This window comes from Sebastes fasciatus, chromosome 6, assembly GCF_043250625.1.
Source record: "Sebastes fasciatus isolate fSebFas1 chromosome 6, fSebFas1.pri, whole genome shotgun sequence".
NCBI classification, from domain to species: Eukaryota; Metazoa; Chordata; class Actinopteri; order Perciformes; family Sebastidae; genus Sebastes; species Sebastes fasciatus.
The window spans coordinates 15,228,950-15,517,307 of record NC_133800.1 but is presented as its reverse complement, the minus strand read 5'-3'; the positions used below and the strand labels follow the sequence as shown (position 1 = coordinate 15,517,307).

Here is a 288,358-nt window from a genome sequence, read left to right as displayed (position 1 = left end):
TCCCCTGCAATGTCATGAAGGTTATTATTCCTTTACTAGTAGAAGTCAATGGTATGAAGTCCAAACCTGAGCCATGAAGCTCCTCTGTTATTCTCTAACTTATAGTCCTTCTTGCTGTAGATCTCTGTATCTTATAGGCTGCAGGAAACTATAATAAAGAAGACCAAGAGCCATGAAGCTCCTCTGTTATTCTCTAACTTTATGGCTGTAGCTCTCTGAATCTAAGGCTGCAGGGATCTATAATAAAGAAGACCAAGAGCAGGATGGCACAACAGGTGCCTCCTCTTCCTCACTGTGTTTCACTGTGTTTCACTGAGGATCAGGTTCAGTTTTGCAGGCTGCATGGAGCTGCAGGGAGCTCATCCCTATCAGCCTCGCAGCCAAGTGAGACTGCTGGTGCTGTTTGGTTTGTGGTCTTGGAGTTGACATCAAAAGGGGCCACAGTCAAACAGATGTCACATGTTGGTCCTTTTTTTTTTTTACACTGTACAATTGTTTTTGTGCATATATATATATATATATATATATATATATATATATATATATATATATATATATATATATATATATATATATATATATATATATATATATGGGACTGTTTGACTCAAAAACCTCTCCTGCCATGTCATGAAGGTTATTATTCCTTTACTAGTAGACAAATGGTCTGAAGTCCAAACCTGAGAACATGAAGCTCCTCTGTTATTCTCTAACTTTCTTACTGTAGCTCTCTGTATCTAAAGGCTGCAGGGATCTATAATAAAGAAGACCAAAAGCAGGATGGCACAACAGGTGCCTTCTCCTCCTCACTGTATTTCACTGAGGATCATGTTCAGTTTGCAGGCTGCATGGAGCTGCAGGGAGCTCCCTATCAGCCTCACAGCCTCACAGCCAGCAGACAGCAGACTCTCATGTGCTTTGGTCCTTTTTGACACACAAGTGAGACTGCTGGTGCTGTTTGGTTTGTGGTCTTGGAGTTGACATCAAAAGGAGCCACAGTCAAACAGATGTCACATGTTGGTCCTTTTTTTTTAACACTGTACAATTTTTTTTTTGCATATATATATATATATATATATATATATATATATATATATATATGGGACTGTCTGACTCAAAAACCTCCCCTAGACTGGTCCTTAGCTTTACTTGGCAACTTTAACTTACACTTAGGATGAATTCTTCAGTAAATACTTTTCAGCATTCACAAATTGACAACTTGAGTGAAGTTGTCTTCTGGGTTTCTTGTGTCACGATGAAACACCGCTACAAGAGAAAATTGTTTTAACAAGCATGTTATATTTCACTAGAAATATCTGAGCCAATATTTTAAAGCTGGCATTTTTAAATCACCAAACATATGCATGCATTTACAATGTAAGACCCTACAATTTCCATTAGATCTGACACTTAAGGCCAAATGTAGGAGGCAACGCTTAGCAGAGTCTAAAATAAATCACAGCCACAGCTGTGAAACACATGCATATACACAGAGAAGGGAAACCCTTGTGTGAGATGTGTCTGTCTCCCTTCACATTATGTCATTTTATTTATCAGCACCGGTCCAGGAGGAGGGCTTTAATTGGTCACTTGAAAATGTGTTTTGACAAAGTTTAAAGAGAAACCCGGTGCCCTTTTGTGGGCAGAAAGAAATAGGCCACACAAACATGGACCCCACACATACTTCAGAGTATCGTGACCGAAATACGTGGGCAGTTCAAGCCTGCACTTGCCAGCGCTCGACGCGAAGACAGCGTGGAACAGAGGGGGGCATTCTGACAGGTTGTTGTGGGGTAGCCTAGTCAACAGCTATTGAACCCCCCTCTTCCTCCTCGCCTTATCCAGCCCGCCCACCCACTATACTCCCCAGAGAGCAGGCCTTAATGGCCTCGTTTATCCCCTCTCTTTGACGGGAACTAATGTGTGGAGTCCTCCCCCCCTTTTCCATACCAGCCCCCCATAGGAATTCCCCTGTGGAGTGCAGTGCAACCCCCACCATTCGCCCTAATTTCCATCTCAATATGGAGCGTTCATTGGACTTTGACACCTCATAGACAAGAGTTTTACTTCACTTCCTGGTTTTGGGGTCAGCTGAAAGCCGCTCCCATGGGAGAGATAACAGCACACTTTGGTTTCCTGATGTGAACTTTGACATCCCCATCATCAACCCCCCTCCCTCTCATATCAGTGCTGCACTGATCTATATATGGAGAATGAAATTAAACTCGAGTGTGATGAGTTATTGCAAGTTTTTGTTGCAGTTTGATGCTATTTGCAAAGAGATACACTACAAGTGTTTTTCAGTTGGATTAAACTTGCTAGGACTATTCGTAAGGATCGGACTGTTTATGATACATTATTTAGGGATATGACTGCTAAATGAGAAGAGGTTTTATGTTGTGGAGGGAAGCAAAGTAGTTAAAGGGGGATGGGTAGGGGAAACATGTGACAGAGGGACAATATAGTCTTCTTGACGGGTGGAAAGAGGAGAACAGACAAAGATAACCACACACTGGGAGATGGAGGGAGGAGGGAGCGAAAGAAGAAGGGACGATAGATGGACGGATGGATGAAAAGAGTTGGCATGGAGTGAGAGAGCACCTCGTTGGGGAATTCTGGGTAATCCTCTTAACCATGGAGCCCCCTTCCCAGACTAAGACAGTGGCCCAAATTGAGTCTAAATCAGCTGACAAGACCCTAGATGTGGATATCTGTTCAAAGTGGAGTTTTGAAGAGATGGGAGCAGAGTTGAGAGGGATGGTGATGATGTGTAGCCAGACATGGATGGGAGGCGGCTGCATCAATAACTAGTTATGAGATTATTTAAGCAGGTTATATTGATACATCAGTTCTTAAAGGCAACAGGCCAACGAGGTGTTGTTTTTCGAAAATACCAAACATACTGATAATTTGTATCCAAGCTTATCATCCAGTGTCTGTGATGACCAGAAAATCAATCAGTGTTTTCTCCAAGGGCCTTGATGGAGGTTATGTTTTCACCGGCGTTGGTTTGTTTGTCTGTCTGTCTGTCTGTTTCTTAGGAGGATTACTCCCAAAGTTTGCGATGGATTTGAATGAAATTTGTTGGATGGGTGGGGTGTGGCACAATGAACAATCCATTAGATTTTGGTGGCGATCCGGATCATGATCCGGATTCAGGATTTTTTTTAAGAATTCCGATCAGTCTGAGCACTAAGACCACGGGGTATAACACATGCGCAGTGTAACTGATGACGCCTTGATGACGCATGACCCGGCCTCCTTCTGAGAGCAGAGAGATACGTGTGTGGCTGTGTGGCGATACAGGTACGGGAGCTGCTGGCCGTCCGTGGTGAGAAAGAAAAAAGCGGTAGATGACGGGATGAGAGACAACGCAGTGTAGCGTTATACAGACATAACAAGGCTGCTGAATAAGAGAGGCATCCGCCGATTACACGGAAACACACCGTGTTGATAATAACTGTGTGCTGTGATCTGTTTTTAAAGTCAGGCACCTTGCCGGAGGTCTGCGCTCTCCGAGTGCCATTCTAGTTTATTATACTTTTTGGTTTGTAGATTGTAGATGAGGTGTGAAGCCTGTAGAGCTGCAAGGATTAATCGGTTAATTGATTAGTTGTCAACTATTAAATTAACTGCCAACTATTTAGATAATCAATTTGAGCAATTAAAAAAAAAAAAAAAGTTAAAATTCTCTGATTCCAGCTTCTTAAATGTGAATATTTTCTGGTTTCTGTATGCTCTATGACAGTAAACTGAATATCTTTGAGTTGTGGACAAACAAGACATTTGAGGACGTCATCTTGGGCTTTGGGAAACACTTTTTTTCAACAGATGAATGAAAATAATGGTTAGCTGCAGCCCTAGAGGCCTGAGTTGATGATTTTAATTCATATTCTGGGCCAGTTTGGGTATAGGTTATGGGGGACAGGGATGAAAGTTGGTGCAGATTATTCTGCGGTGTGACACACCTGAACATTACAGAACATATGAAAGAAAATACCACTGTCAGATTGCCCCTATCTATCCACATTTGTACGCAAATACAAGTGAAGTGAAGTACATATTGCATTATCCTTGATGTCACCTTAACAATGCAGCTGTAGTAAGACGGCAGCATCTGCACCATGAAACAAGAAGTTAGAAAACGTGTATTGTGTAAGTCCAATCCCATTTCTGTACATTTCTTTCGCAATTGCAGAATCCTGAAGTGCGCGTGACCTCTCATTTTTCTTGTGTGATGCTTGTAATGGTCCTTTTGAATTGAATCACACTTATTTGAGCAAAACTTGAACTTGTAGTGTGACCCACATTGAGAATAATCTCCATGGGAAAAGTCTCATCAAATTTGAGCAATTCCTGGCAGGACTCTGTATCAAGTGTCATAGGCGTGTTAATGCATCCCGTAAAAATGATGCAAGACATCATGAATCACTGAAGTGCAAGTTGTTTCGCTTCACTTATTTGTTACGACATAATTCCCAAGTAACTAAAGGTTATGCTGAAGTTGTGATTCACTATGTGGGTTATTGCATCAAAATGAACTATGTAACCCCTGCACATCCATCTGATCACATGTTGTCATGACGGTAACAACTCAAACCAATACTTTAAGAAACTGCACATTGAATGGGAGATATAGTTCTACCTGAAGAGGTTTTGAGGCTATGATAAAGGTTAATTGGACTGATTTTTATTTTTTTTTTACAGGTTGTAGATGGCCTTAGAAATAGCAGAGCAGCAGAAGTTTAGTGTAATTCTGTATGTAGAGCTTTTCTCCCCATGTGCAGACACTGCTAGAGGGAAGGGTGGCCTGCTAATGGCAGTGCACATGTTGGGTAGATTAAATAGGCAGTGGAAGCACGATATGTTGAGACCTGTTTACACTATGAGAAGCATTCAAAGTGGTAGTCGCCTATTATGGAAGCGCATTTAGTTAGTATGCATGTAGAATGCTTTTACATCTGCGTGTTTACCTAGTGTTTGGTGTTTGCTGAAAGGAGATCCAGCAGGGCCTATTGGCACTTTTTCTTGTTTCTCATTTTGTCACTCTGGAAGTTGGAGAACGTGTGTTTGTGCACGAGCATTGAGCTGAAAGCTGATCTAATGGGTCCTGTGGCGGTGGAGCTCAGCCATGGATCAGTGACGCACCACAGGACCCTTGGCAGCCATGACAGGCTACATCTGAGGGATTGTATGGTCTTTATCAATTATTAAAACTAATCACCGTCCAGCAGCTTGCCGTCTGCCTATCACTGTCTGTCTGCGGATCTTCTGTCCCCCTCATCTCTCTGTCACTCAAAGTCTGTGTCTGTTTGTACATTGGTCTGTCTCTTTCTGTCTCTGTCTGTTTTTGTTTGACTTGTTTGCCCTTTCTGTCTCGCCTTGTAGTCCATGTCACTTTGTCTTTTTCTCTGACAGTTTTTAAGACCTCAACAAAACTTTATGTATATTACATAGAAAAACCATGGGCGTAACAACAACCTAGAGAATTGTAACTTTACTACTTAAAGAGAAGGAGCTACTCTAGAAGTACTTAAAGTACTATTATCAGGAGTTCCCCCTATTCATTAACTACTGTGATAAAGTGGCATGTGTATGTGTGTATGATGTGTATACAGTATATGTGTCTGATATCGGTTTCATCCTTGGAATGCAAACATCTCTACAAGATTAGAATAACAGAACAGTTACTCATCATGATCATTTTTAGGAGTCTGTTGTGGAAAAATCTTCTTTTTTGTTGTTGTTACATTAATGAGTGACGGTGAGGTATAAAGGGTTATGGAATGAATAAATACGTTTCTTAAGTCTGTATATGTGTTTTTGCAGATTGGGGATCTCAAAGACCACTATCACTTCTTCCATAGCCGGACCATCAAGAGGTCGACTTTGTCCAGCCGCGGTCGACATAGTTTCATCTCCATGGAGCCAAAGGTAAGCCGGTCATGCTGTTTTGTGATTGACAGATTTAGAATCAAAATAGTCAGCAGAGTATGTGTTTGTCGTGCATTTAAATGGTTCTGGAGATAGTTTGACAAAATAACTCAAGGTCAATGGTTCAGCTTTTTTCTAAAGTTTGCTCAGTTGTCATAGAGATGACTCTGTTGTCATCACGTGACCTAAGTTTTGTAACTCCGTCTTCGGATGAATACCATGATGTGCGGTTCAAAGCCCTGGAGAAAGTGAGGAAGTGGCCCTTAAGTTACGATTATTTTGTCAAACTACTATTTCGAGGGTATAAAATGAACTTTTTGCAGACCTTTAGACCGGTACATATAAAAGAAATATTTTCCTCCGACTATTTGGGGATTTATTCATGTGTGTATTAATTTGTTTATTATTATTATTATTAATAATAATAATAATAATAATAATAATAATAATAATAATAATAATAATAATAATGATAATAATAATAATAATGAAATATACCATTACTCTATAATCAAAATTTCTACTTTGCAAGTAAATTCATCACCTCACCATCAGATCCCTGCTGTATTTGACGCACTGGCCTGAAGAATGTGTGAAATACACTTTACTCAGTTGACTCTGCTTTCTATATCCTTATTGCTGCAGACAAGACCTGCTCACAAATGGGTTATTGCAGGGACAAAGTGATTATGAGGACAGGGACTCAGTGTTCCTGACATTTCACGCTGTATTGATCATAGTGCTGACAAATGAATTGTGATAAATGAAACCTATTTTGACACATTTCTATTCCACAAACCGAGCAACTTCAGGTTTTATGGATAGGCCATTCAGCTCAGGCTTCAGCCTACACCTTTTATTTTGGTCAGAATATTATGATTGATTTAGTTTTTATTTTTAGTATTATTTAACCCCTTTCATATCTGTATGTTGAAATTGTTGAATTGTGAATAAATGACTGGAAAAAAACTAAATAAACTAAAACAAAGAAAGAAAGAAAACTAGGTTTAGAGGTGGGAGATTAAACATTATGTCCTTGAAATAAAAAAAAGGGCAACAGCTTCTAAATGCTGCTTCAGTACACCCCACATTTTCAAACAAAAACTGATGAATTTGACTTTTTTTGGTGTTGTTTTTATGCCAAGCTCACTTTTAAGGGAAAACATCATCACTGGCCAGTGGGTGTAACTGAAAACAGAATTTTATAAACATATATAGAGATTTCAACACATTCATTTTCTTATGTAACCATCATGTTTCTCTGAAATGTGTACTACATATCCTTTTGGACAGGCTGGCGTCCCAGTAAGGACTGTAGACAGTTAATTGGATCTGTTAAATCAAAACCCAAATACGTGGCTCTTAGGGACGCTTTCACAAGCCAACATTTAGTCTGTTTTAATCAAACTCCGGTGCGGTTCGTTTGCGCATTTTTGAACGCATTAATCGTACTCTGGGGCAAACCAAAACAACCGGACCGAGACTGCTTGTGAGAGGTGGTCTCGGACCGTTTCCAAGCTAGCCAAAATGCAGGCCGTCTGCACTGGCATTTGTTGAGATGGACACAGGTAAACGACGGGTTAACGTGAGTGGGAGAGGACTGACCTGGACTTCTGCAGAAGTCCGATGTTTGTTTGACATCTGGGCCGAAGAGAACATACAGAATATGCTGAATAAAGTCCATAAAAATACTGACGTTTATGAAATCCCTCAAGATAAATTGGAGGAGAAGGGATTTGTGCACACAGTAGATCAGTGCTGAGTCAAAAGTAGAAACACTTCAAGAGCAATATATCAAAGTCAGCAATTCCCTGCAAGGAAGTAGCAGCTCTCAAGACAAAAAACATAAATTTGCTTTTTCGTACACACCCATTAGCATTTGCTTAAAAACATTTGGTCCGCTTTAATTTGTGCACTGTGAAACCAAAACAGACTAAATAGAAAACGAACCTAAATGATCAATTTCACTCTGATTCAGACTAGCCAAACGGACTATGGCTTCTGAAAGCACCTTTTGAAAAGCCCTGTTCAGAAACACTTAAGTTAACAGAAAGCCTGTGTCTGTTACCATGGCAGCTGATTGCCTGAAACTAACCTGCTACTATGTGGCAGGTTAACTTGATCTTATTAACTTGATCTTAACCAGAGGTACCAGGCTGTGTTTCACACCTGAACTCTCAACCAGTGGGCACAACTGATGCCACAACCTTCCAACCCAGTGGTGTCACCGTATTATACTACAGCTGCAAGTCAGAGTATATGGAAAAAAATATTTAAAATACTTTGATATGATTTCTATTTCACCAAGGTTAAGGGTGCCATATTAAATATAAAATATAAGGTTGTAAAGGATCATAGTCAACTGAACAATGTTTTTTTTGTGTGATTTGGTGAACTGGCCCTTCACAAACGTGTTTGACCTCAGGTAAACTCCTCCTCTTGTCCTGTCAGTGCTCCTCTCATCACTGCAGCAGGTCATCAAACCCTGGCTGCATTATTAATGAAGCCTGAACCTCACACCACTCCGAACTTCATCAAAACACACAGGACCAGTTGCTAATTCAAACTTGGGGGTGTGTACAATAGGAGTACATGGTGTAGCCGTTTTCCTTTGCTGATGTCTTGTTAAGATGTGTATAGAGTGCTAAAGTAGATCGCTTTAAATGGGACATTTCTCATTCTTGACATGTGAAAACCTAATACTCCAGAATACATTTTTTGTCATATTTGCATCCGACACAAACTTTACTTATTGATGTCTGCCTGTTTGATGAAGTGGGCGACTTTATCAAGCAGGCTGGAACTTGATCCTCAGAAAACAAGATGAAACTCTCCAGATCCATTACAGTCAAACTTGAAATATCCCATTTATGTCAACTTTGAAATATATATTGACTTTTTGGGGATTCAGGGATTTCATCCAGCAGCAATGACTTAGTGTGTGTTTTGATCGGTGGATTCAAGGGCATGCAAGTTTGTTTGTATCCGTGCACATGAATGCATGCTGACAGCTGAGGAATGATAATAAGATAAAAGAAAGGATGAAATGGGAAGAAATAGTGAGCGAAACAGAAAGAAAAGATAAGACAGTGGCTGTCACCTCCTGTTATCCACTTATCTTGTTGTCCTCTATCTCCTTGTTTCTTTTCAATTCGCTTTCCTTTCTCTACTTTTGTTTTGGTCCACTCAGCTTGTTTTGTCCAGCTGCTGTCCTTACCTGTCATCTCTTCTCTTCCTCGGACTCCCTCTCATTCTTTTTCAGCGTCTCCCTCCCTCCGTCTTTGCTTCTCCTGCTCTCTCGGGCCTGACACGGTGCCACGGTGGAGGAGCGCCAGCTGGCTGAGGGACTGAGATTTTAGAGGACTAGATCAGAGAGGAGAGGTTAAAGGAGAGGAAAAGGAGCTATTACAACGGAGAAGAGAGTGAAGAGGAGCTGAGGAGAGGAGGGAAGAGGAATGGAGCTGTCAGTGTTTTCCCCTGACTCGCTGTGCTTTCAGCGTAATCTACGACCTGTCTGCGGGTTGGGGATCAACATGACGACTAGTTTGGCACCAGCGTAGTCTGGCATACTGCTAATGATGTTTTGCAATCAGGTTTTGTAATAATGACAGCGTGTGTGTTTGTGTGTGTGAGTGAGTCAGATGGGTGTAGCGGTGCCATGAAAGGCGCACCCTGCCATCCACAGTACTCATTGGCACGCATGTTACCATGGTGACGCAGCACAGCACAGATTACCGCTTTATGGCATCCGCCTAACTGCAGTGTCACTTGCCTCTCAGGTCAAAGACCACTTATTTTTCCAAGGCTGGTGAATGACTCCAAGGCCATCCGCCAGCAGGGAACGTGCGTCTTCATTTCGATAGCGGCACATCTCTAACGTTTTTTTTTCCCTCTAAGTTATTCAAAGATTAAATACAAGATTTTTAGCCTGTTGAGGGTATATTATAGATGTTTTCTGGCAGGCAGTGAAGGCCTAACTATCTTTATAATCTCAAAATAGTTAAAGGAAGTTTTCATTTCTCCCTTTTTAAATGAACAAACTTCACCGACAAGACAAAATTATAGAACAAACGTTTGTACTCTTTAGGTATTGTAATGTTACTGCAACTGTTACTGTATCACAATCCCTGTAAATCATGTTGAGACCATTGCCAATTACGGCATATACAAACTTGTTAGTGAGGAGATCTTCTCTTTGTGTCTGAAGCAGCTTGCACCTTGCACGGCTACGCTGACGTACGCTCATCATGACTCACTCATACTGGGAGTTCCAAGAGAATTTGGACGGCCACAGACTTTTCTTCTTGTAGCTCTGCACTGTTATTAGTTTTTGGTGTGAAATGAGTATAAGTATCCTCGGCCTGCTTTGTTTGAAATCTATTTCCAGCTATTTCAAGTTTACAGTAAACAACAATTAGAGTACAACAGTGGTTGTTTCTCCTTTTTATAATGATCTTTTGAAGTCTGTGCAGCGATTAGTTGAGAGAAACAACTGCTGAACGCTGCCGTCTGTCCACGGCGTTCTGTTGCAGGAGCACGGTGTTTCCAGACGGTTTCACTTAGTGAGACAGACTCTTGTTTACTTGAAGTCATTTATCCAGACATGTGCAGGGAAACTGAGAGCCAGGTGTGGTCCGCAGCTGAATCCTCGCCGGGATACGCTGAAATGCAAAATGGCTGTGATGCCAAAATGAAGTTTTGTGATATTTGAGTTGCATCAGGAAAATATTTCACCACATAGTAAAACTACTTGATTGAGCTCAAATCCAATTATTAGTTGAAGTCTCCTCAATATTTACTCACTATAGCTTCTAGATTATTTTCATCATCCAACTGCCTTTAGAGATCACTGAATTCATGAACATGTGTGGAAGACGAGGACTCTCACAGCATCAAGGAGACAACACAGACGGAGCTTATGTATCTGTCAGGACCTGAGGGGTAATTTGCATACACACAGGTGCTATGAGGATGCATTCACACTAGATCCGGTGGTGTGGCGATTGACGCTAATGGCCCATTGACTGCACGGCGATTAACGTCTTTTGTTCCCTCATGGCTGGGTTGTACAGCTCTGGATCGCCGGTTACGTGATTGGCCACCGCAGTGTGACGTCGGGTTGGGCCGGGCGATATATCAATATTATAAATATATATATAAGTCAAAATCCTCTGATTCCAGCTTCTTAAATGTGAATATTTTCTGGTTTCTTTACTCCTCTATGACAGTAAACTGAATATCTTTGAAATGTGGACAAAACAAGACATTTGAGGACGTCATCTTGGGCTTTGGGAAACACCGATTGACATTTTTCACCATTTTCTTACACTTTATAGACCAAACAACTAATCAATTAATCGAGAAAATAATTCACAGATTAAACAACAATGAAAATAATCTTTAGTTGGAGCCCGATAGTACAATATCGTTGCAATATCGATATCGAGATATTTGGTCAAAAATATCTCGCCCAGCCCTAACATCGGGTTGTGTTTCTCCAAAAGTTGATTCTGTTTCAACTGTTACACCGAATGTCGCTGACCAAACACACTAAACGCTCCCAGATCCACGATCCACATTTAAAATGAATGGGAGGACTCGCGTTTTAGCCGCACCGCCTGATCTGGGGTAAAGGCAGCATGAGACTCCACACAGTCCCAGGTACAGATTTCCATAAAGCCAGGATGCTTGTGGGACATTCTGCCAGACTCCTGAATGTGTTTTTGCCTTGAATTTGTTTAACAGATGAACCATTAAGGAGTTGACGCCCTGAGAGGAGCCCCTACAGCTGGCCAGCACAGCACCACGGGGCTCAAACCGTCTGTGAAACGTTGTGTGCTGCGTTTGGGCCGAGGCTCTGAATTGCACTTAAGAGAGCAGAAGAACTGGCTTCTCGTGTCGGTCCAAAGGTCGTTGTGGGTGTTCTGCTACATCAGCCTTTGACCTTTTTTTAAAACTCCCAGCTTTCAGCTCTTTAGCCTGCAACTCAAACAGCGTCTCAAAAACAGCAGTGAAAGTGGATCAATTTGTTCCCATTTGTTCTATTGAAGTGAACTCTTCCCCAGTTTCCCCTGGTTACTGACCCAGCCAGCGAGAGCCACCTGCAAACCCTTACACAGAGAGCAAATGAGAGGGAGGAGGGAGGGAGGGAGAGGGCTGGAATGGGAACGAGAGAGACAGACAGGCAATCTCAAAGAAAAATGGGCATCTGCGGAGAAGAAGACCTGAAATGAACGAAGGAGAGACGGCGAGAAAGAAGCAGATGAGGGAGCGAGATGAGAAAAGTAAAAGAGTGAGATAGTAGCGGGAGTCAGGGTGACGGAGAGGTACAGGTGCGAGCAGATCATTCCTCTGCTCCACCAAGCTGGAGTTAAAAGAATGGAGCAGATCCAATCGACATGCCTCAGAGCCTGCCAGTAGATTGGCACAGAAACAAAGGCGGTGATACATGGGCAAGTTTTTCAGGCAATAATAGAGGGCAATATTGTCTTTGTTTGGATAGGGATTGGCAAATGTGACACAATTGATGCGGATAACCGCAGGCTGTTACCATTGAGTGATTTCTAGCAGGGATAATAAAGGATGGCATTGCCCTTGATTGCTTTTAGAAAACTGTTGAATACCATTTATCTGCCTCAGGTCATCCTGCAAAGAGAGGACAAATGAAATATATCCATGTAAAGAAATACAAAACCACCAATGAAGATAGAAAGAAGGGAAACACTTTAAATAGAAAAAATATATATTTTTAGATTAATAGTAGCGGAGATTAAACATTTAGCATAACAAAGTGCATGGAACAGTAAAACACATGCACATTTTATCCACTTCCTCAGTTAGCAGACACTTCAAGTATGAGCCATACAGTGTTTCCTCTATAATCATCAGACACCAGCAGAGTTGTTTGGATATCATGATATTAATGCATCTGCCACATTCCACCTCTGGACTTATTTATTTTCCCTCTGCCTTCGTACTCATATTGATTTTGTTACAGTTTGCTTGAATAATTTTCTTTTGGCTGTAGAGGTGGATTCCCTCTTCTTATCTTATGCCCCTGAAACACATTGTGAGAATGAGAGGTGTGAAAATGATGACATCTTCCAGCATCTACCACTGCTGAATCTACTTTGGATGTAGGCTGACAACATATTTCTGCTTTACAAATTTAATATCCAACCTTTTTTATCCGTCTTTTCTTTTTTTTCAGAATGACATTCAGAATAGTTTTCAGCCCAGAGACCTTTGAAAGTAATCAGATGAAAAACCTGAAGATAGAGTCATTTTTTGGTTGAACAGTTCATTTTTCAGAAAGTGTCACTGAAGCTGAAGAAAGCTCAGACAGCAAACCAATATCATCAGGACTGAACTGGATAAGGTTGATGAACACTTCAGTGTTTCTGCTCCTGCAGATAAAACAATGCATTAGAAGTATGTTTTGGTCCTTTTTCATTCACTGCACTAAGTCAATATGGAGGATACGCAGTATATAGCAATAATAATGCTTATTACATGGCTTTGTTGAATACTGGATTCTGATTGGTCAATCATGGCGTTCTACAGTCTGTTATAAGGAAATAACAGACCGTTGCTTTGTATAACAGACCGTTGCTTTGTATAACAGACCGTTGCTATGGGCGCAGTTCTGATCTCAGACTCTAGCGGACCGTTTTTGTGTCAAATGATTGATTTCTTAAGTAAGTAGCCGTCTAATAAGTGGGATAATGTACAGCGAGGTGGTCATTGTTGTGAAAGAAACCCCTTAAGGGCGATGCAAGACCCCTCCGCTTTGCGTTGGCGTGCAGCATCGCCCCGTCGGGGTTTCTTCCAGAACAATGACCGCCTCGCTGTACATTATCCCTTACTTGATACATATAGGGCTTTTCAATTGGCACTTTTGACTGCGCCAAGTCAAACCATGCCGTGCTGATTTGTGTTCCCATTACCAGTTTTAGCGCGCAGAGTTGTGCCAAGCTGCTTCCGAGATGGGCCTTCTCCAGAGTTGGGCCAAAGTGCGCCCGACCCGCCTCCAAGCGGGTTGCGGTGACGTCGTGCCGACCGTGGCAAATCCGTGACAACCCCCCCTTCTCAATAAGCGTATGTTGTGAGCAACTGAACTCTGTGCAGGAGACCAGAGAGATGTTTTTTGAACAGTGTGTGTTCAGCTCTCAGTACTTTTATAGCTTCTAACCGAATCTCTGTGGTTTGAAGTTTAGTTTCTCTCCTGCGTCCCTGTTGGTTCTTTCAGATATCTGCTTAGTTTTACTGTTTCGCTTTCAGCTGGATAGGAGTTGTGTAAAGTTGCTGCTGATGAAAACCCAACATTTCCTGATTTTGCTGCTTCATAACAAAAGCTTTTAAATAACAAAATAACTTTTATTGTGAAGAATTTATACAAAATGAAATGTTTATCTCTGAATTAGCAATGCTTTGTTAGCGGCTATTCTTAATAAAAACTAGTCCACTGCAGAGAGGAAGAGAACAAGCAGCAAAAATAACTTTTATTGTGTAGAATATAGGAAATGAAATGTGTTCATCCACCATTTTAGAGCCACTCCTTTGACCACTACACACTCGCCTTCAAGTGGGTAGCCCTGTTTAAATGGAAATGCAAATCCCTGCCATGCTGGACTGACGTGCCGAGTCAAACTGAGTCGAGTCGAGCCAAGCCAGCACATGTCTATGAAAAAACGCTAACCCTAAATCACTTTACCTACCACCTCCTACAGAGCTTCACCTGACTGAGGTGGTAGGGATTCAGTGTGTTGCTCAAGGAGACTTCAGTAGAGTGGATACTTGCCAGATGCATGAAACTTCAGCTTCTCCAGTTGATGATCTTGTTCATTAGGCGACTTCAGCAAAGCGTTCTGAACTCCTTCAATTTCTTGGGTCTTATCAGAGACATCTGAAGTGAACTACACACTAATTGGGATCCAACTTCAGCAAAACCATTTCTTTTTTTGGCCATCTGTTAAGTCTTTGCTCCGTCTCGTCAGTCTGTAGAAGAATTAATGTCGTAGAGGATTGATGGCGAGATGAGAGGCAGTGATGCATTCATACGGAGGCTGAAACAAAATGTCTCACTGTGTTTTTCTACTCTTTGTCTCTGTCTCTTCCCTGCTTTCTTTTTCTCCCTCTTTAAAGGGAGGTCTACACTTGAATTATTCAATTTTGTCATTTTACAGAATCGTTTTCCTGCTCTCCCTCCTTCACGATCTATAACGAGCTGCATACTTGAGTTATTGAATCAATGTTATTTATAAAATCAATCATCCTCCCTTCACTTGCTGTCTGTTGGTCTCACTTGCTATTTGTTTTCACTTCCCTCCTCCTCCAGCTCAGTCTTTTTTTATTGACTCTCCTGGGACTTGTTCTCCTCAGCTCTTTATCACCTCTCCTTCTCTGGTCTTATCTTGTCTCGTTGCCTCCCTCTCCAACTCTCCGGAGAGCCTGGCAGATTATTTCAGTGCATGAGACCAGATAATCACTCTGCAGTCATTATGTCAGCTTTTCTCTCCTCTCCTCTCTTCTCCTCTTCTCTCCTCTCTGTCTGCTGGAGCTGTATTGATGTGGAGAAATGCTTTGTCTTTGCAGTTGGACATTGTTCACATAAGCCTCAGACTTCTGAGCAACAAAACACTTTTTCAGTGTGAAAATTATTCTATTGATTATTCTGTTATGAGCGGCGCTTGTCTGTACATTATGCAGAGACAGTTTTCGTTCAGAGTAGACGGTGTGTCGAGCGTTTCAGCAGGAGTGCACTTTATTTACTGTATAAATAAGCAGCAGCTCTACAGTATTTCATCGGAACATGCTGTAGTTCTCAAGTATACATGTAAGCTGTCACACAATCATGTTTATGTGCAAATAATTTATTACAAAAATATTTACATACCCAGGTGCTCTCATACAGCGTAACACAGCCTATGTGTTGTGCCAGTTTCACGCACGCTAATATTTCAGTTTTCTGTGTTGTCAATGTCATCGTTGCTGGTACACGTAAACTTGGAGTCTTTTTAGACAGATGAAGTCCGCAGGACTTCAGCTAGACTAAACACAAGATTTCAGGGTTTTAAAACGAGGTGACCAGGGCCAAAGCAAGCGAATCCAGCCCCTCTTGTTCAGATCCAACAATGCTGATTTTGAAATCGGAAAATTCTGTCTGAAAGCAGAGCAAGATTCCTGCCAAGGAATGCCTTTGCGCCTTGAAGCGAGCCCATAACATTTGAGAGATTGATGTTACCTGAGAGACATTTATGTCTTCGGTGCATATGTGTGTGTGTATTAATCTGTCTGTTTTGCAGACCGGGAGAAATGAACCGGTGGAGAGAGAAAAAAATGAGTCCACTGCAAAACTCTTGTAGGCTAACACTGAAATGAATAGAGGTGTAACTTTTAGTTTATATATGAAGATTCTGGGGATATTTCTTAAACACAAGCTTTCTCGTACTTAATGCCATCCGCCACTTTGGAGGGCAGGGAAAACGCTGGGGATGGGAATAAAGAACCAGTTTCTAGTTGTCGATTCCTTGGCGTCTCAGGCTTCCGTGACTATTGATTCCTCTATATTATTATAATGCTTTCCGACAGGTATGCATGCACAATGACGCAAAGGCATACGCACGCTGTATCATGTTTCAGTTTGTTTGGGACTGGAGCCATGGCGCTACTAAACCTGAGGGGCGCACCCTATTTTTGTCCTGATAATGCTACATTGTGAACAACAAATTTGTGTTGAAATTGACAGAAGAGTTAGTAACGTTACCTGTTAGAAGCCGGTAGACAGCACAGTCCTGCTTGGCTAAATAACGGAGCTACTAACGTTAACGGAGGTTTCATTGAGCTACATTATGAGTCACATCATGCTCTGTTCAGTAAAAATTACTTTCGGGCAAATGTAAATTATAACGATATCATGATGCGTTCAAATGTAATCTTGTAAAATTTAGTTTTTGGTGAGAAACTTAAATAAATATCATTGTTTGAAGGGGATGTTTTCACACTAATATAAAATAGATATTAGAGAGGGATTTATGACCTGTTTAATTTCCTAACACCAGCTTTAAGCAGCTTATAATACATCATTAAAATTACTGATGCCAAGATCTTTTTTAATCAAAGTAGGTATTTAAATAAAAATACAATCACCTATTTCCTATTCATATGAATTGTGTGTGTGCAAATAACCACTATAGATGGCAATAACAAAATATAGTACCCTCGAAACGCAGGGCTCTCCCAGAAGCTGTGGTGTAATTTGCTGTAATTTATGTGCATATAATATTTTTTGTGTAAAATATATCGAACATTGAATGACATCAGATCTAAAATGTTATTCCTTCATTTAGCCCATAGATTTCAAAAGAGGCAGATACAATTTCTGAGTGGCAGACAAAAAAAAATACTTGCCTGCCACAATGGCAGGAAGTGAAAAAAGCTCATTTCAGACCCTGTTTATTATCCTAATTTACCCACCTTGGCCATATTTAAATGGGGGGACCTCATGTAAAAATGCTGAAGTTATGTACAGATGGTTCGTATGGCTGAAAAACTTTTTGTCACCTTTGAAAATGATTTTTCTTTGAAAAACACCTTTACAAGTGAAAAGCTGCATTTCACTTCAGCATTGTTTCCTCCTACAGTTGTCATATGGCTTCAACCATAACAAAAATTCAATTCTCTTCTGCTGCTGACGAATGTTTTGTCCGTCTGTGTTGGTCGGGCGCCATAGTATACTCGCCATATCTATTCTCTGGAGATGGTCATAGAAGGTAAAGAAGATGAAATATAACCGCTGTATGTCCCCTTTTTTTATTGAAGATGCAGCACCCATTATTTAAGAAGATCCCAGGTTTTCCAGAACTTTATATTTTCTTGAAGATTGTGTTGAACCCTGAACACAATAATTTCAACTTTGATGAAATTGCGCCTTTAGACTGATTGTTCTATGTGTGAAGTAATCCTACTACTGTGTGCTGTCACTTGATACCTATACTCAGTATGTATGTGTGTGTGTGTGTTTCAGGTGGAGTGGATACAGCAGCAGGTGGTGAAGAGGAGGATCAAGAGGGATTACAAGCCAGCCCCGCCCCTTTCTCTGACTAGCCCCGCCCACAGCAGCCCGGCCCAGAACAACATATTCTATAATGACGCCAAGTGGAGCAGTATGTGGTACATTGTGAGTACATTGTCCACTCGTACTAGAGAATCTCTGTTTGCATGTTTACCAAAAAAAGAGCATCACAAGTTCCGAGAAAAAAAATATTTAGAGTCATCTATGCTGTTTTCGTCTGTTCCTCTCAGAGGATTGTGTGCTGTTCTTTCCTGCATTTATCGAGTTTGTGGGTCAAAGGTCAGCTGAGGTCATGGCATGATCCTGATTACTGCAGGGTCAGTGGAGCTGAGGGATTTGTGTGTGCGTGTGTTTTACTGAATGAAAGAATAGAAGAGCCATAGCGATTATGACTTTTTTGGCTTTCCTTAATTTGAAAAGAGACCATGTAAGGGTCAAGCTAAGACATTCTGTGTTTACTCATAAGTATAGTCCACAGCGGTAGAAATATTCATGTCTCTGTTTTCCTGCATTTCGAAATTGTTCGGCAGTGTTGTGCGTGCACCCGTTCACGTGCACACACACCGACACAGTACATTCAAATTCCCATTGCAGAGATTTGCAGGCTTATCACAAGTGTTTGCATACACCCTCAGATCATTGCTCTTTTTTAGTTATGTATTTGTGTGTGTGTGTGTGTGTGGTTGAGTGTCCTCTGCTCTGTCAATTGTTAACTTAGTATAGATAACTCCTAATACTTTGACCAGAGGTTTTAAACGTATTTTTCTATCTGTAGGACAGAACTCTCTGAACTTGATGTGTGCTTTCAGGTTTTCTTGGAAATGAAAGCTCCCTCTGGTCATTTCTAACAAAGTCCCTGACAAAGCCTACTATGGTTGAAACATTTCTATAAGTGAAATGTTTTTGTCAGTTTGTCCATATGTATATTTAGAATATATCCAGAGACACTTGCGATTAACCAGTATTTTTTATTTAATTGAAGTTTGATTCAAGACTCTGATGAAAAATCAAACAGAAAATCTAATTTATTTTAGGTATCTAAATGTCCGTTCGGCATGCAAGCAAATAACAACTTGTGGCACATGCAGTACTTTTAAAAACATGTGCAGTAAAGGATATTTAATTGCACAATAACTGAATTGTTGTGAACAACATGTGTTGAGAGGCGGCTGAGTAAGAGTGACGTAAGACATAAGTTTTTACGTTTAACCAAGCGGTTTGAGATTTCACTTAGGCTGCGTTCACATTATTTTTCTTTTTACTTTTAGTTCGTACTGCAGGTGCCCTTACAAATTACGTACTGTTTTATGTAGTACGAATACAATTGGGACATACTACTTTGTCATAACATTGCGCCTTGAACTTTGACCCTCTTGCTCGTATAAGGGTGTAATTGAATATCGAAACTATCGAGTATGGCAATATAATGTTTTGTGATACTGTATTGATTCTCAAAAACACTCCCTTTTTAATTAATGGTTTACATGCAAAGATTAACTCAGTCAATGCTTTATTTAATTTGCAAACAAATGCGCCATCTCAGTGTATGTGCCCTCTCAAAGTAGTGCTATGATGTTGATGTTACAGAGACTGTGATAAATGCAGATCCCACTGTTCTGATTGCATAAAAAAGTAAACTTTTTTTACTCAGATTTTATGCATATTCTGGTGTGTTCTTTATACTGTGACAGTTTTCCTAAAATTATATTTAAAAAAACACATTATATCTCCTCGCTTACAGTATTGCAATATATTGAATCGTAACCTCTGTATTATGGTGCTTATCGCCAGATTCTTGCCGATACACATTGAGTCCTATGCTCATATAGCTGATATATATGATATCTGTCAATGAGATGTCATCTGTCTGTCCTCTCGGTGGTTCAGTCAATGTGACGTATCTTCCGCATTGAATAGCCAGAAAAGCACGCTGGCTTGTGTACTGCAAAATGCGACCGGATGCAGTAGGACATCCTGGTATTTTTGGCGTAATGCATTTGACATACTATGTGTTGGACATATAAATCTTTTTCCGGCACACTAAATAGTATTGTAGTATGGGTATAAGAACACATCCTCTGTGAGATTTGAGATTTGACCTTAACTTGTTTGGACTGATTTATGCCTCTATTTGAAAAATGGTAATGCTCACACATGCTGTAAATTAAGTGGAAAATTTAGTTATGTGGGCACCCTCATGAAGTTTAAGTTTTGCATCTGCAAGACGCTGATGCGTTTGTTTTGTTTTGCCCCTCGTCTCTCCTTTATCACCTTCTTTCGCTTCACCTCCTGCCCTCATCTCTCCAGCACTGTAACGACGACGTCCATAACTGCCAGTCGGACATGAACATCATGGGGGCATGGAAGAGGGGCTACACGGGGAAAGACGTGGTGGTGACCATACTAGATGATGGCATTGAGAGGAACCACCCAGACCTCTTTCAGAACTACGTGAGTGTGTATGTATGCGCTTGTAGGGTGGCTATGAGCGGCAGTATGTGTGTTGAGTCTTCAGTCGTCAGTGAAATTGTGTTAAAAAGTGTTAAAGGTACAGTATGTAGGATTTGGCGTTATCTAGTGGTGTGGTTGCAGATTGCAACCAACTGAGTACCCCTCCACTCAATCCTCCTTTTACAAGACTGAGGTAACGTGAGCCGCTGAACGCAAAACCATGGCAACGCTGTTCGCCTCGCTCAGAGGCCATCCTTACCATAATAACAGTACTTTAGGAACAACAGAAGTCAGACGGCGGCTGGCGGTACCAGGGTTTTGCACTCTGCAGCTCACGTTACCGCAGTTTCACAAGTGTGTCGGAGAACTACGCTAAAATATAAAAATGTGAAGAATTCTCTCTAGAGCCAGTGTTTGGTTTGTCCGTTCTGGGCTACTGTAGAAACATGGCGGACTCTGTGAAGAGGACCCGCTCCCTATGAAGATATGAAGGAAGGGCTCATTCTAAGCTAACGAAAACAAAATGATTCTTAGTTTCAGGTGATTATACACTAATGAAAACATAGTAATGCATATTATATTCCATTTCTGCTAATAGATCCCCTGAAAGGTTACACACTGTTCCTTTAATCTATGTATATTAAATCAAATGATATGATATTAGTATTATTAACATTGAAATTAATTATCCTTTTTAGTTTGTAACTAAACCATGTTTACAGAGAGCAAGAAATTCACGTTACAGAAGTCAAATAATCAACTAGATTGGGTTAGTGGTGGTAATTTAGATCAGATAATCATGGATTACATTTCAAAGGAAAGCTTCATCATACCTGTGGGTGTGCAGGTATGCTGTGTGTGTACGTGTTTATTTGTCTGTGGTTACATACTTTAGTTTAGCTGCATGCAGAGGTATGTCTACCTCAGACCAAGGCCAGATAGTGAGAGCAACTTCTTGGCCTGAGGCAGCAGGTATAAGGTCATCAATCAACCGTGCAGATAAAATGTTTCACACCCTGTTTGACAGCGCCTGCACTGCTGTTATTAGCTACTCTTAATGCCTGGATTTGTTTATGCCGAAGGGTGAGCAGCGCAGCAGATTGAGTTTGCTCTGATTGCATTCGATTTACAAAACTGTTGCGAGTGATGCTAATGTGAACTGTTTGATTGGGTTAAAGAAGCTTCTTGGCGTTCTACAGGTCTATTACTTATACACACACACACACACACACGCTCACGGGTAGTGTTCGACCTGAATTTACCTGTTGGATGTTTTCTCTCCCCTGATCATTATTGCAGGCTCTGAAATAAAAAAAAATCCTCACCTGCCACTATTGTAGGTCACTAAACATTTCTACTGGCCACTCAATTTTTTGTTTGCCTTTTGAAATCTATGTAGAACACTTTAGAATTGTAAAAACTGAATTGCTTTTTAAAAATAATATTTTTGAATATAAGGAAAACCCATCTGCCATGGTGTCAGGTGACCTGAAATCAACTGTCATTTTGTTGTTCGATGTACTTGTTTTGACCTCTGTGTCTCTTCCAGGACCCTCAAGCCAGCTTTGATGTCAACGGCAACGATATGGATCCCATGCCTCGATATGACGCAACCAACGAGAACAAGTAAGAAAAGCTATCTACCAGATCTAATGAGATAGAGAGAGAAATTCAATTTTAACAGTTACAATATGGTTCAGATTAGGCTGTGGCTTTAGTCTTTTGGGGTTACTGTCAGCCAAATGCTCTTCTGTGTGTTTTTCTGATTGATTTTTACCAGAAGCACTTTGCCTCAATATGTTTATATTTGCTGAGCCCTGACCTTGTTGTGGGTGCGATGAATTACTTTAGTCTATTTGATTGTGACATTTGTGGGTGGGTTGTGGTTTTTCTGTTTGGAAGAATTGGTGTGTGTACATGTGTAAGTGAGTTTGTGTGTAAGAAGAAAAAAAAGAGGCTTGCTCGTCCAGGCACTTGTCTTGTGCCAGTTTGGCTTAGTGAGTGATTTTTGGTGTGTATGTGTTTGGCTGCAGCAGCCCAAGTGCCTTGGCAGTAGCTCAGTCCCTGCTGGTAATGCATTGTCTTAAAGAGACATGAGGCCTACAGATGCAGCTTAAAGGGATAGTTCGGGTGTTTTGAAGTGGGGTTGTATGAGGTACTTATCCATAGTATTAGTCAGCTATTACTACAGTAGATGACGGTCGGTACGCCCTCAGACTGGAGAAGCAGACTGGAGTTACTAAGAAAGAAGAAAAGCAATGTAGTGCTGTGGATGGAACCGGCAGCAAAATGTATTTTAGCCACCTAAACAAATGTATATTAGTTTAGCTATATTTAAAATATTTTCACTGGTTTACCTTGCCTTGAGACAGCTATACAGTCTATGTTTCCGACGGAGAACTGAAGCCGCCAGACTCCATTAAAATAAACAGTAATTTTACCTAACAGAACACGTGATTTCCTGGTCTGCCGCTGCCTCAATCGGTTAGTTTGTTTGTGTTATTATTAGGGCTGTCAAAGTTAACGCGATAATAACGCGTATGTAACTGTAGTTTTTCATATCGGTCTCCAAATAGATCTGGGAACCATATATCAAAACCTGGGAAAAACAGTCTGGGAAAAACTTTTTTTTCTTTTGTCAAAAATTCAACTACCAGACACACGCTGACTACACAAAAATATACTGAAATTGGATTTTAAAAAATCTGAAATTAGAGTAAGCCTGATTCACAAAAAAACAACAAATGTAAGATTTTGCTAGTTAAAGCATGGGCAAAACACACAGCTATTACAAAAATGATGTGTACCACCGAGAGTTAAATGTGAGTTTAAGTAGCTGCATCCTTTGAAAATTTCAGAAAGTTAAAGTATGTGTTTGCATTTGAATAATTACTGTGAGTGAGGTGTGTGTATTCTTCCGACTGACTATTATCCATTACATAAACATTATATGTTTCTGGTTGAAACACCCTGAACGACTGAGACACAGATGTGTAGAAAATGGAAAATAAAGGGAAACACAAAGACTGGAGAGGTGGCCAGACAGATGATTTTATGGATTAGTGGAGTGAAGCGAACTGAGTGAAGACTGTTGAAGCGTTGTGAAAGAGGGAATCATCAGTTTGGCTCATAAACTGTGACAAAGGCGCCTATCACTGGTTTGCAGCCATTTCATATGTTATACTTTAACCCTCACAGTTTCATTTGTGTTCATTGTTGTGTAGTTTCAGTTTCACCCGGACTCAACGATGAACTGATTAGAATTTGGTGGTCAAAGGTCAAAGGGCAAGGTCTCTCTGACCTTATGTTCTTCCCTTTCTCATGAGAGCAATATCTCAGGAACACCTTAAGGGAAAACAAGCATCCACTTGGAATCAAGGATTGATTTTGGTGGTCAAATGTCAACATCAATGGGACCTCACAAAACATGTTTTTGGCCATAACTCAAGTTTTCACACGGTAATATGACAGCATCACACAAATGTCCAACAGGATAAAATGATGAAGTTATGACATTTTGGACAGACATGGATGTAAACTGCAACTTTACTGGTTGGAGGAGACATACACCCACGAGGCGGCAGTTCTTCTATTTTGTACTGCTCTGGTTTTAACTTTCTATAGTTTCTGGATATAGTTTGTGAAATCCTTTTCCCCACTCGGCTTTAATACTATTTAGGCAGCTGAGGAAGAAGGTCAAGCTCAAGGTCATTTTGTCAGGTGGGAAGAAAGGTTGAAAAACACTCCACTAATTTCATGATAAGTTAAAGGAGAGTGCTTGAAACCTGGAGGAGTATGTTGTGCATTTTACTGTGCTTTTGTTTTGTGTAGAGGACAGTGGAGGACTGTTGCGTGAAACATTGTGGGTGAAGAAAAGATAAGAGAGAGATATAGACTTCCTAGTTATGAGCTTTTCTGATGAATTTGCAAAGCATGGATGTTACAGTATACACCGTATAAGTGAGGACAGTGATGCTCTGCAGGGATATTTTAAAATCTTTGATCATGTTGTTAAATAAATCTTAACCTGAAATCATCAAGTTACTGCGAAACAGATTTTCCCCAGTCTGAGTGCTTCCCTGGACTTTAAAACTTCCCCGTGTCCCCGGGGGTTTGGATAGCTAGATGCTGGGTTTCCATGGCAGCGGTCAGAGCTGTTTCCGGGGGGTGTTGTGATGCAGATGTTCTCGGCAGGAGGTGCGTGTGTGTGAGTGTGTTTGTGCCGATCCAAAAAGTGAAGTTTTTGAGGAGGCGGCGGACACAAACATACTTATGTTTGTTTACGCTGGTTGCTGACCCGGGCCAGATTGTCACCACTGCAGTTACTGGAGGAATGTTACCCTGGTGTGTCTGTGTGTGTGTGTGTTTTTAGATGTTAAAGTGTGGGCAGCCTAACTTATCACTGATGTTGGACGTTGTTTCAGCTATCATTGTTTTTGTGTGTGTCCATGTCTGTGTGCGTGCGCATGGATGCTGTACTCAATAAATGTCAAGAGGTCCAAACTGTGCCTCTGTGTGTTTGTTCATTTGGGGACATTGAGAAATGTTAAACTACCTCTTCTTCCGTTCTCTGCTAGGCCTCCGTATGAGGAAAAAGCAAGAATTGTAGAAATATTTATAGTGTTTGCTACATTTGTAACACTTATTACTCTCAAACAATTTTGTTTAGGATTGCATCAACAGGAATGTACCCATGTATCTGTGAACACGTGTGTTTACGTGGAAGTGTCCTTGCCTTCCACTTCCAAAGCTGCATGTTTATCTGGTAGTTTGTGTGTGCTCTCCTGCTTGTGTACACACACGTGTGTTCTAGTTTTGTGTAATAGACGGTTCATTCCCGCTCTTTCCTCAGACACGGGACACGGTGTGCGGGCGAAGTTGCTGCAGCCGCAAACAACTCCCACTGCATTGTGGGAATTGCCTACAATGCCAGAATAGGAGGTGAGTGATATTTGTCTGGTTATTATTCCACCGTCTGACTTCCGCTGCTCCTACAGTAGTGTTATTATGGTAAGGATGACCTCTGAGCGAGGTGAACGGCGTTACCATGATTTTGCACTCAGCGGTTGACGCAGTCTTGTAAAGTGAGGAGTGAGCGAAGGGGTACTCAGTTGGTTGCAATCTGCAAACACACCACTAGATGTCGCCAAATCCTACACACTGTACCTTTTTAAGTTTGTCTTTGTGTCACTGTCCCACACACCATTGAGATGTCGTCATGGTGACGTCTGACTGTTTCTGCACACTTGCATTCTTATGAACGCCACAACAAAAAAAACAACATGTGATATGAGCTTGGATTATAGAAACATATATAGAGATTTTGTTGCAGAGGTTTTCATATTAAAGAGGAGCAAAATATTTCATTGCAGTGTAACTTCTATTGCTTGTTAGTCTAATACAACCAGGGTTTGTGTGGGACAAGCATACTGTAATACTTGCTAATTGATGACTCGTTTTGCATGACTGTGTTTAATTTATTATAGTTATTATGGCAGGACATGGAACAGCTAAACTGGCTGCTTAATGAATATTGTTAAACAGCCAGAAATGCGTAGGATATAGATTAAACTAGTTTGTGCATGTATTATTTCTGTGTGTGTGTGTATTAGGTGTGCGAATGCTGGATGGCGATGTAACTGATATGGTGGAGGCCAAGTCTCTGAGCCTTCAGCCGCAGCACATCGACATCTACAGCGCCAGCTGGGGACCTGATGATGATGGAAAGACCGTGGATGGACCAGCGTCTCTGGCCAGGCAGGCATTCGAGAATGGCATCCGCATGGTGGGCACATACACACACGCACGCACACAATGTACAGATGAACATGTGCTTCATTGCTCAGCCAAGACTTTGGTATTCATATGGAGAGAAAAGATAGAAACGCACACTCCAAGCAGATGTGTGTGTGTTTCACGCTTGTATCCCAAAGTCCTCCCTGGCTCTCTACCTGTGAAGCTCCTCCGGACATTAGAGAGCAGCCCTGGCCTATTAGCATATATTCATTTACATATTCATAGCTTATTTTGCATAAGGACAAGCTGCTGCTCTGTTGTTGGCTGAGTGGAGTGGAAAAGCTATAACAGAGGTTAAGAGGGGTGAAATCATTTACTGGTCACGTCTCTCACACACACACACACATACATACACACATCTACACGTTCACAAAGTTTGCTACTACTGGCTATCTACTATTTGGTTAAGCAGATGTAGACCTCTGAGGAGGTGAGACAAAGAGACAGAGACTGAAGGCTGAGTGCCTGTGGCATGATACAAAAAAGAGAAAAGAGAGAGAGGAGGAAAGGGACAGACAGGCAGGGAGTGTGAGCAGAAGAGAGTCCCTGCGCTGCTGACAGGCTGGCCTTTTAAGATGACAGAGGTGAGGGAGATATCTGTCCAACTGCTACGAGTTGGGCATGTGTATGTGCTGGCATGCCCTCCCGCTGGTGTGTGTGTGTGTGTGTGTGTGTGTGTGTGTGTGTGTGTGTGTGTAAAGCTGACTGGAGATGACATGCTTGTGAGTGTAACATGTACCTGCGTGACACTCTGAAGAGACAGTTTATCACAGAGAGCTGACGTGTTAGAGACACCACTGACAGCTGTGGAGAGGCTTGTACTCGGCTTGTGTTGCTGTATGTGTGAGAAACTGTGAGAACTAGTGTTTCTCTATGTAAAAAATAAGTGTTTTTACTTAGGCTAATCTTTGCTTTTTTTTCCTGTTTTAGAGCATTTTAGAACTACAACTAAGGATTATTTACATCTTTGATTAATGATGATTTTTCTGATAACTGACAAATTAATTAACTGGCAGTGCTTTTGAGCAATAAATCATATAGCCTTTTTTCTTTGCTCTCTTTCAATCCCTGATGATGATTGCTGTCCATCAGTTTCACCTTGTGTTTCACCTCTCCTTCATCCTCCTCCTCCCCCTCGTCCTCTCTCTACTCACTGTTTCCTCTCCCTCTCATTCTTTGTCCCATCCTTTCTTTCAAAGCACTCGCCATCGCTCTCATCTGTCAGCGTTTGCTCCTGTCTGATCCCCCTCTCAGAAGGGCTCCACTCGCTTATCGCTGCATGACAGAAGCCCCCTTTTGAAGACCTTTATTCCACCTTTTATATCTATGTGTATGTCTGGACAAACAGTGTGAATCGCAGTGTCAGTCAGTTTGTCAGATGTGTTTTTTTACTGACTCCTGGCTGAACTTTGCCTTCAAAACTCTCGGTCGTCACCAACACTGTAACGAGCTCAGTGTGTCTCCATCAGGGTGTAGGTCATTTTCAACTCTGCCAATTTTGAAAGTACAATGTATAAATGAATAGTAAAAGGTATTTGGCTTGAGAAGATGTCCAATGAAAAATAATTGTTAGTAAATGAATAGGTGTCTTTATTCACACTTTGAGTCAATGTGAAGCTCACTCTGAGCTGGCCCTCGTCTCTCAATTAGCAAGATCCTCTGAATACATCTGGGATGAGTTTTTTTTTTAATGTACTGTCTAACCTCTTCTGGAAACCTAGTTTTGAATATTAAACATCTGTCTGGCTGCACATGTAATACGCCTCAGTTATAACAAATGTCCATATGTGTGCAATGTTCAGCCAAAACTTGGTGAATTGCAAAACATGCACATAAAATCATTGCAAAAACTCTCTTATCTACTGTAAAAAAAAAAGGAAACGAAGAAGGAAGAAATACTTATACGTTGTGGAAAACGTACTCTTGTCCTTACATGCATTTTTGTGGCTTTATTGTTTTGCTTTCTTTCATATTTGTGTTCAAGTCAATTCTTATGCTGGCTTTTTGTGGGCTTTTGATGCATTCTTCAGATAAGCATTGATAATAACACCATTGTTTAGGAAACATTTTTAAAAAATAGTTAGAAACTTAACAAGATTGAGTGAAACAGACATCAGACAGATATGTACCGAACTGACAAAAATAATTAAAGAAAACAGAACCGAGTAAACACAATGTACCAACCGCTAGGATTTAACTAAATGAAAATATTGAATAAACAGAAAAACAGACTAGGCCGCGAGACAGCAACAATACGATGATGCAGCTATTGCCTTCAAGAATAAATAATAAATAAAACATACACTGATCAGCCATAGCATTATGACCACTGACAGGTGAAGTGAATAACATTGATTATCTCGGTACAATGGCACCTGGCAGTGGAAGGGATATATTAGGCAGCAAGTGAACATTTTGTCCTTGAAGTTGATGTGTTGGAAGCAGAAAAAATGGGCAAGTGTAAGGATGTGAGCGACTTTGACAAGGGCCAAATTGTGCTGGCTAGACGACTGGGTCAGAGCATCTCCAAAACTGTAGCTCTTGTGGGATGTTCCCGGTCTGCAGTGGTCAGGACCTACCACAAGTGATCCAAGGAAGGAAAAGCGGTGAACCGGCGACAGGGTCAGACCCAAGGCTCATTGATGCACGTGGGGAGCGAAGGCTGGCCCGTGTTGTCCGATCCAATAGAAGAGCTACTGTAGCTCAAATTGCTGAAAAAGTTAATTCTGGTTCCGATAGAAAGGTGTCAGAACACAGTGCATCTCAGTTTGTTGCGTATGGGGCTGCGTAGCCGCAGACCCGTCCGGGTGCCCATGCTGACCCGTGTCCATCGCCAAAAGCCCCTACAATGGGCACGTGAGCATCAGAACTGGACCACGGAGCGATGGAAGAAGGTGGCCTGGTCTGATGAATCACGTTTTCTTTTACATCATGTCGATGGCAACGAGTTCGAGGTGTTGACCTGGCCTCCAAATTCTCCAGATCTCAATCCAATCGAGCGTCTGTGGGATGTGCTGGACAAACAAGTTCGATCCACGGAGGCCCCACCTCGCAACCTACAGGACTTAAAGGACCTGCTACTGACGGCTTGGTGCCAGATACCACAGCATACCTTCAGAGGTCTAGTGGAGTCCATGCCTCGACGGGTCAGGGCTGTTGGGGGACATACTCAATATTAGGCAGGTGGTCATAATGTTATGGCTGATGGGTGAATATAGACATGATTTAATTCTTTTCAACCCATATTAAAATAAAAATCTTCCTGCTGAAAACTAATGGAAAAAATAAAGCTACATTTAAGCATCAGACATGATGCAAAAAAATTTATTATTCACAGAAACAAATACCTTTAAGTAATATTCTGTATCTGATTTATTACTAATTACTATGACACTATTGGTTCTAGTCTGATGTCAGTCAGTAAATGAACTTGTCTCATGTCAGAAGCGATGGAAATTAACCTCAGTCCGACATGGGAAACCCCTCACTAACACAGCATGGCACTCAGCAATGTCAACTTTTCAAAGAAGAAAAATGGGCCCTATATTTTGCCCAGTTGAAACGTTATGATTACTGAACTTGGATCAAATCACATCAGATCTGTTGCCAGACACTCACAGGATGCTGAGGACTTGCATACAGTCTTTGCTGCCTATTGATGTTTTCCATCTCTCTCACTGTTTCTGAGCTTCTTCTGTATACTGTGATTTCTGCACAATGAACACAGAACGTGTTTGGTGAGGAGTAATTATCTCTAAGTGCTAAAACAAATCCGCAGCCTCTTACTGTATCCTCTCTGCATCTCTTCCTGTCAGGGGAGGAAGGGCCGTGGCTCCATCTTCGTGTGGGCTTCAGGCAACGGCGGGCGCAGCAGAGACCATTGCTCCTGCGACGGCTACACCAACTCCATCTACACCATCTCCATCTCCAGCACAGCTGAGAGCGGACGCAAGCCGTGGTACCTGGAGGAATGCTCGTCCACACTGACCACCACATACAGCAGCGGGGAGAACTACGACCGAAAGATTGTAAGGACTGAAGTGTGTGTGTGTGGTAGATTTCAAGAACTGCTGCTGTACGTTCACACACATAAGCGCATTAGTTCTTGAAAGGAGTTCCCATGGCCTAATTTTACTGCAGGGCCAGAATGCTTATTCCCTTTTCACTGATGTCCAAGTTGTAGCAGAGTGTTTTGTTTTTAATTGAAATTTGGACAAGATTTTTGTCTTCCATCTTTAAATGTGCGACATGAACCAAAGAGATTTGCTAAAGCACGTCTGCCAGTCCTAGATAACCTAATTCAACGTATCCTCATACAACGGTTCGTATGATATCTTACTAGAAATTATTCCTCATTTTTTTTGCGTTTTCCTTCGAATGCATGCAGTCTTTTCAAAATAAACTTCCGTCTTCACAGGAAACAACTTGCTTAGATTTAGACAACAAAACCTATTTATGTTCAGGAAAAGATGCTGGTTTGGGTTAAAATAACTCCAGAAGTGGCGTTACTTAAATATGGAAGTTACGTGACAAATAAATCGCTGCTGACTTCCGGTTTCACACGATCTCCTGGGTCTTTTTGACCCGCCCATCCACCCCGACCTCCTCCCTACGCAGCGTTTGTCGCTCTTTCTAATTCCTGGTTCATGATTTTGTGGATTAAATACGAATAGATTTCGTGGTATACAGACAAATTACAGTGCATTACTTTTCGTAGGTGTATGAGAACAGCCTGCCTAATTTACATTGGATACTGACCGTGTTTTGATTTGGAGCTTAACATTTTTTAAAAATGAACACATGCAATATATCATTTCAGTTAAGAATAATGCTATTTGACATTAACTTGGCCTTGTTTGTGTGTGCTGCTGGGTCCAGTTGTGTGTGGCCTGGTTTGACCCAAATTGACCACATCACTCCCATGATCCACTGGGATGGACGGTGACAGTTGTCCACTGTGAGCTAGCTTGTCTGGCAGTGTCTCGCAACATTCCTCGTACTGATGCTACAGAAGGACACACACACACACACACACACACACACACACACACACACACACACACACACACACACACACACACACACACACACACACACACACACAAACACACAAGGAGAGAGAGCCAGGTCCCTCCAGCTTTGTACTCTTACAGTAGAACCTCATATATCTGAATGTCAGTCTAATCTACTTGAGCACACACTGTCCTGTCCACTAAATGCTGTTGGACCACTTTCACTTCTTACTAAACCATTTCAGATTCTCTGTGTGTGCATCTTCAGATAATCCCTCAAACTTTTTGGTCCAGGAGAGGTCCTTTGATGAAGGCTCAGACTGGAAGTTAGCCAAGCTTTTCTTGGCTGACCGACTGTCAAGCTGTCTGACTAGTTGGCTGTCTAAAGTCCATACAATCAAAGCGAACATACAGTGCTTTAACAACATGTTTTACCACTCCTTCGTCCTTTCTTATTCCTTGGCTTCTTCTTGGGGATTGAATTGATTCCCTGAATTATTGGGGAAACTGGTGATTCGTGTATTTGTGTGTGAGTATCAGTGTGTGTGGTATCTGTAGTGTATCAGAGCTGGAATGTGAGTTTCAGGTGTGTCTAAATCCTCCTGATCCTCATGACTTCAATCTCTCTGTCAGTTTCTTTCTTCCTCTCCTCCTGCCATCACCGTCACTATTTTCTCCTCTCTTCCTCTAACTCCACATTCGTAACTGTCTACTCCTCCTCTCCTTCATCTGTTTTACTCTGGGTTACGTCTTGACTCTCCCCTTCCCCTTTTTCTCCTTCTTCATCCCTGTAATTCCTCCTCATCCCTCTCCCCCGTCTAACTCTGTCTTCACTCTCTCTATCTGCAGATCACAACAGACCTGAGACATCGATGTACAGACAGTCACACGGGGACATCGGCCTCGGCTCCCATGGCTGCTGCCATTATTGCTCTGGCCCTGGAGGCAAAGTAAGATCCACTTAACCTCATCCCTTTGCTTCATCCCTTTGCCCCTTGCTTACCTTCTAATGCCCTCTTGTCCTCTGGCCTCATGCATTTAAATACTTGGAAAATCTATCTTTGTTTAAGTCAGTTAATAGCGGCAACATTTGGGCAGAGACGTACCAAAGACATGTAAGGTTTCTGAGGAATCTACTGACACTTCAGACAACTGGACTCAACTTGAGCCCCATTTCAATCGCAGGAACTTTCCCCTGGAATAAAGAACCTTTTGAAGAACTCATTGTGTTTCACTGGGTCATGACCCAAAGAACTAGATCGCGGGTACAAGTGGCCGAAATGGGTTTTCTCAGGAGGGTGGCTGGCGTCTCCCTTAGGGATAGGGTGAGAAGCTCAGTCATCCGTGAGGAACTCGGAGTAGAGCCGCTGCTCCTTTGCGTTGAAAAGAGCCAGCTGAGGCGGTTCGGGCATCTGGTAAGGATGCCCCCTGGGCGCCTCCATAGAGAGGTGTTCCAGGCACGGCCAGCTGGGAGGAGGCCACGGGGAAGACCCAGGATTAGGTGGAGAGATTATATCTCCACACTGGCCTGGGAACGCCTCAGGATCTCCCAGTCAGAGCTGGTTAATGTGGCCCAGGAAAGGGAAGTTTGGGGTCCCCTGCTGGAGCTGTTGCCCACGCGACCCGACCCCGGGTAAGCGGTTGAAGATGAGTGAGTGAGTGAGTGATTGCGTTTCACAGCGGTTACGTTCTAAAGCACAAATACATAACCATCAAACACTCAACAGATTATTTACGGTGGAGACAGGCACTCTTAGTTTAATGTTCCTCCTCTGCATTTCATTCATTTCATCCAACGTGCATCAGTAAATACTATGCAGCAGTAAATGTCACAGAGAAACAAAATCGTCCGGTGTCACGTTGCTTTTTCATACGTTAGTGGACTAATTTGCCGGATATCCACAGGTCTTTAGACCACTATGGAAACGCAGACAACAATAGGCTGAAGGAACCTTTTAGTTCCTTGAAAAGTGGCCCTGCAGGACATACAGTACGTGCTGAGCAGTACAACAAATGTTAATGTACTTCTGGATGGTGGGTAAGAGAACGTAATGGTTAGAGCATATTATCTCAGTATAGCACATTATACACCTGCATCCGATCACCAGAGTTTCAGCACTTACATGCTAATAACCTGCCCCTTCTGTATGAATGTGTGATGTGATGTATTCACATTTACTGATTACATCTGCAGCAGGCTCTTAAAGGTCTGTATAAATACAGGAGTCCTTCTGGTTCATCCAAAGCATGTTGAGTATATCCCTTTAATAGCTGAATGCCGATGGTGCAGATGGTAAAGTTGAAATGCTGAATGAAGGGAGTCATCAGCTGTTAATATTCAACTGTTATTCTGGATGCCAGGCCAACATCAATAGTGGACAGTTTGTGTGGATCATTTTTCTAGGTAGAAAAACTTCCTGTCCTCCAGTGCACCTGCTGAGAGGGTTTTAGGTTGAGTTTGGGTACATTTAGGTCAGTGGTTCCCTAACCTTTTCTACAGGGCCCCCCTTTTGTAGATAAAAAATATTTTCAAGCCCCCCCTCAAGGCCAGTTGCATCATTAATATTTAGCCTCCCTGCGCTAAGATTGTTTTCAGTAAACTATAGATAAAGTGTTGTGCACTTTTCTTTGGTGGTCAGTATTTGCGTTTCTTGTGGATTGTCATCATCACTCCTTCAGTGGTAAACTTGGATTGAACTGTAACAGACTTAATAGCTCTCCATTGAGTAGTGACAACAGATGAAGTGTGTACGTACCGTAGCCTGTCTCACCTGAGCTGGGATATATAATTTGATTATCACAATATATTGCAGTACCATCTCCTCTGATATATTAACACAAATAACACAGTGTTGTCTTGGGATCCTGAGACTGAGGTGATTGCCTCCTTTACCGACGACATTTGAACTCTGAACTGTTCCGCTTTCTGCCGTTTCAATGATGGTACTTTGGTACACAGTGTTTCATCTCAGCTATCTATAAAACAGAAGGCTCTTCATGACGTCATAAATAGAAATAGAATATGACTGATTGCTACATGTCAGATGGTTGTCTTGAGATCACCTGCATAGTGATGTCATCATTATTGTGGGCAAAATATTGGTTCCAAAACCCAATTTTATTGTTTTTTTTAAACATATAAACCATTTAGATATTGGTTTCAAGGTGTCCTTAGTGGCAGAATTTGTCTGCAACAAGCATAGCTACCCACATACATTTTGGGGCTAGGTGCTTTCATGCCAAACATTTTTGCTAGAAGAGACGGGAGTGCCAATTTCAACGTTGGCATTTTCAAAGATGAGAAAAGTAGGAGAGATTTTAAAAGTATTTTATTTTCAATAAGTTTCAATGTCCTGTCAATCCATTCTAGAGTCCCTGGTTGCATTTGTGTGTGACACCGCAGATGCCCGCCCTGTCCCTGTTTGAAACCTGTTGCTTTATTTGAGCTAAATTCATCAATTGGAAAAAGCGCGGTGCAGGTGCAGAGACTCTGATTTGGGCTTTACCCCATCATCACATGTTGAGCGGCTCGGTTAGCTGAGGTCACTTCATTTAACCTGGATAATCCAATCCAAATCCCCCCAGTAGAAAATATTCTCGGTTTCCAGGCAGTGCTGGGCACGTAAGCCTGTTTCCTCAACAAGATTATCACACACACTGCTTCTCTCCCGCCTGCTTTCTTCTCTTCTGCTAGCGCTCACCTCCTCTCTGTGGTGCGTGCCGGGCCTCCACCGCTGTCACGATGCTCTTTTTTTCCCCCTCCTCCAAGGCAAACGCTCTCTTTCCTTTCATTCACTTTCTCACATGGATAAACTTGCATGCGTGTACATGCAGGCAAAGAGGAGAGGATGAAAGAGTTTATACAAACTGTGCAATGCTGATCGGATCTGCTCTTATCTGGTGAATGAAAGCGAGCAAACTCTCTGTGATAAACATGTCAAGACGCCATGACGCTAGACTTCTTTAAACTCTCTGTTGTGAGGTCTTTTCCCTTGGTATGAGACTGGATTGGCACATGTTACTTCAGAAAACTGTCCCATGCGCCGTTCTCTGTAGTTTTTGCCAAGTTTAAAATGTTTTAAGTCAGCACATGATTTATCTTTTTATGAGCTTGAGTCTAGCACGGCAAGCAGCGACGTTTCAGAGCTTCAGAAACTTTTATTTCTTTCCCCTTTTCTTTTGTCCTTGGAAGTGAAGAAATGGAAAAGTGAGTGAACATGGAGACTTCAGTGAGGAAATTAGGAGGGATGAACAAGAAATGAGCGAGGATAACCTACCATAAGAATCTCATCTACTGGGAGGTTTTAAGCAACCAAAGCAGAGACAGATGAGCGAAAAGAAAGCACCATTTCTTCTCCATTCGTCTGCTTTAAAATTCAAGTTGGAGAGGCAGATTTTAGAGTGAAAAATGCTGATTATAGTTCATCTTCCATCACTGGACTGAACCAAGGTGAGATCAGATGGAGATAGGCTATTCATGCTTGTTTGCCTCATCCTTCACGTCCCTCTTTGTTTTCTCTCCATGTGTGTTTTCATCCATAATTACACTTAAAAGAAAAAAACGACATTAGACGTACTGATTCGCTGCTGGTTTTCCCCAGTATGTGAGCTACTCCATTAATTAGTTTTGGCTTGTTTATGGGAAGGCTGTCGTGGCCTAGATAACGATGCCAAAGTCACTTTTAATTAATGACCATAAAACATGTATGGAACCATAATTACACAGTGGCAGCTAAGCCTATTAATATTGATCTGAACATTAATTATTCTGACTTTTCATAGCACTTATCTGTGCTACAATCCTTTAATTATTTTCTACTTGATATTTTATTTTCAGCTATTTAGCCTATGTTGGATTTGACAAGTGTAGACTCATTGAAGCCATGTGTTCAACTTTTTTGTCTTATCTACAGTTGTATTCTGGGTATCACAGTGATGTGATATTTCAGGTTCACTGCAGGGCTTCCATAAAAAAGAAATCTTCTTTTAATTATCTAATATTTTTTTTTGTCTAATCCCGATCTCATCCCTAACATCAGAAAGCTCGAATATAACCCTGATATATGCAGAAATGTTGACACAACACTCCATGAAGTAAATTTGATTACTTTCCTTTAAAAGCCAAAGAATGAAAGATGATGACAGCTAATGTGAAAGGTTTAGCTGTTTTCCAGTGCTGAGAGAGATTGATGGCCAGCTTTCAGCATAGCAGACTTTTTCTGTTCTTAAGTAAAACCAGGAATTAAATGGTTAGAATTAAAATACCAACTAATATTATTCAGATTTAGTCATGATGACTGATTAAAAAAAGAACTGGTCTGAGACAAATAGAGCAGCTCAACAGGGACGGCCGGCCCACATTGTCTTGTAGTGTGCAAAAGTTTAGGAATCAAAATCCTTGTGTCCTAAAGTTTTGGAGATTTCAGGCTTTTATAAAACATGACTGACTGACTAATTGGAATGTCATCCTGTAGTTTGACCTGGTTAATGAATAAAATCACACCAAACCTCTAAATATTAGATATAATATCCATGTAAGGCAGCGATACTCCACTCGACAATCTTGTTCCATATGGGAGAGATCTGACTCTTTAAAACATGTTGTTTTTTCTAGATTATTTATTTTTCTGTCACCATGTGTGCAACCCTAAAGAACAAATGTGACATTTCATTACAAGTAAACACAAGTCAAACATTTACAATGTGTTTTGACAATGTAACACAACATATAGAGCATTTTTTTTTTAAACTTACAATTAAAATATAAGTACATAAAGTATTAACAGTCAGTCATACCAATTCAGTTAATAAAGAAAGAAGAAAATAACAACAGAGTGTTGTATAAAATAATAATAATATTAATAATAATAATAATAATAATAATAGAAAAAAAGAAAATGATTAAATCCAAAATAATAAAATTATTTAAATGACACACTTTTTCAGACAAACATCTCTGAGTAAATTGTGGTTAATCACATGGATTTCTTATGTGTTAGAAATTTAAGAGACTCATAATAACATTAAATTCAATTAAGAACAACTTAAAAGATGGGGTTGAGTTAAGAAATGTAGCTTTATGAATATGAAATTTCCCTACTAAGATAAAAAGGTTAAAAGAAAAGGATAAAAAGAAAAAACAATGGAGCATAAACTGTTATCACATTCAAAATGAAGTGATAACATTTTTACCTTCAATATTAATTGCATGTGTTGTTTTGCACGATATAAACGTTTTAGAATACGTTTTTCCAAAATGTAATACAATATGAGCAACCATTAAACAGATGAATTATACTTTTCTTACAAATATATAACGCATAGAACAATATAATAAATACAAGATAAAAATACGAGAAATCATAGCGACGAATGATGAACCCTATCCCCAGCCTAGTAGTGCTACTCCACCATGATACAGATAAAATTGCCTGAACATTTATGGAATAAAGTGCATATGTGAAGGAGGCTTTGACTATAATCTGTGAAAGTCAGCAGCTGAAGGTGTGATGCTGAGACTTCTCTCCAGATGTTTAGGATTTTAAAAGTCCTCTAGTGCATTTTTGGTTTAAGAGATCACAGGAGGATGTGAAAGAACCTGCACTTATGCAAGCGGCTCAACAGGCAAAGGCACAGTGAGTTCGGGTCAGACGTCGCTCTCTGTCTCCCTCTCACTACATACCTGCGTATCTTCTTAAATTTTAAAATCCGAATGTTGGGTTTCAATCCTTAAATGTTAGTTTTAGGTCAACTGATTCAGAGTGGTGCAGATTCTGGAGGTCTCAGATGGCGAGGGAGGGAGTGACATGAGGGGAGGGAATGGAGCATCTGGTCGGCATATGAGATGGAAGGGAATCCCAGGAAACTTGGTGACCCACTTCTTCCCGGTTTTTCCCTTTAATGTAGCATTTGGACATCAAAGCGGTCGACGCACATGGCTGCCATCTCGTAATGGATCTCACGTGAGATCTGAGAAACTAGGGACGGATGAACGGGCATCTATGCTCTCCATCTATGCTTCTCTGTAATTTTCTCTCAGTAATCTTCCACCTACTGTATATTACTATGTTTTATTTACCTTGTTTTACATTTCATCTGCTTTCTTCCTCCTTGCACTTTGTTTTTTAACCTCCTTCCCCCCTTTATCCTAAACTTTTTATGTTCCTCTTTCATCCACCTATCCTCCCTCATGCTCTTGTCTGAATTTACTCAGATATCTCTTCATGTCTTCCTGTTCATTCTCCCCCTTTTAGCCATTTATTTTCCTCGCCATGTTCTGCATTTCCTTTCACAACATAATGAATTATTCAAAAGCAATTTCTCATCATCATCCCTGTATTTAAATCATAAGTGCTGCTTGACCTTGTGTGTAGATTTTGTTATTTAAAAATGTATGCGTATATCTGTTTGCGTATGTGCATAGGAAAACAGGTCTTTGTGTCACTTATTTATTTATTTATTTAGTTCCTGCTTAGTTATGTCCTGCTACTCCTTGGTCCTTGGATTTTTTTATATTACAATAAATATATTAATGTACTTGTGTGTGTTTTTTCCTCTGACAGTCCTCTTCTATCATGGAGAGATATTCAGCACATAATCGTAAAGACCTCGAGAGCTGGACATCTCAGCGCCCCTGACTGGAAGACCAATGCTGCTGGTTACAACGGTACACACACTCTTACGCAGATAGATATCATCAATCTATCCATCCATTGTCTCAACACGTCAATTAAGCAACTGTTGCGTTTAAGATTCATAGTGGGATGTAGTGTGTTATGTATAAAGAAAAATACAAAACAGTTACAGAGAGAAATCAATATGCAGTATTTTGACTCCTGAATTAGTTTTCTCCAATCAGAAGAGGGATGATGAGCAGTTTCCAAAAATGTTTCCTTCTTGCTTAACTACTGCGCCAACAGCTGCCATCTGTCCGGGTCTGTGTTGTGGTTGCTGTTTGTAACTGTGTTTAAATGTGTGTGTGCATACCTGCGTGTGTGTGTGTGAAGGAGAGAAACCAACACAGTGAGAAGTAGGGGTCAGCCAGGCTGCAGGCCCATGTGTGCCTGGAGATTTTCCAAGTGACTGTTTTTTCCAAAGAGGAACTAAAGAGAAACAGAGCAGGGAAGGAGGGGTGGGAGAGGTATGGAAGGAATTCATATTTGACCTGCTGTGCCCATAAGTTTAGTGGTGTTGAAACTTTCTTTTTCACTTTTAGACAACTACCTACTACCTCATATGTCCTCAGTATTTTCATCAGTTAGTAGATAATACCTGTTAATAATTCATGCTCTGAATTTTTGCTTTTGTTTTGGACACATTTGGACTCTGTAACAACCTAAAGAACAGTCTTTAATAGGAATACTAGATGCCTTTAAGGAGGGCTACAAACTTGTCCAGAGGTCTTGTCACTGATTCTTAACCCGACCCCATCTTTGAGATTTGTTCACGTTGGATGATTTCACGTGATTGGGTAAAGAACGCAAAATCTTCCTCAGAAGTTTGAACTACAAACAATCCTTTTTTTGATAAGCCGTCATTGGTATGAGAAACAATAGTCAGCATTGGAGTGGTTTGATCAGCTGTGACTTTTCTCTGTTTCCTACAGTCAGCCACCTGTACGGCTTTGGTCTGATGGACGCTGAGGCGATGGTGAAGGAGGCGGAGCGATGGAAGCAAGTCCCAACTCAGCACGTCTGTGTGGAGAGCGCAGACCGACAAATAAGGTAGAACGAACGAACACACACAGAGACGAACATATCGTGACATACTAGGGCTGCAACTATCTATTATTTTCATGGTTGATGTATCAATTAGTTGTTTGGTCTATAAAATGTCAGAAAATGGTGAAACATGTTGATCAGTGTTTCCCAAAGCACAAGATGACGTCCTCAAATGTCTTGTTTTGTCCACAACTCAAAGATATTCAGCTTACGGTCATAGAGGAGTAAAGAAACCAGAAACTGGAATTTTTACTTTTTTTCTTAAAAAATTAACTGATTAATCGATTGTCAAAATAGTTGGTGATATATTTAATAGTTGACAACTAATCGTTTAATTGTTGCAACTCTAATATACACTACATGGCTAAAAGTATGTGGACACGCAAACGTTACACCAATATGCAATTTTTAAACCTCTCTGCAGGCAAGTCAAGTTCTTCCACACCAAACTTGGAAAACCATTTCTTCATGATCCTCACTTTGTTCAAGGGGACAGAGACTTCCCCAAACTGTTGCCACAAAGTTGGAAGCACTATTGTCTAAAATATCATTGTATGCTGGAGCATTAGGATTTCCCTTAATTGGACTTAAGGGGCCAAACCAGCAGCATGTGGACTGGGGTGTCCATATAACATAATTCTGGAAATCTACTGCTGTGCCACAGTAAGGAAGGTCATTCTGTAGTTAAACATGTATGTTAATTGTAGTAGACTCTCTGAGTTTAAAGCCAGATAAGCGAGTCTCTCATTTTTTTCCTTCCCTGGTGTTTTATGCACCGGCATGTGTTTGAGAGTGAAGTTGTGCAAGCTGTACCTTGATAGGGGCCAAGCATTAGTTCTGGCAGGGTGGTTTTCACATAAGACCTTTACTACACACACACACACACACACACACACACACACACACACACACACACACACACACACACACACACACACACACAAGGAGAGAGAGCCAGGGCTTCACAGCTTGTTATTCTTGATGCAGCTGGAAGCCGGAGCACTGTTCTGTGTTCGGCTGGCTGGCTGAACTCAGGCCCTGAACTGGTTTGCTTTCAGTCGAAGGCTCGGTGGCCAGCGACTGCAGCATTATCAGTGTCATTCTGTCTGTTCTGCTCCAGTGCACAAGTCAGTCCATGTGAGGCTTATGTAGTCCGGCTTGTGTCAGAGGCAGTTGTGCTCAGACCTCCGTACTCATGTATCGTGTGTTGGCTCATGGAGAGATTACCACTGTTGTTGCGTGAAAGAAATAAAAACAACCCCGTCATTTTAGCCTCCTTTTCCCGTGTGTAGTGTATTTATGAGTAGACATGTGTGAAATGGTCAGTCACACATTTGTCCAGTTACTGGGAGCTTAAGCCTTGTTCTTCAACAGAATTACCCTCCGTCCATGCAGCCAAATGACAGGCCTGCAAATTAAAAGTAGGCAATCACCAGGAAACATAAGGCTTTATTTTGTTTTGTTTTGGAATGAAGGCAAAAAGTCATGAAAGTTTATTGTGTAACACATAACAAAAACTGCCCAAAAAAGTCTAAAACATTCTTTTCCCTTAACAAACCTCTTTATTGAGTATAAATGTATATAGAAATGTGTCTGTGCTCACTTGCTTCTTGGACGTGTGACTGTGCCTATGTTTTTTTATAGATTGTGTTAACGTGTTTTGGAAGCAGGTCTATATGCGTCTCTTTTCCTTTCCTACAGATGTATGTGTGTACTGTATGTATGCGTGTGTGTTCTGTGCTTCTAACTTGCTACATGAGTGCAGCCATCCCGGCTGTGTTCCCACACACCCTCTGGCTGGCCCCTCTGACTGCGTTTGGTAATGTCTGTCTGCAATCGCTCGCCTCACTCCACTTGGAGCACGCACCAGGAAAAACGGCCTGATCTGTGTGCAATCAGGCTGGTGGTAATCAGCTGTGCATCTGCTCTGCTCGGTCCCATGCGTACGGTTCAGTTATCTGTGTTGTGTCATGGAGAAGCCAGAGCTGTGATATCAGCCCTAGACTCCCCAGCCATTACTGCTGTCCGCCTTCCAAGCAGTCATCGACTACTTACGAAAGAGACGATCAGTGTTTTCCCTCTGTTATTCGTTCCATCACGTCTGCCTGAGCTCATGCAATGTTCTTGTGTATTCTCTCTCTTTTCACTGGTTTTAATGTTGAAGGTACAATGTGGAACATCTGGCGGCATCTAGTGGTGAGGTTGCAGATTGCAACTTCTCCCGTGTGCCAAGCGTGTAGAATAACTACGGTGGCCGACGGGAAAACGTGAATGGCCAGTTGTAGAGCCAGTTGTTGTAGGAGTAGCGTAGGTCATTTGGAGAATAGCGGAGTCAGTGCTTAGAGTGTGTGTACGGGGGAAGTGAGTGGTGAAGCAAGAGAGAGAGAGAGCAGCGGCGAATATGTGTGAGCCAACAAGTGAGCTAGTGGAGCAGAAGACAGTTAGTTTAGCTTTGAGAATATCAATTGAATGTACAGTGGAAGTTGCAGTTCCAACAGAGGTTTCCCGTGTCTTGTTTCCTGGTGACTGAGTGAAGTGGCGGGGGGTTAACCTCAGAACGAGTAACGTTATCGACTTGACCATTCTGGGCTACTGTAGAAACATGGCGGCCGACTCCGTGAAGAGAGGGCCCGCTCCCTATGTAGATATAAACGGCTCATTCTATGGTAAAGAAAACACGATTCTTATTTTCAGGTGATTATACATTAAAATAAACATACTTATTCATATTATATTCCATTTCTGCCAATAGCTCCCCCTAGATGTTACACACTGGTACTTTAATTGTTTATATCAACTATTAGTCCCTCAAGAGTTATATAAATGATCAGAGATGGAGTCGAAGTACAAATGGAGAAATTGTTATAGATTGTTTACCTGCTGGTATTCTGGAAAAAACAATTCATATTGTAAATATAAGATAATAATAAACCACTTTGACTCCTTTCATACTAATTCAATGATTTAATTGATATAAGACAGGTGAATTTGTTTCACCAATGTTAGTGGTTTAAAATAAATACATTTACAATACTCAGTGGAAATCATTAAATTCATCTTGCTGGCCTGTTCTGCCCTTTCACAAATACATTTTTATATTTAGCTGTAATTAATTATCAATAAACTGATCCCACAATCAACACAACCACTTACTCATAATTTCAGATGGTTACATTAACACTAAACTTTTGAGAAAACCCTTCGCAGAACGATTAAAGCAGGTATTTATGACTGTAATTTAAATCTTTGTGGGTACTATGTGGTCTGAATGGCAAAAGAAAAAAGCATTTAGTAATCATTGTGTTGCTCTTTGTCTCAATTAATCCTTGAGCCAAGTTTGAGTAATACTTTTTCCAAGAAAAAAGCTTCATCTTCATCGCACAGCTTAAGGCAATCTTTACCAGCCGATAATTGTCTGGGGGTAATTTTCCTCTTAAAGATAAACATCTGTGCTGTATCACTTAGGCCCTAAAAGTGTCATCACCGTCATTGTAACCCTGACAACAGGCAATCTAACAAAACTGTTTCCAATACAGGATCAAACCGCACAAGTCGCTGGCAATAATTGTCTTTCAACCCTCTACCCTACAAAAAAAATAATTGTAGTAATCCTCCCTTTATATGTTATTTGCGAGCAAGTGTAATTCACCAGCTCTGTTTCAGTTTCCAGTGAATAAACCCTGTATGTAATCCAGCCAGTGAGTTAATGTGTTGAGTTGGCTCAGCTGCTTCATGTGCAGCAGCGATGTATGACTCTTTCTCTCTGGCAGGATGGTGTTCATTGTCCCCTGTACTGGACCTGTCCATGTTTTCACTGTTTTTGTCATTGTACCGCTATTATATTAGATCATACCACAGATGTTATTCAAGGGGTCATTATGTTTGCGTTGGCCAAGTGTTTGGTTGTTTGGTGAGCAGTGCATAGCAGACGGAACAAATGAAGTTCTTTGTCTTTCTTATCATGCTCGTGGTTCTTGGTTTCTTTGGCTGGTTGAGGTTTGGGAAATGGAAAACTTTTGTGCATGCTCTTTGGCTTTTGGACGAGGTTAAATCACAGTACACGTGATTGCTTTTAGGGGTGCCTCAGTGTATTGAAACTTGATATTGAGGGTTATGTCAGACAGTCTCTAACAGAGTCTTTGGTGAGTGAGCAGAATGTCTCCGTGTAGGGAGACAGCCACAGTCCCCAACGCCTCTCCCTGAAAGAGCACACAGACTACAGGTGCATTGTGACTTAGGGCACACAAGACCTGACCTGACGCGTCAGATGGTTTATTACACAGAACCATCTGAGAAGCCGTCATTGAAAACTGTTTGGAAAAAAGGGCAGGCACTTTAAAAGGACACTTGGCAGGTGATTGGATGAACCATCTGTCAATCAAACGCTTGCCGAAGCCGGTCGGGAGAAGAGCGCAAACATCTTTTCTATCGTGAAAAGCCTTCAGTGCCGTTTCATTGCCCTTCTTTCAATGAAGAAATACTCTCCAGTTGTAAATGAAACCTTGAAACCAATTAGTAGCTTTAAATGCAGAACAAGTTCACTTAAAAATTAGTTTCACAGCTTCGTAAAGAGGAAAGATCTCTTTTTGAAAGTCTTTCCTGAAGCTACTGTAACCAGAGCCGACGTTTTATCTTGAGTGATATGTAGCAGTGTTTTAACCCGATTGGCCATCTGCTCGGCTTCAATATCTGACATCCTTTTTTTGTTTGCTTTTTTATGCCTCCTTGCCGGCGACAGCCATGGCCGGAAGTCACAGGTCAAGGTCACTGTGACCTCACGTCCATCTCATTCTTGTTAACGTGATAGCTCAGCAATGCCTGGAGAGAATTTCTTCAAATTTGGCACAAACGTCCACTTGGACTCAGTGATGAATTAATTTGATTTTGGTGGTCAAAGGTCACTGTGACTTCACAAAACACATTTTTGACCATAAATTAACTAAGAATTTATATGGAAATTATGTCAATTTCACACAAATATCTAACAGGATAAAATGATGAAGTGACATTCTGGACAGACATGGATGTAAACTGCAATTTGACTGGTTGGCGGAGGCATACGACCGCCATGCGGTAATTCTAGTTGTTGGTGTTTGATGATTGTTTGATAATCTTTACTGCAATGAAATGCACTAGTATACCCAGCGAATCTCTTTGGTTAATGCCGCAATGTCCATAGATTTGTTTTATGGTTTTCCCACTTTTTGTCAGTGGAGCTGGTTTTGAGTCTCCATCAGTGGACTGATTGATAAATTGATGCATCGATTAAAGACAATATTCATATTTTTTTAACAGCCAATGCTCCCAGAAATAACAAACTATAGATATTTCTGTTTTAGTGTGTATGTTCTCCTCATGTATACCTTTTGATTCCTGCAGAACTATCCGTCCAGAGCATGTGGTTCGGTCGGTGTACAAGGCAACAGGATGCACTGACAACCCCAACCACCATGTGATCTACCTGGAGCACGTGGTCGTACGTATAACAATCACACACCCTCGACGGGGGGACCTGTCAATCAATCTGACCTCACCCTCAGGGACCAAGTCTCAGCTGCTTGCCAACAGGTAAAGACACATGTTATCTGCAATGTAATACCACATGAACATGGAGGACATTGCAAAATGAAAATGATTATTGTCAGAATGTTGTCTTCAAATAGAATAACCAATGTCGGGATCTTTTTAATTAGCAGTTTTTTCAAATTAATGTAAAATCAAAAACTGGAAGAAAATCAGTAAGGGTACTAAAAATTCAGCTTTATTGTTCTGACTTAGAATAAGGTAGGCTGGGCGATATGACCAAAATCTTCTATAATGATATAGGTTGTTTCATATCCCGATAACGATATATATCACGATATAGCATGTTTTCTGGTAATTCAATAAATAAATGGTCTATATGAAATAACCACATGGTTAAGCCTATTTTTTGTGTATTCCTGTGAGATTTTAATACTTGACAAATTAAAAGTACTGAGTATTTTGTCATTTTAATAGATTGAGTGCAATGTAAGTGAAATTATAGAGAAAAAAATAAATAAATATAGGCCTAGCCAATGTCACGATAGAAATGAAATAGAAATCATATTGCCCAGCACCGGAATAAGGCAAGGTGCTTCTAAATTAGAAATGTTGGGCCTCATGGGGTTAAATATTTACAGAAGCCAAATACATTTGCATTATTCTTTAAAGTGTGGATTCAATTGTCTATGTTTGCTTTGTTAACAAGAAGAATTTTTAATCTGTGCAGAAACACCATAAATTGTGATAACCTCTAGGGGATTAGATTCTGAATGTGGTGTAAGCGCTGTAGTCCATGTTCACCTCAGATAAACCACAGTCCTGTACAATGTTTGTCCACAGTTCATGAGAGACTGTGATCGTACTTGGTTGAGACTGTTTGTTCTGGTATTTGCAGTACTTGAGTTGTTTCCTCATCTGTGACTTTTTTTTGTGTGTTTGTGTGTGTGTGTGTGTGCATGTGTTGTTGATGTGCAGGTTGTTTGATCACTCCATGGAGGGTTTTAAGAACTGGGAGTTTATGACCACCCACTGCTGGGGAGAGAAGGCAGCAGGCGACTGGGTCCTAGAGATCTATGACTCACCTTCTCAACTCCGCAGCCAGAAAGTACCCGGTATGACAGTATTGCTAATTTCTTTATTTAAAAAAGAATCATCAGTCTTCAAACTCATTTGTATTTTTTAAACCTGATTTCCAGAGACAGTAGAAGTAGAAGACACGGGAGGAGGTTTTAGCGTGTAGGACCAGCAGGAGCACACATGTTGCTCTGGAGGCAGTGAACTTAACTGCTCAAATGACCCACTAATTTAACAACATAATAAAGTCTCAAATGGAGAGTAGCAGTTCCTAAAAAGCTCTCAGGTCGGTCACTATAATCCCATGTAACTTGTGCCTAGTTTCCTCATGTGTATCATTAACAGTTTAATGTAATCTAATCTACTTATGGTCGCTGAAAATATAGAATAATTTAGTGGTGAGAGTGGTTGAACTGAGTTATCACATTACAGCTGAACAGAAACAAGAAAAAATGCTGGACAACTGCCTGACAGTACACATCTGTTTTTTGTGGAACATAATGACAACGCTATGTATTGAATATACAAATCAAATGGGCATCAAAGGATGTTCAGCTGCTCCCCATCAGGACAGACTGAAGAGGATCTGTGTCTAAGACTTTTACAATGCTTCTGTTTCCTCAGGCAAGCTGAAGGAGTGGTCACTGGTGCTGTACGGCACCTCTGTGCACCCGTACTCGTCTCTGCGCAGCGATAAGCCCCGCTCCACAGACATGCTGACGCCCACCGATGAGGAGTTCACAGAGGAGTACAACGGTGAGTGATAAATCCAGAGCTGTACACACACAGGTTCGCCACAGAGGCAGCGTTGAAAAGTAACATAATTCTTTGGCAGCTGCTGTTTTTACTGACCTGTCACAGTGATAGTAAGTTGTACTGCCGCATTAGGAGCAAGGGTGCAATAAAATGAAATGAATTATTCCATAAACTCAGTTAATATGGACAAAGTTATTAGACTATAAACTTCTTCCTACGATCATCATCTCTTTACACTGTTACGTGTGTGTGCCTCCAGGCCCCTGTGACTCTGAATGCAATGAGAACGGCTGTGAAGGTCCTGGACCCCATCACTGCATCAACTGCCTCCACTACTTCCTCAAGTTCAAGAACAACACCAGGTCAGAGTGCTTCAGATATCAGTATTAAGTGGAATATTGTTCTTGTGTTGGAGAACATAAAAGTAAAATTATAAAGACCTATTAACTGTACTTGGGAATAGTGGGAAAGGATTTTGTTTTTCACATCTTTTTTTACACAGAAGTTGTGTCTCTTATAACCAGAACTGCTTGGAGTACTTCACATCTTCATTTACAGACTACTTTTGTGTCTGTCCCCTCCCGCTTTTTATCCTGGGAATTATTTAGAACAGAGATTCAGACTGAAACAACTTAGTAATACATTAATATCAACAGAAGGTGAATTAGGAAATACAAATATGACTCATGTAATAAGTGAGTGAATGAATAAACTAGTGCTGTGCAATTAATCAAATTTCAATTACGATTTTGTCCTCCAAAGATTATGAATACAAGATAATCAAAATAAAATGATTATTGTGCAGCATTCCGTTTCACAATGATGCTCTCGTTTTGTCTTGCGTCATAAATCCAGCACGCCCCTTTCCTTAACAGCGTTGTGCTTTCGCTCCGCTCGGTGTGGGAGGCATGGGTCCTCTCCCCAGCGCTGGCTGGCCGTCGTCGGGTGTATTTCCTCCGTAGTGGTGCGCCGTGACCGGCTCTAGGTCGGCTTGGAAAGGCCTGGGGTGAAGGTGGCGCTTTACAGCACCCCTCCCCCGGACATCCCCGATTAGTGCTCGCTGTGCTCTCTCTCCTTGTGGGGAGGGACGGAGCTCCCTGCTCCTGGCGCAACTGTCAACCAGGGAGGGCTGTCCTCAGTGTGGAGATGTTGGCAACCCACCTTACCCCTCTTGAAACACGCACCCCGTCTCATTTACCATGTTTTGTGGGTGTGACTTTTTTTGCTGTGTCATCACCATTCATATCTAAACAACCAATGTGTATATGATCAAATTGTTTATAAAGTTCTTCGTAGATCTAGCCTCTTAATTTTACTCTCAAAGTGACCAGATTGATGCATTTTACCTTTAAAATATAGGCTACAAAATGTTCTTTTAAATGAATGATGTTTAGTCAATGAAGTCAATGAGTAATCGTGTTAAATAATCGTGATCTCAATATTGACCAAAATAATCAGGATTATGATTTTTGCCATAATCAAACTTTAGTTTTGCAAGTTTTATACACATTTTAGCATATGGATAGCCAAACTTAGGGGGTATTATTAAATTTGGGGATTATTCCACTCAGTGTCACTGACCTCTCTCACTTTTATATACTGCTTATAGATTCTCAAAGTATACGTGAACATGTAAATGTATTTGCTCTGTGGACTTCACCAGAGCCAATCTTTTTTTTTTTTCTTTCTTAATTTAAAAAGTGCACGTGAGCTATAGAGCTACAGATGGAAGATGTGTCGATATGATTTCAACAACATCTGATTGTTTTAAAGAGTGTGAAGTCCGCTGGCAGTTCAGAGACAAATAAAGACAGGGATCAATATTAGCTGAGGGTTTCAATCAGAAAGGTAAGGTGATTGTCGGTGCATACCAATCCACCCATAACTGGATTTAACCAGCTCAAGGCATTATTCCTGTTGTTTTCTCAGGCTTCAAAGAAACATTTGTGTAACAGCTCAGTTTGCATGAATGAATTTAATAATCAGCATTCCTACAGACACCTGGTGACTTAATCACATCTGAATAAAGATGAATCTAGGTATTTATTTGGTTATAGGTGGATCTTTGAAGAGTAGGAGACACAGTCCAGGTTGGAGAGAGGGATCTAATCTTTTTGAGGCTGTTAAACAGTTTTCTTGTTTTGGTCTCAAACTCATTTTGTTTTTAAGAAGCATGCGCGCGCATTAAGATCCACATAACTGGCTTACTATGGTTAAAGAAAGCTAGGTGTGCTGTGATGTCGGCAGTATGTTTCTTACATGAAGGTGACAAAGGCTCGAGCACCGTTCTAGATCGGACGTCACAACAAAAACAATTTTTAATTGACATTTTGTTATAATATGAAGGGTACAAGACATTTCCGAGGACATATAAAGACATATTCATATTCTAAACAGTCCCTCATCTCCATGACTAAATAAATGATACGAACAATAAAGCTATTAAGCTGTAGTACAGTACAAAGAGGTAGGTTTGTTAGGGGACAAATAAACAAATAAATAAATAAAATATAATTAAATTAAAGTAAATAAAAAGATAAATAAATAAAAAAAGGGGGAAAAGACAATGGGCTTTATCAGTTGACTTTTGCAGTGCATGATGTGAGATCTATTCTTTGATATGGTCTGTTGTTGATGGGTCCCAGGACATCCTGAGAGTCTGAATATGACTCATGTAACCTGCTATGTTGGACATTAGTTTAATCCTGTGTCAAAAGCAAGACATGAGGTAGAGACACAATGTGTAAACACGTGGGTCTTGAGCTGCTTTTAAAGGTTTCCACAGTAGGAGCTACGACTTCAAAGGCAACAATTGAATGTACAGTAGCTTGTGTTTTCAGTGTCATGACTACATGACATAATCTCTAGCTTGTTGTAACATTGTTCTGAATTTCAGAAAAAGTCACATTTAGATTTTTTTTAGCATGTAATATCTGGATCCAGATATCTTGCTTCAGTTATTTGGTGATCTTAATGTGAATAAGGTTAAGAAACAGCGCAGCTGGTGACCTGATTCTTTTGACCTTGTCAGTGTGATAGCAGAGAAGTTGTTTCCTGTCGGTCATATCATGTTCAGTCTCTCCCTTCCCCCCTTTAAAAGTACGTGTTTGTGTGTGTGTGACTGTGAATTTGTGTGTGCACATTTGTGTGTGCCCTTAGGATCCCATTAGGATCAAAGTCTGCTCTAATTGCCTTTGTGTCGGCGGGTCTCTGCACTAATAAAAGGCAAACTGGTGCAGGTGCATGAGAATGTGCAAGCTTAGGCGCTGACTTATCATTAGCCCTCTTTAGAGGTGTGCTGCCCTTTTCTGCCACCACAGGGAGCAATTGATGAATGAAGACTGGGGGAGTGGTGAGAGGAAGGAGGAGGGGTGTTTAATGTTCAGATAATTACATCCCTACATATGTGTTTGATGGTCTAGACTCACCAAAAGGTGTGTGGCTCTTTGAAACTTTAGCCCCTTGTTCAAGTTGGGACTGTTTCGACGTTATTCCGCCTCACTGTTCTGTATGAAAGGTACGGAGACGGAGGGGGGTCCTGGGGGACAGAGTTGAGTCGTTGAGCCGGCAGCGGAGGTGCCGACAAAGCCGAGTCAATGTTTGTGGAAAAGGGACAGCCGGCTGTTGCTGTTGTATTAAACGTCACGCCTCTTTTGCACCCGTTATGCCGGCGTGCTGTCTAAAATCACACACTGGGGCAGCATTATGCCGCCGCTGTCTGCTTCAGTGTGAATAAGCAAAGCTGACGTAACTGCGGCTCTTCTTCACGGCAGTATTGCAGAATCTCTGTGTGAAAGGGGCTTTTGTAGTTTTTTTTTGCACCTCTGTGTGTATGTGTACACACGTGTGTGTATTGTAAACAGAGCTTTAGTCAGAATTTTGGAAATATTCAGGTCATAAGTCCAGTAATTCCCCAGATCATTTTGAAGGAATTCAAACATTTTCTATTCATTTTGACAATTTTCCATGTTTAATTAATAATTTATTATTTTTTTAATTGTAGATCAAAGAGTTTCTCTACTAATGTAATGGCTGTTTTCAGGAGTATCTTCTACCTTACCGTGAATAAATCAAGTGGGAAAAATTATTTAATTATTATATTTATTTAATTATGTATCTCTTAATTTGTCTTTGCCTAAAAGTGATCAAACTTAACACTTTCTGAAAACCCGCTATGTGTAACTTTAAAGGAACATTGTGTAACAATTCGGGGATCTATTAGCAGAAATGGAAAAATAATATTCACAACAATGTTTTCATTAGTGTATAATCACCTGAAACTAAGAATCGTTGTGTTTTTGTTAGCTCAGAATGGGCCCTTCATATCCAAGTAGGGAGCGGGTATTCTTCACAGAGTACGCCATGTTGCTCCGCCATGTTTCTACAGTAGCACGGAAACCAAACACTGGCTCTAGAGAGAGCATTTCATGTTTTTACGTTACCTGAAGGCCACCGTAGTTCTCCGACACACTTGCGAAACTGCGGTAACGTGAGCCGCAGAGTGCAAAACCGTGGTACCGCCAGCCGCCGTCTGACTTCCGTTGCTCCCAAAGTAGTGTTATTATGGTAAGGATGGCCTCTGAGCGAAGTGAACGACGATACCGTGGTTTTGCACTCGGCGGCTCACGTTACCACAGTCTTGAAAAGGGAGGAGTGAGAGGAGGCGTACTCAGCTGGTTGCAATCTGCAACCACACCACTAGATGTTGCAAAATTGTACACACTGTACCTTTAAATTATGAAATGTAATCTGCATGTTCCAAGAAAAACATACTGAGGACATGACCCTCTTTGGGTGTGTGTGTGTGTGTCTTTTTCATGCATTTGTAAAATAAAAATGTCAATGTACAGTTTATCAGTGTGCTTTATAGGCATGGAAGGTAAGCAACATTTTGGGTGTGCTCACGTGTGGTTTCACTTCCACCTAGAGTGATTTACAGCCCATGTGGTTGTCTCACCACTTGTGTTGTGACTAAAATAGAATCATAACTGATGTGAATGATGGACAAAAATACAAAAACACGAGTTATGTTGAAAAAACCTTGACATTTTGTCTATATGATTTCATGGATTCAATCATTCACATCTGCTTGCAGTGAAAGTGTGGTCAGGAAAATGCTGTATAAAGTGTTTCTCACATTTAGTGGTGTCCTTGGTGTAGGCGGTATATAAGATAAGATAAGATAACCCTTTATCAGTCCACAGCGGGGAAATTTGCAGTGTTTCACAATCTTTATTGGTTAAATAATCACTTCATTATTGCAGAGAAAAGGGTGTTGAAGTTGGGGGAGAAACGCGTGGCAGTGTGTACGTGCACATGTGGATTATGTGTTTCACACATGCAATATGTGTTTCTTGGCAGAAAAATCTGCAGTGTGTGTGTGAATAAGGCTTAAGGAGTGTGTACGTGTGTGTGTATGTATTTTGTTTCACCTTAGGAAGGGAGCCTCAGGGTGAAATGAGGGGGTGATGGAGGGCTGTGAAGTTATCCAACAGATGTTACACCTGTTCATCATATAGCCCCCGCACGCACACACTTGGTCCCTCTCCTTCTGTTTGTCCTAACTCATTATTGATACATGAAAAACAAGTTTACATTTACAGTTGGTGATTATAAAAAACATATTTCTTCTTTCGTCCTATAAAACTATATTTTACCCAAGGTTATATTTATAATTGCACACAATACATTACGCCCATAATACCCTTACACAAGAGCCATATGTGCTTTGTCAAACATGTGTTTTACATTTCGAGCCTGTTAACATTATCCTGAGCTGTGTGATAGGGGTTGTTAATCGCAGTGGTGGAAAGTCACCAAGTACATTTACTCAAATACTATACTTAAATATAATTTTTAGGTACTTTACTTTGGTATTTACATTTTCTGCTACTTTAAACTTCTACTCCACTACATCTTGAGAAAGATTTGTCACTTTTTACTCCACTACATTTGTCTGACAGCTTTTTATACTTTGCACATTCAGATAAATAATACAAAATATCAAATAACAAATTATGATGTAATATTGTGGATTAAGATAAGACTTTATTGAACACAGGGGGAATTCACAAACTTCTCAACAGTATATAAAATAATTAAAATGAGCTTTACCTTTACCAGATGCAACATTAAAGTGATGAACATATTAATAATTAAAAATTATAATCCAGTAATATATTATTCTGCATAATGAATACTTTTACTTTTTGTTTTTTAAGTATATTTTGATGCTGAGTATTTCTGCACTGTAGTATTGCTCCTTTTACTTGGTAAAATATCTGAATACTTCTTCCATCACTGGTTTATTGTGGAGCGATGAAGTTGATTTGGAATCTTTTATTATATTGTACAATCAGAATAAACTACAACCTGAACATTTGTGTAGGAAATACAAATTGTCCCTCCTTTGTATTCCACTTTTGCGCTTTTTTGATGCTCTCTTTTCACCTCCTTTCCCTCTCTTCAATCACCTCTCTCCAGGATGTGTGTGTCGGAGTGCCCCAGTGGCTTTTTCCGCGATGACAGGAAGCGCTGCAAGAAGTGCTCCTCGTTGTGCGAGACCTGCGTCGGTAGCCGTAGCGACCAGTGCACCACATGCAGGACTGGTTTCCACCTCAACGAGGGCTCCAACACGTGTGTCGCCAACTGTGGCGACGGCTTCTACCTCGACAATGGTACGTTTCACTGCTGGCCAAATGATTGCACACATGATGGCTCACCATGCAGTCAAGAATTTGTTTCCAAACTCTTTCATCGTTGGTCCCACCAGGAGGTTTTATAAGCTGTTTCTATTGTTTTCTCCTTTGCATCTGTTTTCTTATAGTTCTACAAACGACATTTAAATTTAACAGAACATCGACAAATGGGGATAATCCACAAATTCCACTATCAGACCTGCCCTTGACGTTACGTCTAGCCAGTTGTTTATTTTAATGCACTTTGCTGAACCAAACACAACTAAAAAGTTTGAGCTAGTAAGCAGTTAAAAGTGGAATAAATTATGAAATAAAACAGACCTGCTGGAGAATTATCTATGGATAATGTTCACGAGAGGTCAGCCTGTTTTCAGGTTTATAATAAACAGAGTAGTACAGTGGGGTTAACATACAGTACATACTGTATGTACTTACTGGTTTGTCTCATGTTCTAGATGTATGCCAGCCTGGATGAAAGTAAAGCAGGAATGAGAGACTGAAACTATGTATATCTTATAATTATGTCTATATATTGGTTTGCAGCCAGGACCGTGTAAGTCCTGGCAGCTCTGAGAGTCTCTGGCAGCAGATCTGATGCCATCGGATCCAAGTTCAATCATAACATTTCAACAGGCCAAGATGTAGTGGATACTTTTTTCTTTTGAAATGTTGGCACTGCTGAGTATTGTGTTGTGTTAAATGAGCTATCTAGAGTTTATTTTCTCTGTCAGTCTGACAGCAAGCCGAGGTGAATTCCTGCCTTTGTCAACACGTTGGACACTTTCATGTAATGATTTCATTACTGGGAGTTGCCAGCTTGATTATGGACAAAGAAATGTAAGCTACAGGATTAGAGCTGCAATGATTAATCGATTAGTTGTCAACTATTAAATTAATCGGCAACTATTTTGATGATTGATTAATCGGTTTGAGTATTTTTATAAGGGAAAAAAAGCCAATATTCTCTGATTCCAGCTTCTTAAATGTGAATATTTTCTGGTTTCTTTACTCCTCTATGACAGTAAACTGAATATCTTTGAGTTGTTGACAAAACGAGACATTTGAGCACATCATCTTGGGCTTTGGGAAACACTAATCGGCAGTTTTCACCTTTTTCTGACACTTGAAAGTCCAAACAACTAATCGATTAATTGAGAAAATAATCGACAAATTAATCAACAATGAAAATAATCATTAGTTGCAGCCCTATACGGGATGTATGTTATGTGTGTTATCAACTGAATCAAGTGTGATATTTGACTATTGTGTCAAAAAGTTAAAATACATGTAAACACAGTTTCTCACAATCTCACTGACCAATAAAAGACATTTCGACCAGGATTGCAACTAACGGTTATTTTCCTCATTGATTAATCTCTCTTATTTTTGATTAAGTGGGTTATCGTTCAGTGTATAAATTGTCAGAAAACTGCTCATCCCAATTTCCCAGAGCCAACGGTGGTGTCTTCAGATTTATGTGTTTTGTGTAACCGACTGTCTAAAATCCAAAGATATTCAACATACTGTGATTATAAAACAGAGAAAAGTAGAAAATTGTCACATTTGAGAAGCTGGAACCAGCAAATGTTTTGCAATTCTGAAATGACAAATAAATGATCATCGACGTTGTTGATGGATTTTCTTTTTATCAAATAATCAATTATTTAACGAATCATTTCAGCACTAATTTAGAACTCTCTAGAATGTAAAAGTGCATTTTCTTTTTATGGAAATCTCTCTGCACATCCTTCCTCCACCCTTTAATGATTTTCAGATTCCTGAAAATCTAAACCTCACTTCCTCTCAGTCTCCTCCTCTCTGCTCTGACCATATGACTTCCCAAACAAACCATAATACTTGTGTCATACATAAGCAACAGCTTTGATTAATAGTCATAGTCCACTCTATGGTTTCCCAGAAATAATAAAACACGTTGTCCATGGATATTTTTGGCAAGCCTCAACACAAAGTGTCCGTGTGCATTGTGTCAAAGCGCGTCGTTGCTTTTACTCTGCCTTTAGAAATATTCATCTACATTCCTATCCTCCCTCACAGAAACTACAATCTCCTTTCTCATCCCCGCAGCTTTAGCCTTTTGACATTTCCATTCTTCCCCCTGCCTTTTGTCCTCCTGTTTTGTTCATTCTACTTATTCTCTCCTTTTCTCACTGGTCTTCCTCACCCAATTTACTCATACTCCTCCTCTTCATCATTGTCTTCTTCCTCTGCTTCCCTCTGTTTTAATTTCAAATGCAGCCAGACCTCTGGTTCCTATTAGCCACTGTGTATGACTGGCTCTCCTTGTGTCTTTCAGATTCCAACATTTGCAGGAGATGTCCAGAGAACTGCAAGAAGTGCACCACCTCCAATATCTGCACAGAATGTAAACCTGGGATGAGGTGAGCTGGGAGTCTCTGCTTAGAGTTTAAAGCATTGGTCATTTTAGTGCCTTGACAGGAAGTGGTTTCAGTCTGTTGCTACATAACTTGTCATTATTATACACCTTATAACTTGCAGTGTTTACGTTTTTAACATAGTAACATTATAGTTTTGCTGCAAACACATTAAAATCACTGCATTTCTTCTTTACTGCTGCAGAAACAGTTTGGAGGATTTGTTTCACATTTCACACCTCACTATGACGGCAGGCTTTTCGGTCCGCCTTCAAGTGTGGCTGTTTCGAACAGGTCTGTCTATAAACGTGGTCAGACAAACTAGTTTGTTTCAAGCAGACCTCCTGCCTTCATGTTAATTGGCAGCATTTACATAACGCCTTTATCCAAAACACTTCACAATTTGCCTCTCACGATGGCAGCGAGCTGCAAGGTGCTGGCCTAACGATCAGGAGCAACTTAGGGTTCAGTGTCTTGCCCGAGGACACTTTGACATTTGGACAGGATGAGCCGGGGATCGAACCTCGTGAGTCACAGACGCCCCTAATGTTCCCTATGTGTATTAACAGCTTGGTTCATATGCAACTCACCTAAATATATGATTTAAATTATTAATAAATTATATTTAATAATGTTAGCAACATGGTATCCATGTGACTATGGGGCTCTATGCTTGGAAAGGCCTTTAAAGGGATAGTTTGGGTTTTTGAAGTTGGTTTGTATGAGGTACTTATCCACAGTCAGTGTATTAGCTACAGTACATGATGGCCGGCATGCCCCCAGTAAGTTACCGCAGTAAGCAAAGCAATGTACTGCTGTGGATGGGGCCAGCAGCAAAATGTATTTCAGCCACCTAAAAGAAAGGCTCACCTTAAAGAATCAAAAACATTTTAATTGTACACTATATTTAGAATATCTTTGACTGTTTACCTTACCGTCTGACAGACCTTTCCGACTGGGAACTGAAGCTGTTGTATCCATCTACGCTCTCGCAACCGCAACCACACTCCAGCAAAAATACCTGTAATTTCAGAACACAGGAGTTGCTGGTCTACCGCTGCCTTGATCGGTTACTTTGTTTGTGCTATTGTGTGACTTTGGTGAACCTGAACTAACACAAACACTCTTACCGATCGTGGCACAGTAGACTAGCAACTCCTGTATTCTGCGAGGTAAAATTACAGTTTTTTCTATGCAGTCTGGTTGCTTTGGCGAGAGCATAGATAACTGCTTCAACTCTCCATCGGAAACAAAGACTATAGCTGTCTGGCGGCAAGGTAAACCAGCAAAAATATTCTTAATATAGCATACCCTTAAACTGATATTGATTGTTATAGATGAGTCTTTCTTTTAGGTGACTAAAATACGTATTGCTGCGCCCACAGCAGTACATTGTTTTGCTCTGGTGTTGGTACTCCTGTCTGTTTCTCCAAACTGGGGGCGTACTGACTATGGATAAGTACCTCATACAACCCCACTTCAAAACACCCAAACTATCCTTTTTAACATTCAATATAATTGTGACCCTGCTGGTATTAACCACAGCTTGTTCATAAAAAGATCTACCCTTACAGTCAGTCCTCTGTCATACTAGTACAAATAGGTCAGGTTTTGTCTTTTTGCATTAATTTGGCTTGAATTTCAGTGTTGTGGTTTCAGGATAAAAACCTTTTGTGTTCATTCACTCCAACGCTGCAGGAATACTGTGTTGCTAATTTAGACTGTGGTTTGGGTTCGCAGCATGAACCAGTGAAACCAGGGCTTCCCAACTGTTTTCCACTTGAGATCCAAATAGAGTAAACAGAGTTTCACCCTGTAACCCAGGCTTATTAAAGCCCACATGCACTCATGTCATGCAGAGACCCACAAGAAGCGGAGCTGTTGCCCATTTTGGGTTGTGGTCCTCACTTTGAAGAACCTCTGATCTAAGCGGTTTAGTTATCAATGCAGACATGTTGCAGTTCATTTTCTGGCCACTTCCACAGCAGCCTCTTCAAACCGCCCCCACTACACTTGACCTGACAAAGGATAGGGCGTTTCAAAGTGCTGGAATTCCTGATAGGTCATGAAGGAAACACTTGTGAAGCGCTTAAAACATATTGCGGTCTTGAACCCAGCTTTAAGTGTTCAGTGTAGCCAGAGGTGGAGGTGGGGACACTTGTAAGCCATAATTTCCTCTGAATGCCAGCGAAACCACAGTAGGACACATGCTCACACATGCACACGCACACACACTGCCTCCCATTCAATACACCATTCATGGTCGGTTAGGAGCCGAGGAGGAAGAGAGGACCAGACGAGATCGTTTCTGGGAAACGTTAACGCAGACCAGCTGTTTTTCAGTTTACTGCGGCAGGCTCACCAACCTGTCCTCACTGTGACTTCACAGAACTGCCTGTATAACCTCCAAACCTGCTTCCTAACTGACCTCTACCCCTCTATCTGGCATCTATCAGCTAAATCTCTTGTATATGTTTCTTCAAAACAACAAATTCCCTTTGACAACAGTTGAATCTTCCTGTAGGTCAGTGAAAAAGTGAACTAGGCCAGCAGCTAATGTGTACACCCACACTATATCACTGGTGCTGCAGTTGTTTTTTCATTCTTCCTAAACATTTGCCCAGAAAGAAACTTCTAAAGAAAGTTGCTCAGTAGCAGCTGGCAGCTTTTAACCAGCAAACTTTAACTGATTTGCAGCAGTTTGGATGTGAGAGTGCTGTCACACATTTTAGCGTTATTCAGCCTCCTTCACAACAAGCTACTATGACATGGTTGATACCAATGGATTCCCTATGTTTTATAGTTTTGCAGTATCTTCACTATCTTTAAAACTGAGCCCGCCATAACCTCTGAAAGAGCGATTGCGTTAAAGTAATTAGTGGCATTAATATGAATTTGCGTTAACGCGTTATTATTGCGTTACCTTTGACAGACCTAGAAATGTTTACTTACTCTTTTCCCTGTTATTTACTATAAAGGTATGAATGTGTATCTTTTTTCTATTTCTAGTCTTCAAGGAAACAAGTGTCAAATGACCTGTGACCCCGGGACTTATTATAATGGCCACAGAAGGACTTGTGAGCCCTGTCATCGAGCATGTGCCACCTGCGCAGGTAGGAAGTCATACAATTTATTAGAATTACATTTATGTAGGTCAGTGTGTTCTGTTGTTGTTGTTTAGCTGACATGAAGAATACTGTAAAGATTTTGTTTTGCTTCAACATTTGATTTGGGTCTGTGTGTTTTTTTCAGGCACAGGTATAGAGGCGTGCACAAAGTGTGCAGACGGCTACTTACTGGAGGACTGGCGGTGTGTGTCAACATGCAGCACTGGCTACTACCTGTCAGAGCAGACGTCAGACAACGGGCAGGTTCAGAGGTCCTGCAAGAAGTGAGTCAGCACACTTGCCAACACCTCTACACCTCAGTAAACCTTTAGATCTCCAGTCTACAAAGATTTAAAAAGAACAAAGTGAAGTGCAAATGTCCTAACTTTTTCTAGCACAACTTGGTGACTCTGCAGTGCCATGAGCGCAGCAACATATATTCAGTAGGATAAACAACATGATCTATATAATCAAGGATATTTAAACCTACAACAAGCTCAGCTGCTGCTGACTCGGTCAAAACTGCACGTTATTAGTGATGTTTTAGGTTTCAGATTTTTGTCCATCCTGTCTGTCCTCAGAATCAGCATGTCATTACTTTCTCTGCATATAGCGTTTGTTTTGTATCTCTTTACCATCACAAGTATGCACTATCACTATATGCACGAGAGGAAACTGAGATTCTGTTTCAACAAAATAAGAGAGACCACTGGATTTACAGGCAAAAAGTCGCCAGGCAGCATAAAAACTGTAAATTCTACACAAATGCACATGTGGATGTAAAGACAACATGCAGAACCACTCTCACCACTGGAGCTGTGTCCCTTTCTTCCATATAGCCTATTTTTTTGTAGGGTTGGGACTATTTAAAGTGAAGAAAATTCATGTTATTTTCTGCACCATTAATTTGCTATGGCCTGTTATTATCAGCAGCTCCTCTAAACTTTCAGCTGAGGCACACAGTCACGTCAGGATACTTAGGTAGAAACCATATAGTGTCTGTCCGTATATCCGTCCGCCCGTTCCATTCTCGTGAACATGATATCTCAGGAACGCCTTAACGAAATTTCTTAAAATTTGGCACAAATGTTCACTTGGACTGAAATATGAACTGATTCGAATTTGGTGTTCAAAGGTCACTGTGACCTCACAAAACATGTTTTTGGCCATAACTCAAGAATTCGTATGCTAATTATTACAATGTCACACAAATGTCTAACAGGATAAAATGATGTAGTGATGACATTTTGGACAGACACGGATGTAAACTGCAACCTGACTCAACTGAATCTTTGCGTTTCCCAGTCCGGTTTCTCATTTAAGAAAGTGGCCAGCAAAACAAAATTACAATCAGTAACAATACAATCACAATCAGTAACAATAATAGAAAATGTAAGTACAAACCCTACAATAGAGGACTTTGCTGTCATTTGGAGTTTATTCCAACAGCATCAGACTGGTGCTCCTCACTGTTTCACCTTATAACCTTATATATGAATTTGCAGCATCTTAACAAGCCTTTCAAATCTGCCCTTTGTTGCAGTCACTGTTTCTGTCTTAGCGCTGTGCCACAGTCCTGTTGCCTCACTCTTCAGCAGTGTTAGCCTGGATGAGGAGGAAAGGGAGGGAAAGAACATGTAAACATACTCATATTCCTGTTTGATGACTACTTTGCCTCCCATCACACCCAACTATCCAACTCCTCCACAGAGTCAGACATCTTGTCTGCTTTTCTTATCGTTCCTGGAGGTGAACTTGCCTCCGTGGTATTTCTCTCTCCCACCTTGACTCTTTACTTGATTTCTTAATTCCCCATTTTCACACCAAATGTGACAGCTCCGTTTTCTTGTTGCCTAATGTTGGCCCTCTGCTGCTAAAGGCTTATTTCAGATATTTTTCTATCCAGTTTCTGTTGTGTCTACTTGGGTGATACAATGGTTTTCTCTCTTTGCAGTTGATATGTACACAAAATCAGATATGACTGTATGTTAGGCTAGCTCACACTTACTAAAATAACATGTCTAATACTGCAGAAAAAAGGTAAGTATTTGAAAGTCTAATACAGATTTGTGTTTTGCTTAGCTTTTGTGCTTCATTATTGGAGACTGCTGGTCAGTTTCGTAGTTCAGTGGTTTGAGTGAATATTGGAGAGCAGCGAATTGGAAATGTGAGAGCTCTGCAGAGAAAAAACGTTAAAGAAAATCAATCACTATAAAGGCAAAAACTAGTGAAAGATGGCTGAAATATCTTATCTGAGGATATGTGAGCTCAGTGTAGTGCTGCATAGACTGGTATCTAATTCTTCAATCGACCATCGACAGGTGTGACCATAGCTGCTACGAGTGCTTGGGGCCCGGTGAAAGGAACTGCAGCAGCTGCGTCAGTGGTTACAATCTGGAGGCAGGAGCCTGTGTGGTCAGCACCATCTGCAAAGATGGTGAGTTGTCAGCGTTCTTATCTACAAGATGGCCTCAATGTGTTTATTTTATGCTTTTTGCATTGCCTCTCACGGTCAGTCATAATGCATACTAATATTGTCCAGAGTGAAACTTCTAGGGGTGGGAATCACCAGAGGCCCCACGATACGATATTACCTCAAAACTTAAGTCAGGATACGATCTTGTTGCGATTTTAAACATTTTGCGATATGATTTTTCAGCTGCAAATTATGCAGTTTGTCAACAATTTTTTTTATCTAATAAGATAGTTTTCACTCTGTTCATCTCAGAGTTTTCATTCACATATCTTAAGGTCAGAGGTCAAGGGACCCTTTAAAAATTGCCATGTCAGTTTTTCCTCGCCATAATTTAGCCTAACTTTGGAGTATTATTTAGCCTCCTTCGCCACAAGCTAACATGACATGGTTGGTACCAATTGATTCTTTAGGTTCTCTAGTTTCATATAATGTGATAAACTGTATATCTTCACTAGTTAGTAGTTAAAAAAAATCAATACTTTATTTTAACATAAACTCACTTGATACAATATTGCCACCCCTAGAAATTTCTGTGAAGGCTTAAACCATCTAGAGTACTGAATTGAAGTCACGACAGGAAGAAAACATTATTTATAATGCAATTTGATTCACAATAGTGTTTTTGCAAAATGTTTGAAAAAATACACAGATTGTGGTTTAAACAGTCCCCCGCTAATCAAAGAGCCAAAGGCCTCAGAGGTGCACATTTACATCTCAACTGTCCCTCAGACTATTTTACATCTCCACATGAATTAAATTATGTTATATCCCACAGGGTATGGAAATATTAAAGCAGAAGGCAGCTTTATTTAGTAAAAGCTAAGGATTCACCTGTGGCCTTCTTTTTTTAATTTCCTGAGCTTTGTACTAACTTCTTGAATCAAACTGCCTCAAAGCAGGAGGGCGGCCTGTCCTTGCTTTTGCTTTTTGTGCTCTTTATCTAAAGGTCTCATTTATGTTTTGCATATTACTAATATAAAGTTTCTCTGGGATTACCTACTCACACATTCTCATTTTATTTTAACACAAACTCACTTTTTTCCTGGTTGTTTTTTTACTGTACTTTATTGCATTTGCTGAAAGGTTTCTTGAAGCATCTACTTACATTTTTCATATTTTTTCAAGTGCTCCATATACTCTGCTTCTCTACAATAACTTTCAGATTTTTACTTTCATTTTCTTTCTTTCACTGCTGTGCTTTATGGTCTAATCTCTTCCGTAATGTGCATGTTTGGCTTACGGATCTTTTCCTGTAAATATTTTCTCACTAACTTGCTGAGGTGATTATGAGGCTTCGCCTGCAGTGTGTGATTTGTTGCTCCAGCTGTGACCTTCTAGTTTTAAAATGGACCCAAGGCCAAAAGGTCTTCCAGCTTGTGATGAGATAAGGCTCTGAGGAGGAAAATGTCTTTACTGTGTGACCTTTCTGATGATGAGTACTTTACTTAAAGTGCACACTCAGTCTGTTCCTAAACCAAAGCTCAAAAGTGGCCGGTATATTTAAATGCTGTTGGTAAATTACATAATTGGCTTACAGTTTTACAGACTGGTGGTCCACTTTAAGTTTTCTGTGATACACCAAGTTGTGAATTTCAAAAAATCTCCAATTTGCTAATTGTGTGACGTTTGTTTTTTCTCTCTCTCTCTGTTTTTCTCCCAAATCCCTTTTGTTTTTATTTCCCTCTCTCCTGACGTGGATCCAATCACTCCACTGGACAACAATCATTTTCCACCTCGATGAACATCACCTGTGATTGGATCAAAAAACTCTTCCTGTCATCTGAACCCTCTCCTGACCAATCACACGGCTCTGCCTGCCATTCAACCATTTCTAATGGTTCTTCCCTGTGTGTGTGTGTGTGTGTGTGTCTGTGTGTTTCCGTGTGTGTGCATGTTTACCCCCTCCCTTCCTTCCGAACTCCCCTCGTATCTCTTCTTCCTGGTCTGTGGAAAGCAAATGAAGAATCTTGGGCGGAAGGCAGTTTCTGCGTGCTTGTTAAAAAGAACAATCTTTGCCAGAGGAAAGTGCTGCAGCAACTGTGCTGCAGAACGTGCTCGCAAAAGGGGTGACGGGACGTACTCACTGGGCGTAAAGGGAGCGCGGGGGGGACGTGGGGGCACAGGGGGCACCCCTCCTTCTCAAACCCCCCCCTCCCTGCCCACTCATTCACAGTCACATAATTTATAAGAGAATCTGTGCCTCTTAAAGGGACTGCATCGGAGGTGCGATGACAGGACTACAACAAACCTACCTTTTTTCTGTACTGGGACACACACACGTGGTCAGGGTGTAAAATGACTGGGACTTATTTCAAGAACAAATGAAAACAAAAGTGAAAACAAACAAAAGAATAAAAGTGTCGGTATTTTGTGACCAAAGCATCGATGCCAAAATAATTGAACCTTCTTTTTTGTTGCCAGTGTAGGAAGCATAGCTTAAAACCAGGAGCCACTCAGCCTGTGAATCTCTGAATACGTCTGTGTGCATTTTTATTTTGGCTCCTCTTCCTTCTCTCTTTCCAGTGTTAACGATAAACAGATGGAAAGTGAATATACAGTAGGGAAGGCTCTGGTTTTTCTGCCTGTAAATATACGTCAAAGGAAAAAAAAAATCAAGAAGCTCACTCAGTAATGTGAAAATAATGTCTGTCTGGGCTGACTTTGGCTGTGTAGGGGAGGGAAGACAAATTCACACACACACACACACGCACAGACGAGATACATACGTACCACACACATACACTAATAAACATGAACTCAGACACACAAATCAGCCACCACTTGAAGTACAGTGTCACCGTATCCTGAGACTGATGCACGTTACTAACCAAAATCACCTCATTTCATTTATTTAAAAACATAAACCTGCCCTCTGAATAGTGTGTGTGTTTGTCTTTATTGGTGTGCGTAGGAGAATGCCATTAATTCTTAATGTAAGCCCAGACAGCATTGATTCATTCCAGAGGTACTACAAGACGAGTCGATAACCGTTCCTTCCGGAGCTTTCTGCAGGGAAGGAAACGCTGCAGAGAGGTATAATGAATTTGTGGTACTAGGGATGCACCGATGCCCATTTTTGATTCTAAACTTTTGCCCAAAACGGAGTATCGATTCCATCCATTACTGTGACAGAACAATTTAAAGCTCCACCATTACTTTGTTGTCACTGGATAAAATAATTGAAATATAACTTTGTTACAGGGAACTGCACTTCTTCTATGTGTTGTTTTTGTTTTCCACATACTCTATGTAACCCCCATAAAAGGGAATTTAGTCCAATAATTATATTTGATCAGTATCGGTGCATCCCTACATGTTACTGCTCTCAAATATAATAGAGTTTTAGAAGTTTCTACTCTTCGTCATTCCATTATAATGGCAATGCATATCAACTGAAGTATTGCTCTACACTTTCAACACAGAAGGTCAATGATCGGCACAGAAAATGTTCTGTCGTTATGTTTCATGTGCAGGTAAAGGTCTCTGACAGGCAGAGAGATGGCAAACTGCTATGGTGCAAATCAGACTGTTCTTTCTGTTATTTCAGAAAAGGGGTTTTGTTCAAAATGTAGATATTGAAACACATTTGGGAGCAGAACTTTTATGTTCAGTCAACCCAAAAAAAATCTGAAAACAAACACAAATCAATAAAAAAAAATTTCCGTCATAACTGTTAGAACTGAAAGTGAGCTGACAGCATCTCTGCAGAACCAGGAGTGTGTCTGAAAATCATATTGAGCCAAAACTGTACTTGTGTTAAGGCCGACAGATGTCTGGTTTCTCCTCCTGTCCGTCTCTGAACCTCACCTGATGAAACTCAAAGGTTATCCTGGTGGTGCTTGTTTCTAATAAAGAACAGCAAATATAATGTTTAAGATTCATATTCTATTTGTGTGGGTTTTCACACCTGCAGCTTGAGCATTTTCAGTATTAGATGAATTGTTGTACTGTCAACTGGTTATGGTTCTTGATGATTTGTAATAAAGATTGATGACTCCCCTGTTTTGGTTAACAAAAACTTATTCTTGGTCATTGTTTAAGATGACTTGAATTGACTTTAGATCATGTGGTAGTAGACGCACACACACACCCCCCTCGTATAAAAGCTGTTTTTATTGTGTACCTGTGACATATCTGTGACAATGCATTATTAATGTTACTCAAAGTCCTAGTTTTGAAAATCTTTTTTTTACTTAAGTGTTCTTATTAAAATGTTTAATCTGTTCATGTTTTTGTTTTCTTTTCAGTTTTCATTGATTATGTTGACAGTGTATCATTTCATCCATTAGCACTTATGTTCATCAGTTTCTCCCTTCCTTTCCAAAACATTAGGTTCCCCGTTTTCACTCTATTGAGTTTTTTAAATGTATTTTTTATAAATGCATGTAAGGGAATAACATCATTGAAATTCACATCATTGCTTTCAGACACTTTTGGTTTTTCAGAGCTCGATCAGATTGATGAAATGATCCACATGCCCCGGGCAGAGCACTTACAGGGAGACATGTGCATTGACTATTAGGTGGAAGTTAAAAACAGGTCAGCGATGCAAGGTTGGTGCTCCATTATAGGTGCAACCCCTGAATGTAGAACTTTTTTTTTCGAGTTACTCTTTCAATTTTACAGCATTTTCTTTTTCTTCTTTCTTTATTAGTATTATAGCAGTAGATATCAACAACTCCAAGGCTATCATTCAAATAATGTCAACATATACTGCTACCACATCAGTTCTGTTTGAGGAGGAAACCGATAACTTTCCTGATTATGAGAAGTCACATTTAACCCATAAGATACAGTATATATCGTTAAGTAATGATGGTAGTATTAGTAGTTATATTGAACATCCACAATAAAGCAGGTGTTTATAAGTAATATGGCCAAACTCCCTGTAACCCCCATACAACTGTCTTTTGGTTTGTTCCTATTCATGTTGTAAAGCTGGTATATTGTGTATAACGTTGGCAAATGTGTAACCGCAAGAATTTGAGAGTGGATTTTGCTAAAATCTTTCTTTTCAAGAGCTCGTTGATGCTGTGAAGGTTACACTGTCATATTCATTTCTCTCACCCTGAAACGGTGTGAAAGAAACGGTGTAATAAGTGACTCAACACGATTTATTTGTGGGTATTATATACACTGGTATCAGCGCCAACTGTTGATGCACAAACTTTGCATGATAGTTTGTGTGAGAAAATCCCCACCAGTACGATTCTGACCTGTTTTATGAATCCAGCACAATTTTCTGCACTCAAGACTCACATGTTTTTTTCTACAGTCATTATGCTCATTCATTTAGGAATAAAAAAGTCTACATCCTGCTCATAAATGCTGATTTCAATCCTCACCAAACTTCAAACAAATGTTTCTGTTAAGAGCACGTCTTGTCATGACTTGAGCTCCCTCCAGTGCTGATTCTATCCATAATTAACATTATCCTGCCAATTTTTTGGCATCTACTGGCTCTCAAATCATGTGGGGAGCCATGAGAAACCTTAGTTTATCATGCTGTAGCTCCTGGGCGGGCAGCACTGTGGCTATCAGTATGGCTTTTTTGGTACTTCCCACCCCATCGCCACAGAGATGAATAATGTCCAACTTAACTCAGGTCAAGAAGAAGGAACAATTCCCGGTCGTAATAAATTCACAATATTAGATAAGCAATATGGGTAATATTTTCTTGACCCCCTGCGGGATGTAGTGAATATATAATTTTTTACCTCTTACTTTCTTGGACCAAGAATGTGCAGGTGTCAGGAGGTAGAAGGGCCAGGGAATTGGGATTCAGGACCAGGTGTGGTGGATGTCAGTGTGATATCCGCCAACAGAGCTCTCTCTCCTGACAGAGTAGACTGTCAATGTCCTCGCAAGGTCAGCCGAGTCCATAACAGAGGAAAAGTTTTACTCCCCTGAGTGACAGGCTCTCTTTCTTCTCCGCTCCATTCTTCTCCCGTCTGGCAGTGGGAGTCCAAAGTGTCTGCTTTTGCTGAGTGGAGTTGTGCGGCTTTGCGTCCCTTGAGAACTTGGCTCCCTGTTTGTTTGTGTGTGTGAGTGAGCGAGTGAGTGAGGGGGAGACAAACAGAAAGACAGGGAGACAATTTGTGTGTGTGTGCGCGTGTGTGAGAGTGACGGCGTTTATTCGGAGGCTGTTTGAATGGTTTCAGCAGAGCTCTACTGAATGGGAAGCCACTGCCTGTTGTGTTTGTAAACAAAGAAGCTCTTTTGTTTTGAAAGGAACAATTGAGCTTTTCACAGAAAGCCAGAGAGCACAGACAATCTCGCCGCTGCCTTGAAGGATGCTCACACACTCACAAAAAAACAAAAACAAACACACAGCTCCATCCTTATGCCTGAGCCTGTGTCTGTCACCTTTGTCTAATACAAAGGTAGGATAGGAGAAAATGTTTATGCCTCTTTTGTTACGGCTCTTTTCAATGTTGCCAAGTGTGAAGCTGAAGGTTGATGGTTTTGCGGAACTTCTTTCTCAATCCTTTAGCAACTTTGGACACAATAGCTTATTATGTGTGTCCTGGGTAAATGTGACCAAAGTTGATTCACATGGCGTAGGAAAAGATACTTTGGTAAGCATGGTTTGATGTCCATGTTACAAGTCCAATAAGTATGATTTCTACTGATGCATATTGTGGAATGATAATGTTCTATATCTACCTGGAGTGTGATGATGCTTTTGATCAATGTCAGTGACTCAACAATTGCTTTTCCAGGTGTTGAGATTTCTGCACAAAACTCATTTCCAGCCTGTACAAAAACTTTCCGACCTCCCAACAACCTACGCACATTTGCAACATTTTCAACAGCGGAGGATGTGGCAATGCTGTTGCAAATGACAAATTGGCATTATTACAGAATGTTGCTTTATGATATGGTAGATGATTCTGTTGCATCTCGGCTCTAATTTGCAAGCTCACTTCTCCTGTTGGCAGGCCATTAAATAGGCGTTATCGGTCGCTAAGCACCATAGATGTGGGTCAATAGGGGCCTACTACACCCAGAAGTAGGTTAAAAAAAGTTGTGGTTTTGTTGCCTAAACCTAAAGAAGCCTTTTTGTGTGTGCTCAAAACATAATGTTTCATGCAGTTTTACGTGTTAGAACGTGTTTCGCTTTTACTTTTACAACGTAGTAGGTGTAGTAGGCTCCTAATGATCCATTTCTATGGTGCTTATAGCGACCGATAACGCCTATCTAATGGCCTGATAACAGTCAAATCGGGTGCAGTAGCTGGGTCAAAGACCTGCTGATGTTGCCATATTCTGGTCACTCATACAGGTCATTAAAGGTATTGCTTACGCAATGGCCCGTTTAAGTCTTGAGCTCAAATCTAGATGTTTTAAGTACAAATAAATATTTTCCAACTGACTTCTCAGCTTGTCCTGTTCAAGGTCAGAGAGGTCGCCCTGAGGCAGGGTGCACCAGACAAATACATGTTCATCTAAACTGCATGTCTGAACTGTGCGCAGGAATCAACACAAACGTGGAGAGATCCTATCAGTTTACATATAAACATACAGTATATCTATAGATATATAAGTACATATTTCTGTTATCTGTAGAGTAGAAGTTTTGTAACTTCAACCTTGTGATGGAAATCAGTCATAATGTGTGTTTGATTAAAAAGTCTTGAGTTGTTTCAGGAATCTTCCCTTTGTCTTCAAGCTGAAGGCCAAAACAAAATCTGAAATCCAAATCATATCTGTTTACTGTAAAAGCACTCAGCAATTAGAAAGTACGTCTATCACTGACATTTTCAAATTTGCCGTTTTCAAAGATGTTTTTAAGCCTGTGAAGTGCTGAAAACAAGACAAAGAGAAGAAGAAGACAACAAAAACATATAACTGAATCCAGAGGATAATGAGTTGGACCTTCAATGAAATGTAAACAACTGACTGTTGGTTATAATTGGTGAAACTAGGACACATCACATCATCAACTCAAGTCACTCAAATAAAAAGAAAGCGATGAGCAAACACATAACAAAGCTGGTAAAACAAATACAAATAAAGCACACAAAACTAACTGAACAGGGATTTCTTGGAAAAGTGGTTCTTGAAAGAACTTGAGGCAGCAGGTGTGAGGTCATGTTGTTCACTATTGCTCTCCGTCTGTAGGAGAGTACATGAGTCGACATGGACAGTGCCACCTGTGTGATGCTACCTGTCTGCAGTGCACGGGTCCAGAGAGAGAGGACTGCACCAGCTGCTCCACAACACGGTGAGAACCACTAACATACAAACATCTATATTCAAAAGTTGAAAGTAATACAGCTGAGGAGGGAGTCTTATTTGTTTTGTCTGTGCAGTGTATCATATATTTAATTCTATCAATTTGTAGCAATTCTGCTCGATTTGAGTTCTGCATTTGATACGACCACGATATCCTTATAAATCGCCTTGTGAACTGTGTTGGTATTGGACACTGCACTTGCCTGGTTTTGCTCCTATCTCTGACAGATCGTTCTTCGTTTGTAATTCTCATCCCCAGCCCCCCTCTCATGTGCTGCTCCCCAGGGGTCCTTTACTAATATCTACAGTATTTATAGGATATGCTTCCTTTGGGCCAGATAATCTGTAGTTATAATATTAATTTCCACTGTTATATGAATGACATGCAACTTTCACGTGACACATTTTCAGACGTTTTGAAACTTTGTTTCGACATGCAAATCATCAAGGTAGTACAATCATGCTTTCTCCAATTTAGTAATATTGCAATGGTTATTCATTTTTTTTTTATCTCAAGCAAACCATAAAAGATGTATCCATGCTTTTATCTCGTCACGTCTGGACTATTGTAATTTCCTGTATTCTAGGCTCAGCCAAAAGGCCATCTCCCGTCTCCAGCTCGTCCAAAGCTCGGCTGCTGAGACAAGCTATATCACTTCCATCCTTGCAATGCTACACTGGCTACCTGTTGCAGCCTATATAATTTATTTTTAAACTTTTACTAATTATTTTACTAATTATTTATTATCTATTAGGAGAAATGGAATAAAATATGCAGAACTATGTTTTCATTAGTGCATAATAACTTGAAACATGGCCAACATGTGCCTTGCTCATACCTTCATCTGTCATGGTCCTGGGATTTTGCATTCTGTTTCCTGTTTTATTTTGAAGGTTCACTCTCCTCATGTGTCATTTCCTTTTTTACTTCCTGCCTTCGTGTGTTTTCCCGCCAGTTTTGATTGTCTGCCCCTCCCTGATTAGTTTCACCTGTCCCTCGTTAGCCCTGCTCTCTTCAGACCTCCTGCTCACCTGTCCCCTCAGTTTGTTAGCCTTTTGTTTATTAAATCATTTAACTGTACCAGTCAGCGTGCTACTGTATCTGCATTTGGGTCCTTCTCCTGCTGCCTACACTCAGAACAACACCATAGACCGACTCGCGCACTGCATGCCTGCGCTCCTCAGGTACCTACCTGAGTAACTTATTAGCAAACGCAGCAGCCTACCTTCTTTGTCGAGTTTTTGTCCCTCTTTTTTAAATGTCTATCTATCTATCTATCTATCTATCTGTCTGTCTGTCTGTCTGTCTGTCTGTCTCTCTATCTATCTATCTATCTATCTATCTATCTATCTATCTATCTATCTATCTATCTATCTATCTATCTATCTATCTATCTATCTATCTATCTATCTATCTATCTGTCTGTTACTCACTAGTAGTGATGTCACACCTGTAGACCTTTCAAACAACCTTTATTACAAATGTAGAAAGCAGCTTAATATTGAAATATTATATTCAGCTTTAAAACAATTAACTGCACATTTTTTATCTGTTCAAAATGTACCTTAAAGGGAGATTTGTCAAGTATTTATTACTCTTATCAACATGGGAGTGAGCAAATATGCTTGCTTTATACAAATGTATGTACATATTTATTATTGGAAATCAATTAACAACACAAAACAATGACAAATATTGTCCAGAAACCCTCACAGGTACTGCATTTAGCATAACAAATATGCTCAAATCATAACATGGCAAAACTCAACAGCTGTCAGTGTGCTGACTTGACTATGATTTGCCCCAAACAGCATGTGATCATCATAAAGTGGGCATGTCTGTAAAGGGGAGACTCGTGGGTCCCCATAGAACCCATTTTCATTCACATATCTTGAGGTCAGAGGTCAAGGGACCCCTTTGAAAATGGCCATGCCAGTTTTTCCTTGCCAAAATTTAATGCAAGTTTGTAGTGTTATTTAACATCCTTTGTGATAAGCTAGTATGACATGATACCAATGGATTCCTCAGGTTTTCTAGTTTCATATTATGATGATTCACTCTACCTTTAAAACTGAGCCCGCTACAACCTAAAAATTGCAAGTTGCATTAATGCAATAAAGAAATTAGTGGCGTTAAAACAAATTTGCATTATCACGTTAACTTTGACAGCCCTAATTCAGCTAGTAAGTTTAGATAACTAAACCGTATTGTATTTGTGGTCGGTTTGTACTGCTTCTTATTTTAAATGAAAACAGTTGCACTGTAAATAGGTGTATTATTTACAGTGGCTGAGGCTGATTTTGCATGTTCATCGTGAAACACATCTCCACCTGCAGGCTCTTTGATGACGGACGCTGCGACATCCGCTGCCAGACGGGGCGTTATGCCATGGGGAGGCAGTGTCATCTCTGTCACCACACCTGCCACGAGTGTACCGATGAGGGACCGGACAACTGCACCAGCTGTGACAGAGGTACACTCACCTGGGTCAAGATTTGAAAACTGCTATTTTTTTTTTACCTTGTTTAATAATGAAATGCTCATTCATCCCAAAAACAACTCAACATTTGTATATTTCTCATTGTGTAGATCACAATTGCACTACTTTAGCTGACAGGACCAGTTGGTGCAGATAAAACCATAAATACAATCTTATATATTTAAACAATTCCCTCCGTATAAAACCCGCACGCTCTTACCCTTTGAAATGACACAGGTAGCCTATTTACAGAGGTTCACTTAAAAACCCATCTATCTAGCTGTGACTGGAGTGGAAGTGAAATCGTGCTTTTTCATGACATCACATGGATCAAGTTGAGGCTCATTTGTGCCAGACTCCACCAATAAATCCTCTGAAGGTAAATGTATCTAATTAAAGCAGTAATTCAGCCAGGGTCTGCTGATAGATGTGCTAAAAAAGGGGGGAATCAGTGATTTGTTTGTTGTATCCTGACGCAAAGGTCAATGCACATCTCTCAGGTTTTAGGACGAGCTGTGTCTGGATTTGATGACTTCCCTTCTGGTGCGTTTTATGATCTTAGCATCCTGTGCAGCCAATCCAAAAAAAAAAAAATCATCAGCGTGAAAACAGTCGTTATGACAAAACCCGGACGTCATTAGAGGCTCACAGCTGAGGAAATATCAACTTGAAGGTGGTAGTAATAACTGTGTTTATCACAGTGTCACAGACAGTATTATGGCTGTCAGAATGAATGTATTTACACTGGGGAGATTATGTTACGCACACACACACACGCACACACACACACACACGTTAAGATGCCAGACAGCCAAGTATAAGATTAACACCCAATTTTGCCTTCACACACACTCTCTCTCACTTTCACGTGTGCACACACACACACTCAATTAGCCGGTTAGTTTGTCAGACTGTTTGCAAATGTGGTTCCATTTTAATTACAGGTCTGTCTGAGGCTCAATGACACATAACAATAATAACATGGAGAAACACTCATCTGTCTCTCCCTGTGTCATTTCTCTCTCAAAACAACCTCTCTTATCTTGGCCAGTCTCACACACACACACACGCACACGCATACTGGTACATCCGTAGCAGACACTTCTTGATACTGACCTTTGATAGTAATGTGGAGTCTTGCACCTCTGCTGTCTCGAGAGGAGGTAAAGAATGAAAGAGCTGCAGAAGGGAGCGCAACAGAAGAAGGGAAGAGGTGAAAACAAGAGAAGATTCAGCTTGTCAAGAATATGAAAGTGTCCATTTCAAAATACTGACACACTCACAAAAGCCCAGACAGTCACAGACAACACACACACGCCCAGACATGCCTGAAATTATAGTCACACAAAAGTACAGAAGTTCTTTTTCATTTCTATGTAAGCAAAGAAACAGGCTGGAAGGATTTCAGTCTTATGAGTAATTGAAATCCTAATTGTGAAATTTAGGGGCGCCCCATGTACCAAGGCTGAGTCCTTACCTCAGCGGCCCGCGTTCAAGTCCAACCCGTGTCCCTTTGCTACATGTCGTCCCCCTCTCTCTCCCCCTTTTCTGTATATGTGTCCTATCCAAGGCAAAAAGCCCCAGAAAATAATCTTAAAAGTGAAATTGAACCTGTACTGAACTGTTGATGTTGAAATTTCAATATCACTGAATTTATTGCATTGATATATTTTACTTTGAAAACATGTCTCAATTTATGTAGTTTAGTTTAGTCTCCTCATTTAAATTGCCTGATAATCATTCATGTCATTTCAAGATTTGCAATATAAAAAACATTTTAGGGCTCACAGATTTAGACAGTGTTTGATTTTCCAAAAAGTAGCAAGTTGCTCACATTTAGTAGTTTACTTTTATATTCAAAAATTCAACGCGAGTCAAAAAATCCGGTAGCTTTAATTGGATTGGTCAAATTCAAAATGGACTGTGAACATCTGGGCTACTAAGGATTGAATGAATCTGAATGAAATTGATCACCTCTGGCCTATTGGCAAAAAAAACCCATCAATGAATAAATAAAAATAAATCATCCCAGAAATACAAGTTCAAGCAATATGGAAACTCTGAATTTGTAAACCCTCAGAAAAAAAACCTAGTTTGGCTATAGCAAAAAAAAAAAGGGTGGTATTTAAGTCACATAAATCCAGATATCAGACATGCTTTTCAAAGTTTTATCAATTTAGTGTTTTTTCAATTTCAACATCAAGTATTCAGTAGTGGTTGAAATATCAGTTTCCTAAAAAAAATTAATTTAATTCACCTTTTTTTGCTTCCATACATTTCTACCCTGTTTTCTTCTTTTTTTTGTGTTTGTGTCAAATGTTCTTAGACCAAAACATCCGTATCGAGGCTTTCTAATAACTGCTCAGACCTGCAGTAAAAATGTTTTGTCTGCTGTAACTATGTTACTATTCAATGTTCATATATAATGAATTAGTGAAAATAATTTGTGTACATGTTTATGACTTTCTGTCTGCATACCTGTTTTGTGCATTAGCTCTCTTTGTTCTTTACTTTCCAGAGTCCTTGTCCCTTTACAACATTTTCTTTTCTTACTCCCTCTAGATAAGTTTGGGGGGTCCAGGTACCTCTATCAGAGTCAGTGTCGGGACGTCTGTCCAGGGGAGTTCTTCCACTCTTCAAGGAGACGGTGTGAACGCTGTCCTTCAGACTGCATCATCTGTTCATCAGCAGTCCACTGCCTCCACTGCAGCCCAGGACACAAGCTCAGAAACGGCCATTGCGACCCGTTGGAGTGCAGTGCGGGTGAGAGAAGCTGATAGAGCCACAAAGTACTCAGAAAAGTGCTCATTTACTAATGTCACTATAAAAATCACTCTTTGTTAATAGAAATGCTGAATAGGTGGGTCACCACTTTTGAATAATGTTTCTTGACAAAAAATAAGCATGAATGAAAAAAATCCCATCTACATCTCACTATTGTTGAATAAATGAAGAATTGGGGAGGATTTAATGAAAGCTGCTGCTGTTGCTCAGCACCACGGTCACAGAGCTGCGCTGCTGAATTTGGCAAACGTCACCTCAGGGAACACACATGTAGCACAGTGACCTCATTTTTAAAGCAACTATTAAAACTCAAATACAAAATATGCCAAAAGAAAATATGCCAACACCCAGGGCTCCAAGCCACAACTGCATATAGTATATAATTATATGCATATATTGACCAAAGAATAGGAAACTATTGGCTTCTTTGAACTAGTAAACTGTGGTACTAAAAGTGTTTGGATTTCAGTGTCACGTGTGAAAAACGTGCAGTTCAGAGGAGGAATTTTAAGCTCCTGAAGATAACTGATAATTCATAAGGTTTATTGGTTTGTCAGTTTACAACACAGGGTTGCACAATGAAGTATATGTTGTAGCCCTTTCAAGCTACACACACACACACAGAACATATATATATATAAATATTTAAATTGGAATAAAATAAAATGTGTCCATGAGGTGATTTAGATCATTTAAATGTATAGCAATGAAGGAATCTGCATTGTATCAGAAGACGAATGAAACACTATTCATCAATGCATAAACACACAAAGAAAGAATTTAAAATGCCCCTCCAGACAAATACAGTCGGTGCCGATGTATTCTTGCTTCTACTTCGTGTTCAATGTATTCAACTAAATAACATTTGCGGAATTTATTTAATACCTTCAGGGAGATAGTGAAAGATGAACACATCACACTTTATCTCATCCTATCAAATGTGAATGCCAGCCAAAGGAGGATTAAGAAAGAGCTGAAATGCCTTGAGTGAGATGTTTTTTGAGATATTTCAGATAAGGAGGAGAGGTGGAGGTGGGGAGTTACAACTTCATGACATTGAATGTGAGACGGAGGTGAAGGGTAATGATGAAAGTTTGTTTGTATGTGTATATGTATGAGTGGGAGGATGAGACGAAAGTCTTATCTTATGTAGCAGGCGGGTCTCAACAGGCCTCACAGACAGCTGAACTCTGGAGGAGGCGACACATATCTATTGCTATTAATTTGGCAGTTTTTCTCTTCCTTGGTATCGGAGGCAGAGCGATGGCACCGCTTTGATTGACGTGACATAAATTAAGTTCAGCATATAAACATCACAAAATGAAGCATGAATGTAAAAGTTGGCAAATAGTGTCATTCTAAAATAAGCCCAAGCACCGTTAAACTGGCAGCGTGTTATTGACTGATGACAAAAAAATAACATCACAATGGTAATTTATGAGACAGGTAGTAATTTGATTGTCATGTCTGTAAGATATACTGCACTCCACTCAAAACATCTGTGAGTCATTTGATGTGACAAAGAAAGAAATGTTCAGACTTGAAAGGTTTTTTTTTCTACCCTACCAAACCTTACTTCAAACAACTGTCATCCAGTATTGAGCAATTAACATCAACTCAAATACTTTTCACAAAATGGACATATGTTATTTCAGAAATTTCTTATGTGTTATGTATTTTAATCCACTATTTGATCTGCTGTTTTCATCAGGTGAGATTGCAGATTCAGAGAAAGAGGACTGTGTCTCCTGTGACGAGGGCTGCAAACAATGTGAACGCAGTAAGTAGACCACATCTTTTTCTCTCTTCCTGCCTCTTTCACCGTCTTCATCGATCAAAGCATAGAAACAAAACTAAGTGCACTATAGCTTCAGCAGCAGCTACATGCTGCAGCTACATGGCACACTAGGGGTGTAATGATGCATCGATCTGCATCGATATATCGAATCAATGTTCCAATATCGTCATCCTTTAGAGACGCCTTTATTTTGAATTTCCCATGGCACGTCTGTCACCATTTCCGTCCGAGCGCACCTCTTTCCTATAGAGCCCAGTAAAAAAATTGTCAGATCATTTAGTTATTTTTTGTGAGTTGATATAATTGTGGGGCTGCACGATGCAAGAGGGTCGCAGGTTGAAATCTGGCTTGGGGCCCTTCTGTGTGGAGTTTGCATGTTCTCCCCGTGTTAGTGTGGGTTTTCTCTGGGTTCTCCTGCTTCCTCCCACAGTCCAAAGACATGCAGGTTAGGTCAATTGCCCGTAGGTGTCAAGGTGAGTGTGAATGGTTGTCTGTCTCTATGTGTCAGCCCTGTGATAGTCTGGAGACCTGTCCAGGGTGTACCCGGCCTTTGCCCAATGTCAGCGGGGACCAGCTCCAGCCCCTGAATAGGATAAGCAGTTACAGATAATGGATGGATGATATAAATGTAATCATCCATCAGTTTTTGCCAAATTATGCCAAAAACGTTCTGCCTATTGAAGCTTTAACTAGCTGTAGATTTCCTGAATTATCAGATACCATTAGAAGATCTAATGATTCTCACTTTTTGCAGGACTGATGTTGATTATCTTCTCTACAAGGAACTGGTCAGAATAGCCAGAATAGCATGCTGGCTTGCATACTGCAAAATACGACCGGATGTAGTAGGACATCCTGGTATATTTGGCATACTGCATTTGACATACTATGTATTGGGACATACTGAACATTTTTTCTGGCATACTATGGTAGTATGGCTATTGGAACGCACACCTAATTTATGTCAGAGGCAGATGTTATCTCTCCCACAAAGGGTTAAACAATATATATTTACCACTCCTGGATCAAAGCTGCCAGTAATTATTTGTCCTTCCATTGCCGGTGCCCTCTATACCGTTAGTGAATATCAAAAATCAACATGCCTTTGTATACAGCAAAACAAGACACTGAAGGGCTCTTTTTGTTCTGAATGGTGTTTTGAACAAGATCTGTTGTTTTTATTCCACATTGTGAAATGTGAAACTGTACAGTATATAATATCAGTATAAATGTCATTCCTTGTGCTCGTACACCTCACCCCGTCAGCACAAGCCACATAAAGACGACAGTGCTTCCTTCTCCCAGAAACAGTTACCCACATACCATAGAAAGTTGTTGTTGTGCTGAACCAGTCTGAGGTGGAGACGGGCTGTTATTATGTCATTATTCATTCTGGGTGGAATATCTTTCTTCACTCTCACCCATCCCCCCACCACCACCACCGCCTCCCTGCCACCCACCCGCTCTTTAGTAATCACTATTCTGCCAGCTAAACAAGTCAGTCAGCAGATTAGAGATTGGAGATGATTGGCCCTGTGTGACGCGATGCTACGGGCTAAAGTGAAGATGAAACAGAGCGTGTACTGTCTGGCACCTAATGTGTGTGTGCATGCTTACACTATGTCCTCATTCGGCATTTCTAAGCTTTACAGTAATGTGAAGACATGTTTGGGACTTCTTGGGGTTAGGAATTTGAGTGTAATTCTTAAATCAAAATTAAGATTAAGACATGCAGTATTACGTATTAAAGTTCACCCCAAAATGTTATCTTTTTAGGCATGCTTATGAAAACATTGCATCGGCTCCAAAAAGGCAACAAATCAACACAAAAACTCTGCATGTGTTTTGAACCAAACATTTGCACTTGAGGTTTGAGGTTTTAGTTTCATTTTGGGTGAACTATACATTTAAGATTAAGCTTACAAATTAGTAAATGAGCTGTGTGTGTGTGTGTGTGTGTGTGTGTGTGTGTGTGTGTGTGTTTGTAGTGAGCTGTTTTGTGAGAACTATCAATGAGCTCGCCAGCCTGACAGTGTGTGATAAGATGCAGCAGCCCCTCCTTAGTCCCATCTCCCCCATCAAATTACTTCACTGCTTCTTTTTATATCGTCATCGGCTTTATACCCATTAATCCTCTTTGCATACCATATTCTGTAATCATGGAATAAAGGTTCAAAAATATTTTATAACTGGATCAGTCATGTTTTGAATCTGTCTTTTTTTCACGTTAAAGGATTTTTTTTCCTTTTTCCAAATCGAGGGTCTAAGGACAGAGGATGTGGTATGTGCAACACGTTCTCATCCCAACTCGTCACATACTGACGCTTTGTCAGACCACTCTGCGTCACTTTTCGGTTGCCATTAACACGCGCTTAAAGGGACTTTTTGTAACTTTTTAAGCTTATAAATGTACCGGGTCGGGACACATGCGCACTCGCGTGTGGCCGGCGTCTCCGCTCCTCTGCCTGCTCGCCTTCACTCAGACAGAGCGCGTGTTCTCGCTCAGCTCGCTCCACCTCTAGACGTGAACGCGCGCTCACTCCACACTGCAGAAGAGTTAGTTTAGCTCTGAGAATATCTAGTGAATGTACAGTGGACGTTTGTGCAGAAATAAATGCTGCAGCTCCTCCAGACCAACAGAGGTTTCCCGTGTCTTGTGAAGTGACGGAGCTCTGCAACGAGGTACATTGTTGTCTCGTTACCGACCGGGTGCTGGTGTCTCCCTGCTCTCTCCGGCTGCGGGCGGAGAGAGCAGGGAGACACGCTGCAGAGCCCCGCTGCCTCAGCCTGCACTGAGGCAGGAAAAGCCAACACTAGGATCAGATCTAAATCATGTTCACGGAGAGACCTTCGTCTGGTCAGCTAACATTACTGCCAAGCAGCTGAAATATAGAGTGATATTGTGGTTTTAGCTGACGTGTGTCGCCTCACTGTTTTGAGCGATGCTCGTTCATTTCTATTTAGAGCGAGCAAGCGCGAGCCCGATGCTGACTTTCGTGGATTTCACGGCCACAGGTGTCGCTGTTAATAAGCATTTCTGAAAGTTACAAATAGTCCCTTTTAATGTTGGGAATTAAACAAAAACACTTGCTTGGATTTAAGTTTAGGAAAAAAACAACATGGTTGGGCTTAAAATTACTACATTTGTTCAGTGAAAATGTGACTTGACGTTGTGAACACAGGACACAAACGAACAGCTGATTGTAACGTGAAAGTGAAAGGTAACGTACGGGACTCCTGGATAAAAGCCCTGTGTATTTTTATTTCTATTTTTATATAGCGTCAAATCATAACAAAAGTGATCTGTTTAGGCAACAAAACCACTATAGTTAGGTCTAGGAAAGAAATGCATGGTTGAATTTAAAAGTACTATGTTTGTACAGTGAAAATGAGACTGAACGTTGTGAACACGGGACACGAACGAACAGCTGATTGTAACGGGACACAAACGGCAGTCTCCTGAATGAAAACCATGAGTTTGTTGGCTAAAGGGTGCCTTGTGCGTTGGTATCAAATGCAGACGGCCATGACAAAGCGTTGGTATTTGACGCCCTGAGTGAGAACAGGCTGGTATGCTGTACAGATTGCAAAGCCCCCTGAGGCATGCAGTATTTGTGATATTGGGCTATATATGTAGACATGACTCGACTCTGTGTAATTTAGGGAATGGCAGTGATGCATGTGTCTTGTGTAGCCCGATGATAGGAGTTCTCTCAGACTGGCGAAATCACCAGTTGTCTTTTTACCTGGGATAAGAAGCCTTCATTATCTCTGCCCTCCTTGGCACACGGCTCCATGGCTTCCTCCGCTGCTGACACATCTCTAATCAGTCTGTGTGCTCTTTTCCTCTGAACTTCACCAATCCTCCTCCCTGGGTGTCTGTGTCCTTACTTTTTCTTCATTCCTTTGCTTACAACATCAACACATGCTGTGCAATGCATTATGATTCGTTTACTTTGTTTCAATATTAACTACTATTGATCTTTAGTAGTCATATCAGACTTCCTACAGCTCCTTTACTGTGGAGCTGCTCAGAGGCTGTTGGACGTTAAAGTTCATCTCACCTCCAGTTCTCAGCTGTGTTCCTCTTGAATGTTTTACTTAATTATATTCACACATCTATTCTGTTTTTGTATCAGCAATCCACTTTTCAAACACTTTGTGATAAGGTGATTGTAAAAGTGAATTCATCCATCCCCACCCCTGACTTTGTACCACCTCTTCTTACTAAGTGCTAATCACTTTAATGTGTGACTGTGTTTAAGTGTAATATGTATCTTGTGAGTGCATGTAGACGGTACATGTGTGTGTATGAGTGCTTGCACATTCCACAAGTGCATACTCGAGGATGTGTGTGCCAGTTTAAATTCTGATGAAATTCCTCCTCCCCTGGCGTTCACAGTTAATATTTATGCAGGAGCTATTTTCTCTCTTCACATAGACACCGCCTGGAGGCATGATTTCCGGCTCCTCTGTCCCTCCTCCCACCTTTCCTTTGTCCCAGTCTCTCTCTGTATGAGTAATGGCTTTCACAGGTAGTGGCTTGTCGACTGCATTGAAGTGCAAACCAGTGCAGTGTTAAGTTGTGGGTGCTGGAGGAAGACGGAGAGAGGAATGGGGTGTGGGGGTCGATGGAGGCTTTTCTGGAGAGGATGAACGTCCCTGGGGAAAGTCTGCAGAAGGGGCTTTTTTAGTAGTTATTTCCATCTCGTTCTCTCCCTCCTATCTCTCTCTCTCTCTCTCTTTCTGCTTCCTGCCTGATCTTTTCTTTCTCTTCCCCCCTGTTCTCGCTCCCTCAGTCCAACGATGTCAAAACATCTCCAAGGACAAAGGGATGACAGCGTGGCTCTTCCTCAGTTACCAGTCGGATGGTTTTGATTGACAGCAGGAATGAATTAGTTTGGAGGGAAAATGAACTTTCTCCTTTGGAAAAACCTCTCACACACACCTGAATTACTTAATATCCTCTGCATAGGTTCCCTTAGTCAACAATAACAAAAAAAAAACACATTAACAGCAAATATGCAAGTGTTTTACATAACCTGTCACTCACATTATGCTTGTTTTTGTGTCGTTCAGCAAAAGTACACCTGCAGTGCAAACTACACACACACACACACAAAGACAAGAGCAGCAGCATCTGGCTTCTGACTTCTTGAAGAAAGAGATACTACAGACATTTCAGTTCACATCAGTAATGTCTGTTAGACTCTTTGATTTTTACATTTGTTTTAGGGCATCACATTTAACACTAGTTGGTTCTACATTAATCACACTCAGCTGATTGATCTGTGAGTGCTTTTCAGTTATACAGCAACTCAACACATGTATTGTGTGTTGTCCGAGTGCCTCCTGCTGGTGGGTTTAGAAAAATGACGGTGCTGCCCTTAGGTGCAGAGAGATGAGATGAGGTATTTTCCCACTAACACTTACCACCACCGTAATATTATCTTTATATTAGTTTGTTATTTTCCCTTTTTCAGTGTGGAGAGAGACGTCAGTGCAAAAAGGGTAAAACTAATACATCAAATGTGATTTGAACGAGGACTGTCACGATTCACGAATACCATTTGTTTGGGCTGCCGAGCTTCGGTAATAATCATCAGCGAATATTCAAAGCTTCAGGGAGTTGAGGAGCTGAGGCTCGAGGCTGCTCTGTCCGTACTAAGCGTCTCATCTCTTCATCCCTCTGTGTGTGAGAGTGTAGATGTACCACAAAGTCACGTTTGTGGGCCCTCTTCCCCTAAACGGCAGCGTTTTGCTGCTTTCTCCATCGATCCCATTTAGCCTCTGCGTAATGCCGCCTGCGGAGGCCTCCTCTCTGCCCTTTCGGTCCAAGCCTCAATGGGTTTCGCTCGGACATAGACAACGGCGAGGCAGCAATTAGAGCTCTTGGCTCGTCTCTATGACATGGAAGAAGGCAGGGTTGGAAATTAACTTTTTTGTCCACCTGCCGCTGTGGCTGGTGGTCTCCAAAATCTACCAGCCACTCAGTAGATGACCACTGTTTTTTTGGCTGGTGAGTGAAGCAAATCTAGTAGCCACTTGCATATTTTACCAGCATTTGGCTGGTGCTAATTTCCAACCCTGGAAGGACTCCGCCAGACATTTCTTTTTTTTAGCTGAGACAGACGGCATAGCGCTGCAATACGTCTTTCGGTTTAATTAAATGTGTTCATTTTTGATGATTCTGTTATTTTACAGTATTGTTTGTATTGTTATTTGTTATTGAATAAGAAGTATTTTCCAAAAGGTTTGTATTCCCGAGGGGTTAACAATAAAAAACGAATATCCGAAAACCAAAAGTAAAAATCAAAATCGGTCCAGCACTAATTTGAACGGAAGCTGCAACAACTGATATTAAGGCTGATCCAATAAAGGCTCTCTTTTGTCTTGCCTTGAAATTGCAAACCGCTATTTCACTAAGAAATCCCAATATGCCTGAACTGCTGTTAATGATTTGTTTAATTTCTGTTCTTCACCACAGAGGACTCAGGAGGTCAGGAGCAGGAAACGGTTTGCCTCAAATGTGAAGATGGTTACTACCAGTAAGTCTCTTTGGGTTGCGTTTCATTGAATTGCACCCCCATATTCATATGTCCTCATATTGATACTATCTGTCTTTCAGGTTAGGCTCAGACTGTCATCAGTCGTGTCCAGATCGGACCTACAGTGCGAACGACACCATGGTGTGTGCTCCGTGTGAAGACAAACAATGTGTAATCTGTGACCCGTCCCAGTGCTACTGGTGTGAAGAGGGATTCTACGTCTTTGGTAACATATGAACAATTTATAATTTTGAGTGATGGTGTGAATATCAGCTGGAAACATTTCTGGGGACTCCACATCTGATTTTGATATTTTTAAAAATGTTTTAAGGGCGCTTTCACAAGCCATAGTCCGTTTGGCTTGTCCGAATAGGAGTGAAATTGAAATTTAGTCTGGTTCGGTTTCACAGTGCACAAATTAAACACGAACAAATAAAAAAAATATTTGCTGAGGGGCGTGTACGAAGGAGCAAATGTATCTTTTTTTGTCTCAAGAGCTGCCACTTCAATACAGGGAGTCGCAGACTTTGATATATTGCTGTTGAAGTGTTTTTACTTTGACATGACATTGATCTACTGTGTGTACACGAATCTCCTCTCCTCCAGTTTTCCTCGAATTACTTCATAAACATCACTATTTTTGTGGACTTTATTCAGCACATTCTGTATGTTCTCTTCGGCCCAGATGTCAAGCAAACATTGGACTTATGCAGAAGTCCAGGTCAGTCCTCTCCCACTCATGTTATCCTGTTGTTTACCTGTATCCATCTCAACAATTGCCCACACAGGCAGTCTACGTTTAGAAACGAGACCACCTCTCGCAAGCGGTCACGGACCGGTTGTTTTGCTCCACACCAGAGTACGATTACTGCGTTCACAAACGAACCGCACCAGAGTTTGTTTAAAACAAACTAAATGTTGGCTTGTGAAATCACCCTTAAATAAATGTACACATCACAGTAAAAGATCTCCTCTGTTGGCCTCTATGATCACAAGCATCCAAGTAGAAAAGTGTCGGATGACAAATTATTTCTTTCATTAAAAGGACTTTTCTTTCTTCTTCTTTTCTAATGATATTTAGAGGAAGTAAAAATGTGTATTTGTGTGTCCAGATGACAAGTGTGTGGATCACTGTCAGGAAGGTTTCTTTGAGGATGAGGAGAGCCAGGACTGTGAGCCGTGTCACCGCGCCTGTCGTACCTGCGGAGGGCCAAGATATGACGACTGTGACACCTGCGAGGAAGATTTTATGCTGAAGAACGGGGAGTGTTTAAAGGGCAGACAGCTCTGCTCTGAGACACACTTCACAAACAGTACGGCAAATGTTCATTTTATCTCGGTACAAAATGGTGTCAACATAACCGATTTGTCTCTACTTGTACTTGTAAAATGTGATGCTGACTTTCTACAACTTCCTTCACTTTAACATCAAACCCAAAAGCTGTCAACTACTGAAGCATGCAGTGTAATATACTCAATAACACATCCTTTAGTCCTTTTCATCCTATGGAGGAGGAGTCCCCTCATTTCTTCCTCTCGTCTGTGTCATTCATGTCTACATATTTTGTCCTGTTTACCACCAGGTCAGGGTGAATGTGAGCTGTGCCACTCCTCCTGTAAGACTTGCTCTGATGCAGGAAAGGATGACTGCAACAGCTGCTATGCTGGTAAACATTTACTGTCTGTATGCCACATTAGACTGAAACTACTAAAATGTTTAGTTGGCTTGTCTTGTTGATGTTTTAGGCAAACTTGCTATACATGTTTCTTCTTTAGCAGGCAGTGTGAGACAGGATGATAAAGACTATCTTAAATTTAAACAACCTGTTGTTGTCTCTCTGTCTTCAGATCATTTCTTGACGGCCCGACAGACCTGCACACACCTTTGTCCATCTGGTTCATTTGCCAACAAGGCTTCCAGCCAGTGTGAAGACTGCTCCAAAGGGTGTGACACGTGCAAGGACGCCCAGTCGTGCCAGCGCTGTCGCAGTGGGCTTTACCTCCACAATGGAGTGTGTGTGGTGGAGTGTCAGAGGTGCTTGTCCTGTTTTCTCATTTCTAAATTTGCACATGAACACGCACCATAATAATACATCAATGATGCCTCATTCTCTACCTCTTTCCCAGAGGATTTCCTGAAGAAGGCTTGTGCCATCCGTGTGCCCCAGAGTGTGCATCCTGCCAGGGGAATTCCTCTCACTGTCTGAGCTGTGAGAAACAGTACCTGCTGCTGGACCACTCCTGCAGGTCTCACTGTCCAGCGGGCTACTACGCCACCGGGACAGAATGCCGTCGCTGTCCAGCTCAGTGTAGAGAGTGCAATGAAGACGGCCTGTGTAAGAGTAAGTACGCTGGGTAGGGAAATGGAAGATGTAGAGAGGAGGATTGAAGAGAGGGGTTGTTTTGAAAGGTGACTTGGTTTAGTGTTGAAGTAGCTGAAGATAAATAGAGATGCAGAGAGCCTCTTCTTCTCTGCTCACTGGACTACAAATAGTTGAGCCATGAAGCCTAAAAGTAAAGGAAGTGAGGACCAGAGGGAAATCAGGAAGGATGGAGGGAGGAATACAGGAGACATTAGAGAGACGATGAGTTGGGGAAAGATAAAACGGATCAAACCAACATTTCTTTGAGTAATATATACAAAATGTATCCACTTTAGACAGACATGTTGTACATCTTTGACTGAAATTCACAATAAACTGTACATCTTAGTACTAAACTACCAGAGAAAATGATGGGTCTTAAAGAAATGACATGACGATGCTTTATGTAAATGTATCGGTTTTCTTCAGTGGTAGTTGTATGGTTATCATCATGGGCACGTTGGTGCAGTGGTTAGCACTGTCGCCTCACAGCAAGAAGGTTCGATCCTGTCCGGTCCGGGTCTTTCTCTATGGAGTTTGCATGTCCTCCCTGTGATCGCACACCAAAACATGCTACCTGAGGGGATGAAGAAGAGATTAGAAAAAGTCCAGTGTACACACAAAGAGTTCGGAGTTGCCTTCATTTTGGAATTTCCAACATGTGATTGAGCTACATGAGTGAAATATTTGGAAATTTTAAAAACAAACTGAAGCCCAAATAAAAGGCTACTTTTAATACTTAAGCCCCGTTTCCACCAAGAAATGTCAAACATTTTTAGGATGACTCATCATTGGTTATAACCGTAATTGGGAAAGTCCAGTTTAAGATATTAATATTTTTTTAAACAACACTACTTCTTCCGCTTCTTATAACTCTCTTTCTCTCCCTCCCAGAGTGTGCCCAGTACTACTTCCTCCATCAGGATAAGTGTGTGGACGATTGTCCCGTTGGCTACTTTGCCAGCGAGAAGCAACAGGAGTGTGTTCGTTGCCATGCTGATTGTGCCTCCTGTGACGGACCGGGCTTTGATGACTGTGATGTGTGTCGCAACCGGAAAGCTGTCCGTTACAACGGAGAGTGTCTGGCCAAGTGTCCCAACAGCACTTACTATGATGCGACTACAAATGAATGCAGAGGTAGGGAAGGTGGAAGTTTATTTTAATCGCACAAAATGAAATAAAATAAAAAATACTACTCCATCATTACAGGATTTCTTAGTTGACTGTGTCTCGTTGCTTTTCATGTTCCTAGACTGTGACAGGTCATGTCTGACCTGCTCGGGCCATGAGCCCTCATCCTGCCTCAGCTGCGATACCAACAGGCGTAAAGATGCCAGCGGACACTGTGTGTGGTTCAGTGAGTGCTTACTGAGCTCATACATGGACCATAATGGGGAGTGCCAACAGTGTCACAAACTCTGTCATCGCTGTTCTGGGCCAGGCGAAGACCACTGCCTCAGCTGCAACACGCCACACTTCCTACTGAGTACGTTATCGCAATAGATAATGTTATGTTTCTTATCGAGCTGAAGGAAACTTCTCCTTTCTTAACATTGTAACTTTGTGTCCATCAGACAACACATGTATGCAGGAGTGTCCTGTGGGTTACTATGCAGAGGGCACGGACGAACGCGTGTGCGAGCGCTGTCACTTCAGCTGTAAGTCATGTATCGGTCGTCACAGCGTGCAGTGCGTCGACTGTAAATCTGGATTTTTCAAGCAGGGAAGCAGCTGCGTCGAAACCTGTTCAGAGAGGTTGGAAGAACACACATACACACAAAGTCTCCTCTTTGTTTTCATCAAAGAACACCATAAACTAAGCAGATATCCTCTCTCTTTTTCAGTCACTTTGGCAACACCACCACCATGTTTTGCGAACGATGTGACCCCTCTTGTAGCCAGTGCTGGGGTCGTGGTAACAGAAACTGTCTGAACTGTCGGGAGGGTTACGTCTACCTGATGCAGTGGGGAAAATGCCTGCAGAGCTGCCCTCCAAGCTACTACCAAAACAGCCGGTCCAAGACCTGTCACAAGTGTCACCCCACCTGCAAGACCTGCAGCGGTAAAGGAAGCCTGTCATGACTTATTTCTGCCATGTGTTTTTTTAGGATTTCACATTGTTGAGCATGAATTGTTGGGTCACAGTGTCCTGCCAGGATACCCCAGAATAAAATATTTGATCACATATATTCACTCTACATATATTCTCAAATAAGTGTATAATGTGAGCCACAGTACTATCATAATGAATGTCTTCTCTATCAGTCCCCCCCCCCCAAGCTATGCCACACTTCTGCTGCACATTTTGATAAGCTTTAATCTGGAAATTCCAGTTCAGCCATGTGAGGACATTTGACAGTATTTCCTTTTGTGTGATATCTCTGTGTCGTTCCAGATGAGGGCGCTCTGGCCTGTCAGTCCTGTTATGAAGGCTACACGTTTATGGGAGGCATCTGTGTGTCCCAGTGTCTCGTAGGCTTCTACGCTGCTTCACAGGTGACATAGTTTGTGTCTGACTTTCTTTACAAAGAGTGTTTTAGTTTATATTCAACTAATTATCACTTTCACCATGAAAAATGAATAGCATATTAGAGCTATAGCTGCAGTTTGTCAAGGCTCCTCTTTAAGTCACGGAGCAGTAATTGGAGATAAAATGTGTGAAAGTGACATTCAGCCTGCGGTGTAACAAGTTATGTGTGAAAGTGACTTTCAGTCTGCTGCGTAACAAATTATTCTGTTGCTTTAGGTCTCTGAGTCCGAACACGATGAGCCAAACTGTAAGGCATGTGACGTGTCCTGCCTGGACTGCCGAGGTCCCAGTGTGTGGAACTGCACAGTGTGCCCCGTATTCGAGATCCTGTCTGATGATGGCCGCTGCTTGTCCTGCTGTGGAAATGAGACACGCCACGATGGTAAACAAATACCCAGGGAATGCTGTGACTGCAAAGTCTCACGAGGTAAACCAGAACCCACACTAGAACACAGACTTCCAACAAAACACACAGATACAGGCTGTATCATCAGTCACATTCTTTCAGGGCATCTTTAATTTGTAATGGTTGCGGCCCTGTATAATTCATCTAGATGATAACCTTCCCACTGTATAGTATCATCTTCCTGCCAAACAGGAGTTTCCATTATTCTGAATGATGGAAAATATGTTCCGAGTACAAGGAATTTCCCAAGCTTCCCTGGCCTCTGGCCATCACAGACAAGACTGTATTTCATTGAAACAAGACTCTCTTAAAACATACAAGGTTACATCAGAAACAAACCCAGTAAGCAGATTACATTTGATATTGTAACCAGTGCTTGAAGTGGAAAAAATAAGTACCATTACTCCACTTATTCACATGTTGGTGTGTGAATCTGCAGGTATCAACATATTACATTCTGAATTTCTACAGTGAATAAAAGACACTATGAGATGTTGGGTTTGGGGGTCCTCCCCTGAAGGTTTTTTGACTTAAAACTATGCAATTTTACATGATTTTGTACCATTATTATTACTATAGAGTAGATAATGCACAAAAAGCTTAAAAAGAAAACTTGCTATAGTTAAATATTTATTTTTGGTCTATTATTTACACATCATTTCATATATTTAATTCTTCTGGAAATATTTGCCCTGTAAAATCATATTCTGTAAATCAAAAGAGCAGATTCACAAAACGTTTAAATAATGTTTCATTAATTATTTGTTCACAAAAAGTTATGACAAACAGTTCACTAATTATTTTACAAATTACAGCACCCTCGTTCTCACCATGCCGTGCGGTGCATCGGCTCGTCCAGATGCTCTCCACATTGTTTTTATGTACATGTATACTAGTGGTGCAACGGTTCAACAAGCCCACGATTCAGTTTGACCCGCAATGATTTATACGTGTAAGAAGTTACAAACAGTCTCTTTAATGGTGAAGTAGGCCTATGTTCAGATAATTGCGTCTATGTCTCTGGCAGCTCATCAAATAATTAGCAGGCCTGTATTTAATAGTGGTGCAATGGCTCAACAAGCCCACGGTTCGGTTTGTACATGTCATTGATTGGTTCGTTTTTATACCGTTTTGCCGCGTCTCATATTAGCTGTACGAACTAGGGATGCCAAATGATTATGAATCTCCCAGAGAACCTGATATGGAGAGGGCAGAAAAGAGTACCAGCAGCTTGTGAGAAGTGCCGGTGCGCAAGAAAAAGTCATGGTATGCCAAATTGCATACCGGTGAGTACCGGCCCACTTCGAGTCCTGCTTGTAACCTAATGGTGTGCTCTGTATCCTTCTCAGAGGAGTGCATCCTGGGTGTCAACTTTGTGATGAAGGAAGCCGAGGAATTAGAGGCAGAGGCTCAAGGCAGAACCGCCAAACTCTTTGTCACTGCCTGTGTTCTACTTATCCTCGCTGTGGGCGGAGGAATCTTCCGCTTCCTCAATGCTCGATCGAGATCACTTGCCATCGCACCCAAAACCAAAGCTGGAGGCTACAAGAAACTGGACACCAATGGAGTCATTGCCTCACAACCCACCACCTCTGCATTTGGGGAGTACAGCGACCGAATCGTTGAATGTGAGGATGATGAGGAAGACGAGGACATTGTGTACATGGGACAAGATGGGACAGTGTATCGGAAGTTCAAGTACGGACTCTTGGATGAAGATGAAGATGAGATTGAGCTAGAGTACGATGATGAGAGCTACTCGTACAGATGAAAAAGCACAAATGACCTTACTGGAGAAAAGTAGACGTTCCTTCTTTGAAGTCTAAAAATGTTGTGAAAATAGTTTCTCACCGTTCCTCAGATACATGATGTCTGTTTAATTCTGTTTAGAAAAGTTGGATCTCTTCAGATCATCTTAGCACAATCAGCTGGTGAAGGAGGATGACGAGCGCACAGCAATGTTTTTTAATGACATCTCATTTCAGAGACATTTACCAGCCAGTTACCAATTAATATGATAATATTTATGATGAACTGAAATTCATTGTGACCGTCATCTGAGACGTCTGACAGATACGGCTGCTGGGTCAAGTTGGATGTTGACTTACTAGTGGTCTGTCCTCAACATCAATAATTTTGGTTTACTGTTGGATTATGGATATTACCTATTCCTATGATTGGGAAGAAGAGTTTGATTTATTTTTTGAGTCACAAACCTCAGGGGAAATTGTGAATGTACTGACAATCATATTCATAGTTCGTGTGTGTTTACATTTTCTAGAATAAATAATTCCATTTGAAGAAAATATTCTATGTTTACTAGGGCTGTGTATTTGCAAGAATCTGGTGATACGAAATGTATCATGATAGAGTTTACGATTCAATATATTGCGATGCTGTAAGCAAGGCGATTATATTACGATTTTATTTTTTATCTAATTTTAGGAAAACTGTCATGTATAAAGAACACACCACCATATGTATAAAATCTCAGTAAAAAAGGTCATTTTTTATGCAATCAAAACAGTGGGATCTGCATTTATCACAGTCCCTGTAACATCCAACATCATAGCACTATGAGACAGCACATACACTGAGATTGCGCATATTTTGCAAATTAAATAAAGTACTGACTAAGTTGATCTTTGCATATAAACTATTAATTAAAAATGTATAGTTTTTGAGAATTGATTAAGTATCACAAAACATATGATTTTTGTTACCCCTATTGTTTACAACATGAAATGATGTAGTAGTTATTGTCCATTGATATTGCTTAGAGAAAAGACAATCTTACACAATAATACATTAATTAATTAAAATTTTTAGAGTTCGACACTTTATAAAACACAGTGACACATCACGACTACATTTCAGGACATTTAATTGCAAATTTTAGTCTGTTTTTAACAACCCAGTTTACTCCACATTTGGACAGAATGCTAATGTGCTTCATCTGTTTCTATATCATGTGTTTAATTTGTATAATATGTTTCTGTTGTAACATTCCTGTCAGTACTTTCTGTGTTACACTGTCTTTGTTTAATTTGTAAACTGGACTTTGTATCACACTGCTGGAGTCACGTCCAAATTCAAAGCAAACTTTGCAATGAAGTACAATCTGATGTGTAACCCTGTGTGGTACTGTTTGGATCTGTTCAGGTTAGTTTACACAGAGAGGAACATCTTTTCTCAGTGGTTGCATCTTGTTTAGGCCACAGTGAAATGCTGGCACCTGCATGTGTGCAGATTACTGTTCAAAATATTGTAGAAAGGTGCAGGAGAAGTGATTTTGTGGGAAGATTTTCTTTCTGTGAAAAGTGTGAAAAGTAAATAATTAGGATCTTTCTGTACTTGGTTTAGGTGAAATATGCTGTGAATCATTTATTCATAATAAAGTTGGATGTTGTGAGTGTGCACTCTTGATGAAAACATATCATTGTAAGAGCTGTAACTGGTTCCTCATCTGTGTCACAAGGGGTTGTTATAAGATCACATTTCCATGCTTGTGGTATACACCTATCGGCCATAACATTAGGACAGCATGGGCACCCTGACCGGTCTGCGGCTACGCAGCCCCATACGCAACAAACTGTGATGCACTGTGTGTTCTGACACCTTTCTATCGGAACCAGCATTAACTTTTTCAGCAATTTGAGCTACAGTAACTCTTCTATTGGATTGGACAACACGGGCCAGCCTTCGCTCCCCACGTGCATCAATGAGCCTTGGGTCTGACTGTTGTCGGTTCACCGGTTTTCCTTTCTTGGACCACTTTTGGTAGGTCCTGACCACTGCAGACCGGGAACATCCCACAAGAGATACAGTTTTGGCGATGCTCTGACCCAGTCGTCTAGCCATCACAATTTGGCCCTTGTCAAAGTCGCCCATTTTTTCTGCTTCCAACACAAAGTTCAAAGTTCAAAATGTTCACTTGCTGTCTAATATATCCCACCCACTGCCAGGTGCCACAGCAAGAGGGTCTCAGGTTCAAACCCGGCTTGCGGCCCTTCTGTGTGGAGTTTACATGTTCTCCCCATGTTGGCGTGGGTTTTCTCCGTCTTCGTCCCACAGTCCAAAGACATGCAGTTTAGGTTAATTGTTGACTCTAAATTGCCTGTAGGTGTGAATGGTTTTCTGTCTCTATGTGTCAGCCCTGTTATAGTCTTACCAGATACATTATCAGTTCTAATTTGAAAAAATTACAGGGAAATGTGGTTTATTCTTAACACCCACTTCCTCTCTGCTTGTGCTGAAAAAAATGACATTTACAGAAAATGCGACCCTTAAGAAAGCATATAATTAATAATGTATATAGGAGCACATGTAAAGCAATCTTACAGGAATTTGCTTAACTTTTGGTATTTGATGGTACATTAGTATTAAGGGGGAAACAACAGGGGAGAATGTAAGTGCTGACATTTTTTTTCTATTTTATTACACATTTTTTAAAGAAATTATTGAAATATTAGTAAGTAATGTTATGTGTGAATATTTTCTGACACTGATATTAGGACAATAATTCATCCAATGATGTCAGAGTCCCAAAAAGATCCCTTGGCGGCCAAAAACTTAAAAAAGACCAGCCATGTGAATATCTTTTCATATTTTATCCTGTTTTTTATGCTTTACGAATTAAGACTAAATTATATTTCCATTGCATCTTACCCTAATGTGTGGAAATAACAAAATGGACAAATACATGTATTTTGATAAAACTATTTATTTGATTAAATTACAGATAAAACAAGAATGAAAACATAAAAGAGGTGTTGAACCGTTAACTCTACATGCAGTAACCCTGGTCCCTGTGTAAACTAGAATAAGGGTAACAAATGAGCCTGGAAAACATTTGACCCTCCTGCAGCAATGCAGGGGGGCCAAAATGTTAATTTTATGAAAATATCCCCTCTAGAAATCTTTTACAGGTTTGAAGAAGCAGCATCATCATTCAAAGTTACAGTGAGATTCCTTTTGTACATTAAGTGCTTTAGAGGATGAATAGATAATGCAGCATTCAACATGACAGGAAAGCTTTTTACAGCAGTGAATTTGCTTCCTGTATTGATTCTTTCATTCCCGGTCAGTAAAGAAACTAAACAAACAAAAACTACCAGACTGAGAATAGGAAGGTACCTGCTAAGCTCTTCTCCGGAGATGAACATTGCTACTGTTGCATGAATAGTGTCAACATTCATAAATTGCAGTCATATCTTTTACTCCCTAAATAACACTTTAATAAACTAAAATACAATACAGACTTAAAATCCCAAATCACATAGCTAGACTCATACTTCATTCATTTAAAACAATTATTTACAGAAGTTCAAAACAACTTTACACGCTTGTAGTTGTATTTTAGAAGGTTTCGTATCATTTTTCTTGGTAAAAGCTAAAAAGGTGAAGGCACACACACACAGACCTAAAACCCTGTAAAGCGCTAAAATTTTTTGAATATTATTTTTGATAAAATTTTAAGACCTCATGAAACAAAAAAATAAAACTATTATATGTAGATATTAAGATTATGCATATTGTAGGGTTTTTCACAAATTAATAGTGTAGATTTGAGTTCACACACTTCAGACTGTTTCCCTTTGTAAATATCAGCAGGGTACAGGAGCTGTGGACCTTATACTTCACCCCATATCACCTATCAATGTTTTACTATCCATAACAAACCCACAGAGACAAACAGAACGTAGGTCAAAGCGTCAAGCCAGCTGCAGTGGAAAAAAACGCCAAAACGTAACCGACGTGCATAAAAACGTGCTTATTCAGCTTTAGTGTTCCTCGGATCATCTATATTTCTCTATCGGCTGATGATGGAAAGATATTTAGTGTCAAGAGAGTACCGCTCAAATCCAGAGGATGAATATGTTGAAATTATTTCAAAAGCCTATCCCTTAAAATGTGTTTTTGTACACATTTCATTTAACAAATAACCATTCTCTAAGTTTTTTTCTGCAAAATGCGTCATAAACACTGAATCAAAGGCCAATATAATAGGGTCATTCTTTTTTTAGGGCAGTAATAAAACAGTACAGGGTTTGTGTCGCACTGGAAGAGAGAGATTTTCTCGAGAGGAAAATGAGTGGAAAGCGAGAATAATTTAAAAACAAAATTTAAATAATTCACAAACAAATCTCCCGTCTTCACACAGATGCCTTGTATTTAGCCACATTGTTGCATAAAGTTATCTAACGGTGCGGCCAGTGTTTTTTTTTTACAGATAATAATGCCCAAACGTTCTTTCTAACCACCTGACACAGAAACAATTCTCGACCTTGGCTAGATAGTGTTCACAGAGTTGAGTTTACGGTCCATTTGTGTCTTTTGTTATATACATATTAAAGTATTAGAAAATGTTGTGGTCATCCTCATCCTAAAGTTTGAATTTTCGGTACCTTCTCACATTAAAGATTCAAAATATACAGCAGGACCAGTGAAACCAAAGAAATTCATACACAGGTATGTTCTTAGATGAGTCAATCTGGAGTGGATATACTGTATACAAATAAACATCTATTAAGTGATTGGCTGTCTTCAAGAAACCGATACAGGAAGTTAAACAGCTGAGACACATTGAGAAAATAAAAGAAAAATACCATAAAAAGAAGATTGGTTGTATATGATTATGTCTATGTGCAGCCATGGCGACGCCTAAGAGATCTCACAAGGAGGCTGTGCATTTTAATGAGTGCATACACCTGTGTGTATATTGAAACATCTGTGTTTGTCTGATATATGTGTGTGTGTGTGTGTGTGTGTGTGTGTGTGTGTGTGTGTGTGTGTGCACAAAGTGCTACAGTCACAGCCAGCTGTCAGTGACCGTTCATAATAGTCTGTGATGTGGATGCGGTGGTGGGGGGCAGAGCCGGCGACGAGCTGAGAGCACTGGTGAAGAAGTTGTCTTCTTTCAGTTTGAGATGCTCTGGGAGCTCCAGTTTGGCCTTGGCCTCCTCAATGTCATTGTTTATGGCTGCAATGAGCGCTTCTGTTAGGAAAAGAAACGAGAGAGAGAGAGAGATGAAGACATGCAGATAATAAGTCAGGTGCAAAGAGAATAACGAGTGACATCAAATCTGGAGGCATAGGAAATCTTAGACCTTTGAGTGCAGGCATACCAAAATGGGAGCATGTGAGAGTGTGTGTGAGAGTGAGAGAGGTGTCTTACCAAGTGAGCTGTAGCTTCTCTCTGGACGGATGTAGCCCACCATGACAACACTGAGAATCTCCCCATAAAAGTCCTCTTTGAATGTGTGAATCACATGGGTCTCCTAGAATAAAAAAACAAAACATGTATTCTTTAGAAGAGTGCTGCGAGTGTCAAATGTAGTGTACTGCATTTATCTTGTTGCATTTTATTTTATTGAGCAGTTTTTTCTTAATTTAAATATGTTTTGTCACACTGGGAAATTTGATTCCCACAGTGTAACCGTACCACCACTGCCTTTAAACCCTGGATTGTCAAAGACTATTTAACATCTATAAACAGATTTGCAATGTGCCACTTTCTTTCTGACTAACACTGGGTTCACATTGGAAACGGAAGCGCCGCGATTTTTGGAGAAGAGCTGCTCGCATCCTTTCGGCGTCCACATAAACAAATTGAGCTGTTCACACCGGACGCGCCGTGCCACGGAGCTCCACGGTCGCTCGCGATCTTCAGCGATACCTGTTGTGAACTGCCAGGCTTTGGCATGCGCTACGATTGACACAGCGCGGCGTAAAAACACCTTTGCAGTGAATGCTGCTTTGCTGCTTTTCTTGTACTGACCATGGACTTCTTGGTGTTTTTGTAGTAAGGGTTCCAGCCAATGCTCATCACCATCTTGTAGACATCCCCATTACTGACGCAGGCCCAGCCATAGTAGATCCCTGTGCCGATATCTGCTGGAAGATGTTCCACCACTGAGTCAGGGAAGTTGGCTGGAGATGGGAGAGAGAGAGAGAGAGAGAGAGAGAGAGAGGGAGGAAGAGTCAGAGGAAGGAAAGAAAAAGTTAGTGTCTTGTTCAATGTCACCTCAAAACAGATGAGATATTTTGAAACCACAGAAATCTATTTAGAGAAACATTTTAACTGGTTGTTAAGATAACAAAGGCGAGAAATTAATCCACAAAATGTTTTTTTCATATTGTTAGAAATTAATTTGCTACAGTGGGTAACACACTGGGAACATTTGGCAAATGTTTTCACTATTTAGAGGCTCTGTGTGGTTAGACACAAACCTCTTCTGTAAAAGCTGTTATTATTTGCTTAAAAATGTATTTTTTTATTTATATTCAATGCATGTGTGTGTTCCCTGCTGTGGGATAAATCAAGCAACCTTTCTTTGTTTAAAAGAGATCTTCATGAAGTGAGTAGAATGTGTTATAATCCCCATATGATTTACAGTAATTACAAAAAAGGGCAATTTGGCAACTTACCATATGGTTTGACAATTTTCATTTATTCTATACTCATTTGCGTCCGTTCACTTTTATTTAGATATGACGTCACTACGTATTTCTGGAAACAAGCCATATAGTAACAGAAAAAGCTATAATTTCGGTAAATAAGAGTTGTTGTTTTTTTATCATCGGTCAAGTTCCGTCACTCAACTCACATCTAACACTGCTGCTGTCACAAAAAAAACGATTGTTGCGTAAAAATGTGTCGTCATCAACGCTGTTCAGCGTTAAACCGGTAACTAAACGTCTCTTTAACGGTCATGAATGATCAGTTGATCAGTCGAATCATCCGGGCGGACGTTAAGGTAACCATGACCACAGACTGACGGACGTTAAGGTAACCATGACCACAACAGACTGCCAGTGTCATAACTACCTACCGTCGCTCCGCTTCACTCTGACCTGACGTTACCTTACGTAGCAGCTCAGCTAACGTTACTTAAAACAGATTAACTCACCTGTGGGGATCCCCAGCTCTTTGCTTCCTCTCCCGAAGCCTCGGACGACCTCTCCCCGGCAGAAGTACGGAAGACTCTTCATGACTAGCTCCCTGACAACAGCTGGCTATATGGACGTTAGAGAGAATGACCTCGAACAACACCAGGAAGTCAGACTGTAGCACTACTGGCTGAGCTAGCTACTGTTAGCTTCAATAGAGGCACCTTGTTGTTAAAACGGTTTAATCCTAAAGCCTGTCGTTGTGCGGGACTCGAGAGAAGACGGTGCTTCGGTTTCACTTCGGTTAGGTCCACTCACTCACAGTATGACGGTGAGAATGAAGTCCTAGTGCTCAAAGGAGGTACATGTTACATGTGTTGTACACATCTGCCTCTGTTAACGCTGACGTTTGTTCACGTCATTGACCGCGTGACCAAAGTTGGGAGTAGTGATGTGTCGGTCACGAACGAGTCGGTTCAAAGAGCCGGCTCTTTTAAATGGTAAATGGACTTGCATTTATATAGCGCTTTTCTAGTCTTCCGACCACTCAGAGCGCTTTACACTACATGTCAGTATTCACCGATTCACACACACATTCATACACTGATGGCAGAGGCTACTAAGGTGCCGACTTTGCCCATCAGGATCTAATCTAAATACTCATTCACACACCGATGGCTATGCCTTCAGGAGCAATTTGGGGTTAAGTGTCTTGCTCAAGGACACATCGACATGTGACCCGGTACAGCCTGGGATCAAACCACCGACCTTCCGATTGGTTGAAAACCTGCTCTGCCCTCTGAGCAACAGCCGCCCTTTAAGTGAACGATAAGAGCTGGCTCCCGCCTGAGAGACGTTTTTTTTTTTAATTAATTCAAGGCAGAATGATAGGACGATCTTCTCCGCGCGCCACGGGCACTTCATGCACTGACTGTGACTGAATGTTGTGTTAATGACGTCCGTGCGACCAATCAGGTGATGACAGACAAGGATCATACCATCAAGCAGGGAGGGGCGGGGATGCGCAGCGTGCTGACGGTCTACAGGTACAGAGCAGGAGGAAGAGGATGAGAGAAAGAGAGAGAGGTGTGGTGCGCCAATAGCAGACAAGATGAGTGACAGTCGGAAACGAAGCAGCATGTAAAATTATGGTATTCAGGAAATTATAGGGTTTAGTACACTTATATTGAATAATTTAAGTGATATATGTGCAAACATACGAATCAAAAATCAAAACTGCGCTAAATTTGGCTGAATCATGAACAGGCAGAAGTGGTAAAACGAAGAGCCGTTTGGGAACCGAAAGAGCCGGCTCTTCTTGGTGAGCTGAGCCAAATGATCTGGCTCACTAAAAGAGCCTTAATTCCCATCAGTAGTTGGGAGTCACGCGTTGCGTTCAGAGGTTGTAGGAAATAATTAATTACAAAACGAGGCATTCACTGACTCATTTTAGGGAAATACGACGCAGATTTTCATCTGGATGTTTGTGGTGCCCTTGGGTGATGGGAATGCACGGCAAGTTCAAAGTTTACTATCGTTTCTTAATAATAAGAATAAGAACATTTTATTTGTGAGCGCCTTTCAAGTCACCCAAGGATACTTTACAGATAGACAGTCAATGCATAATAATATATATATATATATATATATATATATATATATATATAGATAGATAGATAGATAGATAGATAGATAGATAGATAGATAGATAGTAACTTTATTGATCCCGAGGGAAATTCTAATTTCCAGCATCACAGTTCCATAGTGCAAAACATGTTAGTAAAAAGGCAGTAAAAAAGTTAGTAGTGCAAAGTACAAAAAAATATACCAGATATAAAAATACAAAGCGATGAAGAAAACTGTTAAAACTGAATATAGTGCAGGGTAACTGCTGTGATACACGACTATTAAAAAAGTGAATATAGTGCAAAAGAGACTGTTAAAAATGAGTATAGTGCAGGGTAACTCCAGTAGCTTAGTCTATGAAAGTATATAAATAGATGACAGTGGAAAAGAAATATATATATTTATAAAGAATAAATAAAATGAAATATCAACAACAATAGTAATAGAAGATAAAGTAATACATTCATAATGAGCACATTACGAAGCACCAGGAAAGGCAGATCTAAAAAGGTGGGAAAAAGGGTATGATCCTTTGGCTTTTGAATCAAACCACACGATGGCGACATGAGGACTATCTTTTCCCAAACACCCAAACCACTGTCTATTACTCCACACAGAGTAACTGGAAACAACAGCTTTGTTTGTTAAGGTAGCCTCTGTCAGTTTATATCTGAGATAAAGGAAATTGCTAAAGAAAGAAAATAATGACCAAACTTATGAGAACAACATGAGTAACAAAAAATAACAAAATATGCTTATAATCAGTAGTGTTAGTTAGCCGATAGTTTAGTAAAAGTTAAACAACTTGTTTTAAAATCTATTTGGACATAAAAGTACAGTTTTAGAAATGAAAACAGATTGTTACAACTTCAACATATAGTTACTTTTAAAGGGGAAATGGAAATCGCAAAATAAAGTGAGGATGACTTTTCTTAGCAGAAAATTCTCAGCATTCTCAGTTTACCAATTTAAGCTTTACGACTACAACAGCTGACTAAATAAAATACTCCAAAATGTTAGCCTGGTTTCAGACCTCTGAACCATCGCCCACACCTCAGATTTGTTCAGCAATACAAAAAAATTGAATTAAGTGAAATTAAATGGCAATTCAGTCTGATGATCATGCTACCAAAATGTACTAGTGAACAAAAAAGCTATTCAGTCAGCTCGATCATCAGTAAGTAAATGCAATTTAACTTTTTCACCCAATAAGCCCTGGGTTACCACAGACATGAAAGATAATTTGTAGAGAACAAGGAGTACATTATGTATGTTCAGAGAGACTTTTACATTGAGGAGAGGAATTGACTGAATCTGGAAGAACGAGTCAACATCATTCTTGCTTGCTAAACTCCAGATTATAGCAAAGCTCATCAACTGATCCCACCAGAACGCTCTCAACAGCATTGCATCTTTAATTGCACAACATAATTCAGTGTCAGTATGTGCTGTTGCCTGTAACACTTTTGAATTGTGTTGTATAATGATTATTATAACCTCCATTTGAGACACTGCATTAGACCTATATTGTTTTGTCTCCATATGCTATTTGACCCCTGTATATAGGCTATACTGTTAAAGTGGGGATGCTATTCAGAAATGTAATTGTAAAACAAATCTGTTGGGTTGGGTTTGGATTGTGCATGTTAGAGCTGATCATTCTGAGGACACCTTATCTGTTCCTTTTATTTAGAGCTTGAAGCTGAAGTTGGGAACTTTGACTGACTACTATTGAGTACTGTCAGGATATAGTGACAGTTTTATAAAAAAATACTTTTTATCATATTTGCTCAAAGTTACCAACTGCAGCTTTCAGGGCTCCCCTCAAGTAAGCAATTAAGTCAAGTCAAACACTTTTTAGAATAATTCATCATAGGTTATAACAGTGATTGGTAAAGTCCAGTTTGTATAATATAAATCATTTTTATTCACTGGTCTAAATTTATTTTTGTTTTTTGCAAATGATGTAAACAACATTGCTTCGTCAACTTCTTATAAGCCCCATGAGTTACCACAGACATGAAAGAGAATGTGTAGAGAACAATGAGTATGTTAAGTAATATGTTATGATATCATAATCAACACCTGACCAGAAGTATAACTGTGTCCTAAAACCAAAATTCTAATGAAACGGGCTATACTATTCTATAAAAGGAGAAAATTAAGTTGTAACATATATATACTGTATATATTTAATTATTTGCTTTTTATTATATTTGTAAAAAAAATTGTGTCTTGCAAGGCATTCATTTGTTGCCAAATATGTCAATTGTTTTACTTCATTAAAAATGTGTTCCATCTCAAAAGTTTTTTCATAAGTATACCAATAGTTTAATTTTTAAAAATCTACTTGACTAAACATAAAAGTACAGTTTTAGAATGTATTCATTTCACCTTAGAAGGCTGATTTAATTTTCCTTTTGTTGCTTGTGTTTTCAACGTGGTATCATTTTTGATTGTCTGTTCATTGAACTAGGATCATTTCTAGTTAATATATGTCAGCATTATCTATATGGAAACATGAACTTTGCTTTATGGAAATCCTATGTTTGGCTAATGGATGTGTTCATAACACTCTTATCTTGTTTCCAGGGGCAATAACATATGGAGTGACTAATCCGCCTGGATCCATAATGACAGGAACTTATCTACACAGTAACTAGAACATCACCTTTACTGTGCCAGAGGACAAAGCCTCCATCAGACATTTTGAGCTTAGCTTTCAGAATTAAATAATTCTATATTAGAGATAAAACAGCTCAGCAGTGCATATTGTTGTAATGATTCAGTTATGCTGATAAAAAATAAAAAATAAATCAGTGAGTCTAAAGAATTATAAAGACTAAGTGCAGCTGGACTATATAAAGAATTCACACTGGAAAAGTAGTTTTTCTCTCAAATAATGAAGCTAATAAAACTAGGCTGGCTCCTTCTGCATCAATGCAACCCAAGACTGCAAGTGTGTCGCTTTAAACTACAGGTTTCAGTAATTGTAGAACTGTGAGCTATTGTCTTAATGTAATTAATTTAACAGAAATCAATATTTGTTTGTTGTTGTGTATTGAGGACTTCCCTGGCTTACTCCATGGTAGTGCATCATAAGGTATGTAGCCTAAATTCAAAGAAACTTTAAAAATAGTGTAGTAGGTCTAAACAATTTACTGTACTGTACTGGTGAAGTGACAAGTACATGAGGTGTTTGTGTACCCAGATTGTAAAGGCGAACATGTCAGGGGAATATGTGTGTTTGGTTTTGGAGACCTGCGCCGGATACTTGTACAGCATCACCTCTTTGCCAATAACTTTGATGCAGACACAGATCCCATTTCTGTCAACTGCTTGGAGAAGTATCTGAGACAAAAGGCACTAACGGATAGCTTACTGTGTATACTAGCTTATATTAGGTTTAATATAAGAATATCAGAATGAGAATAAATTTGTCTGTCCTGCAATTATGTGACGATTTGATAGCTTCAAAAGCTATTTTAATTATCTTTTGCTTCAGATAATCATAAATATAAAAAAGATAAATAAAATAAAAAATGTTCAAGATGTATTTAAAATTATTTATATTTGCAGTGTAATAAAGGCCAAAGTGATAAGAAAAACACAAATACAATAACCTTAGTGGTAATATATTATTCAGTTATATTGCTGTTAATCTCACAGTACATCTGCTAATTTAATAGCAGTCCATCAGTAGGTTAATTAAGAACCCAGAACTAAGAAGCCCAGATGCTAGTTAGGTTTTTGGATGTGCATATGTATAAAATACATGCAGGTAAAACCAACAGGAAACCCCTCTTCAGCGACTTGGGAGAAGATCTATTTTCCAGTAAAACAATGACACCAAACGTACACAGGAATGACTTCAAAACAACAATGCCAATATTACTCTTTTTCACCCACAGTCCCCCATGCAACCTGATCGAGCTTGAGCAGGTGCGTAAAGAAGAACAGGAAAAATGTGCAGTGTCCAAATGTGTAGTTGATACATGATTCCACATAGACTGAGGGCAAGTTGCTGCTGCAAAAGGACTTAAAGGAGTTGATACTGTGCTTTAATATGTAATAATATTATTTATAATAGAAATAAAGATAAACCTAAAATCAGGTGGTTGTACAACAGAGATGTATTACGTAAACAAATAAGACTAGTTATCAGGCGAAAAGGCTAGTCTGTAAAAAGACAGGATTTAGACTCTGGAGCAGCTAAAGGCCTAAACCAGCAGATCTGAGACCTTTTTTTGATTATTATGCAAGGAGCAAAGTGTTTATTGTGGTGTATGGCATACTTTTTGAAAAGACTGCTGAGGAGGTACACATCTTTATTGAAGTAAAACATTTGACATATTTTACAATAAATGCAAGCCACAAATAAATGCATACAAATATAAGAAAAAGCAAATAAAATAGACACACCTCAACCTGCACAGTACGCCCTCTCTATACTGTATCACTCTAACCATCACTCTTCATCACTCCAACAATCTCACACACACACGCACACGCACACGCACACGCACACGCACACACGCACACACACACACACACACACACACACACACACACACACACACACACACACACACACACACACACACACACACACACACACACACACACACACACACAACCAAGACAAACAGGACTAACATTACATTGGTACACAATTCTGCTTTTGGCTGAGTAATCAGATATCAGAGTAATTTCAAACTGTAGCAACTGAAAGCATGCAACACAGCTACTGATAACTACGGTGGTCCTGAGAGCTCAACACACTGCAACTTAAGATAACACATGTAGACAAAACATACAGATTCAGAAACGCCCTGCAAAAACAGAAAACACCAGCAAATACAGAAGACTTTGCTGAAATCTGTAGCTTGTTTCTATGTTTGCAGCATGTTTGTGTTTACTTGTTTTTTCTCATTTCGCTGCTCATGTGTTGTCAAATTCATGTATTCTGAATTTGCTCGTGTTTTGTCTTTTTGCACATGTTGCAGTGCACTGAGCTCTCCGCTCTCGTCATTAAATAATGTAGCAAGTACTTTCACAGTGACATACAGTGTTAACAGCCAAATTGTAGCCTTTTAAAGATTGTATGAGCTGTTGAGTGAGCTGTCGACATAAAAAAAAAATCCACAGGAGTCCCTCACATCATCAGAAACTACTCAAAAACCGGCTTGGCCATTCTGTTTCATGCCATTACAAACAAAACAGACATGTACAGTACAAAGATACCTTTGAGTGTGGATTTTGTAAACTTTGACTACGTAAAATTACAGTCTAACTCAAATGTGTCAAACTCAAGGCCCACTGGCCAAATCCGGCCCCTCGCAAATTTTGACCCCCCATATCAATTTAGGTTCTCAATAAAGTTTAGCTCACCTATTGTCTGCACAGCGTTCCCCATAGCTACACCAAACACACATACGTGCCTCCACTGTCTGCAAGCTACAGAATGGCACATCTTTAGGGTTTTATGTGTCACTGATTCCATGCCAGAAGGCTAGGCAGATTGGGAGATGTAAACTACATGATCAAAGATCTTTTACTTAATTTTTTTTATTAAATGCCCCACACAACCATTGAGTTGTCATATTCAGGCCTGTGAAACAGGTTGTTGTGAGTTGGCTGTAGCCTACTTGTGAAAATGTATTAAGAATGCATGCTCAACTAAATGCTGATTAACTTTTTTTTTAGGGCTTTATGGAGTAAATTGTATGTGAGAGGACATTGTATTTCTATTTTTTTCAATTAAAAAAAGCATGTCAAAAAACTATACATATATCCGGCCCTTATTGTGATTCTCATTTCCCAGTGTGGCCCGTAGTGAGACTGAGTTTGACACACCTGAACTAGAGTATCCCTTAACATTACAGTCTATTGACAGAGCTACAGCACAGTAACATCCCAAATAAACGAAACACAAGTGTTTATTTGTGAGCAGATGGGCTGTATTGCAACTTATGTGTTTAGTTATTAGGTGAAAGAGTCATCAGAGAATCCACACTTATTATTACCATGGGTTACTGACAGGGTATAGATTAATACATGAATGTAAAAAGCCAGTTAGTAATTCCTCCAATGTGAATTACATGAGAATCAAAGTCAAATTAAAAATTAAGTCAAAGAAAACAAAAGCTTCGGAATGGGGGGACACAATCAAGTGCTGTGTAATGTACAGTAATACAGGATAAAGCATCTTCCCTTCAGCACAGTGTCAGTCTCTGCACTGTAAATACAGTATTATGTTCAGCACTCTCCTCAATGAACTGCCAGATGATTTGCACCACAGCATCTTCCTTTTTAACCCATTGCTAGTTGTTGGTGTAACAACTATGTGCCGCACACATCATGCTGCAGGCTGGCTTATATTCAGATATGCCGCGGTGGAGTACAGCATAGTGCAGGGAGAAGATAGGCAGCAGCCAGGCGTCTTGCAACTGTCAAACAAAAGAGCTCCCCTTCCTGTCGGCTCTGAGTGGGAGAGAAGATGAGAGAGAACGAATTGTAGTGCATCTTTGTCATCGAGGCATTGGAATTAAACATTTAAAGCAGAGGGATTGACAATGAAAACTGTACCATATGTGAGAAATAACAACAGTAGTCAGATCATAAACTGCTCTGCAAAACTAAACTAGACTTGTTGCAGATGCACACATTTAATGACCGTAACTGAAATGGGACAGGAGATATGCCTATTTAGAAGAAGAAGAGAAGAAGGAAGGCACTATATTAATCCCAGAGGGGAAATTCAATTTTAATTTACATTCTAACTATACATTACATTAGTTTCTGTTAACGGAACAGTGAGTAACAAGTAGGGGGATCTATTGGCAGAAATGGAATATAATATTAGTAAGATATAATATGTTTTCTTAAGTGTATAATCACCTGAAAATAAGAATCGTTTTCGTTAGCTTAGAATGAGCCGTTTTTATATCTACATAGGGAGTTGGGAAACTCAGGCAAGATGGTTAAGGTTTGGCATTGACCTTGAATAGTAAAGGTTAGGATAGGTCGTCGGGCAGCGAGTCTTTGCCAGATTTAGCAATTTGCGGGTTCTAGACACGACCCATACGGAGCAGGTCCTCTCTCCACGGAGCCGGGTGGCCTCCATGTTTCTACATTAGCCCAGAACGGACAAACCAAACACTTTTCCAGCTTGGGCCGCAGTCGATAACGTTACTCCACTCAAGAAACGGGAAACACCTGTGGTCTTGAGGAGCTGCAGTATTCGTTTCTGCAAAAACTGCAACTTCCACTGTACATTCACTTGATATTATTTCATTCCTCATTCATAAAAAACAGATTCATTCACTACAGCAGGCACCATGGGTTTGTAATAGTAGTAGTTACCTCACAGCCAAGCATTTACTAACTACTACTACTACTAATAGTCTTTGTTAGTCATGGAAAGCACTATCTCCAATGAAATGCTAGCATGAACATGTTTGGGGATACCCTCTGTGAGGACAGCAAACCAGCAAGAGAGAAGTGAAAATTGTTTATTGGTCCACTGCAGGGAAACTAGCCTGGAAATATCTGAAGTTATATCCGTTCAATGTGAATGTATTGTAAAATATACAGTTAATATGAGATGATTTCCTATTGTTTTTCTCTAGCAAGTCAGTGCCTGTATGTGTCCATGTAATCAGTATTTTATCAGACACCCTGCACAGGTTTAGTTGACTAGATCAGATATTAGAGCAATCAGGTTATTCTGTGTTTAAAAATTAAAAAATGCAGAGCTAAAGAGATCCACAGGGATTTTTGACATGGCAAACTGGACAATACCTCTTTTAATATGGGTATTTTTTCCCTGTTCATTAAATATTGACGCAATATTCAGCCATCATTTCTTTCTTTGTCTCTGTTAAATTCACTCGCCGACAGAGAACAATGGCCCACTACTTACTTAGCTGTTGTGTCTTGCAATTCTGTATCCAGTCTGGTTTAGCATTGGGTTGGAAGGCAGAGAGCAAAGGTTAGTGAGGGAGGTAAACAATAAAGTGACAGGGGGCGCCCATATTGTCAGTACACATGCAGTTGCTGGGGATTAGTAGCCTGTATCCACACTGCCATAGGAGGGTGAATGGAAGGAAAGGAAAACAAGCATCAGTGCTCTAAAGTGGGAGTGTTCAAGGTCAAAGGAGTGGGCCACAGATGCACTGCAATGCATGGGGAGCAATAATTTCCCAACAATAAACCAGTCAAAAATATCCAACATTTTAAACAGTTAACACTTTATCAACAAGCACTGGGTCTGGGTCAATCTCTAGTTTTCAGACTCAAGACATGGCCCCTTAGATGATGGATAGGGTTAAAGTTAGAGTTAGATAGCTGTCATTCTTCCAGTCTATTTCCACCAAAGCATCAGCAAGTGTGTTTGTGAGTGTTTTAGGCAGCCTGTGAGCTGACAACAGACTCTTTTCTCTTTATAGATTGTAGATCTAGATAGAAATGGCTGAATAGGAAGTAATCATAAACAGGGGCGGGCTTTACCGTGCAACTGTCTGGGACTCCAACTAAAAGGGCCCTGAACGGTTATACAGTTATTATGATGTTTGGATATGAATAATATTGAATTATGTTACTATTCTAACTCATTGTACCCTGAAATAACTTAAAAATATGCAACTCAACTGTATACTACTTACTGTGTACTTCTACTTCAGAGGAAAACATTGTAGTACTACATTAACCTGACAGAGAAATGTTACTGATTACGTTGTTCATATTTGACTAACAAAATATAACAATTAAAATACGATGCATTATTATTTTATTAAAACTATCCAGCATCATATAAAAACTGAAAGCTCCACCTTGAACAGACGTTAAGTACATTTAAGTACATTGTGCTGATAATACTTCTCTTTCACTCTTCACTCGAAGTAAACATTTGAATGCAGGACTTTTACTGTGCGGTATTAATAGTTTTACTATTAATAGTTAATAGTTTTACTTCCCAGTTAGAGAGGGTAGGTAAAGCAAGACAGCGTTTGCCTGGGGTCCCCAAATCACTAAATCCACTCCTGATCATAAAAATCATAAAACATATTTAAAAGATTGTCCTCACCAGAAAAAACAACAACAACAGAATTTGTCATTTGTTCAAAAGTAGTCTTGTACATGACTGTCCTCTCAGTAGCAAAGAAGTGCGACGTTTTAGCCCTGCAGGTTATGAAGGCTATCTTTCTTTAACCTTAACCAACTCGTTTTAATTTTCGTAAACTTGGCCATACCTTAAAGCCACTATGTGTTTTTTTACTTTAATGCAATCTGGTGGTGGTATCGATAAAGCTACAGGCAACAATGTACACTGCTACCATGATGACTTAGTTTTAGTATTTGTGGTTACTGGCCCTGCTTTTTGCAAAAAAATGCTTCATGCTAATAGTTGTAACTCATCTCACTGAAAGACCGGTATTGACGATAACCGTGATATTTAAAAATGAAATATTGATATCAGGTTAATAATACATACTGTATATGATAATATTTTGTAAATAATCCAGCACCTCTTAAATAATTTTATATACTGTATATACAGTTATGGTTACAGACTCTCCACGTCAACCAGTTTACAGAGACAGCCACGTCACTGAGACAGATTGAGAAAATCAATATCTGGCTCATTTTATGTTGGATAAGAAAACAGCCAAAGGTCAGTGAAAGGTTAGTCCTAGCATGAGAAAATTCAAAATAGCGTTGAAGGATTTTTCAGGGAAACATCTACACAACCAACTGATCAATACAGGCAGGTTAGGTGATTTACCTCATGCATGCAAATTTGTGTATACCCCTCTCCTCGTCATACCTTGGGGCAGAGTGAGAGATTTTTTTTTAGTCCACAAACAGCCGCTGGAAAAAAAAAGGTTCTACGACTTGTCTGTGCTTATTCGATCAAACAAGTTTTAGTTGACACATTAAACTGGCAAAACTGGAGTGGAGGAAGGGAGGCATGGTAGTTATTTTGATGGAATTGTTCACATTGTCACTCTATGCAGATTATCAAGAGAGGCTGTCACCAAAAATAGATAAAAAGGTTAAAACGTTTTCTGACAGAATAAAACAATAACAAGCTTTTTTCACACAAAGGGGAAAATGTGTTTAGATTCATATGTTACATAATGATACAGGCTTACTCACTTTACAATGCTGGGTGGAATGTGGACATACTCCATTGGGATGATTTCTCCAAGCTCCTGCAGACTGTTCACGTACTTGATCTTGCTGCTGAACTTGGAGCTGTAGAAAACAGAAATCATAAAGGTTTGTCTCAATGATGAGTAATGCAATGTGCATGTTATTGGCTCTTGGATTTCCAGTGTAATCAAATTGTCATCTTGGAAATGGTTAGCGCCATAAAGGGTATTGTATTTCAACTTGTGGTGGTGTCGAGTGCTAATAGATTACAAAGATGGGGATAGTGAAATACTATATCCCGGAAACAGTGATAGCATTGTGAGAATTCCTTTCCAATACGTACTGGTGACATGCATGGATGTAGTTATTGGTAGAGCTAAAAGTGCAATGTGTGCATTTTCTGAAATTAAAACCTGTAATGTACATCCTGTCCTGTGTGAATGTTACAGTAAGTACAACAATGAGACCTTATGAAGGGTCTGGTGATTCCCAGCAAAGTCCGTATGAACCAGGAAGGATGGACAATGATGAACATCTTAAGGTTTTTCTTCAGTCTGTGGGACGAGAGGAGAGGCAGAAGTGGTGTAAAAAGTTCAGTAAGAAAAATAGTAAAATCTTGATTAATACCTAAAGCTTATTCACTTATTATTAAGTATTAGTTATTATCAATTCCTCCTGGCAGGTATAGTGTAAAGTTGATGGGCAACGATAGGCAGAGAACTTGGTTTTTCACGGTTAATTTGTTCAGCTGAAGAAGATAAAAACAGCATGAGTAGTAGTTGAAATGAGAATGGTCACACACTGAGCTCTTATGATTTTATTGTATCACAGACTGCCATTTTATTTGAGTGTAAAACGTATACATTAATAAAGTGCCATCAAATAGTCCCACAATGGAGTGAGAAAAGTATTGTTTATGGTATGTACACTACTTTCTGTTGACAATCCCACAATGCAATGTGTTGCATTTTATCAGTGATGACTCAAAATGATGACTCATAAGTGTCAGAAATCTCAATTTTCTGCTCACTACGGAATGAACTACTGACTGTCTGTTATTTAGGGAGTAGTGAATGAGTGAACGAGGGATTTCTGGCGCTTGTAATCAGTTACTTCATTACAGTCAAAAAGTACAACTGAGTTCATCACACATTTGCTGCTGAGCATTAGACAGAAAAGGTTTATCCCAGTCAGATAGTTAGTAAGAATGTAGGATAGGTATGCCCCCTACTGGCCTATCTATGCAACTCTGTTGATGAATAGTGATGGGACTAATGTCCAAAATAGAAAAACAATCACCAAACATGTACTAGTTATGTCTTGCATCACAGTGAAAACATATGAATTTAAGCAAATCAGCAAGTTAAAATCTGTACGTATTAATGTAAGTTTGGCTGAGCAGGCATGACTTTATTCATTATACTCTTATTTATATGAACAAAACTTACACTCCGATAGTGAGTGAGTAGTCTTTTTTAAAGTCTCTCTTTAATCTAATGAGCACTTTAATAAAAGGTGTTGCAAAGGGGAAGATTATTTACTATTCACTTTACCCATACAAGCTTGTTTTTGATGTTTCTTTCTTTTTAATCAAACAAATGTATTTGAAATTCTTCATTACAGTCTGCTTTAGACATTTGCACAATGTACCAGTGTAATATAATGTAATTTAAACTCAATATCTATGTAATATGTAATCAAAACCAAGGACCCATGTTATAAGAGAGTAAATAGGTTTGGGGAAAAATAACAGTGGAGAGAGTGTGTGCCAATTGTGTGGTTCAATGTGGTGGCAAAATGGTTTGTGTGTGTTAACAGTTATACAATAGTAAAGTACATTACAGTTGCTGTGCACTTGTTTGTGTGAATATTACCTTCTGTCTATCATTTGGTAGCACTTTTTCATCCAGGTAAAGCCGGGCATCCTCCTGCGAGGTGTGGCGCCATTCAGGTAAACAATCATGTAATCTTCTGCCACCATTAGTTCCAACGTACTTATTACATACCTACACAGACAAAAGAAAAACTTTTCAACTTTGTAGCAACAGTTTGTTGAAGGCCCTTTGCGGGTTTCAACAGCACAATGCTTGCATGCACAAACAAAGGATCATAAAGAAGTGGTTTTCATTGTTTGGTGTGGAGGAACTTCACTGATTTGACCTCGACCTCATTTGACACATTTGGGATGAGTTGGAACACAGACTGCTAGTCAGGCCTTATTCAGGCCAATGGGAGCAATACCCACAAGCCTGGGTCTATCTTGTTTAAAGCCTTGCCATAGGAGTGAAGCAAGCAGCATATTAGTGCTTATGGTCCTGGCTTGTTTACATGTCCCCAGATTTTAGGTGATGTAGTGTCGCTTTACTTACAGAAAAAGGTTTTCCATTACATAATTGTAATTGTCACAGTCGCTGTCTGGTAGGAAGCATGCTGCAAACACGATGATGGCATTCTGTTCAGCGTAATAACCTGAAAACATAAAAGGACAGTGGTTTTCACTTTCAGTGCATATGCACAAACCTGGGCTTTTATCTTGTATGAAACAGTTTTCACAAAGACATTTGAAATTGCAGGGCAGAGCTTTCAAACTGGCGTTGCATGTGTGTCTTCAGTTTCCAAACAAGGACATTTTGAGATAAAACAGTGAACCTTTCATTCTTACATTGAACTGGAATTGATTGACTGTGATTTCATTGATTCATTTCAAACAGCGAGATACAACTGAATGGGAAGCATCAAGGGGGAGTGCTATGAAACATACGGGCAGGTACAGATTTTAAGCATTTGTATATATTTGCGTACCTCCATGAGAAATGACTCTTTTGTATGGCTCAATGCACTTCATATCAATGCGATGCTCCTGCTCTCCAATCACCACGCTCCTCCACAGTCTGTTCTCCCTGCTCTCCTCAGCTGCTCTGCTGTGTCCTGCCGCTGTATCACTTGATTCTGCTGCTGCTGCACCCAGATCAGACTCTTCTGAGTCCCCTGTTTGGGCCAAAATGACTGAATGAATGAGATTTACAAGACATCATAACAACAAATTTATATTTGACTCTACTTTGTATGTGTGTCTGTCTGACACGTTGCAATGTATCTTCAGGTGTGTGTCTGACCGTGTCTGTTGAACTCGTCGGCCTCATCAGGCGTGTCCAGCTCATCTATATTGACATCAAGGTCATCACCAGTGTCCAAGGCCTCGTCCTCTGTGTCCAGGGCGTCTTCTGAGAGAAGAGACCCCTCACTGCGGTCTAGTGACACATTCATTGGTGGAGCAGCCAACTTTCTCCGTTGACTGGACCCGCCTGACAGATCCGCAGAGGAGGGTGGATCTGGTCAAAGAGAGGTGGTTTCATTTGTGTCTTAGTTTCTTACTTTGTTTTCAGAGAAAAGATCTACTGTAATTGACCCTCATATGACTATCTTTTAAGTCACGTGAGGTTGTTGACCTCAAAAAAACATATGGACCTCCTGACTAATCTGGAAACAAGGGCATATATATGGAAAGGATAATGATGAAAGAAGATCATTCATTTCTAGGGTGTTAAAAGTTGACATTTCTATAGATCATCATCTCACATGATTTTCTGGCAACAGAAGACAGAACTCAGCACAGCAGAGAGATGTTATATTAAAAAGGGGAGTACATTTGGGTTAAGCATTTGTCAATAAATCCAAATAAGCCTCCGAAATGAGGATCAATATTTCCGTTAGACTGCCAAACACTGAATATTGATATCCATCTTATAATTTACCTGCCTATACCTCTAACCTTTTACCTATAATGTGCAACAAAAATCATTAATATCCAAATATTTTAAATAACAGGATCAATGTAAGTTTAGTTTATCTTGCTGTGTATTTACCTTCTCTGTTATCCATCTCCTCAGCTGCCTCCTCACTGGAGGCCATCTTCATCATCATCCCTGTGGCAGCGTCTCCCTGTTGGGAGTGTCTGCTGCTCAGAGGCACAGAAACACAATAATGAGCCACAACATAAATTATCATTGCTATCATCACTGCCAGCATAGGCACAGCCACGCATAGTATTGGGGCAAACAAACCAAAGACAATCATCTACGAAGAAAAATAATCTAACTTTTCCCATGACATTGAATGAGGAAGAGTTTCTGTTCATTTGACTTTGGAAATAAAAGATTACAGAAGCAGACGGAGAGAAAGCGACTCACTGCTTCATTCCCAGGCTGCACGTGTGGGCCGAGGAAACAATACTGAGCAGTGTTGCTACCTCCCCCCAACCAAAGCCCCTCTAACACACTCTGATTAACATAAGGCCTGCTAACAATAGAGGGAAGCACTATACAGAAACCAGTACACTACACATGATTATAGAAACAAAGACACACACACTCACACACACACACACACTCACACACAAACACACGCTTTTGTTTTTCTTTTTAAAAAATCTCTGTCTTAGGACACTTACCTTTCCCTCACTCTGTCTTCTCCCAGCAGACAGACTGAACCACTCTTTCCACAATCAAGTCACATGACCACTTGATTATGAAAAGGTCTGCCGTGTATGCACGCAAGCACACAGAGTAAAAGACAGGGGAGGGTCGTGCATCCCAAAGAGGGGGCAGGTCATCACAATTACAAAGTAGGGCAATACAAGTACCAGGATGACACTGCTAACAAGGAACAATTAAACTGTACGATACACACATTCACATATGCACAGCGTACATGTATGCATATACTGTACACACACTGAATACTGATTCCAGAACATGACTTTGACTTTTGATTGAGACAAAAAAAAACATCTCAGGTGAGAGATAATAGAAGCAGGTATACTGACTTTTGGTCCCTAGTATGGGCCCTGTATTTCCCATAATGCAACTCAATAGCATATTTTATTAGGCCTTCCTTGACTGACAAACACCGCATGTTGTAATTGTATTATGTTGGTCTATTCTGTACACACATTACATTACATGTCTGTCCATCCAGGGAGAGGGATCCCTCCTCTGTTGCTGTTCCTGAAGTTTCTTCCATTTTTTCTCCCCGTTAAAGTTTTTTTTGGGGGGTTTTTGTTTTCTGACCGATAGTCTAGAGACAGAGTGTCACTTGCTGTATAGATTGTAAAGCTCATGAATCACAAATTTATGATTTGTGATATTAGGCTATATAAATAAAATTGACTTGAATTGACTTCTTTCAAACTTCACACCTGCAGATTGGAGTGGATTATTTTTGCATGGAACAAGGGTTGTGGATTTTCTCAGAAATGGACCTATTCCCGCTTCTTTAATCCTTTTTTTTTTAATTTACAAGTATATAACCTGTAACAAAATGCACTGACAAAACAGCAGGGGTGGAAGTAACGAATTACATTTACTCTTGTTACTGTAACAAAGTTGTTTCTTGTAAAGGCCTTCTTGTACTTTTGTGAGTATTTTTCTTGCAGAATCAGTAACATTTAAATAGACAGAGTAAAAACAAAAGTCACTTGGAAAAGTCCTGATAAACTGTGTGAGAATTAAACAGAAGAAAGGAGACAATTGCAAAATCTGATCTGTGATCTGCAAAAACTTGCAAAGACTCTCGCGAGAGTTTCCCCAGTTTGCTGGTTCCCTTCTAGACTTTACCATAAAATCATCAGGTGCCGCAGAGAAGAAGCTGCAGGTGTGTCTGCATGCTAACATGCTAATATGCTGTGGTCAGAGACACCAAGTGGACTGGTTATACTGTTAGAATGAACGAGTAGAGAAGTTGAAGCTTGAGCAGAGTGTTTGAGGACTTCAAGGTGTTGCTCAGACAGGTGAGTACCAACAACACACTGACTGGACTCTCCACATGAGAGCGTCAACGACCACGTCGTTGCCTAGCAACTAATTGCTTGTGCGCGCTACAATTGTGCAGTCTCTCCTTTGCTGTAACGTGTGTTAGTGGCTCTGTGGAGTGTATATTGTGTGCATGTCCACGTTGTCTGCTTTGGTGTGATGTTTTATTCTAAGAAGTTTCAGGCGCCGTGCTGTCCTTAGCTCGTTTTCGTCCATCATTTTTGTTTAATTGTCTGAGTTTTGTCTCTTTTCTAGTTTCTTATGAGGCTACACTGAGGAGGGAAGTTGTATATTTATATAATTAAAGGGACTGTTTGTAAGAATCAGAAATGCTTGTTAACAGCGACACCTGTGGCCGTTAAGTCAACGAAAGTCAGAGTCGGGCTCGCGCTTGTGCTCGCTCTAAATAGACATGAACGAGCATCACTCAAAACAGTGAGGCGACACACGTCAGCTAAAACCACAACATCACTCTATATTTCACCTGCTTGGCAGTAATGTTAGCTGACCAGACGAAGGTCTCTCTATGAATCACTGCTCATACTAGTGTTGGCTTTTCCTGCCTCAGCCTCCCGACCGCGGCCGGAGGGAGACACCGGCACCCGGTCGGAGACGATAACGTTTCTCACTGCGGAGCTCCGTCACTTCACAAGACACGGAAAACCTCTGTTGGTCTGGAGGAGCTGCAGCATTTATTTCTGCACAAACGTCGACTGTACATTTACTAGATATTCTCAGAGCTACTAACTCTTCTGCAGTGTGTAGTGTGCGCGCGTTCACGTGAGGTGGAGCGAGCTGAATGAAGGCAAGCAGGCAGAGGAGCAGAGGAGCAGAGACTCGGGCCAACACTGTTTAACAGACGGGCTTCACTAGATATAACTTTGCGGTTTTGGTGCTTCCGTGTAGTTTGTGTTGGAGTCTTGTCTGAACAGCGTAGCCACATGCGAGCGCGCATGGTACACCGACCCGGATTGATTTATACGTGTAAGAAGTTACAAACAGTCCCTTTTAATAATCAGTTGTATGCACAGACTGCAGAATGCTTGTCTGTTGGTTTGAACAGAAGGGATCTTGTTGCTGATGTTGTTCCACTTGTGTATAAGTTGACATTTAATGCCATCCATTTTGTAGCCTAAAGATGTTCTTTAATTTAACAGTGTTATCATTCATCATCACTCCCCCCCTTATTTGCTTTAAATGTGATGCAGTAGCAAGTTAATTGACCTACTTTTTAAAATTTACTTGAGTAACAATAATTTAAAGTAACAGTACCCTTTACTGGAGTACAATATTATAGTACTCTTTCCACCTCTGCAAATAAAATACTTTTACACCTGCTTATTAAAGCTTGACATATCAATCTTTGGCTGCTATGGTACAAAGGAAAATGTTGTTAGATATCTAAAGGATTGATGACGGTTTTAAAATGATTTGTGCTGCCTCTCTGTGGTAAAACACTGTAGTGCTGCTCTTAGCTTGTAGAAAACCTATGCACATCCACTGTTGATCTCTCTCTGCTTCACACACTTATTATGGACAGAAAAGCCCTATAATCCAATGAAAGAAAAAGAAATATATCTGAAATGACATTGTCTTGCAAAGGAGCCTTTGGTTGAGACCAGTAAGAAATATTATTAGATCCCAGGGAGCAAAATTGTCTGTATGAGCGAAAGCTCACCTTGAGAGGAGAAAGTGAACATATCCCTCCGGCACATACTGCGCATGATCTTCCCTCTCAGGGTGGACATGTGATTGGTAGATTGGCTGCCCGTCAAACTGGTAATGAGCTTGGTCTGACTCATACTGACTCTGGTCATCAGCTTGATACTGGGCGCACATGGAGTCATCTCCATACTGGCTTTCAGCTATATATTGAAACTTGGAAGCTTGATCATCCAAGCTGTACTCTGCATTACCTCCAGGTTCATAATAGCTCTCAGCCTGCTCAGATCCGTACGGTTCAGCTGTGGCCTCAGTTGTAAACTCAGCATAGACATCTGTGGTGTTTTGCTGGCTGTAGGATTTAGCATGTACACAGGCTGGGTGGGCGCTCTGGTTTTCAGTTCTTTGGTCAATGTGGTGGTAGTTGTAGCCATATTGGGTTTGACCCTGAGTTACATTCTCGCTTCCTGTCCACTGGTATGCAGCGTTCTCGTTGGTTGGCTGGGAGGAAAGCTGTGATGTCACTTCTTGGTGTCTTCTTTCAGGGGAATAGGGGATTGGGGATCAATGCAGAAAGAAGGAGAAATTCAGAAAGAATTGTAAATACAAATAATATGCAGCGAACCTCATCCAGCTGCGTCTGGTATTTGATATGGTCTACTGTATGTATCCCTGAAATGCTAATGTATACTCTCATTAGGACAATTCAGTGGCTTGTGAGATCAAGATTTTCATCTCATTCATGCTGTTCTTCAGCTTGTTCAATAGACTGGAAAGTTTAAATCTTAATGTTAGGTTCACATTAAAGGTACCCTGTGGAGTTTTTCTCCACTAGTGGCACTATGGATCAATGTTTTTATTCCCGGTTTTGTTTGTTCCCATGAACGCACATGAGGACACTGATGCTTGAGCATGAGCACTTGCGAGTGTTACGATATACATTCTTGTCATTGTCATACTGATTGACGGGTGGTGGTAATATACCAAGGCCTATGGAAAGGAGGCTGGGTCACGGGCGGACATGGGTCTTGGTGTATGGGGTATAACACATGCGCAGTGTAACTGAAGCTGCGGTTGTGCGTTGCGGTTGGTTCAATTTCTGCGAGTGCAGGCAAGATTTTACTGCACATGTGTTATACCTCAAAAGATATGTCGTGTCGTGACCCAGCCTCCTTTCCATAGGCCTTGTAATGCGCCAGGAAAATGCAGCACTGCCCCAGCAAAGTGCAAATTTTGGAAGGAAGGAAATGCATTCAACACATTTGTTAGGCCTCAAGGACACACACAATGTGTTTTGGTGAGAAACACTGAATGTAAACAGAAAGTTTGTTTACCAGAAAACTTCACAAGGTACTTTTAACAATGTTTAAATCCACAAAAACTGAATTAAATAAGATTCTGCTTTACAACTCAACATCGACTGCCATTCATTCATATAAAACCATATCTTGTAATATTTCGCAGTAACAAACATAGAATTGAACAGTCTGCTTCACATACAGTATATTTAAAACAATTACACAAAACCAAACAAACAACACAGACATAAATAAGTTATGTACTCGATGCTAATGTAAATTTGAAGCTACATGGCAAACTTTTATTGTCTGATACATCGGGTATTACCTATGCACACACTCGCACACACGCTTGCACGCATACACTCACACCTTGTAACAGAGCTAGGGGAGCTGTTTCCATTAGCGGTGGTGGGGCTCCAGCTGTAATGAGGCAGGTAATGCATATTTAATGAGGCGTAAACAGATTTATAAACACACATACACACACATACACAGTGCTGCGGATCAAAGCTTGCTGCCGAACACATGAAATACACCCACATACAAGATGCACTGTTTGTTTCTTACTCACACATACAGTATATACACACGACTACGAACACATAATCTGTTTCTGTCAAACCACTAATATTCATTTTCACATCCTCTGTCAGTCTTAGTCTGTCACTCACCCATACAACACAAACACACACACACAGATCATCACACTCAATTCATCAGGAGGGCTTTCTAGCTTGATTTCAACTGCCTGTTAAGCGATGCAAATATTCCTCTGACATACAGACCATTGAGAAAGCTGTAGAGACTCAAAAACCCAACATAGAACTAAGGGGAGCGTGAGGGGAGTGGTGGTTGGCTCGTGTGTGTGTGTGTGTGTGTGTGTGTGTGCAGGACAGACACGTGTGCACAGGCATCTTCATTAATTGGCTGTCAGCAGCCTGGGAATGCTGGAATGATACTTCTACATGTTTCACTGGTAGCCTATCAGCAAAAACAAAATTCCCTTCACTTACACTGTATTAGTGTGGAGGTAGAAATCTCAGAGGCGGATATCTCAAAACCCTGGAAAAGCAAACTATAACCATCTGTATGGCTAGATATACAGGAGACATGACAAAATATGTTTTTTTTTCTTTTTAGAAATGCACCAATACTGATATCGGATATCAGGCCGATAATGACTCAAAATAGCTGGATCGGTTATCAGTGACCCCTTTTCAAAGGGGTCCCTTAATCTGACCTCAAGATATGTGAATGTCTAAATGGGTTCTATGAGTACCCACAAGTCTCCCCCTTACAGACATGCCCACTTTATGATCATCACATGTAATTTGGGGCAAGTCAGCACACTGACACACTGACAGCTGTTGTTGCCTGTTGGGCTTGAGTTTACCATGTTATGATTTGAGCATTTTTTTTTATGATAAATGTAGTACCTGTGAGGGTTTCTGGGCAATATTTGTCATTGTTTTGTGTTGTTAATTGATTAATTATGATTGATAATAAATATTTACTTTTGCATAAAGCAAGCATATTTGTCCACTCCCATATTGATAAGAGTATTAAATACTTATACTTAAATATATACACATATTTATATACTGTATGTATATATATATATATATATATATATATACGGCACAGAGCTTAAGACATAAAGATGCATTGCTTACCTTAAAACAGGTGAATAGCTATCTTGAGAAGATTCATGGTTTCCAATCTGTTGTTCAGTCGACCATCTATCACGATCAACAGTCTGTGAAGGTTGTCCATTGTAGTAATCCACTGTATTCTGTAGGAATCTGTCCCTATTTGGCTCGAGTGTTTGTAAATCTGTTTGTTGAAATGAAGAACCTCCAACCAGCTCCTCAGTGAAACTTAGCAGATCAGAACATCCTAACTGTTGTCTTTCTTCCCTCTCACTTTGTACTTCTGAAGTCCATTTTGGCAGGGTAGTGTGCTCTCTATCAGTTCCCTCCTCCTGCTCTTCCTCATCATTCTCCTCTTCCATCAAATCTCCAGAAAATGGTAATCCAAGTCCTCTGTCAGTAGAAATACCAGATTCACTTATTGGGGTGCCAATCAAAGAGCTGGTGTGGGAGACTGAACTGTTGGTGAATACAGGTGATTGTGGTTCAGACGTGATTTGCGGTGTGTCCTGTCTCGCTAACTGACCCTCCCAGACTTGAAAGTCGCTCAAAGAAGTAGGACATGGTGGAGGTGCAGAGGGTGACTGCCCACCCTCATCTGAGTCTTCCATTGAGATCTGTGAATGGACATAAACTTCCTCTCTGGTTTTCAGGAAGTGATCTGACGGATATCTTAATGATGGAGACACACTTCTGGCCACAATGCTTGATTTATCGTTTCCTTCTTCTACCTGTGTTTGACTGCCACCTGTTGGTCTTGAATCAGACTGATGAAAAGCGTCAGAGTTATTTCTTGATTGGCTGGGACTGATCATTTCTTGCATTATGTGATGATCGGTGACATTATCAAGACTTCCTTGGTAATCAGTGCATAAGACAGCTTGACTTTGCTCTGTTACATTGCTAAGTATACTGTCAGCACCTCTGATCATCTGGTTTTGCCTACTTTGTTCTGTGTTCTCCTGCCGCTCTCTTTTTGCAGCTTGAGCCTGGATTTGCAGTACTGTGGCAGCATAGGATAGCATGCTAAATGTCTCCATTGACTTTCTTGTACCTTTTGATTGCCTGTCAACCGGTTTTGGCCTATCACGCCACTCTCTCTCAGCTTCTTTTACCGTGCCAGACACAACGATGTAATCCATTTCTAAGCCTGATGATGAATCTCCATCAGAATTGGACCTGAGTTCGTCTCGACTACCTGGGTGAAGGCTGTCGGGGCTATACTTCATTGTGTCTCTATCCCCCCCAGAGCTGGAGCTTAGAGACATGGTTTCTGTTGTTTTACCCATCACGTTTCCAATGCTCTCATTGTCAGGACCACCTTGGCTTTCAGCGGCAGGCCCATATTCATTTTGGGCCATTGTGAATGACAGATCATGTTTCTTGGAAACAAGACTGTCCCACTCAACAAGGCTTGGGGATAATGATTGGTCAGTTTGGATTTGAGTCTCAGCAGCTTCTCCTGGACTTGAATGATAATTGGCTGAAGTGGTCTGAGTGACAATGGAGCTGTCCACCAGAACAAATGGGGAATGATCACTTGGTTGCTCTACCCAATTGTCTTCCTCTGATTCTTCTCCACTTTTTATATCGTACTTAGTCTCAATTGAACTTACCCCACTGCTGATCATGTGACCCATCTCACTAGTTCCCTCAAAAAGAAACACCTGGTTGGTTGGCTGTTCTTTGTCTGAAATCACTGCTCTGTATTCAGTCTTTCCCAGAGGATCAGCTGTCTGGTATTGATTGTGCCTCTCATCTATCTGAAAAGGTTTCATCACAGCTGCAAAAGGGCTAGACTGCTCCTCTAGTTGTATCATGTCTACTACGGGGCTGGCATAGGTCTCAGGGGAGGATGTCAGGCTCCAAGTGCCAGCTCCTACATTGTCATATTCTGAAGTAGAGCTGACCATGCCAGGGACAGGTAGGTCCCACATGTCAGTGCCTTGGTAGGAGGAAGTTTCATCTTCTGAATGTTCAGATGCCACGTTCTGCAAGACAGACTGTTGGCTCTGAAAACTCTGGATGTCATCGTCACCTGATTCTTCACCCTCTGTTCTACCTTCTGCCGCCTCTATGACTATTTTCACATTGTGTTCATAACCACTCCACCGCACTTCTTCAGGTGTCTCCTCCTCTATATCTTCTCCTTCTTCTACTGGTTTGCTTGCAGGTGTCTCGGGAGAATCACTGGCATCCAGTGATCCCATGTGACTGAGGTCCTTTCCATTTTCAGCTCCTTCAGGACTTGTTATTGTGGAAGAGCTGTCTTCCTGTATAGTGGTGTTCCACATCACCATTCCACCATGAGGGAATCCTGGTGGACTTTCTACAGACGTGCCAGCTTCAACATTGGGGTTCACCCCACTGAAAGAACCTGAGTTTCCAGACAAGTTGTCAGGGGTTGTGAGAGGTGATAGACTGTCATCGCGGATGGTCATATTCCACATATCTAGTGATTCAGGGTAAGATGTGGTGGTTACGCTATCTGATTTGAGAAGTCCCTTCTGAGCTGAATACGTCCAGAAGTCTAGGAGCTCCACCTGTGTGTCTTCTTTTTTCCCTTGTACCCCTTCATCCTCTTCTTTAGATGTGTCTGGTGTTAAAGTGTTTATGATTGCTATCTTTCGCAACAATGCAGATGTTTTTTCTTTCAGTCCAGTGATACCAGCCCTGCATTTTCCAGTTTCTTCCTCCTCTGGTGGTGTCAATTGCAGATAAGCCAAAGAAGCTGGGTTCCATTGATCCTTGTGTACAGAATCTTGGTTCCAGGTGTCGTATGATTCAGTCTGATCAGTGATCACGCTAAGCTGGGGTTCGAGGGTCTTTCCCCTCCGGTGGGCATTCTCTGACTTTAAGATCTCCTCTCTGCTGTCTCGGTCTGTCATATCATCCACTGACTCTTTCTCTCTAACTTCCTCCACAATATTCTGCGGGCTCTCCGATTCCCTGGTCCTATTCCAGGCATTATTATCACTTGAGGATAATGCTCCTTGTGTGTCAAAGCCAAGTTCATCCCAGGTCTCTGACAATGACGATGACACACTATCCTTGTGCTGCAGGCCATTGATCCTTTCAACTACATCTTCTGGAAAAAACCTGACCCCGCAACTGCTGGGTGGGCGGCTACCTACCACGCTGTTGACTGGGGTTGGAGGAACCACAATGTCAATCATGTCATTCCCATGGATTTGGCCATGGTGGTCAATTGAAGAATTTCTACTGTCAAGCCCACCCAATGAATTGGGAGCAGAGAAATCCAGCAAGCTCAGCTCTTCAAATTCTGATAAGCTAGTGCTTGCTGCTCTTCTTTCTCCTTCACTTCCTCTTAGCCCAGAATTTGCCAATTCCCCTCTTGTTGGCATAGATTGGTCACCGCCATGTAGTGGGTCAAAACTAAACAGGTCAAAGTTTTCACTCTTATTTCTGCCAGAGTGGGGCTTCTTCCTCTCAGGTGGAACAGGAGGGGACAGGGATAACAATCCTAGGGGAGAGGGGTTTCTCAGGAAGAGTCCTCCAGGCCCCGCTGCCGGCCCTCCTCCTGCTACAACTTCACCGACTGGGCTTTCATCACTGAGGAATACTGAGCTCTCCTTTGAGGAGCGGCTGCTGCGGATGGTGGTCATTCCACTGTCAGGGCTCACGAGCTCCCCACCAGCACCAACTCCTACACCACCTGTGTCTTCATCACCCTCTGCCATCACCCTATACACAGAGATAAAACAACACTGTCACTGAACTGTCAGCCTAAAGTCCATGAATAAATAATATTCAATCTCAAATTTCATGTTTTGATGACTTACACCAAACAGTGGATGAAACAAAATCAATGGGGTGAATTTAATTACCTTGCTACTGGCACCACATCTCCACTGCCTCCCTCGGCCCTCTCTATGTCAGAGCCATCCATGTCATTGATACCAGATGATCCCTGGGAGAACTCCACACTGCCTGCCACTCCCTCTGTGGAAGAGGTCCTACTGCTGGGGTGGCAGGCTAATACAGAGCTCCGCCGGTCAACAAAGACCTTGAGGAGGCCCTTTATTTCTTCCACCAGCAGAGGGGGAGTACCAGAAGTTGAGTAGGTGTTTATAGGAATGTGGTAGACCTGGAGACTCTCCCTGGCCTCCAGTTCACCAGATAGAGACCAGCTGGAAGACTCCTCCAACTCACAGCAGATCTGCAATGAAAGCCACTGTGTTGATTATTTTTTTCTATTTTGGCTCTTTAAAGCAATAGTTTAACATTTTGGGAAATATGGTTTCTTGCTTTCTTGCCAAGAGTTAGATGAGAAAGTCAATACAACTCTAATTTCTGTCCAGTATATGAAGCTACAACCAGCAGCTGGATAGCTTATTAGCGCTTCTTTAGCACAAATAAGACTATTTCTTGGCTGGGAGCTGCTAAGATAAGTTAATTGTCTGATATCTGTAGCAGACATTTATGAGAGTGGTATTGATCTTCTCATGTAACTCTTGTCAAGAAAGCAAATAAGTGCATTTTCAAAAATGTTGAACTATTTCTGTTAATTTATTTTATTGATTTTCTGGGAAGTGCAACAGACCGATATAAGAAGGACTTAATATCAATTCTGCCTGATTGCAAACAACATACTGTGTTGTCACTGAGCATTATCAGCAGAGCAACCTTTCCATAGGGCACTTTATCCAAACTAACAGCCCACACCTCTCAATACACCTCTTGTCAAGTTGCTGTTACCATCCTCGATAATTTAGCAAAGGTAAAATCACATCTATGGACTAAGGAAAATTGACAAATCAATAAGAGACACCGCAATGCCTATTTCTAGTTCCCAAAATCATTCATAGAGCTGTGTTGATCAAAGAAGCACTTGTGTTTCACTCTTGTGTTGGTGGTCTTGCATATTATTTACCTGGTTTAGGAGATCTGTGTTGTTTGAGTAGACAGCCACCTGCTGGCGGGGATGATGAACTGTATCATTGATGGATAGGAGAACCACCAGACTATCGTAGCCATGGCGATGGCTGAATGATTTCAGCCCGTCCACATAACCATGCCAGTCCTGGAAGAGAGATATATATAAAAAAGAGACAAATAAGCAGAAAGAAAAAAGCAAAAGCTGGAAGGAATCAAGATCTGATGCAAACTACTCGACAACTTTTTCAAAATGATAATAGTGAACTAATTATGAAAAACAGCAATTATTACATTTCATTGTAATAATCTCAAGATGATTAATAAACATTTTGGCTAAAGCTGTATGGAAAACTTTGTTAGACCCCTGCCTTTTATTGCGCATATGATTTAGTTTTTTTTGTAAAACTGAAGTGGTTTGAAGTAAGCCTTCATCTGTAGCAATGAGAGACGAAGCTGTCAAAACGCACAGAGGGGTAGAGAGACACTTTGTGATTTATTGTTTGGAAATTAACTGTTTGCTCTTAAAACAGCCACCATGCACAGATTATGGTAATTCAGTGACACGCACAATGATTGATGGATGGAAAGTTGCATTAATTAATTGTTTTACTTGTCAAGGGAACTTGCTTTTTCTTTCTTTCTGAAATGATTAACAACAATGTTATGGCAACCATAATTTGCAACCCAGGGTTACACATAAAGTGGTACTTTTGAAAACATATTTGCTTGATTAATCTCGATTTGTTGTACCACTGTTTGTTTTGTGAAGTTGTTTTGAAGAAATTGTTGTTGTGCTTATTTAAGTAGAACTTTTAAACGAAAGCGATGCTGTGGTTTTAGTGAAGCTAATAGAGGACGTGTGTCTGGTATTCATGAAAACATATTTTTGTTCATGTTGCCTGACTTGTCCAAATGGTGTATGATTCTGTCTGACTTTGAAAGTTTGCATTGTTTCCTGTCTGTTGTGTCTTGCAGTGTGTGTGTGGTCCTTTTCCCAGCTTGAGCCTGTGTGTATTTGAGTGTATTTGTATGGGTCCACTGAAAGTGATTGATGAGCGCCCCAGGCTCTGTATCTGCCCAGGCTGTGTCAATATTAACCTGTGAGGATGAGGGGGCTACAATACTCCTCCCTCTGTTCCTCCCTCCATCCCTCCATCCTTCTCTCTCTTCACAATATGGCTGCTGTCAGACTCGGGCCCATCAATCCTAACACACACACACACACACACTTCACTGACACTGCCATTTCTCAACACTGATATCCTGATGAGTGCAATGAAGCCTCCCAAGATCCGTTAAAACACACATATTCACTCACATAAGTACAAGCACACAAGTCACCCTGACACATGCATATGCACACGCCTGCAGTCGTCTACTGTAATCTCAGTATATGAACAAACATGTACCAGTGTGTACACATATGAGCTCTGGTAAAGCAATAAAATCGTCATGATTTACAGTACAATAACAAAGAAATGCTCAAATGATGCTGATATTCTAAAGCTACTACCCAACTGCGTGCATATGCACACAAAACAGCACACACACATTGTCACACACACAGAGGGGGAAAGATAGTCAGAAAACGAGCAGAGTGCAAATCTCGGAGATAACACGCAGGGCGACAGTCTGTCTGCCATTTGGCTCTTAACTGAGTAAATTACTACTCATATTGCCTGCCCCTCCTCTTTCTCCCTCTTTCTGCCACCCTCAGATTCACAGATTGCCTTTTCTTATAAATTACCAACATGTTAGCTATAAAAATCCACTTGATAACCGACTCCAAGAACCTTAGGATCCGGACACAGAAACCTGTTTGTCATTTGTTGAGCTTTTGGTAAGCTGAGATATCACAAACCTTCACTGTACTCACTTTTTATTAACTTTAATTTTTATTTAAGAGCAGAGAGTCACTGGAAACGGTTCTGCTACCGCTGTTGAATATTAACAGTTTTAATTCTTTAAACTGCATCATTGAGAAGTGTTCCGTTAACAACATGGCAGTTTTGTCATGAAAGTACTACACATGAGCTACAGCTAATTAGAGCTGCAGCGATTAATCAATTAGTTGTCAACTATTAATATTATTATTAATAATAATAATAATAATAATAATAATAATAATAATAATATATAATATATTAATATTATAAATATTTTGATATTCGATTAATCGGTTTGAGTAATTTTATTAAAAAAAAAAGGTAAAAATTCTCTGATTCCAGCCTCTTAAATGTGAATATTTTCCGGTTTCTTTACTCCTCTATGACAGTAAACTGAATATCTTTACGTTTGGGACAAAACAAGACTTTTCAGGACGTAATTTGGGGATTTGGAAAACACTGATTGACATTTTTCACCAATATCTGGCATTTTATAGACCAAACAACTAATCGATTAATGGAGAAAATAATCAACAGAATAATTGCCAATGACAATAATTGGTAGTTACAGCCCCACAGCTAATCAAAATGTGAGGATTATTATCACTTGTACTTGATGATTTAATGTTTATAAGACAAACTTTTGAACAAAAGCAAATGTTCGGACTTATAAACTAAACAGAAAAAGCAACAAAAATAAAGAAATATTAAAATAATAGGAAAGTAAAAAACATGCTAGACAACACAAACATAGGAATACAAGAAGGGGGAAAATAACCCTTGAAACACTAAAAACCTTTAGCAACATATGAAGGTTTTAAAACAATTTTACACCCACGATGGAAAGAAAAATAATCTGTTTTTTTTGCTTGTGATGGCTAAGCTATCTGACCTGGCTTTGTTTTGGAATTAAAGGGCTTCTGGGGGTTTCAATTGAGTAACCTTGTTGTTCCTGAGCTTTGCTAATATGACGTCTATGACAATAGCAGAACTGCTGTGACAAGAAAAGCTTCTCTCCTCTGTAGACATTCTTCTAATCTTGATTGCCAAGATGCTTCACTGCGATTAGAGCACACGTTTCTGCATACACGTTAAAGTGCTGGAATACAGATTGAAATAGTTGAAGACCTCTTTTTGTGCAGCATCTCCCAGTCTAAGACAGCTTTTCCCTGAATTACAGTCGCTGACCGAGATCTTTGAGGACCAGTGATCGATGGTGTGAATGGTCAAAAGCAGGTTGAACCCATGTTCATTTGTATTTGTGTATTTGTGCATCAAAGGGGAATTATTCTCCCTTTAAGATAACGTTGCATATTACATCTCTTGTTTTTTTTTATAATGGCATACTTTATTTTATATGTTTCTTTTACCCAACTCTTCTCCGTTTATCTAATTTTTCACTTCCTCACCTGTGTGTCTTGTTTCCCTGTCACACTTTGCCTCTTCATCTCTTGCTCTCACACACTTTGCAGCTTCATCTTTCTCCCACACTAGGCCCTAATCCACACACACACATACACACACACACACACACACACACACACACACACACACACACACCCTCCCTCTCTCTTTGGTTGTCTTTGCTCCACAGGTAGCAAGTCTTTAGCGGCTGCTTGCAGTTCTCCCAACCTGCCATCATTATGCACAATAGCCTTAGGTACAAAACTCAGGCCTCATAACTCACGCCCCGCGCGCGTAAATTCCCGTGCAAACACAGTCAAAGCAAAAACACATTTCCTGCTGTCGCCAACATCTCCGGCAAAGAATTAATCAAGCGTTCATCCATTTAGGCTCTTTGCATACCCTTTCCGTCAGAACACAGAACGCTAAGAGAGTTGCGAGTTCTTCTCAGGCGATCGTTTCGCCACCCTGATGAATCCATCAAGCGAGGTTTGATTTATACATCTGTCTGTGATCACAGCGGTACAGCTACAGCAAATGGGGTGGCAAGGAGCGAGCTGACACCACCCTGCTCAAATACACACATGCAAGCGCACGCACACATGTGCAACATATACCACTTGGCACACACACACATGCACAGACAAACTCACACATGCATGTGCTCACAAACCAACAGCCACGCGCTCTCGTTCACACTCGTGGGCACACACACGCGTACACAAGAGTATCAGTGCTTATGAAGTTTTTGGAGAGACAGAGGGAAAAGGGGAGGGGGGTAAAAGTTTGCAGAAAAAGAAGCCCAAATGTCTTTCTGTCTGTCTTTCTCATATGGGCCTTCTCCGCATGCTTCATTCGCTCAGCTCTAAGTGCAGGGATTTGGGGGCCAAGATGCAAGCACTGAGTCTATAAATGTTTTGTTTTGTTTATTTGTTTGCCCTCAAAGCCCAAGGAAGCCACAGGGGGAGGATGGAAATGGGGTAAGAGAAAGAACGAGAGTTTCAGAAGAGATGATGAGGAAGAAACATCAAGTTACTTAAGATACAGTATGATGACTGTCTTGTGTAGCGGTTTTCTAAACTTGTTTAAATATGTATATGAAACAATTCATATTATAATGTGTGTTACAGCCAAACAAATTTAAAGCAAAGTATTTTCACACAGCAGATAAAAGTGATGCTTCTCTGTGTACATTAGTCTGAATATATTCCCATATAAAGAGACTAAACAGACTTAGGAGATGTGTATATGGGTTTTCAGTGTCCTGATGGTATCAGCAGATCTCAGGCTACTGTAAATAGGGTGTTATGTTTATGTAGATGTACTTAATGGATAGTCAGAAGTCAGAGAGGAATAGAAAGATAGAGGGATGGAGGGGGTGGGGCACCCTGACTTCCTGGTCTTCAATCTTAGTCCCTGGGAGGCCCACCCTGCACCTGCTGTCTCCTAGTGCCTCTCATCAGAAAGGCATTTACCGAGTGCCGTGGCTGCGGGCCCCTTCATTAGCGAGCATAATTATTTGTGCAAGTGGCGTAGGGCAAAACTGGCCCCGCATAAACAAACAGAAGGGCCGGAGGACTGTGAACAAACAACACATTAGAGACAATCAACGTTGCCAAAATGAAACCTAAAGCGCACCTCAGATGGAGAGATGGACACACACACACACACACACACACACATGCACAGAGAGAATAGAACAAACAAATCTACAACATAAAACACTATAGCAAGGAAAATGGAAAAATAATAAACGTCCAAAATAATGTTGTAATAATACTCGTAAGCCGATACTCAACGTACACACACACACACACACACAGTTACAATAGCCACACTCACAGAACAAAAGATGATTGATTTTGTTTACCATACACAGAAAATAAACAACATTTATTCAGATATCGGGAATATTAGTGTTCATATGACATTTCAAGCTCAAACCAAAATGCAAACTTTTATTATTTTCCCCTCTCTACAGTATCAATAGTGGAAATAGCTTTCAAAAGACAGAAAACAAATAACTCTAAAACATATTGTAATACTTAGATGTTAACACATGCAAAAAACACATTATTCACATATGAGTGCGTGTGCGTGTGTGTGTGTGTGTGTGGGAGGCTGTGGGCTCCTGTCCTTCCCACAGTTCATCAACTCCACAGCATGACAACTCTTTATCCGACCAATGCTTCATCTGCCAGCGCTAATTACTGAGCCATGAAAACCTCTGATACACAAACACACACACACACACACACACACACACACACACACACACACTGGCATGGGAATAATGTGTTTTTAGTGTGTTTATTAATTTGAGCTTCATGTAAGTGTTACACAAAACATTTCATACAAGCAAGAAAAGCCCTCCAACTTCTCTGTTATCTTGTACTAGTTTAGCTACTAGCTGTCATGTCTCTGACATCTACAGGTGACGCTGCGCTGCGTGCCCTTTAGCAAGGAGGAGCTTGACCCCTATTGGGTCCTGTGGCGTCTCACGGTGCTGCTACCAGCATGCTCTGTACACAGCGACAAATTGCTGACTTTTCCAAAAAAAGAAAAAAAGTCCCAGATGGCTTGACCACGTAAAAGTAAATACCACACTGTGTGGGCTGAATACTTTGTCTTTTCTGCAGTGAGATACTGAGAAATAACAGCAAATATAGAAATTGTTATGATGCATAAGACACAATACATTTCTGCCATAACATAAAAAATGACACAAAAATAGATTAAATGAGATAGATTAATCAATTAGGGCTAGGCATTATGATGATATATCAATATCGTCAAAATGATATTAAATGTCTATCGTATATAGTTTTCTATATTGTTTCTATCGTGATATGGTATATCAATTTCTTAAAATGAGAAAATACTCAGTACTTTCAGTTGTCAAGTATTACATTCACACAGGAATGTACAAAAATGGTCTTTACCATGTGTTTTTTTTCATTTTGACTGTTTATTTATAGAATTATCAGAACATGTTATATTGTGATTTACGTATATCGTTATCTAGAATATGAAATGACCTATAACGTGATAGAAGATTTTGGTCATATCGCCCATCCCTACAAACAATACATAATAACTAGAAATTATTATTAAGGCCTTTTATTTTTTTGTATTTAGTTTCCAAGAAATACTTTTAAATCTTAGCCCAAATAAATCCAGGCAATTCTGACATGATGATAATTTAAAAGGAGTATGTATTTACCTTTATTCTTCCTTAGAGTTCAAATTTATATAGACTACGCAAGCTTCAATGGATGTATGTCCACTGCAACTCCTAAAGACCTATGTCATTTATAGAGGATTACTATTGTGCTTTATTTACTTGGTTACCAAATGTCAGCACAAGCTCGTATAGTTTGCACAGGAAAAGCCAAATCGTTTGTGAGGCTACAGGAGAAATTACAGTTGTGTTTTGAATGCAGAAATATTTGGAGGTAATGCGTTCTGAGCTGTTTATTTCACTCACTAAGATTCAGTAACTTTAGCTGGTACATATTCTGCTTCTGCAAAGCAGAAATACTGCACACAGAACGTCAAGAGTGTAGATGTTACAACATGCATGGACTGCTGCAATACGGGATAGTTGCAGTTTTAGCAGGGGCATTGTGAAAACAACAGAAAAATAGCACAAACTTTAAGTATGTTGAGTGTAAATAACAAACCACAAAAGTCTCCTTCTTGTGTACAGACTGAATATTACAATATGCATAAAGCAAATCTGACAAGATTGCATTGGAAATATGTAACTTACTGCTTCTCAGCTTTATTTACACTGTACTGTACCAATTATATTCAATGTGTCACCTTCAATACAGCTGTTTGTTTATGCTGAATTACAAAAAAGCATCACAAACAAATCCATATAAGTATTGTTCATCGTGGTAAACTTTGTTCATCAAAGTTCTTGAGCAGTATTTTGTGCCATTATAGCCAAACACGTAAATACTGTTTGAGGAACTGATAGAAATATTTACCTTACGGCTTCAAATGTAGCGCACGTTGATGAACAGATACAAATGACACACAGAAACATCCAGGCAGGCGCTGTGATTTTGAAAGAATGAAACTCCATTCATTCCCACTTTTCTCTTCCATAATAAAGGAGCACACAGACTGACTAATGTATGTTTATACAGTATAGAAAAATACATTAGTCAGTCTATATACGATGTGTCCATATCGTTACATCAAACACACGCTGAAGCTTTTTCTTCTGCTAACTAGGCAATCACAGCCCCAAAATCTAACTCTGTCCTCTTTAACTGCTATCCAACACACACGCAGACAAAAAACACACTTTGACAAACACATAACACATAAACCATTAAAGACTAATTGAATCTAATTTATTTAGTTTTCTGGAAAGAATCATTTAAGGCAGAACTTCCCTAAGCCCCCTCAATAAATGACACTCATACCGTTTTACTCTCTTTTCAAACACAATTAAAAAATAATATATAAATATATACACACTGCAAATGACATGCATATAAGGGGTTCATTTTGGAGCCCGATCTCAGGTCATTAGTAACCCACCATGACGCTGTGGAGTTGGAGGGTCCGCTGGCGACACACAGGCCCCTGGCCATTTATTCTATATTAAGTCTCTAATGGGCTCTCTCTCTCTCTCTCTCTCTCTCTCTCTCTCTCTCTCTCTCTCTCTCTCTCTCTCTCTCTCTCTCTCTCTCTCTCTCTGTCTCTCCTGACACACAGCATGTCGGCACAGCGCTGGTAAAATATGCACAGAAAGTCCGGTGCGCACACACAGACAAAGCCATTCAAATGAATGGTTATTTATTCGCTAAACGAGGATCTGGGTGTTTAATGTTCCTTGGACGTTAGGTAGTTTTCTGGGGGAGGCAGAGCCATACCCCTACGGCTACAGACATCATTTATTTTACACATAGCCTAATACCGCACGCTAGGCAGCCGCTGCGAAAAATGGGCTTTGGAAGTGAAAAGGAGATATAAAAGAAATAATGAATGATTTTTTTTTTGGAGGGGGGGATAGTGGTGGTAATGGGAAGGGGGGGGGAACACATTAGAAGTTGCGGCAGGGAGAAAAGCAAGGGGTAGGCTTAAAGGCTTAAAGCACCCTCTGTGTGTATGTGTGTGACTGCAAATGTGAAGAGGAAGAACAAGAGAGCGACAGAGATAGAGAGATTCCACATTTGTGTATGAAAATGTGTGTATGTTTCAGTGTGTGTTGGATTTTAGGGTATCAGTGGGGAGGCAGGTGGTACCTGGTTGTGTGTGAGGCTCTCAGGCCTTCATCTGCATCTCATACAAATGCAGAACATCACAACATCAGAGGGGCTCCTCTACATGCATAACAACACTTCCCCAAAATGTCACAGCGCCGGTGTGATGTATCCAAAACAACAAAGCCATAAAATAAAGTAACTTTAAAAAAAAAAAAAGAGACATGCATTTATACATTTTAATAGCAAAGTGTCTAAGTTGGCCGCATTTTATCCGAGTATAATCACCATGATATATTAAAAAGAACCAGTCAGGCTAATGAGGCCATTAATGTCAGTAATAAGTGTATTAATTAGCCAATATTTCTGTGTCAGCACCCAAGCTTTAGGAATCCACATTTACGTAGTTTTAATCGTTGTCATGTTAGAAATATCGCATAAAATATAATATAATATATAACATATATTAGGCTGTCAGTCGATTAATCGCATGATTATCCATGGTTAATCGCGATTAATTGAAAATTAATCGCATTTTTTATCTTTTCAAAATGTACCTTAAAGGGAGATTTGTCAAATATTTAATACTCTTATGAACATGGGAGTGGGGAAATATGCTTGCTTTATGCAAATGTATGTATTTATTTTTAGAAATCAATTAACAACACAAAACAATGACAAATATTGTCCAGAAACCCTCACAGGTACTGCATTTAGCATAGAAAATATGCTCAAATCATAACATGGCAAACTGCAGCCCAACAGGCAACAACAGCTGTCAGTGTGTCAGTGTGCTGACTTGACTATGACTTGCCCCAAACTGCATGTGATTATCATAAAGTGGGCATGTCTGTAAAGGGGAGACTCGTGGGTACCCATAGAACCCATTTACATTCACATATCTGGAGGTCAGAGGTCAAGGGACACCTTTGAATATGGCCATGCCAGTTTTATGCCACGCCTCCTTCATGACAAGCTGACATGACATGGTTTGTAAGTTTTCTAGTTTCATATGATGCCAGTATCTTCACTCTAGCTTTAACAATGAGCCCGCTACAACCTAAAAATCACAAAATGCGTTAATGCATTAGAGAAATTAGTGGTGTTAAAATGAATTTGTATTAACACGTTATTATTACGTTAACTTTGACAGCCCTAATATATACATAAATATGTTGTTTCCATTTAATGGTGGCGTGAAATGTATTTAATGGAGTTGTAAATTGCCCTTAAATGTTATTGACATGAAATGGGTCTTTCAACCTCCCAGTTAACATGATTCATCGACTGAGCGTCAAATAACTTAACTTAATCTTTATTGGGTTTTCTGCGTTGCACAGCTGGGTTCAAGTTCCAGTTAATTAAAGGACGCCAACATTTAAACATTCAGAAAGATCTTTTCATATTTCAAAATAATAATAAAAACATTTCACTGTTTTAATTGACTGAACAGAAACTAAATGGAATCTGGCTGATAAAAACTTACCTCCTTATATGTGGTCACTGAAGTGAGTGCTATGGTCATCTCTCCATCAGAAAACTCCTTCAGGTCCAGAGTCAGCAGCTGCTCCAAGTCTACATCCAGTCAGCACACACAAACAGACTAACAGTTATATACAACACACACAAAATATTACAAAACAACAATTTCACAACAGACAGAAAAAAGCACAAGCATGAATGCCCTTTCCAGAAGTGAGAGGTAATTGAAAGGATGATGTGATACTTGGAAAATGGGTCAGCGAGCAAAATGTGACTCTACAGGGATTATACTGAACTTTTAGCAATCATGTGACCTGACAATTATGTCAACAGCAGAGCACAGAGAGCCTCCGACTATGTTAAATGAGTCTGCTTTTAGTTTAAAGCCCCAACAGCTTGCTGACAGTCACGTTAAGTACTCTTAGAACGGACTGACTGACATATCTGATCTGACACTTGATCAAAATGCTCTTAATGATGTAATCTGGGAAGATTTTAAATCACCTTTCACAAAATAACACAGTACACCTCAAATTAGAAAACGTGATGCTAATAACATTAGACTAATTGACCAAATACCATTGGTTAGGTAGAAAATCTAATATTTCCAAATCATTCCATTCTTCATGGATACTACTAGCTCTGAAGCACATGGGTATATAAATAAGACAAAGTCATACTTTCATTCAACTTTAAATATATCATTTGGCCTCCTAAAATTCATTTTTCAGTTATGTTGCAGCTTGTGATGCTCATGGATGTATGTCAGAGAGCTGGATACGGCACAGCCACTCAGCCATGGTATACTGCGGTACTGCAACAAAAAAATCCCCTGTGGCCTAAAAAGCATTTTTGCCTGTAGACCACTATTATAAAAGAGACCTCTCTAAAACTTTTGACAGGACCCCTTGAACTGCAAAGGTCAATTATTACTCTTTGTTATTACTCTCAAGTTTTATATTTGTAAAAGTTTCCCGAGCCTAGAAAAGCTTTTTTTATGTGCATGATATCATCCTTATATAAAGTCTGTGGCATGGGTGTATTGTAAGAACTGGAAACTGGACCCCAAGATGACGCCTATTCATTCCAATGAGAATTGCTCGTCTGGGTCACAGGCCAAAAAAGTTGTCTAGCTTCCGGGTTTACTACCAGTGTATTCTGCCCACTGAATATGCGCATTAGTGTTTCTCCCGCCCGAAAGTTCCCGCTAGACCAATAGACTTTATATAGTGAGGATGTCACAGAATTTTTAAATCACTTTTCTCGGCTCGGGGAAAGTTTTACAAATATAAAACCTCCATGGATCAAAATTTAAAAATAGAAAAAGTCATAGTCAACCTTGGTTGTAGTTCGAGTTGTCCTGTCAACAGTTATACAGATGTTTCTTTTACAATGGTGGTCTATGGGGAAAACACTTTCTGGGCTGCAATACCGCGAGTGGCCACCAAAAAAAATTGGATGCAAGGCTGAGCGGCCAGGAAGCTAAAAACTATTTTGTTTTATGCACTCTCAGTGATCAATTTTCATTCAAGTGAGTGGGCGCCGTCTTAGAGTCCGGTATCCAGTTCTTATAATACATCCTCGGTGATGCTAGAGACTTCCTGTTAGTTAGATAGCTGATTGTTTCCTACTACTACTACTCCAGATGTTCCCTGGTAACTGATTTTCACATTACTGAAGTATTTACCTGTGAAGACATTTCTCAAGTTGTAATGGTGTAACCCAGTTTAGTAACTCAGTAGTTTGAAACTTTCTTGTAGTTAAGAATTTACAAATAGCTGGTGTAACCCAATTCAGGGCCACTGGACCACTTAAAGGGAATGGGGCCATCATTACTAATTTCATTAGTTACACTCAATGACAACTCAAAATCTGCCATAAAAAAGGTCTATTATAGTTGATTCTTCACCTGTTGCTGCAGTGTCTGCTTTATATCACAATTGTGTGTGTCCTGTATAAGATGACAATATGATGAGGATGATGGAGAACTGTACAAGTATTACGTTCTACTGTATATCATAGGTTAAGACACAATCCATATGATCCAAGAGAGATGGGTTGCATGTCACCCCATCTCTCCCTCTTCTTCATATAAACGCTTCTGTGTTCAGTTAAAGCCTGTTTGAATATGCACCTTGTGGCTTTGCCTCATCATGTTGACCTGCAGTGACATCACACCATTGCTCCAATGATCTCATGAGCTCCTCCAGTTGTGCTGACCGGCGGCCATGTTTGATCCACAAAGCTTCACTTTGCAGCCGCAAGGCCTCTGTAGACACAAAAACACACATAAAACATTAAACATATGGGTGCGTCCAGGATGCACATTCTGGCTCTTGTTCATAAGATCATGTACGTTCAGTCTTGGTTCAATAAAAAAATGACCAATGAGGATCAATATATTTGATCAGGCCTTTCAGAAACTAATGTACATGTTTGAACTTCTGGTGTAACGCAAGTAACCAGCACTGCAACACAGTTTGGTCTTAAACCAGATATTTTTTCTTTCCTTTATATAATTACTTTAATTTTGTAGTGTGAAATGTAACCTTTTATATTGATTATATATATAATTATTTCAGGCCACTGTGATCTGTTCCAGAGACCTATGAATGCAAATCATCGATTGCCAATACTGATCAATAATAGTCAGTAATTACTGAATGCCCTTTTAACCTCTTGTGTTGAGCTGGACTCAATAAACAATAATATAGATCGACACTGTCCTCTTTTGCCACACTTTTAGGGGGGCATTTTTACCATTTTTATTGACAGTGGATAGAGTCTTGGAAAGGGTAGAGAGAGAGAGGGTGGATGCGGAAAGGGCCACAGGCTGGATTCGAACCCGGGCCATCGCGGTCAGGACTGAGGCCTGTTACATGGGCGCCCGCTCTACCAACTGAGCTAACCAGGCACCCTTGCCACACTTTTAATTAGGTTATTGAACACAAAGTTGCCATCAGGGACCGGGGAAAAACATGGAAAACTTGTTCTGACCAAAATTTGTGTCATTTTTGTGAGGAAATTGTGGTAAAGTTAGACTTTATACGTATGTACACTGTGCCATCAATAGTAGCCCAATAGTTATTAAATAATTCACATTTAATGATGGGCAACTGCAACATTTGTGACTATGATCATGTGAGCTATTCTGGTTCAAATATTTAAAATATTGTCCTATTCATGCTCCACCAAATATTTCCCAGTGGTCTCATTTTAATCAAGACTACTCAAAAATATGCAGTTTGTAGAAAATGTTTAGTACTACTAATACATTTAGTGTGAATTTGAAAAAGCTGAAATGTTGTTAAAATAGACACATAGCTAATAGCCAGTTCAGTATATACAGTAAACCTATAAAATGTTCTATATGTCCTCTGGTAACATTTTTCTTCAGACAGCATTTGTTAGGATCAGGAATTGAGCAAAGCTACTGGCCTCTTTAGGAATCAATGAACCTGAAAATGCACTGCCCAAAGAGCTCTCACAAAGAAATACGAGAACTGGACTACACACAGTACATCAGTCTCCTGCTCTAATCATCCCTCACTCCATCAACCTCAGTTCACTTTTCCTCTATCGGACCATTCTCTCTCTGTATGCCCGGCTTACTGTAAATCACAATGAGAGACGGCAGAGAAGAAAAGCAGCAGAGCGTTATTGAACAGAGATCAGGCATGTCTCCTGCTCAACCTTTACACAGCTGCGTAACACTGACAACTTGAGTACCTATTTGGCAGGCTGTAACTGACTTAACAACACACACACACACACACACACACACACACACACACAAACACACACACACACACACACACACTGCAAATTTACTACTCCGTCTCTGTTTTATCTCTTAGACGCCAGATTACGTGTTTGAAAGCAACCCAAAGTAGAGGTCAACTGATGTAATTTTAATTGTTACAATGCAGTAAACCATCTAGTATAAAATGTGTGTTATCATGGACTGTATATAAGAAGTGGACGTAGTCACTGTGACGTCACCCATTAGTTTGTGGACTGACGTTTTGAAGCCTGGAGTTCGGCATTTTAGCCGTCGCCATCTTGTTTTTTTGCAACCAGAGGTAACACGAGAGGCTGGAGCTGCAGTACAACTGAATATGATATTTTTAGGCGACCAAAAAGGTTATAATTAACTTTCATGAACTGAAAACACACTGTGAAAGGGTTAAAGTTCTAAGACGAAAACAGATACAACTCCCAGACCGGACAACACCATGGTAGCGACTTGTCAATCACAAGGTAGCCACGCCCTAAAGCATACCCTGCTTTATGTTCTATTTGACTCTAAATGGGACCACAATTTACTAAATGAACATCATGCTGTATTGAAGAAGACCTGAAACTAGCGATTGAGACCATAAACTCATGTTTACAATGTTTACTGAGGTAATAAATCAAGTGAGAAGTAGGGTCATTTTCTCATAGACTTCTATTTGTATAATCAGACTTCTTTTTGCAACCAGACGAGTCGCCCCCTGCTGGCTATTAGAAAGAATGCAAGTTTAAGGCACTTCAGCAATGGCTTCATTTTTCAGACCTGGAGGTAGCCCATTGGTTATAACTTATTCATATTATTGTACCCAAGCTAACACAGACACATATATTCTGTTGTGAGACTCTCATACATACAGTACACACATAGACACACAGTTTTGTTCTCTGCCCCTCTCTCCCTTTTACTGTTGCCTTTTATCCATTTCAAACATTTACTGATTTCTCTCTGATTTCTAGTAACAGCTTTTCTTACTTTACTGGAAGAAATATGACAAAACAGAAACAACTGAACAGACTAAGCTAACTTAAATAAAAAAAGAGTCACATTACGGGACTCTGTGTGTCTTTCTTCCTTACTCACACTCACCACCCCTCATCTCTCTCTTTCTCCATCTCTCCTGGTGGGTGTTAAGCGAGTCATGTCAGGGGATTTGTGTGTGTCCTCCTTCATCGCCCCATTACTCCCCCTGGGGGGCACCTGCGCCTCCCTCACCTCCGAGAGTCTCCCCCAGCGCTGCTCCGATGTGCTCTGCTGCCTCTTGAAGAATCTCCCCGGCGACTGTCGTCACCGCGGACGATGCCCCATCATCCCCTGCGTCCTGCTGCCCGTCGTGATGGACCACTCGCTGGATGCTGGACTCCAAAGTGTGGTACTCATAGCTAGGAGAGTGAGAAGACGGGGGGGAGGGAGATATGGATGGCTGCAGGGAAAGGAGCGATGATTGTGAGGCATTTGCATAAATACAACTCCCCTTTGGGTCATGAGTGATGAACACACGCAGGCTTGAAATACACACCCAAACATACTCTCAATCTCATTTTTGCATCAACAAATAAAGTCTTCTGAGCCAGAACCCAGTGTGTCCGGATATGTTTGTGGTCTCTGTGTGTGTGTGCTTCAGCATCACCAGTACACACATTAATCAGTGTTGGTCCACTGAAACATAAAACTTTCTAAATTCACTGAACCCTCTTTCAGGTAACATTTTAATTACATCCCTGTTGTCTCATCTATAAAGCAGTTAAAGATCAGCTGAAGTTATCTACAAACCAAGCTGGTGTTTGTATGTTGTGCTTTGACATGATTTGCATATGTGAGTGTGTTTACCTATCTAGTAGTCCATCTCTCAGCAGTGTGAGCGAGAGTTTTCCGGTGTGATGAAGCTTCACGAGGTCTACATCCTCTCTCCACAGCAGCGAGCTCTCACAAATTTTCACCCTCCTCAGATACCTCACCGTCTCCCCGGGCAACTCAGTGTCACATCGCCGGCGCCAGAGCACCGGCACACACACCCCACCGGACGTTTCCTTCTGGGGCACAGAGACACACACAGTAAATCAAACCAGATACATTTAAAAATGAAAAAAACAAACAGACTTTGAATCAGATGTTAAGCAATTATCACGTTTTATTTGATTAAATACAGATTTTAAATGCAGCATGTTATGAGATTGTTGCATATAGAAGTGCACCACAAAGTGCTCAAATCAAAGGAATTCTGTCATTATTTTACTACTTTAATTAAATAATGTTCTGATGAAGCTAGGGTAATATATTTTAGAAACCTCTTTTGTTATATTTACATTTAAATAAATCAAATGCTCTGACAAAATAAACAAAACAAATCGTATATCTGTGGCTGTCGCAGGACTGTAATAAGCCCATCCAATCATTTCTTATATACAGTAAATACTGTACATCATAGGCTCCCTGCCTGTCTGCCGGTGCACTCATTGTCACCGGAGTCTTCCACAAGCTGCAAGCTTGACAGCTTTGAGTACTAACTATAGCCATGTTTGTTGTTGACATTCATAATTATAAGTTGGGGGGACTTTCTTGCTAGATTTAGTGACTTTTGGGAGCTAGTGATGTTGTATGTGTTGAATCATGTCCTGTTAGTAAATAGTAGGTTGATTCTTTGTATACTAACTGCTAAAACAGTATTCTATGATAATTAGTATGAGGTATTTACTGTATAGAATTTGTATATATATGATTTGGGGCACAGCTCAAGTTTCTAAAGTGACGGCTGATAACATAAATTCACTTTATAAGAGTTGGCTCAACTTCCAGGTGCTGCCAAGCACTGGTAGGACCTGTGCCTATGTGGTCTTTAAAGGTATAATATGCAGGAATTAAAAAAACTAAAAAAACAATGTATAGACTGATACAGAAATAATCCCTCTCAATCTTCTCTTATGACCCACTTGAGGTGTGTGGTGGTGTCTGTTTCTGCCCTCTTTTCTTTTTTCTTCTTATTCTTAATTTGCTGTGTTCGGGACATTTCTACAGTATGCAGGGTGCGCAGCCCGCTCAGGTCGTCAAATACCGCTGCTTTGTCACGCCTCTCAGCTTCTGATACCAACTCACAAGTCCCCCTTTAGCTCTGTCAGATACAAAGTGGCCGTATTTGACGGATGAGAACGGGTTGTGTGTTTTTATGTGCATGGGCTCCAGTGTTCCCACTGTTCCACTGTCTCTCCTCTGCTGTGTGCAGAGCGCTGCTATCGGTGGGTGAAGCTTGCCCTTCGGCTGCATTCATTCAAAATCTGGCAACGCGGCACCTTCCCACAGAGTTGTTGTGCGGAGGTGTTGGGAGTTAGATGTGTATTTATTTGTGCTTTAGAATGTAAAGGTCGTGAAACAATCAGAAAATAACGCTTTTTTCTCACTAACACCGCTCCCTCTCTTCATTCACACTAAAGCTGGCTGGGCCATCGCTGCTCTCTCGCTCCCTTGCTCGCTTGTTGAGCCGACGAGGAAGGACCAACTTCCTGAATGCCGCAGACAGCAACCGACAAATGTAACCCATTGAGGTAAACATATTATACCTTTAAACTTTTGAACACTTCAACTGTAACCATCGGAAAAAGTTTGGCTTTCAAATGTTTGTAAGTAGAAAACATATTACCTGGCTGAGGTGTAGTGCTATGCACAGTGTTGCGGCCACAGTGTCAACATCTGGCTCCGGTCCGCCTAAAACAGCGTGGATGGGATCCTCTAATGCATCTGCCTGGAAACACACACACAAACATACAAGGTTATAGTTGGCTTCTTCATTTCTAAATATGAGTGACAAGACATCATTCAGTCATACTTGATCTCGTTGTTTTCCAACATCCAACAAAGGAAGCAGGTGACAGTACTGTACATCATTGTTTGATTCGATAGCTGATATACCTGTATGACTTGAAACTACTTAAGCCAGCGTGACTGTATTAGATGACTGCAGCATTTTGAAACCAACAGTATGCATTAATAATGAAATCGTGGTGCTGTGAGGCTTAGCTCATGCTTGAAAGAGAATAATATCCAATATGCACTACACTAAAGGCAAAATCAGTTGTAACAGCAAAGCAACGGTCTCAATTAGCGAGAGAAACATTTTCACTGTAACTCAGAGTAACACTCTGTATCAAAGAAGTGATGACTTCCATTAATTTCACTAAACAATGCAGACAAACACTCCTCATTTAGGTTAAGTGGACATTAATGACAGATCCATTACAGAGATTAAGCATTCATCTCAGGGTGAAAACGGCAGAAAATTGAGTTTCCTCCCTTCATTTATTGACTGGCACTCTTGGTTTTAGATTATTAATATGGCATTTCAGCATTGATATTTAAATACAGGTATTTACATTACATACACACATCCAAAGGTCAGGTTTCTGGACATTTAACATTTGTCTTTGTGAGAAACACAATCATTTTAGGAATTCAAAACATCATAATTCGCAAAGGCTTCCTCTTTAAAGGCATGCATCCTCACTCATTACTGAAAGTAAAAGGTAACAGTGCAAATCATTTTTGGTAATTTGGATCAAAATCTCGCTCAACCATCCCCATCTTGCACTTGCACTGGGTGTTCTGTGTCAATCTGTAGTGTTTTATCTAAAATAGATAAGCTGACTCACCACTCGTACAAGCCTGCCCTGCAGCCTGCACCATTAATCAAGACGCAAAATGTGGATACAATGAATATCCCGTCTATCAGGAGCTCATCTTAATGGGCTTGTAGGATGCTGTGATGGGAGAGCTGGAGCAGTGGAGGGGAAGAAGCAAGTTTACAAAAACAAAGACCGGTAGGAAGCCTCACATGTCATGTTTCCTGGCTCAATTCTCTCCCATACTGGCAACCTTATGGTCACAAGCTCAGTTGTGTATCCTCTGATCACCTTCCACCCTAGCTGATGCAGGATACACTGGCTTTGTGGCCTTGACAAAATAACTTTGATAGAAGTCCATTAGGACTTTCCAAGTGATATTAGTGGTATCTTGACAACTCTATGCACATTTTTATGTAACCTTTTCCCTTAAAATTATTCAGCAAAGTTATTCAGGAATGGTTCAGTCTGCTGCTATAACTTCCCTGTCCTATATGTGTTGTAGATTACATATACAATTGGTTTGCCGGTGACTGAACAGCTTTCCCTTTCTGGAAAATCTGCAGAGGGCTAGACATTATCGAATGACAATGCATTGTGAGTGAGTTACAATGCATGAGATACTTTCTATCTAAAAACAAAGATGACTAAATGTTTACTGTGATGCATTGACTATTGACAAAATTCATGGAAGTCAATGGCTGCCTTGAAAGTGGAAAACCAGTCTACAAACGTATGGAGTGCTTTGGAAGATGGTCAGCAGTAATGTAAATGTGTAGTTAATGGGTTAAAATCAGTGGGCAACTTAGCTCCACCCTCTCGTGTCACTTCTGGTTGCAAAAAAACAAGATAGCGACGGCCAAAATGCCAAACTCAAGGCTTCAAAACAGCAGTCCACAAACCAATGGGTGACGTCACGGTGACCATGTCCACTTCTTACAGTCTATGGTCAAACATTCAAAGCATGGTCTTTTGAGCCCCACAGACTGCAATGACTTTTCATTTTTTATTTAATTTGGTAATCCTGCTTTCTCAAATATCACCCTGGAAACGTAGCTAACGCTTAACACATTTGTTGCCATGCCAAATATATAATGGAGTCTGGTGATGTAAGGGAGCTTAATGCTGGGGATAGATGGATACAGTACTGTTAAAATGCATACAGAACTGAGTAGGTGTCTTGTTTCTATTCATAGGGCCTCACCAGATTCATAGGGCCAGATGGATAAATGAAATGAGGGGAGAAGCAATGAGAGACCAAAGCACACAGAGGGAAGGGAGGAGAGAGGTTAGAGGCTGTTGATTAGACTTAAAATGAGAAGGGAAGGAGCATAGTGAGATTGGAGGAAGGAGGGCAAAGAGTTCGAAGAGGCTTATGAAAAAGGGGGCTGAAATATAGGGAGCATGGGCAGCAGATTGATAAGTCAAACATGTAGAGGAGGTGAGGGAAAAGGAACAGGGAAAAAATGAGGGATAGACAGGTGGAAAAATGTGATAGGGAGAAGAAAGAGAAAGGAGGAAGAAATTAGATAAGAGGGAGTGAAGATGAGAGGCAAAGAAGTGGAAAGAGAGGGAGCGATCTCTATGAAGAGGAAAGAGGAGAAGGTGTGTGAGAGAGGGAAGGAGAAGGAGAGGGGGAGGACGTCTGCAGCCAATCCCTTCATAGGAGGGAAGGAGAAGGAGAAAAAATCAATACTAGATAGCCAGAGAAAGGAAGCGATGCATTAGCAGGAGAAAAGACCACTCAGAGTCTGTTCTACTGCAGCGGGAGAACATAGAGGCGTGTGTGTGCACGAGCATGCATCGGCCATCTGATATCCTTCAATCTGAGTGCTCTCCCTCTGAGCTCTATCTCCCTGTCTCTCCACATTCAAACTCTCCTCTCCTCTCCTCTCCTCTCCTCTCCTCTCCTCTCCTCTCCTCTCCTCTCCTCTCCTCTCCTCTCCTCTCCTCTCCTCATTGCAGGCCAGGTTTGGAATATATTATGAATCTCCTTTAAATGCCCTGCTGTCCCAATTTGTATTTTCAGCCAAATATCAGTCTGAGATGAGATTTACTCGCTTACAGTAATTGCTCCATGCATAAAAGCTGCGGGGCAGTTAAATACAACCTTTAAATGTATTCTGAAACCGCAAATGTTTACATTTCTGGTGTTGCAACCATCGGAGCAACTGGAGCCTGTCCAAGTACATTAGATTGAAGTCAAAGAAACTAGGTGATCCATCACACACAGACATCTTGATCATATCATATACATATAATCCTATCTATGGGAGTCTCTATTTCATCTGAACGCCATGTCTCTGGACACAAAACCTTGGCTGAATATGAGAGGCATGTTCTTCTTCCTGTGTCAGCCACTGAGCAACAATACCACTATTTACATACACACAATAGGGCTGTCATATCAGATTTTCACTACACAGTTATCGTGGCCAGAATAATTCATGGTAACGATATTATCACGATAACTATAGAAAATAATAAAAAAAATACAAAATAATGCTATGATTGAAATTCATCTTTAACTTTGTTAATTGTGCATTTTGTCTCTTCTTGGCAAATTAATTACACTCAAAATACAAGTGTAGGGTGGTGGAGAGAGAGTAACCATAACTGTACTGTATATATAAAATGATTGAAGGGGTGCTGGATTGCTGCAACTATTATTAACATATCAATATTCATTTTCAAATATCATGGTTATCGTCAATACCGGTATATCACAACATCCTTATAAACTAGTGCTGCACAATTAATTGAATATTAATCGCGATCACATTTTGGCTTCATTCAATTAAATGAACTTGATCAACTGCAATATGCACGTTTAAAATGCGTACTCTGCTCAAAGAAAACTCTGCTGCATATCAAATCAAGCGATTCCTAAACTAATAGCCAACCACCAGAAGGCGATAGAGATATTTTGGCGTCGCTTTTGGGGCGCTGACATGCCGCTGCATGTGCACAGCAGCAGCCTGTGAAAAACGTTCCTGAATGTTGCGGCTGCAGTCCAGAGTAGAAGAATAATACACTGTATATTACTTTTTTTAAACCAAAATGCTTGTTTTAAGTCTTATTTTGATGCAAAGATTTAATTTATTAGCATAAATGTAGTGCAATGTGAAAGTGAAAGCAGTGCTCTGTTGATTTCATTTTGGGTAAAAGGTTTTGGTACAATTTTATTTTGCTTCTGGGAGATACACTGTGAATACGAACCAGTCTTATTTTGATGCAAAAAATGAATTCATTAGCAAGAATGTAGCACAACATGGAAGAGAAAGCAGTGCTCTGTTTATTTAAAAGTGCAATAAAAATATTCCCACCAAATAATTGTGATTATCATTTGGGCCATAATTTACACTATTTGAATAAGATAAAAGAAGAAAAAATAGTGTTTTTTTTTTGTGGAATATGCTCAGCGAACGAATCCCCATGTTATTCACACAAAGAGAATAGTAAATGTTTTAATAAAATATAGGGGACTCCATTGCCGTAACCCATCAGTCCACACTCTCCATGCTTTCTTTTATTACTTTTCCATTTGGTTCAGTCATGCCAATTAATGCTTTTCAAATTATTACACATTCCATAGCCAACCATCCTTTTCACCGCTGCAGTGCCTAGAAAGGCAGTGAAGGCAATTTGGGCCTCTTTTATCTAGCAATTTGTTTTACATCTCAACTGTTATGTGTTTTTGTACTTAACATTTATCGGGATGAATAGTAACACGCATAGGGTTTGAAAATTACCTGTTCTTTTTAAGACTTTGAAATGATCACATTTTGGTACTGAGCACAAACCTAAAGCCAGAATCAAAGTGGTCCTAAAAAAACCTCTTCAGGTGTGTGTGTGTGTGTGTGTGTGTGTGTGGGTGTATCAGTGTGCAGACTGAGAAGGACAGATGGTGGAAGTCCACTCAGCACATTGCTTCAGCTCTATGCCAAATGATGGGAGAGTGAAGGAGGGTGGAGATAAACAGAGAGCGAGAGAGAAAGATTGGTAGGTTCAGTAAGCACTAAGAGCCAAGCCAATTAGAGGTATGGATGTTCTGGACGGGGGCCATACACAGAGTAGAGAGACAGAGAGGGAGAATGACAGAGAGTGGTCAGCAAAATAGCGAATCATCAAAGTTTATGTTGGAGAGCTGAGAGAGAGAGAGAGAGAGAGAGAGAGAAAGTGTGTCTGTCTGTGTGCATGAGAGAGAAATGGTTGATAATCATGACATGTGTTACACTTTATCTGCAACCTCCATGACACTCATCAGTTGCCCTCCTTATCACTCAATTACCCTGCTGTGCTCTGATCTGTGGATTTGCTTCTTTGATCTTCTCTTCTCTTCAGCTTTCCCTTTACGTTTATGTAAAGTACATCCAGGATAAAAGCTCTTATCCTCTTTAAATTTAATTCGTAGACCGGCTGCTCATCTGCGGGTTTGAATTGTGCCGACAGACACCTGTTTACATGAATAAACTGTATATTCTAGATACTGTAGCATGGTTGAAAATATAATTAAAGGGGCTCTATGTAAGAATCAGAAATTGCTTGTTAACAGTGAAATCTGTGGCCGTTAAGTCAACGAAAGTCAGCGTCCTGTTGCTCGCGCTTGTGCTCGCTCTGCATAGACATGAACGAGCATCGCTCAAAACAGTGAGGCGACACACGTCAGCTAAAACCACAATATCACTCTATATTTCACCTGCTTGGCAGTAATGTTAGCTGACCATACGAAGGTCTCTCCATGAATTAATGCTGATCCTAGTGTTAACTTTTCCTGCTTCAGCCTCCCGACCGTGGTCAGAAGGAACAGGGGAGACACCGGAGTTTTTTGTTTTTTTTAACATTATTTTTGGGGCTTTTATTCTTTTATTTTTTTTTGACAGAGACAGAGATAGTTTTTTGTAAGGGGGAGAGAGAGAGGGGATGACATGCAGCAAAGGGCCGCAGGTCGGATTCCGAACCTGGGGCCGCTGCGGTAAGGACTAAGCCTTGGTACATGGGACGCCCGCTCTACCAGGTGAGCTACTGCGGCGCCCGACAACGGAGTTTTGGTCGGAGACGATAACGTTACCTGCTCCGGAGCCCCGTCTCTTCACTCAGCAGCAGGAAACAAGATACGGGAAACCTCTGTTGGTCTGGACGAGCTGCAGCCTTTATTTCTGCACAAACTTCCACTGTACATTCACTAGATATTCTCAGAGCTAAACTAACTCTTCTGCAGTGTGTAGTGTGCGCGCATGCACGTGAGAGGTGGAGCGAGAGAACGAGTGAGAACGAGCGCGGTGTGTGAGTGAAGGTAAGCTGGCAGAGGAGCAGAGTACAGAATCGACTCCGGCCCTGGAGACCAGGGTTACGGTCTTCCCTGTGTCTTCTGGCCACCGTCGGGAGGCTGAAGCAGGAATAGTTAACACTGTTTGCAAGACAGGCTTCACTAGATATAACTTTGCAGTTTTGGTGCTTCCTTGTAGTTTGTGTTGGAGTCTGAGTCTGAACAGCGTAGCCACACGCGAGCGCGCAAGGGACACCAAACCTGCTATGATTTGTACGTGTTAGGACTTACAAACAGTACCTTTAAGAGAATTAAGCAAATACAATTCTGTATTTTGGTAATATCAACCATATATGAAATGTAGTAACAGCATATTGGTGTACATATGTGTCAATCAATTAAAATATTCAATCGCATGATTGTCCATAGTTAATCACGATTAATCGCAAATTAATCACACATCTCTTATCTGTTCAAAATGTACCTTAAAGGGAGATTTGTCAAGTATTTAATACTCTTATCATGGGACTAGGCAAATATGCTGCTTTATGCAAATGTATGTATATATTTATTATTGGAAATCAATTAACAACACAAAACAATGACAAATATTGTCCAGAAACCCTCACAGGTACTGCATTTGCTCAAATCATAACAAGGCAAACTGCAGCTCAACAGGCAACAACAGCTGTCGGTGTGTCAGTGTGTCAGTGTGCTGACTTGACTATGACTTGCCCCCAAACTGCATGTGATTATCATAAAGTGGGCATGTCTGTAAAGGGGAGACTCGTGGGTACCCATAAAACCTATTTTCATTTAAATATCTTGAGGTCAGAGGTCAAGGGACTCCTTTGAAAATGGCCATGCCAGTTTTTCCTCACCAAAATGTAGTGTAAGTTTGGTGCGTTATTTAGCCTCCTTCCCAACAAGCTAGTATGACATGGTTAGTACCAATGGATTCCTTATGTTTTTTAGTTTCATATGATGCCAGTATCTTCACTTCAAAAAACTGATGCAACCGCTGTAACCTAAAAATCACAAGTTGAGTTAATGTGATAAAGAAATTGCTGGTGTTAAAACTAATTTGCGTTAAGGTCAAGAATGAATGTTGAAGCTAAGTCTTTAAAGGTTCTCTATATGATATTCAGAGCATTAGTATAGCAACAAACAATTATTGTCTAGGTAAAGATATAGTGGAGTAATGTCTACCTGAACAGAGAATGAAATCACTCTCCCTCTGTGCGTGTGTTGTAATACGAGTTTCTCTGTGCTTTGTTTATGTAGGTGGTCCTGCAGCGCGTGCATGTGAGTCCCTGTTTGTGTGTCCCACTGGCAGAGGTGCAAATCACAAGTAAGTCTCAAGTCTTTGCATTCCAGTCCCAAGTCCTAAATTTTGAGTTTTGAGTCTTAAAAAAAGTCAGTATGCGCTCTCCACCAAATGTAATGGCATTTTAACAGCAGAGTAATAATATATTAAATTTACAGAAATCATGAATGCTTTTAAAGAATGTTATTTATTTGTAAAAAAGTAAGACTGAACATAATCATAAAAAAAAGATCTGGGGAATTAAGTGTCGACTTGCTGGGAATGAATAGCGTTAACATTCGTTGTTTCAGGAAATTAATTGATTAGTGGCAAACTTTTTAAACTTCGGACTTGGGGGAAGGTATTAGGGCTGCATGATTTTGAAAAAAATTGTTAATTGAGATTATTTTTACTGATATTGCAATTGCGATATGATTTGCGATATTAGAGGGATTGATCATTTTTACATCATTATTCTAATTTTTATTAGTGTTTCATGTTAAAAATGATTATGGTGTGATTTTGGCAAGGATCTGTATCAAACAAAGATGTTTTCTTTAGTCTGTAGAAAGTGATCTGTAGGTCAGGACATCTCCGCAGCATGCCGATATTTAATTTAAAATGGTATCTTGACACGGATTTTGCCTTTAACAAATATTGTGATTTCCTCCTCATCCTTTGAGGATAAAAATGTGATTAATTGTGCAGCCCAGATGGTATCAGTTCTTTTCAATCCAAAAGGCTCAAGTCCAAGTGAAGTTCTGAGTCATTGGTGTTAAAGCTGAGTTGCAAGTCTTTGAGTGGTTAGCTCTGTCAGCACGGTTGCCGTTGTTTGCACTGTTAGCTGCTAGCCACCGGCTAAGCCGTCACCATGTTGAGAGCCGTGTGGAAGCAAAACCCCTCTATTATAGATTTGCTCAAAATTTCGTACAGAGCTCTTTTTAAACTGGTAAAGAGAAAGAAAGGAAATTTGAACATCTACAATTCTATGATAACTCAGCAAACTCCATCTGCTGATGGAGATATTCTGATATGATCAAAAGCTCCAGAGCAGCTGCTACATGGACCTTAAAGAGAGATTGTTTTTTCAACCACATGGATTATGTTTAGGTCTGGATTTTTCTCCCTGTAAGCTTTGAAAAATGGGGCAATATTGCCTGCAGAGTGTGATTTGCTAAATGGGATAAATTGAATGTGACTGAGGATTACATTCTAAGAAATGTATATCCAATTGAACAAAGATATCAGTAAACCATGTGTGCGTGTGTGTGTGAATGTGCAAACACTTCCTCTGTAATGCAAGAAAAACAGCACCAAGTTGACTCCATAACCAAAACCAAGCCAAATCATGACTATTAATAAGTCACTGAACAAACTAGTGCTCTTCACTAGTTATTTCTGATAATTTCCTGACATTGACAGGGTGCTTAGGCATGTTATATACTCATCAGAGACATTAAATGAAAAACAGAAGGTATTTAACTCAGCCAACATATAAATACCTAAAGTGCAGCGGTGCCAAAAATCAACCGGGCATTGAGTCATCACAAATACTCTTTGAAGGGGCTGAGAATATACTGTGTTAACAGCCTCAAAACCTTTGAATGATCATGACCATAGATCATTGGCCAACCTGTGACAGCCTCCTTTCAAGCAGCTCACAACAAGAGCATGCTCAGACTTGCCAACAGCATCTCCTCTGATCCCTTACATGTTCTACATGGAGAATATCAACTTCTGCCCGCCAAGAGGCGATTCAGAGTCCCTGCATTTAACCGCATCAGGCTAAAGATCCATCAGTCCATCTTGTTGCTAAATAATAATTAATGTGCTGCTAAAGACATGTAAATCCAGAAGACAGATGGTCATTTTTGTAATGGGTTATGTATGATATTTGTGAGCTGCCTATGGATGCAAAATGAATTTCAGTGCAAACTGACAATAAAGTTGTATCGTATCGTATCGTATCGTATCGTATCGTATCGTATCGTATCGTATCGTACACTGCAACTGATAATATGCTCATGCCTTATAACCAAGCACATATAGAAATAGCAGTTGGCCCTATATGGCCTCAAAACATCATCCATGACAGGCTCCCTGATGTGAACCTCTGTGTAAGTGTTGCAGGGCACTCCTATATAGTCTAAATGTACACAGTATATATATACAGAAATGTAAAAAACACATATCTATAATCTATAACAATATGCAAATATGTATGCCCCAAAGGCTCCACAGTCATTTAGTCTATATAAATTAGGTTGTTTAGTATTTGCATGAGGCTTTTTTTTTGTTTTTTTATGTGTGTGAACAGATATTCAGTCCTGGATCAAATGCAAATCATGAGTCAGTATCTGCAGAGCAGCCAGATAGATAACAGTGAAGGACAGCCTCTGGCTAAACTTGTTGATGTCACGCCTCCCTCTCATTAGCTCCTCATTCAAATGCACACACGGATGTTGCTGTAAACACAACGAGCTTATTGTATGGGGCCAAAACACGCCTTCCTCTCCCCATGGACTGTCATATATTGTCGATCTACAGGTGCTTGGGGGGACCGAAGAGGCTTTTTCTCCAGCAACAGGAACAGCAGCCTGTAGCACAGCAGCAGCATCAGCCTTCCTCGTCATGGTCTCATTCATTACACCACACAAGCTGGTGTTTAACGCCGCAGCTCACGGCTCTCAACTCACCCCGAGTCTGCTCTGGACGCTCCGCAGATACTCTTCCATGTCGGCCTGCGTCGCTACGGCGGCGTCGCTGCAGATCTCTCCATAGACACAAGTTGTTCGGCAATAACACTGCTTGATGCGTGTGTGTATGTGTGTATGTGTGTGTGTGTGTGTGTGTTTTCTCTCTCTCTCTCTCTCTCTCTCTCTCTCTCTCTCTCTCTCTCTCTCTCTCTCTCTGTCTCTGCTCCCGAGTCCCCCGCTGCGCTCTCACTGCAGCACTCTGCTGTCGGTCCTCCCTCCTCTCTCCTCTCTCCGGGTGAACCCACCACACCGAGCAGAGCAGTGTGTGGGTGTGACGGCAGGAAGAGGAGATCCGACGGAGACGGAGGCGGAGGCTCGCTGATTCAACCGCGCTCCCTGCGGTAGAGTAGGGAGCCTCACAACATGTACACACACTCACACACACACACACACACACACACACACACATACACACACACACACACACACACACACACACTCACTCACGCAAACACACACATACCACATACAGACACACACACACACACACACACACACACACACACACACACACACACACACAGACACACACTAAAAAACACACACACACACACAGACACACACACAGACACACACACACACACACACACACACACAAACACAGACACACATACACACTAACACACACACACACACACACACACACACACACACACACATGTCTATCCCATAACGTATAGGCCTAAAGCCTCAGCGTCCACCAATGAAACAACCCAGTGAATGATGAATAGCAGCGCTCCAGCACCACGGACAGCACCCCTTCACTGCCAGCAGGCTTCACTGTTGATTTACTCCTGCATGGTGAACACACAGAAAATAATAATATATATTTTGGTGTGCAGCAATTTTTCACACATTAATTTCTATTTTGCCGCAATACGATCAAAACCACTGCCAGAACCAGAGTGCACTGCAATGGCTGTCTGGATTGTGAGTGTGTGTGAGTGTGTGTGAGTGTGTGTGTGTGTGTGACAGGAAGCACTTTAATTAATCTGAAAGATGACCTGTGAGTAACAACCTGAGAAAATAGAGAACACACGAGGACAGAAGCTCTCTCTCTCTCTCACACACACACACACACACACACACACACACACACACACACACACACACACAATAGAAAAAAACTCAGCCAGCGCTGAAACTTTAATATTTAAAATGGACAAGACATTTATCACTGGGTCAGGGTGACACTTGATTTATCTTTTTACATATTAGTCTCTCTCTCTCTCTCTCTCTCTCTCTCTCTCTCTCTCTCTCTCTCTCTCTCTCTCTCACTCTCTCACTCTCGCTGTCTCTCTCTCTCTCTCTATCTATCTATCTATGCTATCTTGCTAGCATAACTGTTACTTATCATGTGCATGGCAAAATTAACCTGCAAACATTTGTTGGGCCCCTACTGAACCCCCTGCACTAACCACCCTCTGTGCATGTACCAACCAACTCACCTCCTGCAGTAATGCTACCTGGCCTCAAGGTTTCCAAGAGTCATTTAGTTTGTGATAATTACATTGAACACAACTCCATTTAAGAGCCCCACTATGCAAGCACAATATTAACGAATAAAAGTCTTAAATTTTGATTTTGACACAGGTCTCCTCTACAAGACCACCTGATTTGACTGTTATCACGCCATTAAATAGGCGTTATCAGTCGCTATAAGCACCATAGATGTGGGTCATTAGGGGCCTACTACGCCTACTATGTTGTAAAATTGAAAGCGAAACTAGAGCACAAACAAAAAGGCATCTTTTGGTTTAGGCAACAAAACTACAACTTTTTTTTAAAGGTTAAAATGATTCTGTTTCAAAAGTGAAAGTGGAACCTAATGCCACACGTTGTTAGTTACACATGGGAGGCGAACGCCAGCCTCCTGGGGTTATACTCTGTGTTTTGTATCCCATCCATCACCCCCAACCTCCAGCCCATATGGAGGTTGACTGACTTCTGCTTCTGCTCCTGTAATAATTATTATGGTCGCTAGAGGGCACTGTTGTGTTCTGTTATACCTTCTTTCGGTGATCTACCATGTGAATAGATGATAAAACCTACTACTGGGTGTAGTAGGCCCCTACTGACCCACATCTATGGTGCTTATAGCGAGTGATAACACCTATTTAATAGCCTGACAAGAGAGGCTCACAACCTTTTGATAATAACACAACATCTGCCTTTTGCGGTTAATCAAATTACCAAAACGATTGACATGCAGTGAACCTGGAGCTTTTGGGGCACCTGGGGGTCTGGGACACCTGGACAGTTGCCTGCTTTGCCAAGTTGGTAATCCAAGTTTTGAAGTGACCCCTAGTCTACATAGTGGCCCTGCAACAAGTAACAGATGTGGGATGTTAATCACAAGATCAGAATAGATGAAGATTATTTTCTTATAAAAGGACCACATGTCTGTGTTAACACTGGAACACATTAATACATTACGCATGCAGTAATACTCAAACACATGCATATGTATAATTGTAAATGTGTGTGCATTTATCCCTGTTACTGCCAATGGCTTTTAGTTCAGAACCACATTGGAATCCACAGTAACCACCTAACTCTTTCTACTGCAGTAAGCAATATGAGCATCTCTAAAAGATGTTGTGGTCTCCCATTTGTGGTGAAGGCATCCTCTAATCTCATAGTAATGGAGGCTACGTTAGTGCAGTATCAATGTGGGCAGCCAAATGGTTTCTGTACTGTCAGACCAGAGTCAAGCCAGACATGAATCAATATGATTTCCGGTCACAATCTTCAAAATAAAACCCTCATTGATTATTATAAGTAATACACTCACAAATACAGTCTGTATTTCTTATATTTATTACACAACTTTGTTGAATACTCCATTCTGATTGGTCAAGCATGACGTTCTATGGTCTGTTATTTCTTTATAGCAGACCGTTGCTATATATAACAGACCGTTGCTATGGACGCAGCTCTGATGTCGGACTCCGGAGGACCGTTTTTGTGTAAAATTATTGATTTCTTAAGTAAGCAGCAGCGTAATAAGCGGGATAATGTACAGCAAGCGGGTCATTGGGTCATATTGGTTTTAAAGATATGCATTAGAAATTATTAACAACAACAAAAAAAACAACTAAATTACATAATTCAAAACAAAACATTAGGGCTATACGGTGGTGCTGTGGTAGCACTGCCGCCTCACAGCAAGAGGGGCCCTTCTGTGTAGAGTTTGCACGTTCTCCCCGTGTTAGCGTGGGTTTTCTTCTGGGTTCTCCGGCTTCCTCCCACAGTCCAAAGACATGCAGGTTAATTGATGACTCTAAATGTCCCGTAGGTGTGAATGTGAGCATGAATGGTTGTCTGTCTCTATGTGTCAGCCCTGTGATAGTGTGGCGACCTGTCCAGGGTGTACCCTGCCTTCGCCCAATGTCAGATCGGCTCCAGCCCCCCCACGACCCTGAATAGGATAAGCGGTTACAGATGATGGATGAATGGATGGAAAACAAAACATTAATTAAAAAAATTATAATGTAACAAAATAATAATTAATAAATGAAATAAAAATTAAATTATCACTAATAATGATAATAAATACCCCCCAACCCCCACAAATAAATACATAAATAAATAAACTAAATTAAATTAACAATGCAGAGTGAGACGTTTGACATAAAGTGAGTCATGCCCCTTGCAAAGCACAACATGTCGTTTGCCTGTGATGAATGTGAATTAATGAGACATCTCTATCTTTCTTTTCCTGAGTGATTCTTCAGTGTTGACGTAAAATAGTGAGTCATATAGAAAACCACTCTAATGGGAAAAAACCTGATGTTTGAGTTAACATGTTGAACACTCTCAGTAACTGTTGTTGTGCTGTTGATGTGAGACATCTTCATACTTCACACTCTTCATCTTCATCTACTGTTTGGCCAGTTATGGATGTCAATAAGAAAAGTACAAAACCAAACAGTAAACACAACCTAAATAAAAAGATAATTTTCAATTGTTATAGTAAAATACTTTAAGTGTTTAAGGTTTAGGTTAGGTTTAAGGCTTTCCTTTTGAGATCTGAAGTGAGCTGCTTCTGTGTGGATTCTCATCTTGATGACCGCTGATTGGAGGGATCAGACCTCCGTATGGTCACTGCAGCCTATTACAGCATTATCAGAACTAGTTTTATCAAGTGGATACTTCTTTAATAGGAATACCCTGACAGTCTGTGAAAGCAGAGATGAGTGAGGTGAATGAAACCTCACAGATATATAGACTCAAACACAATTTAGTAAAACAAGGACACCTGCTTCAGGTTTATTATTGTGGCTGCCAAAGATAAGAGGGCAGTATGAATATGAGGAGGCATATGAGAGAAGGTCATCTCAGTGAAGTTCAGTGAAGTAGGTAGTTGGTTGGTGAGAGCTCTTAGGCAGTCTATGAGCATGTTATTATGAGTAAAGGCTACACATATTTCTAATTAGTTAGAGCTGTATTCAGTGAGAACTCAAGCAATGTGAAAGATACACAAGTTATTGGGCCAGAAGAGGTGTGGAAGGGGAAACCTCAGAGCCTCCCTTGATGTCCCTATAAATTAAGTCACAAAAAATCAAATAGATAGTAGCATAGTAGTCATCCTCAAGGAGGAAGGATGTGTGAATTATGGTGAACTGTGCAAGGCCCGTATTACAGTAGAACTACAGCCTACAGTCCTTTCCTACAGAAAATACTAAAGGAAAGAAATAGAGCAAATGTAGAGTTCCCCCTGTTACTTTCATCCTCCTGCAAATTGCTCTTAATTTTTCTCATCAAAATAAAATTATACTGGTAAGTTTGATCCAGTCCAGTCAAGTATTGAACTTGTTGGGGACATAGTTTGTGCCTGTGTGCATGCATGTGTGTGTGCGTGTGTGCATGCATGCGCGTGATGGAAGGAAATATGGTAATGTTGAGAAAGACAGAGCAGATGAGCAAACAGAACAGAAGTAACAATCACTGAGCTTTGTATATGTGAGACGACTGAATGCATCGTGTTTGAAGCATTGAATATTTGATGTAAAGTTTAGCAGCCTATTTTATCTGTATTTTGGGATTTATCCTATAATTATTATTACAGTCATTAATGTGTGTTTTATTTTTTATTTATTTAATTTTAATTATTTTTTTATCTTATTTTCTTTTCTTTTTTTTAAATCCTTTTTGCATCGGCAATGGGTGAGGGTTGGGTGGGAGGGGGCTTTTTGGTAGGGGTATACCAAAATATGGAGGGACCATCATTTACATTTGTGCTTTATTTGTTTGTTCCTGTATACCTGATGTTACCCCCAATAAAGTATTACGGGTGAAAAATAAAGTCAAAGGTCAAAGTCACTGTGATCTCACAAATTACCTTTTTGGCCATAACTCAATAATTTATATGCTATTATGACAAATGATTCACACAAATGTCTAACAGGATAAAATGATGAAGTGATGACATTTTGGACAAACATGGATGTAAACTGCAACTTGACTGGTTGGTAGAGGCATTCTACCAACAGAGGTGGTAATTTTAGTTTCAATGAGTGCCTAAATGACGATAAAAAATTTCAAATAAATTAAGAAAATTAAAAATACCCAAATTCCTTTTTTTTTTATCCCCAACAAGTCCGGATTTTGCTTGTGCTTTTTCATAATTCCCATTTTAATCCCAGGTGTATCATATTTTTTGTAATTTTCAACTGCAGATGTTTAACCTGTCCAGCTCACAGTTAGGAAATGCTACTGCTACTCCTGGAAAGTCATAATTAAGAGTGAAAAAGTGGGAAATTATTTGAAATCATTCTATGCACAACTATAGGTGCTGTGTATGAGCCATTTTCCTCAGTATGAAACATATTCAGACTCTGTTTTGACAAAATTAAAGGAACAATTTGCATTCATTGCAGTCCAATACAAAAGCACCACAAACTACAATCTAAAACTTAGTATGGAGTTGTTTTAACAGCTCTGTTGTACAGTCAAAATTAAGTTTAAAAAAAAAAAAAGCATTACTGGTTGCAAGTCGGGTAATCCTGTTACTTTGTCCACCCTTGTAACATTCCCATTTTTTGACCAGACATACTGTATATTATGTTGCATATTCAAATATTGATTTGTATATAATGCAGACACTGGTGTGCAATGTGAAATTATTCATTTTGACAAAAGGAGGAAACAGTTACAGAGCTTATGGATAATAATTATTCATTTTGTTCTGGTGACACTTTTCTTATTGTTGTTCTGGAAGTTTGAGGTTAGAGAGTTTGGGAAGAATACAAGACTGAAAGCTTAATATGCAGTTTGCCACTGTGATGAATAATGATGGTATAGTTGTACCTTAGCTGTCTCTTGAAGGCAACAGGCAGACACACTGCAGCTTTGATCCATTAATGCTCCTGCTTGCTCGCTCTTTTATGGGGAAACGGAAAGATCTGTCGTATTTTGCCTCTAAATAATTCCCCATTACACAAGTTAAGGCTTACAGCGTCTGCACCGCAGTCCTAAACTGGTTTAATTTTCCATTGAAAACAATAGGCCTCGCTAATTGATTTTAATGGCTCTCTCCGCGACGATGAGCCCCTTATGACTTGGAGAGAGGTCTTTAAGATTATTATTATTAGTATAATTGCCATTACCCCCACACTTTCCCTTTGCGAATGGGAGACAGAGAAAGAATATCTCTGCCCTTAAGCTGAACAAATAATTATTAGAGACAGGAAACAAACAGACGACCGTCACTCACACGCACGCACATACACGCACACACACATATAAACGCTCCACCTTAGAGTAGACCCCCTCCTGGCGACCCTCATTCCCTCCGCCGCCCTCTTCGTGCAGCGTGCCGCTTGTAATTTATGCAAAATTAATTGATACATCTTTTATAATTGATGTGCTGTAAACTTAATGAGTAATTTATGTAATTAGTCAATTAAGGATAATTCCAGCATATGTTCCGTATGCCCAGAAGGTGTGCTTTACAACTAGTTATTTGTCCAGGAGTTGGGCGCAGGCGAAGACTGCCGTAGACTACCTAATTAATTTTGTTATGCAGATCAGCCACGGTGTCTATTTAACGGCCCCCTTTGTGAAAACAGATTTAATATTGATCTTTCCCGGGCGTTTAAAGAGGATGCTTTTACCCGCGTTGGCCTCTGAGGGCCTCAGAGTTTCAAAACTCATTTTTCAGGCGCCAGGAAAACAATTATATGCAAAGAAAACAAAAAAAACTCAAGCACAACAACGACTTTCTTTATTTAGCGATGAATATATAAATGTTCACTCTTTGTCAGGCGAAGTGGCACTAAAAAGTGATTTTCGTTGCAATTACATGATGTCTTTTAAAATATGCTCTCCGTCGACACAGTTGACCTTTTGAGTGGGCTTGAAGGACCGAGACATAACGGGAGAGATACACCGGCTAATTAATTGACACAGTTTTGAATATTCATACCTAATACAGCGAGCTTGCCCTTAATTACATTGTTGGACTTCTCTCCTAGGAGGCTAAATCACGAAAGGCTTAATTATTGTAATGTATTCGGGGCCCCACCGGGGCACCGGGGAAGACAGGAGCCGTCAAGGACCCAGTCATGACACCTGGCTAAAAGATCCACGGGAAGGGGAGCAGCTTCTGTTGTTCTCCGCTGAACACAAATCAGAGCAGGGGATGAGGTTTGTTTACATCCTTGTAGGATTCACCGGAGAGTGTTTGAACAGACAGACAGCCGCCGGACTCCCCTTTCAGCAATTAATCAACAACAGACCCCCCATCACCCCCCTTCTCTGTCTGTCTGTGTTTGTGTGCGTGCACGCTCGTGTAGGCCTATTGAGAGCAGAGGAGTAGCGCGCTGATGATTGTGCGCAAAGGAAGACATGATTTATTGTTTGCAAAGTCTGAAAGTGCAATCGAGCAAATTTAACAAAGAGGTTGTATTTATATATTCCGTTCTTTACTATTTATTTCCTCGAGTGAAATGCGCTAGGTATGGCAATACAAATCCCACATTCTTTGTCATAGTTATGTCAATCATGTTATCTCACCACAAGACATCTTGATTTTATAAATGGACAATTTGTGCTTTCTGAAAAGTTTACGACACAGCAATCTTTAGCCTATGTGAAAGCGATGGAGCCCTTCCAATACCATAACATTACAGTATCCCATACAAACTGATTTGACTACTTTCTTTTTTTAACCAGAGAGGTCAAAGGTCAGGGTCAGCTAGTGACTTGCTGAAAGACATTGAGAAGAGTGTTCCCTTTAATTAAACACAGTTCAGTGGTTAAAATCAGTCACTCCGGTCAGGCCTACTTTACTGCAAGACTCTTTCTTTGATTGGCAAACAGAAGATAAGAAGCAATGCCTTAATGTCTTAAACACCCCACCCACCCCTCATTTTTATTCATATCTTTACCCCCATCTCTCTCTCTCTCTCTCTCTCTCTCTCTCTCTCTCTCTCTCTCTCTCTCTCACATACACACACATACACATACACACACACACATACAGCCCTCTCTCTCCTGACGTGTCCCCTAAGTGTCTGGATAACAGATAATAGAGACAGCGACCTGCGGGGGTCTTACAAAAACGGCGCTCGGCGCGTGGGAGCACATCGCACAAGAAGAGGAGCAACACGCGCCACACCACACAGACAGCGGAGCAAACTGGCCCATCGCATCCTTCAACCAGAGAGGACCTCTTTTAACTTTTACGCACAGAGATTGACTTTTACGCACAACGCGAAGAGCATAATTTGACAGAGAAAAGAAACTTTTTTTGGTGATGCAGGAGCCTCTCACGGATCTTACCTGACAGCAGCAGGCCTTCAGGCTATAATACACTATTTATACTCTATACGAACATTTTACCAGCTTCTATAATCTGATGGCTTAGAACTTTTGGAACAGATGCGTCAGATGGAGACTGATATGAAAACTGCTCCTTAAATTATAGCATTTAAAAATATAACTTTTAAAAGGCTGTTTTTTATTTAACAATTCAAACTTAAAAAAAAAAAAAGTCATGCCTCGTCCTGGGAAGAACTCCTACAGCGACCAGAAGCCTCCATACTCCTACATCTCACTCACAGCGATGGCTATCCAGAACTCCTCCGAGAAGATGCTGCCTCTGAGTGACATCTATAAGTTCATCATGGACCGGTTTCCGTACTACCGGGAGAACACCCAGCGATGGCAGAACTCCCTGCGACACAACCTCTCCTTCAACGACTGCTTCATCAAGATCCCCCGGCGGCCGGATCAGCCGGGTAAAGGCAGCTTCTGGGCTCTGCACCCGGACTGTGGAGACATGTTTGAGAACGGCAGCTTCCTGAGGAGACGGAAGCGCTTCAAGGTGATGCGCGCTGCAGAGCATGTGGCCTGCAAGAGCTCACAGATGATGCACTACTTTCACCATCACCATCAGCACCACAGCAAGCTGGCTGCAGCATCCGGCCACCACGACCTCTCACCCGGCGTGGCCAGCAGCGTGGGTCGGCTGCCTCCCTTCCAGGGTTATGGGGGCATCACTTGCGCGCAGCAGTCCGGAGGGTTTAAACACCCGTTTGCAATCGAGAACATCATAGGACGGGACTATAAAGGTGTGATGGCCAGCGGGCTGCCACTCACCTCGGTCATGCACCACCTGGGTTACCCGGTCAACTCCATGTGGCCGCATGTTGGGATGCTGTCTGAGTCCATGGGAGGCGTGCATGTACCTGCAGCATCCGAGTACGCGCCCTTCAGCGTGTCTGCAAAGGGCCTTTACCACAGTGCCAACTTGCAAACCATGCCTGCAGTTCCAGTGCCAATAAAACCCACCCCATCCCTGGGTGCAGTGCCCAGCCTGACGGGGCTGCAGTCCGGCTCCCAGCTCTGCTCCTCCTCGGTGTCTGTGATGGAGAAGAGTGATCTGCTGCTGGAGGGGAAAGGAAACCCTCTCCATCCGGCTCTCCTGCTGTCCTAACCGGGTAAATTGCAGGTCATTTCTGGAAAAAGTGCATGGGCTAATGCAAAGAAAGGACATTTGTTGTTGTTGAATAAAGACAGAAAAAGATGAAGACAGAAAAAGGCCTATATCAGCAGCATCATAGTTTAAGTTAAAGTGCAGCAGAGGAGAGTTGTAAAAAAAACTAAGGTTAACATTGTGCTGTGTAATGAATTTTTTCATTAGACCCATGTTGATTGAAATCATAATTTATTTGCACAATTTTGTGAGGGCATTTACCACATACTGTAATGTGGCACTGATAAATACAATCAGACAAGTAGACACGCTGAACCCAAAGAAAGCTTTCATTTAGGAGACAAACTGTCTAAAATTATTTCCAAATGCAAACCAACAACTCTGTTTATATTTTTTTGCTCTTATCCTATTTGTTCTATTTTAATCTATGGCAGGCCTATACCGGCTATAAAGACAAATAGGCCTTCATGTTTTTAAATTAGGCCTGTTGCACTTTTTTGTGTGTTACTTACTAGTGAATTGAAAATGTTATGCTTGTATTATAACGCTATTTATCTGAGAATATTCATAAAGAACTTAAAACCGAATCTGCTCTGGTGTTGTAGTTATTTAAATATCACTGTTTGCACACCACAATTGAATGAAAAAATGACATAAATCCCATTAAACTCCGGCATTATTTTATATTAAATTACTGTGAGATTTAATTAATGTGATGCAAAAAATCACACCATTTCAAGTGCATTCATTTATGATTAAATGTTGCTTATTTTAGCGTGTGTAATAATTGCTTCTCTACCCAAAATTATTAAATATTGTAATAAGTACAGCTCATATCATCGTTTACAACAAATATATAACAGCACAGGTTACTGCCACCAGTTGCTCTCTGAAATGCATACATTTATTTCCCTTATTTTATACCAGCAGTGTTTCAGATGCAACAGATCCCAATTTAATTAAAACACCCATTTGTTTTTATTCAAACTATATTTTGGCTGTAACGGTGTAGGGAACATACCGTAATAATGGTAAGAGTGAAACCTGTGATCATTCAGTAATTTGGCCATTTTTACTGAATCAAGACATAATGATGTGAAAGTCACTTGAGCTTTTTTGACTCTGGACTGACCCAGACAAAGCAAGAACACCTAACTGTGATTGATCACAGGGGAAGTGTATATTGAATATCAAAGAATTTAGCAGGTGGATGGTGTAAATGTTCATCATTTCAACATAACATGAGTGAGTCCCCCAAATTCAAGAGATACATCTGAAAAAAAAAAAATTCTAAAATGACTGTGAAAAACAATTTTGCCTGAACTTTGCTCATTAGATTGAAGTCAAGCTATCATCTTCCATAATTTATCATTACGTGTACACATTCAGGACAGTCATCACATCTGGAATGGGGCATTATGTACTGATGCATGAGGTGTGTATGATCTCCATAAGATGGATATGAGCAGCCGACACTCTGCAGCTTCACAACTTCAAAAGCAGGCAGGGGCGATCGGATCAAGTTTTGCTCTTTTGTTTGCTCTGTTTAAACGCAGCTTTGAAGCTTCTCCTCTCCAGCAGCACAAAGCGCCAGGTTCAGCCCACTGAAAATGACTTATATTCAACCTCCTGTCCCCTGTTTAGCATCCCAAAGGCTCCCAAAGCCGACACTATTGTCACACCAGCGTCTGAACAAATAATTGAGATGCACCAGCGGAGGAGAGGCGTGGGAGGGAAGAATTAAAACCTATTTTGGCATCATTGCTAACGAGCAGAATACATATAATAGTGATTACCCAAATCTTCTTCTCCCTCATCATCTTCTTATTTTAACCTGCTTTCTATATCTTCCTCATTTTCTCTCTAGTTTTTCCTCTATTGCACCTAGATCTCCAAAGGTTATCTCCTCTCATCTATCACTTTCTCTTATCTACGTACACACATTTTCGCCCACACTTTCACCGCAGGGTGTCTGTGATCCCTAGTTAAAGGGAACTGAAATTTCAGTGTCTATGTGAAAAGTGTGTGCCTCTGCCTGTAGGTGTGTGTGTGCGTGTGTTGCTTTAATTCCCTGATCAGCAGGCCTCAATGTCTTTAATAGCCCTCACTGCATTAGTGTATAATTAAATGCCACTAATTAAGACACAATAAGAGGAGTAATAATGCAGCCATTATTACCCTCCATGATCCTCTGTCCTCACAACGCCGTAGTTAGATGCCTCTGGAATCATAATATCACATGAGGTCTCCTAATGTGCACATGTGTTTATGCACAGGCTAATAGGAGGTATATGTGCAGTTTATTTTTTATAAGGGGAGACATTGTGCTGGTTGTGTCAAAGCATTTAACAGCATATGTTGAATGATTTTCAGTCTCCGGAGCAAGTTTTAAAATAGGGATATAAGTCTTAGATGCTCTTATTTTGTAGGCATGTTGGTATGCAGGCTCCCATTACCGTGTTGGATCTCATCCTGCATCTGGTTGTGTGTTTAATTTTGCTCTATGTTGATAAGAAACGTAATCTAGTGTAGCAATGTGTTTCCACAAAATAGTTGGATTGAATGTAATTCTTTGGAGAAACAGATGCACTTGGAAGTTACTTGTACCATCTCTGAGACATGCACATTCTGAACAACTAAAAATATCCAACTCAAAAGTAGTCATCAGATTAAAGCTGCAACTACTAATTGTTTTCATTGTCGATTAATATATATAAAAAAAATCTCGATTAATTGATTAGTTGTTTGGTCTATAAAATGTTGAAAAATGTCGATCAGTGTTTCCCAAAGCCCAAGATGACGTCCTCAAATGTCTTGTTTTGTCCACAACTCAAAGATATTCAGTTTACTGTCATAGAGGAGTAAAGAAACCAGAACATATTCACATTTAAGAAGCTGAAATCAGAGAATTTAGACTTTTTGTTTCTTAAAAAATTCATCAATTATCAAAATAGTTGGTGACAAATTTAATAGTTGGTTACTAGTATAATAAAATAAAAATATAATAAAAAATCACATTTCTTTCTTTACTCAGAAGAAAAAAGCCAGCTCCGTAAAGCTTCTCTTCACTTTGATATGAAAAGCGATCAGTAACTTGGTCGGGCCAGACTTCAGTTTTTTGCAGATATGAATTTGAATCAGAAGCTGAATGTCATCAAACTGATGTATAACGTCTTAAATGATTACAGTAAATAAAGGAAAAAATGCCAAACACAGGGCGATGTTTCAGTGTCTCACTCCAAAATTAAAACCACAGAAGCTGTAGAAGCAATTACACTGTCTGTACTGTACGTACTCAACTGATTTCTTCTTAAAATAATGACGAGGTTTTAAATAAATAACATGGACTAATTAAAAAATATAACAAAATAGAATCCAGTTTTCTATCAGATGATTTGTTGGTGACTCTTCTCTAACCAGTGGCTCTCAACCTTTTTGAGTTGCGACTCACAGTTTTGTTTAGTTTTAATAGATAGTACCTAGGCGTTTTCCAATGTGCTCCAGGCACTGTGGATTTTTGACATGTTTCGTGACTTTTTCTCCCGCCAGAAATCCCCCATCAGAAACTCATGTGCATGCACACTTTGGCTCTCACAAACACACTCAATAAAATCTATTCTGAGGCAAATAATATCACTGAGGCAGGCGATGTGTTAAAACGAATGTTAAAACCATTTCCCAGTCTAAAATATGTTATTTTAATTTTTTTCTCCAAAACCATCTGGCGACTTCCTGAAATGATATTGTGACTCCCTTGGGGGTCCCGACCCCCAGTTTGAGAATCACTGCTCTAAATATATCAAAACATGTAACAATTGAAGACACAACACAGCAGTTTATATGAGAATAATGTAACACAATGCAGCCAAAGACTCAGTCAGAAGCAAAGGCAATTTAAAATTTGTTTCAAAACTACTTATGTTGGTTACTTACGTAATACTCTCCAAGCATGCAATATACAAAAACAAATAGATAATAGTGAAGACACTGATGACAAGGACAAAGTTAATTAACTTAGTAGTCTGTGCACCAGCCTGTAAAATGAGTTTATGTTTGTGAGTTGGTTTTGGTTTTTCTAACAAGCTGACCCCTACTCATGCATCCATTGCAACAACCCTATAGGTTTAGGAAGGCTCACAGTGATATGATATTTCATTTGAACAATACAAATATAATATTACACCATATGAAAAACAGTTAGCTCTGATAAAATTGTACGGGACATTAATATGGAAAAAACTGTTAATCATGTGAAATATGAGCTTAAAATGAATAATAGGAGTCGTATGAATGAATAAAACATTTAGGTCAGAGGTGTTTCACTGTCAGCCCTCAGAAACGAAACGTTACAGTCTTGAATAGGCGATGATACATTAGTGGTAATTACCCACACTTCATAGGGGCCAAGGTGGCAAATTCTACATGCGTTTTTCTTAATGACCAGCAAGAGCAGGCCATCATAATGAGCAGCTTAATTCATCGATCTGATCTCCCGTTCGCATAACTCAAGCGCACTGGCTGCACATACACATTCACGCACACGAACATGAACAACCTTAAATATTATTCTTTGTTTCAGTCTTTTATTCAATGTATCGGACACATCCGATAACAGAAATTTGGTGTAATTTCTTTAAATCTATAATTGCCGTATGAGGATTCCTTGTTCAGTGGAGCCATTTCAACAATAAACGGAGGCATAAATCTACATTACAGCAACTATTAACTTTGTTAAACAATTTGTACCAGAGAACAGAAATCTGTCTATCAAATGACCTTCATAAAGCCCTCATTATTAAAAGTTAAAATGCATCAAGTTGTTTCATTATTTGCAGAATCAGAATACAGCGAAGAGAGAACATTAGAAAAACTCTCACTACTGGAAATTTGCTCAGGCTTCCTCGCTTTTCTTACCATGAAAAAATCTAAATAAATGGGGGATGGAAATATGCAGAGAGAGAAAGTAAAGAGTGTGACAAAGACAAAGATATAGAAATGAGGTAAGAAGAGAAAGAAAGGAAGGATAAAAGGACAAAGTGTGAGAGAGAGATGTACAGCCGTACAAGGTCATTAGGTCTTCATACCCTCTGACAGAAGTAATGAAACTGTAATATTCTTAAGAGGTTTCTTTTTGTCACAGATTACAGGATGACTGCTGACCTCCTAATGTAGTCTGACGAGATTTGTACACGAGGACCTTGAGACAGACAGACAGACAGACAGACAGACAGACAGACAGACAGACAGAAACAATTTACCGAATTATGTAATTTGAATTGAATTGAATTGAAAGAGACAGTGACAATAAATACAACATGGCACAGTGTTTAAATTCCTCTAAGTCCAGCGATACTCATTGTTATGGACTGGCTGTCTAGTTATGTTTTAAACAGTAAATTGTAATGACACAAGCTCCGAACACACGTGTGTTCTTTACTTTTACTTTTCTTTTTTAATGTAGGAACCCAAATTCCATTATACATAAGAATACATTGTAGTGCTTTAAGTAAAATATACGATACGATACGATACAATACACTTTATTGTCCCCTTGGGGAAATTTGTTTTGGACTCTGTGCTGCACACCATCAGCTGCCTCCACAGCAGCATCAATAAACAGAAACATTAAAAACAAACAACAATCCACATGTAAACAGAGAAACACATAACAATGTAAACCACAAACGACATATATTGCACATTACCCATATTGCACATATGTGAATATACACACTATATTCTTAATAAAGATAGATCCAAATAAAATATGAACTGAAGAAATCCCATTTTGGGATGCAAGAACTAAAATGAAGACAGGATTTAAGCCTGTTTGTTTCCTGAGGAAAATATAATATGGTTTCAGATTTGATCAGTGTTATTGCGTGTTGTATACACATATTTATTTATATATTTTTTTAAATCTGTTGGCTATATGAATAAAAAATAATTATAGTAATCTATATATCTCATATTTAAGTTTACATGTAAAATAATCCACAATATTTCACCTTCTTTCACCTGCTGCTGCAATGATCTCATTTATGGAGGCTGAAGTGTGCAATTATTAATTATAGACTTGTTTCACTGGTTATATGTAATCAATTGGTTAATACATGGAACTACACAATAAAACATAATGGAGAGATTGTGATAATTAAGAGATTAATTAAATCTACATTTAAATTATGCATTTTCGAAAACCATTAGCAAAAGAGTTACACAAGGACAATTAAATGTGCTAATTAATAATCCTATTATTCTGTCTTTAAATTATCTCTAGGTTATTAAAATTTCAAATGGTTTTGTATTTTGAAATTTTACTCTTTGTTAATCAATTTGCTAAAGTGTCTGCAAATAATATTCACAAACAATTTGTCCTTTGCATCAAAGTATACTACATCCACATTTTAATGAAGACACCTACAGTGTAAGAGCCATATCTTAAGAAACATGGAAGAATATACTTTGAAGAATGTCAAAATATTATTTTTCACTTTAAGGAATTGCATATTTGTTTTCTAATTAATTTGTATGGGTAACGCTCCCATTGGCGTATAAAGGACGTCATAGTTGCAACTCTATCAGTCAAGAACAGACAGATGTCTACAGAGCAAACTAGTTTTTGACCTGAATTAAATATGTGTTTTGTACTGTTATTCACTTCAGTTAAAGCTGAAGTAGGCGAGATTGGAGCAAATATGATTTGAAAAAGTTATTTTTATAAAACGGTCGCTATTTCGTGACAGTAGTACATGAAACAGGTAACCTAAAAAAAATCATGTTCCTCTGTGTCCTCCGGGGCTCCTAACGACATCTGCAAGATGTCACAGGCCGGAGGAAAACAAGCAGTAAGAGCTGATCTGAGGTCTGCTGTCAATCTGCTGTCAAAATCTCCCGTCACGGGATAGATTTTTTAAAGCCTGAAAACAGAGCCATGAGGAGGTGCAGAAGTCTAGTTTTCTCTCAGAACACTTGAATTACAATATGCTGAAAGGTTATTATGGGATTTTTGTCCAATGATGCCAAAAACATTCTGCCTACTGTCGTATAATATTTCCTTATTTACTCCATTAATCCATTAATAATAGTTTTGGGGATTTCTATTTCATGTGCATATGGCATTCATTAGATACCAATCTTTTGAAAATATTTTTTTTAACCTTAATTTATCCAGGGTTAATGTATCCAAGTTTTGCTGAGAGTTTTTTCAGGAGCCCTCTGATCACACTCACACAGTTACACACATTCACACCTAGACGCTGCCCAGTTCTGATCTGCTGGCCACTGAGCAGCTCTACTGGACCAGTAGGGGGTTAAGTGCTTTGCTCAAGGGCACCTCGTGGCAGTAATGAGGGAGGGGCAATGTCTGCTTTTTCCCGCTTCTCATGATATTCATCATATCCTACATTCACCCTGTTACTTCTCACCACAAACACCACATGTGCTTTAAAGTACAACTGGAGTTTTTTTGCTTACTGTAGTGGTACCTGGTACAGTTGTGGTACATGTGATAACTTATTTTAACAGTATGTGATAACTTATTTTAACAGTATGTGATTCAGGGCACGCAGGCAGCCGGCATACGGCTACATCTGCTCTTATCTTGGTAATGGTCGCCTTGCCATATTCACTGCCGTGGTCTTTAGTAGCGGGACAAGGGTTCATCTGGCACGTGTCGACGGGAGTCAGCATGAGCCAATGAAAAGGCCATCTGAGGGGGATTAGCATATTGGCATCAGGCCTGATACAGAGAGAAGTTGTCAGGGGGAGAGAGTCCTAACGACAGGTCACTCTGGACCACCGCACATTACTATAACTCTTCCTCTCTGTCCTTTCTTCATAATGTACCCCATTCTCTTTCTCCTATTACACTTTTTTCCTTCGTCCCGCTCACTCTCTATGACTGATGTAAGGTCTTCTGACGCAGCTCATATCATCTCCAATCTGCCACCTATCTTTATTGGCCCAAATTATTACACCTTATTAGCCATTATTACATTTTATTATCGACTCAAAACAGGTCAATGGTTCAGCCATTCTGGCCTCCTTCCCACTCTTTCTCCTTTCCAACTTCCCCACTTTTAGACTGGATGTTGTCTGGCCAAAAAACTTCAGCAATGTTATAAGAGGTTAAGTGCTTTGCCCATATAGGCTCTTTTGACTCCTCAATAATAGAGATTAAAGTGAAATGGAAATTAACAAAGTGTGTCATCAGCTCTTCCCCTGCTCAGAGTTTGTACTTGGAATAAATCTCATCTCACAATGTCATGGTAAAACATAATAATTGGCAGTGTTACAGAGAAAACTTTATAACAAAGGTTTGGCTTATTAAAACTGCCTTGGATCTAGGCAGTTAGACCTGTTTGGTTATACATGAAGGTACAGAGTGAAAATGAGTCTCTTAGAGCCCCTATCAAACTGCTCAAATCAGACTAATAAAATCATTGATTGTTCTGACACATTTCTTTAAGCTTATGTGTAATCTAGGGATTTAAAACTGACTTTTTATTGTACCTAATTGATTTGAACCTTTTCTATTTATGCGCTTAAACATTTGAAATAATCTAAAACTGTTTAAATACTTTAAATTATATATATATGTGTGTGTATGTATATATGTGTATATGTATATACTGTAAATGTATATATATGTATATGTGTGTGTGTGTGTGTGTGTGTGTGTGTGTGTGTGTGTATATATATATATATATATATATATGTTTGCTGGTCTCAAATTATATCTACTGTAATGAAAACATTTTTTTGTTACGCTTTATATTGTTCAGTGTCCTCTTGTCCCTCCTCTGTATTGCAGTGGTTAAAAAACATTGTCTTTGAGGAAGCTCATAAAAGAAATATTTTTTTTGCGTGTTTCAGTTTTGTTATCTGTGCTGCTTATTCTTGTCTGCTTTAGCTACTAACTCACAAGAGTTTATTCCACATAATCTCACTCTGTACGGGCTCAAGAGGGCTTTCATCATACTCATATCTAAACATGTAGTTAGAAACTCTTAATTGTACAAATTGTTACCTTTCTTTACTGTATACCATATCTCTGAGAGACATCACACTAAATAATGTATGCTAATTTTACATGATGCATGATTATTTCATTGTGCCTTCATTATTGCAGTTATATGGTTTCACAAAATGGGTGTACGGTTTTGTCCATCAACTTGCAAAAAGGATTAGAAGTAGGAGTTTCAAACGGCAAACTGACGATTTATCAGGATACACAGCACGCATGAAACTGATTTATCATTTCGAAATTGGAGCTAGAGATGCTTGAAACAAAGACTAACCACGTAGAATCAAAAAAGACTTGCTTGACTGATCTTTGATCATCCGGTCCCATTCACTACACTGAACTGAATCACCACTAACACGCAGATGAGCAGGTTTGAAAGAGTCAACTTCCATGAAAACAGAGTCAAAGTTTCCATTGTACCTTCTTTGTGATGAAGAAGGCTAAAAGGTCACTTTTAGCTCTGGGCAGGCGGATAGCAGGATGAAGTTACAGCCTGTAATACATCAATTATAATGTACATAAATGCAGAGGTGAAGTGTCTGGCTGTTTTGCATTGGGTCCTTATTGGTTTAACTCTCAGATAACCAGAAGCTGCTGATTAGACTTGTATATGTGCATGGCCTTTAAACTTGTTTTGGACAAGGCACTGAGAAGTGCTGCTTTGTTGCGTATATGTTAGTAGCATAAAAGAGAGAAATTGAGAAAAGAGAGTGTAGCTCTATAGTGAGAGGGTGTTAAATTACAGAGCACTTCACACAGATAGACTCCACTTCAGCTGATATTTGACAAGTACATTATTGTTTTTCAAACGCTGGGTATGGAATTACACATGGTTCAATAAAAAATAGAAACGTCTTCTAAAGGTTGTGAGTGTGAGTCCTACAAAAGTCTTCACAATGAACCCTAAAGTAAAATAAAAATGAAATAAAAAGGATATATTGAATAAGACCTTTAAAGCATTTTGGTTGATTAGTTTAACATCTTGTTCTACCCAATGAATTAACAAAATGAAGTCCACTTAATAAAAAAAATAATGAGTTATTATTTGAAAAATGTAGAGCTCCAGAACAAAAAGGTTTTAACACTAATGCACTCGACAGCAGTAGAACATTTGGCAACAATACCCTGTTCTCTCGTTAGCGTTAATTACAGTAGTGACAGCGGTTAAAGGCAAAGGTCCTCCTCTGACTCCCAATCATTTATCTCTCCATTACGGAGAGCACTCCACGTTTTTATTGGTGTAATAAAGTCCATCTTCACTATCACAAAAAGCCTCTTGACCCCTGGGCGCTCTGGAGGCCCCTGACTCCTCCCCAACGTATTCATCATCTTCATATTCATTCTCTGTCTCACACACACACACACACACACACACACACACACACACACACACACACACACATATGCAAGCAGACGGGCAGTGATGTTGTTTCTCACTTGTTTACTGATTAATTAGAACAATAAGACCGGATCATTTTAATGAAGCAAGGGACAGGTGTATCGAGTGTGGGTGTGTTTTTGTATGTGAAGACTTTAAACCCTTGGGATTTCCATTTCATTTGTAATCAATTTTATGGATGTTATATTTTTAATAATGTATACAAAATATTAACTATATGACACTGATGTCTTAACCAGAGACAAACAGAAGTTTGAGGTTGCCTGACAGTAAATCTAATCCATGTACGCCCTCTTGTGGTTGAAAAGCTCACATTGTTCAAAGGGCCTTCCAGAGTACAAGAGTACATGGTGCCAGTGTTTGATAATATGAAATATATGCAGTTTTCATACGTTCTTTAATAGAAAATGACACTGTCTTATTGATTAGTTGAACATTTTCGAAAGAGGCATGAAGAGTCCAAAAACAGAATAATCTAGACTAGACGTGATACTAATTATTACAAACACATTATCATAATGCAATTCCATTCATGTGGACATAAAACAAGGATAATAAATTGATATCTTGACAGAGAGGCTGAGGAAACAAGACAAATATTGTATTTAATTCATTGCTTTATTTAAGACAGGAAGAGTGTACAATAAATGTATTGCACCAAATATAGCACACTAGTTTCCATCTGTTGTCCCTGGGCATGTGTAAATTGTACATATAACAATGTGAAAATGTTAATTCCACATAAATAAATACACCTATAGGACAGATATCAAACCATAATGAAAATATAACAATATAAAAATGACAAATCCACATTAATAAATACACAGGGTTCCTACACATTTTCCAAATCAAAATGTCATACTTTACCAAACCTCTCTATAGTTTCAGACCATATTTGACATCTGAGTACAAATAGCTAGAAGTCTATTTTGCAAATAAATGGTTTTAAACTCAAATTATTAACATGTAGGTTACATTCTGACATACATTCATATAGCCTATGCTATTATGTTGCCAAATAATTGCCAGAAGATTGTAGCTAGGTATAGCTCATAGAAATCAATTAACGCCAAAACCAAGTTCAATGCACAGCATTTCATTCAAGCTGCAATGCTAAAACAGTGCAATGTTATTCAGTTTTTGTCATGTACATTTAAATAACTGTATACTTTAAACCTCTTACAGAAAGGATGTTCATCTACAATTCACCAAGGAACTATAAAAGAGAACTAAAGTCCATTGACTTGGTGTCGCACGCTGTACTTCTTGCCTTGCTTCGACACCAACCTCGCTTTGGCCCGCACTGTATCACACAGTGGTAAACATTTTGGTTGCGCTGGCTGCCTGCTCCAAGTAGCATGGAAAACACTGCTTGCATTATCAATTTATTTTTTAGAAAATTCTGAATATACTGTATTTTAGAGAACAGAATATGTGCAATAGTCTGAAATCACAAATATATTTCCATTCTCCCCTTTTCTTTATTCCATACTTATCCAGACAAATAACAAAATAACTAAAATCATGTTTTGAAATGTCTGAAATTGAATGACTGAGGGGGATGAATTCATCCTGCAGATACAGAACACCCTCTATGTTCAGTAATTCATATGCTGAGTTGGCATTCACTGTTACAAGTGTAGTAAAATCAATAAGGGCAGTCAAACTAATATATGCTGGATGTTACGTAACCCTACAATTCTAGCAGAAAGTACAGTGACCACAACCATAAACACCTGGAGGTCACCTCTCCTTCTGCTGAGTGTAGAGGAGCCATACCTGCATGTACAAGCACATCTGCACATCTAATGAAAAAAGACTAAACAGTATTGGTCTCATTAATGTGAAGTTACTGATCTTTTCTTCTTTACTTTTTAAAAATGTTAAGGGTCAATGCGAAATCACAAAATGTTCCCTCGATTACATGAAAATAAGATTTTTTAAAAGAAATGTGTTGTTGCCTATAATAAACATCCGGGCAGGTATGTGTCAGGTTGTTTAAAGGTCAGTGGGTCTTTGAGGTGGTGGGTGCTCTCTGTAGGCCTCCTGTCTTTGAACAAGAGGTCAGCTCTCTCAAAAGCAGATCCTACGTAAATCATCATGACCACAACACACCATGCAGTGTTTTGTCATGTGTTTGAAGCTGAATTTAATGAATAGAGGAGAGGAGAGTACGGGGTCACACATAATCTAATAGTGGTGTGTTGTGAATATTAAAACTCAAGATATCTTAAATATTTGACCTCAGACATCAACATTTATTTGATGTAGTATCAAAGTTATAATTTATATTTAAATTGTATTTTGAATGGGAATGCTGCGTGTTGAAGTGGAATTTAGAGCATCACATGTAATGCTTCGTGACTATGGCTTCCTTTATTTATAGTACAATAGGCACATTTCAAGGCTGATGCTGACATCACATCCTTGTAGCACAACTAAGTGCACACCGATGCACCCGATTGCCACCCACCCAGTCTCCCACAGACACTGAGTGACTCTATACACTGTGTTGTGATGTGTGTGTATGTGTGCATCCTGTTTTCTGACGCAGGCGGCGGGGGCGTCAGACCAGTGACGCAGAGTCTCGTACTCACCTTTAAAATCTGTCATTGGCACATCCGTCACACTCATACGGATCTTTCTTCAGAGGTGGACACATCAAGGCCTCAGCAGGTGAGAAGAAAATATTTACAATTTATCTTTTTCTAGCTCTGAAAAGTGTAACTTCTGTTTCGTGCATTGTTTTTTTGATTCACCTAAATTATATATTTTTTATTCTTTTTGCCAAAGGAAAAAAGTTTGAACTTTACAAAGACTTCACATCGACCGAAAATAACTATGTGGGTCTTTGGGAAGATCATGGAGAGCATGGAGAGCATTCCTCTGGAGCTGAGTCGTTACATTGGGAAGAGTGAGGAGGATATCTTTCTGTCTTCTAAGGCCAGTCTCTCTCTGCACAACAACATCCTCACCCCAGACACAATACCAGAGTTCTGCCTGCCCCCCAGGCTTTGCAAGAGGAGCCCGCTGCTGGAAGCTGAGACGACGGCACCTTTCCTGCTCCGTCAGAACCAGATGCCCAAGAGCAGCACTTCTAAGACGAAGGACATGAAGACGAAGAATGGTGATGTGTCGATGGCTTGGAAGGCTTCACAGAAACCTTTGCCATTCTCTGCAGAGGGGTATGGCCTGGCTGGGATATATGAGAGTCCCAACACTCGAAGGAAAGAATCTCTCTTCCACTCAAAGTGCCCTGATAACATGTTTGATAGAAGCCTTCCTACTGCAGCACCCAGGCTGGCAAAGGTGACTAACCTGCCCAAGAAAAAGTTATCAGGGTTTTCCCCTCTGTTTTCTTCCAAAAGCCTTTCAGAGACAGGAAGCACAGGAAGTGAAACACCTTCAATACCTTCTTCCAGTGACTCCTCTCCCCTCAGTTCTCCTTATACTGCTAAATCCTCCCTCTACTTCCCACCAGGTAGTGGCCGACTTAAAGGAGCAACGTCCTGTCCTTCATTAATTGACAGCAGGGAGAACAGAGGGAGGTGGAAAAGGGCGGTTTTAAATTTAATAAACTCGCCCAGTAGCCCTCCAAGCTTAGAGGGAAGCTCACTCACCTTAGCCCCACCTGTCCTCTTTCCGTTGGACGTTCTGCAGTACCAGGAGAGACTTCCACATGAGCACGTCCTCCATTTGCAGGGCCGTGGTAGAGTCTGCCTCTTCGCCGAGCACAGCACAGTCTCCACCAACACCTTCTCATCCCTGTCCACAGTCAGAGTCCGTGTGGTGTCTGTGGAAGGCCTAAGGGATGACACTGACCGACGGACCCTGAACTGTGCAGTCAATCTGTGTCTGACCCCGGGGATGCTGCAGCAGCAGGAGAGCGCCACCATCAGGAACTGCCGCAGCCCTGTGTTTAATGAAGATTTCTACTTTACAGAGCTCAGTACCGACGATCTGCTGAAACTGCAGCTCAGGTTAAAAGTGGTGAATAAACCTGCAGCTGGAAGACTGAGGAGAGGGACTGTGATTGGAGTGATCACCAAACCACTCTCTCAGTTACTGCCTCTTAAAAAACGGGTAGAGGAATAATTCATTTTGTGTAATTTGGTGGGAAGACAGCACATGATATGTGATAATTACTACAATATCTACAAAAGAAAAAGGTTGAAGAGAGGGACATAATAAATAATATAGTTTATGTAGGCTGTATGAGCATTTTGTAGCTGCTGTAAAATAAATCCCAGATGGTAGGAATATTAAGCAACATGGGAACAGTATTTAAATATGTACAGAATCAGAATCAGAAATACTGGGATGCTACAGTTGCTCTTATATAATACGCATAAAGAAATATGAGGAAAAATAGAAATAAAGGAGTATGTAAAATGTAAATTATGTACATAATGCTACAATATATAACACAATATATGTAGAGTAATATAGATAAATAATAACATTATAAATGAGAAATATAAGAGATATGTACAAATATGTACATCAAACACATACAATATATAAGCACAGTGTAAATAAGTAAATAAAAAAATGCTGAGAAGTGGGATCTATAAAGTGTGTTAATTAAATTTAAAAGCCAAGAATAGTATAAATAAGAATTAAATAATATTTATTGAAATGTCCAGTATAAATGCAGTATTAAAGCATTAGTATGACACAGTTTAATTATTGCACAAAATATTGTACAGTTAAGTCAAGAAGTAGTATGCAATTACAGTACACACAATATACAATTGTAGTTATTAAAAATGTAATTATTATATAGTATTTTTGGTATACCCTCTTAATCACCTTAATGCACATTTGTGACAAGAAAGCTTTGTCAACCACCAACAAAACTTTTTTCTTGTCTTTCTTCTGTAAAGCACATTTTAAGTAAGCCTACTGATTTGAAGAAAGCTATAAAGATAGAGTTTACTTACATAACTCAGCCTACTTACCTATTTACTGTCTAACTTAAGTCACTGATGAGACCAAAGGAAAGAAAAATGTCTTTACATAAAAACATTAAAAAAAATAGCACAATTCATCCTTTTATACTGTTTGTATTTGTGATTGTCTATGTACTGTTCGGTTTCGTTGATGAGTCATAAAAATAAAGGTTTTGAATTTGTGGATATTGTATTTTGCCAATATAATTATTAAAGACAGCAACTATGTAAGAAAAAGCACACATTGCTAGATATATCTACTCACCCTATGCCCTCAGTTGGCTTCTGTTCCCCTCTGCTCTTTAGCAGTCGGTGAATTTTGCCTGAGATCAAAGATGCACCAACAGTGGCCACTTTCAAATCTAGACTCAAGATCAAACTGTTCTCAGACGCTTTTCTTAATTGATCAAATGCTGTACTTTACTGTCTTTTGATCGTTTTTATTATCCTTTAATTTTTTTCTTTTAACTTATACTTTTATATTCTTTTATTCGTTTTTATCTTATGCACTCTGTGCTCTTTTATCTTGCTTTTATATATATGTAAAGCACTTTGAATTGCCTTTGTGTATGAAATGTGCTATATATGTATATAAATAAAAAAATAATAAAACAAAGGAGGACGGTCTGCAGGACGGATAATAATGCACTATACTCACTTTTAACAGTCTCTTCTGCAATATATTTACTTTTTTAATAGTCGTGTATCACAGTTGTTACCCTGCACTATATTCACTTTTAACAGTTTTCTTCATCTCCTTGTATTTTTATATCTGGTATATTTTTTTGTACTTTGCACTACTAACTATTTTACTGCCTTTTTTACAAACATGTTTTGCACCATGGAACTGTGATCCTGGAAACTTGAATTTCCCTCGGGATCAATAAAGTTACTATCTATCTATCTATCTATCTATCTATCTATCTATCTATCTATCTATTTATATATCTATATCTCTATCTATCTGAATGGCTTTAATAACATGTTTTCCGTTGCCTGAGTGTTGAATTAAATCAATAGACATAGGCAAAAGACTTGCCTTGCCCTGTACGTCATGACGTCAAAGCCCCGCCCACCGCGTTGACGTCGTAACGTGACGTTGAGGCGTTGAGTCAGACGAGTCCTCAGAATGTAAACATGGTGACAGGTAGATGAGAGAAACGACAAAATGGTCTTCGAAAGCTTGGTGGTAGACGTCCTCAACCGGTTCTTAGGGGACTACGTTGTCAACCTCGACAGCTCGCAGCTAAAGCTCGGCATCTGGGGAGGTAACTGAACTAGTGTTTGTTGTTTTAGTGGACTAGCTCGCTAGTGAACATGCTATCCAGCCAAGCTAATGCTAACAGACGTTAGCCACCAGCCAGCTGTCAGTGTGAGTTTATATATAGTTCAACGTTTAGCTGTCCAGTGTGAGCAACACAGAGCAGCCAAATACTAGTTTATAGATACATCTGTTAGCATTGTTCCTCATCTGACTGCTACAGTTATGTCAAGGCTGTTTGCTCAGTGCATTTATGTGAGTTTCAGAGAAGCAGTTCAGGGTCACACCCTGTCACAAGGCAGCAGCCACAGAGCTGCTCACATCCTCATCTTGACATCCTCGTGATTTTAAGCAGGACTTGTATAGGAGTCACCATACAGAGACAGTTGACCTTTCTGATTTACCACAGGCCAATGATGGTGAGGGCACTAGTTTAGATTGTGACCTAGAAATTGTATCTGACTTAGCTCTTCAAAGAATTGGCTTACTTTTGCTGAAGCTAGAAAGCATCTATAATGCCTCAAGGTTCAAGAGTTTTATTTGCCTTTCGCACCTATAAGTACATTGTAATTCTGAGCAGTTTACACCGAGCCAGCTTTAAGAAAAGAAAAAAGGTAGAAAAGGCACAAGGTAATTACAGTACAAAATAAGTAGCACAACTCAACACAATAAATAAATAAATTATTAAAATATAAAACACCCTCAGTGTAGTCAATAAATAAACTAAACTACCCTCTGCATAGGAACGATACCCCAGAATACAAATATACAGTATATATGCTCCATGACCATGTTAAAAGAACTTGTAGCTCTCATACAAATATTTAAAAATATATATAATTAATCAGTGAAGTGCATTAATTCCTTAAGTTCATTTCGTCTTCAAGCATCTGTTGCAGTTATTAGAAACATACTTGATTCAACATTAAAGTTAAATAAATGTGTCATGAATAAATGCCATCATAACTGACTTGGCAGAGCAGCTGTGCAACTTCCATCCCATTAGTACAGCACTTGGAACAGGTGGTCCACTTGGTGCGGCTCTCAGGCACCATGCCTGATTTCAGCCATAGAGCATTGAGAGGTTTCAGAGCCGCTGTAAACATGTTGTATCTAGTTAAACAGCTAAACCACAGAGTGAATCCCTTCATTTCACCAAACCTGTCATGAATGGCTTTAACAACATGTTTTTGAGTGTTGAATTAAATCAATAGACAAAGGCTAAAGACCTCCTCTGTAGATTTGACAGTGTTTCTATGAGCCACATAACACAATAGTAATATGTTTGGCCCATCAAAATGTACATAGTAACAATCAGTAAACAAATACTCTTGTCACCATGCCTGATTTCAGCCAGAGAGCATTGAGAGGATTGGAAGAGAGGTTTCAGAGCTGCTGCTAAACATGTACCAACTAGTACCAACTAGTTAAACCGCTAAACCACAGAGGTAATCCCTTAGTTTCACCAAACCTGTCATGAATAATGACAATAATGCACACAGTGCACTTTAGACTAAGCTACTGGAGTTACCCTGCACTATACTCATTTTTAACAGTCTCTTCTGCACTTTTTAATAGTCTTGTATCACAGCAGTTACCCTGCACTATATTCAGTTTTGACAGTTTTCTTCATCTCCTTGTATTTTTATATCTGGTATATTTTTTTGTACTTTGTACTTTGCACTACTAACTTTTTTACTGCCTTTTTACTAACATGTTTTGCACTGTGGAACTGTGATGCTGGAAACCTGAATTTCCCTCAGGATCAATAAAGTTACTATCTATCTATCTATCTATCTATCTATCTATCTATCTATCTATCTATCTATCTATCTATCTATCTATCTATCTATTTATATATCTATATCTCTATCTATCTGAATGGCTTTAATAACATGTTTTCCGTTGCCTGAGTGTTGAATTAAATCAATAGACATAGGCAAAAGACCTCCTCTGTAGATTTTGTGGTGGAATTTCTGATACACAAGTTAACTCAATAGGAAGGAAGAGGCCCCGGAGCTGTTGATGTCTCACACAGAAGGTTTATTGAAGCTTGATCAAGGAGCAATTCTCAGGTCACCACCATTGAGGTGCTCTCTGCATGAAAGCCTCACAACTCTGCCCTTCCTCCCTGGTGCTCAGTGTTTTACCCTTATCATGTTTTGACTTACTCGGTTCCTCTGGCATCTCTGATCTCTGATCTCTGGTTGCCCCAGCAACTGGCTCTATGGTCCCCACTACAGACACAGCTGTACAGATAACGGCGGCTCCCCTAGACAGGAATCCAACCCAATAATGTCAACAGAGGGACACTCTGAGAAACACTCTGACCCTACCAAGGAGAGAGGAATTGACAGAAAATTCCATCACAGATTTGACAGTGTTTCTATGAGCCACATAACACAATAGTAATCTGTTTTTCCTATCAAAATGTACATATTAACAATCAGTAAACAAATACTCCTGTCATCACAGGTGATGCTGTTCTTAGGAATCTTGAAATAAAGGAAAATGCCTTGGTAAGTTGCAAATAAATGTATAAGTAAGTAAGCAAGGCATTACATTCTGGCATTCGTGATGAATTTGTGTTGCAATGATTTACTGTTGTTTTGTTTTCAGAGTCAACTTGACATTCCTTTTAAAGTGAGAGCCGGTCATATAGGTGAGATGTAGTTACTGTTCCTATCTGCCACCTTCCCCTTGTTACAGAAGAGGATTTTCTCATTTTGAGTTTCTGTTAATAGGACGGCTGGAGCTAAAGATACCATGGAAGAACCTCTACACCCAGTCAGTAGAGGCGACACTGGATGGCGTCTATCTGCTCATAGTCCCCACAGCAAGTAAGATCATCATCTATGTCCAGCTAAATACATTTAGAGATTAAAGTACTCATCATACTTTATAGCATCATGTTGTTGATTCCCACCATTTCAGTAGACACATGCAGTGCCTACATTTTAAAAATTTAAAAACACTTTAAAATATCTTTGCATTTTAATGACTGAGGAATATCATGTTCAGTGTAATGAATAACCCTTATGATTAGCAGAGACAAAAACAAGGTGTAGCACATTAGTCGGACAAAGAAGGTCTCTCACTTATTCATGATCCTAAAGTACTTGTCAGGACAAACAGGAAACTCAAGCGTAACCTTCTGTATATTTAATTGTTTTTAGATGTACATACAAATAGTAGTTTGTATTGATCCCGTTCTTTCCAGGTATAAAGTATGATGCAGAAAAGGAGGAGAAGCAGCTACAGGAGGCTCGTCAGAGGGAGCTACAGCGGATAGAGGACACAAAGCTGAAGGCTGCCGAGCAAGGTCAGGGTTCAACTTCGATTTTAAGGGGAATGTGTGTGTAAACATGTGTGAGCTGTTTGACAGGTTTCAGAGACATTCTTAGCCCAGCTGTAAGAGTGTAAGTGAGGAAGAGTGAAAAACAACCCAAATGAATAACTGTTGGTAAAAAAACATATAACTAAAAAATTAAAAGATGCCAACTTGATGATGGTATGTTGTACTTAAAAGCAATGTAAAGGAATGCAAAGAAAGATTTATAATTTTGTTACCCCTGTTATCAGGGAGCAAGAGGTCAAATCTTTGTTCCTAAAGTAAAGCTGCAGGACCAGATCAGGTCTCATATGTATCATATTGGTCTGTGTTTGACAGAGAGCCCTGATGTGGAAAAGCAGGACACCTTTGTGGAGAAGCTTGTCACTCAGGTCATCAAAAACCTGCAGGTCAAGATCTCTAACATCCACGTACGCTATGAAGATGATGTGAGTATTCAACCTGAGTTACCTTATGTGCAGTATAACTCAAATTTGTGTTTGTAAAGTAAGCAGTAAGTGATAAACACAGGGAACAAGAAGTGGTTGCACTTTATATCCCACAACAATGACAGCATGGATCATGCAAAGTAAATACAGTATAATCTTAATCAGTCTATAGGCTTAAACCTAATTTCTCTTGTTTGTTTTCCACAGGTCACTAATCCAAACTGTCCTTTGTCATTTGGAGTGTCACTTAAAAACCTCAGTCTTCAGGTAATGTTTTATATTGTCCCTTCTATCAGATTATATCCTATATTAAATTCAGCAATTACGGTGTTTTTCTTGATCATGAATTAATACATCAAATTTAACTTAATTATTAACATAATTATATATACAGTATGTGAAAAAATAAATTAATCTCATGAATATCTCACTGCTTGTTTGACCTTTCCAGACATCTGATGAGAACTGGAATCCCAGACTTTTGGATGAGAATTCCCGGCTTTTCTTCAAGGTAAGAAATTCAACCACTTATGCCTTACGTACTTTCTAATCTATACATTTATATTTTATAGGAAATATCAAATCTGCATCTTTTTTTGTCATTGCATTTGATTACTTTAAACTCAAACTTAATCTAACCTTTTTGGCAATTTGAACCAGTTGGTTCAGTTTGTCAGCAGTTGCTCTAGGAACCTATTTTATTTCCTCATAACCTTACTTTTGGCCCCGTTCAAAACATAAGAAATCATTGTACACTGTCAGCTATGTTTCGTCCTCATGATAAGCATCTGCACTACTCTAATTGCTTTGTGTTTTCCTTCTTCTCAGTTGGTTCAATTAGACAACTTGTTTGCCTACTGGAATGTCAACTCTTTACTCTTCTCCAATCACAGTGCAGATGAGGCCTTGGTGAGTCCCCCTATTATTTTTGGATGTGGGATATGTTTGTGTATGAGTGCGTGAGGGTGTGTTTTTCTCAGATGCTGCTATATTGTGTCGTGTCTTCTGATGTTTGCTGGAGAGTGACCTTGCAGATGTTTTTTAGTGCTGTTTTATGCTATTCTGTTGACTATTTGGAGCATGTGATGTAAGACAAATTTCCGTGTGAAGGGACAATAAAGTTTGATCTTATCTTATTACTGTGTTGTACCTTGTCTCCAACAGCGTGAATTTAGTTATGTCATGTCTGTCTTATTCTGCTTTATTGAGGCTGAAGACACAACCTCATTATTGTGGGCACACAGAACAGTGTCAGCCTGCCAGCTTTCACTTTCAGGCAGCAGAACTGTGTCAAAGTAACAATATGAAGAATCCTTTTTAAAGCCTTTGCAATTAAATTATCTTGGGGAATATTGGAAAAAGGCTTCTGCAAATCCTTCAGAGATCAATGCAGATTTTGTTAACCATTCATTTCATCCACAAAGGCTCTTTCTAGAATAAGCCCAATGAGTAGAATGTTTATAAATGTGGTGTTGTGATGGTTTACTTCTGCATGTTGTTAAAGCAGCAACGAAAAGAGCTGAAATATGTTTAGAGGTTAAGCAAATATTGAGTAAAGAAAAAAATGTAAAATGTAAACGAAGTTCCTCTACATTTGTCTTTTTGTAGCAATGTCTCCAGAGCAGCATGGACACCAACAACACCCTTTCTATCAGCCATGACTTCAGTGAGTGTCCCACTGTAATAATTTATTCACATTTTTCATAAAAACATCATTAAGCCAAGGTGAACAATTTGTTTTTAATAATCTATTCCTTGTTGCTGGTCCACAGTTTTTCGTCCTATCTCAGCGGGCGCTAAATTGCGGATGAATCCCAGGTCAGATGTGGACTTCTCCTTTCCCAAAGTGGACCTAATGGTCAATCTCAGTGAGGTGGCCATTGAACTCAACAGACCCCAGGTAGGTGTTGTGTTTAAAAATAGTAGCAAATAAGAAATTGTTCAGTGATGATAAATGCACTTCTGTCAGTACTCTTTGCCAGTGAGTAATTGCTTACTTCCTGTCTTTCCAGTACATTAGCATCCTGGAGCTGCTGGGCTCAGTGGATATGATGTCACGGAATCTGCCGTACAGGAAATACAGACCCGCGGTCCACGTTAACAAGAATACCCACATATGGTGTGAAAACACTTTTACAATATGTCTTTGATTTTTGAATGCCACATATGACATTTTACCACCCTTGCATGTGTTGATACTTAATATTGCAGATTGTGAAGTTGACTCTGAGCTTCTGTTGTCGGACCTCGCAGGTGGAGGTACGTGATCACAGGCATCCTGGAGGTGGATGTGAAGCCTCGTCTCCACATGTGGTCATGGCAGCACATTCGCAGTCACCGGCAGATGGTGAAACGCTACCGAGAGCTCTACAAGGCCAAAATCACCAGCAAGAAGCCCAGCGAGGAGCTGCTCAAGGAACTCCAGGTGGGACAGGGCTGAACTGAGCTGACCTGAGCGGGGGGATGGGAAGGCGATATCTAGTGTCGCACTTTTATCTCTTATGTAGGACTGTCCTCGACCAAAGAAATTCTTAGTCAACTACCACTCATTCAATTTTATTTCATAAGATTCTTGGAAATAAGTCATTCAGCATGAAAAAAAGCATAATAAATGACTAATCATGTAAAGAAATCTTAGTCAGTTAAGACCAAAATGACCAATTAGTCGACTAATCGACTAAGAGGGGGCAGCCCTACTCTTCAGATCCTTAATATCTGAACCACTGACAGCTTCATATGATATTAGGAGAAGGGGTGAACACAACATTTTCTTTTTTTTCTTTCAATGTCGCCAAGTTCTGGATAAATTTAAGGCTTTGATTATTAGAAGAAATGTCTTTCCCGCATTATAATGCTTTGATTTCAAATAGATAAAATGAGTACATTGCTTACATTATTTGGAATTCTGTTGTTAAAGAATTTACCACACATCCATTATTATTAATATATATTTGTTTGCACATGCTTTGACAGATCCTGTATCTGTCAAGCTAGTAAGATGTATTTGAATTTTATGAAATTGAAATGAGGATTTGTTGGTGCAGAGGCCAAAGTGGGTAGATAGGGAAGGGAAGGGAAGGGAAGGGAAGGGAAGGGAAGGGAAGGGAAGGGAAGGGAAGGGAAGGGAAGGGAAGGGAAGGGAAGGGAAGGGAAGGGAAGGGAAGGGAAGGGAAGGGAAGGGAAGGGAAGGGAAGGGAAGGGAAGTGTGTTTGATAAGTGTGGCTTTGAGTTCTGGACCTTTTTGACTAACTTTTTATCTTATTAAATGTATTTCTGGTGGGACATTACTGCTAGTGCACGTTCAGACCTGCTGTTTCTGCCCCATTGAACGCTGGCAAATACCTACTTGACTACAGTAACCATAATTCATTGCCTGTATGAAATGTAAATGTAATATAATATGCAAGTAGTTAATTACAAAGATATTCCCTTCTCAATATCCTTTCAGTGATGCTTTGCTCTAGCCATAATTACCCACTTATCTTGTTTGCAACCCTGTAAAAGGATTGATTGAAGTGCATCTGAGATTGATTGTGTACCTCAGAGAGAAATGCAACATTAAATCTAAAGTCTCTTCTCTGCTCTGCCCAGTAAGCATCATCTTTTCCATTCCTGTGATTAATAGTGGACATTTAGTAATTGATGCCTTCCTGCATGGAGTAGCAAGAAGCCGCTAAAAGCTCTAATCAGCTTGTCTTGTCTATTCCCAGGAGCCTGAGAAGACCTTGGATATTTTTAACATCACGTTGGCCAGACAGCAGGCTGAGGTGGAGGTAAGCTCTGTCTCACCTACTGAATAGCTGGCAACTTCACTTTGTGTGCTTACTTTGTACTGTACTGTATCTGTAGAATAAACCACAGTGACTACAGTATTGTAGCTACCAAATTCTGTGCTCAAATATCCTTTTAATCCTTATATCTCCACTATTCTACTTTCCACGGTTACAGAAAACAATACTTTTCCATTCATGCCAATGGATTTAAGAACAAAATCAACGCAGAAATGATGCAGAGTACAATTCCTTTTTGGAAATGTACTGTATGTTTCCACTAATATGACCAAAGTGATACAAGACTAAGCACAAAGCAGACAGTAGTAACCGTTGTCAGCATCTAGTGGTTGAGGTTTTGGCTGAAGTGTCGCAACTGTGATTCTTACATAATATTGGCTTTCCTGCACAGCACTTTGGTATAGACTGTAATTTTACAGAATATTTCTCATGAAATTTATTGCTAATAAATATTGATTGAAAAATTATATTTAGTTTTGGATTAATTTCATGTGACACATAATGCAGTAAACATGTCCTTCTTTGATTTATCTCTGTACTGACAAACTGAATAGAGAAAACTGTTTAAGCTTAGCCTTAATACTCAGATGGAAATATGCCGAAGTCAGCTGCCAGCATATGGAAAACATTTTCTATACAAATAGTTGAGCTGTTTTAATCGCTCTGTGTCAGGGTAAGATAGTGCATTTCTCATTTGTTTGAAAATTGTAAAAAAGTTTAAGCTCTCAACTGTCTGTTTTTTACTTCCCCAGGCAAGCAAGGCGGGCCTACACATTTACCGTACAGGGCTCAAGATGGAGGAAGAGGAGACTCAGGGTTGGGTGAGCTGGATGTGGAATTGGGGAGGAGAGGCCGCTACAGAAACAAATGAGCCCAAGACCGGAGGTAGGATGTAGAAAACAGCAAGACATGTACATAAAAGATAATATACACATGTGGCTAACAAGACCAAAGCAAAGTGCTCCAGTGTATTTTTGTTGTAACAGTTTATTGTGTTAGCCAATGCTTTTCCTTCTCCTCATAATCTTTCTATTCCATTTATTCCCTCTTGCCCTGTTTCTCTGTCTCAGGTTTTGATGAGCTGTTAACCCCCGCTGAGAAAGCCAAACTCTACACTGCCATTGGATACAGTGAGACCGCTGCGAATCCCAACCTGCCAAAGAATGTGAGTCACTTCCCCTCGACACCCACCTGTCAACTAATAATACACTTCCGTTTGGCTCTCCATCCCCCTTAAAGGAATACTTCACCTCCAAAATGATCATTTGTGTATCAATCACTCACCCCGTGTTACCTTGAATTCTTGAAGAGATCATTATTTCTCTTGCATGCCTCCATGGTGAACAATGAACGGAGAAAATTCTTGATGAATTGAAGTAAAAGGGGGCTGCGTCTGACAACAGGAAAACTATATCGAAACATCTGTTTACAAACTCACACAACTCGTGCAGTATAATCCAAGTCTCATTCATCTAGTCGTATGCTCACTACTTCCCAAACACATGCATCTTCGTCAAAAACGCTTTGTACTCATTGCCTGCTCAAGTGTGAGACTGTTTATGCGGAAGTGTTTTGAATAGTACGGTTTTAGTGAAGATGCATGTGTATGGGAAGTAGTGACGATACGATAGATAGATAGATAGATAGATAGACAGTAACTGTATTGATCCCGAGGGAGATTCAAGAAACTACTGGATGAATGAGACTTGGATTATACTGCATGGGGTTGTGTGAGAGTTTGTAAACGGATATTTTGAAGTGCAGTTTTGCCGTTATTAAAGGTGGCTCCATTTACTTGAATTCATCGAGACTTTTCTCCGTTTTTTAATTCTTCGTTCACCGTGGAGACACGCGAGAAAAATAAAGTTTTCTTCACAAATTCAATGTAACACAGGGTGAGTAATTGATATACAAATAGTCATTTTTGGGATGAAGTATTCCTTTAAACAATATTACTAAGATCAAAATGCAAATACTGTATCAGACACTTTGATTATGTACTATGTTGTCATTTGTTTATAGTTTGAGGACATGAAGGTGAATTTCCACATGGAGAGGCTGACCGTGTCCTTCAAAGACAACAAGGACAAAAATGAGATCATCAGGCTGACTGTGGGAGAGCTCAAGTCCGAGCTCACACAGAGATCTGGAGCACAAGCCATCAAGTTTGTCATAGCTTTCTGTTTTTTTGGGGGGACATCCATGGTTTTGATAATATTTGTACTACATATTTTGAAGAGTCTGGTCTCCAGTGCAAATAGTATAAATAGTTTTTTCATTTAAAAAAAAAAAAGAAGCATTTAGCACAAGTACTTTTGTTTGTGTTTCATTAGAAAATGAATAGATAACCTATGAATACAATATTTAAAAAAACACTGATTAGCAAATTATCGCTAGAACCAGTAGAAGCAGTTTGTGGTTTTACTTTTAGTCAATTAAATTACAATCCTCCTTAACACCAAATCCCTGTAAGGGAATGTTGTAGCTGGTCTTTTATTTATTCAGCAGGGTGGACAACATACAGCCACCCCTTTTGCCCCAATACAGTATATCTCATCCTTAGGATCCTGGCATGGGTGGCACTGACATTTAGTTTCTTTTCCTCTTTTTATCAGACTCACAGCCGAGCTTACTTTGTTTGAAGTCACCGGCCTGGCCATTGACCGGCCTGCACCCATCATCCTGTCATCAAGGAAGGCAGCCACAGGAACAGGGACCCCGCTGCTCATCTTCTTGTTTGAGACCAACCCGTTGGATGAAAGCGCTAACCAACGGCTTCATGTGGAATCACAACCGCTGGAAATCATCTATGATGCTGTGAGTGGTGTCTGTCAGTGTGCATGTACAGCATGAGCATTAAAAAAAACATATCAAATGTATTCTTTGTTTGTGTGTCTGTGTAGACAACAGTGAACGGCATGTCAGCGTTCTTCATGCCTCCTGACGACCTGCAGCTGGATGAGCTCACCAACGCAACCCTCATGAAACTGGAGCAGTTTAGAGACCGCACAGCCACCGGTTAGTTGCACATACACGTACAAACATCTGCTGTATATCACCCTGGTCTCAACTCTCTGAGACTGATTGTTTACTCAGATTGTTCGATGAAGTTTCAAGCTCAAGTTTTTCTTACAATGGCATGATCATGGTACATTCAGCAAGGCTCTATGATATTGAAAATATATCATACTGCAATTTAGGGATGAACATTTGAAAGGTGTTTCACCATTTACTTAAAGTTCCCATGAAATCAAAATAGGTGTTTAAGTTGTTTTATCACGTATGTGTTGCGCTGGCCGTCACCTATATGCCAGTATAGGGCCAATGAGGTCGTTAAGTAGGTATTTTCAATGGTATTTTAGAGTTCGTCATTTCCTGGAAAACGATAAAAAATGTTGATGACTCCTTCTGGACTCTGGGGCTTATACTAATTTTGCATCCAGTTTAATGCTTTTAATATAGACACAAGCCTACTATTGGGATGCATCAGTTCCATTGCATGAATGAGCCCGCGTCTCTCCTTCACAAGCAGCTCTGCTGGCTTCGGATTGTGGCTCATACATGTATTGCCTCACTCCAAAAACAACTTCTTTGTGGTTGTTTTCTTCCTTCATTTTCACTCCTGTCTGATTCGTTGGTGAAATCCGCTGGCATAGGCGATGGTGGTGGTGAGAAGTTCTCGACAACAGAGAGCAGGCTGTCCTCAGTGGGCAACCCCCGGGTCTGAGAAGTGAAGCCAATGCTGAAGTGCCTTAAACTTTCAATCTTTCTAATAGCCAGCAAAAAGAAGTCTGGTTGTAAGAAGTCTATGAGAAAATGAGCCTACTTCTCACTTGATTTATTACCTCAGTAAACATTGTAAACATGAGTTTATGGTCTCAATCGCTAGTTTCAAGTCTTCTTCAATACTGCATGATGTTCATTTAGTAAATTATGATCCCATTTAGAGTCAAATAGACCATAAAGCAGGATATGCTTTAGGGCGGGGCTACCTTGTGATTGACAGGTCACTTCCACGGTGTTTTCCGGTCGGAGTGGTCCGTGTTTTCTTCGTAGAACCTTAACCCTTTCACAGTGTGTTTTCAGTTCATGAAAGTTAATATTAACATTTTGGTTGCCTAAAAATGTTTTATTCAGCGCTCGTTGTACTTAGCTCCACCCTCTTTTATCACTTCTGGTTGCAAAAAAACATGATGGCAACGGCCAAAATGCCGAACTCAAGGCTTCATGGAAACTTCAACGTATCAGTGTTCACTGGACCCACATCTGCTATAAAATGAGCAAATTACTGAATGGCATGTTTTCCATCCAACTAAATTCAGCCATAACTAAATCAGTGCTTATTATAGATCTATGATCATAATCTGCATATTACAAACGTGATGCAGACCGTAGTACTTGATGTTGAACTTTATCAAGATTTGTTTCTATCATCATCATCAATGAAATAAAAATAATAGTTATGCCATGTAAGTCTACTCTGTTTGATCACAAAGCTGATCTATTGTTTTGTCTGTTCTGGCTATGATTGATAAGTTAATGACATTTTGTTTTTTTAGGTTTGATGTATGTGATCGAAACGCAAAAAGTTCTCGACCTGAAGGTGAACCTGATGGCGTCCTATGTCATCGTTCCACAGACGGGCTTTTACAACGGCACTCAGAACATCCTACTGTTGGATCTTGGACATTTCAAGGTCAGAGAGTGCAAAGCTTGACACTGGGCTGAAAAACCAACCCACACAAAATTGTGTCACAATCCTTCTTTTGAGTTTGAGTATATGAGCCTTTTGGGTTGTTTTCCAAAGGCTTCATTTGAAGGCGTTAGAGATACAAAGTTTGAATATTTTGATGTTGTTGTCTTTCCAGATGTCCAGTCAAAGCAAGAAGCATCTGCCTCAGCTGTCAGCGTTCTCCAGCAACATTGAAGACATCATGTCCAGAGCATACGACTGCTTTGACATACAGCTCAGCAGCCTGCAGTTGCTTTATAGCAAACCAGGTACACATGACACGAGAGCATGCGCCTGTCAAAGGTTGTTTGAGTGTTTATTCAAGATACTGTTTGAAAGTCGGGAAGCTCAGACTTTTTAGATATTGTCAATACATTTTACATTATAACAGTTTATACAAAGAAAACTGGATTGGGAAAATTCAGTGGTTAACTCTAGTTGGCTATACTTTGTCTTGAAAATAATACAGACGTTTGAAAATATTGTCTCAAAGCATTGAAGATGTTTGGTGTTAAGGGAACGATCATACATATACATCGTTGCAACAAAAACGTTTTGTATGTGTTTGTTTTTGTGTGTGAGGAATAAAAAGAAATGTAAAACATTTTCTGTGTGTGATAGATGGCGATTGGAAAAAGGCCCGTAAGCAGAGACAGTCACCGCTTCACATTCTAGAGCCAGTGGATCTAAAAGTGGTTTTCAGCAGGGCGATGGTCGTCACAGACTCCCGCATGGCAAAGTATGTTTTCCCCATATGTCCAGTTATTTTCTTTCCCATGTTATAAGGGTTAAAGATGCTTCGCACACTAAAGTTAAAGCTCATACGTTTGCGTGTCTATTTCTGTGTTTGTAATTGTGTTCCAGATATAAGATGTCTGGAGAGCTCCCTCTGCTGTCTCTTCGTATTTCTGATGTCAAACTTCGAAATGTTCTGGAGCTGGTAGACAGTATCCCACTGCCTGAGAGCAGACCTGCTGCACACGGCTCTGCTCCATCCGCCACTTCAAAGGTAAGAACAGCAGGATGCTCCCTAGATGGCCCTCTTCGGATAAATTACCTAGAGGGAATAAAACAAAATAACGATTTTGGGCAAGAAAAAAAATGTCTACAGTTTAGTGTTGTTGTTCTTAGGAGAAATAAGAGAATGGAGAAATAAAATAAGACGGGTATTAGGGATGTCACGGTGAGGAAATTTTCCCACCGTTTAATAAACCTGTGACAAAACTGGTGTTACCGATTACACCGGACATTTTACAAGAAAAGATGACGGTCAATATCTGTAGAGCGCTTACTTTGATCTTTAACATTGGATGTCTGGGTGTCTGACCTCTCCGGTCAAGCTTTCGCTGCGGGGCCGCAGGTTTCCATCCGGTGCCGCCGCCCTGTGCACACCGGCTGTGACCGCTGCATCCTCTGCACGGCTTCATACCAAAAGTTTACAGATTGCCTTATTAACGTTATGGTTCCCTATTATCATTGGGTTTAAATCTGAAATATTGCCGAATAGGCGCTTTTGCTTTTCACTTTGTACTTTATTGATAACAGATTTAAATTAATTCAGTGTGTTAATACATTTTTGCTGATATGGTTCGGTTTTGGTGTTATTTCCTTCTCAGCCAAGGCAGTTCACCCCGCAGCTCACTCCCAGAAGACATCTGAACTTAGCTGACCACCGCTCCTCTATCATGTTCGAGTCATGTGAGACCATCAGCATCACCTCATTGGGTAAGACACGCTGCACATTCTACCACCATGTCCTCCTCGTTCTGCACCACCCGCGCACCCACAATCATTGCGCTACACACCTTGTAACACTCTGTATGTGCGTACCTACAGTATAACAGATGGGTGATTGTGTGTGTTTTTGGTTTTTGTCACCCCTCAGGGTCAGAGGAAGATTTGTTCTACGATGCTCCCAGCTCTCCCGTCGAGGATAAGACATTCTTCCCAGACAACCCCATGCCGCTGCGCTCTGTAAACTTAAGCAAAAGAAAAAGTTCAGATGGTCAGAAGAACATGACGGACTTCGTCATGACGTTTGAAATCAGTGAGGTACAGAGAGGTCTTGTTGAAATAGGTGACAAACACAGTCTGTGCTGCCGTCTTTCCATTATCTAATCTGTTTTTCCTTTGTCCCTCTACATGTTTTCTTCCTCCTCTTTTTTCATCTAGTTTTCTGTTCAGTTGTGTCGTCTGTCTGGGAGTCAGGAGGTCCCAGTGCTCCACTTGGACATTGAGGGTCTGGGCACGGAACTGAAACTACGCACCTTTGACATGACATCCAACACCTACCTACGAGAGATCTGCCTCAAGTGCCCTGAATACATGGGTCAGTAGATGCTTGCAAGACTGTGTGTCACCTCAGACAGTTCAGGAGACAATGGACCTCATGCAAGAACATCTTCGTATTCTTGTCTTAACTTTGTCTTACTTTTTTTCGTACCGCGGGCTCGTACGAGTGTGCCACGTCAGATTTCAGCAAACGCTCCTAACTTCAGATAACTATGTAAGTGACCTGCGTAAACATGATGAATGCCATCTTTGCGTAAATGAATGTGCATTCATGTGAATTGTAAATTAGCTTAAATAACGCCCCAATGATACCATATGAGGCTATACGTCCTCTGCTAATATCAGCGCGACGACATGCTCTTTTCCAAGAGCCTGATCATGGGGCCTGACATGCATCCAAAACAAGTAAATCAGCCATGAAGCGCCTGGTTACACTTCCCGTTGACCTTATTATATACAGAGACAAAATAACCTTTGATTAGCGCATAATTTAAGTCGTTTTGCAGTTTGAGATGTTCATATGGATATTGTAGTGTTATAGAATAGCATCATTGACCAATTTAAATGAATCAATTAACGCAAAATTGCTTCAAAGTAATAAAATATCCAATGCATTAGTAAAAAACGTAGGTTTGGATGACAGCAGACTAACTGCGCATGACTCCTACGACCAGTCTGGACTTCTCGTAAAATGTGTTCGTACCCAAGAGAAAATTCAAAATACAAGAAAATTGGTGAATGCGACAAGTTCTCCTAAATCACTCATACAATCCACTTAATATCAAATCTGTTCGTACGAGTGGTCCTTGCATGAGGCCCATTTTTCATAACTTAATTTGGCTAACGTTTGATGAATACAAATATTCTAATAAGCATTTGTTAAAAGTCAGGTGAGTCTTGACTGCAGTATTTATTTGTCCTGTTTTATGTGTTTCCTCCTTGTATAGATTCTGAAGATAAGCAGGTTCAGCTGATCACCACTCTAGACAACACAGAGGTTGACCTGCTCACCCTGGAGTATATTAAAGTATGTGTGATACCATACGTTAAAATAGACTCATTACAGATCTGTCAGTATCCTGAATGGTTATTTTCCTAATGATGGTATTAGGAAATGATGGCTTTCTCATTGAGGACTGTATGTCTTTTCTAGGCTGATAAGACTGGCCCGGAGTTCAAGTCTCAACACCACAACACAGAGCAGCTCATCAAGGTGAGCGAAATGTTAATTAACTAGTTATTCAAATTGAGATGCTTCTATGTTATTATTTCTGCTGTACTAATACACTAATATTTTAACATTTTGACGTTGCATTCCCCATCAGGTGACCTTCTCATCCCTGGACGTCCATCTCCACACAGAGGCTCTACTCAACACCATGAACTTCCTCACCAACCTCCTTCCCCCATCCACTAAGAAGGAGGGAGTGCAGGAGGAGCTCCCCACCATCCCTGAGGAGGACGAGGCAGAGGCAGAGAAGGAGGGAGAGAAGAAGGAGGAAGCTACTGTACCAAGGAAAAAAAGTAACAGGACCTAATAAAGCCTTTCAGAAGCCATCATTCTTCTGTGGTTGTCTTCACTATACATCTTTAATTACTTGCGTTCTCTTTCTCGTCACCTTTTTCTCGCAGGTACAAAGAAGTCAAAGTTTGCAGATGTGGTGAATCTGCACATCAGAGCTGATCTTCGCTGTCTGAAGGTTTTCATTCGAGGACAGAAAGCCAGGATCTCTGAGATTAGTATCGAAGGTATTGTGACATCTCCTGCTCCCAATATATTACATTCAGTCCCTCTCCATTGCAATTTGTTGATATTGCTTGTATTGTCACTGTTTCTTCAATCATAAATGGTGTTGCATGTTTACTGTGCCCCTCTGATGACCCCCGCAACAAGCCTGTTGCTACCTAAAGTTCCTAAATTGTCTTATGATGCAACCTTTCTCATTTGGTCCTCCTCATCCAGGTCTGGTTTCTGAGGTTCTGATGAGGAAAAAGGAGATGGAGGTTCTGGCCAACCTGAAGAACATTGTGATCCTAGACTGCGACAAAGATGCGTTTTACAAGAAGGTACAATCAGCAAGTGGCCTTCTTGGACTGCCTCTTTCTTATATATTAATGTATTTAAATCTATATTTATACTTCTTTTCTTCCTGTGTTTTTAACTGCTTGTGTTTCTGGCATTGATAAATGTTGACCACTAACGCTACGTTCACACTACGAGCGACAAAAGCAACACAATGGCCGGCATGGCCAGCTACATTATTGGTGAGTTGCTGTTGAAATGTTGCTGAAGCGCTCGTAAAGTGTAAATAGCACTGGGAACAGACTGGGAACTGGCTAACGGCCTTTTTTAGATGGAACAAAACAAGGTGAAAGAAAAATATATGATTGGTTGATGCTTCACCACGTCATTGGAGCACTGAAACATTTTTAAACCAGCTCAACTTTATTGGTAGCGCATCACGTTTGTCACACAGCGACAAGTGTTGGGCTTCAGTTTGTAGCTTCATGTCACCGGCTTCCAATGAAAATGACTTGTAGCCTGTTGCTGTGTCGCTCGTAGTGTGAACACAGCTTAAGCATACGTCGTTCTGGATACCAATTGTAGCTGACTGATGATTCTGACTTGTGTTTCCCTGTCAATCTTTAATTCTTCTTGTCTCTCATTCATTTCTTAGGCTGTGTCTATAGCAGATAAGGAAGTGTTTGCCTTCCGCATGGTAAACTACACAGACGCAACAGAAGGAGACGCCTATCTGGACATGTCTAAAGTTGACACCTCTGTCACGCTGACTGTGGGATGCATCCAGGTCATCTTCCTCAACAAGTTTGTCTCCTCCATACTGGTAAGAATCACATTTTAACAGTCGGTCCCATTCAGTTCATTTGTGACGGATGATGATGGTAGAGCTTCACATGCAGTATTTCATTAATATGCATTCTTTCCGTTTCTTTTATAAGGTAATGATAAAATGAGTCAACATTTTTAAAAGTGCCATAAATCTAAATTTAATAAAAAGTACTTAACTAACTCTCTTAAAACTAATGATGAATATACGGATTGTTCATTTTTCCTTGTACCAAGTTTTTTCTGCATTCCAATCTCAACTCCAATTAATTTCTCTCCTTCATTCTGTTGTTTTCGTTTCTTTCTTCCTCTCAGGCCTTCATCAATAACTTCCAGGAGGCTAAAGAGGCCCTGGCCGAGGTGACAGTCCAGGCAGCGGGAAAGGCAGCGTCAGGTGTGAAGGAGCTGGCAGAGCGGACCACCCGAATCGCTCTGGACGTCCACTTCAATGCACCCGTCATCTTCCTGCCACAATCCTCCTCTTCCTCCAATGTCATTGTAGCTGACCTCGGTCTGCTGTCTGTCAAGAACCGCTTTGCCAAGCAGCCCTTTAAAAGTGATGCTAAGATCCCGCCTGTTGTGGATATAATGACTGTGAGACTGACTGACCTCAAGATGTACAGGTTAGAGGCCAGCCATATTTAGGAATTATGATTAAATGTTCTCATTTACTCTTGTCTCTCATTACTTGTGTGTTGTTGCTGCTTCCAGGACCACGTACAAAGATGAAGGTTTTCAGGGAGAGACCGAGCTGTTGATGCCGGTCAGCCTGGACTTGAAAGTCCAGAGAAATCTGTCATCCAACTGGTACCACAGCATACCTGACATAGAGATCACTGCTCATCTTAAGCCAATGAGTGTAAGTAGTGCTGCATGGTAACATGAGAAGGAAGTTATTCATGGTATGGAAGTCATGGAAGTTATTCCATCTCTTTCTTGTTAAATTCCTCCTATTAGATTAATAATTAACAGGCCTACAGATAAGGATATATTATGGTTTTGTTTGTGAGGCTTATGGTGAGAATCTAACTCAAAAAACATTTTCCCAAGTCTATTATTATAATCAAAAACTGTGTCTCTTCCCAACAGCTGATCCTCAGCCAGGATGACATGACGGTGGTCCTGAGGACTCTGAGTGAGAACCTGTCAGAGAAGTCTGATGCTGTTCCACCTCCAGCTCCTCTGCCCACCACTGACCGCTCCTCTGACTCTGTATCTAACAAAGAGTCCCAGGGCTCTGGAACCACTGGACCAGCCAGCAGTAAGGCGTTGTGGTTATGCTTTTCTATGTTCATGTGTGTAAAGTGGTTCTGAAAAATAGACATAAAATCTTAATGGGCAGATGAGTACGTTTGACAGGACCAGGACCACATCCTAAAATCTGAAAATGTGTTTTCTTCAAATGGAAATATCATTGTAACCAAAAACTAATGAACCTATCTAACATGTGGTTTGTGCTGTGCAACTTTGTAGGTAACACAGTGGTGACGGCTGCTGTTGTGGAGCCCCACAAAAGCAGCAAGCTGAAGAGCACGCTCAAATTAGACTTCAAGTTCGACTCAATGACACTCGTCTTGTACAGCCCTAATGAGAGCGAGGTAATGCATACACATACACACAAACATACACATGCACATACACACACAGTAAGCCAGGCACAAGTGATGTGTGAACATATAAAATAAGAAGACCTCCATCATAATTTTAGGAGACTCGCATAGCTAACACAAGCCGTGGTTCCATTCAAATATTTTTATTCGCATTTTGAAGTATCGTATTAGAAAAGCTGTGTGGAAAAGAGTTGATGCGCTAAATGGAAGCGGCTTATGGAAACGCCTCTGCGCCTCTGTCGGCGTCTTCTCGGCGTCTTCTCGGATATTCCCATAACGTGCAAATGCTTCTCTTCGTCTCCGGACAACATGAAACATGGCCAATATTAGCCGACATGAAAGAACAATTACATTTTGCCCAATTGAAACAAATTCCTGAAGACCTCTCTATTTTTCTCTCGTAGATGGTTAGATAGCCTAGCCAACTTGTTTTGTTTCCAGTTCACAACCTCTACGTTTCTTCTACTCTTTTTACTGGTAGATTACAGCCATGTGTAGCCTATAGTGCCATCTTCTGACGAAACTACACTGTAGCCGAGTTTATTCGCTCCAAACCGGTCGATGGAAACGCTTTTCTATTTTTGCAACATTTCAAAAGTTTGCTTGACAATTGAACGGCTACAGTTTAACACACTGTATTTGTCATTTATCTAGATACAGCTGTTGGATTCACACAATGAGCAGCTGAAGTTGGCAGAGTTCACTCTGGGCACCATCTCCACCTCCGTCCACATGTTCTCCGACAGCTCCATGAAGGCCTCAGTCCGCCTGTCTGCCTGCCTTCTAGATGACAAGAGACCCAGAATCAAGATGGTCACTCCGAGGTACACATGCACATATTTATCAGTATATATACTGTGCATGCCTCGCTCTACACTTTTACACACATTCAGATGTCAAAACCATGTATCAAACCATATCAAATTCCCTCACCTCAAGCTAACAAGAAAATATTTAGTTAGTGATCTTACTGACAGACTGTCAGATGGAGAAAACTGGTAAAGTCTTAAACACATAATTCTCATGTCTAAAAATATCATGTAGGGCAAATTACATTCATGTTTTACTTATCTGCTCCTCTGCTGGAGATAATATTGTCATCACTACTCATTCCTTACTCTCTCAGTCCTTCTTTGTTTCTGACCATCTGTGACATTTGAACTCTCCTCCACATCTCTCCTGTTGATATCTATAACCCCCTACGTCTTCCCCAGGATGATTGCAATGCGTCCCGGTGCAGAACAGAACATGATGGTGGAGGTGAACTACCGTCAGGGCCGTGACGGCACCACGTTGGACACGGTGGTGCAGGATGTATATGTGTGCGCCAGCATGGAGTTCCTTCTCACGGTGGCAGACATCTTTCTCAAGGCCACCCAGCAGGGTTTTGCTCAAGTGCCCCAACCCAAGAACAGTTCTGGAGCGGGAGAGAAAAAGACTATTAACTCTTCTACCATATCTAAAGAGTCAGGTGAGTTAACCATACCAGTTTTAACTTAGTTCAAAGTGATCTGCAAGTTCTCTTAATCAGACACAGCCACGTGAAGAGCATGTGGGAGAAATTATGACTTTGTTTTCCTTTTGGATCTTTTGTTTTGTGTCTGTGGTAACATAATAAGTTATATATTGTGCGTTATAAATGTAGAGTTAAAGAAGAATTTCATTATTCTGACATGATTTGTACCCTGTTGCCTTACAACTTGAACTGAAGTTTTCCTCTGATACTCTGTGCCGCTGTCAACTGTAGCTCCAGCTGTGGTGTCAAAGACAGAGATGAATGTTCTGGTGCGTAACCCGGAGATTGTGTTTGTGGCTGACCTGACGCGTGCTGACGCCCCGGCCCTGGTGATGACCACACAGTGTGAACTAGTGATGAAAAGTGGTGCTGAGGGATCACAGATGACGGCTGTCATCAAGGACCTCAAGGTTTGTCTTGTCATTGTAATATAACCCAGAAAAAAGCAGATTATTAAAATTATTATAAAGTTGTCTTGCATGCAAAAATAACCAATATAACAATGGTTTGATTACGGCTTTTTTGTAGGTAGTGGCGTGTCCCTTCTTGAGAGAGAAGAGGAAAAATAATGTGACCACAGTGCTGCAGCCGTGTCAGGTGGTTTTCCAGAGTAATCCGACCTCACCTTCATCTCAGGCTATGAAGGTCTCCATCAATTCTCTTACACTGAAGGTAGTTATTGTATTACTATCGTCACACCTTCTGAATCCAGGAATATTAAATCTATTAAATGCTTTTTCTTCAAATACAAATGTTAGAAAGTTTGTTCCAGAGATTAAGTTGTTCCATCTAAACGTCAATGATAATAAAGGCCAAATTAATGGCTTTTAAACCAACTGTAGTGTGTTGTAGTCCCATCCTTAATGGGAGATCAATTTGTCTCTTTTTTAACTAACTGCTTTTTATGCATCCATTCAGTTAAAAGAGACATAAAGTCGGTCAATATTGTCTGGTTTCACAAACTTACAAGAGGGCTTCTTCCGGTGGAAACATTGAAATTTAGTTTTGAACTATGAAATTGGTATAAAATAGTTGTATGTCTCTGCGATCTGACTCTCTGCCCAGGTATCTCCCATCATCATCAACACAGTGATGACCATCCAGTCTGCACTGACTCCCACTGCAGAGACCCCCGAGCAGCTGGATAGTCCCGTTCCCGTGGACCTGTGGGAGAAACGGGGCTGGAAGGAGCTCAAACTGTGGTTCCTGGACGAGGATGGGGATGAAGACATCAAGTCACAAGTCCCACTGAAACCACTGGGAGAGTCATTACAGGTATTGGCTGCATTGTGACTCAACTGATAATACTGTATGGTTGTTTTTTATTTATTAACTTTGGTCACGTTTGTACGACAAACCGTTAATTTGTTCTGCAGTGGTATTTTATTCAATGCACATAGAATACTAGTTTGGTGCTTAAGCACAGGTCGTGTCATTTCATTGGCTATCCATCCCTGCAGGTGACCATCAAATCGATATGTCTGACTCTGGAGGCTGGAGTGGGACACCGCACTAGCCCCATGCTTCTGGCAAAATCCTCCTTCCATGGAGATGTCAAAGACTGGTCCACACTCATTAACTTACACAGCGAGCTCAACCTGGAGGTAACACACACAAGCATTATATTTATGTCCTTAATCCTAGGACCTTATCCAAATTCTGGCATTTAGATTTAAATACAAATTTAAAGATTTGTAAAATAGCCCAAGAGCAGTGTTTGACTTTTGCAGTTGTTTTCTGTGTTTTTGATATTATTTGTTCATTCAAATATGAGGAATGCACAATATTCTTTAAAGGAACGGTGTGTAACATTTCGGGGGATCCATTAGCAGAAATGGAATATAATATTCATAACTATTTTTTCATTAGTGTATAATCACCTGAAACTAAGTATTGTTGTGTTTTCGTTAGCTTAGAATGAGCCCTTCATATCTACATAGGGAGCGGGTCCTCTTCACGGAGTCCGCCATGTTGCTCGCCATGTTTCTACAGTAGCCCAGAACGGACAAACCAAAGACTGGCTCTAGAGAGAGCCTTTCACATTTTTAAATTTTTGAAGGGAGGAGTGAGCGGAGGGGTACTCAGTTGGTTGCAATCTGCAACCACACCACTAGATGCCACCAAATTCTTCACACTGTCCCTTTAAGATGATTATATATTTTTGTACTTTACATAGACCTACTGATGGTAATCCACCATAATATTTCAAACCTATTCCAGCTTGTTATGGCCAGAACTCATGTGGCTGTAAAGGTTCCTGAAGTTTTCTTATGTTTTGTACTGTATTGTATTTTGCCTTTAGGTTCTCTATTACAATGAGGTGATGGGAGTGTGGGAACCGCTGCTGGAGCCCTTAGAAGATACAAGAGATGGAGAAGATACAAAAGATGTTTTCAGATCATGGAGACTGGAACTGAAGGTAATGATGTACATAAACACAAAACACACACACATATATACAGTATATACAGTATATACTCACACATGCACACGGTGTTTCTAACTTTCCACTATCCTCTAACCAGATGAAGAAGAAGCCAGTGAAGCACTCAGGTTTATCAGATGAAGTGGACTTCAATGTCCCAGACTATAAGACGGTCATCGTCATCAGCAGTAAAGACCAGCTCAACATCACCCTCTCCAAGTGTGGACTGGCCATGCTGAGTAACCTGGGCACGGTAAGAGAAGGACTTGAATCATTTTAACAGGAAGTCTAAGGATAGGCGGTCATCTATAGTTAGTGTTCTTACCTTTTTTCAGGCATTTGCAGAGGCTGCCAAACAGACCGATGACGCCTTCCAGAAGGATGAAGCTCCGTTTGTAGTGAAAAACCGCCTGGGCCTGCCAGTGTCCGTCCGCCACAGTGAGTTGTTTTGTCCCATCGGCCAGCAGAGCACCAACAGCACTGTGAAGCTGCAGGACGGGGAAACCCTCGGGATGGACTATTCCACAACAGACTCCGACCAATTCTCAGCAATGATCTCCTTGAGTGGAAAGGACTACTACATACAGCCCAGTAAGTTAACCTGTATACACAATTATACTGTATATGCACATGCAAAAGTCAATCTTTAGTTGTTCAAATATCTTCAATTACACATTACTTAGATCTAGGAAACACTGATGCAACATTTGTAAACGTATTTTATTGCAATAGTACAGTAACAGAGATATTAGCATCACAAAAATGTTTTGTCAGTTGAACCCCTAGACCTAAACGCCCTTTACCAACTCCCACTCCACCCTTATCAACACACCCCCTTATTCAAATATTTGCACATAAATATGAAAATGCATTACATATAAAGTAAATAAATAATAAGAATAAAATAAAATAATAATGATAATAGATAAAATGTAGTATATACAAGATCTTAAGTGCTATTCACCCTTTAAGTGATTGCTCGGCTTGATGATATTAACTAGTTGCCAATGATTGGAGAACTTTGCAGTTGAACTCAGCTTAACTTTACAATGAAGTTAAAGCACAACATGTAAATGATAAAAGCAGATTTAATTTTTATAATATTACCTAATTGAACTGGTGATTATCTCCTTCGACGAATGTCATCATCCATCCCATCTCCCTCTCCTGCATTTCTTGTTGCTTTTCATCATCAAACTATCTAATATAAGAAAAATGTCAAAATGAAATACTTAAAAGTATATATAGTAAATATATAATTTAAGGTAATTCAGACAAGGATTTATATTTATTAAGCATTACTGTTTATTTGTATGAATAAGGATTAATAATATTGATTAATAATATAATTTTGGCTTAATGTTTGTTAAAAGGATAATGATTTTGTTTCTCTTCCAAACTTGATTATTATTTTAACAAGCTGTTTAGTTTGTTGTCTTTATGTGGCTATGGTGTGTATAAATGTGTTTGACTGTATGTGTGTGAACCTGACGAAGAATAGCCAAAGTTTATAGTAGTGCTAATTGAGATGCTCTTATTTCCTCTGCCCTCTCCAGCTCCGATGGGCCACACCTCAGCCAGTGTGATCCCCCTGATCAAGGTGGGCCGGGGGATGTACAGTGTAATGCACACAGACTCAGGAGTCACTCGTTTCCTGGTCTGTCAGATTTACTCTGTGGAGGGCAGCAAGTACATCAAGATCCGCTCTCCTTTCCAGGTACCGCACTGATTATGTTATACATGTTTATTCTTACGTTTATCTTATCTGTAAAATATATTTCATGGTGGGTTGTGATATTATAAATTACACTTTCCCTTCAAGGTACATTGATCCCCTAGTGGATCTCTTGTAATTAAATATGTATTGCAATTACTGTATATCAAGTTCCTTGTATATTACACCAAAATCACTCAAAAGGTTTTAATTCTTTTCAAGATTAATGATAATAAGCAGCAGTACCAGCAGAGGCAGAACATTATGTATTACAACATAATAGGATTAGAAATCAAATTGAAATACAAGAAGATACATCTCCAAAACGTAATTGTTTTTCTCTCCTTTTCATGCAGATCATCAATCATTTCTCAATCCCATTCAAAGTTTTTGAAGGATCAACATTACTGGGTACATCGCTCCCTACTGAAGAGTTCTGTGTGCCTCTGGACTCGTATAGGTGAGACACTTACACAAGCCTAAATATCTACACTCACATCTTCATACAGTCTCTTTTTTGTTTCCTTTTCCCTCTGCACAAGACAGCAAACAGATAGTATAATGAAGGGCAGCACACACATAAGTAGTTCACACTCCTTCACCCACATCTGCTCTCTCCTGCCCCCCTCAGGTCTGAGCTAAGCCTTCAGCCGATAACAGAGGACGATGCTGACGATCAGGCTGAACAGTTTAATTGCTCAGAGGGCTTCAGCTACGAAGATGTCAGCAACCAGCAGCTTGAGTCGCGCCTCCAGCAGACCTGCCATCGCCGTGGAGATCAGGGTGGCGTGCTGATGGTCAACATGGTGCCATTAAAAGATGCTGTGGCATTCAAAGATACTGGAGATGTTGGGGAGAACTTTGATGTGCCCTTTGTGCTTCACTTGTGGCCTTCCATCCTGCTGCGCAACTTGCTGCCTTACCCCATCTCTTACAAACTGAAGGTATGACCAGTGGGCAACCTCCGGGGTCTGAGAAGTGAAGTCAATGTGAAAGTGCCTTAAACTTGCATTCTTTCTAATAGCCAGCAAAAAGAAGTCTGGTTGTAAGAAGTCTATGAGAAAATGAGCCTACTTCTCACTTGATTTATTACCTCAGTAAACATCGGAAACATGAGTTTATGGTCTCAATCGCTAGTTTCAAGTCTTCTTCAATACAGCATGATGTTCATTTAGTAAATTATGGTCCCATTTAGAGTCAAATAGACCATAAAGCAGGGTATGCTTTAGGGCGGGGCTACATTGTGATTGACAGGTTGCTTTTTAAACTTCGTTAGGACACTGACATTTGAGACTTGAGAGTTGGCTACTGAACAGCAACGTTTGGATGAAAGAAATAACCCGATATGCCCTTTTCACACCAGCCATTTGGACATGTCATTGCAGTGTAAAAACAGGTGTAATTAATAACATGAATTATGGCCCTGTTCCAATTAGGTGGGCCAGGACCCTGGTATTGTGCATGCTGGCTTACTGGATTGGCTGTGACACACTAAATAGAATGGGAACCATAATTCATTTTATCAATTACACCTGTCTTTATGCATTTGTTATCATACCATCATGTGTTACAAGCTCTAAAGCTCATCATGTGTTACAAGCTCTAAAGCTCATCTGTGTGCCTGTTATTTAACAGGACAGTGGAGACCCTGCCCCTGAGGCCACTCTGGACCCGGGCCACTCTGCCCAGCTTCACACTGCAGTCATCAACAAATCAACTCTTGATCTCTGCCTACTGAGCTACTTGGCTCAGGACTGGTCCTCTGAGTACAGGTTTGACTTCAGTTTCATTCATTGTTGATGTTTTACTTTCCCATTGCTGTCTTGCTTCTCTGTTATTGTGAAAAGGGCATTTATCTTTATAGGAGGGCCATAGTTCCCAGAGTAGTATGTTTTTAAGCCTACAACACAGGAAGATATACTGTATATATATATATATATAGCTAAAATCACTTGCGTTCTGCAACAACATTTCTCATCGGATTAAACAAATTATCCTGTCATACAGTCTCAAGAGTGACCAGGAAGAGATCACCTTCATAGTGTTCCAGTCTCTACGAGAGCATGACGAAGACGACGGTGAAGGGACGGAGAGGAAGAAGGCTGAGTTGGATATAGCAGTGCACGTTAAATATGACCAGGGACAAACGGTGGTTGCTATCCACTCACCATATTGGATGGTGAACAAGACGGGCAGGTTGCTGCAGTACAAGGCCGATGATATCCACCGTAAACACCCGCTGGACTACGACATGCCCCTGCTCTTCTCCTTCAAGCCTCGTTACTTCCTGAAAAACAACAAGGTAAGAGGGTCTCAAAGTTAATTCGAAAATCATATCACTATTGTTAAACTAAGAAACTAAGTACTTTAGTCATGGACAAATCCTTTGTGCCAAAAGGGAAAAATACTGACACTTTGAGGCCAGCTTAAAGTCAATGTTTCTTTGCTCAAACACTGGAACAATGAGATGATCCAAAGATCTCATATCCATAACCTCTTGCTGTCATTTCCTAGTGTTTATGAAATGTAATGTAATTCTTTTCATCCCTCAGGTCCGTCTTATGATCTCAGACAGTGAACTCTCTGATGATTTCTCCCTGGATACAGTTGGTAGCTATGGAGATGTCAAATGTAAAGGCCGATACAAAGATTACCAGGTAAGATTTTCCAACAGAAGCTGATATTCAGACACACTTTTCATTTAGACTGACTGTCACATACGTTTTATTTAAAGAGACAGATGTTTTGAATGGAATATTCAGTGACTTTTGTAAGTAACTAATGCAGGTTTGTTATTGAATATAATTGTTATTTATGTATTTGTGTGATGTCTTTCTGACGTCAGGTTGGTGTGAAGATTGACGCCAGCAGTTTCAGTCTGACCCGCGTCGTGACCTTCGTGCCGTTTTACATGCTGGTCAACAGAACCAAGCACAGCGTCTTCATATGTGAAGTGGGGCAAGAGACCTGGACCGAGGCTCAGCCTGAACAGGTCAGAGCATCTGGGTTTCCCTGCACATGCATTTTTTGTTTTGGAATACTGCTGTTTTACAGCCAGTGAATTGTACTGTACTTAAATGGCAGCAACAAATGAATACCACGCAGTAGATTTACCTGACAGTCATATAGTTTTGACTCTCACTAATGTCAAGTACAATTGTATTTGTTTTTGCTATTAATTCTTGACTTGCTAAACATTTCAATTCTTTTTGACTTTTAAATTAAGTGTCTGGATTAGGAAGATACGTTACTGATTATAGATGTACAGGTTGGGTTTTTCAAATACTGAATGATTTACTGTGTAACATGTTCAGATGAAACCCTTATTGTACAGTGGTAGTGAAGGTTTTGTTTTATGCCACATTTAGTCAGCCATTCCCTTCTGGCCTGAGAACGACACCACCAAGCGACTGAAGATCAAAGTGGAAGGTTGTTTATTGCCTCCTCGGACTATTGACTTCACACGACCAGAAAACTGCCTCTTGCTGCATCTGGACAACTCTGTGAGTACATGGACATTTTTTGTGTTGTCCCTTCACGTTAAGTAATTTACTACAAGATACACTATGTTTGTATTAAGACCTTGTTTCCATCTGTGATAGTTAATGTTCAGGTATGTCTCTTCCTGATGAAATGTACTCAAATTGGCTTCAAGAGCATTTAAGAAACTCTTATAGTGATCACATCTGTCCGGGTGAAATTGATCACTATAAGTGGAATATTATTATAACCAAATTTTTTTGTTCTTCATTTCTCATGCAGATTACCATCTAATTTACATTTGCATATTTATTATATGAATACAAAGTAATGAAACGGACCGCTTTTCTATTTAACTGGCTGGCTGCCAATTGTCCTACCTTCTCCATCACCGAGGGTGAGGCATTGCCATTTTTTGGCGGCACTGCAGGGCGGGCAGCACATGCAGTTCGACGGCGCCCCTTTGCCGGGGCTCCTTGCTCGTTCACCCGTTGAGCTGCATGGAGGGAGGTGGGCACTGTTTGTGCTGCCGGCGCTGCATTGCCACAGAGCTGGTTGAGAATTGGCAGAGTTTCACTTTAGGGGTGTTATGTGACCAGGTATTATCAATCCACTTGATGAGGGCGGCTTCAACCACATGCACTTTCCCTGTGCGCATTCATTTTTCAGTCAGAGTAAATAACTCTTTTTTCCTGTCATGATTTCAATGTTAACACAGCACCAGCCGGTCCGTGAGGCAGAGTATCAAGGGAGTAAAGTAAAAAACAAAACAAAAATGTAATTGACGTTAGTCTAACGTAGTTTTAAAATGTTTTTCCATATGTTCTCATGCATGAAAAGACCCAAAATGAACACTATAAGTGGACTACTAATTATTTAAACAGCATTTGTATAGGAATTATTCTGTCCCAAGCTTTTTGATCCATATAAGTGATTGATCACCGTAACTGTCATCACTATCTGTGGTTTCCACTGTACTATATTCCAGTATGTAGACCGCTATTTGTTTTGTTTCTGCAGGTGGGTGGGATCACCGTAGATGTGAACTTGGCTGAGCACTCGGCCACAATCCGATTCTCTGAGTATCACGACGGCGCGGCCCCTTTCCTCATCATCAACCACACAAAAGATCAGATTCTGCAGTTCCATCAGAGGTAAGAGGACAGAAGGACAGTTAGAAGGAAATAAATACTTACTAATTACTTGCTGGGGAGGTTGTATTTGCCAATAGGCTCAGACTGGGGAGGAGGATAGTTACATGATAGATGAAGCTTGTCACCACAGTTCATCATGTCATTAAACATGTGACACACTTAAACTACCACAGAAATGAAAAATGAACTGAATTGTGAACTGAAAAATGAACTGTTTGAGATGCAGGAGAGAGGAAGGAGACGGGGAGTGAATGAGAAAAGGAGTGAGATGTATTTTAAGTATTTGCTGAGGATGGATTGGCACCACATATTTCATTTTGCTGAAGCTAAATTTAAGACTTAAACTTTTGTAGGAAATGATGTTTGCTTGGAACCTGTTATCTTCAGTTAAAGTGTGCATAACATTTCCTGCTGCTTTATTTCATAATATTTCAGTGCTTCTTTGGCGAAATGTTGTCTGTAAATGTGCTTTCAAAGTGCTCATTTGAATTACGTTGCGGATGTGCCACACTCACCTTAACATGAAGAAGTGCACAATCAAGTGTTAACAGAAAAACTCTCAAAAGTCAAAGTAGGATGTTTTGCCAGTTTGACTATTCATTCAGCCTCTGTGTGTTGTTTTCATTTTAGGTTTTCTGCTTATTTCTATCTCAGAATGTTTTGTTTCTGTATGACGTCTTTTCATATTACTCATTTTGTAAACAGCAGGTTTTAATTTTTACCAACAAAGTAGGATTTCTTCATGCACAACATTCACATTTCATCGATATGTGTTTTGCAGATATGCTGAATGACAATAATGTTTTCTCTCATTGCAGCAGCCTTCAACAGTTTAGTTAATGATAACTAACAGTGTTTGTTTTGTTGTGGGTCATGCAGCGCAGCAGAAACCAGTTGGGTGGCTGACCAGCTACTCGACCTCTCCTTCTCAGGGGAGGAGGACAGGTAGAAAAATATGAAAAGGGGAAACTCTTCTGACACACTCTGAACTCAGACAAAGATGGAGAATTAAGGATGGGAGAATAAAACGGCCTCAGATAGCTAGTTTAACGGCTAGCTTATGCAAAATGAGGGAGCCGAGGATGACACCAGATGGAAGAATTAAGTATAGCATGAAAACACTGAAAAAAAACACTAACCATTTACGGGGCAGGCAAGAGGACAGAAGCACACAAATGATGCAGCATGTAAATATGAATTGGTGTAACATTATAACAGTCACTTCACTGTGACATCAAACTCGAGTGCAGAGTGTGGTCAGATCAAGAGTGCAGGTAAAGAAAAGTAGAAGAAGAAGACTGCTTCGGCTCTGATTCTGGTTTGTCTGTGTAATCTGCTCCTCACCCTTACCAATGACAAATAAATACTCTATCAGCCTTGTCAGAAATTATATTATAAGACATGGTTGTGCTGTAATCAGCTCACATTACCTCAGTCTTGGAAAGAGAGAGGTAAGCGGAGGGGTACTCAGTTGGTTGCAATCTGCAACCACACCACTAGATGCCGCAAAATCCTACACACTGTACCTTTAAGTATGTGTATCACGAAAGTACTTACACTAAGATTATACTGTATGCTTCAAAACGGACATCTATGTTGTCACACTGTTTCCCAAATTATTTATTTATAAAGGACCTGCTTAATTATCCATCTATCTTTTTTTATTGATTGCTAAAAATTGACTCTAAACTAAACTGTTAAAGGCCCATTGGGGTAGAGTGAAAGGAGCAGGTTAGACATCTAAACCCATCTACTCATGTATTACTATGTTCCTTTGATCTCTTACCAAGTGTTAAATCATCTTGACTTGAAGAAACACTAGCTTTGAATGCTGCTGACTGGATGGGATTCTGCCGGTGGAATCTCACCTCCTGCTTCTTCCAGTAGTTCTGTTGCTTGACTAGTATTCTCTTATTTTCCATCTCCATCTGTAGATTATGGCTTATTTCATGTTCTTATGTCTGCTTTGTCTCAGTATCTAAGTGAACATGCATATTTAAACCTTATCTCTCCAGCGGAGGTATTGTGGACTTTTCGGTGTTTAGCCGTCGTACTGTCATATTCTGTCATATTTCTGTTTGTTGATGGGAACTGTTTGTGTTGGACAGGTACTTTGGATTGGATGGTTGTCATGGCGGTATAGTCTTGGTGGCTGGGCTCTGTTTTATTGTCCTCTGTTTAACTGTACCTTTGTCTTGCATTATTTGCTTTCTGTCATCTCAAATCGGTGGAATATTATTTCTTGATTTCCAGCAGTTGTAAGTAATGTTACTGATATATACAGCATGTGTGTGTGTGTGTGTGTGTGTGTGTGTGTGTGTGTGTGCGTGTCTGGGTGGGTTTCAGCTCTCAGAAGGAGGCGGAGCAGGAGGAGCTGGAGGCTGGGAAAGCTGTGCACTACACCTGGAGCGAACCCACTGGGTCCAGAGAGCTTTACTGGAAGTGTGGTACTTACAGTGGGAAGCTGAAGAGCGAGAAGGTACTGTGCTGGACCTGAGACACAATAATGTTTGTGGTTGAGGATTTTTATTTAACCTTTATTTCACCAGGATAGTCTCTTGATATTTTCAACCTCTTTTACAACGGGGTCCTGGCCAAGATGGCAGCTTAAAAGTTTAATAAAAACACAATTAACGGACTTAAAAACAAAATTAAACATTTCACATAAAGAGACATTTAGTGCTCAAATAATCTTTAATCCTGTTTTTAAATTTTTTGTATGCTTATAAAACAATTGAGTTTAAAATGTCTCTGTTGCTCACACCATGATGAGGGTCTAAAAACTCTAAAAGCAAAGAACATACCTAATTTGTCCACATGAATGAAGGTTGCAGCTACTGATTGAGTTTTAAGAAGGCAGGCTGTTAACGTTCCATTCTATAGTTGTATAAAGAACGCAAACCGTCTTTCTCATACAAACTGCAATGATGTGTGCAGAAACCAAATCGTAATGCAGTATGATATATATATAGAAATAATACAATATTTATCAATTCATTAGATCACTCAACAAACATCTTAATTTCTCACCTAGTCCAAACAAAGTAAAGATCCTTTTTTCCAGCGGATTGCAGGGAACCGGTCTGCTTTCAGTATTAAAGCAAAATGTGTTACCTTACACACAGACCTTGTAGACATCACACTCTGTACTTTTTCTTTGCTCAAGAATTTACATAGAACATTTTAGAAAACAAAAATACCCTGTGTTGTTAACTAAAGCATGTGATGGTATTAAGATCATTTAGTAAATACAGTCTTAATATCTACCTGATGGCGTTATGCTAATATTTTTTTATTAATGAGATTAATTTCACTGTGTTGCATGGTATCTGATCCAAATAAAATAACATCTTGAGTCTCACTTTTTGAAATGTACAGTTTTAAATATTTTTAGGTGAGACCGGTATTATAGTGGCAGTGGATACTATTGCTGACTACATGCTAAATCATATACAGTATGTTTGGTGACGATGTGTAGTTGTCGTGAACAATCCGTCAAAATTGAGTCTAGTTCATCCATTTTTCTGCATCTTTTAGGGCCGCGTAATAGTCTTTTTTGCATATAATAATATTACATATCAGCACAGTTTAACCTTTGTTGTGTTTCAGATGTGAGCACAATTCTTACATGAGACACTATGATATTTGTTTAAACAGTCTGTGTGTTTTTCTGCTCTTGCATCTTTAGGATTTGCGTGTGGACATGAACAATGAGGGGAAACTGTTTGTGATATCCTTTTATGAAGGTAAAGTACAAGGAGCTTGAAATGAAATGCCCAGAACTCTAAACTGTTTTCTGTAATTTTGCTTTACACAGTTTTATATTCTCTTAAAATTATCCTCACAATTTCCAGTTTATTGTAACACAATTGCGAGAAAAATACAAAAAAAATAGAGTTTACAAAACAAATAGACAGCAAGGTGGCATATTGATCACAGGATTCAGGCCTAAGCTTGTGTTCATCCTTGATGAATTAAATAATGAATCACTGAATTACTACCAGCTTTAGGGACACAACGCTGTAACTCATCCTGGCTTCTGACCTTTGGGGATAAATAAAATGTTAAATCATTATGGTTTGGGTTTATTGTTGATCCAAAGGTCTCCAGCGCGTCGTGCTGTTCACTGAAGAGCAGCGTATCTACAAGGTGCTCTGTGAGAGCGAGAAGGCGCAGCTGGCCGAACAGGAAATCATCCTGTCGCTACAGAACATGGGCGTGTCTCTGGTCAACAACAGCAGCGGCCAGGAGGTCTCCTTTATTGGGATCACAAGGTAGATAACAGCAACATGCACACGTTGACACATAGACACGTAATAAAAAGCACACAACCTGGCTAGGTTCATGTTATGACCATGGCTCACTGCCAATTCAATACATCACAATGTGTATGTGTTATGGCATAGTGATGCTGTGCTATTGTTTGCTTTGTAAATGGTATTACAAGTCAACATACCTGAAGATCGACTCAAAAATTGGAGATCCACTTATATCACAAGAGGGTGCTATGTTAAATGTTTGTTACTGTGGAATAACATATGTAATAGTAACAAAATCTTTTTACCTATAAATCATGTAATCTTAATACTGAAGTAAAATGCATATGTATTTGCATGATGTTAGGCCACTCCTGGTTAATCCTGCAGGTCTATACCATGCAATGATTTCACACTCATTCATTACTCCTTTCTTGTCACAGCTCTGATGTGGTGTGGGAATTAAAGCCCAAGAAGAAGAATCGGTGGAAGACTCTGAGCACTAAAGAAGCTGATATACTGGAGGAGAGCTTCAAAAAGTACATTGAAACTGGATCTCCAGACCACGGCATCTTCGACCTGCAAAACAACATCCAGGTTAGAGACTAAATACTGTATATATTCAGCTTTTATGATTTGAACTAGTAACAAGTATTTGATCAAATTTGAAAATATACAAACCAAAGCTGTCCATTTCACGTTACCCATGTAGGGTGTATACTCATTAGGGCTGTCAATCGATTATAATATTGAATCATGATTAATTGCATGATTGTCCATGATTAATCACAATTAATCACACTTTTTTTTATCCTTAACTGTTCAAAATGTACTTTAAAGGGAGATTTGTCAAGTATTTAATACTCTTATCAACATGGGAGTGAGCAAATATTCTTGCTTCATGCAAATGTATATATTTATTATTGTAAATCAATTAACAACACAAAACAATAACAAATGTTGTCCAGAAACCCTCACAGGTACTGCATTTAGCATAAAAAATATGATTAAATCATAACATGGCAAACTCAAGCCCAACAGGCAACAACAGCTGTCAGTGTGTCAGTGTGCTGACTTGACTATGACTTGCCCCAAACTGCATGTGATTATCATAAAGTGGGCATGTCTGTAAAGGGGAGACTCGTGGGTACCCATAGAACCCATTTTCATTCTCATAGCTTGAGGTCAGAGGTCAAGGGACACCTTTGAAAATGGCTCTGCCAGTTTTTCCTGGTCAAAACGTAGCATAAGTTTGGAGCGTATTCTAGCCTCCTTCGTGACAAGCTAGTATGCCATGGTTGGTACCAATGTATTCCTTATGTTTTCTTATTTCATATGATAACAGTATCTTCACTCTACCTTTAAAACTGAGCCCGCAACAACCTCCAAAAGATCGATTGCGTTAATGTGTTACAGAAATTAGTGGCGTTAAAATTCATTTGTGTTAACGCGTTATTATCGCGTCATTTTGACAGCCCTATTACTCATTCAAATTGACTTTAAAAAGTTGCAGGTGGTAAATTAATAATGATAATAATCATTAGTTAGTTCATTAGTTCATCTATTTGGTCAGTCATGTGTTTGTAATTGTCCTCCAGGTGTCCTTTACTCCCAATGGCGTGGATATGAGGATGCTGCAGCCGTGTGATGCTCCTCTCAGGAGGCACTTTCTGCCTGGGGTGAAGGTGGAGTACAGCGTCTCCCCACGCCAGAGAGCCTACCGCGTCCAAATCCACCGCATTCAGGTGAAAAAGAGTCAAATATAGACAAAATCCTCTAAGATCCAGTATATCCATGTCCATATTACAGTACTACAAGTCTTTCAGATGCTACCTGAGCATTTGTTCATTAATGCATCTTGAGTCCTTTTGTTCTATTCACTTTATGTTTACATGCTTTCCCCTAACAGATCCAGAATCAGCTCTCAGGAGCCATCTTCCCCTTCGTTTTTTACCCTGTAAAACTGCCAAAATCGATCACCATGGACGCAGGTCTGTTAATCCACTTTGTATGTCACATTTACTTTAGCAGTATGTGCTGTTTATATGCCGTGTTTCAGTCTGGAATATGATTTTATTTTTCTTACAGAGCCCAAACCTCTCACTGATATCAGCATTGTCACCAGAACAGCAGGACACTCGGATATCTCTCGCATCAAGTAATTGTTTTTCCTTTGATTCTTTTCTCACTTTGTGTCCCTCGTTTGACTTCTGTCACTTTACTGTCACTTCCTCCAGTTCTTCCAGTGCCCTGCCGTTGTCTTTGTTTGTTGAGAAGCACTATACTGTATTTGTGTGATTCTGATTCTGATCTGCTCCCTACAATCCCATTGGCCTGTAAACCATTTGTATTTGTAATGCTTTGCATTTCAGCCACGTGTTGGCATATAATTCCTGTTTTTCTCAGTTTTGCTGCAAAATGGTGATGGGAATGTCTGTCCACCTCAGGTACTTCAAGGTGTTGATTCAAGAGATGGACCTGAAGGTGGATCTGGGCTTCATGTATGCCATCCTGGACCTGTTCACACCTGAGAACGCCAGCATCATGACCTCAGCACAGGAGGTCAGATACTCCCATATCCAAACTCAGTTAACACACCCTGTGTTTTGTTCAGAATATGTGATACATTAGTTTAATCAACTTGAAGAGTCATCCATTCTGACTTTGGTGTTTCTGTGCCTGTTTATTTGTGCTTGTCTTATACCTCAAGGTGGAACTGTTTGAGAAGGACATTGAGTATATAAAGACAGAACTAAACCATGCCTCTGCTGCTGACACCTCTCCTATCAGCCTCTATGAGTACTTCCACATTTCCCCCATCAAGGTACAGTACACAGTATGTGTGTATGTAGGTCATTCTATAATAATGAAATGATGAACAAATATTAAGTAGCAATTTTTTTTTCCAACAACAGCAAAAAGCAAAACAAAGTATTTACTGTTGAAACGGGAAAAAACACGAATAAAACAGCATCAAAATCAGTTCAGAAGACACAGCTACATAACAACACATGAAACAGACACATTTAGTCATGTTTTTTTTTATTTGCAGCTTCACCTGAGTTTCTCTCTGAGTACGGGAGGAGATGACGGCCTGAAGGAGAAGAGAGATAAAGAACTCATTCCTGTCCAGTCCCTCAACCTGCTGCTGAAGAGTATCGGCGCCACGCTCACTGATGTGCAGGACGTCGTCTTCAAGTACGAACGCATCTGAAGTCCCAAATAGACAAAAACATAAATCACACACAGTAGTGTTCATTTCTTTTTGTGTGATTCGTTATTGGAGGAGTCCCTGCTAATTGACTGATTGTATCATTGATTTCAGGCTGGCCTTCTTTGAGTTGACCTTCCAGTTTTGTACCACCCAGCAGCTACAATGGGAGGTCGTCAGACATTATTCCAAGCAGGTAACACATGCACAATGACAAAGCCATAATAACTCAGAAACTACATAAGTGTTTTCATATGTCATTTATTTATGTATCCATCAAGTATGTAAATTGTGCAGAATAAAACCCAAAGCAACCAGGGCCTGGTTATGACTCATCTCACCAGCTTCTATATATTCATATTTCAGGCTATTAAACAGATGTATGTGCTGGTACTCGGCCTGGATGTACTTGGAAATCCTTTTGGACTGATCAGAGGACTGTCGGAGGGAGTCGAAGCCTTCTTCTATGAGCCTTATCAGGTATGAATGTAGTACCAAGAAGAAGTACTGATGAGTGCAAAAATAATATATCAATGTAAAGTAAATATATCAAGTTCAAGTTTAGTGCTCATTATTTCAGGTGAACATTTACTTAATTGTGAACAGCTATTAAAACCTATTGAATATTCAAGATGTGTAATGTTGGAAAATATCAGCATTAGGTTTATGTTAACATTTACAGAAGTGTGACTGCTTAAAGGCCCAACAGTGCAGACAGTGTCTTTATGTCTTCTTCCTGTTTAACTGTTATGTGGGGTTTTCCAGGGAGCCATCCAGGGGCCGGAGGAGTTTGTTGAAGGAATGGCTCTTGGGGTGAAGGCTCTGGTGGGAGGAGCTGTTGGTAAGTATGGCGCTCATATAAAAATTATATAGGTGTCTGATCCTTTTAGGAGAAACCTGAATAATCTCTGTGGTATATACAGTAGATACATAAACACTTAATTCCTCCTTTTGTTATTAATACTATATTCAGAACTTTGTTATTCTAACAAATATGAGACCTAAGATCTCTCACAACTGTGTCTACATTCAAAAGAAAACGTTTGTGTGGGATGGTCCTTCTATTTTATTTAATAAGCACATTGAGTTTACCTGTAGTGAAATGTATTATATAAAGTAAGTATGGATAGAAGATGAAGCGTCAGAGAAGAACATATTGTAGTAACCCACAAAAGACTTTTAAAGAATGTAGTCACTATAAAGATTTGTATGTGCCGTCCAGGTGGTATAGCAGGTGCGGCCTCCAGGATCACAGGCGCCATGGCAAAGGGTGTTGCTGCCATAACGATGGACGAGGACTACCAGCAGAAGAGACGAGAGACTATGAACAAACAACCCAGTGGCCTGAGAGAAGGGCTGACCAGAGGTGGAAAGGGATTAGTGTCTGTACGTACTCACACTCGTGTTAAGTACCTGAAAATGTAGCCTACCTTTGACACATGTTTTAGAGTGTAAGAATGAACAGTAATGACCTTTCTGTTGAAAATAACATTCATTCATTTAAAGGATTAACTATTTAGATTTCCCACTGGCCTGAAAGAGGGTCTGCCAAGATATAGTCTGCCATATTGAATGAGTTGCTGCTACTTGGTAATATTGTTGTTTTCCTTTCAGGGTTTTGTCAGTGGGATCACAGGGATCGTTACCAAACCTATTAAAGGTATGTTGAATTGGACCCTCATACAGATTTTAGTGAAAACATTTGAAACGTGCTGATCAAGCGGTAACCTTCAGTGCTGAAAAATGAAGCCAACGCGGAAGTGCCAAAAAATTGCAGTTCTTCAAATGAAGACTTGAGGCTGGCTCCAAAAGCGAGTGAATCCCCACAGCCCCCTCTGTTAACACGCCCAACTTTACAGCAGAAATAAACATGTTTACAGACTGGAACAAAAACAGTTTGGGTCTTTATAGCTAATATCTCAGTTCATAACAACTGTACGGGGAGTGAATTTATTATATAACTCACCCATTTAAGTTATATTAAGGCTTAAAGTTAGGCATAATTGAGGGCGTGGCTGCTTTGAGTGACAGGTGGGTGCCATTACAGGCTGTATCGGCGTGCTGTCTGCTCTGCTGCATCACCCGAAAATTGAATGGCGAAACTAACGGCATAAAATCTCAACATTGGTATTGTGTAACTGTGGATTCTGCCCTGATTGCGGAACAGTGTACAAACTCTGTTTTATCAGTTTTCATTAATGTGATGATGTGTTATTTTGCAGGAGCCCAGAAGGAGGGTGCAGCAGGCTTTTTTAAAGGTGTTGGGAAAGGTCTGGTTGGTGCAGTAGCCAGACCTGCAGGAGGCATTATTGATATGGCCAGCAGCACTTTCCAAGGGATCAAGAGGTATGTTCATTTCTGTGTGTATGTATTCCCATTTCAGTTTTAGATCATACATGTGAGTCTGGGATGGAATCAAAATAATCTATAACTTGCATAGTATAAGTAAGAAGATAATTAATAGTTAATTATTATTTGTGACATGCAGTGTTTACAGAAATACATCATGAACAAACAAAACCCAGCTTTTTATTACAGCTGGTCATTGGGTCATGTCAGAAGGTATTTAAGTCTGTGCTCATATTTACATGGGAATGTTTGGGTGCCGTAGTCATACTGTGTTTAGGGCTGCAACTAACAATTATTTTCATTGTCGATTAAGCTGTCGATTATTTTCTTGATAAATCGATTAGTTGTTTGGTCTGTAAAGGAACGGTCACACATGCGCGAATGCAGGCGAGTGACCATCACCTGCCGAGGTGATATTCAAACTGAAAGTTCACCAAAGTTGAACTACACACGAATGTGATGCGAATTTGCTTCGCAAGCTCAAGCAAATGTTTTTCCCCATCGCTCGCACAGAATGGAAGCGAATGGGAGGGGAATGGTAATTTTTGCGCATGTGTGACCGTGCCTTTAAATGTCAGAAAATGGTTAAAAATGTCGATCAGTGTTTCCCAAATCCCAAGATGACGTCCTCAAATGTCTTGTTTTGTCCACAACTCAAAGATATTCAGTTTACTGTCATAGAGGAGTAACTAAACCAGAAAATATTCACATTTAAGAAGCTGGAATCAGAGAATTGCTCAATCGTATTATTTCATTATCAAAATAGTTGGTGATTAATTTAATAGTTGATTAATCGTTTAATCGTTGGAGCTAAAATTGTGTGTTTGCAGTTATGAAGTATATCCCTGTTGTGTGTGTGTGTGTTCTTAAGGAAGCTGTGTCTCAAAATACATTTGCATGTCTTGTCTCGTTTTCAGGGCAGCGGAGACTTCACAAGATATTGCCTCTCTGCGTCCTCCTCGCTTCATCCACGAGGATGGTGTCATACGACCATATAAGGAGATGGAAGGCCTCGGCAGTCAGATGCTCCAGGTAGGACAAAGTCTCTACAGCATCAGCTCTCCGTAGTCAGACCTGGGCAAATAACAGTTGGTTAATAATATGACATACACTTTAGTACAACTGAATTTTGTCATTGTTATTATAATAAATAATAATAAAATTATATATATATACTTTTTGGACTGCACGACTTTACAGTGATGCATCCGTTATGTGCTCTAAACAATTTGCCCAGGTTTGCTAGTGGAGTTGTATGTGTGAGCATACATACAAGCACATGCACACAGAAATTCATTTCTTATACGAAAGAACTACTCTGATTACGCTGCTTTATTTTAATTATCTTTAAACTTATTATAACGATTGTATTGGCCTTTCCTGTTTATAGATCCTTAGACAGCTCAATTCTCAGATTTTAATTCACTTCTGTGGCTGTTTGGTGTTGTAAGAAGGTAAAAGAACACATTTGCAACCAAAGTAAATAAGCCTGAGCAAAAGTAGAGGGACATCTGAGAACTAATAGAGACTAATAGAGACAACAATTTCTGAAATTAGTCCAGTATTGAGGCAGAGCTGCAATGTAAGCGCTCGGGGCAACTCCTCACCGTTACGTTCACTAGAAGTGTTTGTTTTTGCCACTGACAGGCTCAGATTGTGATTATAAGTGTATGACTACATTATGGAAAGGACCCTACAGCGAAATAAAACATTACCAAGTCTTCCTCGGAGAAGTCTTGTTCTGAAATCTTGTGTCGAAATATTCAGTCGTGAAAATCTTTTAGATAACACGGAGCTACGCTGTCTGTAGTCCAACACAACAAACTCTGCCAACACCAGTGTCCCGTGGCACTCCTCTCCAACACTCACTCACGTTTCCACCGTTGTCTTTTCCGGCAACAAGTCGCATGACACAATGACAAACAGGAGGCAAAAGGTAAGAAAAAAGTTTAATTTCTCTGTAGGGTCCTTTCCATAATGTCGTCAGACACGTACAGTATAATAACAATCTGAGCCTGTCAGTGACACAAACAAGCACTTTTACTGGACGTACACTGACGATGAGGAACTTCCCAGAGCGATAACATTACAGCCCATTTAGCAACCAAAAATTTGGAGCAATTTTATAAAAGTGTTGTTTCCATTAGTCATTTGGACACAAAAACATGGGGAAGTCCAAGTCCAAGTTGAAAAATACCAAAGTTACCCTTTAAGCTGAATGTGGTTCAGAGCCTCTCTGTCAGTAGAATTTAGATTAGATCGATTTTTGTGTCGATTCAAAGTGTTTTCAGTTCTGCTTCATTGAAGCGTTGAGCTTTAAACTGTGGGTCACTTTTTTGTGCTGACATTATGTAGCTGTCGAGCTGGATGGAGTGGGTTGAAGTTTCAGCTTACGAGTCTCAGGTCAGAGCTGCGCTGTTTGGCTGTTAGTAAAGATATACAGATAGGTGACAAATTACAGTGCCTCAGTAAGGTGTTGGGCCGCAGCGAGCCTCCAGAACAGATTTAATTCTATCTGAATTCTACTGGAGGGATATTTCCTCATTTGACGTTTTGACGATGGTATTGGGGAGCGCGCTCCAAGAAGACATCAGTTTGATGGAGATCTGGTGACTGTGAAGGCTATAGTATATGATTCACATCGTTTTCATTCTCATCAAACCATTCAGTGAACCTTCCTCATACTTGTTCCTCCCATCATTTCATTCAGGTTTGTCCTTTAATTTGTCACCCATCTGTATCACCAGATTTAGACCTACTGTAGGCTAGGTTTGTGTAGATGTGTTAGTGACAGATTATTCTCTTTGTGCCAAATTAGGACTAATGACACAATAATACAACTAGAAATCATGTGGATGTCACATTTCATGCTTGTGTTTTATTTTCCTGTGGTAACTGGTTAAATAGGATTCAAATAGATTGTGACTTAATTTATTTTATTTTATACTTGGGGTGGGAAACTCTTGACAGCAAAGCAGTTGGACAAAAGCAAATTTAACAAGTCTTTAGACAAAAATATAAAGAAAATATATAGAATAATTCTTTGATAGTGGAGAGACAAGGCTGAACACACTCTCACCTCGGTCTGAGTGGTTTTGACTTGTCTTTAGTTGACAGTGTGACACTAGCTGTCTGGGTAGAAACAGGCTTTGGTTGTCTCTGCTCTGACCTTGACTCTTCTCTCTTGTCGTGTCCACAGAGGAGCTTGGCCTACAGTGCATGGCGTAGAAGTGACTCAGAGGATGAGGATGATGAGGAAAACTAGCTATAAACTAGAAGTGGCAGCAGTAGTGTAGCGTTAGTACTTTGTCTGTAGTCTGTGCTGGAGTTCAAGTTTGATTCAAGGTCACTTTTAGAAGATTTAAACAAACCAAAGAAAGGCCTCTGAGAAAATTCAAAAATGTGTTTTTATGTATTTTATATTTTTAGCTTGATGTGTATTTTCTTTTGTTTTGTCTATTTCTTTTATTATTTAACTCCATCACTTTTACCTTTTATCTTACTCTTTTCTTTCATCATTTTCTCACAAGCCACAAAGGAAACCCTTCTTCTCATTGTTTAGATATTTATTCATTCATTCATTCATTCATTCATTCATTGTCAAAGAAAGTCTCATAATCATAGAGATTTGTCTACTTTCTTTATTTCTTAATATTTATTTTATCATTCTCTCATTCACTGCCCTCTTGTTCACAATAAAATGTTCACATTTTAAACTTTTACCTGCCATTGTCTTTGTCTTTGTTTCTGTTTCATCCCATCTTTCCTCACCAACCCACAATATGTTCACTCTTCAAGCTCATGCTTATTTACAGTTTGCAGTTGTTTGAAATTGTTTTGAAAGCACTTGTATATAAATTGACATGGAACATAGACATCATTCCGGTTTTAGTCTAATTCAAACATTGAGTTGTTTTTTTAGTCTTGCTGTTTCTTTAAATATTCACTCACTTTCTTTCTCTCTTTCTACAGAAAATCGAGAACGGACGTTTTGCAAAGTACAGATACTTTGCTCATGCCAAGGTCAATGAGTCCGACCTCCTCATGATCACCAAGAGGTGAGTGTTTGTTTCTGGCATCTGATTGAGTTAGAAAACAACTTCTCAGCTGCTTTCTAACATTCGAGTTATGTTTGAGATGCACATTACATTTTGTTTTCCTATCGTGTTCCCAGATGAGCTTTACTGTATGTTTTTAATCCGGTGTAAACCTTACTGTGTTTTTGTAAATGGTATATAAGATTTATGTGCTCTTTATTACAAGCTGCTAAAATACATCACTCAAACAGTATACTGTATCCTTTAGTCCTCAAAGGAGATATTCGTTGCTTTGTCTAACCCTCTTCATGTGGTTTCTTTTCCAGGGGAATATTTTTTGTGACCAAAGGCACATTTGGCCAGCTGACCTGTGAATGGCAGTATCTGTTTGAAGAGTTCACCAAGGATCCGATGATCGTAGAGGACCACCGACTTCGCATTGATGCCAGGGTACAAAACTCTTAGAATTGAAATCCAATTAGAAGCTTACTTTCTCCCCTTAGAAGACTTGTGTTTTTACAGATTTATAGCAGATTTTAAACCATTTTTTAGCAGATTATTGCATTAAATGTGTTGTCTTGTGTTCTGCAGGAGAGAGTGAAGTCGGTCTTCCATGCCAAGGAGTTTGGGAAGATCATAAACTTCCAAACTCCTGAGATAGCCAAGGTGAGTCGACCATTTGGACTTTAAGATGCTCCTATTTACATATTTTATATATAGATCAATTTTTTATTGTTAATATAGTTTAAGAAATGCCTGACTGTTATCTGCTGCCTATAGACCATTTCACAGTTGCAAACGTAAACATTCCAAATGTGTCTCAGTTTATTTCCTGTTGCAGAGTCAGGTTGCGTCCGAAATTCCACACCAACATGCTATTTAGTACACTAAAACAGTATGTGAGATATTTTGGTATGTCCGAAACCTTTTTATGAAATCAATAGTACATGAATTGCATACTATTTCCGGTGAAATATTACAGTATGCAAACGCTGGGCACTACGGCGGCATACATATCCCACAATGCAATGCGGTAGTGACGATAGCTTTCATAACAGACAGCTCGGTAACATCAATAACGCTTCAATTAAAGTGTAAAGATTCACTTTACTAAGCGTAATATAATTTTTTTAATTAGTTCAGACTTTGATTCACAAATTGTCGTTTTGGTCACATGAGGTTGGCACTGGTTGCCATGGTTACACGTCTCCAACCAGCAAGGAGGCTCTCAGGAAGTGACGACGTAAATCAATGCTCAGTGCGTCTGAAAATACTACTGTTTATTCACACAAAAGTATGTTAAACGATAGTACACATATTGGGTATGTATGTAGTGCATAGTATGTGATTTCGGACGAAGCCTATGTGGATGACATCAGCTGACAGGAAGTAAACATGGACCCAAACTGTTGCCTAGCAATGCAATTCCATTGAAACGGTCTACATATCATCTCACTTTTTTTTACTCAAACTCATGTTTCCTTGTGTCAGCCAGGCCAAAGTTACTGTATGTGTCCGACCTGCGGTTACAGTAAATGATTGTACAAAAATGATTGTTCTAACTTTGGTTCTTATTTATTTTCAGTGGGTTCTTGCCAGATTGGACGATGCAAGAGAGAGTTTACCCAAAATCTGACTCATCAAGAAGAACAAGAAATTATAAAAAAAAAAAGATAAGAAAAGAAAACACACAAAGTCTGTGTGCGTCAGTGCCTTTGTTCTTTACTGCATGCTACTTCTGTTTACCTCCATGTGTGAGTTGTGGTAAGCGATGCTGTATGTTGACTGTTAGTGTGCGTCGGGGGTGAAAGACTGACAGTGTATGTATGTGTGCATGCTTACAAAAGTGCTAGAAATGGACAGCTGACTTCCATTAATTTACCACAGGAGCTCAGAATGCACTGAACCAAACGTCATCTCACTGTCTTCACTCTGCACTCATCCTCTCACACACACACACACTACTGATTTTTAAGGATTTCTTTTAGGAAAACTAACGCAAAGTCTTGAGTTTACAAATACGTCTCACCACAAAATGCTAGAGTCTGAAATGCTGGGAGGATTACCTCGGCCTTTAGTTTGCCATACTCAATCAAAACACATTAATTTCATTCCGTTTTATTGAACATATTTCAAGTTGTGCTCGTCTGTAGAAGCTACACTGTTACCGTGCAACAGCTAGTAAGAGACGTGGTAGAAAACAGCTTGAATAACATTGAGGCCAAATCATCTGTAGCTGTTGTAGCACATTTAATGTTGTACACTGTTCATTTTATGGATTATATAAAAGGGAAACTAATTTAAATTTTGAGTATGGCTCTATAATAACACAATAATTCACAATGTGCTGTTTTCTTTTACTCTCTATTGTTCCTCTTTTTTATACATCTCTGCAAGAAGAAGACTGTTCAGTGTGTGATTTAGAGCCGCATGCTATTTTTATACCGTACTATCAGCTGTATATTGATTTAATATAGTATCCCATCTGTATATATCCATTTTAACACAATAGTCTGTATTATGGCGTTACAGATTGTAATTTTGTGATTTTTATGTTTTTATACCACACATATGCAATGCCAAATCTGTTGATGCAGAGAAAACTATATTTAAAAAGAAAATGAATGCTAATTATTAACCGCTGCTGTTTACTCTGATGTACATTTTAAGGGTTTGCTTTTGGTTTGGGGTGCATCGCAGTTTAATACGACTAAATATTTCTGCTGCCATTAATGTTTGTCATTTATGAGCAAAGTGTTCACTGCAGTGGCTTCATTTTTTTTTTGCCCCACTGTTTTAAAATAAATAAAATAAAACGTGTTTCAAATGTATCTCTTGTACCCAGAAAATCTCAAGCACACACATTGTAAGTAACTATAATTGTTTATTGAAAATTACCATAAATATAATTTCTCCTGAGAAGAAACAGTTGAGTAGAGTTCTCCAAAGCACAACTTGGATTATTTACATCTAAACAAACTCAGAGTTTGTGCTGACTGTCCTGAGTGAATAAGGCACTTGTTTACACAGGTGGCTCAAAATCCTACACAATATTAAATCACTAAACTCAGGACTAATTGCATGAGCAGAAATTGCATACTTGGATCTTACTTCTGTTAATATTGCATTTTTAAAAGCAATAATATACCGTAAATAGCCCACACAATAGGTCAATGATATTACTTCACACTAATGTTCACATTATTACCTCTACTGCAAAGTATCATTATCTTACAGCACATTTCGTCAAAGGCTGGAATGGAAACTACAAAACACACAATAACCTACAGAAACAGTTTGTTACATGTTCATATTCACTCTGGCTGGATTTTTACAGGCACAAAAGAGGAACATATTGAAACCTTTGCATTAAAGAGCCCATGAATCTTTCCAGTGGATCTAATTGTTCTCTGTTTAGACAGCCAAGACACTGTAAAGTTTTGTTTTATGTAATTCTCCCATCTTGGCTCTCCTCATGTCTGTCCTCCTGCTCCTCTTCACACCAGATTGAATTCCTTCAGGTTGTGTCTGAGGATGGTGTCTTTGACGGCCACGAAGACGAAGCGGATGTTTTCTGTGTCCGTGGCGCAGGTAAAGTGAGGATACATCGTCTTGTCCTTGTCCGGATTTTGTTCTTGGTACATTTTCAGGATGAACTCTTGAGCTGCTGCCGTGTCCTGCTGAGGTCCTGCAATTCAGGGTTGATATTATTTCAATATGTTTTCAGGAAATTAAACATTGAAACAATTTGTGTTAATTGTTTAAGATTTAAAAAAAATATATTCAAGCCCGTTCTCTAAAGATTTACAAATTTTGATGAGAGAAGAAATGTGACGAATGTAAAAGGCATGCTGGTCTGGTTCAGTGGTTCCCAGTCTATTTTCCTTGAAGCCCCCCCTACTTGTATCTAAGAAAAGCTGCGGTGTTGTTGTTGATTGCTACTAGAGGCCTCACTTTGTGTGCATCAAGCGGGAGAGTAAACAGGTTTTTGACTGCAGTGAAAATGTTGTTTTTGAAAGGCTAAACGCCAACAAATATGGATTGAAGCAGATTATTTCATTAGATTTTGCTAAATAGCAAAAAACAATACATCTTTTTAAATAGTTTTATATACAGACTTATAAATGTATACATTATCCAGTAAGTGTGTTATTTGAGATTTTAGTTAAACATGAGCAAATGTGATTCTGACAACCTCAGAGCAGACAAATCACCACTGGTCTACACGATGATTCTCAGTGTATCTTGGTGTGTTGGAAGGTTGCTGATCTTTGAATACACATTTCAATGTTTTGTGTGCCACATACTACTCAGTCACCACTATATCAGGTACAGCTAGCTAAAACTAATGCAGTCTAATATAACAGTGCTGCAATAAATCATCATGAAGGTCATAATCAGTTTTGTGTGGATTCAGCTTCGGATGGTGCAGTTGAGTTGTACTGCATTCTACAGAGAGGTGTTATTTACTTAGCCTGCCCTCACTGAAATAATTGGGGTGGACAAAATAATAGAAATGCCTGTCAGTATGCAGGATAGTTGTATTAGACTGCATTAGTTTGAGCGATAGGTGTTCCCAGTAAAGTGACAGATGAATTGTAGATCATAAGCACTAACTAACTACTAACTAACCTGTGAATTCAGGGAAGTAATCGGCTACATGGGAGTGCAGGATCTTTTCCTTGAGGATATCAGTCTTGTTGAGGAAGAGAATGACAGAGGAGCGCTGGAACCAGGGGTAGGTTATGATGGTTTTGAACAGGGCCTTGCTCTCCTCCATACGGTTCTGAAATGCAACGTAAAGAAAGAGGCAACAATGAAGACGCGTTTCAAAAAGGGTCAAAGTCTGGAACTTGATTCGATAATCCTCACCTCGTTGTCGCACTCAGCCAGGACCTGGTCGTACTCGCTGAGCGCCACCAGGAAGATGATGGAGGTGACGTTCTCAAAGCAGTGGATCCACTTCCTCCTCTCTGACCTCTGACCCCCCACGTCCACCATCCTGCCATAACAGAAAAGGAACGCAACGTCACCTATCATGCCTCCTGTTCCAATGCAACATACTTAAGCTATTACCTGTTACATATCTCACCTGAAGATGACATTCTCCATGTCAAAGGGGTATTCGATGATGCCCGTGGTTGGCACTCGGACTCTGAGGATATCCTGCAGGTCAGGTAAATAAGAGGGTTCAGAAATCCGATCCAGCTGGGTGAGATAGCTGAAAAAAGGAGGAGAAAATGAAAGGAAATATGAAGGAAAATAACAGAATTGGGGGAATGTTGTGTCTATTAAAATAGGTAGAAAGATTGATGTGATCATAAGAGTAAATATCACAGCGAATGCACACACATGTAGATTGCATGTAGTTATCTGTGCATCGTCACCTAAGTATTGACTGAATTTGTGACTGTTGGTTGGTGAGACTTAGAGGGGAAATTGAAACCTTTACAAATTGAGTGTGTTTTAGTACACGCTGCATTTGCATGGCTTAAAATAGCAACCACAAGCTAAAAACAGCTGCTTTTCTTTTCTCTTTTTATCTGGATCATCAGTCGCTTCACAAAAACAACAGGATCTTTATTAATGCTAATTCTTGGTCACTCACCTCCTGTGCTCATTACAGGATTGACACAGCAAGATACAGAGGAAGGATTTTATACATTTTATCTCCCAACATTAAGTCTAGATGCTCAAAACCTTCTCCCCACTACCAGGAAAAACATCTGGTGGGGAAATACCAAATCATCTATTTCTTTCCTTATTTATGTTGGACTAAAAGGAGTCCGATTTGAATATTCTGAACCTGAAAACGCAGGAATCGGCATTATAAATACACACCATATGTACTTTTGAATTGAAGGTAAATTCCCTGCAGGTTGCTAAAAACCTCAAGTACACAATACTGAGCACATAACCTCAGTGTAGCTTCTGCCCTGCCTATTATAATGCCATGCAAACCTTGCAACAAACACTTACAGTATAATATTTGAAGCATAATACATTGATGGAGACTGTCAGAGAGGTGTTGAACTGACCTGTTTAATATTCATAAACCTTAATCTGTGGAGTTAACTTGTTCTTCTTATTTTGTCTACCCTCTGTAATATCTGTGGTAACTATTTGGCAGAGCTGAAGAGTGTAGAATCAAGTTACAAGTATGTATATCTAGAGCTCACTATTTGGTGGAGTCGGACAGCTGGTATTCTCTGCGTCGGTCGTAGCACTCCTGTACCCCTGCGTCGTCCCACAGACTCTTGATGGCCACCGCGAGGCTTTGCTCAAACTCCTCCACCTTATCCACCTCCACCTCCAGAACTGAGTTTGCAAGGCTCTATGGACACACAGACAAACAGGGAGACAATTAAAAACGGTCCTGAATACCAATTTTTGCAGGCTGACATGTTCTTCTGTCTGTCTGTCTCCATCTCCCCCGTTTCCGTGCCCGGGATAGTGCTGCTGCTGCATTACTGCACACACACGCACCTCTACACACAACAAACAGCGATATACGTCTGAGAATAACTAATAATAATTAATGTTGAATATGAATAATGCTGTGGGATTATTCCTGATTTCCTGGGATTTATACATTATTATTACATACTTGTATAATACAAAAAAACAAAGCATTTGAATATTGATTTGGAGGTCGATTGTCATGGCAACGGTTGAAGCTTCGAAGCTTCAAAGTATTGGGGTCAGTTCTAGGTTCATCCCACATGTCCCACTTCATACTTTCTTAAATTTACCAAATGATTAGTCAGACTTATAGCTGAGTTTGTGCTAAAAAAAAAAAAAAAGGACACAAAAGGCCTTTTTCAAGCACGGGTGTAAATAATGAAATTAATGATGCTGTATTCCATTTAGCTGCTCCTGGCAGTGTTGTGCAAGTTCACACTTCACTAGACCTAGCTCAAAGTTCACAGTCCCACAAGATTAACAGTTCACGTTCATTTATTCCATTTTTTTCTTTTTTAAACTGGTCGGATGCTATGGTGTTTAATGAGTCAGATTTATTTTCAGCATCCTGTTCCGCACCACCAGGCTCAGCGACCGCTTCATACCACAGACCATAACACTTTTGAACTTGTGAGCTCTTGACACTTTACCATTATACTGTCACTTTACCTCTATATACTTTACTGACTGTTTTAAAAGCTGTTGGCATCTCTGTTAGCTATAAAGCCCGATAATTGAACTTACACTACTTTGTTTTAGATTCTCAGTTTGCTGTAACTTGTGTGATCTTACTTTTTTTATATAGGCCTATATTTTAATTCAAGTGTTCTGGGAGAAAACTAGGCTTCTGCACCTGCTCATGTCTCTGTTTTCAGGCTTTATAAAATCTAGCCTGTGACGGGAGACTTTGGCCAATCACAGGTCATTTCAGAGAGAGAGCGTTCCTATTGGCTGTGCTCTGGCTGGTGGGCGGTGCTTGATATTTCCTCAACTGATCTCAACATGGCTGCCGGGTCACAAACTTTCTCATTTTACAGCAAAACACTACACTAAAAGATGTTTCTGAAAACATTTGAGATGAGAAATAGGCATTACAGTAACAGAATATTGATTCATATTTGATCAGCGCTGCCTAGTTTGACCGTTTGGTCGGAGTTCGCGAGTGATTGACAGCTGCTCAGAGACGGCAGCTGGACGGCAGACTCCAGATCAGCTCTGATTGGTTGTTTTCCTCCGGTCTGTGAAATCTTGCAGATGCAGTAGAGCAGAGCCATCGTTAGTGTTATTAGTAACACTTGTGCTTTTCCTACTATGACTACTCAACATGTGGACTGTGCACTAGTGACACCAGAGTAGTTTTCACTGATAGCAAAAGGAGCAGAGCCAGTTTGACTCAGTACCTGGTTCTGGGGATTAGAGAAGGCTATACTAAAAGTCTCCATGGCTCTGGTCATGGCCTGCATGGAGGTGAAGATGTTCTGGTAGACCAGTTTGGCATAGCACCTCTTGTCCTCATCTGTGTATCCTCCTCCATGGATGATCCTCATCTGTTTGATGAAGGTACTCTTTCCACTCTCTCCAGTTCCTGTTGGATACAGTGAGGGTTAAATCTTTCCACACTTATCTGACTGTTTCTGTGCAGAGTCAAGTTGAGGTAAATACTATAGTGTAGTCTTCTTTGTGTTCAAACATATCAAAGTGCAATTACGGCTGAGCAATATTTTGATATGTATGTATCAAAATGGTATAAAAATGTCTATATGGTTTCTATATTGATATAGGCTAGGCCTATATTTATTTATTTTTTCTCTATAATTTCACATAAAACTGTTTTTGCACAAGTTCTTAAAATGAGAAAATACTTTTGATTTGTCAAGTATATAATTCAGGAGTATAATAATATCTTCACCATGTGGACTATTTATTTATGGAATTACCAGAAAACCTTCTATATTATGATATATATCGTTATCGAGATATGAAATGACCTATATTGTGATAGAAGATTTTGTCCGTATCGTCCAGCCCTACTGTATGTGCAATAGAGCGGTGTCTGACAGTCAAACAAACAGACACACACTCTACTTAAAAGGTCTAAATGCGTTATCTGTCCTAGTTTAACACACAACACACACACACAGTCTCTGTCTGTCACGTTCCTCTACAGTTTACAGCACGCGCTCCTAATTTTCTCATTCAGACCACATGATGCTGAATCTATTTGTTTAACAAATGTGTGTTTGTTACCAGACCTGAGTATTGAAAGTTGCCATGTGTGCTTGTGTGTGTGTGTGTGTGTGTGTGTGTGTGTGTGTGTGTGTGTGTGTGTGTGTGTGTGTGTGTGTGTGTGTGTGTGTGTGTGTGTGTGTGTGTGTGTGTGTGTGTGTGTGTGTGTGTGTGTGTGTGTGTGTGTGTGTGTGTGTGTGTGTGTGAGACTATACACCTGCGTCTGTCTGTATCCCTGCCTGCCAGAGAGTGTGTTAAAGCTGTCATCACTTTGAGTGGTGCTAGCAGTGTTCTCGTTTCCTGGCTGTTTTGCATGGCATCATGAATACTTGAGTCTTTACATCTTAGCAAAAAAGGCTTAGACAAATCGTCTGCATTTGAATGCACCTTCTTTACAAGTCAAGTTTCTTGGAGATGGGGGGGTTTGGGCAAGACATGCAGGTAAACACGGAGACGGAGGCAAATCATGATCCTGAACGTCTGCTGTGTTTTACTTGTTCAGAGCGAGAGTCGCCTTAAAATGAGCTCAGAGGCCCCCCTCTTTCATCACTGTATGCACCCTGGTGTTCAGGTCTCCAGTAGGATTCATGTTATTCTTATTGTGGCATGTCTTTAATGTGATATTTGATGTAGTTATTTCAAAGACTCTCACATCAGACTTTTCTTTTTGTTTCTTTTTTTTGGAGCAGATCTGCGCTGTTCATTAGTATCCAAACAGAAAAGATCTGCATGGACTCTATTATTCCTCTGTATGTTAATATCATGATTGATTATTCAATAATTGGATGATTAACCCCTTAAAACTCTGACAGCCTGCCGGCGGGCCCTGCCGCTATTCTTTCAGAGGTTGTTGCGGGGTGAGTTTTCAAGCTAGAGCGAAGAAGAAAAGTGAAGAAATCCATTGGTACCAGTCATGTCATGCTAGCTTGTCTACATTTTGGGGAGGAAAAACTGGCATGGTGATTTTCAAAGGGATCCCTTGACCTCTGACCTCAAGATATGTGAATGAAAATGGTTTCTATGGGTACCCATGAGTCTCCTCTTTACAGACATGCCCACTTTATGATAATCACATGCAGTGTATGATGTATTTGAATATTTCTGCACTCCGGGGTCCCTAAACAGTCTTGGAATTACATAAATCACCGTATCACTGTAAAGCTGAGACTCTTGTGGATCCAGTTAGTCCAATTGTATTCATGGGTGATGATGTTAGTCCTCATAGTAGCCATTTCATTGTAGTGAAACCATTTTTTAAAATTTGACCAAACTGTATAAAATGACGTGTTGTGACCTCTAGGATAATCACAGCCTCATGAAACTTTACAGCCACAAACTAGAGACCTAGAGCATTCAGAGGATGGATGGCTTTCCTAGGTATATTGACAATAAGGGGGTTTCTGAGCAGTTTCCAGAACAGAAGTGCTCGCCATCCAATCACTGAAAAATACAATTCTTGCAGAAATCTCCATATGTCAAAAGTTTTATGCCCAAATCACAGCATGACTTTTTCCTATGGTGTTCCTCAAGGTCTTGGTGTGTTAATGTGGTATTTTGGAAGGATTATTGATAATTTTTATCAATTCTCGAATGGTAAAAAATTGTTAAATTTAGTACTAAATCTTTGTAACAAATGGTATCAACTCCAAAATTGCGAGACATAAGTGAGCATGGGAATGGACATCACAAACTTATATCATCATGTTCTATGCTCTGTTACACTTTCACAATTTATTATAATTGATGAATTAATTTATTAATTCATTTTTATTTCTTATTTATGACTAGAACAACTTGACACACAGTGCTGAGCTGCACCTCAAATTCATCTTCAGGTTCCCAGCTTTCAGATGACGTACACCACTTCTATGTGACATCTACTGTCCCCCAACCCTACCACTCTAACAAAAAGAGGGTGGAATAAAAAGGGGTTGACAATTGATTAATCAACTCACTTATGCAGTAAAAAGTCATACAGAAGACAGTCATACAGACACAAAAGTGTGTACAACAAGCAACCATTTCTAAACTAAGCTCTTTGCATGCCGCTCCTTTTTACCTGATGAATGAATATTGATATCAGTAAATATCTTTTTCCTCTGAAAGTTCTCCCTTAGTGGACACAAGTAGCTCCAATAAATTTAAAATTAATTAAAAAACTTACAAATTGATTCCTGTATGACTTGCAGATGGAATACTGTTTAAATTAAATAAACATTTGAAATACTTAAAGGGACACTCCACTGATATGACACATGAAGATCATTTTATTTGTCATGGGCAGTATGCTACTACTCAGACTGCATAAACTGTTGCTTGTTGTCGAGGCTGACAATCTGTGATCAGAGACATCGTGGCTTGGGTGATTCTCTGAGTAAGATAATGTAGTTGCTGAAAAAGCATTGCTTAATTATTTTACATGCATTTTTGTTTCTTTACATGAATGTGTTCTTGCCTACATGTGTGTCTTTGTGCATGTAAATGTGTGGGTATGTCAAAGTGGTGCAGTGTGGTGATTTACAGTTCCCCTGTGGGCGATGAATGTTGATCTCAACCCACACCCACACACACATACTCACACAGTCAGTAGACATGACACACATACAGAATTGACCACAAACACCTCCTCACACCTACACATACAGTATTTCCCGTAACGCGACGCGAGCTCTGTGAATGAATGTGGTGTTAATGTCGCCGAGATAAGAACTACTATCACCTGTCACACTCTGACCGCTGAAGTTAAACTAACATGGCAGGTGAGGCTTTGGAGGGGATGTAGGGCACAAAAGAAGAAGTCACTAAACTACAACAAATTTTGAACTGTGTGGCAGCCATCACACAAAAACAACCCCTAATATATGCCAATTATTAGAATTATATACATCCTTTTTTCAGTGTACTCGTTCGGCATGGTTGCGATTTAGCAAATATGTCATACATTTATGTTCCATTTTACTGTTTCTCAGCTGTTTCAGGATATTTCTTCTCAGGCACAATAAAAACATGAAAACAGTTGCATAATATTAATAATGCTAAACTAGAGAGGTTGCGAACAAGAAATTAATATTTCACAAATCTCAATCCACTTTATTCTTGTTTCCCCATGCTTTGTCAATTTATTTTGTTTTCCTCTTCATTCCTTTCTTGTTGTCTATACTCTTTGTGTGTTTTCTACTTGCATGAGTTTTAGTTTGTTAATATTTATTATCAATACTACAAATGTAAATGCGTACATGGTTGGTAGTCTGTACAAATGATTGAATTTTTTTTTTCTTTTATGTTGCTTTCACTGTTTGTCTAATGATGTCCAGGTGCAGAGGAAATGCAGCTGAACCAAGTGACCAATACTTGTATAACTGTACTGTATAGAGTGGTGTTGACATGTGTGCATTGTCCTACTGATTGTCAACTCTGGTGACTGAATGGACAGAAGAGGCAGCATGTTTCATTCTGCTTCACTCCCACTCGTCCTCTCTAGTGGCCTGACTGTGACCATCCTAATGAAACCCACTGAGACCTCTGAGTCACTCTGATCAGGCAAATACATGTTATTGTTACAGTACTTCCCACATGTCGAAGATTATAGATTGCTTGATACTTTTGTCATCTAATTGTTTATAACACTTTGAGTTACCTGGAAAGGGTAAAATACAAAGAGATAATGCATATTGTATATTTTAGACGGAGTTATTGTATTACTAACCATGATCGCAATCAGTTCAAGTTCTGCAAAACAGTGTTTTCAATGTCAAAAATGTTTCAAAAGTCACACTTAATAGTGAGCTTTGATGACTGAGTTGTCCTGCTCATCAGACAGTTAATATTATTAATAATACTACTACTAATAATAACAACTTTATTTATATAGTACCTTTAAAAACAGAGTTTGCAAAGTGCTTTGACAGACAAAGCAAAAGCAGGATGCTCAGGAGACAATGTAACAAAAGAAAGCCAAACCGTAAGGCTAAACAAAATGATAAATAACAAAATAAAAAGAATAAAAGCAATAACAAGACAATAAAAGGAATAAAAAGATGACGTCACATAAAAGCATGTCTATAAAAATGGGTTTTAAGAAGTGAGTTAAGCGTTATCTCCTCAAGCAGGTCGTTCCAAAGCCGAGGGGCCCTGATGGCAAAAGCACCTTTAGATTAAAGCCTCGACTCTGGAACAGCCAGAAGGTCTCCACCTGAGCATCTGAGACTGTGGGCTGGCTCATATGGGGTCAACATTAAAATCAACTAGGCCTATAAATGGAACAGGGAGCTGATGGAGAGGAGCCATAGTTGGGGTGATGTGATGAAACCACTAAGAAGCCTAGCTGCTGCATTCTGAACTAGTTGAAGAGTTAAGCCTCTGTTCATCCATTTCACCAGCCCACTGACTCCACATACATTCTCATAACTTCCCAGGAGCTCTTACAGTAACTTACAGTGACGTCCTGGGCAGCAGTGAACTGAAACAGCATGCACTGTACCGCAATCTACATAATGCTGAATGTTAAAGCTTGACACCTTTTTAAGATTTTATCCCATCAAAGATTCGAGGGTCAGATACCGTTTGTTCAGCGAGCAGAGAAAATAATTTTCAAAGCAAATGAAATGGGAGTCTAAATAAATTGGGTCCAGCCCTTTCTCAGACAGCAGTGCAGGCAAACCTGTGTGTGGCTCATGTCCTGCTCAGGACTGGATTTGCATATCAGCTTTGCATGTGGCGCGCCCGCAGCAGCTAGTTATGGCTTTCTAACACACCACTGACCGAGGCCTCGACGGTGGCTCGTGTCCCTGAAGTGCTCACACACTGCTGCAGTAAAACAGGTCGTCTCCAGACTGATAGAGTCATGGATGACCTTTGGTGACACCTCTCTGATCTGTCAAGTGTTCCCAAAGCTACACAAGTGAACATACAACACAGAATGAAGGAAACAAAACTGGTTTCAAGCCTTAAGCCCTTTCTCAAACAGCATCAGACCTGTTGAAGTGTCCTTGATCAACTATTACCAGGATGTAAGCTGCCCTTCCTTCACTATGACAGGACAAGTGAAAGACTTTTATAAGCATCAGAAGCTTCACAACCATGAAGCATGGACAACTCCCTCTGAAAAGTCCACTTAGGTTTACCCACACTGTCTGTCAGCTCTACTAATAATAATGGACATCACATTCATATTGGCCCATCATTATTTTTTTCTTTAATCCGATTTCCTAAAAATGCTCAGATAGGACCGGAGGGAAATAAAACACCCACAAGTCTCCAGTTCATCATGGAGCAAAATATAGGAATCCTCCAACGCACAGCTCTCTGGGGGAATTTGGCTGGAAACCAATGCGTCAGTTTCGGTTTCTGTAGACATTTATGACTGGAAATATGCCAACGTCAAAACACAATATCATCTTACAACTGTCAAATCTCTCTCTGCATGTGACTGATGTCAGTATTTATGAGTCCAATAGACTAAATTAATCAAGCTACAAAGCTCTCTGTGGTGTGTAAAATGAATGGCACACAATGGCACACAGCTGCTCACACCCTGGATGTTCAGGGGAAACTAGTAGCCAGTGTGCACTGCACCACATCCGGACACCAGAGAGAGAGAGGAATGAGGGGGAAAGGAAATGTAGAGAACAGATAGATATGAAACATGTGCCTCCTCATGATGCACAGTCACCAATCCATCCAACCAACCCATCAAACATCTTCAATTACAGAGAATGGATATACAGTGGCTGTTTATTCCTGCATTATATTATAATTAAAATACAGTTTTGTCTCAGAAGGGAATGGACTCTTATTGAAAATATTTTTATTTTATTTATTTTCTATATTTTTATTTTCTGTTTATGTATCTTCATTTTGTTAAAGGTGCCATTTAACTGTTTAATTGTATGATTGATAGTGTGAAGCTGTATATTGATTTTGGCCCTGTAAGAAAAGGAAAAGTTAAGAGAGAACAGGTGGGTGTGTGGGGTATGTTATGTTTGTTAAAGTAAATCCTGTATTGTATATATTGCATAATAATTCTGATGTTTGTATAACAAAAAAAAACAATAAAGACATTGTTAAAAAAAAAAAAAAAATACAGTTTTTGTCGACAGTTCTGCTGATTGTTGTCCCACCTGCCGTGATATACCTGCATGTCCAGGTGTGGTCAGGAAGTCAAATATTTCATCAGAGGAACAATTTTTAAGAGTTTTGAGAGATTATTTTATGACTGAAAAGGCACACAAAAGATAAGGATGAAGTTTCATCCCCTTAAGAGCATATTTCCAGTTTATAATTTACCCCAGGATGTTACTTACTCTGGAGTAAAGACCACTAAGTATGGGTGGTTTGATCCCTGGTGGGTGATGCTCACCTAACAGCAGCAGCTTCAGCTCCCTGCGAGAGTCCTTCTTGTCTCTCCTCAGCTGCTTCTCGATCTCCTCGTTGATCCTCTGGTTCTCCTTCTCCTCCGCCGACACACAACATCCAGGCATCGTTCACTCTGACCGGCTACACAGCTCTCCAATGAGCTCCTCTGCTGCTGCTGCTGGCGACCTGAACAAGTGTCTCCTCTCTCTCACTTCACACAGTCAGTGGCAAAAGACGCAGAGCATCTTTAAAAGTGATGCCTTCTTCTTCCTCTCAAGTGAGAAAAGCAGGAGGAAGATAAGGAGGTGACTTTTAAGTATTGAATATTCCGAGGCTAAAACAGAGAATTCCAGAGATCTTTTCTTTTTTTTGAAGGACTAAAAGTGGTTGTCCCTGTGTGATAAAGTGCTGCTGTTGGTCTGAAGCGAGAGGACACTAACTTGAACTTTATCCTGTCGACTCTGGAGGGCGTGGCACTTGGCTGCAAATAGAGAGGTATAAATGGGAAGTTAACATATTCAGCAAGCAGACTGTGTTGTCTTTACACCCACAGAGAGGACTGTGACATGGGAAATAATGAATGGTAGAGTAGGGGACATTGCTTTAATCAAAGAAAGCTGCAAAAAATACATAAAGAAAAGGAGTCAAGAATAGTAGGAGCCATAGATAGGCCTGACTTGGAAAAACTGGAACTGATAACATGATCTGCAGCTGCAAATAGCATTCTTTGTAAATTTGTACACATCAGCCATTTATTACAAGAGGTTCAGCTTGTGAAACATCCTCCGGAGTTCTGCAGCATTTTAGGGAGAGAGAAAGGAAGTGCTTCAGTGCATCCTCTCACACTGCCATGTCTCCTAAAGGCCACTAGGGGTCAGGAAGGAAAACTGTGAGTCAGTGAATGAATGAGTGAGTGAGTTCTATCCTCGGGTTTATCAGGTAGGTCCTACCTGATTACAAATGCTACCTGGTAGGAGGACAAAGGAGAGGAAAGCGAGGTCTTCACAGTTTTGGTTCATTGCATGAGCAGTTACAGATAATGAAACTGTGGTTTTAATATGAATGTGTCATTGAAGTGAGCCTGAGTGTCACAGATCAGTGCTCATTATCATGATTTAAAAAAAATCAAAAGAGAGGAAACAAAATAACTGGGAGATGAAATTATGTGTAAATAAATTCATGTAAATATAAAATTAAAGATAAAAAGAAGATGAGTTCACAATTATTACAAATAAATACAATGTATGTCCCTGTAAGAATAATAAGGTGATTTTCTTTTCTCCTCTTCTACACTGTAAAATCTGACAAGTTGATCTTACTTTTAAAAAAAATCTAGGAAACTGATTGCCTTGAAAAAGGCAAGCAAATATAACTATTAGGCCTAGTCTTAAATTATATTTTCTTTATATCTACCTATTAAATTTACTTAAATTTTGTTGTTTTTACTTAATTTTGTGAAGTTGTTTCAACTTAAAATGGCAGGTGAAATTAACTTGTTCTTTCTAAGTGTAGAGTGATATAATCCAGTCTAGAAAGAAAGCATGAATCAAATCATGAAATAGTGGTTGTGGACCTGTAGTAACCATAGTAACCAGCAGTTACCTTCTTTAAATAGTTATGGTTAGGTATTGACCTCGAATAGTTAAGGTTAGGCATTGACCTCAAATAGTTAAGGTTATGCATTGATCTTGAATAGTTAAGGTTAGGCATTGATCTTGAATAGCTAAGGTTAGGCATTGACCTCGAATGGTTAAAGTTAGGATAGATAGTTGGGCAGGGAGTATCGCAAGAGTTTTTTGCAAATCTCAGATCAGATTTTGCGGTTTGCGGGCTTCCTTCTAGACACAACCCTAAATATTGGATTGGGAGCATTTCTATTGCCTCTCAATGGCTTTCAACATGGCGACAGCGAGCCACGACTCATAGCTAATGGTGCTAACAGCGCTAAACAGTGCTGACAGAGGTAACAGTGTTTACCTGAGGTGTGGAACCTGAGGGTGGGCATTACGCTTCCGCGACAACGTTGTCGGTCGGGACGACGTTATCAGCTGTAACCACCGTGTGAGAGCAGTGCAGAGCTGCAGCCATGAGCTAGCAACGGCCCGGCGATGTCAACAAAGCGTGGAGAAGCTCTGATTACAACACACACAGAGGGAGAGCGACTTCATTCTCTGCTCAGGTAGACATTACTCCACAATATCTTTACATACATAGCAAATAGTTGTTTGCTGCTATATTAATGCTCTGGATATCGACACACTATAGTACATAAAAGTGGTAAAAGACTAGAGCAGTTACTCTGATGTGAAATGGTGCTTTTCAGAGAATGATTTAAGCAAAGTCTCAACAGTTTTCCTCAGACAGTCTCATCTAAATACTGTAACTTTCTCACAAAACTAAGAACAAAAAAACTTCTCATTCTCTCAACGTCCTCGTCATTCACACATTAAAATATATAACCATGTCAAAATAACCACAAGCAGTCTTCAGGCTTTTTTTGTGCAATTTACTCTCTGTTTATCCACACGAGTGTCCTCTTTTTGAACAATACATTTTAGAGAAGTCCAGTCTACTCTGTATCATCATGATTGCTTTGCAACAAGAACATTTACAAAAACAGAAAGACTGAACACGTTATCATCAGCGGGAACAGTTAAGTACAAAGATTTCACTTTTCCATTGAGTCGATCAGTGAGGATCTGTCGGCTGCTGTATTTATGTCGATATAATACCTCAACTCCCATTTTTTAAATGAGAATCCGGCTCTTATGACAATTTGTTTTCTGGGAGAGATCATTTAGAATATGAACACCAATCCTTCCAGGATATAAAAAGCAGTGGATTTCATGAAATGTGATGAATCTGTTTTGGAGTTGATGCCTCGATTTACAATCACAAGTTGTCTTACATCTAAATTAATTTTATTTATGGTGGCGTTAGGAGAGTTTTAAACAGAAGTAAACAAAGTTAGCTTCCTGCCAAGTTTCCCTATTTTTCTCAAAATATTCTGTTGTCTCTCTTTTCTCTTTTTGAGCATGTAAAACTATAAATTACCTAAGATAACAGCGAAAAAGAGAGAAAATTTACCTCTAAGGTGAAACTTTATAGAGTATATGATTCTACTTAGCAAGAATCACATCTGTGTTCACTTGAATTACATTTTAAGTGCTTGACAGAGGTTTGTCATACAAATTGTGGAGTTGAAATACAACTTATGACATCTGGCAGGAAGTATGGTGGGGAGTAATGATATAGATTTAAAGGCATTAAATGACTCACAAAGTAGAAATGATAGCTGTATCGCTAAAATCCCAATGAAAATCAGAGTTGACCTACTTTTGAAAAGAAACATGTCGTTTCGTTCAGAAACACGTTGACGGAGTTTATGGATACAGAAAAAATGTTAGACAATTATGATCGGAGATTGTGATAATAGCACTATTTCAAATTTAAACATGAAGTCATTAAACTTAAGGATAAAAGCAGATGATGCGTCTGAGAGCAAAAGAGCAGTTTATGGAAAGGTATTTTCAACCCTGCAGTTCTACATAACGCAGTCCTTAATATACTGTACGTAACACAGCGCTGCTCTTGAACATAATGCATGAAATTGAAACAGCAGTAGAGGTTTCAAACAATGTGTGTCAGCGAGTCGACACCACCTGGAGTCTGTGCTCTCTTAAAGGGAAAACCCAGCCTGAATACAACTCACAGGAGGAATGATGTGAACAAGTCTCTCACAAAGCTTGGAAAGCTTGGATTTGTATTTTTGCATGATGTAAAAACGCTAAACCAAAACATTAATATTAGTTTGTCACTTTTTTTTTAGCTTTTTTAATTACTTTTTGAGGCTCACAAACATGGCCATTGTTTAAACAAGGATTTTCAATTTAAGCAGCAGGGTCAGTGTAAATAAGCACTTTACAACAGCAGGGACACAACTTACTGATTCTCTACAACAAGTGACCATCAACACTGATGAGTTGAAACTATAGTCCAGCTTCAAAACATCTCCTCTGGCAACAAGCAGAATCACATTAACACTGTTTTAATGTTCAGGTATGACGAGTTGGCCCCCAGTTTTTCTTATTATATTAGGCCCTGCTGTTGATAAGTGGTTATTGTAAGATTTACTTCAATTCACACTGTGAATTAGGCTGGAAATTAACTTGTTGAAGTGGTGGTTGCCTGCCAAAATCAATCATCCTGGCCAGCTGAAATATCTGAAAACAACAGGACCTCCAAGTGAGGGCTGGTTACCTGCCAAAGAGGCAGGTAGATGCCGAACTGCAGCCAAATGTGGCAAAAACACTCCGCAGGTGGTTGGCGGTGGTTTGGAGTCCAGATTGTGGCCCGTTCTACGCATCTTGAAACACTGTTGTTTAATCATAGTCACATCTGGCGTGGAATTTATCACATGAATCTAATGTGACAACATTATGAAAACAATAGAAAGTATGTTCCGATTACAATTCACTCATGATGTTCTTATAATATCCTGTAATGATGTCATATTAGCTACACTTCAAAGCTGTTCCAAGGCCTTCTCATAGCACAGAATAACAAAGAGAGACCACCAAGCCAAAACCAAACAATCCTCCAGCTGCACAATATGGGACATTATTGGCTGCACTAGCTTCACTTCTCATAAAAACACAGGTGCCTTGCGTGAGACTTCAGAGGCACAGCTTATTCAATAAGGCAATATGTACACATGAACTGTTGTGTGTTTTCTCCTATGTTCATAAATAAAGTCTAAAATAATACTGTACATTCTAATGAAATGGTGGCAATCGAAATGGAAATGAAGTAAAAAAAAAAAGAAATATAAAAGCACCTTTAAATGTGCCATCCTAATTAGGCCAAATGGAGTCATTTTTTTGCGTACACTAGTCAGTCACCGACTCTGACAGACTCTACAATACTGAGTTTCTATCAGGGCGGAGGTTCATTTGAGGGGGTGTTAAAGGTGATGGCGTTCCCATCTATTTGCACAAACAATCAGTTAATTACTCATCCTTAATAAGATTTTTATACAAAATCTTAGCCAAAGCAACACTTAATGTGCCTTCCATCCACCTTGTTGTAGCACTACTTGTTAAATAAAGCCTACTAAGGTGGTTGGTGGTGGGTTAGGGGGGTGCTCAGGATTACAAGGTGTGCAGTACACTAAGAAATCTCAGAAATACTTATTGAGACACTGTGTGATTTAGTTAAATATAAAAGAATCGATGAGTGATGTGATTATATGACAAGTGCTCTGTTCATGAAGCCAGTTAAGAACTAAACTATTACAATTAGCCCTGTAGATTGGATTCAGTCTGCAGTTTTTCATATAAAAGTCAATTTAAACAAACCGGCTACGATAAGTACTGGCATACCAATCAATGTGTTGTTGGATAATAATATTCCTCTTTATGCAGTTCTGAAGCTGAACAATGTTTCTTTGCTGAGAAACAAAACTGGCAAAAACACAAAATTTACATTCTCCTCTTTAAAAAAAAAAAAGGAAACAAAAACAAACATGTAAATAACATATTTTTTTCTTCCAAAAATGAATTAGCCATTAGACATACAATACAATTACATAGATACATATTTTCAATACCGCACATTCAATCTGCCAAAAAAGTAATGATTACAAAGCCAACAAAGATGCTGCCATATATATAGAGATGTATGTACAATGATTATAGCATTCATAATTGCACTATGCCTCAATAAATGTAAATTACAGGCTTATGTTCTGGGGGATTGTTACAAAAAAATACTTAAAGTAACTCGGGAATGAGAGACGCCAATCAGAAAGAAGAAGGGCTTACTTTGGTACAAACTGAACATCAACACTGCGCCCTTTAACACAGGATTTAGCCAAATTTATTCTCCACTGCTATTGAGCTACAACAGTCAAGACAGCCGGGCTGTGATTAGACGGGTATAAAGACACAGCTAAAATGTGACTGGACGGTCTGTAGGCCAGGGGGAGGGGTTTGTAGCCACGCGCAAGGTTGTGATTGGACAGTTCAGCGCAGTGGGTGGCGTCAATACCGTTGACTTTGTTGAATACTTGCAGGAATCAGTCGGTCGAGTCCGTAAGGTCTGCGTTCATTAGCCCTGCTCTTCTCCTGTCCTCAACACTTTTCATTTCACTTAACAGCGCAATTGGAGTCTGGTGCTTGAGTTGTTTTGGCATTGGCAATAAATATACATATTACCATAATAAAAAGCGTTAATGTGGCACAGTTGAACATAATCATTTAACAACATTGTCTCATAAATTATCCCCTCCTCGACGCCCTTCAGTCCGTGTAAAGCAACCAGCGCCATCATCATCACGATTTTCATGACGTGACAGCGGAGGTGCCTCCTCACCTGCTCACTCAAAGCTCAGAAAGCATTTTTTAAAGCCAATTTCTCTCAAACTTGTGAACTTCGTGGTTACATTGATGCTGGAGAACTCATGTGACTGTCAAGACTCCACGGTCACACATGCTCCACTCATCGGATGGTACCAAAGTCAATGTAATAATGATTTAAGTCAATCAATGTGAAATAATTTAAAATCACAGTTCATATCTTTGTCTTTTTGCCAATCAGTCCTGTGAATGAAAATGGAAGCTGTCCATTAGAGATGTGTTACATCATTTCCTGTTAGCGCCCAGGACGAAGCTTCAGAGTGAACCGACAGGTAAGGAGGGAGGGTTGTTTATAAAAAGGCAGGAGGCAGGGAGCGCATTGCATTCGTTCCAGCTCTGATGTATCAGACTGACAGACAAAACAAGCCCCCAAACCTGGAGTGCACAAAGTTTCTTTCTGTCAAAAAGCAAAACAAAACTTCACAATGTGCAAAGCCTGAAAATGAGGAATCGTTGCTGCACTTATTCAACAGCAAACCCTTCCAAATATCTCCCCCTCCCTATATTTCATCAGCTCCTTAAATAGCAAGATAACATTTACTTTGCACACCCCTTGGGGAACAAGAGATCAACAAATGGCAAATAAATTAGTATTATGCAACCATTAGATTTTTTTTTTCTCTGATTTTCTTTTCATGTGTGTGTATGTGATCTCTCCTTTCACAGATTGCGTCAGTCAGTGTGTGTTGAGGCGCCTCCTGTCGGCAGCCCTGCTCCGCTCTACACCAGGTTGTACTCTTTTAGGTTGAGCTGCAGGATGGTGTCTTTGACGGCGGCGAAGACGAAACGGATGTTCTCTGTGTCAGTGGCACAGGTGAAGTGAGAGTAGATGATCTTATCGCTGTCTGGATTCAGGTCCACAAACATCTTGAGGATGAACTCACGCCCTGCTTGGGCATCCCTCTGGGGACCTGGAGAAGGGAAGACCATGCTCTGTGAATGCTGCTGCTTCTTCTTTCAGAACAGTGAGTACCAATTAGTTCAAAACACTTCTGACAGGATTTAATTCTCTTGCAGGCTAATGCATATTAATCTATAGGGATGTATGATTTTGAAATACACAATAACAACTCATTTTGTCCAATACTAGGGCTGTGTATTGGCAAGAATCTGGCGATACAATACGTATATGATACAAGGGGTACTGACTCAATATATTGCAATAATGTAAGCAAGGCAATGTATTGCAATTTTATAAATATTTTTTTTTTAAAAACTGTCATAGTATAAAGAACACACCATCATATGCATAAAATCTGAGTAAAAAAAAACGTTAGCGGTTCACCCTTGTGCTACTTCCTGTCTCAGTTTACATTGGAGTGGAAGAGTCAAATGGCTGCAGATAGATCACAACACTGCTATCTAGCAGTCAGGGGTTTAAACACAAACTAAACACTGTCCGCCATGAATCTTTGCATGTATTAATTAAAAATAAATACAGTGTTTTTAAAAATCGATACAGTATCGCAAAACATAATACCGCGATATTCAAGTGTATCAATATTTTCTTACAGCCCTATCCAATACTGTTCTTTTTCTTCATAGCAATGCCACAATAAGTCTATTTTCTACTCTGGAGATGCAGATATTTATAAAACACTGCTTTTTGATACCTCTCCTGATTTATTTCTTAACACTCAAAAAAAGGAACACAAATGACTTTAATGTTGGTGCATCAGGGGGATTATTGAAAGCTTTCCTGTTAGAAGCTGATTGTTTATATAACAATCAAATCACTCCCAAATGTTTTTCAGAAATAAACAGATAGTTAGGCATAGGGCTGCCCCGTGTTAGTCGAGTAGTCGACTAATCGGTCGTTTTGGTCTCGGTCGACTTAGTCGAGCACATCTCTGGTAAACACCAGATTTAAAGTGGTGCTTTTGTGTGATTCTTTGTGGAGAAACTCACTTTTACAGATCTGTCGATTAAATCAACTAATCGATTTGTCAACAGAATCGTATTGGTTGTAGTCGACTAAGAATTTCATTGGTTGAGGACAGCCCTAGTTAGGTTTTACTTTGATCCATTTCAAATTCTGTGATAATCGTCACATTTGAAGAGAAATGTTATGTCATGGCTGAAAGAAATTTAAATCTCAGACTTAGGCACTTGTAATCAACCAATATATCACTGATATATAAAATATTGTACAGTATAATGTTTCGGGCAGAATTTTGACGTCAGCCTTACATTTTTTAGCAATTGTCAAATACTTTCATCTAAATATGAGAATATTACTCTGTTGGTATTTAGGTGTTATGTTTGCCAGCATAATACAGTATATTACTGACCAAGACAAACCAATATAAGGACACATTATCTGTATAAACCAATAATTGATCCAATACTATCATATTACCTTTGTCTCAAAGTCAATGGTTTTTTGAATGGGTTTTTAGTTAGAAGCCTGAAATAAGGTCTCTGTTTAACATTTTGTTCTACGACATAAAATACATCAATAAATAAAAATGGTGTTCACTTGTGAAGATTATCTTGCTGAACAAAACGTGTAAGTATCATAAATTTGTGTTTTCCACAGAGCTTATTTTCTGCAAAAATCCAAATCCCAATAGAAAAATCCCAACTGTCTTTTTGTCGAAGGAACCAATGTGATGCTAACTTCCTGGTTGGCCTACAAAAATACATCATCCCTGCACCACTCTATTTGGGCTGGACTGAGTTTTACACAATGCTGCTGTTACTCACCGTCATACTCTGGGAAGTAGTCAACCAGATGAGAGTACATGATCTTCTCCTCCAGCAGGTCCTTCTTGTTGAGGAAGAGAATGACTGAGGAGTTTTGGAACCAGGGGTATGTGATTATTGTCCTAAACAGAGCTTTACTCTCCTCCATCCGGTTCTACAGAGAGAGGGTGTGAATGTGTGAGGAGGGAGAGAGAGAGAGAGAGAGAGAGAGAGAGAGAGAAAGAGAGAGAGAGAGAGAGTTAATCACTTAATTAAACCACAGTCTTTCATACTCATTAAGTACAGATTTTAATAAACGTTGTACCGCACCACAGGGAGCGCAGTAACGAAGAGAGAGAAGGGTGGCCATGTTGCCTTCAAGAGTTTAATTTCTCCCTTGTACTTGATTTCGGTGTTTAATTGAACGAAACAACTATTGTGAAAGCAAGCCTTAGATATCACATCACCAGCACCGCAGTGTATTAAACAGAGTATCTCCTGTATATTATAAAGACTGATCGAATGACGTCAGAACACAGAGAACATGCAGCTGGCCAGTCTTCTCTTTCTGCAGTTTGCAGGAAGGAAAACACATGGGCTCCAAAAAACAGGCAACACACACATATGAACACACACCTGCTCATTACTGACACACATGCTATATCCTCTCAAGAAGGAGATGTGGCCCGAGGCGGTATTCAAAACAGCTGGCTGATCATTTACAAACGCTTTCCAAGGGAAAAAAAAGGTGGAGCGCGGCCAGGAAGGAGGAGAATCTGATTTACATTGTTTTAAATAAGGAATAGCTTTTCATCTTCAGACCCAACTCATCTTCCGCATCACATGAAATAATAAAGCGTTTTCATAGTTGAAGTTGTTTTTGAAAATGAGGAACTAAGCATCGCTTAGTTTGGTTATTACATTTAGTTTTAAATTTAACTTTTGCGTGCGTGTGTTTTCGTCATTCACCTCGTTGTCCGATTCCACCAACACTTGGTCGTACTCGCTGAGCGCTACCAGGAACATGATGGACGTGACGTTCTCAAAGCAGTGGATCCACTTCCTCCTCTCCGACCTCTGACCTCCGACATCCACCATCCTGTCATGGCAACAGCATCCAGGAGAGAGAAAACTTCAGTGAGCAAAATGTTTGCAAATCTGTTTGAATCCAAGGCCAAAGGTGAATCAAATGTGATGACTCTGTTGATCCTTGGACTTGATTCTTATATTCAGTTGAGTAAAAGCAGAATATTTTCATTGTGACTACCACTTCTACCTAATAATATTACCTAAGTGAGACTAAATACGAGGGGAATTTGCTGTAATATATACTGAAGAATCAAAAGTGAAACAGCATGCTCCGCTCAGTGTGGTGCTATTTCAAAGCTTCATTGAAGCTGTTTTGAATTAAGAAAGTGTATCATAGTTACAAGGGAAGAATTCTGTGCTTAAGACAGGAAAATATTCAAATCCCTTAAGAGAATAAAAGCAGCGATGCCACAATGTAAAAACACTTGGTTACAAGTTAAGCACTGCATTCATAATGTTACTGTTGGGTACTATAAACCTTAACAAAGCAGTGTATGTTATTTATATTTTATGAGCTTGTACTTTACAATGTGGGTTGATATTTTATATGTGAAAACAATTACAACCATCAGATAACTGTAGTTGGGTAGAAAGTACAATATTTCCCTTTTACAGGTGCTGAAGTAAAAATATATAGTCTCAAAGAAATGTGCCAATATCTGAAAACTTTAATTGAGGTACTTTACTACTTACTTTCTATCCATAACATACACACACTTGTTGTAGACCAAAATGTTTGGGAATGTTGGAATGAAAGTAGTATAATTTTCAGTAGTTGTAGTTGAGGATTATTATTTTCTAAACGAGGTCTAAACAGATGTGTTTTATTTGAACATTTCCCTGCACATTTTCTATGTTTTTACCAACTTGAACAGCTGTGAAGACAAAATAACAACAGCAAATTACAGTAGTAGTTTTCTGATCCTGAATACATTTCTTTACTCACCTGAATATGACACTCTGCAGGTCAAACGGGTATTCAATGATGCCTGTGGTGGGGACTCGAACCCTCAACACATCCTGCTGGGTGGGAAGGTAGGCTGGCATGGCGATCCGGTCCAACGCGTTCAGGTAACTACAGTCACACAGCAGGAATGAACCAGGATGAATATTTGTAATCAGGAAAATCATCCAAAATACTCAAGTGCTTTAATTTCACCTGAGATTTCTTATAAATTCAATTCATACTCCACTCCAGAGTTTAGGAGTCTGGTTTTGACATCTGTATTGTGTTTTTTTCCCCCTCTCTACTCACTATTTAGTGGAGTCTGAGAGCTGGTATTCCCTCCTCCGATCGTAGCACTCCTGGATGCCCGGGTCATTCCATAAGCTCTTGATTGCATCTATGTAAGGATTGTCGAACATGGAGATCTTTTCTACGTCCACCTCTCTCACGATGTTGGCGTTGCCCTGGAGGTAAGAGACAAAGAGAAAAACTGCCGTGACATCTTTATTTAACGCCAAACAAAAAGCGATACAGTACTTCATTTATCAACCCTTCATCAAGCTTTATGATAATCTAAAAACACAGAGACTATAAACTTTATTATATTGTCACATACATACTGATATTTGACCTCTGCTTTAACCCATCCTAAACATTTAGAAGCAGTGGGCTGCTGTAAAGAGTGTCTCACTCAACAACACTTTGAATGTCAGTAGGAGCCGGGTATCGCACCGCCAACCTTGAGACTAAAGGACGACCCGCTCTACCTCCTGAGCCACAGCCACCCCTGATGAAGAACGCCAACATACAGGTTATGCAGTCCTAATTATCACTGGTTTATTTTCTCACTCACTCACATACTCTATATCCTGAAATGACTTTACACCCCCAGGCTCAGCATAGACCTAATATCTGAAGCTCAAATCCCACCGGGGCTTTTAAAGGGGAAAGTTTCACCGCTCCAGATTCCGATTAAAACTCTCCTGTGTCCCATAACAAGAGATCAACATGTGCCTGAATGTTGAAACTGTTCCTCTGTTGCATACTGCACCAATTATTATTAATGATAAATAAATACTAGAAAAAGAATATAATAAAACTAACAAGTAAGATGACATAGAGGACAAAAGAGGTATCCTGTATACAGTAGACTTTTATGGGTGGACATTTACTATAAGTGCCCAGACAGCCAGTGTGAAAATGATCGACAGGTTTCATTTTCACTTCCTTTGCGATGTCAGTGAACTCCTTTGTCAGAGGTATAGTACTTCCCATTTTAGCCTTATTATGTATATGAGAGCAGAGAGATGTTGGGTACAAAGTATGACAGGCACTCAGTAGTTTTCTTCTAAGTTTATCATACACTTTGTTGTTTGCTGTACTTAATTACGTTCGTAGTACAATACTAGTAGATCAGTATTTTTCCACTGAGTGCTGAATGTCTCATACAAAACCTTAATGTGGAAACACACTAACCCCAATACAGCCTTTTATTTTGATAGTCCAGATACTGGATTATAGAGTATGAAGGAGCTGGTGGTAAACTGGAATTACTGTATAGTAAAATGTAGGATGGGAGAAAACATTTACCTTTTTTTTAGCAAAAATGATTATGGTAGGATTATTTTTACTCATTTAGGGATGTGCTTGATTTGTAGTGTTCAAAGTGAGTAAAACGGTGGTGAAATGGCCGGGCTGAAGCAGCACATTCAGTTTCATTCTTCATAAGCATGCACATGTGGGACGGGAAGCGAAAGCGTGGAGACAACAGTGATCCACCACAAAAGCCAAGATTCAAACAGCCCCTGCTCAAGTTAAAATCAAGTTGTGGAGACATTTTAAAGTCTCAGTACTGCCTGACAGTGTGTGTGATAATTCAACCCTTTCATTCACAAATGAAACGTTTAAAAGATAAAGCTGTTGCGGCTAAAAGCTCTTTAAACTGTCAACAGAAAGTCGGATATACAGTAGTAGAAATACAACCAATATGTGTCCGGCGTCGGTAATCTGCCTATAAGGCCTTCATTATTCAGAAATACATACCCAAATACTTAAAACTGAAGACATACTATCTTTTGCTTTTAAATTCTCATTGACTGCATCAATCAAATGTTTTGCTCTGTCCAGACCACTATCAAATAAGTAATACATAAGCCAGGGCTGCCCCAAGTAGGGCCCATACGGTTTCATTTGGCCTGCCAGATATATATATATATATTTTTTTTTAATTAGAATATAAATTGCTGTTTATGCTGTTTTATTTTTTGCGAGGTAAAAATACCCTTTAAATATGTAAGATCCCTAAATATTAATTACGCTAGTACCATTTTGCATCTTACAAAATACAATACAATACAATTAAATAAAATCTAGGTTTGCTTTTAGCCCACCATTAAGTTTCAGTTTTGTCCCTTCAACGGAAAAAGTTTGGGCACCTCTGACTTAAGTACGACCTAGAGCAGGTATCAGCACAAGAATTAATTTAGTGACATATTAGGAAGTCCCTCCTCTCATTAAATGAATGGGAGCCAATGGCAACTGATCTAGTTGTTGATTTAAGTTTACAGATATGGCAATGCCAATAAAATGTGATTAACCAACAAACAATATCTAATAACAGTCTTTTCATATTACCTTGAATAGTACATTTTTATCCCCCTTTTTTCTGTGCTTTATCAATAAAATGCTTACTGGGTCCTGATCCTAACATCCCGAGATTATGACTTTAGGATATCACACTAAAATCTACTAAATAATTTATCAACCCCTCGTAACCAAATCTCTAGAAAACCTTTCAGCGAGCAGCGTCTGACTGGACCGTGGCCAGGCAGGAAGGCGCTGAAGCAGTGTGGTCAGCCGTCATCTGAAATGATCTGAGTTATTTAAAAAAAAAAAAGGGTTGCAAAGGCGATGAGGCTCCACTGCCTTTCCTTTGTCACTCTCTCAGGGACTGAACTGTGAGGGAGAGGTTACTGTAACGGCTCCCAAAGCTATGACTACTGTACAAGGGTGAAACAGGAGAGGAAAAAAGGACCTGCTGAAGTTATTGTTACAGAAATGTGAGGTCAGGTTTGGGTGAGTATTGTAAGGCAGGTCTCTCTTGTGTATTTGTGTGTGTATACTGTATGCACTCATGGATTTGAGTGCACTGAAACACACCGGCAAACACAAATACACACAGGGTGTGATGGAGGGCTGGAGTGCTTAAAGGACACAGGAAGTGTCATAAAGGACAGGAAATGATTATGGATGGCTGTTCCCGATAAGATAGACAGCAGCACTCTAAAAATATACAAGGACGCTGTGGCCACTGTAGCGTCTTGTTTTCTCTATTAGTCACCCTTCACAACAGTTATTTCAGTTGAGGAATTTGAAATGAAATGTCTTGAGTGAGAGGATCTCATTTACCTTGTTGTGCTCATATTTGTAGGGGACCTTGAGCGACTCGGCGGCTCGGATCATGGCCTGCATGGCTGTGAAGATGTTCTGATAGACCAGTTTAGTGAAACCCCTTTTGTCCTCGTCAGAGTAACCGGTGCCATGGATAATCCTCATCTGTTTGATGAATGTGCTCTTTCCACTTTCCCCAGTGCCTGAGAAAAAAAAAAGACATGGGAAGGGAACAAAGAAATAGAGTTTGATTATTTTGTAGGATGGCAGCAGGATTTCATTTATCCAGACAACACATTTAATGTTGTGTGTCAGCATCTATGCTCCTTTAAAAGACATTTACTAATTTATGACTTTCCTGGATGGGCAACAAAACGAAGTGCAACAACATAACAAAAGACATACAGTACTTTCACCAGTGGGCAACTCTGGGTCTGGAAAGTGAAGCCAAGGCTGATGTTCCTTAAACTTTCATTATTTCTAATAGCCAGCAGGGGGCGACTCCTCTGGTTGCAAAAAGAAGTCTGATTATATAGAAGTCTATGAGAAAATTATTTATTACCTCAGTAAACATTGTAAACCTGAGTTTATGGTCTCAATCGCTAGTTTCAAGTCTTCTTCAATACACCATGATGTTCATTTAGTAAATTATGGTCCCATTTGGAGTCAAATAGACCATAGAGCAGGGTGTGCTTTAGGGCGTGGTTATCATGTGATTGACAGGTCGCTACCACGGTGTTGTCCGGTCTGGGAGTTGTCTGTGTTTTTATCTTAAAACTTTAACCCTTTTATAGTGTGTTTTCAGTTTATGAAAGTTAATTATAACCTTTTTGGTTGCCTAGAAAAGCCTTATTCAACATTCAGTTGTACTTAGCTCCACCCTCTGGTGTCACTTCTGGTTGCAAAAAAAACAAGTTAGCGATGGACAAAAACCAAGATGGCCAAGGTGAAACATGGGTGACATATCTGTGAGTATGTCCACTTCTTATATACAGTCTATGATTTTCACAAGAAAACAATGAATTAGTTGAGCAACTAGAGGACAGCCATAAACGATCTAATAATTGAGCCATAATCGGCTAAAAGGCTCCGAAGAGCTGAGGGAATCTGCAGGGTTGGGGTGGGTTCATCACTATGAGCAACCCTTTTCACATAACAGATAGCCATTTGATCCATTGTCAATACAGATATATGCATTAATGCAGCTTTAAAGTTAAGTGCAAGCATAGTACAAATGTAGATTTGGCTGAATTTGGGAAAGAAAATCATTCTAAAAACATTTAAAAATGTAAATGTGAGGAGTTTTCCTGATGGGGAAAAAAAGCTGAATCATGACTTTGATCATGATTTTTGTAACACAATATCCTGTCTGGGAAGAAACATGTGCACACACATTTATACACAGAGATGTACAGCTAATGAACACAAACATACAGTATGTACTCACTCGGTCAGTCACACATCTAATATTATGAGCTGGCTACTTTCCTCTCAGCCTGGTGACAGACCAAGAACAACTTCTCTCTCCTCTCGGTGGTGACAGGGACTATTTGGGTGTGAAGAGCTGGGGGTGTAATTTATCTTTGGTTCATTGAGAATCTTGGCAGACCAACTGAAAGGTCTAACTTTACCTCACCACTAACTCTTGAATAACTTTGGCAGGAAGGAGTGTACGCGTGTGTGTTTTGCATGTCAGTGGCCAAGAGATGTGTGCTGCATTCCAGTGTAACCTAAAGTCTCGGTTTATAAAAGTATTTATATTGTATAACAAAAACCCTATTTTAGCCAAATTAGCCTCTCTACTGTGGGCTCACAACACAGACCAAGCACTTAACAAAACCAAGCTAAAGACTAAACTAGTCTCTACAGAAACAGCTTTTCTATTGTAGGGTTGCCAATTTAGAAGCCTAAAACAGGCAGGGAAGGCAGACATATCAAAACAGGAGTTGGCACAAGTTCCCCTGAAGTGCTCTAGAGCCAAGCACTTAACCCTTAAAATCCTATTAACAAATTCATGTTTTAAGGTGCATGAGGCAAAGAGGGAATGCTGCTATGTACGCTATGGCTGTATATCGGCAAGAATCTGGCGATACGATAAGTATCATGATACAAGAGTTACAATTAGATATATCAAAATATATTGTGATACTGTAAGCAAAGCGATATATTGCGATTTTTTTTCATCTGATTTTAGGAAAACTGTCATGGTATGTACACCATATGCACGCCATATGCATAAAATTGGAGGATTTTTTTTTTTAATTACGCAATCAGAACAGTATGATCTGCATTAGCATTCACCACAGTCCCTGTAATATCCAACATCACTACTTTTTTGCAATCTGAGCCACTGTCTGGCACAAATCTTTGCATGTAAGCTATTAATTACAGTATCACAAAACACAATATCGCGATATTCAAGTGTATTGATATTTTCTTACATCCCTAATATAGCATATACATATAGCAGAATATATGTATTCTAATACACTTTTTTCACTTTCCTATTTGTTTGGATAAGGTGGCTTTGAAATATGAAAGTATGGCTACGCTAATTTATTTTAACATAATACAATATATTAAAACTAAATATAAAATACTACATTTTTCACACATATTTCTTTTCAATGGGCCAAGGCAAAAGTTCATACAATATATATACAATATATATATATATATATATATATATACACAATATATATATATATATATATATATACATATACATATATATATATATATACACACAATATATATATATATACATATATATATATACATATATATATATGTATATATATTGGATTTTCAAGTGCTTGTTAGTGCAACATGCTAATGCTGTTGCGTTATCCTTTGGTGCACTTTAAAAAAATTCACCTTGTAGCACCAAAGGGTGGGTGAGATTTGTCACCACCTGCTTTCCACACACACACACCCTGTCCACCTATGATTCAATATTACTTTAACCTCACTGACAAGTAGTAGTTGTTGCAGGCCACAAATAGTGTTGCACAAGAGTTAATGCCTTACGGCATCCACCCTAAAAATAGACACCTTCTATTTTTTTTAAACAGGCAAAGTGGAACAGTGAGTAATCTCAAAAACTTAAATGAAATGCCAGTGGGTTCTGGATTTGTACGGCACAAAGGATCTCTTTTGTGGCACAGTTCTGATCTCCTTGTGGCTGTTCAAACAAAAACGGGAGAGAACGTGGTGCCCTCGTCCAAGAAGAGGAATATGAGTGGCTCATAAATTCATCCCCAGATAGAAACGTTTATGATAATAGCTGTCGTTAAGTCTGACCTGATAAATCGGCGCCGAGACGCTTCAATTCAGTTTTGTTATAAACTTAGAATGTAATGAATTTCAAGACAGCTGCGTCTACTTTTAAAGGTTTCTTCATGGGGATCATCCACCCATTTTAGAAAATAATCCCCACAGAATAAACTTCATTTATAAAATACTATCCTACAAGACTATAGTATGTTATACAGGTTACCTTAGGTTATAGAATAATGAGAAGGTTATACAGTATTGTATAACCAACAGCTGTATGTATAATAAGAAAAAAAGACTTAAAATATTGAAGACAATTTCTGTAAAACATTCTAGGATTGCTTGACCCCATCTGGTCCTAACGGATCTGCTCTATTACACCAACAAGAGACAGCAAGGATGCTGGGTATGAGTGTGTGTGCTGGCCATTAGAGGCTGCTGAGTCACCTTTCAAACCAATGCAGTGACCCAGGATTAACCCCTTGTTTGAGGTTGCCGTGAATGGCTCGACATTACATCTGAAGTGAGCACGTCTGATCTGCCCCAGGACTCGTTAACATAGTCCGACTCAGTGAAAGGAGAAAACACAAAACAAAAGAAGGCAGGCTACTCTGTGTCTGTGTGTGTAAATGTGAGCTGCTAAATATTAACAACCTATGCTGTCACAAATGTAAGAACAAACAATAAGAATATATTGAAGCGTCCTCCATTAAAAAGGCTGTTGTTTATTGGCCACAAGACAAAGGTCTTGGAAGATGTGCATTTCCACAGCCCCTGAATGCACCATAGCATCAGTGCCCGCTATGCACAGCTGACTCTTTAAACCAAATGGGATAAAGGATGCAAGACCACCGATATGATGCTTGAACATCATTATAAAAAATGCATGAGTGAAGAGGAGGAAATGAATTCCCCACTGAGAGCTTAGCAGCACCTCAAGGAGAGAGTTAACACAGAGCGGCGGGAGGCCATAGTGCCACATTCACTTTTACAAATGCTTTAGTCTTGTTCATCTAACTTCAGTCTGTAGTATCTGTGCAGTAGTCAGATCTGGACACATAATATTGGTTACTTCAGATTTATCCTTCTTTAGGGCTGGGCAATATGATGATATACGGTATATCGTCAAAACTATATAAAAATGTCTCATATATATTTTTCTATATTGTCTCTATAGGCTATATTGATTAGTATACAAAAATAGTCTTTACCATGTGGTTATTTCATATAGACTATTTATTTATTGAATTACCAGAAAATATGCTATATTGTGATATATATCGTTATCAAGATATAGAATGACTTCTATCGTGATAGAAGATTTTGGCCATACCACCCAGCCCTATCCTTCGTCAACATACATTATCGACCTGCTTCTTATAGCATTTACCAAGGGTCAGACTGCTTGGTCCTGATTATGAACTATAAGGTTATTTTTATATGGTTACAATAGAATTATTATTGGATCACATTTGTAGACCGGAACGTCAAGCTCTCAACCGTAAATTTAGCTCTTCTCCATCTCAGTTACAGGAATATGATTTTAGAGTTTTTGCACTTTCATGAACTGAAAGTTGACAACTCTGTTCTCTGATCAGAGGAGCCGGTTTCGGTTTTCAATTTCATAAAGAAACTCACTCCTGTGGGTGTCAAATATATTCAGTGTTAATGGCAGCCAGCACCAGCAAATCTTAAGGCAAAACACAAGGCAGAGAATTCAGTAAAGAATACTGCATTCACAGTACATCTACATGTTAATGTGAGTTATTTTAGTCAAAGCCAAGCAGCACGACATGAATTATACTGGAGAAAATGCAGATACTGTGTTAAGTATTTAACTGCATTATATGACCCTCTATAGTGGAAGTGAATCATATTGTAAAACTGTAAATAATTGTTTAAGTTTTCCTCCTTAATTCTGCACTTTCTATAGCTGCACTGTTAACTTAGCTGCATTCATACAAGAATCATATGACCTCTGTAGTGCTTCCTCTCACAATTACAACCATGTGTTTGTTAAAAGCTTGTTAAAAGTTGCGGTGGACTTTGTTCAGTCATAGCCTTGACAGAGTTCCCACAGCTTTCATCTGTCCGATAAAAGGCGCTGACAGTGATTGGGTAGATTAACACTTTTGCAAATGTTTTTAACAGATGATATGCAAAATCTGAGAGTCAAAAGTGCAGATTAAACATGTTGTAATCCCGTCATGATTTTCTCTGCGTATGTGTGTAAAGGGGGACATAAACTAGGTCCAATGGTCTCTTGAGGATTGGAGCTGGGCTGTGCCACTTTTGTAATTGACTGAAAAGATTAATCAATTATCAAAATAGAATTGATTAATTGAGTCATCGTTTCAGCTCTATTAAAAAATAAAAATCCAGGTTATTTCAGTGAAGGTGACAATGGAGGTAGTTAATGTAGCTCAATGGTGTCTAAACAGGTTTGGCCTCAGTGGGCATAAAACAATATCTCAATCCACTTTGAATAAATAATATTGAGCTACTAAAATACACCTCCATCCTAGGAGACCCGACACTGTGCATGTGCTCTTTCAGTAGTTCCATTTCAGTGTGTGGTGCATGTACAGTAAACATTGTATTCATGACATACATTACACAAACATGGACGTCATACAAAGGATCAAGGTTAGTTGATCGTAGTTAGTTTTTAGATGTCGGAGCATCCTTTAACTCCTGTCGCACTATGAGCTCGCCAAAACAAGTTCCAATAACTTCTGCTGATAAAATTAACTCAACTTAAAGATGACAAAATATTTACCACAACTGATCCGTAGCTACAGAAAGTCCTTTCATACAAAACCAACTGAAAACATGGCAGCCTGCAAGGTATAACATCACTTTAAAAACATCCACGTGAAGGACGATCAGCAGCAGAATAAATGCAACTAATGTGCTAAAACGTCAAAAACAGATTGTCTGTTACTTTCCAGTCTCCAGTCGCTATGTCACCATTCCTCTGTTAAGCTGCTGCTTTCCTCTCTTCTCCATTCATCTTGAACTTCCCATGACTGCACAGGTTTGGAATCTCAGCTAATGTAATGGAGCCTTCTTCTTCTTCTACCTTCTTTCCCCCGTCGCTTTCCATTTCTCCAGACCTGAAGTTCACTTTCCCCCAAAATATAGACAACAGAACAAGCTAATTCTAGTGGTATTTATCATTTAACATGTAATTCCCCTCAAACAAGGTCTTGCCGATCAAATAAACATTGTTTTAAGCTAAATGCCCCCACCGCCTGCACATTGCAGAAAGTTTGGCAAGTGAAGGAGAAGTGCTCTTCTTTATCTCAACAACTAGTCAAGTGCCCTCTCAGCATTGGAGCAGCTCACTCAATGAGCCTTGATTGGAAAACAGAGTTCACTTGTGCCGACTTCCGTCCTAAAGAAAATTCTAAATACGCAGACTGCAACTACTGTCATTGCTGGGTCGTCACGTGGGAGGGCCTCAGATTAATTCTCTGTACCCACAGCCACCAGTCTCATTTCTCTGAGAGAAATATGTCAAAGCCAAAGGTCTTCTTATCCAGCTGATGTTATTATGCTCCACTTTAATCTGACAAAATGTCACTTTGTATGTGCGTTGTGACAAACTATTATCTTCCTGCTGTTGAGGTATACACTTCGACTGATAGTATATTATGATAAACTTAATAAACTATATTTGATGTCCTAATCGGGTTAGCATGTGTCCATCAGTTATGCCAGTGGTTCAATAACTTTTAATATATATATATAAAATAATGCCTGCTTTTGAAAGACAAAAAAATCATTTGTTTTGCTTTAGGAATAAATCTTGCTAGCCTTATTGTTCCCAAATGAATCAAACATTTTTCATAGCAGACATTTTGACTTGTCATAGCAAAAAAAGCGCAGGTAGCACTAATAATAATGACGTTTTGCCATGCAATGCATCAGTTAATAATGTTATTAGTTATACCTATGTTTGACAAGATGTCTGCTGGGAAAAAGGTCTGTCCAACTTGTTCACTCAACATTTCCAGTAGAGGTCGACCGATAGTGGACTTTAAAGGCTGATTTAATAACGATAGTTTGGAGCAGAAAAGAGCCGATTAATCAACCAATATCTTCTTTACTTCTGCAGCAGCCTAGTCGGCTACTTTTGCATACACTGTTTTTAATAAATATTCTTTTTGTCAGTCTGAATTTAATCATTCAGAAGAAGAGAACATCCTAAAGTGTGATTTGGTGGATTACATCATTGGAATATGTTCTATTTATTTGCAATGGGTGATGCGCAGTTCTGTGGTTTACAGTATGACTGGCCAGCATTACGTCTGTTAAGCGTCCCGTTACATTGTTAAATGCCACTCTTACAAACCATTAATGTTCGTGCATATTCCCAGAGTAAGGAGGATCCTATAGTGTGCAATTTAATTTGAATTGATGGTTACATGGCTGGATTATTTGGAACAGAGAATGCCAAATTGGTACAGTAAGCAAGTTAAAGGAACAGTATCGGAGCCCAGTTCTGCCGATAATGATAGTTTGTAAAACGTCCTACCTCTAATTTGTGGTCATGTGCGGCAGTTTTGGTACCACTGAGTTATGTTATTTCCCTAACATTTTTAATGTTATTATTATAATCTTTCGTCAAGCGTGGCATAAGTTGCAAGGTATCTAAAGTTGTCAATGATGCAGCTACATTTTGGCTCCATACATTGTGCGGAAAAGCCATTGGCCTTGTTGGTTAACATGAAGCTTTGAGCATAAACAGGTTGGGAAAGAAATGACTTATCTGTGTTTCCTTTCCTTGTAAACAAGTAGAGGTCTGAGCTGTTCTAATGGATCATGACAGTGATTTAATTTTCAATTAATGTGTTTATCTTCATGTGTCATATTCAGTTGGTTCTTGCTGAGATGCCCTGCCTCATTAGGACATTGATTTTAGCTGGACTTTTCCTGAGTCACCTATCTTAGTGAAGCCTTTAGTATCTCTGACTCATTATCTGGTTTTAAACTGTGTGTGTGCGCCAGACAGCTCCTGAGCATCACACTATCAAACCCCCCTCCTCCTTCCACTCTGCTGCTAGTTATGTATTCTTGGTCATCTGCCCAGGTTAAATGAGCGACAATTTCAGTACATCTCCCTCATTATTTTACAACGCCTTAATGGATATGAGGTGCACAAGGAGGATGGATTAAAAGGCTTGTAATGTTTTTTAAACTTGCTCATTTGTTGCGTGTGGGCTTCAATGTAGCCAGTCTCTGTGGATTTAAAGCAATTAGTGGGTTTGAAAGACTATAAGTGAAAAAAACAAGATGATGTGTGAAAAGCCAAGCGATGGACATTTTGAAGAATTGAGAAACTTCTAAACTCGACTGGAGGGTTTTGTGCTAGATCCCACGGGACACGGAGCAATTAGTGAGTTTGAAAACCCACAATACACAGATAGCATGTGGGTTAATGGAGCCAGAGAGAGCATGCACAACTTCCTCCGGTTTACTCTACCACTACTAGCGTTTATGGCTTGGCAATAAATCAATATAATATTGATATTGTGATATGAGACTAGATATTGTCTTAGATTTTGGGTATTGTAATATGGCATAAGTGTTGTCTTTTCCTGGTTTTAAAGGCTGCATTACAGTAAAGTGATGTCATTTTCTGAACATACCAGACTGTATAGCTGTATATTATTTACCTTTACCCACTTAGTCATTATATATCCATATCACTGATGATTATTTATCAAAAATCTCATTGTGTAAATATTAATGAAAGCACCAATAGTCCAACTCTACAACATCGTTGCAATATCGATATCAAGGTATTTGGTAAAAAATATCATGATATTTGATTTTCTCCATATCGCCGAGGCCCATAGTAGGAGCGGTGGAGTCTGTATGAACGCTTTCACTGTGAATTCAGAGCCCCGTGTATAAGCTCATATATGTAATGAGCTCTTGTCTCACTGAAAACGTGGTTGATTGAGCCATAATTGTTTCGTGAGCATGTCGGTGTGAGATCACACAAGTGGTTTCACTATTACTGGAAACTTTTTACTCTGCTACTTAATGGATCGTATCTTCCCTGCGACTCGATATTCAAAGACGTTAATTGTGAGCATCCTGTCATTAGAGGCATGCTACTAAACCACTCTGAAATATAACACCCTGTATTGATAGGGCCTACTGATAAGCAGCTACTACACAATAAATCCATATTGAATACGAATCATAATCATTAGTTTGGTTTGGGCCATCAGATGTGGAGAATAGTGACTAATTAGCAAATAAATACCATATACTTCTGAGAAATACAGTTACTTACACAGCATCACTTTTTGGTTTGGGTCATTGGCTTATGTGTTTGCATAACAGGCGAATTGTTGGGTATTAAAAGAGATTAGAGGTTGTTTTCCTCTACAACAGAATTATTTGTCCCGTTAACAAGGGAGGTGGTAGTCACCTCCTTCAAATCCTGTTAGGGGGATTCATTTCATCATGTTGCACTAACAGGAGGGCAAACCTTTCTCCTTCTACCTCTCTTAAAACATCCCTAAAGAGACAAAAACCCTGCATGCCTTCTTCAGAAAGTAGTCTGGATGATGTGATCTTAAATCCCCACCACCTTCTCCTCCATGCTTTCTCTAAAGGGACTGAGAGAGGAGGGCACTGGACCAGAAAGAGAGGTTTCTGCTGGCACTGCTCTCCAAAACCACGGTCATCACATCATGGGCTTCTTCGTTGCAAATCTAATGAGTGATGGTGAGTAGATGACTTGTTTTCCTCAAATTTCTCCAGTATGGCAAACACTTCTCAACAGGATTAACACCCACCCCACACTGTAAAAATGCACAGGTAGGTACCATAATAAGATAATATAAAAATAATATTATTTTATGATCAGGAGTCTACTTCAACTCATTGTCTCTGCTTCTGTTGCATGATTTTGATTGATTATTCAAATTGTTTGAGGATGATTAAAATCAGTGGTTTAGTGGTCGTTGATGAGGTGGGTGTACTACTAGGTAGATGGGTAGGTTACCGAGGAGGAAGTGGGTATAATCTCCTATATATTTCAATGGCTTTTTGGCTGATGGGTACTGTAAATTACCAGAAAAAGAGGTAGGTATACCTCATATACCCTCCACTACACCACTGATTAAAATGAGCCTAATTAAAGCAGCAGTAGGCGAGATTGGAGCAAATATGATTAAACAAGTTATTTTATAAAACGGTCACTATATCGTGACAGTAGTGCATGAGACAAGTAAAGACCAGAGGAAAACAACCAATCAGAGCCGAGCTGGAGCGTGCCGTCCAGCTTCCGTCTCTGAGAGCCGGCTGTCAATCACTCGCAAACTCCGACCAAACAGTCAAACTAGGCAGCGCTGATCAAATATGAATCAATATCACGTTACTGTAATGCCTATTTCTCGCCTCAAACATTTTCAGAAACATCTTGTAGTGTACTGTTTAGCTGTAAAATGAGAAAGTTTGTGACCCAGCAGCCATGTTGAGATCAGTTTAGGATATACCAAGCACCGCCCACCAGCCGGAGCACAGCCAATAGGAACGCTCTCTCTCTCTCTGAAATGACCTGTGATTGGCCAAAGTCTCCCGTCACAGGCTTAGATTTTTTTAAAGTCTGAAAACAGAGCCATGAGGAGGTGCAGAAGTCTAGTTTTCTCTCAGAACAATTGAATTACAATATGCTTTTTAAGGTTATTATGGGATTTTTGCCCAATGATGCCAAAAATTCTGCCTACTGAAGCTTTAATGTATATACGGCGGGTGCATGATCATACCATCACACAAGCCTCTCTCTCTCTAAATACATATGATAGGACAACTTGCTTCCAACCTTGCTCCACAGACTGACACCTGTGATATAATCACTGCCAGGGTGAGGTGTTAAGCTTGCCTGATTACTCCCAATAAAACGCTAGACTTTGGCCCATGCAGCCAGTGTTTCACACACACCATCTGGATGGGCCCTCTATAGGCCTGGTCTGCACCTAGGTTGTTGTCAGGCCAGTCAGTCAGTGAACGCATGGGGAGGTTAAGAGTTAAAGCCCATAGTAGTGAGTGACTCTCATTTGTTTCCTCGACACAGTTATTCAAATCAGGTGGTTTTTTAACACTGGGAGGCCTGACTGGGCAGCATCAACCCTCTCCCTCTGCTGACCTGCACAATCTGTGCACTGGACTCACAACACTGAGGTATTTCAACCACAAACTTCACTCAGGTGGGAAGCCCCTTATTATTAGACCCACACGCCCAACAAAGGTATGTTTGGTGAGAGGAATTTGGCTCTTTGCATCTCTCTCTCTCTCCACTCCTCTCCTCTCCCTCTCTGAGCTGTCCTTACCGAGAAGCAACAGTTTCAGTTCCCGTCGTGCGTCCCTCTTGTCCCTCCGGAGCTGCCTCTCGATCTCGTCGTTGATCCTCCTCGCTTCCTTCGCCTCCTCGCTGAGGCAGCACGCCATGATGGACTCCAGGGTCATTCTCACTCCTTTTTTCTTTTTACCAAAACACGCACTTTTTTTTCCTCTCTTACTGATTCATTCAGATTTCATCGGGGGTAAAAAAAAACAAAAACAAAAGGCCTGTGAATGCCAAATAACGTCCTCTCATACAGGCCTATACTTGGTGGTGAAATTACGCCCTTTATAATAAAGAGGCTGAACACAGATTGTGGTGTGGAAAGGAGATATATGAGAAATTATTATAGACCCTCCTCCTCCTGTTTCGGTTCGCTTTCTGAGCTTCCCGACAGCTTAAAAAAAAAATAGTGTCCAAAAGCGAGTTGAATATCTGTGCAATCTTAATTAATCTGCTTTTCCTTCTCTTCTTACAATATGATCAACAGATCCTTCTAAAACACATCCTCTCTCTCCATACTGCTCTGTGTGATCTCCTTAAGCATTGCCATCCTCTTCTTCTTCACAGTCTTCAATGTTTTGCTATTTTTTTTGCAATCAACAAAAATCCCAAGTAATCGTCCGCGCAACAACATGTGGAAAAACACATGAATAAAAGCTGTGCGTTGTTTTATTTCCCAGTAGTGGCTCGACTCTCTCCGGGCGTGGTAAAGGCAGAATATGGCGGACTTTCACTCCAATCCGCTAGGCTAGGCTGGGATACAGTACAGTTATCTCTGTCTGCTGCTCAAAAAAAGCCAAGAAAGAAGCCACACATAACATGGCATTTCATCCGGAGAGCTGTCGATGATATATATATCTCCTCAGTGTTGTTAAGACGCGTCCATATGGCTCCAGCAGCAGCAGCGGTGGGCGAGGAGGAGAGAAAGGAATAAAACGCCCCGTCTTGTTGCTTCCAATCTTCTCCTTTTCCTCAATTCTCTTCATGTATTTTTATTACAGAGGCCATCCACTCCTCCGCTGGTAGGCAGGGTGACGTACGGCCTCCCATCGACTAGAGGGGGAGTGTCACGTCAAACAAAACGACACACGCACACATTAGTGTTTATACACCCCAACCTGTGGAAGAGTGAAATGTGCATGAATGGAGAAGCTCTCTATGGGCGTGGGCGGAATATAGAGAGAGACAATTCCACTTCGGTGTTTTGTGCTGACTTTATGGGAAGAGTCACCACAGTCACTATAGGTCTCAGGCTGACTAAATATGAGTCAAGATTCAAGCCCTTTATTGTCATTGTGTAGTACAACGACATTAGATTGTGACACATCCCATAGGTGCTAATGAAAAGATAATATAATAATAATAAAAAAAGAGATAGTGCAGTATAAATATTAAAAATATAAAAGATAATACAATATAAAATATAAAAATACAATATGTATATTGATGAGATTACAATTTTGCCAGATTATTGCACAAAGTGTCCTTCAGATTATTATATAATTATTGCACAGAGTGATCAGCATATGTTATTGCACATATCCCTAACAGTAGATTTATAGTATTTACATTTCACAAAGGTGACACAAAAGTTATTGCACATTTACATTGCACATGTTCAACTCAGACAGAGGAGATGTCAGAGGTCAGGAGGTTTATGGCAGTTGGGAAAAATGACCTATGATGTATTTTAATGGAACACAATTTGTGGCAGTATATAGGCCTATATTGATTTTCAACCATTTTTGACCATATGGATCCAGCAAAGTCTCAAGTGTGCATATTCCCTATATGTGAATATGCTCTATTTCTGTGTTTTGGATTGATATTGTGAAGACAGTCTCAATATGTAGAGTTGAATCTCTGGCTCAAGAAAATCTGAATATTCCATCAATTTGTATAGCAGGGCAGTTGGATAACGTTGTTGTTGGGTGAGTTGCCATAAAGTGGGACACTGCCTAATGTGGGACACCTAAACTCCTGTGGGTGTAGGTCTTCCTCAAACAAATAAAAGTGATAAAACTATTGATATTTAATGTCTTTCTAATATGCCTAAATGCTTCAAAACTATTATAGTCTGTATTCACTATTATTTATTTACTATTATTTATAGTCATATTGTTTGTTTGATGTTGTTCGATTCTCCATAACATCCACACATAAGCCTAGGTTTTGAAACAGCAATAACACTGTAAGTGGTAAAATTACTGAACATGGGATTGCACAGTAAGCCTTGAGTGTTTCATATATTAATTAAAGGGACTGTTTGTAAGAATCAGAAATGCTTGTTAACAGCGACACCTGTGTTCTACATGAACGAGCATCGCTAAACACAGTGAGGCGACACACGTCAGCTAAAACCACAATATCACTCTATATTTCACCTGCTTGGCAGTAATGTTAGCTGACCAGACGAAGGTCTCTCCATGAATCAATGCTGATCCTAGTGCTTTTCCTGCCTCGGCCAGAGGGAACAAGGGAGACACCGGAGTTTTGGTCGGAGACGATAACGTTTCTCGCTGCGGAGCCCCGTCACTTCACAAGACACTGGAAACCTCTGTTGGTCTGGAGGAGCTGCAGCATTTATTTCTGCACAAACATTCACTAGATATTCTCAGAGCTAAACTAACTCTTCTGCAGTGTGTAGTGTGCGTGCTATATATATATATATATATATATATATACCTTTAACAAAGTGGATAGTTACACAGCAGTTGTTAGTCACATTACTCTAACAATAGATAGGCCCACACACTTACAGATTGATGAAATGATAAGTGGATGGATAGATGGCTGTTAGAGGCCGTATCACATATCCACCGTTGTTCCATTATGATCATCTCCACTGTTTGTGCCTGAGCCATTAGTGTTATCAGCGAATCACTGTCCTTATTACTTCTGCCTTTTCCACAACCAAACAAGTGGCTATCATTACCAACCACTCATTATTGGAAGGACAGTCAGTCATGTTATAAGTCAACACATTATTGCTGTTTTGGGTTTGGGGCTCTAAGTAGGTCCTGGGCCTACAGTGGACTTCTCAGGTCCTATGTACAGGAATGAGCCTGGGTCCCAAGCAACATACTGGATTTCTCATTTTGATCCCACTCAGATTAAGGTCCACTTTACAGGCTAATTTTGGTTTAAAGGCTTTTTTTGTGTTTAAGGCCTGCCTGAAAACGTGCAGCCATTGTTTTGTGGTAGATCACATGCTGTGTTCCTACTGACTCAATTACAAATCATTGCTCAGCACTGCTTTGCTTCTTATTTTGGGAAATAGCCACAGTCCACTTACACTATTTTAACTGCATCATAAAAGATCTACATTGCTACAGCAGCATACTCACAGTGCTTTCAGCAGTGTGTGACATAAATCTCTGCATAAGTCCTCGTGACAGTGTGGGTGAGGCAAATGGATCTTGCAACATCAAGTCAGAGATGGGGATTAAAGTGAAGTGAGAGCACTTGTCTTCATGACCTGCTTTTGTTTTGAAGTACCCTTCAGCAGACCAACTTCAGGCCATGGACTCCTGTTTTTGTACGTGGACATAGGAAAACTTTTGTGTTAGTGTCTCCACACAAAGAAAATATTTATAGTGAAGCATGTAACTGGAATAGTCATACATACTCAAATTTGGAAACTACTAAGCGTTGAAATAATGTTTTATATGTTTGTAATATCATCGTATGATTATAATTAACATTATTTTGCTGTACTAATTCAACAGTTAACTGTAACTCACTAAAACCATTTGCTGCCAACAAAAAAAAAGTTAGAATTGAGGTCATCTCACATAGGTATTGAACAGTGCTGATTGTAACCTAACTAAGTGGCCTATTTAGGCCATTTAAATGGGGACATTCCAGTGACTCTGTGCTTAATTGCTTGTAATGTATTTTGTTTAAATCCAGCTCATGAAGTTAAAGCCAGTCTTGTCTTTCCTGACTTTATCTGACAATAATCAGAGCTACAATGAATCACATTAAATCTTGGCATGAAAATAACAACTGTAAAATAGTTCTTGTTGAATTAATTATAGCTGTCCAGAGACCTATCTCTGTCTGATTCGTCCCAGATTTCCAGCTTGGGGAGCCATTCAACCTGTGCCTGTGATGAAGGTCAACCAGCCAGCTCCGTAGAGGAACATCCAGCCACAGGTCAGTAACATTTCAACCTGTCATGTGCTGCTCAGCTTAATCTTGTTTAAAGTCGAGAGTTCCCTTTAAACAAATGCATTATGTTGTTGGCTGAAAATCACATCATCCTAGTTTATTTTTTCATCAACTGGAAAACCATGAAAATGGTTATACTATTTTGTTGTAGTTCTTTACACAATTTTCTTGCATCCTTTCATGACATTGTACAGAGCATGAGGATAAAAGTAAGGGCTCTGAGACTGGACGTTTGAGCTTTGGATTGTTGGTTCTCCAGACAATGTTTTCATTGATTTATTAGTAGCTGACTAAGGGAAAACATGAATAAATTGGAAATTTATTTCGAATAACAGCATATACAATGGATGTCCCAAAAGTGTCAATAGCTGTCAGATTAGGCTAGGCCTATATACTATATATGCAAATAGTGTCTAGGCTGGATTGCCAACTGGAAAAAAGCAGGCAACTGCTGAGGTCAAAACTCTAGCAACACAGAAAAGACCAACGTGTTTTGGCTTGTGGCCCTCATCAGGATCGTCCACCAAACTGCCACAGGCCCCCAGGGCCCCAAGTTACTGTGTGGCAGCTGGTTTGTGGTACTTACTTGCTTTTCTTTTGTTAAGTTACGAATTTATACATAAATAAAGCACAATATCAACGGATAACAAGAGTCTTAAATGGGTCTGTAGATCCGGTTTTGCAAAAGGTCCTTTTGTCAAAATTTGGTTTAAGGCCCTAATTATTTCAGCTGATATGGTGCACATTTAATCACTAATACTGGAGATAATGCATAGTGTGGGAGCTCATTTTTGACCCCCAGCAGGTTAATACTGCCATGGGTGTGGTAGATGTGCCATTGGAGGAAAAGAATAAATAAATAGTGTGGTGTGCACATGAATTATAATTCACCTTGGACACATGACCAGAAAATCTTTGCACATGTATTGAATGCAAATGTATTGTAGATTTGGTAAGGTATATGTCCAAAAAATACAACCATAAATCGTAAATAGTAGTGATGTGTCGGTCGCAAACGAGTAGGTTCAAAGAGCCGGCTCTTTTAAGTGAACGATGGGAGCCGGCTCCCATCCGAGAGCCGTTTTTTTTATTTTTAATTATTATTATTATTATTATTTTTTATTAATTCAAGGCAGAATGATAGGATGATCTTCTCCGCGCCACGGGCACTCCATGCACTGACTGTGACTGAATGTTGTGTTAATGACGTCCGTGTGACCAATCAGGTGATGACAGACGAGGATCATACCATCAAGCAGGGAGGGGCGGGGGGTGCATGGCGCGCTGACGGTCTACAGGTACAGAGCAGGAGGGAGAGGAGGAGAGAAGGAGAGAGAGAGGAGTGCGGTGCGCGAATAGCAGACAAGATGAGTGACAGTCGGAAACGAAGCAGCATGTAAAAATTACGGTATTCTGGAAATTATAAGGTTTAGTATAATTATATTGAATAATTTAAGTGATATATGTGCAAACATACTAATCATAGGTCAAAACAGTGCTAAATTTGGCTGAATTATAAAAGGCAAAACGAAGAGCCGTTTGGGAGCCGAAAGAGCCGGCTCTTCTTTGGTGAGCTGAGCCAAATGATCTGGCTCACTAAAAAGAGCCGAAACTCCCATCACTAGTAAATAGTAAGTCAGACTTTTATTTTGTAAAGAGAACGACTTCCTGCCCCGTGTCACGTGACCTCGCCCTCGCCTAGATACCAGAGAAAGCGTCGCTCCTCCGTGGTCGCTACGGAGAGAGAGAGAGGGAGGGAGAGAGGGAGAGGGAGAGAGAGAGAGAGAGAGAGAGAGAGAGAGAGAGAGAGAGGGAGAGAGGGAGAGAGAGAGAGAGAGAGAGAGAGAGAGAGAGAGAGAGAGAGAGAGGAGAGAGAGAGAGAGAGAGAGAGAGAGAGAGAGAGAGAGAGAGAGAGAGAGAGAGAGAGGGAGAGGGAGAGAGAGAGAGAGAGAGAGAGAGAGAGGGATGGCTCTGTTGTAGTTAAAACACACTTCTTCTGTGTACTTTCCCACACACTTAGGACTACTAACTATCATGGCAGTCTGTGGGAAACGCTTCTCGGTGGTTACGACAGCGACTCTACCGAGGTTTAACGTGTGTATCTCCACGTTTCGGAGCTACTAGAGCAGCTTTATCTGGGCATGACAGATAAAGATTAGTTAGCATGCTAGCGAGCTAGCCACAGCCTCAGCATCACACAGCGACCACACCTGCAGGTGACAGGTAAGAAACCTTGCTTTACTCATCTCCAGGAGAGTCTACCACCAGTTTCACCATAAGTAACTAACATTATGGTTAAAATCTCTTGGTTTTGTTACATAATAATTGGCTGCACAGTTCATAGCAGGTGTTTTCGAGCGACTAATTCCTTGTGACAGTAATGATGTGGCTCTAATAGGATTTCAGCCCTCTCCTTCCTGTCGATTGTTTGAGGAGTACGCCAGGATAACGAGGGAGGAGCTTAGCTGTGCTTGTGTGTTGTGAGAAAGTAGTGTTTGCGTGGGAACATTTGGTCTAATCTCACCTTGTAGACTGCTCTGTTTTTACCCTTACGCAAGATATGTCGCAGAAAGAGGCTGTATGTGCTTAAGTTGGGATGTGTGATGTATGTAGGTGAGCCTTAAATAGTATTAAACAGCATGTGTTTGTCAGGGAGTGGAAACTATACAGTGACACATTTGCAGCAAGCCATGCCTTTTAGTTTCTCAAGTCAAGGCATTCAAGTTTCCATCTGAAATGTTAAGAGTTTTAGCCAATGACCTCAGTGGAAGATTTCAGAAGAAATTGGTTCACCATCTGACTCTCATAAAGTTCCTATTGTTATTCATAACGAAAAAATCCAGCAGGTATTTTCATATAAATATTTGGGCGTAATGATTGATCATCTGTGATCTTGGAAAGACCACATTGAATTTGTCTGTAAAAAGACAAAACAAAGAATTTACTATCTCCACCGCCTCGGGTCTTTTGGGACAAACAAATTCTTCTTTTGTTTTTTATTTCTGTGATTATGAGTGTTCTACAGTATTGTTATACTTCATGGTACAAGAGTTTGTCCACTACTTTAAAGTCAAAACTGCTCCACCAAATGAAAATCTGCTCAAAGATTGTAGGTCAACCCCTTGAGAAGTTCTATGAATCAACCTATACCATAATAACATATTAAGGCTGGCTAACCCCATCGTCTCTGACCCCAACCATGTTTTGAACAGTGAATATGAATTGTTACCATCAAATCGGAGATACAGGGTTCCACGATTTAATAAGGTTAGTCTGAAACACTCTTTTGTACACCAGTGAATCCTAAAACTAAATATGGAGCCTAATCCCAGATCAAATTCTTTGAAGGGCCTTGAATATCATCTTGTGTGATTGTAATGTTTAAATATACGTATCTCTGTTTCTTGTCTTTGTCCTTTTTGTGATGTTGCAAATGGAGCTGCTGTGATGCAAAACAAATTTCAGACCTGTCTGACAATAAAGTATTATCGTATCGTATGTAGTGTATTTAATAGCAATGTATACTTTGAAACATTCAGTGGTGTTAATTTCTTTGTGCTTAATTTTGCTTTTATGAGATACAATTTCCCATTCTGAGCTTTTGAACCGTGCTGTAAAGAATTTTAATTTGTATGGTTGTAAAGTGGCTTGATCCGTCGCCCCTCATTATCACCACTCACTAAAGGAAAGGATAGACATTTCATGATTTTTTGTCCTTGACTGATAGCATTTCTCTCTGTGTGTCAGTGTGGCTGCAGGTTCCTAGCAGACATGGGCAAACTACAAAGCAAGTTTCGCAAGAGGTCTGACCTCTACAGGTGAGACATATGTGCTACTGAAACATTTTCTTTGTCTTTGTTTGTACTATATACTACCTACAACCAGAATCTCAGTATGTAGTCTGTGGTATATGCATACTAAGGTCTTTTGTGTGTGGTTTAGATCATTGTTCACAATACAGTGCCGTGAGTGCAAAATGGAAATGGAGGAGCTACTCACAGACGCAACATTTTGAAAACTCACTCAAAGTTTAAATAAGTTGTTAGACAGTGTTAACAGTAGTTAGACGCTCCTGGAACATCTTGTGAAATAAACAATTCAAAATATAAATATAAACAATCTTTGGGAAAATATTTAGTTTACTCTCATTTGTCGGGAGTAGCAGTACCATGAAGATAAGTTTATTGCATGCTGTATAAATATGATTCTAATACATACAGTGTAGTATTGGTATATTTAATTTGTTGTATGTCTACATGGGAAGTGTCATCAACAAATGTGGTGACAGTCATTTCTTGAGGATTGTTTTCATTTCAATAATTCATCTTATGCAAAAGAGTTTTAGCAGTGCATTCTGTAAAGAAACATAATATGAGAACAATACAGAGATAGATATACTGCAGACTAAAATCATTTCCCAAATATAGTGGCTGAATATGTTTAATTTGTCTGTGTTTTCTTTGCAGGGCTTCTCAGGGAGAGAAGGCAGATAATGCCTTTGACAGTCAGGTGATCCAGTATGAACCGGCCCATCAAGGCTCCACCAACTCTGTCACCAATCTCAGCCCAGATCTGTGTGTTTCTGGTGGGAGTGATCAGGTAAATCAATCTATGCACTAGTAGTAGATAAAAACAATATAATTTTAATGACATCATTAATTTAACCAGTTTAATAGTTTACAGTAATGCAAGAAAAAGACACTTCACGTTTTCATTTCGATGGTATGAAAAATATCACGGATCACAGGGTTGGTGGTTCGATCCCCGCCTGTTCCTGTCCACATGTCGAAGTGTCTTTGGTCTAGACAATGAAACCCAAATTGCTTCCGATGGTCAGGCTAGAGCCAGTGAAACTTGAAAAGCGTTTTGGATAAAATTGCTGTAGCCATTTACCATTTGATTTCGGTGGGAAATCCTTAAACATGTAGTGATTGTTGTGTGCACATGTGTTTGTGTATGTGTGTCTGCCCCTGTAGGCCGTGGTGGTGTATGACTGGAAACAAGGACGGATGTGTCAGTCCTTCCAGGGTCACAACCGAGAGGTTACCAAGGTAACGTCAATACTGTGTGTGCACAAACTGATAAAGATGTGACGCTGTTCGGAGCTGTTATATGTCATCTCCTCTAAATTCTGCCTCCATCTATCTGCCAGGTGGTGTGTTATCCAGGCAGCACATGGATCTTTAGTGCCTCACGGGACAAGACTGTTCTGATGTGGGACCTAAACCAGGGGGACGAACCTATTCAAGAATTTTGTGGGCATGAATTGGTGGTCAACGGACTAGCTATCGGCCCTGGTACACACACACACACACACACACACACACACACACACACACACACACACACACACACAAAATGTCTCCTCAGTCATGAGTAAATATTTTAACAGTTTTAAAGCCTTTTTATGGCTCAAGATAAAGTTCCAATCTGCAATTTATAGTCTGTCAGAATGCATGATAAAACTCAAGGTTGTCATAGAAAATGTAGTATATTATATCTCTGTGCAGATAGCATTTTATTTATCCCAAAACATAGCTTACTATCAATAAATAAGGTATTCATAGTTATACTCAATTCCTTTTTTTATAGTAGGTTTGGGAACAGATATCTCTGTTGTTCTTGGCTGCCAGTCATTGCAGCAGTAATAGTAAAGTGATGTAAAAACAAAACTCTAGGTGTAGCTGTTGGAGGATAATTCCAAATATACTTCAACAATGTTTGTAAGAATGTCCACCAGCAGCCCTCCTCCTGGGTATAGATCTAATTTGAGATGTGATGGTGTTGAAGGCAGAGGGAATATCTCTGAACTGATCTCACGTCTTGGTCAGTCAAGATGCTGCTACAGTCAAATGAAGTAATATATCAAGCTGCCACCTGTCCTGAATGCAAGCGGTGATAAATCTTTATTCTGTTATCAACTTTGACTGGACTATATGTTTATTATCTCAGGTGATAAAAGCTTTTAGCAATGGGAACAATTCTCTCATGTTTTATTTTCACATATTTCAAGTGACAATTCTAACTAGTCCTGGGGCTTCAGAGGCTTTTACCTTTCAATGTGGTTTTTGTAATTTTATGCACATTGTCATTTATGTCAGATTACTGATCTGCACTAATCATATGGAATTGTTTTTTTATTGTGGTTTGTAGAGGGGAGGAAGCTGTGCACCGGTTCTCGTGACAACTGGATGTGCCTGTGGGATATAGAATCTGCAAAATGTGAACAGAGACACAACATTTCTAGAAACCTGGTGAGGATATGTGCTTTTGTGTGCACACAACCTTGTACTAAGAATTGTTTTGAGCACTCTGGATCGCCTTAGGTGTTTACCTGAGCATGTAAGAGAAAAAAAGAATCAAATCAATAAGCCATTCAATCTGACTGTTACTTCTGAGTTCATGCCCTGCAGGCTTTTAAAATGTTTCCACTGTCTTCTCCTTTCTGTCCAGGTGACTCACGTGTGTTGGGTACCAAACAGCTCCACCATTGTCCAGACCTCTGAGGATAAGACCGTAAGGTACAGACTGCAACTATATTACTGTAGATGCACGTGTCATGTGCAGCATAGTGACAAAATTCGTTAAAATTATTATTTTTTCCGTTGATAAACGATAATTACCTGCTTTTCATGGCCGATACCGATAAGATAACTGATAATTTCACATTTTTGTATTTTAAAAATAAGTTCATAACCTGTAGTTAACGCACACCTGAGTGTAAGAAAGGCTAAGGTGTAATGAGCAGAGATGGATGATGATAAATTTCAGTAGCTCTGACCTAACCAAATCTAACTGACATCCCTGTTGTTAACACAACAAAAACAAAGAACAGCTCTAACTCTTCTAATGTTCCTTTATTTTTTGAAGTAAAGTACATAAAACATCTTATTTTCTTTCCACATTGCTATTGTGTTGTCTTCCTCTGAAACTGATAAACATCCACAACGGTGACGTCATGTTTGGCTCTCTATTCAGCATGCTGCGCTTGGTCTTCTTCTTCTCTGTGTTTATTGGTAGATCTCAAACCAGCTTTAAAGGTGCATACCGACACCTACTGTATCGGAGTGTGTTGATCCTGCGCTTGTTGAGTCAATTGAAGCAATTTGGCTTCGTATTATCAGCCAATAACTTATAATATACATTTCTAGATATAGGCTGATAATTTATCGGGCCTGATCTATATCATGCATCCCTTCTTGTTTCTACTTCATAGGAAAATGTATAGCAAAAAAAGGAAATCATGTTGAATATGTTTATTCCACCTCTACATTTGTAACGAGACACTGGGCATTGCATACTGTAAAACTTAGAAGTTTACAGAGAAGAGGTGTTTTCTCTTTCTATAAATGCGGCCATCATCCGATGTAAGAATAATAGGCACATGTTCGATTTATTACTCGGATTTAGAGGATAGATCCTGCTATATATTTAAGCAGTATTTGCCCAATATGGAGCCTATTGCATCATCTAGTAAGTGGCATAATCTGACAGATCTTTAAACCTGTATTAATTCTAAACACTTATGATACAAAACAATGTTAGAAGCACTTGACAACAACCTGAGCTCGCCCAGTATTACAGCAAAATTGGATGATATTTATCTCCAGTATACTGTTAATATGTCAATATTAAATTTGGTTTTAGTTGCAATATTCTTACTCTTTTAATTTGTTAGAAAACAGTAGTCACAAAAAACGTTTTTGTTCCTTAAAAAGTACACATTTAAAGAACCAATGTAATATCACAAAAAAAAAATAATAATTTCAATCCAACTATCTAAAAGTCAGATGCAAAGCGACCGGTATCTTTTAGATTTATGTTTTTTTGGATAAAAAGCTTGCACGTGTGTTTCTACAGTAATGTTTTTGTGTATGTTCACAGGGTGTGGGATAGCCGTGCATGGCAGGTGACCAATACTTTTCCAGCCAAGCAATACATCCAGACCCACTGTGATGTCTCTCCAAATGGACACTACATGTTGTCCAGCAGCAACGGCTTTGGAGGCCAGGGCTGTGAAGCCACGGTGGGGACCACTGGAGGTGTTTGTGTGGTTGTTGGCTGTATAGATGTAGATGTCCAGATGGCGGATAGGTTGAAGCTGTCAGCCGGTTACCTATTGTCTGGGTTTGTTGATGCAAGACAAACATCAACTGGAATAAACAATATGTTTTGTGCCTTTACAACTGTAACAACATGCTCTCATGAAGCAAGAAGGCCAGTGGCTACTCAGTTAATACCAGTTATTTTTTCTCAAACAAAACATTAATTAGACATTGCCCTTGTGCAGGTGATCTCTGAATGTTTCCCTTGTGGGTTTGACTCCCCCCAACTCACAGCTTGCGACCCCAGTTAGACCACTTTCCTGTCTAAGCTGTGTCTTCTAAAAGTAGCAAGTAAAATATGTGGTTAATCCTATTTGACTAATTACTAGTGGTTCTGTAGTACAGTCCAGTCTAGTAAAAAGTAAAGCACATAACATGTTTTGTTTAGAACAGGGCTTCTCAACCTTTTGTAATTTGTAAGGCCCACTTCGGATTGTTAAGAAATTTCCGAGAACCACATTCCCAAATAAATTAGAAAAAAAACCATAACGTGACAAAAAAGGAGAAAAAAATAAACTGAGCTGCAAATATGTGTTATGCCACTGTCAGCTGTAATGACCAAAATAAATATTCTGCTTACCCTCACCTATTACTGCCATTATGAATCTAAATTGAATGTATTCAGCGTCATACTTCCTCACCACACGCTTTGGAGCTTTTACTGGCACAGGGTCGTCTCCCACATCACTTTTTGGTTTCAAAAACAGATCCATTTTGTGTCAACGTTAGCTATCTAACAGTGGCAAAACACGTCTGTCTCTACCTGATGATGTGTAGGGATTGGCATGGTGATATTCGAACGGAACTGGTCATTGAAACTATGCATTTTAAGTTTTTTATTCATGTGAAGTCTTGAGCACATTTAGATATACAAATAAATAGCTTTGCATATTACCAAAAACATAATCAAACCATTTGGCAATACCACCACTGCCCACTAGAGGGCGCTCTGATGCCACTGGTTGAGTTTTAGTTGTCATTGTTCACATTCAGAACAAGAATTTAGTTTACAAAGCCTTGGAAATGCACTTTTATCATCTTGCATTTGATTAATATCTTATTTTATGTCATGTTTCCTTGTTCATTTTAAGGTGGGTGGAAACATCTTTCCCTGTTTGTTTTGAGGATTGTAACTTTTGTGTATATCTGTATATATATTTTAATATTTACGTTCATTTAGTAATATTGAATACAATTTAATTAGATTAAGTTAACAGTTATTATGGTGCAAACTCTAATTCATCCACCGTCTTATGCAGATAGTTTTGAAACTCCTGACATTGTCATTTGTTCTCAGTGGAGTTGTGTCTGTGTTATCAGCTCTGGGACCTACGTCAGCCCGGCTGTAAAGTTGTGGAGTACAGAGGTCATCATCAGACCACGGCCTGCTGCATGTTTCTGCCTACGCCTCCTGGTGGCGCAGCTCAGGTAGCAACATCCTCCCATGACAGCTCCCTGAAAGTGTGGGATCAGAACACAGCAGGTAACACTCACTCATGGACAGAAGCACTCATATACAGAATGACTTATACAAACACACACGGGCACACATACAGACACTGTTTGGGTGTGTAGTCTTTTTACACTCCTCCTCTGTTCAGTCTGTTTAGGGACGTTGTCTCTGGATGGTGCCGGTCCACTGATTTGTCTGGCTCCCACTGACTCCACCAACCTGCTGTGTTCCAGCTTCAACAACGGCCTCCATCATATTCAGTTGGGCCACGGATCAAACCAGGCTCAGGTTTCTGGGGCAGGTTCAGGTGGAGCTGGTGGCCTGGACCTAAACGTTGTGGCACGCTTCTGACAGCCCAGAAGAGCCTGGTGTGACTCGTAACCCTGACCTGTGAACAGCCGGTGACTCAGCGAGCGTATCACTGGATATGGACGACATGTCAGTTCTTTTTTTTTGTACTATTTTACATATTTCTATTGACATTTTTGCTTTACTAGACTGCCATACAGGGAAGAATGACAGGAGAGATCAGTGAGAAAAGGAGTGGATGATGATGACATGTATGGAGGATGTACCTTTTGTCCAGCAAAGCCACCTTGGATGCCCATCAAAGCTGCTCTTCTGGGAGTCTGTAAGTCACATTACTTATTAATTGATGAGAGACTGTAAACATCATAATGATCTTTCTTGGATCAAACCATAAATAACTGGGGACTGCTTTCAGTTTTGTGGATTTGACTTATTGCTTTTATTGGTGGTGCTGAATACGTGTTTGGAGGAGATCGTAATGCGGCAGGAGTGGTGTCGAAAATGTGGAAGCACTCTTAGAGCAGGAAAATCAGCTATTTGTGTTCCTTCTTCTGAATCTGACAGAGAAGTGGAAGCCAAATAGATTTTCATACTAAGTGTATGTAATTTTTTTCTTTTCTGGATAACAAATTTAGTAGGTGCAGTCAGACTTGTTTGTCAATCACTTTGTGGAAAGTTGTTTTTATCACCAAAACAGAGTGATGCGGAACACGTGTATGTTGACAATTATGTAACCGTTGATTAGTTTATACTGTAGCTTTAACCTGTCACGTGTTAGACCAAATGAATACTGAATACTTACGACACAAGACTGTATAAACATTAGCTTTGTTTTTAGGTACAATATAATTCATAATGTTTTTTAAAGATACGGATTGTGATATTTTTGAACTGAAGCTGCTGATAGCTGATGTTTGGTGCCGATGTCCAATATATTTAAATTTGATAGATACTATGCAAAATACCAGAATAATTCCCTTTTTAATAAAGTATTGTTTGAATAAACAAATGGGAATAAAATATATTGCAAATACAGAAGAAATCTGCTCTGGAACCCCGTTAACATAAAACCTGCCACCAGTTAGTGAAGATAATGTTTGATCAACACGACTGAGGTATTTTTTTTTTTACATATGATGTCGCTACTGTGCTATTAACAACAGATGTTGAACTACTTTGTTAGCATTAGTAATCCAGGCTCACTGTAGTTTAGCCAGCAACTGCTAATGTTAATATTAGCAGCCTTAAGTGAGTGAATTTGGCTGCAAGTTACAGTCCTACCTTAACTGACGTATTGTAAAGAGATGAGTTAAACCACTCTTGTATTTGAAGTGTCAATTTGTCACTTTCAGCATTTTAAAAATTACATAATTTTCCTTTTTGCTTGTGGATATCCAGGCTACCATCTCTCCCAAAGACAGTGGTTGCTATATCATCTGTTTGGGTATTTGTTACTCTAAACATCCCCAAGTTGATTTTATGTATCTGTTTGATACATTAAGCAATAAATAAATCATTTAATAATGTCTGATGAGTAAATCTTGGTTGTGGCTCCTTGCGTCAGCTGAGATTTTTGGTCACAGACTTATATTTAATATGCCTCTTACATACTTCTACAGGTAAATTAAATCAATTTGTATTATACCAGCTCTCTCTGAGAGATCTATCCCAATACAAATCGATATGTATGTATGTATCAATATGTACTTTGTGCCTACTGTGAGAAAAGATCTAGTAGAAACAAGTTTACACCTGAAAACTGCTGTGTACAACTGTCTGTTACCAGCCTTTGGAGCTCATTGCGGTTAATTGTTTTGCTCAAGGGCACCATCTGTTTAAAGAATGGACTTCTCCCAGCCAGGCTTTTCCCAACAAGATGTTAGACAGCTGGCGAATGTTAGCCATAACGGACCTATGGATTGTTGTTTTTTTAGTACACTTTCTTACATCAGCTAATATTAAAAAAGAGTGTACATTTATGTAAATGCCTTTTCAAGGTTTTTTCTAATGTATATGTATACAGCAAGACTTATGGCACATCTGGCACTCATCTAATTCATTTTAGGCTCTTGAAGATAGACATTTCTGTTGGATTTTATTTTTGTCGAGTACACCGTTAAAGACTAGTATCTATTCCAAATGGGCTTTTAGGAAACACCAAAGATGTATCGGTGCCACCTAGTGCCAGACGTGTCCTTGTTAGAAAGTTATGACCAAATACTACAAAATAAAAGTAAGTATTTAAAGTGATTGATCCAATAAAAGGAACAATTTAAATCTAATGTACATTTCATCTCAAAGCACACTTATTTGTTTCAATGGATTCCTATTACCTTGATATACTTGAAGGCAGACTAGTGACACATTTGACTCTTTAAAACTTTTTTTTTATCCTGAAATACTTCTGATTATCACAACGTAAAAAACAATCCCACTTTGCAGAAATATCTCATTTGCATGAAATTATGAATGAATCAGAAAATAGAAGATTTTGTCATACTGTGGTGTTTAATTTATTCAAATCTGGACCTCATTTTCACTGACAAAAAAAGAACCGTTTAGCCATCAACAGGTTTTGATAGACACACTCACACAGACAAGACGCAGGCAGGACAGTTTGGCGCTTGCCAACTCACTGAAGTAAAGAAATATTCTGATAAAAAAAAGTTTAAACATATTGATGAAATGAAAAAAAAGCAACAGATACAAAATTGAACAGAACAAAAATATATACATTATTGGCACAGCATGTCATAAAAAGCAAACTACATGGAATAATAGGAGTAAGTAGGATACAGTACATTTAAATAATGGAATTCCTAGCCATTCAACAGGCAGTTTCAACAGAGAATAAATATCTGAATGTAGCATTCAATCCAGTGCTGAAAGATCCATCTTTCAAAATCCAAGTGGTAATGACAAAGTGGTACATGAGTAGGCCTGGCTAGTGGCACCTTTTAATTATACAGTTTCTGTGTTTTCAAGCTGGTTTTCGTCTCATAAACTGACATTTTTGTGATGCTAGAAATAATGAATAAAAACAGTGTTAGAGAACTTGTGCGCAATCTGAAGAAACTCCTCGTCCTTCAGTTTTCAGTGTCTAAAATACGACACCTGATAAGCACCCCTCAAAACCCTGAATCTTTTAAAATCCTAACTCCAACTTTAATGCCATGATCCATCGGAAAACCTTCCTTCAATATCATACATGACTATTACTATTCAATTAACACCTTCATAAATCACACATGCTGTCATTAGTAAAACATACACAGGTCATTGGCTTCACACTAACCGCACACTACAAGACACCGGCATCGAGCCCCTCTTTCAAGTCAGCTTTACCTTTACACATATTAAGATTTCCCAACATGTCAGAGATGAATTCAGTTGGTTTGTGTCCAGTTTACTCTTGTAAGTGACATAATTTGGTCTATACAGTAGTCATCAGTGCAAATGTTGACCGCAATACAGAAAAATAAAACAATACAAATCCCTAATATAATTAAACTTCTGACTAACTCATCACATCACACATCACATTTCGGAAGGGTTCTCTACCTACGCAGTCAACAACATGTATATAATGTAACATAAAAACAGCATGCAAGAAAATCCCAAATGACTTTGGCTATATGGGCTACCTGGGGAGGGAGGTGGTTACTGCAGGGATGAACTGGGTGTGTTTGGGGAGAGATCTGAAATCAAATGATACAAAATTAAGACAAGCTGCATTCAAATATTGAACTAGTTTTGTTGCATTTTCCTGATTTAATTAAGACTCAACTCCAAGATAAAGATGAAAGGCAAGACATTGGGTCTAATACAAATGCTGAGACAAAGCCACAGCGTCCATGTGTCTGCATCTAGTATTTTGGTGATGCAACGCCTTCCTTCTCCAAGAAGAATATTAACACTTCATTAAGAAACATTAGGAGTGGGGCAAAAATGCAGATTTTGTTAATGCGTGCGTTGAGGGTATAAATACTGGTTGGTTCTTTGGCCTCAGTAGTGTCATGAACTGTTAGAGCCCTCTGATCATGTCAACTATTCTGAAACAGTACTGACTTATGTCCTTCTTAAGTCAATCTTTCTCAAGTGAAAGTGAAAGTAACATTTTCCCCCCAAAATGTGCACAGCATTAGGGTCATTTGTATAAAAACATAGAGTCCAGATTCTATAAATTGAAATTACAAAAAAACATTGCCAAGGGGAATATGAATAGATGAAGACGTGTGTTCAAAGCATGACAGGGAAAGTCCCAGTCTTTTATGACGGCACATGAGAAATTTGGCAGAAATAATAAAGACACAAAAAGCCCTATCAAACTAGAGTTGGCTACAGTGATGCACACCAAGCATGTGTTTAAAGCACAGTTTTAATATAATTATATACTCCATGTATCAGGCTGGTTTAAATCTCTCGTTAAGTTACTGTTAAGTATCACATACTAACATGAAACTATTTTAAATAACATTTTCTAATGCAGGTTCAAATGGGGTTGTACAGTACAAGCTTGTGTTTTTGCCACAGGATCAAAAGGCACTAGACCTAATTCAATATGTAATCAAGTAGAGAAATTGATTTACATTAAAAATCCTCATTAAAAACATTTATTAAGACATAATTCAAGCTAGTGTGACTCAAAATGACTAAAGTATTTCTTTCTAAACCACATTTGTGGTTAATTTGCTTGTGCATAAATGTTAACAATGCTTTCCCCTTATTTTAAACAAACTATAAATCATGAGCTGCACGTTAAATCACTACAATAATTCCATGCTAGTATCAAAAAGCTGGATTTGGTCTTGATATCAGACATTAAATCAAACTTTGCAATTTCAATATGATGCGAGAAACACAAACTGTGCACCTATTTATCAATACTGTAAGTTACTGAGACAGATTTCAAACCACATCTGAAAAACTGAAGTGACTCAAAGAGACCAAGACATGACTTTAATATAGTTGAGATCTCTTTTCCAATTCTATATGCGTGTTGGTTGAGTCCCTGAGATATTGCTGCCTGTCTGCATTTTCTCCTAGTCGGATGGTGACATTTTAAATACAGTGCTTTTCCATTTCACAAGCTTGAAACAAACACACACACACACACACACACACACTAATGCATTTGCACACACATTCGAGTAGGTCACCCAGCGGCATCTGCTCATGCACCCATACACACAAACACACACACACACAATGAAAAAGAGGTCCTGATGTCAAACTATTGCCACTATGGGACGGTGGTGACTTAATGAAACAAACTAGATCTACATGATTTCAACATCTTGGATGGAATAAATAAATCTTACTATGAACAACTATTCAACATCTTGAGAATTTGTACATATTAGAAATACAATGTTTGTATCGGTCCCCTGCATCATACACCCGACCCCTTTTCCTACTTCAACAGTTTCAAAAAAGGGGAATAAATGTTTGTGGACACACCTGTGTAAGAATCATAATCCCCCAGGTTATTCACAAGGATAGAAACAAACAAACATACATAAAATATGATTATTCATTTAGCAAAAGCACTGACGATGCTTATCCAAACACCAGAAAATTCAAACCCCAACTTGGGAGTTTCTCAAAAGTAGCTGAGGTGTAGAATTCAGCATTTAGAAAATCGTGGACATCTCTCTGAGAACTTCCTCACAAATGTAGCAAAAACCTTTCAATCAAAACCTTGAGACAAACATAAAAGAAAAAATATGTTGTTTTGGTTGATTTGCAACTGTCCACATCCTCTGAGGATTTCTGTAACTTAAATCAACTCAAGCAGTTAAAATACGCTTTTCAAATCTAGCTTTGTCCCCCGTCTGACAATAGAGTTGTAAATACCCAGTAGTTGTGTCACTGCAGATGTGTACAGCAAACATCATTCTTACATCAGCTGCAGCTAGTTGTACAATATCCCCACCCTCCCCCTCATCCTCGCTGCTACCTACTGCTCCCCGGTGCGCTCCAGGCCGTCTATGACGCGGCTCAGCCTGATGTTAAGCAGCCTGATCTGAGTGTCCAGGTGGTCGATCTTCTCTTCCAGTGAACCTGCCCCACCTCCCCGACGCCAGTACGCTCCCACAGGCCCTGTCATGAAGTACACCGCCATGATGAAGCAAAGTGGCAGCACCGCACGCTCAGGGTCGCCCTCAAACTTCTGCAGGATGTACAGGCAGGACAAGGCGAAAAGCGTGACGCGTGCCAGCCAGAAGAAGCGTCCAAACACAGCGTGCAGCAGGTAGAAGAAACCCCCCAGGAACATGGAGAGGAACCAGTAGGCCACAAGTACAGCGGCCACCAGGAGCAAGGCACGTGCCGGAGAGTTGGTGAGAGATGTGGGGCTGAAGTAGTGGCTGAGGTTTGCCGCTACAGAGGGGAGAAAGAGAGAGAAGAGAAAGTTGCCTTACAATATGTCCTTCTCTTTGTGCCCATCTTTCTTTGTTAGAAATGTCACAATACATTTATAACTTACAATCGATGCCCATCACATCCAGCAAATCTGACCAGATCTTCCAGATGGTGTCGAGAAAAGAGTCCACTCCATGGACAAACCGCTCCGTCGTTTTGGAGAAAAACTACAGAGAGAAGGGTAAGACTGTTTAATCGTCACATTACATTTTTAGTCAAGAGGACCTACTGTACATACAGAGGAATCATTCAGAACATTGTAATGGAAACAAACCTACAGTGGAAATGAATATTTAAAGGAAAGGAGGGTGTCAACCAAAACATGAACAGAACTGCAGTGTAGTAGTTGAAGTCAGTACCGTTGTGTAATAAACGATGAAGAGAGCCACTCTATGCTCACAGTAGCTATCTTTAGGTACAATATCAAAGTAGCTTGTCACCCAAAAAGTTTTGTTGGCATTGTCCACATTTAATACACATTACAACTATTAAACAAAACAAAACTTTGTTAGCTTCTCACTCTAGCTGCTACCTAATGTGTTGTCTTCTGAAGCCTAGAAGATGGAAATGGACTGCATTAAAACCTGACATACAGATTTGGGGGAAGTGACTAAACAGCTTTCAATCTTGTGGTTTTTGAACATGTACAACATCACACCATTTATATCTCTCCTAGTCTATAAATAGTTTATGTGTTGGTTATAAATCAAACAACTGTTTACCAATTCTCCAACCAAGCATCTCTGCTTTTAATTTTTTAAATAGATAGACAACTAAAGTGTTGTTGATACAACAGTATTAAGTTAATAAAGACAGAGCAGGTACCTTTTTTACACTGTGAAAGCAGACTCTTCATAAGAAGCAATCTATTCTACTGCCTAGAAACTTTAATAGCAATTACTCACATTAGCATAGCTGGAAAACAATGTCAATTGATTGCAACTTTTTATTAATTATATATTGGTTACACCTGTATTTGAGAAATCACAATATCCCTCACCACAAAGGTCTATTCAATGTCACTTGGAAGTCATCATCAGTTAAAGCATATTCTGCACCCTCAGCCTGGAATTTGTTCCAAACTGACCTAAAAATCAAGGAGCTGGTATCATTAAATATTTTTAGATCTCAAATGAAGGCTTTAGAAGCTGCCTTTATGGCATGCCAATGTTTTTAGCCCACTTGTTGTACACCTGACTCCCAGAAAAGTTCCTTTTTGTCCCCCCATTTGTCTTTAGATAGTTCTCTTTTAATGGAAATTTTAGTGCTTTTAGTGTTTGTGAATTGTATTTTATCTCTATTTGTGTCTGTGTCCGTTAACTTTGTGTCTGTGTCTACAACTTTGCTGCTGACCGTCTTGGCCAGGTCTCCCTTGGAAAAGAGGTTCTTAATCTCAATGGGATTAACCTGGTTAAATAAAAGTTAAAAAGCAGACTAACTTCTGAATATGTACAAACTACATCTGTGCTGATTATATCTAAGCCTTGGCTTTGTAGAGGAGTCACAAGACCAGGAGTCTGGTGATGGATTTCATGCAAATGATCACCACTGTTCTCTCCATAACTTTTAATCAGTCATTCTCAGTTTTGCATGTTGTTATCAGTAACACAGACAAACTGAGACAGAAGGCTTTCATTATCCACTTTCAAAGTCCACATGGGCATATCTAAATAAGCCTCAGCCTCACATTTTGTCACTTTAGTCTGCTTTGGCGGCTACATACAGGAAATAACATTAGATTTAAAAAATGCAGGAAGTGCAGCAGAACCAATCGGAGCATACAATCTAATGTGTTTCCTTAGCAAAGAGCTAGCTTTCTAATAATTTGGCAATAACATACAGAGAAACAGCTGTTAATGGCATGGACCTGCAGGGCTACAGTACATGCCATCTGTGCGCTCACATTTGATACATTTGATGCATTCGATGCATTCGATACATTCAATACATTCAATACATTCGATGCACTTGCTGATGGGACTCAGAACAATGAATGAGAATATTGGTTACACAACAAATTATAGTGTTTTTCTGCATGAAAACAAACCTAATGTATTGTGCACGACCACGCTACATCCTCTGACATCCTCTATAGATGGATAAAAAATAGATAATGGCTAATTTTTCCAAAATGGCATCCGTTAAATGGTTGGGCCAGGCCCAGTCGCACAACATCGTCGTGTCTTTCTCTCTCAAATTTTTATATTTTTTTTATTTTTTTTTTTTAATTTATAATATTATTTTTTTTTAATTTTTAATTTTATTTTACAAGCCTCTGATGTTGTCCTCTCCGAACACACTGCTCAGGGTCTGGTAGATGCCGTTAGCTGCCCGTCGGAAGCTGTTCTGGTTGCTGGTCCTGCTCCTGGCTGCTTCGGCTGTGCACAGCAGAGACGCGGAAAGCACCAAGAAAACCACCAAAACCCGGATTCCCCTGATTCCCTTCATGGTACCAAGAAGTCCAGAGATGTCGAGCAAGAAATGTGTATCAAAATGGTTGAATTAAACGCAGGGTAAGACTGTGAGTTAGCTGCCTAGAGTGACACCTTGGTGGTGGATGATGAGACGCTGTGACTGTGTGATGGTGGTGGTGATAACCCGTGGTGCCTTCAGGGACGCCTCGGATATACTCCTTCGTCCGCGCCTTAAATGGGCTTTTCGTTAAGTTATGGAAAAGGGAAACTCACAAAATAAGGAATATGGAGGATGTTTTTGAGAAGAGATGGAGTCTAACAGAAGGAAACATATAGTTACATGGGTTAACATGCATGCACATATACATATGCTTGGAGGTGACCTGACGTTAAGGAGGATGCATGTGTGTGCCCATGTAAATTATATTACTATATATAATTTACCTTTTTATTTTCCATTAACTTATTTGTTGATTTAATTTATTATTACTCTCGTATTTTTGTATTATTATTGTTTTTTTTTAACTGTATTCTTTCTTTTTGTCATTATTATTATTGTTATTTCTTTTCTTGGTTTTGTTTTGATTTTGAATGTTGAGGTTGTTTTCTCCAGTATACTTGATGGGTTTGTCTGTAAGCTCATCTACTTAAAAGTTGGTTTATAGACTGTTGTAATTACGAACAGTGGATTGCATATATAAAAAAAAAAACAGCCTTGAAAAAAGGGAAAAAATAAAGTATACATTTTTTTTTATAAATAAACTGGCATACGCATCAACATTATTTTTTTTTAATACTTTATTTTGTCCCTTTTTTTCAAGGTTGTTTTCATATATGCAATTTACAGTTAGTAATTACAATAGTTTATAAACTATTTTTAAGTAGATAAGCTTATAGACAAACTCATTAAGAACACTAGAGAAAACAACTTCAACATTCAAAATTGAAATAAAATTAAGAAAAGAAATAATAATAATAATAATAATAATGAAGGGAAATATATAGTAATATCATTTACATGGGCACATCAACATCAGCACTATTTAGAGTACCAAATTATTAAACTTATATTTATTACATGTATTTCCCTCCATTTGCCTTTTGAAACACTTGTATCTATGTGTCATGCATTTATAATTGTAACATTTCCGATTACCATTGAAGGCATCGCCTGTCTTCATGTGAATTGGAGGCAGGGTAGACTCATCTGAAGCTTGCTGCTGCCCTCCAGGGGTGAAGTAGTCTCACTGCTCTTTTCTATTATCAGTCGAGCATTTTGTCTTACTAATGGAAGCTCCAAGCTCTGCTGTTATGTCATAGCAACTCTATCCTGCTTGGACAAAAACATGTGTCTGCATTCAGTCAGTCTCTCTGTGTCTACAGCAACATAATTAAACTACTAACTTAAAATAATTGCATTGGTTTAGCTGTAATTGTAGTTTGATAAACCCCAAGTCTTAGCGATACACTTTTGATAGTCAGAAATCAGATAGAAACAAAAATGTTCCCTGTAATTATACCTGGTTCGTCTGATTTTCTTCTCTTATCAGTTAATTGTGCAGGCCTATGCTGTATGTTATTCACTTTCCATGTAAATTAT

General features: G+C 39.8%; 10 protein-coding genes and 1 long non-coding RNA gene across 20 annotated transcripts in view; 6 read left to right on the top strand and 5 right to left on the bottom strand.

The window, feature by feature from the left end:
• The window catches only part of pcsk5b (proprotein convertase subtilisin/kexin type 5b), a 92,054-nt gene extending 978 nt beyond the window's left edge, over positions 1 to 91,076 (top strand). The window contains exons 2-37 of one of the 3 annotated variants that reach the window (XM_074637843.1): positions 5,830 to 5,934; positions 17,960 to 18,112; positions 20,315 to 20,458; positions 22,008 to 22,084; positions 25,311 to 25,399; positions 26,071 to 26,243; positions 30,070 to 30,282; positions 32,116 to 32,216; positions 38,829 to 38,932; positions 39,872 to 39,989; positions 45,366 to 45,554; positions 46,488 to 46,624; positions 47,211 to 47,342; positions 47,602 to 47,704; positions 53,826 to 54,019; positions 56,355 to 56,439; positions 59,443 to 59,546; positions 59,686 to 59,824; positions 61,862 to 61,977; positions 70,141 to 70,243; positions 72,592 to 72,728; positions 75,297 to 75,497; positions 77,230 to 77,298; positions 83,804 to 83,864; positions 83,945 to 84,090; positions 84,977 to 85,177; positions 85,448 to 85,531; positions 85,713 to 85,899; positions 85,992 to 86,206; positions 87,122 to 87,364; positions 87,480 to 87,713; positions 87,802 to 87,982; positions 88,072 to 88,289; positions 88,623 to 88,723; positions 88,974 to 89,184; positions 90,513 to 91,076. In XM_074637843.1, coding sequence (XP_074493944.1) covers positions 5,830 to 5,934; positions 17,960 to 18,112; positions 20,315 to 20,458; positions 22,008 to 22,084; positions 25,311 to 25,399; positions 26,071 to 26,243; positions 30,070 to 30,282; positions 32,116 to 32,216; positions 38,829 to 38,932; positions 39,872 to 39,989; positions 45,366 to 45,554; positions 46,488 to 46,624; positions 47,211 to 47,342; positions 47,602 to 47,704; positions 53,826 to 54,019; positions 56,355 to 56,439; positions 59,443 to 59,546; positions 59,686 to 59,824; positions 61,862 to 61,977; positions 70,141 to 70,243; positions 72,592 to 72,728; positions 75,297 to 75,497; positions 77,230 to 77,298; positions 83,804 to 83,864; positions 83,945 to 84,090; positions 84,977 to 85,177; positions 85,448 to 85,531; positions 85,713 to 85,899; positions 85,992 to 86,206; positions 87,122 to 87,364; positions 87,480 to 87,713; positions 87,802 to 87,982; positions 88,072 to 88,289; positions 88,623 to 88,723; positions 88,974 to 89,184; positions 90,513 to 90,934 — 5,490 coding nt within the window. In that variant the 3' untranslated portion in view covers positions 90,935 to 91,076. Of the gene's footprint in view, positions 1 to 5,829; positions 5,935 to 17,959; positions 18,113 to 20,314; positions 20,459 to 22,007; positions 22,085 to 25,310; positions 25,400 to 26,070; positions 26,244 to 30,069; positions 30,283 to 32,115; positions 32,217 to 38,828; positions 38,933 to 39,871; positions 39,990 to 45,365; positions 45,555 to 46,487; positions 46,625 to 47,210; positions 47,343 to 47,601; positions 47,705 to 53,825; positions 54,020 to 56,354; positions 56,440 to 59,442; positions 59,547 to 59,685; positions 59,825 to 61,861; positions 61,978 to 63,970; positions 66,242 to 70,140; positions 70,244 to 72,591; positions 72,729 to 75,296; positions 75,498 to 77,229; positions 77,299 to 83,803; positions 83,865 to 83,944; positions 84,091 to 84,976; positions 85,178 to 85,447; positions 85,532 to 85,712; positions 85,900 to 85,991; positions 86,207 to 87,121; positions 87,365 to 87,479; positions 87,714 to 87,801; positions 87,983 to 88,071; positions 88,290 to 88,622; positions 88,724 to 88,973; positions 89,185 to 90,512 lie in introns of those variants that run through there. The other 2 variants (XM_074637842.1, XM_074637841.1) reach the window with 2 other exon arrangements.
• Positions 91,077 to 93,868: 2,792 nt separating this feature from the next.
• rfk (riboflavin kinase) lies at positions 93,869 to 98,464 on the bottom strand. The gene is made up of 4 exons (XM_074637844.1): positions 98,076 to 98,464; positions 96,944 to 97,095; positions 96,341 to 96,443; positions 93,869 to 96,160 (listed from the first exon to the last, which is right to left on the bottom strand). The coding sequence occupies exons 1-4, from the start codon at positions 98,155 to 98,157 to the stop codon at positions 95,988 to 95,990; spliced, it is 510 nt and encodes a 169-aa protein (XP_074493945.1). The 5' UTR covers positions 98,158 to 98,464; the 3' UTR covers positions 93,869 to 95,987.
• Positions 98,465 to 105,844: 7,380 nt separating this feature from the next.
• Positions 105,845 to 153,024, bottom strand: LOC141769111 (uncharacterized). 5 transcript variants are annotated; one of them, XM_074637835.1, is made up of 18 exons: positions 152,829 to 153,024; positions 142,582 to 142,683; positions 140,778 to 140,980; positions 140,163 to 140,329; positions 137,289 to 137,423; positions 135,159 to 135,247; positions 125,156 to 125,305; positions 124,110 to 124,441; positions 120,286 to 123,966; positions 113,706 to 113,794; positions 112,956 to 113,171; positions 112,642 to 112,827; positions 112,209 to 112,308; positions 111,714 to 111,845; positions 110,307 to 110,393; positions 109,843 to 109,941; positions 109,469 to 109,510; positions 105,845 to 106,164 (listed from the first exon to the last, which is right to left on the bottom strand). In XM_074637835.1, exons 1-18 carry the CDS (start codon positions 152,865 to 152,867, stop codon positions 106,134 to 106,136), a joined length of 5,880 nt encoding a protein of 1,959 aa, XP_074493936.1. In that variant the 5' UTR covers positions 152,868 to 153,024; the 3' UTR covers positions 105,845 to 106,133. The 5 variants fall into 5 exon arrangements, with proteins under 5 accessions (XP_074493936.1, XP_074493938.1, XP_074493937.1 ...); XM_074637837.1 differs by lacking the exon at positions 109,469 to 109,510 and adding an exon at positions 107,606 to 107,638; XM_074637836.1 differs by having other exon boundaries at positions 140,778 to 140,977.
• On the top strand, positions 109,272 to 111,845 carry LOC141769113 (uncharacterized). Its single transcript, XR_012594265.1, has 2 exons — positions 109,272 to 110,380; positions 110,473 to 111,845. It is a non-coding gene; the product is annotated as an uncharacterized LOC141769113 (long non-coding RNA).
• Positions 153,025 to 161,299: 8,275 nt separating the features above from the next.
• foxb2 (forkhead box B2) lies at positions 161,300 to 163,401 on the top strand. Its single transcript, XM_074639837.1, has one exon. It carries the CDS (start codon positions 161,890 to 161,892, stop codon positions 162,829 to 162,831), a length of 942 nt encoding a protein of 313 aa, XP_074495938.1. The 5' UTR covers positions 161,300 to 161,889; the 3' UTR covers positions 162,832 to 163,401.
• A 12,657-nt stretch (positions 163,402 to 176,058) lies between these two features.
• On the top strand, positions 176,059 to 178,623 carry LOC141770185 (C2 calcium-dependent domain-containing protein 4C). Its single transcript, XM_074639836.1, has one exon. It carries the CDS (start codon positions 176,103 to 176,105, stop codon positions 177,354 to 177,356), a length of 1,254 nt encoding a protein of 417 aa, XP_074495937.1. The 5' UTR covers positions 176,059 to 176,102; the 3' UTR covers positions 177,357 to 178,623.
• A 679-nt stretch (positions 178,624 to 179,302) lies between these two features.
• Positions 179,303 to 225,489, top strand: vps13a (vacuolar protein sorting 13 homolog A). 3 transcript variants are annotated; one of them, XM_074637826.1, is made up of 76 exons: positions 179,303 to 179,481; positions 181,950 to 181,993; positions 182,094 to 182,136; positions 182,219 to 182,314; positions 182,695 to 182,796; positions 183,145 to 183,254; positions 183,462 to 183,521; positions 183,706 to 183,765; positions 184,083 to 184,163; positions 184,863 to 184,920; positions 185,027 to 185,154; positions 185,267 to 185,373; positions 185,508 to 185,679; positions 186,965 to 187,027; positions 187,798 to 187,930; positions 188,116 to 188,210; positions 189,068 to 189,210; positions 189,661 to 189,862; positions 189,949 to 190,063; positions 191,605 to 191,741; positions 191,914 to 192,046; positions 192,399 to 192,516; positions 192,642 to 192,786; positions 193,394 to 193,502; positions 193,663 to 193,829; positions 193,950 to 194,106; positions 195,017 to 195,096; positions 195,223 to 195,282; positions 195,395 to 195,593; positions 195,702 to 195,818; positions 196,033 to 196,136; positions 196,748 to 196,915; positions 197,233 to 197,540; positions 197,629 to 197,776; positions 198,007 to 198,178; positions 198,391 to 198,515; positions 199,182 to 199,351; positions 199,742 to 199,998; positions 200,275 to 200,453; positions 200,572 to 200,715; positions 201,109 to 201,318; positions 201,504 to 201,647; positions 202,346 to 202,462; positions 202,569 to 202,721; positions 202,804 to 203,059; positions 204,025 to 204,185; positions 204,539 to 204,642; positions 204,814 to 205,126; positions 205,818 to 205,954; positions 206,190 to 206,484; positions 206,735 to 206,839; positions 207,028 to 207,174; positions 207,551 to 207,685; positions 208,683 to 208,816; positions 209,696 to 209,761; positions 211,163 to 211,295; positions 212,505 to 212,562; positions 212,919 to 213,090; positions 213,516 to 213,669; positions 214,671 to 214,817; positions 214,982 to 215,063; positions 215,161 to 215,230; positions 215,520 to 215,634; positions 215,783 to 215,896; positions 216,125 to 216,270; positions 216,398 to 216,479; positions 216,650 to 216,763; positions 217,049 to 217,124; positions 217,506 to 217,669; positions 217,898 to 217,943; positions 218,506 to 218,629; positions 219,550 to 219,664; positions 222,605 to 222,690; positions 222,996 to 223,119; positions 223,261 to 223,335; positions 224,255 to 225,489. In XM_074637826.1, exons 1-76 carry the CDS (start codon positions 179,382 to 179,384, stop codon positions 224,303 to 224,305), a joined length of 9,834 nt encoding a protein of 3,277 aa, XP_074493927.1. In that variant the 5' UTR covers positions 179,303 to 179,381; the 3' UTR covers positions 224,306 to 225,489. The 3 variants fall into 3 exon arrangements, with proteins under 3 accessions (XP_074493927.1, XP_074493929.1, XP_074493930.1); XM_074637828.1 differs by lacking the exon at positions 209,696 to 209,761; XM_074637829.1 differs by lacking the exons at positions 222,605 to 222,690; positions 222,996 to 223,119; positions 223,261 to 223,335; positions 224,255 to 225,489 and adding an exon at positions 221,832 to 222,027.
• A 529-nt stretch (positions 225,490 to 226,018) lies between these two features.
• On the bottom strand, positions 226,019 to 237,993 carry LOC141769109 (guanine nucleotide-binding protein subunit alpha-14-like). Its single transcript, XM_074637833.1, has 7 exons — positions 237,716 to 237,993; positions 230,532 to 230,716; positions 228,849 to 229,003; positions 227,762 to 227,890; positions 227,542 to 227,671; positions 227,302 to 227,455; positions 226,019 to 226,357 (listed from the first exon to the last, which is right to left on the bottom strand). Exons 1-7 carry the CDS (start codon positions 237,834 to 237,836, stop codon positions 226,167 to 226,169), a joined length of 1,065 nt encoding a protein of 354 aa, XP_074493934.1. The 5' UTR covers positions 237,837 to 237,993; the 3' UTR covers positions 226,019 to 226,166.
• Positions 237,994 to 243,102: 5,109 nt separating this feature from the next.
• LOC141769107 (guanine nucleotide-binding protein G(q) subunit alpha) lies at positions 243,103 to 264,909 on the bottom strand. The gene is made up of 7 exons (XM_074637830.1): positions 263,868 to 264,909; positions 252,256 to 252,440; positions 249,157 to 249,311; positions 248,848 to 248,976; positions 247,782 to 247,911; positions 246,834 to 246,987; positions 243,103 to 245,038 (listed from the first exon to the last, which is right to left on the bottom strand). The coding sequence occupies exons 1-7, from the start codon at positions 264,001 to 264,003 to the stop codon at positions 244,848 to 244,850; spliced, it is 1,080 nt and encodes a 359-aa protein (XP_074493931.1). The 5' UTR covers positions 264,004 to 264,909; the 3' UTR covers positions 243,103 to 244,847.
• wdr31 (WD repeat domain 31) lies at positions 263,610 to 278,930 on the top strand. 2 transcript variants are annotated; one of them, XM_074637832.1, is made up of 11 exons: positions 263,610 to 263,718; positions 267,958 to 268,039; positions 271,802 to 271,872; positions 272,521 to 272,653; positions 273,031 to 273,105; positions 273,207 to 273,351; positions 274,208 to 274,308; positions 274,508 to 274,575; positions 275,939 to 276,080; positions 277,480 to 277,642; positions 277,761 to 278,930. In XM_074637832.1, the coding sequence occupies exons 3-11, from the start codon at positions 271,826 to 271,828 to the stop codon at positions 277,961 to 277,963; spliced, it is 1,077 nt and encodes a 358-aa protein (XP_074493933.1). In that variant the 5' UTR covers positions 263,610 to 263,718; positions 267,958 to 268,039; positions 271,802 to 271,825; the 3' UTR covers positions 277,964 to 278,930. The 2 variants fall into 2 exon arrangements, with proteins under 2 accessions (XP_074493933.1, XP_074493932.1); XM_074637831.1 differs by lacking the exons at positions 263,610 to 263,718; positions 267,958 to 268,039 and adding an exon at positions 269,982 to 270,277.
• Positions 278,931 to 280,410: 1,480 nt separating this feature from the next.
• Positions 280,411 to 286,929, bottom strand: bri3bp (bri3 binding protein). Its single transcript, XM_074637834.1, has 4 exons — positions 286,614 to 286,929; positions 285,666 to 285,672; positions 284,409 to 284,511; positions 280,411 to 284,302 (listed from the first exon to the last, which is right to left on the bottom strand). Exons 1-4 carry the CDS (start codon positions 286,790 to 286,792, stop codon positions 283,881 to 283,883), a joined length of 711 nt encoding a protein of 236 aa, XP_074493935.1. The 5' UTR covers positions 286,793 to 286,929; the 3' UTR covers positions 280,411 to 283,880.
• Between the last annotated feature and the right edge of the window lie 1,429 nt (positions 286,930 to 288,358).

Excerpts from the sequence above, each read along its gene's own strand:
- foxb2 (XM_074639837.1), top strand. The coding sequence starts at position 161,890 with ATGCCTCGTCCTGGGAAGAACTCCTACAGCGACCAGAAGCCTCCATAC.
- wdr31 (XM_074637832.1), top strand. The coding sequence starts at position 271,826 with ATGGGCAAACTACAAAGCAAGTTTCGCAAGAGGTCTGACCTCTACAG. Across the intron at positions 271,873-272,520 it reads AAGAGGTCTGACCTCTACAG|GGCTTCTCAGGGAGAGAAGG; the intron begins GTGAGACATATG and ends TTTTCTTTGCAG. Across the intron at positions 272,654-273,030 it reads TTTCTGGTGGGAGTGATCAG|GCCGTGGTGGTGTATGACTG; the intron begins GTAAATCAATCT and ends CTGCCCCTGTAG.
- rfk (XM_074637844.1), bottom strand. The coding sequence starts at position 98,157 with ATGAAGAGTCTTCCGTACTTCTGCCGGGGAGAGGTCGTCCGAGGCTTC. Across the intron at positions 97,096-98,075 it reads AGAGCTGGGGATCCCCACAG|CCAACTTCCCTGACTCAGTG; the intron begins GTGAGTTAATCT and ends TCCCATCTCCAG. Across the intron at positions 96,161-96,340 it reads GAGAAGCTACAGCTCACTTG|AAGCGCTCATTGCAGCCATA; the intron begins GTAAGACACCTC and ends TTTTCCTAACAG.
- bri3bp (XM_074637834.1), bottom strand. The coding sequence starts at position 286,792 with ATGAAGGGAATCAGGGGAATCCGGGTTTTGGTGGTTTTCTTGGTGCTT. Across the intron at positions 284,303-284,408 it reads GGATGTGATGGGCATCGATT|CGGCAAACCTCAGCCACTAC; the intron begins GTAAGTTATAAA and ends TCCCCTCTGTAG.
- vps13a (XM_074637826.1), top strand. The coding sequence starts at position 179,382 with ATGGTCTTCGAAAGCTTGGTGGTAGACGTCCTCAACCGGTTCTTAGGG. Across the intron at positions 195,283-195,394 it reads ACACAGAGCAGCTCATCAAG|GTGACCTTCTCATCCCTGGA; the intron begins GTGAGCGAAATG and ends ATTCCCCATCAG. Across the intron at positions 217,944-218,505 it reads CGTTACCAAACCTATTAAAG|GAGCCCAGAAGGAGGGTGCA; the intron begins GTATGTTGAATT and ends GTTATTTTGCAG.
- LOC141769111 (XM_074637835.1), bottom strand. The coding sequence starts at position 152,867 with ATGGAAGAGTATCTGCGGAGCGTCCAGAGCAGACTCGGG. Across the intron at positions 142,684-152,828 it reads GCGTCCAGAGCAGACTCGGG|GCAGATGCATTAGAGGATCC; the intron begins GTGAGTTGAGAG and ends GTGTGTTTCCAG. Across the intron at positions 137,424-140,162 it reads GCTGGGGGAGACTCTCGGAG|AGGCCTTGCGGCTGCAAAGT; the intron begins GTGAGGGAGGCG and ends TTGTGTCTACAG.
- LOC141769107 (XM_074637830.1), bottom strand. The coding sequence starts at position 264,003 with ATGACCCTGGAGTCCATCATGGCGTGCTGCCTCAGCGAGGAGGCGAAG. Across the intron at positions 252,441-263,867 it reads ACTGAAACTGTTGCTTCTCG|GCACTGGGGAAAGTGGAAAG; the intron begins GTAAGGACAGCT and ends TTTTTTTCTCAG. Across the intron at positions 248,977-249,156 it reads CTCTCAGACTCCACTAAATA|TTACCTGAACGCGTTGGACC; the intron begins GTGAGTAGAGAG and ends GTGTGACTGTAG.
- LOC141770185 (XM_074639836.1), top strand. The coding sequence starts at position 176,103 with ATGTGGGTCTTTGGGAAGATCATGGAGAGCATGGAGAGCATTCCTCTG.
- LOC141769109 (XM_074637833.1), bottom strand. The coding sequence starts at position 237,836 with ATGCCTGGATGTTGTGTGTCGGCGGAGGAGAAGGAGAACCAGAGGATC. Across the intron at positions 230,717-237,715 it reads GCTGAAGCTGCTGCTGTTAG|GAACTGGAGAGAGTGGAAAG; the intron begins GTGAGCATCACC and ends TGTATCCAACAG. Across the intron at positions 226,358-227,301 it reads TTACTTCCCTGAATTCACAG|GACCTCAGCAGGACACGGCA; the intron begins GTTAGTTAGTAG and ends CCTGAATTGCAG.